Source organism: Macaca fascicularis, chromosome 14, assembly GCF_037993035.2.
Source record: "Macaca fascicularis isolate 582-1 chromosome 14, T2T-MFA8v1.1".
NCBI classification, from domain to species: Eukaryota; Metazoa; Chordata; class Mammalia; order Primates; family Cercopithecidae; genus Macaca; species Macaca fascicularis.
The window spans coordinates 50,437,723-50,717,173 of NC_088388.1; the positions used below are offsets into that span (position 1 = coordinate 50,437,723).

Sequence of the window (279,451 nt, forward strand, 5' to 3'; positions counted from 1 at the left end):
AAATGTTCTCCATATTGATTATGCTGGTGTTCACACAACAGTATTTGTCCAAATTAATCACATTGAACACTTAAAATGGGTAAGTTTTATACATTAATAAAACTGATTATCAATTAATTAATCAATAACCATAAGTTAGATCACATCAGTCACAGCTCAAAATCCTCCTCTTCCTATCATGCTTATAATAAAATCCAAAATCCTTGCCATGCCCTATAATGCTGCACATAACCTGCAAATGACCTTGCTCCTGCACACCTCTCCAGATGCCTCCTACCACTTCCCTCTAAGTCTTTTCTGCCCCAGTCATACTGTACTCCCTGGGGATCTTAGAACACACCAAGCATGTTCCTGCACCAGATCACTTATATGTGCTGTCTCTGCTGTCTCCTTTGTCTGAGATATCCCTCTCCTTCATGTATATTTCTCACTTCTTCCAGATCTCTGTTTAAACGTCAAGTTATCACTTCATCACTCTCCTTCTTCTCCCTATCATTGCCTGACATTATTTATTGACTTGATCATTTTCTTTTCCTCACCTGAATTAGCTCCATAAAGGCAGGAATTTCAAGGGACCATATCTCCAGCCACTAGTGCAATGTCTGGTACATTGTAGGACTCAATAAATACAGATTATTCAATGAATAAGAAAGAGTGGAATCTTTACATATTGGACCCATTGTAATACAGCCAGAACAGTGCAGGCAAAAAGACTCATAATTGTACAACTTTATATTATTAAACAAGAATAAAATGAATGAATTACACACTAAATTAAACAAATTAAAAATAAAGTGAAATGAATCTGAAGCACAGAAAAAAAGAGTTAATTAGCAAAATCATGAATTAGTAAGATAAAAATAGAAAGGAATAAATTAATTTATTAATTAGTAAAATAAAAATAGAAAGAAAAAAGAATTAGTAAAATAAAAAGAATTAATTAGTAAAATAAAAATAGAAAGCAATAAATTAGAAAACAGAGTAGGAATTGAAGTAATAAAGACAACAGCTATTTCTTTAGGAAAAAAAATAAGTAAGTCACCAGCTTACTTAATCCTGAATAAAATAAATAAAACACAATATAATACACAAAATTAGAAATAAAAATCAGGGGAATTAAAAGAGACAGAAGGGAAAAATTTTAACTTGAAAGAAAAAGATTTGCTAACTATTAGGCAAACATATTTGAAAACACAGAATTTCCTTTACCTCCAAACTTTACACTTGGTTTGACATTCTTTTGACCCCTTCCTAATCACTGGCTCCATGTGACTTTATTCCTCACTGTGGTCTGTGGGCCCTGTCTCTGCAATAGGAGCCCATGAGGGACAGTGGAGGACTAGGTGCCTTACTCTGGATGATGCATGACTGAGCGTGTCAATACAGCTAAGTTGGTAAGAGCTCAGGCTATTGGGTCTCAGACCATCCAAGCTCTGCCACTTACATAGCTACATCTACAAATCTTGGTGTCCTTATTTGTGAGTGGAAAAATGACAGGAGTGGCTAAGTGAGGTAACGTAAGGTAAAGTGTTGTGCTCGTTAAATGTTAGCTGGTGTTGGGTTGCAAGTGTAATAGCTGCAACTGGGCTCCTAGCCAGGGTGGCAAGGGCAACCTGTGAACTCTGGGGAGGTCTGACCACTGAACCACCAAAGGGAGATGTTACGAAGCCTGATTCACCAAACTTTCCTGGTCCTCTGACTCTTCAGTCAGTGTTGGCCAGACTGCCACTGCAAAAACATCCTGGAACTGTTTAACAGACATGGGCCTTGGTTTTGGCTAACAGGGACCTCATCAGCTATGACCTCTGCTCCCTGGGGAAACTGGCCTCCACAATTTGCAGACTACATTTACAAAGATGCTTTCTGGTGTAAACAATACTACAAGCTTTCTCTCTTGAACAGAGAGGAAAAAACTCTCCCGAGAAATGCCTCATAAGAAAAGCCTGGCAAGAAGGAAAGCTTCCTTCATATTTACCCCCTGGACACTTCAGTTCACCAGTCCATGTGCATTGGTTCTGGGCAGACTTGGGCACACAAAAACCTGGAAGGGGCACTTAGCATCCCACAGAGCTGCACAATATTCATTTGTGTAGTGATGGAGTGCTGTGCAAAAACTAAAGAGGAAGCTAGCCAAAGCTTTTAGAGATTATTTCCAATCATGTCCAAGGAGAAACCACTAGTGTAAATAGGCATGTCCTAAGGCAGGCTCACAGACCCCCTGAGTCTTCCAGAGCCTGAATCAGATGAAACAAGCAAGGAAAATGCTTTCTCCAAACCAGGGAGTTTGTGGCTGTGATGTTCCAAGTGGAACTGAGTTGACTGCTCTCTGAGAAAAAGCAGAGCAACAGCTCCAAAAGTGACACCGTTAAATGCAGTCACTCTTGAACGTGACATGCAGATTCTCAGGGAAGTTGATCATATGTTAAAACTCAGAATTTAAATGAATGAGAAAAGAGAAAAACAGACAGCTTCCTGTAATCCTCATCAAGGAGCCTGGGATCAGTCAATTAAGAACTTCAGCCTGTCTGAGGTGGAAGACGTCTTGGAAACCACCTCCTCCATGCTCCTTATTTTGTAACAGGGTGGGCGGGGCCAGAGAAAGGCCCTATCCAGGGTGCATGACAGGTCAGGGGCAGGACTAGGATGAGAAACCAGCTCCTCCAGCCCTAGCACAGTGCTTCTCAAGTGTACCACAGCCCTGCACCAACACAGCTCAAAAGCTGCAAATTGTGGATTCAAATGAACAAAACCACTTGGGAAGTTGTGGGTACCAGATGTTTTACTCTCGTCCAGACGTTGTTCAGCTTGTTAGAGGAAGATCTCAGGAGATCTTGTGATTAAGGACCTTTGAGGTGAAATAGAAATGTGAATGGGGTAAATCTGATGGCGTGTGAATTTCAGGCGGCTCTGTACCTCAAGCAGTCAGGCAGTTTCTGGGTTGCCTCCAACTGTTTCTCATTCCCCTGCTGCTACCACCCTGGTGTGAGCCAGTCATCTCTAGTGAGTCTGGTAGGAAACTGGCAAATCTCAGTTTCTTACCATAATACCCTGCAACTGGTCTCCCTGCTTCTAATTCCTAACACAGTAATCAGAGTGGTCCTTTTCCAACATAAGTCAGCTTATATCATCAAAATCTTCCTGGAGAAAAGGGCACTCTTCTTTGGTCATGTTTATCCTAGTGCTGGACAAGCTATCTTGGTAGGGTATTCAGTGTCCAACTCCATCCCCTTTTATGTTGATGATCTGTCTAGAAACATCAGCTGGCAGAGTCATCTCTTTCCCCTTCCATCTTATTCATTACCTGATATCTAAGAGGCCAAGCAGAGACTGCCCTCAAAGAGTTGAGCAGAGGGCAAAAAGCCTGGGTTCCTGCTTTTGTGACCACATTTAATGACACAACACATGGAGCTCATGGCATCTACAGAATGGGGAAGAATTTTTCAACAATCACAAAACCTACATATGATCCTTTTCTGCCTAAAAATCCAAGATAGCTTATAAAAGCTCCACTACCTGAGAATTAAAAAGAGAAAGGCAGGCCCACACTTGGGCACAGGTCCCCCGATCAAGAGTCAAAGATAAGGGCAGAGACGTTGCTATGGTCATAATCAGCAGACATTTTTCAGAATGATGTTCCTAAGGAAGAAGAGCTTGAAATTCCAACCTTGCATGGATCTATGCAGTAGAACCATCCAGAACAGGGGTAGCCACAGCTACAGCCAGAAACATGAACCTGGACATCAATCAAGCAGCTGAAGGGAAAAAGACTAAGACTATCTGCAGTTAATAGCCATGTCTGTTACAAAGAAGAAACAAGTTCAACCAGTTTGATGGAAGACATGGAATGGGAAGGGGCTTTTAAGATAACTGGATAAGATGGAAGCTTGCTGATAAAGTCAGAGGCTGCATACAGCAGAGATGTGTTGCTTCACCTAAGAGCTGGCTAACAGTTGGCTAAGAGTTCCACCAATTCCACAATAAGTAGGGACTGGTGCTAAAACATGAATCATCTTGAGCTTCATTAGATCCTTAATGAGCCATATCCTTCAACTTTAGAGTTATAGAATACACATATTTAAGACGCTTCATGAAATACAGATTCCTGGGCATGCCCAGACAAACCAAATCAGAATGTCTATTTCAGTCTACACTGTTAACAGACAAACTGGGTGTTTCAGAGGCAGCGGGGCTTCATGTGGATTGTCAGCAGACAACCTTGAGAACCTCTGATTTTGGGTTTGTTTGTCCATTATATTAATAATGTGGCCTTGTGTATTCATCTACACCCTTACACACATAATTGCTTTGAGGGAAAAATCATTGAATAAATTGTTTTCAATGATTACCTTTGGAAAGATGGGATGAGGGGCAAAAGGGGAAATGGAAACCTTTGCTTCAATAATTTCTGTTTAGTTCAACTTTTCCAATCTTATTTATATATTACTCGTATGGGTCAGTAGGGGTTATCTGGGTGTGGAACTTAGGGCTCATTTTTTTGGTTTCTTCTTTATACCCTAAAAATGGTACTGAATTTTAGATTTAATATTTAGTCATTCAAAAAATACATATTGAGTGCCTACTCTATGCCAGGCATTGCTCTAGGTACTTGAGATACAGCATTTGTGGACTAAATACACAATTGGAACTAAATTCTTTTGGGGGGGGATTTGTTTTGTTTTGCTTTGTTGCCCAGGCTTGAGTGCAATGGCACGATCTCGGCTCACTGCCACCTCCACCTCCTGGGTTCAAGCGATTCTCTTGCCTCAGCTTCCTGAGTACCTGGGATTACAGGCGCCTGCCACCACGCCCAGCTAATTTTTCTATTTTTAGTAGAGATGGGGTTTCACCATGCTGGCCAGGCTGGTCTCGAACTGCCAACCTCAGGTGATCTGCCCGCCTCAGCCTCCCAAAGTGCTGGGATTACAGCCGTGAGCCACCGTGCTCAGCCTGTTTTAAATTAAATATAATTCATAGTCACTCATCGCCATTTTTATCTTCCTTCCAGAGTCCTAAAAGAATCCCTCCAGGTAGCTAGGTTGAGCCATCAAAATGGAGCAAGGCCAGTTGACGGGTGTAATTATGATCTAGGAGCCGAAGGTGTGCATAACAGGTGAGAGATGCCTTCTCCCACCCTACTTTAGAAAATGAGGTGTAGAAAGGGCTCATTTTTTCCTGCTGTGCTACATTTTATTCATACAGTAGAACAGAGCCTGGAGAATTGGAGTCAGAGATTTTGGCTTTGGAACATATTGCACAAGATAAAAGAGGGCAAAAAGTAAAATTGATATGGGATATTAAGCAACTTGCTTGAGATGCAAGTCTAAATTTTTCTTCCAGGATAGGCATTATCTTGTTTTCTTTAGAGAGAGGAACCAATAATGTGAGGTGAGGGGGAATATTTCTATTTGCAAGAGGTGCTGTTTCCTCAAAGGATACCCACCTTCAAAACCATGTATCAAATTCTCCTAAGCAAGTAGATTTTGTAATAAGTGTTTTGTATTAAGAGAAATAACTTACAAAGTCTACTTACATAATGCTATACATGAGGCTCATAGAAATAAATTGAAATATAAGTTATGAGTTAACAGAACAACCAGATATTATCTTTAATTACTATTACTAATGATACCAATAATTAACATTTGAGCACTTACCATGTGCAAGGCACTGTAATAAATGCATATATATCACCTTATTTGATACTCAGGACCTTATGAGGTAAATATTATTATATCTCCATCTTTTGGAGGAGGAAACTGAAATACAGAGAGGTTAATAGGTCCAAGACCATGCAGGATACTCACCATCAACCCAATTGCTTGTCTCCAAAATCTGCAGTATTACCTACTCTTCATCTGTGCCTAATTTCTTCTGTAGTAACGAATCCAGACCATTCACTAATGTGCGTCCCAGGGTAGAAAGGATGGGTGGATGAACCCACATCGAAAAAAGAGAACAGATCTAACCATCAATGTCCTCTTTCCTGGTCACAGCCAATTGAGCAGATAAGGCTTCAAGCAAGCCTTTACAAGGTAAATCCACTCTGTGGGCAATTATCATCACTAGGTTCCACAAGAAGCTTCCAGCTGCAAATCATCTGTCAGCAAAGCCCAGCATGGTCTGAATTTTTTCCTACAATTCAGAGTACCACTTCTTCCATCTCAAATGGTCATCTCTCTCTGTCTCTCTCTTTGTCTTTCCTTTCTGTTTTTCCTCTCTCTTCTCCCACCCGTGCTGTCTCCTCCATCTCCTTCTTTATTTCTCATGTGTTCAAAGATCAAAGAATGTAAGTCAGCAAAAACTTGTAACAGAACCTAAATTGTGGATTAACTACCTGCACTCCCTTTTGCCTTAGACATTTTTTGCCCGTCCTTTTAATGTAACTCAGCATTTCCCAAACTTGTATGGAACACAGTGCCACTAGGTGTGAATAGATATATCCCGGGGTGACCCATGTTCAAATAGGTTTGAGAAATAAGTTATGCCAGTGCCTCCTCTTGGAGCTTCACTACATATATTAGCATAATAAGACTCTGGAAAGTCCTACAGTAAAGAAACCTGGTTAAATTAGTTTAAGGCAACATTTCATTTAATAATAAATATTTTGAGTGCCTACTAGGTATCAGGACCTGTTTTAGATGCTGGAGCTGCAATGGTATTAAAAAAAAAAAAAAAAAAAAAGACAAAGTCCCTCTTCTCATAGAGCTTCTGTTACAGTAAATGTGACTTAATGGTGCACCAAACATTTTCTGTGACATGAATATCCTGGAAAGTGTGTCCTTTGAGTCTCTAGTTCGGGAAACACCTTTCTACAGACATGTGGTATTTCTGTACATTGAGTTTTATTCTCATCTGCTGATGCTTATATGGAAAAAGACATTAATCTAAGAAATATCCTTGGTCTTGGATTTATCTGGATGAATTTTTTCTGTGCTTATAGACAAATAATATATTTTACAAAATGCAAAGTATACAAAGAGAAAATATTATCTAATAAGACCTCAGTGAAGAAAAATCTTCAAATAAAGGGCAAAAATCATGGGTAGCCTTGCTTCATTTGTCTTTCCTTATAACTGTTCTACCATATGTTATAGGGGCAACTTATAGAAGCCATTTCTCTCTCTCTCTCTTTTTGTTTTTGTTTGTTTGAGAAGGAGTTTCGCTCTTGTTGCCCAGGCTGGAAAGTAATGGCATGATCTCGGCTTACCGCAACCTCCGCCTCCTGGTTTCAAGCGATTCTCCTGCCTCAGTGTCCCAAGTAGCTGGGATTACAGGCTTGCACCACCACACCCAGCTAATTTTTTGTTTTTAGTAGATATGGGGTTTCTTCATGTTGGTAAGGCTGGTCTTGAACTCCCAAACTCAGGTGATCCACCCACCTCAGCCTCCCAAAGTGCTGGGATTACAGGCATAAACCACCACGCCCAACCTAGAAGCTTTTATTCTAATGGTATTTCTTGGAGCAAAACATGATAATGAGTTCTTGCACTATGATTCCTACAGGCTCCATGAGGTCGATGACATTTCCTAAGAACCTTTGAATTAGATGGGCCTAAGTCTTTCTGTTGTCTTTTATCTGAAAGGTTTTTAGTTTCTAGGTTGAATAATGGTGAAATGTTTTACTATCTGCCACTTTGTTCAGATTGGTGCAAAGCAGTAAATCTGGGACTTTGGGTGGTGGGGGTGAGTGTACAGCAAATTGTCTTTGGCAGCTAGGAATAAAAGGGGGTCACTGTCTACAAGAGGAATGGTTATGAAAGGTCATCAATTGATTAAAAGGGCAGCAAACACCCTTTTTATCTCTATCTGATAGTTAACATCTGTGCAAACCTTCGCAGCCCTAGGCTAGGACTCCCATATTCTCCAATGAGGAGCAAGCAGGGGATTTTCACCATTGGCACTTGCCTTTAAGACAGATCCTTCAGGATCTCCTCAGGAGAGAGATAAAGCGAACCTTAGGTAAGGCAGTGCAGTGGAAACATAAGTGTCAGAATAGAGGCAGATAGTATTTTAGAAATACAATTAAAGGGCTTCCCTGCTAAAGGAGGCTCTCAGGAGTTTCCTGTGCTCATGGCAATCATTCATTCAGTTGGCAGAGCACAAATGTATAACTGTTGAGTGTCCACTGAGTATCTCTTTCAGAAGCTTCCTGACACCCACATCTCAAACTTGAGGATAAGAGGATCCCTTTTACAGTGCAGCCCCATGAGTTCCAAATGCCTACATGTACCTGATGCATCCTGCCTTAGCTGGCTTCTGAGCCAGGTTTCCCTGACCCACATAGCACTCACTCCAACTTGATCTACCAGTTGGTAGCTTCCTCCAAAGTTGTATTGGAATCCTAAAAGAAAAACTAGACCAGGGAAAGCACAACAGATGGAGGTGGCAGCCAAATTTTATATTCATTAATTCACTCAGTCATTCAAAAATATATGGAGCACCTGTTAGTGTCCAGATACTCTTCCAGGTGCTGGGAATGCAGTGGTGAATAAAACAGGAAGATTCACCCTCAGGGAGCTTACATTGAGGAAGGTCAGACATTAAGCAAATGAACAAACAAGACTATTTCAGAGGGTGACAAATGCTTTTAAGACAATCCAACAAGGAAAAGTGAAACAGAGTAACCAGATGGGTGGTTTCTGCTTCAGAAAGGAGGGCATGTGCAGGCAGTGGGACAAGCAGGTGGGACTAGCAGGGCCCTGAGATGAGAACAGGCCCTGCATGTTTAGAGACCAGAAAGAAACACAGTGAGCCAGAGCATGGATGAGGCTGGCCCAAAGGGTGGTGGGAAGTGGGCAGGGGCCATGTCGTTAAGGGCCCTGTTAAGGTCAAGGTGAGCCTCAGCTTGGCATTTATTGTAAGTACAGTGGGATGTCATTGGAAGATTTTTAATGGAGGATATGATATAATCCATTTTATGTTTTTAAAAGACCACTGATTGCTCTGAAAAGAAGGGATAGTAGTACTGCAAGGGGGTAACACACGAAAAGTTAGAAGGCCATTTTTTTTCTAATCTTCTCTGATTCTCTGAAAAGATAAAGGTTGCCCTGAAAGTAAATGAATTTCTTAATAAAAGAATACTGATAAGACTTTTAAAACATATAGATTCACACACACACACATTCAAACACTATAACACAACTTTCATTGTATATCCATAAAGATAATAAAATCTCTATTTTCTCCGAAGCATGTTTGCTCAAATATTGGTAGGTCTGATAAAAGGCGTCATTAGCTATCATTTCCCTTGGCTCTTTCCTGAATACTTCACTGATAATTGCTCAGGTTCTTTCACAACAGGAAGAGGATTACCCAGCATGACATCCATTGCTGTTAGGAACACACAGAAATTGCTGATATTGAAGAGATAAATGGGGTGAAAATCACTCCCACCACTGCCCCCGCTGGAGGGGTAGCTGGGCCTCCTCAGCTGTGAAAGCAAAAACAGACTTGGGAAAACACTATGGCCTTTATGAGACCTTCAAGAAGGCAAAGACAACTGTAGGAAGGCCAGAGCCTTGCACCTTCCAGATTTCATTCATTGCCCCTTAATATCAGGGATTGCCATAGTTCCTCTCTTCAGGCGCAATTGGAATTATAGAGACTGTGAGTATAAATACACAATTATTTATTTCAAAACTTAGAGGAAGCCCAGACTAGGGTAGCTAAGGCTTGCCTAGTTTAAGTATTTTCAAAACCTGTTTTAATGATTAAATAGCATGTCTGATAAATTTACTGATTTCATTCCATTTTTCCTCCTTTTTCAAACAATAAAGTGGCTTCCAGTATCATATTAAAGTAGAAAAAATAGTATTTCAAGAATCATGGGATTGGATCATCTTAAGGTGGTTCTTATGCTTATTCTTGATTCCTTTCACTTTTTTCATGTGGTTGGTCAGTCTTCAGAAACAATCAAAATGCAAATTCAGCTGTATTATAGTGCAAGTTCACTCCAGTTCTGAATCTTTTTGAGTTCAAATTAATGAGGCATTGCAGTACTTATATTAGTATGGTTACATATAGGTCCCATAGATTAGAGTTTCAGAATCTCTGGCATGTTTAGTAAGCATTAACTAAGTGTAATGAAGCTGGCACATAATCCAGGAAGAAAGACCTGCCCAATAAAAGGGACTAATCCCCAGTGAGAAGCTGGCTGAAATGACAGAAATAGAATTCAGAATATGGATAGGAACAAAGATCATTGAGATTCAGGAGGATGAAAAAACCCAATCCAAGGGAACTAAGAATCACAATAAAACAATACAGGAGTTGAAGAACAAAATAGCTTGTATAAAGAAGAATCTAATGAATCTGACAGAGCTGAATAACACAATACAAGAATTTCACAATGCAATCACAAGTATTAACAGCAGAATAAACCAAGCAGAGAAAAGAATCTCAGAACTTGTAGACTGACTCTCTGAAATAATATAGTCAGATAAAAATAAAGAAAAAGAATAAAAAGAAATGAACAAAACCTCCAAAATGTATGGAATTATGTAGAGGCTGAATCTATGTATCACTGGCATCCCTGTAAGGAGGGGGACAAAGCAAACAACTTGGGAAACATATTTCAGAATATTGTTTATGAAAACTTCTCCAACCTTGCCAGAGAGGCCAACAGTCAAACTCAAGAAATACAGAAACTCCTGCAAGATTCTACAAAAGAAGATCATCCCCAAGAAACAAAATCATCAGATTTCCCAAGGTCAAATGAAAGAAAGAATGTTAAAGGCAGCTAGAGAGAAAGGGCAGATCACCTACAAAGGGAATCTCATCAGGTTAACAGTGGACCTCTCAGCTGAAAGCCTACAAGCCAGAAGAGATTGGGGGCCTATATTCAACATTCTTAAAGAAAAAAATCTTCAACCGAGAATTTCATATCCAGACAAATTAAGCTTCCTAAGCAAAGGAGAAATAAGATCTTTTTCAAATAGGCAAATGTTGAGGGAGTTTGTTACCACCAGACCTGCCTTACAAGAGATCTTGAAAGAAGTGCTAAATATAGAAAAAATAAGACCACTACCAGCTAAAACCCACTTAAACAGACAGACCCATGACATGATACAGCAACCACACAAATAAGCCAATATAATAACCAGCTAACAACACAATGACAGGATCAAATGCACACATATCAATAGTAACCTTGAATGTAAGCAAGCTAAATGCCCCACTTAAAAGGAGCAGCGTGGCAAGCTGGATAAAAAAGCAAGACCCAATGGTATGCTGTCTTCAAGAGACCCATCTCACATGTAATGACACCCATAGGCTCCAAATAAAGAGAGGGAGGGAAATCTAGCAAGCAAATGGAAAACAGAAAAAAGCAGGGGCTGTGATCCTAATTTCAGACAAAACATAGTTCAAACCAACAAAGATCAAAAATGACAAAGAAGGGCATTACATAGTGGTAAAGGGTCTGATTCAACAAGACCTAACTATCCTAAATTTATACACATTCAACACAGGAACACTCAGATTCAAGTTCTTAGAGACCTACAAAGAAGCATAAACTCCCACACAAATATTTACTTATTGTTGGGGTGATTTTAACATTTGTTCACAAGTTGTTTTATATGATTCCTGCTAGGAGGGGAGGTTTAATTCTGCCCCCCCCCCCCGACTAAAAGTGAACTGGACTTAGTGACTCTGTTCTAACAAATGGAGCATGGAAAGGAACTGTAGTAACTTCCTAATGAAGAAACGTGGCACACACAACCCTTACCAAGTTATCAAGATTACATACACCAGTGATAAGTCATGTTGAGATTATGTACCTCTGCTGAGTTGAGAGCACTCCACCTTTGTGATATCCTTTTAAAAAATTCATAACCTCACTCTAGTAAAGAGAAAACATCAGATCAATTCAAGTTGAGGAACAAAATAACTCGCCAGGACATGTAAAAGTTTCATGTCCTGGTCTGGAACATGTCTTTGCCTAGAAGGCAAAGAAAGACAAAGAAAGTGTCCCAGAGAAGAAACTAGGGAGACATGACAACTAAGTGTAATGTGATATTCTGGATTGGATTCTGGAAAAGAAAAAAGGACATTAGTAGGAAAACTGGTACAGTCCAAATAAAGTCTGTGGTCTACTTAACAGTACTGTTCTAATGTTAGTTTCTTAGTTTTGATAAATGCACAATGGTTGTGTATGATATTAACATTAGGTACATAATCTGGTGGGCTCAGTATAAAATGGAAATGTGGAGCTACTTGTTCAAAAAGTATTAAGATTCCAAGATGGCAACAGCAGAGAATAAAATCAATGGACTCCATGCTCAGAAGGACACCTGTACATTTGTGAAGTCTCACTGGGCCCCATGCTCAGAAGGGCACATGATCTTTATATATAAGATCATGTCATCAGCACCTGGATATCCACATGCAAAAGAATAAAATTGAAACTGTATCTCACGCTATATACAGAAATCAACTAAGAATGAATTAAAGGCTTAAACATAAGATCAGAAACTGTAAAACTACTACAAAAAAACATAGAAGAGAAACTACCTGACATTGATCTGGGCAATGATTTTTAGATTTGACCCCAAAAGCACAAGCAATGAGAGCAAAATTAGACAAATGAGATTACATCAATATAAAAAGCTTCTGCATAACAAAGGAAACAACAGAGTAAAGAGAGAACCTACACATTGGGAGAAAACATTTGTGATTCATACATTTGATAAGGGAATAATATCTAAAATACATAAGGAATTCAAACAACTCTATAGAAAGAAAACAAATAATCTGAATAAGAAATGGGCAAAGGACCTGAATAGATATTTCTCAAAAGAAGACCTATAAATGGCTAACAGACAAATGAAAAACCTCTCAATATCATTAATCATTAAGATGCAAATTAAAACCACTATAAAATGTCACTTCACAGCGATTAAAATGGTTATTATCAAAAAGACAAAAGATAACAAGTGTTGGGGAGTATGTGGACAAAAGAGAAAACTTGTATATAAATATAGCCATTATGAAAAACAGTATAGAGGTTTCTCAAAAAAGCTGAGGGTGGGGAGAATGGGAAGATGATTAAAAAAATGATTCAAAGCCTCAGTTGGGTGGGAGGAATAAGTTTGATTTTTTTTAGATCAATTGCATAGTGTTGTTAATAATTGAGTACTGTACATTTTAATATCACCAAGAGAATGAATTTCAAATGCTCTAACCACAAAAAGTGTTAAATATTTGAGGTGATTGATATGTTAATTTGTTTGAGTCAGTCAGTCCACACTGTATTCAAAAGTCATAACATTACCCCTTAAATATATACAGCTATAATCTGTCAATACATAATTTTTAAGATATTCTCTATATAAGTATAGGGGTTTCTCAAAACAACTAAAAATAGAATGACTATATGACCCAGCAATTCCACTTCTGGGTATTAACCCAAAAATATTGAAATTGGTATGTCAAAAAATATCTGCATGCACATGTTAATTGCAGCATTATTCACAATAGCCAAGATCAACCTAAGTGTTCATCAGAGGTTGAATGTATAAAGAAAATATAGTACATATACACAAAGCCTTAAAAAAGGAAGAAATTCTATCATTTGGGACAATGTGGATGGCACTAGAGAACATTATGTTAAGTGAAATAAGCCAAACACAGAAAGGCAAATACCACAATTTCTCACTTATATGTGGAATCTAAAACAATTGGAAGTCATAGAAGCAGACAGTAGAATGGTGGTTACCAGAAGCTGAGGGTGGGGAAAATGGGAAGATAATAATAAAATGATTCAAAGCCTCAGTTGGATGGAAGGAATAAGTTTGATTGTTTTTAGATCAATTGCATAGTGTTGTTAATAATTGAGTACTGTACATTTTAATATCATCAAGAGAATAAATTTCAAACACTCTAACCACATAAAGTGTTAAATATTTTAGGTGATTGATATGTTAATTAGTATGAGTCAGTCATTCCATACTGTGTTCAAAAGTCATAACATTACCCCTTAAATATACACAACTATAATCTGTCAATATATAATTTTTAAGATATTCTCTATATAGGTTGTGGTTGTAGTTGTAGTTACATGGGTGTATATATTTGCCAAGAGTCCCCATACTACACTCTTAAAGTGAGTAAATTTTATTTGATGTATATTATATACCCATAAAGTTTATTTATATTTCATTAAGTAAAATTAAAAACTCAAATAGTCTAATTTCAGAGTCCTTGTTTTTAACAACTGTGCCATCTAACAAATGTGACATATGTGTTTGTAGATATTGTATCAAATATTAAAAAATATAAAATCTTGGTTTATGTCTAAATAGTTGACTAGTTCTCTCTCCTTCCTCCAAAAAATATGGACACTGAAAAAATGTGGAAGCAAGGGGAAAATATGGGTTCAAAGAACTAACAACAACAAAAAAAAGTGAGCCCTCTGGGAACAGTTCCTGGAACGGGCATGTGCCAGGGAGTAGGGAAGCTTCAAGGGGTCCAGGGCAGCCAGAGATGGTGCCAGCCAATGTGCAGGAGGGAATCTTTGAAATGCTGATCTCACCTTCCTTGGGACTGCCTCAGGCAAACCATTGCCTGCCCTTTCACAGCTCAGCCAGGCCAACGCTAGAGCAGCAGGAACTCCCTGCTGGGATTAAGAGTTGATTAAAAAAAAGCAGGTCTGTTCTGCTGCCCTTAGACTTTCACACCTTCACCCTACCCCCTCCTAAACCCAGGACTGGGGGACACGACCTAAAGAGACCACCCTCTCCCCTTGCCACTTAATCCTACAGGTTGAAAGCATAACTCCAACCACTGGGCTTGTGGGGTCTTGGGCTTTCTGTACTAGGATTCATCTGTTTCCCTTTCTTCTTAAACCCATGGGACCAGACAGACTCTTGACCTTGATTCTTTCCCCAATACAGATTACCTAAGTAATTGGTTGAAAACCCCAGGAAAACACCATTTTATAAACCAAAATAACTAGATGTAAAGATATAATTACTGTAAAGGAAAATAACAAACAGAATAACATCTAAAGCAGAAATGTTGAAACAAATGATCCAAATATATAAAATAAACATGTTAAATACACTTAAGGAGATATGGGCAGAAATGATAGCAATAAGAAGTAAGAATGATATATGAATAAATGGCGCCAAATGGAAATAGTAAATATGAAAAATGTAAATAGCCAAAGTAAATAACACCACAATCAATGGGATAAATAACAAAATCAATTTGATTTAAGAAAAATGAATTAGTGAATTAGAAGGCCAAACTGAGGAAATAACAGACAGAAAAAACGAAAGAAAAGCTAAAAGATATTAAAGATTGAATAGGATATGTGAAGTATAAGAGTCCCAGAGAGACAGGGAGAAAAGTACTGTGAGAAAGTGAAGAACAGAATACGTCACGCTGTCTGGGAAACCCAGAGAAAGCTTAATAAAGATAAGTCTTGATCTGAGACATAAAGCATAGTAGGAGTTTTCCAGATGAGCATGAAAAGGAGGAATACTGCAGGCAGAGAAAAACAACATGAGCAAATGCATGAAGGCATAAATTAAAATGACAACTGTGATGTGGGGGCAGTATGTAGTCTGCAGCTTCTGTAGTAAAGGCTATTTGATGAAGATAAATAGCAGCTGATGTCAAAAGTCAAGCAAGGATCAGATCACTGTCCTGGGAGGCATGTAATGTCATTTTCCTCCCATTTTAAATACGAGGACACTAAGTTAAGCACAGACATTTTTGAAGTGAGCTGGCCCAGGTCAGGGCTTCAGACTGAGAGCTCGTGCTCTTTCCTGCATTTCTCTTTCTACTACTCAAGGGTGGCTCTGAGGTTACTTAGCTTGGAGTTCTCAGTGTTTGGCAAAGTCAGCAAAAAATTAAAAAGTAAACAAGCCTGGGGAATAGGTGAGCAATGAGTTCCCGATCAGGTGGGTTTTCCTGAGATGCTGAAGTGTCATTAGTAGTTGACAACTGTCAAATTGTCAATTGTTCATTAATAGTGGACAAATGATAGTTCAGGGTTAAAAGTAAGAAGATCAAGGCTAAAGATACATATTTGGAAATCATCATTATATAGGGGTAGGTACATTCATGGGGGTGGATGGAGTTGCAACAGCAACACACTACATAATGTTGGCACACATTTCCTCAAAATAGAATCCCAAATTAAGAGGAGGTACCCTGAATTCCAGGTACCCAGAGAAGAGTCCTTTTATCCAGGAGGTAGATATTATTACTTCTACCTTGTAGGTAAAGAAATAAAATCTTAGAGAACTCAAGTGACTTGCTCAAGGTCCCACAGCTATTCAAGGACAGAGCTGGGATTCAGAGGAAGAGTAGGTTGGCTTCAGAGCCTAGGAGATAGAAATGGAACAAGACTAAGTGCTGAGTATACCCAGCATTCATTCTCACTCTTGCCATCTCAAAGCCCAGTACTCAAAGTGGGTCAGGAGATAAAGCTCTATGTGCTCAGTCCTAAGAAGCATGAGAGTTGAAGTCAGCAGTTGATTGGGAAAGAGTAAGCCCTGGGCTGCAAGTCAGAACTGGGTCCCAGCCTGAGCTTTGCCACAACCTACCTGTGACCAAGTCACCTCTTCCTCTTTATGTCCTCATTCTCTCTGCATATGGAAGTTCTCTGGAATCCCGGGTCTCTGTGCCTGTCAGAAGGCTTCCCTCAGACCCCAAGCTCCAACCACAAGTGCTGGAAGCATCCATTTCTTTCCTCCAAATATCTTTCCTCTTCTCCACTTATACCAACCATTCCAGCTTGGGCTTCCCAGCTGAGGGCCGGGTGTGGATTGTTTGAAAAGACATATGGCATCCCAGTGCAGCCGACAGTCCAATCTCAAGGGGAAACCATTGTTCATTCATCTGGACCGAGTGACATTCTTTATGCAAGAATAACTCTTGATTAAAGGGTGAGTTTTAATGGAAACTAATTAGGCAAACTCTTTAGCCTGGGCATAATGATCAAATGAGCTGTCACATCGTACCTGATACAATGATCTCACTCGCTACAAGATTTTATTCCTTAGCAATTACACTCCCACATGGCACTGCGTGCCGTTATTGCCTGGAGCACACATGTCAAATTAAAGAGCAACTTATGCACCTGATATTTAATTATTGCCTAGTACTACAGACACCCAGGGAATGTCAAAGTGAGCAGCCCTGCTTGGGAGAAACGAAAACTGAAATCTTCTTCTGCAAAGGAGAAAAAAGAAATAGGGATAAAATATGTATAGACTACTATAGTTTCTAATTCAGCCATCTTACAATTCACAGTTAGAAAACCTGCTCTCCCCAATCTTGAATAATTTACCATTTTTTTTCTTCATCCAGAAAAGTCAGCAGAAGGAAAGTTGCAGGTAAAGGCACTGGGGCCCTGTTGGTATTTGCTTACTTATGTGATTAATGTGGTCAAGATCTGGTCAAAGTTGAGCTCTTCCTACAAGTTATTCTTCCCCGAACAGGCTTTGACAGGAAAGAGGGTGCCTCATACGCCTCACCAGCCCAAAGGGAAATGTTTGCCCTCAAGGCTGAGCACTGAGGAAGCCCCATCTTGCACTTCAGTCACACTTGGTAACAAATTTGAAAAGTTGACCAAAGTTTCTCCGCAATGCATTTGTCTAAAAGTTGAGAAGGCGAGAAGTCACTGAGATGTAAGGATCAGTCTAAACTTTGGCTGTATGTTAGACTAATCCAGACGACTTTCCAAACATACTGGCACTCAGAATCTTATCTAATTGAATTAAATCTGGGAGATGGGCAGGGTAATTTTTTTAAATCTCCTCAGATGATTCTAGTGTTCATATAGGGTAGAGAGCCACTGGTCTGGATAGAAACCTGCCAGACATAAAGGTGTGCTTAGTGTTATAGGAGGTGCTTTCTGTCTTCAAACTACCAGACTCCTGTGCCTTTGCACTTGCTGTTTTCCCCTCTGGACTGCCCTTCCCCATACTCTCTTTCTACCTGGAAAAATCTCATTTATGCTTTAACATCAAGTGTAAATATCACTTTCCTTATAAAGTCTCCCCTGGTTTCCTCAGGAAGTGTTGCTTCAGCATCCACCAGGAGCCAGATACAAAGCTCAAAGGAACATTAAATCAAACTATTCTCCTCAATAGAGGCTCTAGAAGGGAAGCTTCATGTCTTCAGCAACCATCTGTGTTCCCCAGCTGAGCAAATTCTCAGAGTGTCTATGTCCATTTTGCTCCAGATAAAGAAATTCAATTACCCCTTATCAACATTGCAACATCGTACTGCCTAATACTAAAATGCCTTAATATGGGTGCTTTAGTATTTAGTAAACAGCACAGCTTGCAAAACAACCCCTCCAAACATCTGGCAGGAGGCCCAGCAGAGGTGAGGCTGGAACCTCTAATGATGGAAACATGTAAACAAGTGTTTTGTATCAACTGATAGTCATTAACTTCCAGTGTCAGCCTTATCCCCAGAGGTCTGATTCCTCAGCTTTGCAAAGGCTTCTGGGAAACAGCAGCTGGAGTGGGGCATGGGCACACCCTGGGGTTGAGGGAGGACAGGCCTATCACTGTCAACCTGCAGGTGATGCCTCTGATGAAAGAGAGTGGATCTGGGGACTCTTAACCTTCCTTCCAGGGCCTTGGATGCTGTGTGAGGATTGACTCTCAACTGTGCCACTGGCTGGCTGTGTGACCTTGAAAGGGAAACCTCTCTTTCTCTGTCTTTCAGGTGGAGTTAGCAAAGATCTCTGCTTCAGAGAGCAGTTGAGTTGTGTGTGTGAAAATCTGTGCCCGCAAGGCTTCTAGCATAGTACTGGCTTACAGAAGGCAGTCAGTAAGGGAAATTTCTTTCTCCATTCTTTCCTTTAGACCTTCCTAACTAGAACCTAGACCTGTCAGATGACCCCCTTTCCTATGCAGCAAATAAAGGCTACTTGACCTATGATCCCTGGGCTAAATTTTGTGGTGTTTCTATACATAAATACTTAAATAAAAACCCATAATGGAATAGCTGGATTTTTATTTTCTCTGACCGTTATTAACAAATATTGGTCCAAATATCATTTCATTCAATAAAGATGAATTGAGTAACTACTATGTTCCAGGCACAATGTACACTGAGATATTTAGAAGTGTGTCTGCACCTTGGGTTCCCCAGAAGGCACTCAACTGACAGACAGTGGGAGGCATTACTAAGGAGTACATTTAAGATCCATTCCTGTGAAGGGGAGATATTAGCGAGTGAACTATGTTCCCCCAATATTCATATGCTGAAATCCTAGCCCCCGGTGATACTGTATTTGAAGTGAGGGCCTTCAAGGAGATAATTAAGGTTAAACAGGGTCGTAAGAGTGAAGCCATAATCTGATAAGTCTGGTGTCCCTATAAGAAAAGGAAGAGACACCAGAAATCTCTCTTTTCCCCATGAACATAGGGAAAAAGCAACATGAGGATACAACAAGAAGGCAACCATCTGCAAGCCAGGAAGAGAGCCCTCATCAGAAACCAACCCTGCTGGTTGGTTTCAACCAAACTTAATGTTGGACTTCTAGCCTGCAGAACTGTAAGTAAATAAATTTCTGTTGTTTAAGTCACCTAGTTGATGATATTTTGTTCGTAGCCTGAGTTTACTAAGACAAAAAATGAAGGAAGCATGAAGGGCAAGGGCAGACACTGAGCTGTAATGCAGTCCCAATTAAGACCTCACTTGGACCTATAGAGAGCTCTGGAGCCAGGATGGTTACTCAGAGTCATCTCTAGTGGGAGTGACAGGTTGGGTCTTTATGCTCCCAGGTCATCAGACATTGGAATCAGGTTGCCCTTAAAAAAAGGCATAACTGTGGAAGAGAGAGTTTTCTTCAGTTGGGCAAAACCCAAGAAGGCTGATGGGATCCACGCAACACAGCATCCCCTCACAATGTAATTCTTCATGGGGCTAGTCAACAGGGCCCTTTATCCAGCACCTACCATGTACCAGAAACTTCACTCATGACATTTTATTTAATGTTCACAGTGCTCTCATGAGACAATACCTGTGTCACAGAGCAGGTTAAATAACTTGCCCAAAGTCACAACGCTGATAAATAACACAGCTAGAATTGAAAAAGAGGCCTATCTTCCAAAGACCCTATTCTTGCCTTGACATGATGCTGCCACCCCATAGGGAACTTCCATCTTCTGCAAGAAGTACTTCCTGTCCTTCTCTAGCAGTTTTTTGTCCCCATGGCACCTTGTACATCTCCCTTGAAAGCCTACTTCACTTTACCTTATAACAACCTTATTTGCTGGCACTTGTCATTTATAATGTCCCAGACACTGTGCTGGCTCTATTCTTACATTAATTCATTTAATCTTTCCAATGGTCCTCTGAAGCATTATTTTCATCAGTCCCATTTTACTAACAAGAAGGCTAATAAGACACATAGCCGCTATATAACTTTTCCAAAGACACCCAGCCAAGATTTGAACTCAGGAGGTCTGTTTCCAGATATAATGGCCATGCCTGCCTCCCGTCTGATCTGCATATACTTGGAGAAAGTGGCCAAGTCTTGTTCATCTTTTCTACCACAGTGCCTTAGCTGGGACTAATGTATTGTAAATTCTTTGTAAGATTTTCCCAGATAACTGAATGATGCCTTGCACATGAATATTTGGAAAATGATTTCACTTGATTTATATGGAAAAAGTCTAGAAGAAAAAACACAAAATCCATTTGCTCTGTTGAAATATCTTTTGAAGAGTTCAAAATTTATGGTGGCAAACTGTCTCTTCACTTCCTATCCCTGTTGTAAGAGCAGACATCTATTCCATTTCTGATTGCATTGCTGGTGGGATGAAGTTTTCCCTAGGTCCATGAGGATCTAATCCAGAAATATCCCAGGCATCACAGTATGGTGCTGGCTTTCCAAGGATCCTACAACCGATTCTGAGATGAAAAGATCAAAATTCCCATGCCCACTGCAACTCTGAGGTGACATTCTAATTGAGACCTGAATAACAAGAAGTAGCCAACCTTGTGACAATCTGGGAGAGCAGCATTTCAGGCAGGGGGAGAAAGTGGGTGTGAAGACCCTGAAGCAGGGGAGAAAGTGGATGTGAAGACCCTGAGGCAGGGGGAAAAGTGGTGTGAAGACCCTGAGGCAGGGGAGAAAATGGTGTAAAGACCCTGAGGCAGGGGAGAAAGTGGTGTGAGGACCCTGAGGCAGGACTAAACTTGCCAGTGTTTCCAGGGATAGAAAGAAGGTCAGTGTGCTTAAATCAGAGGAGCAATGGTCAAAGTAGTGGAGCAGAGAAGGATGGGAGAGTGGTAAGGCTTAAGACCTAAGGCCTGAGAAGCAGGAGGGAGGACACAAACTGTCCAGACTCTTGCAGGCCATAGGAAAGGGTTTGGATTTTATTTCTACTGTAATGGGGAACCATTGAAAAGCTTTAAGCCAGAGAGAAATGTAGTATGATTTCACAGATCACTGTGGCTGCTAAGTGAAGAATGAACTGTAGATAACAAAACTGGAAGCAGGGAGGCTTCATTCGCTTTTTTTTTCTTTTTTTTTTTTTAGACTGAGTCTCACTCTGTTGCCCAGGCTGGAGTGCAGTGGCATGATCTGGGATCTCGGCTAACTGTAATCTTTGCTTCCCAGGTTCAAGCAATTCTCCTGCCTCAGCCCCGCAAGTGGCTGCGATTACAGGTGCCCACCACCATGCCCAGCTATTTTTGTATTTTTAGTAGAGACAGGGTTTCACCGTGTTGGCCAGGCTGGTCTCGAAAGTGCTGGGATTACAGGTGTGAGCCACTGTGCCCAGCCAAGACTTCATTCACTTTCTACTGATGTCTGATTTACAAATTTTGGCTCCTGATTCCAACCCCAGTGTTCCTGCTGAGCATTTCAGATTCCCCAGTTCCTTCCTCCCTCATCCGAGGCTCCCCCAGAATTGTCCTGCCTTGTAGCTAGCTACTTTGGCCACCCTCCCACCTGCCTTGCTGGCTCTGCACAATTTGGGATCAGATGGGTAGTCTAGATCCCAAAATGGCAGTGATTTGGTTCATATCTGTCACTTATAGCCCCTAAAGATGTTGACTGCAAGATCCATGAAGGCACAGCAAGAGTTGACACTGTTCATCAAGGCTTCTCTAGTGCCACACAGAATGGGTGCTCCAAAGATGATGGTTGGGTGAATGGATGACTATACATGTCCTGGATGCTCACTGCCAGTCTAGGTTGGAGGGAGCCTCCACTGATGGAGGAATCATGAGGAAGAGTTTCAAGAAAGCTGCGATCCAGCAAACAGTGCTTATCATGAAGGCTTTATGCTGGCTGGGGTGAAGCAGCACAGAGGCCCTTCCTTGGACCAGGTGGGACCTGCTAGGTTGCCAGACTGGTTCATTAGTGGCCTGACATCGCACATCTGCAACTGGGTAACTTCTATTTTAACTATGGCCTCCCAGCCATAATGAGGGCTCATAACTATGTTTTATACAACACAGATTATGCATTGGCACAGAGCTCATAAAGGGGCACTGATTATGAACTATGCTGGGGAGTCTGGGTACACCATCCTGCTACCCAGTACAGAACCCTCATCCATGTGGGATGGATTTGAATCAACAAAGGATGGGTAATTTGGGAGGGAAGGGTGCTGTGAGCGCAGAACTCCTGGCAGACCAAGAGGGGTTTCTGGGATATGTCTGTCTCCTAAACCATCCTGGTTAGAATTCAAGACAAACTGGGGCCTGATAAGAACACTAGGTATAGGAAAAAGTCATTTTTTATTTTCTTAAATGCTTTCTTACTCCTTCATATTTATATATACATGTACAAACATATACAATATTTGATTTTGCTTTCATTGAATTTCTTTGATAAAGGAGACCACCCTTCATTCCTGGACTTGGTAATGGGACAATAAAGGATTTCAGAGGACTGGCATAAGGTCTGAATCTAGACTTGGATTTTAGTGTCATACCCACCATTTGCTAGCTATGTTACTTTGAATCCATACATCATCTCCCTGAGTCTCAGTTTTCTCATTCATAACATGGGAGCATCATATCTCCCATTTGGGGCAGCGTTGTTGTAAGATTTAAAGTGTAACAGTAACAACATGTATTGAGACATTAGTGGTAGGCACTTTATATGTGTTAATTCATTTAAGCCTATCAACAACTCTCCCTGGTAGGCACACATGACATCTCTGGCTTTAAAATGTGGAATCAGAGCGGTTAGGACGTTGGCTGTAGGTCACAGAGCTAGACAGTGAAGGAGGCAGACTTCAAGTTCAGGTAGTTTGACTCCAGAGCTAAAGAACCCAGCCCAGACCTCAGAGCAGAGTAAACTCAAACAAATGGCGGTGCTCGCCATCATTTTTACCAGCTGCAGACCAGTTGCGTGACCAAATCTCTGTGACTATCATCAGGCCTTGGGTATAGCTCAAGGTCCTTATTAAAGGGACGGAGACATCACTGAGTTCCTTGAAAAGGCAGAGCTGAGGCCTGGTGCCCCAGAGGCCTGATCCCCTGGCTACTGAGGAGGTAGGTAGAGCCCCTCCCCGAAGGTGAGATGGAAGCAATGGCAGTAGGAAAAGGACATAGGGTAGAAGACAGGAGATCTGGACTTTACTCCCGGGCTGTCACCTGTCTGCTATGGGATTCTAAGCGAGGTCAGCTACTGTTGAGGTTCTGCCTAGGGGATGACAGGGCCTGTCTGGGCTGGCTCTGGGATCAAGATGTGAGGAGTGAAGTGCAAGGGGGAGAAGCCAAGAAGCTCCCACTGAATGCAGCTTAGACTAAGCAATGGGTCCTCAGCCCCATCTTGGGGGCTGCTTCCTGGAGGTCACCCATCATACTCAGGTGGTCCAGCTCCTTGTCCTGAGGAAGCCGCAAGGCTCAAACACTCAAACCTTGGTAGGCAGCATCAGGGAGCCAGGGCTCTGGCCCAGCCCACCAAGGGTCTATGGCATACCTGGTTAGAGCCCCCATCTGGCCTCAGTTTATCCCATGAGTAAAATGAGGGGGTTGACTAAACAAATTTTAGTGCCTCTAACATCTTGAAAATTCCACGTCCCCAAGCCTAACTTCATCCACAGCCATATACTAATATCCTTAGGGCAGAGCGATTTCATTTAGGTCAGATGATTTCCCTGCACATAAACAGGAGTGAAACAAAGACCCCCTTTCTCTGAGTCGTTAGTGCTCACGCAGGCACACACACACACTCACACACATGCTCGTACACCCTCATAATGCTTCTACAGCCCACCCCCACCCAGTCATGCACAAAGGCACACACACAAGCACAGAGGCACAAACACCTGGACTCTCTGGGCTGCTCCTTACCCCACCCCCAATCCTGCTCATTCCCCGCCCCCACCCTCTTCCAACTCCCCTGCTGGGAAGCAGAGAGGCCTTGCTGCCACCGTGTTACCTAACCTGATGGGCTGGTGCCACCCCATGGTCAGGATCAGAAGTGCATCCTTGTTTCCAAGACCCAAAAGGGATTAGGAAGGGACGGGGCCATTTGGTCCATCCCCCTTCTCCCTCTAAGAAGGCTGTATCCCAAGGTGCCCTAGATAGATGAGGCTGTCTAGGGTCTTTAGAGCCTTTCAAACAAGGGTTCCTCACATGATGCCCCTAGTTCTTTCCAAAGGTCAGAGAATTGCCACTGATACTCTGTACACCCTTGAGCTAGAGCCGAAAAATATTGGGTGCAAACTGTGTGCTCACACCATTCTAGAAGCTTTAGATGCAATATCTTTTTAATCTTCATAACTTCTCTTTTCAGGGCACATATTGTCTTCATTTTAAAGAGCTATAGCCAAGAAGAAATGGCACTAAGATATGACCCCAGCTCTGTCTGACTCCAAAGTCAGTGATCTTTTCAGCAGCCACTTGACCATCCTGGACTTCAGTTTTGTCATTTGTACATGATTGGTTCCAATCATTCAATCATTCATTCATTCCTTCAATGAGCATTTATTGATGCCAGCCATTCAATCATTTATTCCTTCAATGAAGTTTGATTGAACACCTATTATGAACTAGTATCTTGTTAGTGGCTGAGAATTCAGCAAGCACCAAGGTGTGGCCCTTGCCTTAAGGAGCACCCAGTCTTCTAGAATCAGTGACTACTCATATCCTCCTAGGCCCCTGACTCTATGACTTTTCTTTGCCAAGTAGGACAAAGGCCTTGAGGAGAGGCCAGGGGAAGGAAAGTGAACAAGCTCTAGTCCAGAGTGACAAGGCACCCAGCCCACAGAGGAGAAGAGCACTCGTGTCCTTACCCAAGTGTCCCCTGGTCCATACCCTGCTAGTCTGGAATTGCCTCAAGCCTACCCAGGGCTTAGAACCACTTGAGATGGAAGGGGAAGAAACTGTGGTTATCTGGCTTCTGAGCAGTTGTTTCTGGGAGTACTCCAGCCAGGTTAGAGCCAGAAGCAGGGAAGCATGTCAGAAGCTGGAAGATGAAGTGATGGAACAAAGCAGTAAAAATTGTGTTTCTTACTACTGCTCATGATTCTGACACTTGCAGCCCCTGTTTCCTGATTCCAACCTGTTTTCCTAGTCATCTGTCTCTTGTTTCCTCACTGATTCACACTGCCCTGTGCTCACTTTCTATGTCCAAACACCCCAATGTTTGCCAGCTCCTAACCATCACTCTTTCTCTTAATAATTAATGGACGAAGAGATAGAAGAATGGAATCCTGGAATGGCAAGCACTGAAATAAGTCATCCAGTCCAAACTGGATGAGGAAAATAGGCCCAGAAAGGAATAGGGACTTGTCCATGGTCACACAGCCAGTATATAGTATAGTATAGTATAGTATAGCATAGCATAGTATAGTATAGTATAGTATAGTATAGTATAGTATAGTATAGTATAGTATAGTATAGCCAGTAGTATAACTGGGCTTGGATTTCAGGTATCCCTCTCTAGTGACAAAATCGAGGGATTTTTTTCAATTTTTCTTCTTTCCCATCCACTTGCAATTTGACAGTGATGAGTCTACTTCAATCTTGAAACATCTTTCTATCCTTCTCTCCACTTCCCCAATTCAAGCCCTACTACAGCATAATCCCCTTGAAGATAGAAAAATCTTTCCTTTCTTCAAAATATTAATTCCTACCACAATAATTTGCATGCAAATGCTTAAGATTGGAGGGATGGATGGACAGATGAATGAAAGAATGGATAAAAAAATGGGTGAAAGCACAGATGGGCAAATTATCTGAATGTCTACACTCCCACCTTACCTAATTTTCCTATCTCCAGTTTCACCACAATCTGGCCCATCCTGCACAAGGATATTAGAGTGACTGTTTTTAAAAATAAAACTGAATCATTCTCTTCCATGTGCAAAAGCATTTGAAGACATTTCTGTCATCGAATGGATAAGTCAATACCAGGTGTCATACAATATTATCTAAGTGGGCCTGTTACATGCCATCCCAAACTCATATGCTACTAACCACACAAACACATAACCATACACACTCTAAACTCTTAGAAACCCCTGATAACTTGCCATTCCCTGAATAAAGCATACATGCCCTCATCTCCAGGACATTTTTGTGCCACTCCCATATCTCCAGATTCGTTTCTTGCTAGTACTAGAGTCTGTTAAAATCCTAACCTTTCATCAATGCCCAATTCAAATGTCACCTCCATGAAGTCTTCCCCAGTTTCCATGATGAAATTGCAACGCTCAGAGTATGTAGTCCTTCAGGCTTTAGTAAGCATGGCACATCTCATTCTGCCCCTTCTAGAAGTGGCCTTTCAAGACTTTATCCTGGGCATTGTAGTTTATCATCATGAGTCCATATCTTCTAACAGACTCTTAACCACAGATCTGACACACAAAGTTAGTGCTTATTTGGCATTTGTTGAGTAGATGTTCTTCTTTCTGTACCATATGCTTAAATTGACCCTAACAGTTCAGCTATATTTCATTCTAAAACCACTTAAGTTACTCCCTAGACTATTATAAACAGAAGCCCTATGGGAGCTGGATACTGTGTTTCCAAAGAGCCACAGCTTTTAGGGCAGGGACAGGAAGGGATTGTAAAGCTGAAAGCAATGTGTAAGCAAAAGTAGATCTCTTAAGGAAGAATGAGGGCTCAAGGAAAAGAACTAGCTCTCCTGGGTGGAAGACCCAACAAGTCAAATTTTGAATCAACATAAAGATCTTTTTCATAATTAGAGGTGTACAGCAATAAAACAGTCAGCCTCAGGAGGCAGTGCATCTAAGTAGTGGCTGTAGACCAACGCTGAGGACAAATCTGAGGATATGGGTTATTGTAAAGGGAATCTCATCAATGGGAGTGAGGTCAAATCCCATGACTGGTAATGCCCACTCCAGCACTGAGAATCTGGGATTCCACCAAACATCCCAAGAGTGGCCCAAGCAAAATTACCAAAAGCTAAGGTTGACTTTTGTTGCCCATTTTCAGCCCTCACTTCAGTGCTTCCTCTTACCTTGATCCCCCAAGATTTCTGCCACCATAGAGTTTATGAGGGTAGGATAAGCTCTTATTGCCCCTCATGTATCCCCTCAGCCCATCCTGGAGGTTACCTGTGTTCTCATATACATCAACCTCCCAGACAGTCCTGGTAGGGTTTAGGCCCAAGTGCCCACAGCAGTAACACACTCACAATAATGCAGCTTGCACTGACTTTTCTGCTTACCTTGTTCACTTTCCCACTGTCTGTTTCCTAAGATCACTTTCCAAATAATCTACTTGTACCCAAATTTTTGTCTTAGGGTCTGCATTGGAAGATCCAACCCACTCTTCACAATGAGGGACAAAAACAGAGACTCCGTGGTTACTCAGCACTGTATAGGAAACCCATTTTGACCTTGGACAAGGTAACAAACCTCTCTGAACCTATTTTAACATGCTAACAGAGGTGAATAAGATCTAGTTCCCAGACTTTATAATATTGTGACATAGCTCTCTATGGCCAATAAGTTAGTGATCTCAGGATAAGAACATTCTGCATTACCCAGGTAGGCCCTAAATCCAATGATAAATGTCCTTATGAGACACAGAATAGAAAAAGACACCGGGGAGAAGGCTATGTGAAGGAGGAGGCAGAGATGGGGGTGATGCAGTCACAAGCCAAGGAATGCCTGGTGCCATCTAAAGCTGGAAGACGCAAGAGAGGATTCTCCCCTAGAGCCTTTAGAGGAAGCTCCCTCCTGCTGACACCTTGATTTTGAGTTTCTGGCCTCCAGAACTGTAAAGAAATACATTTCTGTTGTTTTAAAGCACTAAATTTGTGGTAATTTGTTATGGCATCCCTGGGAAACTAATACAAAGGTATTATTGTCCTTGTGTTACAGATAAGACAACTAAGGCTTACAAAAAAGTAGCCTACCCAGAGTCATTCAGTCAGAATATAACAGAGCTGGGATTTGAACCCAGGTCTACCTGACACCATACTAGCCACTCTTAATCAGCACATCAAATGAAATAAGTGAGGCAATATGCTTAGCACTGTGTCAGGCATGTGAGAGATGCTCAGAGAGAGTTAATTTGCTCACTACATCTAAATTTTCCCTTTCTGTTGCTCATTATACCTACTGACCATAACTAAGTGGTCAAGGTTAATCAGATAACCCCATTCCTGCTAATCTATGAGCTAACTCATCACCTCTCCTGGAGTGGGCTTCCACCTGGAATAGAGTTACACATGCCTAGAAGATTCTTAAGAATCAACTTGTGTGGTAAGTATTTCAGCTTCATGGCAGCTAGTGGAAAAGATAGATTGGGGCCTGTGTCTTGAGTTAATGTCAGTCTGAATTGAAGATGTGCCAGCATCATCAGGACAGATTCTTTAATTAACCTGCTAATCCTGTCAGAGATTGGGTTCACTCTCTTTCTCCAGAAATGTGTTATGTGTCTCTTCTTTCACCACTTTGTCATTTGCTCTATTTCAGATTTAAGGTGTCCTTTAAGCTGTGTTTAAAAAGATTCTCCACCTTCCAAGGCAAGAGCTATTAGAAAAGTGGCCCCTCAAGCAGTCTCTCATTGCTTCACCATCACAGCTTTCCTTGCAGTGCCTGCTCATAGCAGATAGTCAGCAATTTCAATGCAATAAATATATATTGAGTAAATATTGTGTGCTTGGCCTTATGCTATGCATTGAAAAAGACAAATGAATGAATAAGACCCAAGTCTTGCCTTCAGGCACCTGCTTTCAGAGAGGCATAAAATAAAGCAGGTGACTATAGTGTTTTCCAATCTTTTCGCTTTACGGTAGGCACAGAAAAATGATTATTTTAAGAGCCTATGGAGATTAATTCACAAAGCTGTTTGTGGTCACAGGCAATCACCCCAGGGGTTCTAGCTCCCTAGGCCCCACCAAATCATCCCACAGACTGGGAGAAGAACCACTATCTCCACACACTAATAATCCATTAATCCTGTACCATTTGAGAAAACATGCTGTAGAAAACCAAAGTTCTCATCTTTCCCCTTTGCAAGCATTTCACAAATGAATTCTGAAGCTAAAATCCAACATCAGCATTCTTTTCCAATTTGTAGAACACATATTAATGAGGAAATTCCTTTAGCTACAACCTTTCCTTCCCACATTTTTTCTTTACAATTTCAGACCCAGCTGCCACTGCACTGCTAGACTGGCCTCACAGGACACAAAATGATTGGGCCAAGAACAAGCTATTAACAGGAAAACTCAGAAACAATGGATAATGTTTAGTTCAACAGCTTGTTTTGCTTCTTGTTGTGTGTGAGCACTTGGGAGAGGGGAAAGCTTACACTTTGTTTTCTGGTATAGGCATTTAGAGAGAGGATCTTTCAAAAATCCATAAAAAGGGTCCTGATTTCCAGGCATTCTACAACTTGAACAGTTTTTGAAAACCATTGAAACAAAGCAAAAACTAATATATCTGTTCTCCAAAGAAGAACAAATTGGTGCTCTGGAGATCATAAAATTCCTGTGTGTAATGAATGAATGGATGAAGACATACATTTTCCTTTCAAAAGTTATCTTTAGCTGTACGCATTATTAACCTGTTGTTTTCATCTACCAATAGAGTGTGTTGGGTGAGAGGAACCTGGTGAGACAACCCAGTATCAGGCATGAGGCACAGGAAAGGATACAGCCAGCCTTGGAGGTTTCCTGCCAGAAAGGTACAACATGGCTCCATTCACAAGAAAACATCTGACAAATCAAAAATGAGGACAATCCACAAAACGGATGACTTGTACTGTGCTCTTTAAAATATCTCGGTATCTTCAGATGAAGGGATCTTTCCAGGTAAAAGCAAATTAGGGATTCATGAAAATTAAATGCAAGACATAATCTTACATTGGATCCTGAATTGGTGGGGGGTGCTGTAAAAGACATAATTGGATTAATTGGTGAAATTTAAATAGTATCTATCAGTTAATATCAATGTTAAATGTCTTGATTTTGATCATTGCACTGCAGTTACATAAGAAAATAACCCCATTCTTAGGAAAGCCACGCTGAAATGTTTAATAAGAAAAGAACATATATATAATGATGAAAGAAATGTGGTAAAATGTGACAAATCTTGACAATTGATGAACCTGGGTGAAAGAAATATGGGAGCTCTTTCACTGTTACTGAAACTTTTTTGTAGGATTAAAATTATTTCAAGTTAAAACCTAAAAAGTTGGAGGGCTGGTATGCAAATCATTAAGAATTATATCTTGCATTTTCCATTGCTTCCCAATTTCTATATCCTTTACTCCCTTCCCCTACTCTTTTTACAACTTCCATCAAAAAAAATCACAAAAAATAGGAAAATAAATCTGACATCCTATGTTACAACAAGTATTGCTAAGTAAGAAACATTCACTGATGTGCTGCAAATTTCTTGGTTGAGGGACAAGCAGTAAATCATAGAAGGAAGAGCTCGGCTTCTTTTTGCCACATGTCCTTAATCATTACATATGTTTCTTTCTTCCTAAACATTTTCTAAACATTTTAAACAGTCCTAAACATCTAAGTTTAGACAGTGTTCTTCAAGAGGGATCACCCGTGGAGGTGACTGCATGACCTCTCAAAAATAGCTGCTAGTGCCGAGAAAGATCACATTTAAGCCTGGCCAAAACCATCTACCCTCTTGCCTAACAAGCAGCCTGGGTATTTACCTTAATTTGGTCCCCAGATTACCCATGGTATTAGGTTGCTAGCGCTGCCATAGCAAAGTACCACAGATTTGGTGGTTTAAGCAATAGTATCTTGTAGTCATAGATTTCTGGAGGTTGAAGACACAAAGTCAAGATGTTATTAGGGCTGGTTCTTTCTTAGGGATATGAAGGAAGAATCCAGTCAACATCTCTCTCCTTGGTTTGTACATGGTCATCCTCTGCGTCTTTTTATAACATCTACCTCTACGCATGTCTCCGTGTCCAAATTTTCCCTTTCTTATAAAGACATCAGGTTTATTAGATTAGGGCCTACCCTAATGACATCATTTTAAGATTTTAACTTGGTTGCCTCTGTAAAAATCTTATCTTCAAATAAGGTCACATTTTGAGGTATTAGAGGTTAGGACTTCAACATATGAATTAGTGTAGGAGGGATACAATGTAACCTGTAACATCTACCTGTGAATTTGGAGTCCTGGACTTTATTATCTCTAAGAGTCTTTCTAGCATTAACACCTTATAGTTCTAGGAATCCACAGTTCCCAATGTCCAATTAATGCATGTTGGCTGACCAAAAGCTAGCTCTAATCCGATCCAAAAGGTGGAATTTTACATTCCCAAACCTGTAGTGAGTAAATAAATCAAACTTTGGAGAAAACACATTACCATCTCAGCTCCACCATCTTTTGAATTTTCAAGATAGTAAGATGGAGATGATGAACAAGACTACTGGGGCCTGAGAGCCACCACAATCTTCCAAGTTGTATATCTCATGTGGCTGAAAGGTGAAGGATTAGCAAATCCTTTCAACTGTTCTTTTCCATAAATACTTACTGAGTGCCTACTATGTATCAGGCACTGTGCTAGTACTGAAACAAAGGTAAATGAGACCAACATTCCAGTGGAGCTTTCAGTCTAGTGAGAGTGGTTGAAGGTCATGGTTACTGTCAACTAAACACTTCTGTTTAAATGGGATAAAGAAGAAAGGGGAGAAGATAGGGATACAGAGAGATAATTACTTAAACATGAGACCATTTCACCTACAATTTAAGTGTGCCCTGGAGGGAGCCTGAAATGGAAATTACTGTGAATCCACTACTCCTTCAATTGGCTCAGTTCCCATAGGCCTTTTGTAATGGAGCTTCTTAACTCCCTTAAATGTAATTCGATGGGATTTTCAAGAGATTTTTTGATGCAAAGATTTGCCTGACACATTGGATTGATACACACACTCTCTAAGGTGAAATCAATTAATGAAATAAACTAATGTGACCAGTTTATGGATTTATGATCAATCTCAAGTTTGGTGGTTAAGGGTAAGAAAGTGGACAGTTTACAAGAAAGAGATAACAAACTAGTAAACTCTCTTTCTGTTCCTCAATTCTCTACTAGTAGCTTCTTGTTTAGTGAAGGAAACAAAGACCTGTGCTTCGAATAGAAGCTCCAGCTATCCTGGTGCTGAAGCACTTGACATTCTCAAGTATAATTACAAAGTGGATGAAATGTAACCCTAACTGGAAAGCCATACAAAGTTTGGACTACAATGAAGTCCAGCTTTTTATTTCTAAGGCATCAGGGTTCTGCCCCAGTCCTGAGTCAATAATAAGCCCCCAATCAAAATCTACTGGGCAGGGGGAAAATAACTACCTTTCATTATGATGCATTTCCTCATTTTCCTTCCATATTGAAAGTGACAATTTCCATTTGTGTCGATCAGCCACAACATAGATGCAAATGTGCTAAGTAAAATTAGGTGTATCAGAGCAACTGTCTTATAAAAGACTGTTTTACATCCTAAACCAGCAAGCAGAGAATTACTCTGCTCTATGTACTATATGCAAATGCTCAGATTATAGCTAATTATATTGTTGCAAAGCAGAGCCAAGAAACTGCTACAATACTGTTAGTCTCATTGGGGAACCCACCATGAAAAGAACTTTTTTTTCCCCCTCTCTTTTGTAAATTACACTATGATATAATTGGGTCTCACTGTTCAAGTAACACTCTGCTCAGGGATAGCGCAAGAGAAACGAACAATGTCTTACTAAGTCCCTGTTAAGATCATTAAATGTAGATCACAACACACTAGCAGGCGCCCAAATCTTAATATGTCACAGTAACAAAACCAGGAAAAGAAAAAAGTGACAAGCTGCGTCATATTATTTTGGTCCCACAATGGAGTTTAAGGTAACAAAGTGTTAATGAATTCGGTCCTGTGTAGTTGGCATTGTGAGAGAATTTTTTTTTTTTTATTTTCTACTACATTGTAGGAAAAATTGTCATATTCTGTTAGGCAGCTGTTTAGAGAAAAGCTTTGACAGTGTATAATTGACTCTATTTTTACTGCGTTTTCGTACGGCATTGTTAGGATTATATACTGTACTGAGTTCTGCTTTTCAGTTTTACACAGTAAGAAAATTTCCCCTTAGACACTTCTTCACTGGGGATGAACTAGAACCCAGCTAACCAGTCAAAAGTGGTACATCCTGAGCTTCTTCTATTGCACACCTTGACAGGAGTTATTGAATTATTATCTGAATGCTTTCAGCCAGAAAGGACCTCCAAGATCAACCTCTCACTCAACAGATGGAGGAATATATAAACATATTTCTAAAAGTACACAGAGCCATAAAAATGGTCACAGTAGTTCCCAAGGGTTTTCCCTAAGAGATAAGAATTTGAAAATTATGCCTGTTTTTTCCTTTTTAGATTTTTGTTTCATTTTGTGTTATTTGCATTTACCAAAATTCTTTTGTCAATAGCATCTTTCTCCTGGAGGACAGAAGTATTTGTAAGTCAGCTCCTCTGACTCATAGCCCAGTGCTCTTTCCCTTCCACCGTGATGATTAGGTGTTGCAAACATACTTGATGACCACTTTATTCCTAAGATCTTGTGCATTTTAAAGTTTAGTTTTATTTGTCTTTAGATTCAAATCAATGTGTCACAGGTTGTAAGAAGATACCCTACGTTTGCCTCCTTTTTCCCTACCACTGATTATAACAGTGTAGTATCACCTCAAGGTTGAGAAGTCGTGATAATGGGATTATTCAACAGCCAGTATGATGGGGCCCCACCCATCAGAAAAGATGGTGACTACAAACAATCTGTGCCACTGTCCTGGCAGGTCCTGGCTGGACATCAGCTGCAGTTAAGACCATTTCCTTTTAGAGTCAGAAAGTTTTGCATTTTAGTCTTGACTCCATCATACACTGACCATGTGACCTCAGGCCAGTTAACCTCTTAAAGCCTGTTCAAATGGTACCAGCCTCTTAGGTTATTGTGTAAATTAAATAAGATAATACATTCATAAGGCGTTTAGAAAAAAACCCACACATGGTGAGTATTCAATAAGTGATTGCTGTAGCTGTTACAATCCATGACAGACAAGGACCCAGTGCATTAATTTTTTTAATAAAAGGGAGGCATTAATACTCTTGTCTTGACAAACTGTGAATTGATTCTCTGACTCTCCCACCGCCACCCCCTTTTGTGCACCTTCCCCTTGTCTATTCATATTTTTCCATGAACTTGTGGTTGCTGCCAAATGAGTATAGCAAAATGGGAACTCAATTTATTTGAAAATGCATGTGTCAATGTCACAACGTGAAGAAGAAAAAAAAAACTCCATCACTCAGGCCATCACTTCCCATCATGCACACACAGACACACATGGAAAAAATGCACAGTGTGTGTCTGGATTATTCTGTGGATCTCCAGGAGGGAAATGCCTCTATTTCTCAGTGTAGAGGTGATTACATGTAGATGTGAAATGATTACTTTTATAATAGTGATATTAATAGGTACTACTTGCATATAGCACTGTCACATGTTTTTAATATATATGTTACATATTATCTATATATTATATATCTATTAATGGCTTGAGCCCTCACTGCAGCCCTACATATAGGCAGTAGCATTATGCCTGTTTTACAAATGAGGAAGCTGAGGCACAGAGAAGATAAGTGACTTGACCAAGATCACACAGAAAGTAAGGAGCTGAGCTGGGATTCATGCCCCAAAATTCTGGCTTCAGAGAGTATACTTTTACTATTCTCTTGCAATCTAACATCTATCATTTACTGAACATGACCTCTGCATAAGGCACCCTGTTTATGGTGTCTCATTTATCCACATTTATTTGATACCATGGATTTAGTAGACAATAGAAGCCAGCTCCAAACCCAGGCCTAGGCGATTCCAAAGTCATGCTGTCAACCTCTGGAATATACGAGGCCCCAAGTCAATGGTAGCTTTGAAACAAAACACTCTGAGACTCAACTTAAGGGCCACCTCCTTCAAAAATGTTAGCATCGTCACACACTCACAATAATCTCACCTTGCTGGGAGCCCATACAACATTGAGCAACTGCAGCTCAAGGTTTGATGTCTTTGGGTTCCATAATTGTGTCACATGAATTACTTCTCTCTGAGGAAAAACTTAAGTCACTTGAGAGTCAGACTCATATCTTTCCCTTCTCATATCCCTGAGCACCTGTCACAGAAATTGGCACATAATGGGCACTCTCATTTGGAAGGACTTTATGTGAAAGCTAAAGAATAGAGGTACCACAGAAAAAGTTATGGGCAATCTTTGTACCCCAAAATCTCACCCTTTGTGCATGATCCAATTATCTCTTCAGTAGGACACAATCTTGTCACTTTGAATCAATAGTAACATTCTCAGAGCAGCAGAGACATGTTATCCTCAGAATAACTTCTAATGAAACAAGTGCAGCTTTGGGAGGCATCTCGACAAAAGTTCCATGGTAATTTTATTAAAGGACTCGTAAAACTAGTGCATGATTATGTGATTTGTAACTTCTGGGTTTGATAATAGTCTCATCCAATTCTCTCTTTAAAATCTCTATGGCCAGCTGGGTGTAGTTGCTAGTGCCTGTAATCCCAGCACTTTGGAAGGCTGAGGTGGGTGGACCTGAGGTGAGGAGTTTGAGACCAGCCTGGTCAACATGGTGAAACCTGTTTCTACTAAAAATACAAAAATTAGCTGGGCGTGGTGGCAAATACCTGTAATCCCAGCTACTTGGGAGGCTGAGGCAGGAGAATTACTTGAATTCAGGAGGCAGAGGTTGCAGTGAGCCGAGACCACACCATTGCACTCCAGCCTGGGCAAAAAGAGCAAAGTTCCATCTCAAAAAATAAAAAAAAAATAAAAGCCCCATGGCCACTGCTATTATTTTGGTACTGGTTCTCATTAATTCTTCTAGTGGTCTTCCTGTCTTATTCTATGACCTCTCCCTTCCATCCTGTCAATGGCAAAAACAAAAGGCTCTGTAACCATCAAATTTATTTCCTTTCCCTTCTGGGTGCACGTATGGATAATATTCATAGCTCTTTGCAGTTAACGAGGGCTGTATGGCAGGGTTCAGCCTATCAAATTTAGGCCATCACCATGCACGCCACTTCCAGTGTGATCTTCAACTCTCCCATTTCGCAAAATGGCAGTGCAAAATCAAAGAGCCTAGGTTCCTGAGTCACCATTTGGTAGAGAGCTTCCAGACCTGCATTAAACTGGGAAGAGAGAAGAATAAAACTCTTATCGAATTATGTCACTGACTTCTGAGGTTGTAGCTTATGGCAGTTAGTGGTTCCTAACTCTAATCCATTCTCCATGATGGCAGATGAGTGAGCCTCAAGTGGAGCTTCAGTTATATCATGTTCAGAATTCACTTGGCATTTTCTTTATTATTATTATACTTTAAGCTCTAGGGTATATGTGCACAACATGCAAGTTTGTTACATAGGTGTACATATGCCATGTTGGTTTGTTGCACCCATCAACTCATCATTTACATTAGGTATTTCTCCTAATGCTATCCCTCCCCCAGGCCTCCCACCCTGCAACAGGCCCCAGTGTCTGATGTTCCCCTCCTTGTGTCCATGTGTTCTCATTGTTCAACTCCCACTTATGAGTGAGATCATGCGGTGTTTGGTTTTCTGTCCTTGTGATATTTTGCTGAGAATGATGGTTTCTAGCTTCATCCATGTCCCTGCAAAGGACACAAACTCATCCTTTTTTATGGCTGCATAGTATTTCATGGTGTATATGTGCCACATTTTCTTTATCCAGTCTATTACTGATAGACATTTAGGTTGATTCCAAGTCTTTGCTTTTGTGAATAGCACCACAAAAGCATACGTGTGCATATGTCTTTATGTCTTTATAGTAGCATGATTTCTAATCCTTTGGGTATATACTCAGCAATGGGGTTGCTGGGTCTAATGGTATTTCTGTTTCTGGATATTTGAGGAATCGCCACACTGTCTTCCACAATGGTTAAACTAGTTTACACTCCCACCGACAGTGTAAAAGTGTTCCTATTTCTCCACATCCTTTCCAGCATCTGTTATCTGTTGTTTCCTGACTTTACTGATCGTCATTCTAACTGGCATGAGATGGTATCTCATTGTGGTTTTGATTTTCATTTCTCTGATGACTGGTAATGATGAGCATTTTTTCGTATGTCTGTTGGCTGCATAAATGTCTTCTTTTGAGAAGTGTCTGTTCATATTCTTTGCCCACTTTTTGATGGGATTTTTTCTTTCTTGTAAATTTGTAGATTCTGGATATTAGCCCTTTGTCAGAAGGATAGATTGCAAAAATTTTCTCCCATTCTGTAGATTGCCTGTTCACTCTGATGACAGTTTCTTTTGCTGTGCAGAAGCTCTTTAGTTTAATTAGATTCCATTTGCCTATTTTGACTTTTGTTGCCATTGCTTTTGGTGTTTTAGTCATGAAGTCCTTGCCCACGCCTATGTTCTGAATGGTATTGCCTAGGTTTTCTTCTAGGGTTTTTATGGTTTTAGGTCTTACGTTAAGTCTTTAATTCATCTTGAGTTAATTTTTGTATAAGGTGTAAGGAAGGGATGCAGTTTCAGCTTTCTACATATGGCTAGCCAGTTTTCCCAGCACCATTTATTAAATAGGGAATCCTTTCCCCATTGCTTGTTTTTTTCAGGTTTGTTACTTGGCATTTTCTATTCAACATGAAAGAGTCTTCTGGCCAGGGAACACGTCTTGTTCATCTCTGAACCCCCAGTATTTATCACAGGGTCTGACACAGAGAAGTCAACCAGCAAACCTCTTTCAGTAAATATTTGAGAATGTCTACTGTGTACCTGACATTCTTCCAGGCACTAGGGAGGATAGGTAAACCAGATGAATTCCCTGATTTTCCAGAGCTTATATTCTAGTAAGGGAGACAGACGATAACGGACAAACAAATACATATTTTAATATAATTTCAGATCCTTATGAGTACGATGAAAGAAATGAAGTGAAGCAGTGGTGTAGAGACTAACTTAGGATGGAGGACTGTTGCCCATAAGGTGGTCAGAAAGAGGCTTCTCCAAGGAGATGACATTTAAACTAAGACTGAAATTTATTCTTACATTCATTTAACAAATATTTTTTGAGCACTTAATATGTGTTATTCACTGTGCTAGGAGTGAGAAATTTGGAGATGTTTGCTGAGTAAACTAAAATAAATTTAGCATGAAATCCCATTCTTTTGCTTGGTGTTATTGGCCTAACTTCAAGGTAACCTCAAAAAAGGAGAGAGAGAAGTCAAAATAGAGAAGGGAGAAAAAGAGAAGAAAGATCAGAGTTTTAGTCCATTCAGGGTGCTATAACAAAATACCTTAGACTGGGTCAATTATAAACAACAGATATTTATTATTCATATTCTGGAAGCTGGGAAGTCCAAGACCAAGGTACCAGCCGATTTGGTATCTGTTGAGGGTTTGCTTTCTGCTTCAATGATGGCACCTTTTTGCTGAGTTCTCACATGGTGGAAGGAACCAACAAGCTTCCTCAGGCCTCTTTTATAAGAGTACTAATCCCACTCATGAGGGTGGAGTTCATGATATAATTACCCCCCAAAATCCCCACCTCTTAATACTATCACCTTGAGGGTTGGGCTTCAACATATGAATTGTGGGGGGACACACACATTAAGACCATAGCATTCCACCCCGGCCCCCAAAATTCATATCCTTCTCCCATGCAAAATACATTTATTTCATCCCAACATCCCCAAAAGTCTTAATTTATTCCAAAACCAACTTTAAAGTCTAAGTCTTATCTAAATATCAACCCATTCCAGATATGGATGAGACTCAAGGCGTGATTCACGATGAAGCAAACTTCTCTCCACATACTCAACAATGTAAGCCTGTGAAATCAAAGTTATGTGCTTCCCAAATACAATGGTGGCATAGGCCTAGGATAGACATCCCTATTCCAAAATGGAAAACTAGGAAGGAAGAAAGAGGTAACTTGTCCCAAAAAAGTCTAAAACCAACATGACCAACAACATTAAATCTTAAGTTTTGAGAATCATCTCCTTTGACTCCGTGTCCTGCCTTATAGATACATTGGAGTGGGATTGGGCCCCCAACACTCTGGATGACCCCATCGCCTTGGCTTTTCGGCCACAGCCCATACTGGAGCTCGCACAGGTCTGAGTCTTGTGTCCACGGCTCTTCGAGGCTGGAGTTGCACATTGGTGGCTCTAAAGTTCTGGGTCTCAGGGGCAGTACTGAGACCCACCCTGGCTCTTGCTTTTCTCTTTGTGCTCTCTCATTTCCACATGTTTGAATCTGCTGTTTCATTTCCTGGAGGTCTGCCCACCCGTATCCTTTATCCAGTTAACTTCTCATCCTATGGACCCAACTAGGTATCTCTTCTTTTGAGAAGCTTTCTATAATGCTTCTAGATCAGGGTTTCTCTACAGCAACACTATGAACATTTTGGGTCAGATAATTATCTGTTGAAGGGGATTGTCCTGCCTGTTGTAGGATGTTTAACAGCATTCTCAGCCCCTACCCTTTAGATGCCAGTAGCAAACCTTCACTCCAGTTGCGATAACCAAATATGTCTCCAGACACTGTCAAATGTCCCCTAGGGGTCAAAACATCACCTGTAGATGAAGCGAATGAAAAAGGATGGAGAAGGATGATACTTCCCTGGGTCACCATGACATAGGAAATTACTGTGATACTACCCACCCTATCTTAGCATTCTTCATACCGGATTATGAAGGCAAACTTCCCCCATTATACTGTAAAAATGCAAGGATCTGTACCAGCACACTTCCTATGCCTGGCACATACTGGGCTTCCAATAAATGTGAATTAATGATCCCACCAGAGTTAGACACTCAGGAATAGTCAATGAACTTCATCTCCCCATAATTCTCTTCAGAGCTAATCTCCCTCATCCAGATTCTAGCTTTGCTGGTCTTTCTGAGAAGTTGAACTCCTACGATTACAATTACCACAGCTCCAGTAGAGACTTCTGTCTGGACTATCAACATCCCAGTTACCAAGAAAGTCAAGGTTTTTGTTGTTGTTGTTTCTTTCTTTCTAGGATTTAGTGTCAAATTCAAATTTAAGCTTAAAAACTGGTCAGCCCCCTCTCCAACTCCATAATGCCATAGTGCTCTTCCCGATATCTCAGTTCCCTGGGAACCATTGCCCTGTTTTATTCATTTCTGTGACTTTACCCATACCCAGTTTCCCAGCACTGTCTCCTGTGTGTACAGAGACATGAAGGAGGTCAGCAGGGTGATATTTGTTGAGTATGTGGCAAGCAGGTACTCCTCTAAACTCTGAAGACAAGGACCTGTTCACCACTGAATATTCCAAGCTCTTATCCTTCATAATAAAGGAATGAATGAGTGAGCGAGTGGGTGGATGAAGCATCATTCTTAGTGTTTCTCTTATGTGGTTTCCATCAACCCTCATGGAAAGCCCATGAGTCAGGTATGACTGCCCCTTGTAAATCTGATGAAAAGAAAATGGAGCTCTGAATAATTGTCACTTGATATTAAATCAGACAACTAAGAAATGATAGATCAGAGCCCAAACTTAGGTCTGCTTGACTCCAAAGTCCATACTTTAAATATTTGTTGAATGAATTGAACTGAACTGATTTAAACATTCCAGAACTGATGGTGACTGACCATGGGTGGCAGGATTTGAGGGACCCTGTAACTTTAGGGACTCTTCTTTACAAAAATCCCACTGGGTTTAAAGGTGCTTCAAGGACATACCTGGGGCATAACAAGTCTTTCCTGAAGTGCGCTTTTATCTTGGACACACCTCACTAGGGAAGATAAGGTCAACTGGGAGCCACATTTGAAGAGAGAAATTCATATGCTTGATTTGTTTGAGGAGGAAAACAGGAGAGGGAGGGAGCTCAAGGTCAGGGGAGGAAGGACTGAAGCTAAAGAGTCTGGAAAAGACACCACTCTGGGGGCCACTAGCACTGACTTTGTACCTCTGCAGGGCTGTCCCACAAGAGAAGGTTTGGACTTGTTTTATATTGTCCCAAGTAGTTATCAGAACAAAAGACACAGGTGGAGTATCAGTGATAATGAAGACGAAGGGGAAAGAAGAGAAAAAAGAAAGAGTGGACCTGAGCTTTCTTGGGTGAATCTGTATTCTCTGCAGCCTATCAAGCCTGACTCCAACAACTTCCTGAAAGACTGGTAGGTACTTACACAGAATAGCTGTTATTATAGTTACTGTAATTACAATTAATATTATCAGAGGAAATTTGAGCATGGGGTTAGGTTGAAGCAGTTGATCTTTAAAGTTCCTTCAACCCCAGGGGTCCCTGATTTTCACTCAGAAAGCCCCCAAGTGTGATGTTTTCCTTCTTTGTAGTAATCTTGCCATCTCGCCTCCACTGCCCTTCACTGCTGTCTCTTCAATCTTTCCACCTCACCAATTCAAAATACTCTCCTAACACATGACAATAAAGTGCAAATAGCAGAAATCAAATCCCAAGCTTCTGTCAAACCACCTAATCATAAAACTGCCAAAGTCAAATGCAGAAAGTCTGTTGATTAAAACTCCCTGTTACAACAATGAAAGCCTGACTGAGAGCTTGAGCAGGTGGCTGGGAGTTACATCAGCCGTCCTGACTCTGGACCTAAGCAATCCTTTCAAAACATCCTCCTGAAACACAGGACTTTCCCAGGCCTCCACAGTGACTGTCCCAGCACCACGAGAGAGCAGCTGGGTGGGCCTATGCTTTCTTCTATTTTCAATGGACCAAAGGTGGATGAAGCCCAGCTAAGCAGATGCCCAAGAGGTAACCTGCAAACCCCAATGTGTAAACCCTTTGGAAGAAGTGGAAATATACAGATCATCCCCACCACAAGTCCAAGTACAGCCAGGAAATGTTCCAGCAGACTGTTACCATGTATAAACAATCCCTCTTCCCCACACCCTAATAAGTGACTAAGTTTTTTCTTACTCACGTATTGTGCAACAAACATGAACATTCTGTTGTAACAGAGTATATTCATTCAGAAAATATTTATTGAATACCTATTATTTGCCAAGCAAATTTACACACATACTCATGTTCTATAAACATAACTATATGGCTTCATATGACTAACAGGACACACATAGACACACAAGGATACACAGACACATATTTCGCAAATGGGGACACATACATGAATACACAAAAGTACATGCAGACACATAGCAGTGTAATACACACAAGGATATAGTCATACAAGGGCATGCATATTACATTGGAGTCTTTGTGCAAGTGACAGAAACCTACCTAACTCACATTGGCTTTCATTAAAAGGGGAATTTAGAATCAAGTGAAGTGGCACAATGCAGATGAGGCAAAGCAAGGATGTAACTTGGCCTCGGAGTTGCCTAATTCAGAACTATGGACTTTATTGACGTCTTTACTCACTTTGGTCTCTATTTCTCTGTGTGTTAGCTTCACACAAAAAGTAAATGGAAAACATGGCATTTCTCCACATGTGGAAAATATTGTCATACACCTGCTGATCTCCAGCCACAGATCATGGTAGATAGAAGCAGATACATGGTAGATAAATACAAGTGCTTTCTGGTTCCTAGTTCAAAAATCCAAGAGAAGGGACAATTGATTCCAGTGCCCATCTGTTTTAGTTAGTTTAGGATAAGTTATGTTACAGTAACAAAATTTAAAAAAAAAAAAAACCAAACCTTAAAATCTTCATAGCTCATTCCTACAAGGTTTATTTTTCACTTCTGCTAAGGTTTATTATGGGCTGCTTATAGCTCTGCTCCATATCACCTCCTTTCTGGGAACCATGATAATAGAACAGGCTTTATCTGAATATCATATACCTCATGGCAAAGGGAAAGGAGAAAAGGTGGCAAGCCATGAAAGGGCTCTTAGAAGTCATACTCAAGTGTGACATGTGTCTGGACCCTCATTCCATTGGCAAAAGTAAGTTGTTCGGGCATCCTAACCTCAACGAGGGGAAGAGGGCAATAAATGTTCTAAAGAGTAACACAATCTACCACATCATCTCCTGACCATCTGTGACCAGGTGAGTGGGTACTAGAAGCGACTCATTCCATGATAAGTTGATTGAGCCAGGAGGCAGGATCAGATTGAACTACTATTGTAGTTTTGGCAGTAATGCTGAGAATAAGTAAAGGAAAAAGAATTGCCTCAAATGGGGGTTGATGGGCAGATAATAACATTGTATTATAGAGAGATCTCAGATAAATGAAAGTACAAACATGTGCTAGGCCCAACAAACTATACAGCATACACACATACACACACTGATAACTCCCGTACACTAATAGAGCACACATACGCAGATGTGTATACACAAGTCCACACATACGAATCTGTAGTTGTGCATGTGTGTGCACACATTGGTGTTCAGTCTACCCTTATTTACATGTTAACCCACACACAGCACATGCCACGCTCAGGCACATATGCACACTCTAGCTCAGCGGGAAGTGGCTGCTTCTGCCGCTGGAGAGATCAAAGGCAGCTGCTCCCTCTGCATATTTAAGGAACCCCTGCTGCTTCCCTGTAGCTCTTAGCTGAGCCCCCTGCCTAGCCAAAGCCCCACTCTGGGAAATGCCTCCCACCCCCCAACTCCACCCCAGGGGAAAGACTTTGGAATCGAATCACTTCCTTTCCCAAACCTTTTGGGAAGGACCCAGAGAAAGTCCCCTGGCTGGCCTGGAGGATCAGCCTGGCCCTGGATGCAGAGTCCACTGCTGCAGTCAGAGGTGTCAGGCTGTGCAGAGAGCCTCACTGGGGCAGCCAGGATCTGTCCCAGAAAAGAAAGGACTGATGCTGCCCATTCACCCGGAACTCCTATTTCCTCTGGAGGAATACTCATGCTGCCCAGAGGCTTGAAGTAGCGTTTGAGTCTTTGTGGAACAAGCCCCAAACAGGGAGCCCAGCTTTACTAAAATCTTATTTGGACCAGTCACTTCTTCCCAGTATGTTTCCGAGAACTAAAAATTCCAAGCTACTCGAGACTATCCAATCCAGGAACAGCAAATACCTGGCACCCCTACGTCGGCCCCAGCTCATATCACGCCATGGCAAGCATCACTCATCTACCCTCTCCAGCCAACTCTGGATGTGGCCCTTGAATATTTTTGTATAAGATACTTTCTATAGAGATACTAATTCATCAAAATAGACACATGAAATGAAACCTTTCATCATATCTGATGTAATCCTAGGACTTCATTGAATCCATGAGAAAAATAGGCCCAGAGGGAAAAAGACTCTTCTAACCTCCCAGAAGTAAATCAGGGGTGGAAATAGATGAACCCTCAGCCTTTGCCTCCTCCCACCTCCCAGATTTCAACCATACATGCCAAGTGGGTTTCATCTTATTTGCCACCTCTGATCAATTGACAATGGCTACATGAAACACATGTTGAGAAGAATCTCAAGACCATGCCTGGGCTTGGAAGAAAAGGGCATTATGATCAATGACCAACGTTTTGCCATCAGCACAGGCAAGAGTTGGCATGCAGAGTTGGGCACATGCAGAGATGGGCATCAGGCCCCATTCTAGGATAAGCCATGTTTATATGGAGACAAATGATACACTTTCCTATACATGTAAGATAATAATCCTGACCTGCCTGCCTGAAAAAGGAAATGTGGTTTTTTCAAGAGTGAAGATGCTTTGGGTTGAAGTATGTGGGAACCTGTTTAAAATGTCAGTGCCAAGGAAGAGAGGAGTCTTGGAATCAACTGTCAACCAGCATTCCTTATTACCCTTGGGACCTTGCAAAAGTCTATTTCTATTGCTGATTCAATCTGCTCATCAGAAAATATGAGCATAGCATTCAAACTCTCTTGTTCCTTTAAGTGATACTAACAATACCAAAACACCAACAATAATAATGATGACAATTTATAGAGCACCTACAATATGTCGTGTACTATGCTTGGCTCTTTACACACGAATTCTCTCAACACTGTTGCAAGCCGGGCTGTATATCCATGCTTTAAAGACGAAGAAATGGATGCTCACCGACGTGATACTGACTTGCTCATTATCACTGTGGTAGTAAGAGGTAGGAGATGAGCCCATAACTGTCTGATGCCAAATACTTTTTTCTTTGTACTAAATAATGGTCAGATCTGTTTTGGATCAAAATAAGAGACATGAACTCTGTGAGTAACAAAGCCAGATAGTTTTGGGGTAAGGGTGAAAGGAATGAGGTATTGGTTCCTAAATCTTAGTAATGTTTCTCCTGTCCCTCACTTCTTAAATTCTGTAACTACCTTTCTATGGAATTTAAAACTAGACCATCAATATCACCCAGATTTCCAGGTTTCTGCAAACAGGTTTTGTAAAAATTTTATTTTAAATGCTGAATGCTGTTTAATATGGCTTAGTCCTCTTTTTTTTTTTTTTTTTTTTTTTTGCCACTAAAAGCATCACACCACTAATGAAGAAAATAGAAAAAATACAAGGAAACATACAGGAGAAAACAGAAATATCCCTAATTTCCTAACCTCTCTACCAGAAATAGCCATTGTTAACACTTTGGCATACAATCTTCCAGAATTTTTTCCATATATATTTGGTTTACATGGTGAATTCATACCACAATATTGTTTTTCTAGTCTACATTTTCTTGTGATGATGTCTCATGATACTCATCTGCAGCATCATTTTAACTCACTGGTTAGCAATCCATTGTGTGGATATATTTTATTTACCAATACCTATTATTGGCATTTAGGTTGTTTCCAATTAAATATCATTATCATTAAAAATATTATAACCAAACCTTTGCAAATCTTCATGGTAGATGATTTTCTTAGAATACATTCCTAGAATTTGGGGATCAAATGTATACATATTTTGAGGATTTTGTTACCTAACCCAAATTGTCTTATGGAAAAATTTGAATCAATTTACTAATTCTATCAGCTTCTTCATATCCTCACCAAAACTGGACATTTCACTTTTAAGTCTGACTGCTTCTTAACGCTTGTGAACATGAAAACAGAGTGATGCACTTTGGAGGGGTCCCGGGGGGCATGCATGGGGCATAGGCATTGACTGTGGAAATGGACGTGTTGATTTATTCAAGTGGACAAGTGTTAGCATCACTTGAAAAGAAGGTGCTGACACACCTGGTCATGTGACAATGCTCCACACAACTGCACTGCATAGACCCAGATTTACCACACTGAGGAGTGCTGTCTCCCCAGCCAGAGAGCAAGCCCTGTGAGGGCAGGGACCATGCCTATTTGTCTCTGAAACCTACATGGGTCTAGCACAGGGTCTCCCACACTGGTAGTAGCTCTAAATCAGTTGTCTTCATCTCTGTTAGTATATAAAGTTCTGGAACTTAAAGCATCCAGCCTGTGGTCCCACTAGGAAACTGGAAAGAGAGATGGCCTGGCTCAAGGGAGCAGCCATGGGGCTTGGATTCAAGAGTTCTGAGCTCAAGTCCTGGTTCCCCTGCTTATATTGGGCAAGTTCCTTAGCTTCTCTGAATCTACTTGCCTCGTCCAGAAAAAAGCAATAATAATACAGCCTCTATAGGCCTGAGTAATTAAGTCAGATATTGCAAGTGAAAAAGACTTGCAAATAACAGACACTGCATTGATGCTTTTTGGACTATGGTCATAGCAAACACTTGGAGTTGTTTTATGTATGCTCCTCACCTGGGGCAAAAATGCAACCTCAGAATTCATCAGTTCAAACATTTCTCCTTTTTAAGTTCTGAATAAATGATCAGGGTTGGGGTGTGCAAGCAGACAGACTTGAGTTTGAATCCCGGCTTTACCACTTACTAGCTCTGTGACCTTGGGCAAGAAACCTGAATATTTTGAATCTTAGGTCTTCTTAACTATAAAATGGGGATAATAGTTGCTACATCACAAAGGAAATAATACATCTGTTGTGAGGACTGAAGGAGATATTATATGTATAAGTGCTCAGCCCTCCTGGAGGTATAGTAGAAACTCAAGAAATATCCCCTTCTCCTCCATAACAACTATAAGGAGGGCTCCCCTATCAATCAGCCACAGCTTTCTATCATCTTTTGTTGTGTAACAAATTACCCCAACATTTATTGGCTTAAAATAACAACCATGCATTTAATTCAGAATTCTGTGGATCAGCAATTTGGGCTGGGATCAGCTGGGTGGTTCTTCTGCTGGCCTCTACTGAGCCCATTCATGTAACTACAGTTAGCTAGCAGTCTGTGGCCTCACCCACATGTCTGGCAGATGGCTGAGTATCAGCAAGTGCAAAGGAGGTAATTGGGTCTTGAGTCTCATCATCCAGCAGGCTCTCTGGGGCTCCATTCAAATAATGGTAAGTGTAGATTTCACAAGCAGAAAGAGGGCAAGTCACTGGGCACAAGTTTGCTGATGCCCTTCTGGTCAAAACCAGACACATAGCCAAGCCCAAATGAAAATGGTGAATAGACTGTACTTCTGGATGGGAGGGGCTCCAACATTTCATAATAAAGGGGTATTCATATCAGGATGGGAAGAATTTGTGGGTATTTTTGCAGTCTACCTCAGAGGTGAGTGCTTCTCCAGGGCTATCTGTACCCTATGGTCTAATCACTCTCCTAGAAAGTAAATCGCCTCTATGCATGTCAGGAAAGTCTTCCATAACTTTCCCAGGGCGCCCTCAAGTCAATGCCAAAATGGTGCCACAATCCCCAGCCTAGAAGCCTGCAGAGCTGGAGACGAAGACAAAAGAACAAATGCTTAAATTATCTGATGAATGTCAGATACATTAAACTAATTTATGTAATAATGTAAGCATAGTGATGGGAAGGTAATATGAGAGACATAAATTATACATTATTATTGTCAGCTCTAGCACTTATCTTAGTAGCGTGTCAAAATACATCCTGATATGTTAACATTTATAGAAATGAACAACAAGTGCTTGTGCTCAGGGATTCGGCAGTGAGAAGCTGGATGTCATTTGTATGTGTGCACTAAGCCATAGTCTTTCCTGGGACTGACAAAGTAAGAAGTGGATGCCCTGTGTGCTTAGCTAGAGAGCACTTGGCTAGAATCCATCCTCCTGGCATGGGCTTCAGGGTGCGGTTAATGTGGGAAGCCATGAAAGAGCATCTTCTTCGGATCAGATTCACAACTTACCAGCTCTTTGATCCAATTCATTGCTCCTGTCCAAACTTCAGTTTCCACACCTGTGAAATGGGATTAATAAATCTGTCTTCAAAAGATTGTAATAAGATAAAATGAAATTATTTTGTTTTCCTTCTCACTGAGGTATCTCTTGGGTAGTGATAATAGGGGTATACATAAATCAATCTTAGACATTGGAAGCCTGAAGGAAGGCTGTCCCCTCACCCCAAGTATAGCTAAAGTCTGCCTGACTATTGTTTTGTTTATTTATCTCCATTCTATCCACAAGTTACTGTCTGATGTTCACCATCTTCTGTTGTGTTATGGTCAGACTATAATTCTCATATCCAGAGTATATATAGTCCTGGAAAGTTCCTAATAACAACATCCCAGGGCTGGCAAAAGTCTGCATGGAACTGTGGGTTGATCTTGGACACATCCAGGGCCTGGCCTCTAAGGCAGGCAAGACTCAGGGTCTGGGAGACTCAGAAATTTCTAAACACCAGAGGAATCTGTAAGTAAGACAGCTCCCTCAGGGAAGTATGACCCTGGAAAGGGAATCTGGCAGACATGGTCAGGCAGGTGGGCAGCCCTCCTCAGGAGGGATGACCCAAGGATGACAGGCACAAGCCAGATACAACCCTGGCTTCAGGACGAGGGGTGGGCCTCCAGCGAAACCAGATTCCTCAGCCTAGGCAACTTCAGGGCAGGGAAGCTGAGAGGAGAGGCAGGCTCAGCAGAGCACTCCCAAAGGGATACCACGCACAGCCCCCAGAAGCAAAGCAGAAGTAGGTCAAAGCTGTTTCAATCCTGCCTGCCCAGTATACCCATTGCTATGGGCATAAGAACAGGCTGAAACTATAGGGAGGAAAAAGGGGACTGACACTGGAAGTGGGGAGTTGGAGAAGCAGAAGCAGAAGCCAGAGATGGCGATGGGTGGTGTCAATGGTCCTGAGGCTGGAAACTAGACCTGTGGTTTCTGGCTTCTTTCTCCTCTTTCCTTAAGTTCTCACTTTCCAGGCCTATTATTCTTTCCACAGTTTGAACTTAGACAAGCCCAGATCTCCTTCTAGACTTCTGTTTTTCCATTTTTACTATGAGCCAAAGAGGCCAAAAGTGCCTTGCCTCTTAGTCCGTGCCACTTCTAGGCCAGCTGCCCAGGTCATGCCTCCTGAGATAATGCATCCTGGCTGGCCTAGCCTACCTCGCTTGCTTCTCAACTTAATTCTGCCCCATCCACTCCATTTCCCTGGATCTGGGTGAGGTGTCCTGGGTTTGCAGCAATGAGTGTGTTTGAAGTTTCCAGAGACACCCTCAAGGCCATGTGTGCCCTGCTCTAGTACATTGCTAGACATCTAACTCAATAAGTCAAAATAAATACACCCCAGCCCTATCATAGCAGATTCCAAAGTAGGAGCTCCACTATTAGAATGTGACCTCTTCAAGGTCGGGACACTTTATAAACCATCTGTGTATCACCATTTGTCCAGCAATGCCTAGATGAAAGTCAGAAAATGTTTGATGACTGAGAAGTCATGAGTCATTTTGAGGAGAAAATTAACAGAGAAGAGACTCCCTTTTGTTGAATGTATTCTGGTTGCTATGGCCGGAGCAACACGTGACATTCAACTAGAGCAGGAGTCAGTAAATTATGACCCCTGGGCCAAGGATGGCCTCTCCTACTCTTTCTGTAAATAAAATTTTATTGGAGCACAGTTGCATTTTTTTTTTTTTTTTTTTTTTTTTTTTGTTGTTGTTGCTATGGCTGCTTTCATATTGCAATGTCTGAGTAGAGCGGTTGTGACTGTCTGGTCCTTTACAGAAAAAGTTTGCTGAACTCTGAACTAGAGAATGATGGAATATAACACATAGCCAAGCACAGATTGCCATGGAAACAGACCCTAAAACTCTCTCCATTGCCACTGCCATTTCCTTCCTCCACAATAGACATGGTGCCTTCCTCAGCTCAGTTTTCCTAGGCACTGGGTTGGCATAGTGACCACAGGTCCCTCACCACCTGAGAGAACAAGAAAATGGAGGTGAACCAGAAGCAGGCTTCAGCTGGCAGGAAGGCCAATTTCCTCTTCATCTGATCTACAACCCCCCTGACACCCAACCAGCAATATCATTTTCCCCATCTCCTTGCAAAGCCAAGCAACTTTGCCCACCCATTTGCCATTCGACAAAGTCTTTTAAACAGATGACTTTTAATAAGTTAATCCATTCATTGTCTGGAGCTCTGAAAACTGACATAAAAGCACAATGACGCCTAATTAAACTTGTTCTGTGAAAACTAATTTGTCAAACCCAGAAGCACAGTTCATAGATAAATGCTAATATTTGAAAGTCAAATTAAAGTTGAAAAGGTTTGTAATAACAGTTAATTAACTCTTGTTTTGTTTTCCTTCACTGCAAACTTGAACCAACTGCATTGCGGGCGCCTCTTTAACATTTTGGACCACAAAGATAAAATTCAAAGCTTTGAGATACGCCTTTGATGTTGGTATTCTCTGCAGATTCGATATTATTTTAAGTCTCTTTGTTTAAAAATTCATTTTTATTATCCCTGCATGAAATGCATGGCAATTCCCCAAATAACGAGCCATCAGTGCAATTAACATCGTCGATCGACACCAGCGTCCTGATAATTAATACAGACGCGCTGCCTCCCCAGCGAGAACTGTGAGGGCTTGATTTTTCAGAGCAACTGTTCATTTACAGACTCAGCTTCAACCTAATGAAAATGGATTGTGAAACTTTAATGAACAAGACTTTGCTGTCATAATAATAAAGACTTTGAAACAACGCGGAGGCCTCCATAGCAAGCGTCTGGCGCTGTGCTTGTTGCTACGGTACATCAAACCAATTAAGCCATATGATGAATATTTACACCGAGGTTTTTTTCAACTCTATGACATAAGATAAACTCGTAAAAGTGAGCATTAATTCTGCATCAACAGTTTCTGACATTACATTGCAGCAAAGACGAATCCGCACAGCCAAGAGGCTATGTGTGCCCACCTCTGTTTTGTCTTAATAAATGTCAACAAAGGATTAGAACATTCTGAAAATCCAATTTGCATACACAGGTCATGAATACAAGTGAGAGGAAAATCTCTTCCTTGAGGTGCATGCGTGTGTATTTTGCTTGTGGGTATGTGTATAACAGTCCTAATATGAGCCTGTGTGTGAATGTGAGCATCTCTGTACTTGGGAGAGTGTGTGCCTGCTTTGGCCCTGTGGATCGATGGGTGTGTATAACAGCGCAGAAGCTCATCTCTCTGTGCACATATCATATTTGTGTATACATTTATATCTTTGTGAGTGTGTATATCAGAGTGATTTTGTGGGTTGGTTTGAGTTTATGTAACCATTCCTTATATTCGCTCGACAATGTTTATTGAGCATCTATTATGTACTACACAATATGGAGTTATAATGGTTGTGAAATCTTTGAAAGCATCTCTACTCAGGGAGCTATGATCTTGTGAGGGTTCTATATGTTAATTAATAGCCAATCACAGTAAAACAGGATAAGTGCTAAGATCGGGGAACAGAGAGTGTTTTTGGCGTACATAGTCGGGACATATAAATTAACAGAAATCAGAAAAGACTTCTCAGAGGAACGGGCACTTAAGCTAGGATCTGAAAATAAGGGAGAGTTAACCAGACAAAGGAAAGAAGTCAGGTGAAGAAGATGCACCTAGGTGCCTTTGTGTGCATATGTGTACCTGTGTGCAGGTCAGATGGATTTTGTCCAGGGTCATGTGCATGCCTATGTGTGTGCTTTGAGCAATCCTTGTGTCCGTGAGCCTCTGTATGCCCAGGCCTCAGTGTCTGGGAATCACAACACTCTCTGGCAGGAAATATCTCAAAACTAGACTCCGTATTTTAAATGATCAGTTGGAGAGCAAATGAATATGTCTTTGGAATGCTCAAGGCAGCAACTCTGGATCTAACAATCCATTGCCCCTATTTCTAATCTAACCCAAGTTTGCAAGTGAAGTTTTCATATACCTACGATATTGTCTGTAACTCTCATTTACATAAGCATAGAAGGTACCACAGGTTAATTGAAGATTGATTTTCTCTCTGATTTTTGAGCACAAGCTCAGTGGTTTGGGCATCTTTAAATCAGGGATTTACAGACAGTCTTCTCCTAGAAGTAAGAATGTCAGATATAGGCAAGCCAACTGAACTACACTAACATCCAAGCCTCGTTGTATCCCAACCACATACAACTGTGTGCACAAAGGAGTAAGTCCTCACAACAGTAAGGTTAAAAAAAAAAATAGAAGAAGAAAAGTAGATAGAAGGGAAGGAGGAAGGAAGGAAGGAAAGAAGGAAGGAAGGAAGGAAGGAAGGAAGGAAGGAAGGAAGGAAGGAAGGAAGGAAGGAAGGAAGGAAGGAAGGGAAAGAAGGGAAAGAACAGAGTTAGTGCTGCTCCTCAGCTCCCCCTGTACTTCTGTGCTTCTTGGACAAGCTGTATAGGAGCAATGTAGGATTCCACAGTCTGTTTTCCAGTTGGAGAACAAGTCATCATTTATCCTATCTCTGTCTAGAATGCACCCAGGTACAGGTAAGGAAGCAATTGAGATATGCCAGCCAAAAGAACTGTCACAAACCCATGTGCTTTAACCGTGGGGAGCCCTTCAGGGATTTGGAAACTCATTTTACTCACAAAACTCTTGGATGTTATTTTTCCAGCCTACAGAATAGGAGAGGCAGTCAATTAAATTTGTCGAGAAAAACTACTATTTGCAGATGCAGCAATAGCAGTGATGAGGCAGAAGTTTGCTCTGGAGCCATTTATCACAGAAGCAAACAGTCCTACCCCCCTTCCCAAGGACCTTACTGAGTAGTGGCTGGTGTTAATAGTGACAACCTAAGTCACCAAGTAAAGGTTAAATTATACTCATTTTCCCTCAGTGAAGAAGAATATAAAGATCTGCAGTAAAATACTTTTTAAAAATATCTTAGTATTTATAGGGTTAGCCCTTGGCCATGCAGAGAGTTCAACTCTCCAGATGCAGATTCACTAGCATATATTGAGTGCCACCTAGGCATTGGCTAGATATGTCCACCACTCATCTCATAGAATTCTCATCAAAATCCTCAGTAGAATTCATTAGCTGCATTTTAGAGATGAGGAAATCAAAGCAGAGAGAGGTTGAGTAGTAAGAGGCAGAGACAGGTTTTCTGGCTTGCACTCTTTCTGCTTTCTGATTCTTCTTCCAGAACAAGTAGATGCAGGGTTCCAGAGCTGTGCGATCTTACAACAGATGCTTAAAGTCTTCCTGAGCATCAGTGAGCAGGCACTACCATCCATTTGGGAGGCTCTTTTCTCATTGCATTTATACAAATCCTCTGTCAGCATTCTAGTCCCAGCTTAGCCTCCCCTCTCAGTACCAGCAGAATAGGGGCTTCTGAAAGTAAAGCTTGAGGAAAGATATTAGGCTACTGAGAATGACATATCAGAGGACACAGCTGCCTTAACACATGAACAGGGCTTGAGGAAAGGAAAGTGACATTTAGGCTTTGCCATTTGTTCTCTCATCTAGTCTGCACAACTGTCCCATGTTTATGTACCTCTATAATGTACATGTGCTGAGACACATTATAGACTTTACCTATGCTGTGCCAGGTGCCATGCAAGTATTATCTCTACTCTTTACATTGGGCAACATGACCTCCCAAAAAAATCCTTAAGTGGGTAACATGATCTCCCAAAAAATCTAAGGTTCAGAGAAGTTTAGCAAGTTGCCCAAAGTGAAAAAACTATGAGTAGTACTGGGATTTAACGCAGAATGTCTGGCTCCAAGTTCAGTGTTTTGTTTTTGTTTTGTTTGTTTGTTTGTTTGTTTTTTCACTATATTATGCTGCCTCTGAGAATAAGCCTCTGGGGCCCAACGGGGCTAAGCCTATCACATCTGCAGAAGGTCCTTCTAATTTGGGGTCATGGTACGAGAAAAGGAAGTTGCTTCTCTCTTGTCAAGGACTAACTGGACAACCCAGCTCCCTGGCTGGCATCTCCTGAGTCCTAAACAGTGTGAGTAGAAAAACCTCGTTCTATGAAGGCAAAAGGGCCTCATCAACCAGCCTGGAAACTTGAAACCTGAGAGTTCCAGGAATCTAGGGGCCCCAAGCATCATCCTGTCTAAAGGGCCCCTCTTTACAACATTCCCAGGGACCCCAACAAAAACTTCTTAGTAGCTCGAATTTATCTCGATGATGAATTCTAACTTTGTAGAGAGTTTTTGCTCCACAGAATTAAACTACAGTTAAAATCTGTCTCTCTACAGCTTCTGCCCACTGGTTCAACACTGGGTCCTTCCTCCTTGGGACCCCCTTTTCTTTCAGATAGTGGAAGCAGGGAGGACATGTGCCGCTCCTCAGAATGTACACCTGGGGTCTATCGGTGGCTTCCGTTCTCCCCAGTGAGCTTCAGTGGGTCTCAGAACTGTAGACTGTGGGCAGTCTGACTGGCGCCAACCTCTGAAAGGATCTGACCAACGCTTGGTGCAGCAGAGCTGAGAGGAGGGCATATGCTTGGGTCAGACTTGAGTTTCAACAGCCTCTCTGTTCAAACCCCTCAGACAGCACCCCATCCCATTAGATGGTGCCTCTTTTCCATCCTCAACATTGTGGTCTAGTACCTTGGTGAATTATCACCTTCAGGGGCCTAAAGATTTGCAAAGTGCTTAGCAAAGTACGTTGGAAGAAGCACCCATTTGGCATATGTTATTATTTATTAGTAGTAGTATTGTTATTCCCTAGCAATGATACCAGAGAATAATTAGCAAGGAGGAGGCACTGAGGCTCACCAAAGACCCTAAACTGCTTTTGATTAACATAAGTTGTGCTGATAAAGAAATCTGGGTTCTAATTATGGTTCCATTGTTAAAGATGAGAAGCAGGAGAAGAAGGAGGAGGAGGATTTTGATAATAAGAGCCACAGCAAGAGCAATCAAGCATTTCTACCATGCTTATAAGCATGGTACACATTGAATTGAATGTTTACAATAGCCCTATAAAGTGCATATTATTGTTTGTTCCCATTTTACAGACGAAGAAGCTGAGGCTTAGCAAGATTAAGTAACTTGCCAAGGTCACATAACTGGTAAGTGACAGGATTAAAACCCTGGTGATCCCAAAATCCCTGATCCCTGGCTATTAATCACTATGTGATATTTTCTGTCACTAACTTGCTGTGTGAATTTAGGCAAGACACTTCCCCCTCCCTGAGCCTCAATTCCCCATCTCCCAGGGCTTTTATAGCTCCAGAAAGCAAAAGAATTGACTTGAGAAAGACAGTGAAGGTTCCTGGGGAAGCCAAATTTCCCCTTCTGGGCACACCACCCTCCACCTTCCTGCATATGAATTCCCTCCCGGCTGCCAGGGCAGCTCTCAGGCTCATCTGAACATGCAAATCAGAATTAATTATTCAAGACTGGGCTTACTTTGCATACCAATTCCATTTTCTTCTGTGTGGGAAGGTTCTCACCCCTTTTAACAGTTTAGTATAATGTGCATCAGACCTCAAAAATGAAAACAAAAGTTAAAAAAATAGAGGAAGAAGGATAAGCTAGTTTCTTTTGCTGATTATTCTCCCTGTCTAAGTCTGGGCTGGCTGGAAACCAGGAGGGCCAAGGCCCCTGCAGTCTAGGATAGCCTTTGCTATTGATAGTGAACAAGGGGTTCTTGAATTTCTAGATCGTGGATATTTTTGAGCTATGGACTCTTTCTTCCAGAAAAAATAAAAAATGCAAAATGAAAACTTGGCAAACAATCACAGAGTGCCCCTGAGAACCTGAAGCTCAGGGCATAGGCCCCTTGTTGAGAAGCCTAGAGTGGTTCAAATTAGAACTATTGTGGAGATGAAGGTCCATTGGATTCCTGGGAGTGCAGGTGTGTCAGTGAGAGTTAGGGAAAATGCCCGAGGCAGTGGCCCCCAACCTAGTCAAACACAGTTCACCTGAGCTGCCTAAAGATTCCCTCTGTTCTTGATTGAGGCAAAGATGAACCAGGGCCCAACTCAAGGCACCAGAGCCTTGATTGGCTCACCTGGGAGTATGTGCCTGAAGGAAGATGTCTTCAACCATATTGCTGCAATAGATATTAAAATATAATTTCTAAATTATACTATTTTGTATGACCAGTGCTATAAAAATAACCACAGAGAAAGAAAAATGAGAAGAAAGTAATTTATCTTTGAGTGGTGTAATGATGAGTCCTATTTTTCTTTTTACTGATATTTTGTTTTTGCCATTTTCCATAACAAAAAAAATTGTCTTATGATGGAAAACACAGAAAATTAACATTAGAAATTAAAAAGAAAGACCAATGGGTAGCCTATGACTAGTCTCTGAGAGCAGAGACAAACGGGCTCTATCATGATATTAAAAACAAGAACAGCAAAACCCAGTAAAGCCTGGTTTATCGTTTAAGAACAGCTATGATGAGCTGGATGCGAGCAGAGAAAAAAAATTGGCCAGAGGAGAAACAAAATAAACCACAGACTCGAGAGATGCAGAGAGCAGAAACCAGGGTGCTAGTTCATTCCTCTCCAGGAAAAGAGAGAGGAAAAAGTCACACACCACCTTGCTGCTGCCTCCCATCCAAAGTTCTGTGACATAGCTTTAATTTTTCCAACAAATCTCCTTTTGGCCTAAGCTGGTTTGAGTGGGCTTAGTCTCATGTAACCAAATAATACCTAAGACAGTGTGAAGCTGAACAGAACCAGTGCGTCTACCCTATGATTGAGTGTCTGAGACACCTGAGTAAGTGCGGGGGACATCTGAGAAATTATGTGTAACATCTGCATGGGTGTGTTTGTGTAACAGGCTGAGTGTGTGTAACATCCAAGCGTTTGTGACATCTTGAGAGAGTGTGTGTGTGAGATCAAAGTAAGTGTATGTAGCACTGGAATAAGTATGCATAGTTAGCTGGAGTCAATAAATGTTTAAATCTGTGACCTGTCAGTTATGATTTCTATCAATTTTCCCCTCCACAATCTGGTCTTTTACTTAGCCCAAGGGTCCCATTTTTTGCAAATATCACCTGGGACCAGGGTAGGCTTTCTCTGGAAGGTTTGCTGTCCATGTTCACAGATCATCAGAGAGAAGCACAGCCAGTCCATTGAATCCCCTCCCTGCTCTTCAGACAATGTCAGCTGATTCTCTGCAACCCCTTCAGAAAACTTAAGCCCCAGGCCAAGGGGCAGCTCACCCTTGATCTTAGCTTCAGGCCAGGATTTCATCTGCTGCTCAAAACAACCCTTGGGTGTATTCAAGGCAGAGATTTCTATTTCTATGACATAGATTAGTAAAACTGAGGTCCATAATAACAAAAGGACTTGTCCAAATCCTAGGAGTAGCTAGGATCTGAACTCTGTTCTCCCAGCCCTGGAATCTGTGTCCTTCCAATCAGGTCACACTCCTCCCAACTAGACTCTGCAGATAGAATGGCCAGTTTTTCTCAGACCACACTTGCTGTGGCTTTGAACTCGCTGGCACAGGGGCTGGCATAGGACCAAAGAACACTGAGCCTGCAAAATGACCAGGCCTATACCTGAGAGCTGTCAGGAAAGCAGATTCATTCTGTTGGCTTCTTGGGATTGGTGTTATTTGGAGGACCAATGGCATAGAGATTGCTGCATCTCTGTATTTCATCAAGGCAAAAGCAGAATCCAGAAAGCCCAGGAGATAGACATATGGACTGGCCAAGTACTCATTATAGCTGATATTTGTTTCTAAAGCTCTACCAGGAAAATGGAGAGACTCTGGCAGTATCTAGTGGGCACTAAGAAGGAATCTTATTTGGCTGAAGCCTAGAAGAAGAATATATTGTTGCATCACATACTGAGGCCACTGTAAAGGATAGCACTGATGGCTGACGTCGTTTAGTGCTGCTTCTTTCCCTGTTGATCCCATGAGAACTGCTCAGCCCATAGGGCTGCCTGACATCTGTGAAGGCCAACAAAATTGATGGGTTTACTCCTAGTCTATCCCCTAAACTATGTCTGCCTTTCCTAGATTGTGAATTCCTACAACGAGGCTTGAAACTCCTATTAAATTTGCCCTCTAAAGGGAATCCTCTGGCTGCAGCCCCAACCCCACCCAGTGATCACCTCAAACAGCATTCATCCTTGACACCTCACTAAATAAATCCATCAGAGTCTTTCCTGGGAGCAAGATTTTATGGGAACGGTCTGGGAAGCATATATGAAACCTGGCTAAGGTTAGGGAGAGGTGCTGAATGTTGAAACATAAAGATAGCAAGCTGGAAGTTGAGAAGATAAACTATTCCAACATCTCAATTTGCAGAAAGCCTATCCACTCACATGCAAAGTGGTGATTCTTGTGACTAAACACTAATGCAATGATTTCTGTGTGTTGGGCATAGTTTTATGAATTTCATATGCATTAACTCAATCTCTTTTCTCTCCATTTCTTGGACTCACTGCTTTACACAGATTAAGTAATTCATGGGCTGAAAGATAACCAAAATGGTTAAGATGGATAGATGTGATAGTAAGACAATAAGAAAAAAGAAATAAAATCATGTAGGGGTAACCCTTTTTGTTACTAGTACTAGTTTGGAAAACATTTTCCTGCCCCTTATTCTCCATAAACTATTTTCAGTGGATCTATTTCACCCTGGCTGTCTTTTTCCCACTTGGCTGGGAAACCACCGAATGAAAAATGGTAGATTTCTATTAGAAATAGAAAACAAAATCACAACCACCACTATTAATGAGGTGATTTAAAAGTATATATATATATATATATATTCAATCAAAAGTAATTGACGCTGAGCATAGTAAGTCATGGAAAATTATAAACTATGCCCACTCTAGGGCATGCCTGACTATTAAAATTTTTTTCACACCATTGCCTACAGAAAGCAGCTGGGCACCATGCCACCAGGGAGGTGGCAGCAGAATGGCCTCATTCTCTAAACAGGCTTGCAAAAAAGAGAACAATCAGTTGGATTGCTGAATAAAATTTAACTCATTTTATGCTATGTTAGGTGGATTTTTTGACAAAGAACAGCTAAGAGTTGACTTCTCAAGAGCGAGCCACAAAATAGCTTATTTATTTGAAAAACATTGATTGAATACATTTCTTGAATACCCACTATTCACTTTTGCATTGATTATCCCATTTAATTTCATTTTCAAAACAACTATTTGTATGGTTATTTTACTCTCTCTAGTCTATAAAGGCAGAAACTGGAGTTCAGATAAGTCAAAGTGATCTGCCCAATGTCCCAGAGTTGACCCACAGCAGAGCTGCCATTGTGTATTTTAAGTCCACTCCCAGAGCTTTTCTCATGGCCCCACAGATGCCTGGTTTCCTTGTTCTGCATCGCTCTCTTGCCCCACATCATGGTTCAATAGGGATCAACATATCTCAGTTAACCAGAATTTTAAATACCTAGCAAATTTCTTTAAAGTCCTTTTCCATTTTACTCAGAGTTAAAAAGAAAACCCTTTTGTTTCAACCTTGGTAGTTGGTAAGTGTGGAACAATGTCTCGATCTCTTTTCTGCTACTTGTCAGTCCAGAGAACATTAGAGTATTTCTTGGAAGGAACTATTTATAGAAATGATCTCTTTGAAAGTATTTCTTACTGTCCAGGACTGTGAGTGAATTTGGAGGGAGGTTGGGAATCTCAGGATCCCAGAATGTCCGAGTTCTCTTATCCAGCCCTCATCTTCTTGCTATTCCTTCCTTTTCCCCTGCTCACCCTCCTGCTGCCACCACTACCACCCATATTACAGTTTAAGACCTAGAAGGAGCCAGAGATTTGGTTTACTTGGATATAAGCTGATCCTAGCATGTATCTGTTGTTTCTTTCTAATCAATCCTTAATATGAGACAACTTCATTGTGTTGTCTCACAAGTAGAGGAAAGGTAAAAATTCTATTTAGGTGAAATGTTTGATTAGCTAGGATGTATTTTGTCAAGATCTGAGGCTACAATGAATGATGAAAAGTACCCTGAACCAAGGATCATTTAACAAATGTTCCAGCTTCAAATTCACCATCTATTACTGGTATGACCAAGGGATGTTTATTTAACCTCTGAGTCTCAATTTCTTCAACTTTGAGTGGGAGTAATGACACTCATCTACTTTACAAGATGGTTGTGAAGATCAAGTAACATAATAAGTATGAAAGTATTTGAAACTTTTTTAAGTGCTGTAAAAATTGTATGTCTTGTTCTTGCAACTTGTTCCAACAGAATCCCAATCTCTGATCCATGCAATTGAAGCATTACCAGGACCATAAGTGGAGTAGCATGAAAAGAGCAAAGGCTCTAGAATCAGAGTGAGGCTGGTTCCAATGGTAAACCCGCACTTACTAGTTGAGTGCCCTGGAGCAAATTGATTATCCTCACTGAGTTTCCGTTTTTCACCTATAAAATGAAAATAATAAACACTTTCCTCATTGAGTTGTGGAGAGAATTACAGTTGTGTGCTGGTAAATATTTAACAACCAGATTTGTGGGCAACAACAGCAACAAATAAAATACCTGATTTTAGTGTTTGTGGGTTTTCGTGGTGTAAATACTCTCAGTGAGGCTGGCTTCAAGTTACCAACATGGTGTTACTGAATGCCAGATTGGGAAGAGATGTACACAGTTGGCTCTCACAAGACAGTCAGAGCCAGCCCATCCCCCAGATGACTTGAGTTAATGAATATGAAGATAGGTTTCCGCTTACTAGGAAATCAGTAAATGTTCATTAACTGTATTTGATGCTTGGGTCTTATCCTCCAAAGCTCACAATTTAAGGCAGACACTGAAGTAAGCTGAGGGAAAAATAAAAAATTTATGAACAAATTCACTGCTGGGGTAAAGGAGGCAATAACTGAAAGGAAGAGGCATCCTAATGCCACTATGAGGACTAGATAACTGGGGAAGAAAATCAGCAGAAAAAGAGAAATCTTTACGCCAAGGCCTAGATACAGTGAAGGATCTGGAATTCATCCTCACTCAGTGTTATCCAGATCCTCTTCACTCCACCATCACCTAGGTAACTGGGGCAGTGTGGGATTAGTTGCCTGGCAACGGTGTCCACCCATCTACTCTCTACACCCATATGCCCTAACCTCTGGTGACATTTCCTCCCCATGGGCCACCACCTATCCCAGGAACACGTCGGTCTATTGCATCCACTGGTCCCAGGCTAAGCCAGGCCCAAGGCTACTTAACCTGAGTACACCTGCCCAGAAATTCACAATTCTGTTGGCTCTCATGGTAGAAAAATGAAAGACAAAGAGCCCAGACTAGTAGCCAGGAGATTTGGAGTTTAGTTTCAGCTCCAGGCTGGACCAGATGCTGTGGGAGCTTGGGAAGCTTGCTTGACTTCTCTGAGATTTTGTTTCTTCTTCCGCCAAATAGAGATTCCTCTCAAATCTATACAATGGGGATTTTCTTTCATCTGCAAAATGGGGAATTATAATGCCTGCTGGGCCTCTGCACAGAGTTGTCCTCAAGTCCATGTATTCAGACAAGTCCTCTGAAGTACATCAAGGAGACGAGGTGATGATTACCATGGCCAGCAGTGCTGGCATCGACTAGCCAGCCTCTCCAGGCTTCCCTAAAGCTGGGCTGAGGACTTGGCACCAGGAAGCCAAAAGATGAATGAAGCCGAATCTCTTCCAGGACAAAGCAGGTGACATGTTCTAATGGATTCTGAAGAGGGTTTGTGTTCCTGCCCTTAACCATTGTAGCGCCATTTGTACAGGCAGCCGGAATCCTGCCCAACAGCAAGAAGAAAATTGGCAGCCCAGGGAAGTGAGCAGCTCTCGGGTTGGACTTGATTAGGGACCAATTTGGGCCTGTTAGCCAAGCCTCCAGTATCATCTCAGCCAATTACTGGCCCAGCCTGGCCTGCAGCTGGCTGCTTCCTTCCAAGCTAGACACTTTTATTTCCAGCAGAGCTCTCCCCTGTGCCTGAGGCAAGAGACCAGGGTGACTGTGGCCCATTAAAAAGATGGAGAGAGAAATAACTCACTCAGTAAGGTAATGGTGTGGGTGGGGCTTGAGATGGAGCTTTAATTAAAAAAAAAAAAAACCCTCAATAAACAGTCTTGTGGCTTGTGTATAATAAGTATGAGAATTTATAAACTCTCCCCAGCTATGGGGCTCTGATGACTATTAAACTTCACGTCTGGCAGAGGAATTTTGGCCTGATGGGCTAACTGTGCTACTCCACCTCTGCCAAGCCAAATAGGCTGGCAACCTAAGAGGGAGGCCAGTGAAGCCGTGCTCAGACTGCCCCTAGCCCTGCAAGAGCTCCTTCGATTGGGTCATCCTCCAATCAGAGCTGGCCCTTAGGAAAACCAGCATCTGCCAAAGGACTCTCCTTCCTGCTCCTTTTCCAGCCTCTGCAAAAACCTGGCGCTTGCTCCTGCCTCCCTCCAGTCAAAGTACTGCTTCCAGGAATGCAAAGGAGAAGGGTTAAGTCACAGAATAATGTGTTGTCTCTTCCCCAGTGCTGGTGCTGTCTTTTATATTTAATAGCCCTCACTCTTCAGCATGGCATTCAATGCCTCCCACAATCCAGCCCCTTCTTGCCACTGTCTGCTTGCCACTTACTCCTCTGTGCACTCTTCATACAATTTCTTGCCTGTGGGTCTTTGCTTATGCTGTTTCCTCTTCATAGTATATCCACTCCCTTATTCTTGCCTTGTGTAGAGTAGTCATTGAGTGCCTGGACTCTAGGGCCAACTTAAAAGTTTGAATCCCAGCTCTACTACTCAACAGCTAATCAACTTTGGGCAATTTTCTTCACCTGTTAGTGCCTTCAGTTCCTCAACTATAAAATGGAGATTAGGATATTTACTTCATAGGGTCATTGTGAGGATTAAATAAGTATATGTGGTTGCATATATATGTGTGTCTGTGTGTACGCCATGTTTGGTATCTAGTAGGCATTGTAGAGCTAGCTATTTGTTGTTATTGTGCTTTAAGACAATGTCAGCAAACTATGACCGCAGGCCAAATCCATCTGCCTGAGTTCATAAATAAAGTTTTACTGGAATAGAGCTATACCCATTTGTTTATCTATTGTCTATGACCTTTCTGCTACAATGGCAGCATTGCACATTGGTGACAGTAACTGTATGGACACCAACGCCTAAACTATTTCCTACCTGCCTCTTTGTGGAACAGCTCTGTTGCCCCCTACTTTAAGATTCCATTTAAAAAGATGCCAACTCTAACATCCTCCATCCCCAGGCTGCATTAGGCACCTTTTCTTTATGCCCCCATCCGCCCTCCCTATGCCTTTACCTTTTGCATGCATATCAATATTTCAATGACCTGATTGGGAGCCTACTTCCACCACTGGACTGTGAGTTCTTTAAGAGAAGGAACCACATTGTCTTCATTTGTTTTTCTCCCACAGGTGATAGCTGAATGAATCATGAATAATGGATGACGTATCATGGGATTATACATCGAGTCTCTAAGAGACCTAAGCACAAACTTAGTGAATTGAGCAATGCTGCCCGATTTGGAATGGGACAGACCAGCTCACTGAGTGGGGGCTCCTGTGACATTTACAGGAAGGACCTCAGCTTTGTCTGATTCTTATCTGTGTCCCCAAGGCAAAGCCATTTTAGAATGAAATAGCTTCAAAAACATGAGCCAATGGGGGAGAAGAAAAGATAACCTTGATATCCACACACAAGTTTTCATTATTATTAATTCTCAGTTCTTCAAAATATCATTTCTTCTTCACCCTCTTTCACTGACATTAGTGTAGTGCTCAGAGGTGGCTTGCCAAGCTATTCACAAGAGATTTGACGGAATGGTGGTGATGAGGCAGGAATGGGGCTGAAACTCAAGAAACACAACAGGAAATAACATTCCCAAGCCATGTGAAGGCTGAGAAAGTGGGAAGATGGCCATGTCTGAGGTTTTCTTGAACTTTCTTCAGCCTAACCTTTGGTCAAAAAAAGTAGGATATGTAAGCTTGAAGACAAAGGTGGTAGGAGGGAGAACGCTAAGACTTTGATGTATACCTAGTGTAACATTCATATAAGCGGGGCTACTGACTTGAAACTTGAAAGAAACAACTCAATCTTGACAGTACTATGGGAAGTTTTCTATGCGTCATAAGGGAAGGAGGATATTTGGCCATGGGCAGGTGAACAAACCGACAAAAGAAGAACCTCAGTCCCTGCCTTCAGGGAGACCTTCATTGGATAGCTTAACCCAGTAGAACTGTAATTGTCCTTGTAAATCTGAGTGAAAACCCAACCAACAACGTGCACAATGAACCCTAGAGACTGGATTGGATTCTATTACTGTGAAATCTCAGTTTAACCAAAGATTCCCAGCCAGTGACGCACTTACTGTAAGCAATATTTAAAACAATAAAATCTCCTGTAACAGGAAAAGAATTCAAGGAAGCCCTTGGGGTTCTTGTAAAACGATTTGGCCTATATAAATGAATGCCGTGTAAATTGGGTACCCAAGAAAGGCAAGCAAAAGATCAGGTGAGTTGTAACTTTGACAGTTACCAAGAGGACCATGGGCAGCAGGAATCCCAGGACTGGAACACACCACAATCTCAGCGTTTTCTGAAGTGTATTCCTTGGCATGTTTCTAGATATTTTACCTACAAGTTGTTGTTTTCTTTTTTTTAATGTCTGCAGTAGAACCCTTAGTATGTTGTTGTACAGTGTGACTCTTAGAAAGGGATAGAATATACATCATTTCTTGTATTGTCTCACATTTATTTGAACAGGACAATATTACCAAGACCTTTATCTCTAATTGTGCTCTCATGTCCTGCAAAGCGCAATTAGAGATAAAGGTCTTGGTAATATTGTGAGCTCTTTGAGGAAAGAATGGCTTGTCTTTTTTGGTATCACCAGTGCCTGGGACAGAACTTGGCACAGACAACATACTTAGAAAATGTTAGAGGATGGAAAAGACCTAAAGTAAGATCCTGATGTCCTGAGCTTGTCATGGACTATCCTAGCCTCAGGCCTGTATAGACATTCCATAACCCAGAGAGGGTAGAGTGAAGTTCAATGAGGATGCTTCTTCAGTTTCCAGACTCCAGGTAATCTAAACTTAGATCACGGGAGTTTTCCAAAAGAAACATGGGTTACCCAGGTACTTGTCCCATCAGCTTTAGATAAAGGTTACTTTTCCTTGAGAGATAATTGAGTCAGATTCTTCTGAAATGGCGAAGGCCTATGGACTGCCTTTCAGTATTCCAGATGACCAAGCAGCTCAAGACTCCCTCAAAGTAGCCCACACAAGGAAAACATCATGTGTCAATTTGATCTTGAATTGGCAAGTTTTCTAAGATGGTAGCATTTTAGAGAATATTTTAGGAGCAATGCTCATGCCAGAGATAAATAAGTTTCCAATAATTTCCATGAACAAAATTCTGTAACATTCTTGCTGTACCCTTACATACTCTTTTAAAATGCCTGAAAATTATTGAAGTTATTTTATCGGCTACATTAATTTCCTCTTCAAACATCTCAACGTATCAACTTGAAATTAAGCATCAAAATTATGCAGTTGCATTTAAATATGTTAATAATCATAGGTAAACAAACCCAAGGATGTAATTGTCCACAAAGAATGGAGGGCAGCTTGTTGGAAGTTCACAAACACAATGTAGGATAATTATACACTAAAACACTTAACCCTGGGAATATGCAGAAAATTTACAAAGATCAATTGCTCATAAAAAAAGAAAAAAAAATTTAATCAAATGAGAGAGTTATCAGGTAAATGGTTAGAAAATTGATGGGAATTCCTTTGATAACACAATTTTGATTTGATTAGTTGTACTATTTTTATATCTTTAGTAAACAGAGTTTGATTATACCACTGAGCTCCTTTGCTACCAAAATATTACAAACCCATTTGTGGCTAAGAAGAAAGTGGAGAAGGAGAATTCAAAAAACCTTTTAAAGGCTGGGTGGGGTGGCTCACGCCTGTAATCCCAGCACTTTGGGAGGCCGAGGCAGGTGGATCAAGAGGTCAGGAGATTGAGGCCATCCTGGCTAACACGGTGAAACTCCGTCTCTACTAAAAATACTACCAAAAAAAAAAATTAGCTGGGCGTGGTGGCAGGCACCTGTAGTCCCAGCTACTCGAGAGGCTGAAGCAGGAGAATGGTGTGAACCCGGGAGGCGGAGCTTGCAGTGAACTGAGATTGCACCATTGCACTCCAACTTGGGCAACAGAGCCAACTCCATCTCAGCAACAACAACAACAACAAACCCTGCTATCTCCTCCTGTTTTCTAGTTGTATTAGTTTGTTAGGGTTGCCATAACAAGCACCACAGACAAGTCGGGGCTTAACAACAGAAATTTATTTTCTCACAATTCTAGAGGGCGATCAAGGTATCAGCAGGGTTGATTTATTCTGAAGCCTCTCCTTGGCCTGTAGATGACGCTCTTCTCCTTGTGTCTTCAACAGTCTTCTCTCTGTATCCAACGGTGTCCAAATATCCTCTTCTTACAAGGACATCAGCCATATTAGATTAGGGCCCATCCTAGTGACCTCATGTGCACTTAGTTACCTTTTTAAAGACTCAGCTCCAAATATTGTCATATCCTGAAGTACTATTATCTTGAACTTCAGCATATGGATTTGGGCATGGTGGGGGAACACAAGCCTGTAACACTATTGGACACTAACTTTCTCTTCCTCCATTTTGTAAAGGAAAGACTACCACTGCCTTAAAACATTTTTTTACTGTTAAAAATTTACATTTACACTCTGCAAATCTATCCCACATATCAAATTACAAATATTTCTGTTAATTTTATCTCCTAAATTTCTCTTTCATTTCTATTTCTCAAGTCCTCATCAACCCTTGAAGTAGCTCTTTTCCTGACCTCTCTAGATAACCTACAGCCAGAATGAGCTTTCTACGTAAAAATCTTATAGCTGCTTCCCTGCTTGAAACCCATCCTGCATATTTAAACATCTAAAAGTTCCAAAAAGTTGTCAATAATACTTCTATAGATTTATTCAAAGGAAAGAATCAGAAAATTACACAAGTACATGCTTGCAAAGATTTTTGTTACAGAATTGTTTACAACAGAGAAAATTGAAAATCACCCAAATCTCCAATAATAGAAGTCTGGTTAAATGAATTCCAGATGTGGACCCATACATTAAAATACCATGTAGCCACAAAAAAGATGAGGCCAGGGAATACGTTCATTGGCAATGAACAAATGTTAAATTTTTAAAAATCCATATAATTAAAGAGATATACACAGTCAGGCCTCTGTATTAGCAGGTTCCACCAACCAGATACTGAAAATATTTGAGGAAAAATAAAAATAAAAATAACACTATAATAGTGAAAAAATGAAAAAAAAAATACAACAACTATTTACATAGCATTTATATTTTATTAGATTTTAAAAGTATTCTAGAGATGATTTAAAGTATACAGGAGGGTGTGTATAGGTTGTATGAGAATACTATGCCATTTTATATAAGAGACTTGAGCATCCTCAGATTTTAGTATTCTTTTGGGGGTCCTGGAACAAATTCTCTGCAGATATGGAGAGATGACTATGTGTGTGGGGGGGCTTATATACATACAGTGCTTATGTATGTGTGAGTGTATGTGTTTTTGTGCGAATAATGTTGTTATTTATGAAAGAGGAATAGATTAAGAGGTGATAGATGATGGATAGATAGATAGATATAGAGTTTTGAAAAGATATAGATCAGATTGTTGCCAGTAGTTATTTTCAGTGGGGTACGGTTAAAAGTGATTATTTTTGTTTACTTATCTGTATTACTAATTCTTCAAAAATAAATATATATATATGGTTCGTGTCATAAATAAAGTTTAAAAAGTAAAACTCTGCTAATTTTCCCTTCCTCACAGATGTAAGTTCAAGCTTCTTGGCATGACATCCAAAGTTCTTCACCCTGGAGACAGACTAGTTTCCTCGGTGTGCCTCCTGTCACTCCATCCCAACATCCCTCGCTCTCACTTCACCACTCACTATTGCCCAGCATGTCATGCCTTCTTCTATCTCTGTGCCTTTTTACGTGTCTTTCTCTCTACTAGACTGCCTTCCCTCGTGCTCTTTGACTGACAAACTCCTATTCATCCTTTAAAACCCATATCAAACATCACCTCCTCTGTGAAGTTTTTCTATCCCTCAATACATGGCTGCTCTCTCTTCTGGACCCCAGAGTTTTTTTGCTTATGCTTCTATCATAGCAAGCAGGTTCTTCCATTTTGATCATTTTCTGTTTCTTTCACTACACTGTGGGAATTTCAAAGACTATACCAGGATCTTAGAGTTAAAAAGCCCATGGAATGTTGGTTCCCTCTACTAATGTAATATCCTAGCTGTAGAGCAGAGCAGGAACACTAACTGAAGCCCACCACAAAAGAGGGACTTTAGGGCCATCAAGTCCTTCCTAGTCACCTAATCTGTAGATTTTTCAGCTAGTGCTCCAAGGAAGACTCACTAACACTGAATCCACTTCCTTCCAAATCCAGTGGGAGGAGGAAACCAGGGCAGAAAAGCAACCTCCTCCTGATCCAGTTTCTCCCCATAACTCAGGGACAGTGAGCAGCACTTTCTTTCCATCATCCACTCACATCTCACTACCCTGCCCCCAAGTCATGCAACCTCATTGCATCAGAAATACACTCCTTAGCTGCTAGAAGTCCTTCCCTGACTCTATTCCTCACCTCCTGCCACCCTGTCCAACTTGCACAAACTCATTCCTGCCTTCCAAAATGAAGGAATTTTCTCATCATTCGTTCTTAAAAAGCCATGTGGTTATTTGTCTTGTTCTTTGGTCGATTGCAAACCTTTCCACAGAAACAAATGTTGGTACAGCTCATCACCTTGTGTCAAGTTGCCCGTATCCTAAACGTTCAAGGCTTCTGTTCCTGCTGCCTTTTTAAGCCTTCTTAAAATGAAAACAAAAGAAAAGGATTTACTTACTGGAAACAACATTGCAAAATCACCTGTTTTTTTGAGCTGTGGACACCAAGAGGCCTTAAAAAAATCACTAGATCAATCCTTTGCCATCATGAAAGAAAATGAGGAGTTTTCCTCTCCCCTGGGTCAAACAGCCTGCAGAGGCTCCTTCCTTGGGTTATGGTTCCAGCTCTTCTCTGAAATGAAACTAAGCCAAAGCATCAGACACATTGCCCTGGCACTGGTATACAGGAAGCCTATAACCTGTAAGGTGGGTGGGAACCAGAGAAGGCACCCTGGTACGCATGGTTTCAGAAGCCACTGGCAATGGCTCCAGGCATGTTTAGGAGACCCCGTGGCTGCCTTCTGCCTCTCAGAAACAAGAAAACCATTTACTCCCCCAATTCAACCACAGCATCTCTTCCCTCCCCAATGCCAGAAAATCAGGGTTGAGAGGTGCTGGTGGAGGAGAGATGCACCAGGAGTGGGTGGGGTGGGAGTCGCTGCCTGCACCATGTGAACTGGAATGTACAGGCATGGGGTTTCAGACCTAGGGAGGGACTCCCTTTGCTTTCTTCTCACCCTATGATCCTCTCTTCTCCAAACCTCCTTTAGGAAACCCATCAAAGCTTATTCAAGTTCACTGCCCTGACTTAAGGGAGAAGAAGCAAATGGGAATGGAGAGAGAGTCACGTTGCAAAAACCCACACTGTTTTCCTCTCACTCCTCAGGGATCACCTCCCACCCCAGATGGATTCATCTTCTGGAACAAGAAAACACACATACACACACACACACACACACACACACACACACAAACTACACTGAGAACAACAACTGAATCCTAAAGGGAATTGGGTGACAGTGAGAAAAAATATAAAGAAAGCCAGTTTCATGAAAAACAAAGAAAAATAATGTATTGAGTAGCTGGTATGAAGCAATCTCTACGGTAGGCATTTACACATACTTGATCTCATTGAATCTCAATATCAATACTGTTAAGATATTGTTATTCCATGTTACAAGTAAGGAAGCTGAGGCTTTAAAAAGTTGTATCTCAGTGTTCACCTAACCAGAGCGGGTAGGTGGAGACAAAATCCAGGATAATAGACTCAAAATGTCATTCTGTTTCTAGGTCCATGTTTGTGTTCAGACTAATTGGTCCAAGTAGCCACAAAGAGATTAGGTAACTACGATGACTGCAGGTATTCCTTGCTGGCATCTAGAACTGACCTAGGTCTGGTTCTACTCTAAAATCCTACGGGTCTTAGTGGAACTAACTCCTTGGTGGTGCATAATATTCAGCCACACAGTCTGCGTCTCCTCCTTGTCGCTGGGTAGTGTAGCCCCCAACAAGCCCTTTATGCTGCCCTAAACAACTGACTCAAGGGAGTGTTGCTGTGTTAGTTGTTGTAAGATATAGGCCAGGTGGCTGGGAGAAACAGTTTCGTAAGGCCTAGAATGGAGTTGCCCTGGTGAACATCAAAAGCAATGTATATGAGTCTTCCTTCTGAAACCCCCATGAGCCCAGAGCAGGTCCCTTCAATGTGTATTCAACCACAGATAAATCACTCAGTGGCTCAAACTCAGCCACTGCTTCCTCACTGAAAAGGACACATGCCAGGAAGCATGACTGGGCATAGTGCAATGAATGAAATGTAGACCCAAGTTCAAATCCTGGTGAATTCAAACCTTTGTGACCCCAGGAAAAAAAGCATTTCAACTCTTTATGTTTAATTTTCTCAAATGGTAATGGGCATGTTAATAATACCTCCCTCAGGAGATTATTTGGAGGCTCCAGTGAGACAAGATGTGAAAAAATATCCAAGGGCACTGGCCCCAAAGTAAAGGTTCATTAACGGACGTTGTTATCTGAATATTAGAGGACGATTGAGCTCTGCATTTGGAAGCAAAAAAAGTTAGGATTCTCTTTGGAAAGTTGCCTATAGCAGCCCTTTTCTATAGAAAAATATAAGGGTGTTCAAATTATTTCTTTATTTCTTTGCAAAGAAACGGTGAATTGGAATAGCCTACCCCTTAAAAACTGCATGACCTTGGATGCTTATGTCATTGGCTTAGTCCACTCAGGCTGCTATAACAAATATCCATTGGCTGGGTATAAACAATGAAGAGTTATTTCTTACACTTCTGGAGGCTGAGAAGCCCAAGATCAAGACTGAAAATGGTGTTTTCTTGCTGCCTCCTCACATGGCAGAAGGCAGAAGACAGCTCTCTGGGACCCCTTTGAAAAGAACATTAATCCCATTCATGAAAGCACAGCTCATGATCTAGTAATCTCCCAAAGTCCCCACCTCATAATACCATCACCTTAGAGGTTAGGACTTCAACATATGAATTTGGAGAGGGGGATGCAAACATTCAGACCACAGTAGTCACCATTCTAATCTCAATTTCCTGACTTGTAAAAACCTCACACAGAAACAAAACCAAACCAAACCTCACAGGACTCTTCATTAACTTCTCTCATCCCCCACTTCTTCATTGCAATCCAAGCTGCATCATCTCTCACCTCCACTGGTGCTACATCACCAAGCATGCTGCTAGCATTCTGTGCCAGTGAGACTTTCTCCACGAAAGAAGTCGTGTGTTGATTTGCATTCTGGAGGAAGCTTGCCCACTGGTAGCAAACAGCTCATAGAGCAGCATTAGCCCATGGATTTCACTTTGAGTGGTTTATTATACATTTAAAATGTGTCTATTGTATTTTTTCATGGAGTTAGATTGTACATTCAGTAAAGTATGTCATGTGCACTAATCTTAAGCATACAACGTGATGAAATTTTACATACATATACACTGGTGTCACCATCATCTGGAAATAGATATTTTCTAGCACCTCATAAGCTTCCTTTGTGCCCCTTCCCAGTGAATGCCAGCCTCCTCAGAGATAACCACTGTCCTGACTGTCACCACAGATTAGTTTTACCTGTTCTTGAACTTAGTATAAATGAATTATACACTGTGCACGCTATTGTGTCTGGCTTCTTTTATTCAAGTTTAAGTCTGTGATATTCATCCGTGTTGCTGCATGTACTATAGCTCATTCTTTTTTAGAGTCTCTAAATTTAACTGCCTCACTTCTCTGCTTCCTCTCTGCAGTCTATCTGGTCTCATTTCTTCTCCAGGAATATGCCATGCACCCTCCAGCTAAACACTTGCATATACTCTACCTTCTTGTTGGAATGTTCTCTCTTTTTCCTCTCCCCTCACCCAACTCCATTTTATTCTTTAGACCTCAGATCCAATCCCCCTTCCGTAAGGCAAGCTTTTCCCAACTACCCAACCCTTGTCTGTGTTCGGTTTCATATTATATTCTCTGATTGTTCCCTCCACTAGTTACTCTCAGCTTTCCCCTTGACACTGGTTTCTCTCTAAGAGCAGGATCCACAGCACATCCTTTGTACTCACCACTACATCCCCAGTGCCCATCACTATAGGCACTCATATTTCTTGAATAAATGAATAAGTGAGTGAAGTGTCCAGTTCAGTGCCTGGCCCACAAAAGATGCCAGGCCTGGCCTTCTCTTCCCCTCCCCACCTCGTGCTATTATGAAGTCCAAATACTCCACACTCTGTTCTCTGCCTCAGTAATCCCCACTCTTTAGAGGAGGTCCTAGAAGAAATAAACTCATTACTTTTTTTCAGAATGTTTTTTGAAATATTTTCACCAAAGACATTCTCTTGAGGCTGAAGGAAGCTCTGACTCATGCTTCATAATGGACTGCGACATTTCTCTAAGTTTTCTTTATGGCTCTCCAGAAAGGATTCCTTTCAGAACCATTAAGAAGACTGTGGAAAGGATATATGCATAGGAAAAAAGGACCAGGAGAAAGTATAATAAAATGTTAACACTGGCTTCCTCAGGGTGATGGGATAATGTAAGATATTTTTTTCTGTACTTTACTATAATGTCTAAATTTTCTATATTAAATGTGCATTATTTTTAAGGAAAAGATACTCCTGTTATGTTTGAAGTGACTCATGAGGACATGTCAAATTGCATTTTATCACTGATACATGCAGACCTAACCCTACAGTCTAGGAAAGTAAGCCCTGATTGAACAACCTCTCAGGAGGCAAAGGAAGCTCCAATGATTGAGGGTCAGTCTTCTTCGCAGATAATGGAATTCCTGCCAGTCTTGGGACTGATCAGGAAACCTTGACCCAAATAAGCCACAGATATTCCCCCTGCTCAGGAAGTGCCGATGGGCAGGGGGACTATCTGTGAAAGAAAGTTGTTGAACCTCCAGAGAAAGAGACAGGTCTCAGAGTCTCTGCAAATATTTGATAACAATTTTTCTGGCCTCTACTCTTGGGTTCTTTTGTTCTGTTTCGTTTTTGCCAGACTAAATCCCCTCACTTGAGCCAAATGGTTTGCATATGACCTTATTTCTATTACCCTCATCACCTGCACCTGGGCAGCTCCAAATGTCAACTATCTCTTTTAATATATGCTCCTATGAGCTGAACACAACCAGATCTGATTTGACTGTGGGAGGCTGTATTAGGGTCATCACCTCCTTTGTTTTGAACATTATACACTCATTAATTTTAAGATCTAGCTACTATAGGGAGATTAAGAGCAGAAAGTCTCAGCTCAGACTGCCCCCTTCAAATCCCACCTCTGACACTAGCTGTGTGATATTGACCAAGCTCTTTGACATCTCTGTGCCTCGGATTCTTCATCTGTAAAATGATGACAATAATAGTACTGACCCCAGAGGGTAGCTAGGAGGATTAACAGGGTTCATCCATGCAAAGCACTTGGAACAGCACCTGGCACAAGGAGAGGGCTACACAATTGTTAAATGTTAGTATTAATGTAGCCAAACGGCACTGATTTCATTTAGGCTTTTCTGTTTTGTTTTTGTGAGAAGTGAGGAGCTTAGCTGCAAAAACTCCCCATTGACTGATATTCAAATTAAAGTTAAAGCCCCTCAGATCTTTAACTCCCCCCATCTAGAAATTGTGCAACTGATTTCTGAACCTAGAGGCAGAAAAACAAATCTGCATTTTTTTCCCAGAGAAATTCCAGCGGGAAAGTGAGAGACAGAGTGAGAGAGGGGCAGAGAAAGAACAGTGACAGAGAGAGGCGACAGAGACAGAGACAGAGAAACTAACAGATTGAAACTGCTAGCCTGCATCAGAAATGAGGGCTCAGAAAAGCTGTTCACTTCCCAGCTGGGTTTTGTTTTTGTGTGGGTTTTTTTCCCCCTTTTTCATTTGTGTTCACACTTCCCCCTCTTGTGGCTCATCAGAAAATCGCAGGTGCTCCTTGCTTTTCAATGGATTTCAAAATTGGTGAACACTCAATGCTGGCAGTTCTGGCTGAGAAGATTGGATCAACCCCTACCTGATCCCAGGAAGGGATTTAAGAGACTAGATGGGGAGAGGAGGCCAGGTTGTATAGTAACCCTTACCTGATCCTTATCCAAGTGTCATGTGAGCAGAAAAAGCCATCTCTTCTCTTTCATTGATAAAGGGACGAAGGGCTCCAGAAATGACCCAGAGTACTAGGTTCTCTCAGGGATATTTTTAAAGGTTTTGGTAGGGGATGGATGCATTTAGGGTCGGGCCAGTTGGATAGAAAAATAATACAAACAATTCCAAAGGAGAACTGTATCTATCTTTGCTCATATTCACTCTGCTCCAAGCCAGTTCAATACCTTTGCTCACACTATAACCTACACCAAAAGTGCCCATTCTTCAAGGATAGGGTAACTGCTACCCTTTCATGATACCTTTTGCCAATCAGTCCCAGACCCTTACCTCTAGTAGAAATGTTTCTCTTCTCTCACTCCACAGTATCTTATTATGACTCTAATGTGGCATTGGTGACGTTTGCTTTCTATGCAATTAACAGTGTCTTTCTCTTATCATCCCACAAGATAGTGAAGAGGAAAGGGAAGAGGCTGGGTTTTATATATCTCCAAAACCCAGCCTCCAGCATACGGTGGGGGAGGGGGGTGGGGTATGGGGTGGGTGGGGGGGTGGATAAGAGAGGGATGAGGTGGGAAAAGAAGGAGGAGGAGAAAGAGGACAAGGAGAACATAGCAAATATAACAGTTGGTGAATCTATTAATAGTTACAGGGTAGGTGAATATCCATCGGAACTTTCTGTTTTTCTGTAGTTTTGAAATTTTTCAATACAAAATGTTGAAAAAAATGAAAAAAAAATCATTTAATATGGCTTGCAGGTTTAAAAATAAGGTAAATGCCAGAGTAAGAAATAAAATCAGGACACAAATCAAAATTAGGTTTCTCAACCTCTAGAGACCACAAATTGACTTTTAGGAGTCACAAACCTCAGGAAATTTTAAGTACAAGTTTTGGGTCGGTACATTTTTCCAGGGAGAAAGGTTTTAACTCTTTCATCAGATTTTCAAGGGGTTTGTAACACCACTATGCGCCCCCCAAAGTATTAAAATAGTAACCTAAAGAGAACTTGAAACAAAATGCTATTGTCAGACATGAGGATCAACAGCCATAGAATGATGGACTGAATTGATCAAATTTCAGAGACAAAAAATACCTTGGTGATCATGTAGCCCAGACCTCTACATCCAGATGGGGAAACTAGGCCCAAAGAGAGGTCAGGGAGTTTGACTCCAACAAATTTAACATGTTTCACTGGCTCATAAATGACAACCAGCCCCACAATGTTCTCCTTGTGGCATGGGGAATTCTCCCCCCAGAAAAGCCATCCCGAAAAACGTCATCAGACAATGGTCATCTTGTCAGCCCTCGCAGACAATAACATGCATCTTTGTTGTGAACCAAATGACTGCATTCTTACAGGCTGATTGAAAAGAAGGCTTTGTTGAGGGGGGTATGGGTGTCTTGATGGGACCAGGGACACTCTCAGCTGTAAGGTAGAAGGAGCAGGCCACTAACTAAGATTGATGGATGGTGCCAGCCCTGGCAGGCCAAACACAATACAGGGATGGCCAAATGGGGGAACAAAATTAGTTTGCAAGATTAGAACGTATTAACACAAGTCAGACAACTGTCATGTCACAGTTCTTCACCATAATGCTGATTGGCAGGCAAGCATTTCTGATTCTGATGGCCACAGAGGCGAGGCGTCTGCAATCTGTTTCGCATGACATCCCGCCGCTGGCAAATCCTCCCTGCTGGAGAAGCCAGCTTTTCTTAGAAAACTGTGTCCCCTGGGTCTTGTTTGGCAGGCCCCTAGGCCAAAGGTGCTTGGCAAGGTGGGAGAGGGCAGGGAGGATGTGGCAGCTGTCAATAACTTCAGCTGAAGAGGAAAAGAACGCTTTCTGAGCTCAACGCAACAAGTACCTGAGGATCACTCACAAGCCTGTTACCAGGATGAAGATGGCAGGAAGGTGCAAGAAACATCATAATCCCATCCTCAAGGAATGTTCAACCCCACTGGGGGAGCTCAGACGTATACATGTGGCCAAGTTCAATAACAATGCAAAACAGGCCAGAGTCAGCAAGGCCATTCCTTGGCTGAGCACCATAGAGCTGATTCTAATGAATGCCCACTGCTCTATTTACTTTTCTCTGGACCCAACAGGTGGTCAATAGATCAGCATGGTAATTTCATTACCATTCAAGCTAGAGAAGTTTGGAAGTAGTCATGACCTACTTATACCTAAGTCCTGGGTGGTGCTCTTTCTTCAGTGGTTTGTATTCTTTGAAATTTTTAATGAGTCTTCTAACTTGATTTTGTTAAATATTGAATAAACATAAAAGAGTATTTGCAAAAATACTTGCATTAGTCCAGGTTGTTATACTGCAGTGACAAACAACCCTAAAATGGCCGTGACTTGGCACAATAAACATGGACTTCTCATCTCTGCAAAATCAGCTGCTGGCCTGGACACTTCTCCAGAGTTACTCTCCATGCAATGGCTCAGCAATTCAGGCTGCTATGATCTTGTGGCTCCCCCATCTCAACATGAGGCTATGGAAGAGAAGGAGTTAGCTGGAGGGTCATTCACTGACTTTTTCATGCTTTGGTCCAGAAGTAACACACACTTCACACACACACACACACACACACACACATATCAATCCTGACTACAACTTATTGGCTTGAACCAATTCCATGGCCTTTCCTAACTTCAAGGAGGTAGAAACTGGGAGGAAATAGATGGAATGCCTTTGGCACAATATTTGAGCATAGAGCAAACATCCTTGTACTCATCAATGAGTTTAAGAGACAGAACATTTTTATTACATGTGCTCTGTGTTCTCTTCTCAGATGCCAGTCCTTTTTCTTATCCTTCAGACGTAACTATCTTCCTGAATTTTGTATTTATCACTTCTTTGTTTTTCTTTATAATTGCATTACACGTTTCTGTATCCTTAAACCACATACTATTCCGTTTGCATTTTTAAAATTTCATGTAAATAAAATTACACAATATGCATTTTGTGACTTTACTCCTTTTGCTCAGCCTTGTTTTATTAAGATTTATTCACTTTTTCTGTACAAAATAAATTCATTAATTTTCATAGTTTTATAGATTTCCACTGAAGGAGTATAACAAAATATTTATCCAGTATACTGTTGAATGGATGTGTGGGTTGTCCAGGTTTGGACATTATAGGGGGGACTGATACATACATTCTTATACTTGTCTCCTGATGGATCTGATCAAATATTTCTCTAAAGAGAGTGTGCTAAGATGAAATATTCAAGAAGAAGTAAAAATGATGAGCAAGTAAATTGGTGAATATGTGAATCTAAACAGATTTTGACTATGTTAAACAAAATGATAATGTCTTATAAGTAAAAAAAAAAAGGATAAATATACAAAAACAATAATATTCTCTGGTAAGGACTGATTGAAGATAAAGTATTCTAAGATCTTTGTAATGTTCGGGAGGGTGGTAAATATACAACCTACCTTTTGACTTTAACAAATTAACCATGCAGGACACATTTCCAAAGTAACCACCGAAAAAAGAGAAGTAAAGATAAAAAATACAATGAAGGAAAAAATGTGCAATTCAAAAATAGGCAAGAGGGAAGAGATGAAGAAAGCATTAAACAAGATGTTAGAAATGAATGGCTACAATAAATGTAAGTAGATTGGGCCAATTTAATGACAAGTATCAGGTTGATTTTAAAAAAAATCAAACACACATCTTTGAATAGGAGTTGCCTCCAACAAGTAGCACAGGGTCCCCAGGCAGGGCTCTTGGGGACTGAGATGTGACCCAAATGGGACATCTACCCTCAGTCTATGAATCTGAGGCTCCCAGGACTTTGTTCTGAATACGACACTTATTTCTTGAAATAAATGGGATGTTTCCTTGTTTGTCCATGGACTGGAATAGTTTCAGTGCTGTTGGACTCACTTTTTCTTTAAATCTTAGCTCCAACCCAGCTCTCAAACCATCTGTTTTTGTTGCAGTTTATAAAGTTGTCTCATGAATGTAGTAAAGAAAAGCCATGCCCAAAATAACTAAAATATGTGTTTAAATGGAAGTTGGAGATAAGCAGATTTGCTGTTGCATTGGCTATGGGTTATTTTTAAAAGGAAGAATTGCGTGCAGGTATTAATACAAGGCTTTTGGTCTGAGTAACTGAAAGGAGGGAATTGCCTCCATCTTAGGTGAAGATGACCATAACAGTAAAGGACAAAACCCTCCCAGAGATGAAAAAGCATGCAGGCCATTGACTACAAAGGAATTTAATCTCTTGAAAAGCATTTATATATAAGTCCTTGGTGAAGAATAACAGACAAGAAATTCAGGCTCTAGGGAATTTGAGGATAACCTGGCCCAAGGATGTGTGTGGGATAACCCCAGGGGTCACCATTTAACTATACCACATTTTGTAATACAGTGGCCCTGGCCTGACCAATCCTATTTGAAAGAGTTATGTAGAGAGAAGAGTGAATCTGTCCAGGAATTACTTGTAATTAAAACCTTCCTTTATGAAAAGTGAACTGCCCTGTAGTAGAATTTGCCATGGTATCAAGTCTGATACTGGCTTAGAACCCAACCTAATCAATAACATAAAAAATTTCCTTCTTTATTCCTGTAAAACCATAAATATTAGATTTATGGGAAAAATATTGATTCCCATGGAGTTGAGCAATAAAGACTTGATCAGAGACAGACAAGATCATGTTGGATGCTATTCAAAAGATGATCTCACTTATCTAGTTCAAATCATCTTCACGCAAGATGTTCCTCCTCAACCACTACCATTAAAGAAATTTCCATGAAAGTCTGTGAAGAAAAAGAAACAAAATAAAAAAAATCAGGAATTCCCGTCAGCCACGGATGGAGAAAAGAAGTACCACATCACTGCCAAGGAAGGAAAAATGTCCTTCAGAAAATGGTGAAGTTGAAAGCATTACACCATAAGTGCCTAAAGATGGTTGGGAGACCTTAGTTATTTAATTTTGGATTAGGAAAAAGAGGAAATAGCATCTCAAAAAGAGACTTAGAACATGTAGAAAAAGCCATGAGGTCTCATAACCATGACTAATTGAATATTTAATAGGCTACTTTAATGTATAATAGGCAAAGATTTAATCAAAGTACCCGTTCCCAAAGGATAACAGTATCTAAATGTTTGAGCACCTGGAAGGGGAAAAGTATTACTATATTAATAAAATAATAATTATTTAATGAAATAGATATACCTTTGAAAACAAAATTGTTGACATACTAAGTAGGGTTACATTGTTTGACAAGCAGTGACTGCGAGTTAATTGGATATTTTACCATAAGGAATTCAGATTCAAATAAATGCAGAAATGTAAAAATTGCAGAATACCCTGTATTTATCTGTATCAATGACAGATGTTACATTTTCTATACCAATTTGAAGTTGATAATGTAGATATTTAGAGTAATTCTTACTTTCAAACAGCATTTTTTTCAAGAAACTAAAGCTGTAAGAAAAACTGCTATAGTATCCATATAGTCCATATATCCATTTATCCATGTATCCATATATCCATTTCAGCCTTCATGGCCACTGCTAAGGATTAGGTTGAGGTTACAGTACTGCTCTAAAAATGCTGTGACTGAGGAACTGAAACATAACATAGACAGACTCTGAATAATCAGGTAATTTGGCCAATCCTGCTGTGAACAACAAATAGCTTGAAGCTTAAAGTACTTAATTTCTTGATACCATAGCAAATTCTTTCTCAGCAGCATTGTTTCTTCCAGATGAGTGAAGGCAAACACTTTTAATAGGTCAAGGAATTGCTGATATCTCAAATCATTTGTTTTAAAATATTATTTGTCATTTTAGAGACTATAACTTCTGCCATCTTGATTTTCAGATTCTTGAATCTAATTATTTCCAGCATGAAAAGAGTTAATGATCCTTCACTGTTCAAGAATCCTATCTATTTAAATGGAACAGTCTGAGTCTATTTCATAGTCATCACCCAAAACATGTCAACTAGATTTTTATTATGTGTTGAAAGACAATCTAAAAGCAAGAAAGGATTTTCTGACTAAAGTAGTTTCTTTATAGTCAGTGAATATCTGAATTTTGTAATTAATAGAAGGGCAACTTCTGCTTTGGGAAAAGATGTAGTAACAGGGACTAGATTTGATTCTCACCTGAAGCAATTAAAATCTTGGAAAAATATACAAATCAATTGTTTTCAGACACTGGACATCACCAACGTAGGACAGTAAATTCTCTGAGAAAGAGGAAACAAATGAAGTGAGACCTCTGATTGTACCATCTGACCATCTAATGAGTACTTCCAGGCTACAATGCAAGGAGGTGGAATGCAGGCAGAGGTTGGTAGTCTTCCTGAGTTGAGAAGATGGTGTTAGGAGTCCAAGAAGTCAAGGCAGCTAGAGTTGATAGGGCAGATTATCAGTGATGAGAGAGCTGCACAGAGAGAGAGCTCTGAAGATTACCAAACTGTTTTCAAATAACTACATCCTAGCACAAAGTTCAAAAATATTTATATGACGACAAAATATCTAGTACCTCTAAAACAAATTCACAATGTCTTGCATCCAATCAATAATTAGCCTTGCAAAGAAGCATGAAACTAGAACCCGTAATAAGAAAACTCCATCAATAGAAACAGATCCTAAAATGGCACAGAAGATTGAATTAGCATAGAACAATATTAAAATAGTTACTATAAATATACACTATATCTTCAAGAGGGTAGAGTATGTTAAGAAGGTAGAAGAAAGAGCATGTGAAGACATGATAGATATATTTTTAAAAGACCCAGATTGAACATCTAGAGATATAGCCTACAAAGTCTGAGATGAGAGTATATTAGATAGCACTAACAGCAGACTAGATAGTACAGTAGGAAGTTTTAGTGAACTTGAAGACAGAGCAATATAAATTATTCAAAATAAAATAAAATTTTAACAAAAACTGGGGGGAAATGAATAGAGTATGGGTGAACTGTGGGAAATTTTCATTCAGTCCAATATGCTTGTAATTGGAGTCCTTGAGTGAGAGAAGAATGAGTGAACCGGAAATAGCATTTGAAGAAATAATGGCCAAAATCTTTTCAAATTTGATGAAAACAATAAACAGATCCAAAAAGCTGAAAGAATTCAAATTATAATAACCATTATAATATGCTCCACATAGAGCATATTATAACCTAATTGCTTAAGACAGATCATGAAGAGAAACATTTTGAAACCACAAGTGATCAAAGACACATTATATAGAGAAGCAAAGATAAGAATGATGGCAGACTTCTCATCAGAAACAATATAAGCCAGAAGGCAGTGGAGCAAAAGTGGGGCTAGGGGAATGGTGGACAAAAAGACTGTTAACCAAGAATTTCACATCCGCAAGAAATAGTTTTTCAGGTACACAGAAGCTGAAAGAATTCAACACTGGTAGATGTATATGCTACAAGAAATTTTAAAAGTTCTTCAGTCAGAGGAAAAATGATACTAAACAGAAATCTGAATGTACACAAAGGAATAAAACATGCTATAATAGCTTCTATTTTCTGCTTCATTGATTAATAGAGACTGATGTAGCATATAGCCCATCATCTCTGAGTGTCTTCCTATCTTCCACTCTTCAACCCGATCATGAAATCTTTCTTTTCTAAACTGACCTGGGAAACTTGCATGAAGTGGTTGGGAAAGTGGATTGAATGTTAAAATTGGAACTTCTGCAATATATGAAGAAAAATATACCTTTCTTCAGAGACCTTTTCCACTTTATGATGAAGGCAGTGTTCAAACTTTCCATTTTGTATGTGTACTGGAGCATTTCATTGCTCACTAATCTTTGGTACAACTACAGTAGTGTACTCTTCTACCAAAAGGATTGGCATAATAAGATAGCTTCTAATTTGGACACAAGATTTATATAGTCTGCTATAGTAGCCAAGGTATATAGGAAAAATATTTGCCTTTCTTACAGCACCTGGTTCTACCCACTTAAGAAATGTTCTTCTTAGGCTGGGTGCGGTGGCTCACGCCTGTAATCCCAGCACTTTGGGAGGCCCAGACGGGTGGATCACGAGGTCAGCAGATCGAGATCATCCTGACTAACACGGTAAAACCCTGTCTCTACTAAAAATACAAAAAAAAATAATAATAATAAGCCAGGTGCGGTGGCGGGCGCCTGTAGTCCCAGCTACACGGGAGGCTGAGGCTGGAGAATGGCGTAAACCCGGGAGGCGGAGCTTGCAGTGAGTGGAGATGGCGCCACCGAACTCCAGCCTGGGCGACAGAGCGAGACTCCGTCTCAAAAAAAAAAAAAAAAAGAAATGTTCTTCTTGTCTTTACTAGTCTACTGTCTGTAAAATTTAGTAATTCATTCTTCACAGATGATGGACATAACCAAGAAGTCTCTGTTTAGCAATAAGTGACCTTAAAATTGCTAATAGATCCCTATGAAGGCCAGTTCAGTTTCTAAGACGTCTGGACATGTTTTTATTCTGGTGCATGTCCTTGCAATTCAAAATCTGAATAATGTGCAAAGTGTTACTTTTTTTTTTTTTTTTTTTTTTTGAGATCACATCATATTGATCTTGGTCTTATTCTAGAAAGGTCTTTATTTTAACCTATTTTATCCCCTTCTCCAAAAATACAAATATTCCCTAAAAATAAAACTAACTCTTGGTTAGATTACTTCTTCTCCACATCTAAGAAGCATTTTGAGATTTCAATCCTATATTCTGCTTCATCATTCCCTATTCCTAGAAATCATATCAAATCTTGAGCAAATATGTCTGTGGTCTCAGGCTTAATTAATGGACTTTGTCACTAAGAGTATCTGTAGAAATGCCTAGCCTGAGAGAACCACAAGACTCTTGGAAAATTTCATTGAGGCAAAGGATTTCACGTACTTTTAAGTTTTAGGAAAATTGTACTTTTTACCATGATGACTGAAAAAAATTGCTAGGAGGATACAGAAAGATTAAAAGTAAAAAAAAAAAAAAAAAGCAAGAACAATTTAAAAACATATACCTAAAAATACCTACCATACCGAAAAATAAATAAATATTTTTAAATATAAAATAAACATATAATAGAGAGAATAGACAAAACCAAGAATTAGTACTTTAAATAAACTAGTAAAATGTACAAGCTTCTGGCAAACTTGATCAATATAAACAATAAAAGCCCAAAAACACCAGAAATGAGTAACGGTACACAATTCAGACTCAGTAGAATTTAAAAGATAATAAGGGAATATTTTGAAAGTTTTATGCTAATAAGTAATTGAAACATGAATTAAAATACGATTTACCAAAGCTGACTCTAGAAAAAAAAAAAGTGAATGGTGCAATAATCCCTAAATACACTGAACTGGTGTTTCTAGAAATCTTCCCATAAAGAACACTAGATGATCTTATTGAGAAGGTTTACTGATTATTCAAAATATTTTTATCTTACAAATTATTGCAGAAACTTATGTAATTTTATTAAGAAGATAGCATAACTTTATTCCAATTCCGAACATAGATAAAATAAGAAATTTGATTGATGACCAGGAGACACTGCAGATGTCTTCTGCCTGAAGTACATTCTTCACAATAAGTCTATTTGCATTCAAGGAACAAATATAAAGACCTTAGAATACATTTATTCCACTCAATTAAACAATTATTGTTGTCACATATTTTAACTTAAGCTTATTTTTCTTAATCTACAAAGGACTTAGTACTGATTTATACAACGCACAACTTTTTTATTTTTCATTCCTTGATGCATTTCAGACCTTCTTTCTTGGGTCACATTTTTCTGCTTAAAACACATTCTTTATCATTTTCTTTAGTGAGAGTTGTTTGGTGACAAATTCTCTTAGTTACTGCTAATCTAATAGTGTCATTCTCCCTTTATTCTTGAAAAATATTTTCAAATCATTACTTTCTGTTAGTTTGTGGTCAGCAGAATAATGCTCCCAACCCAAAGTTGTCCACACCCTCATGCCTGGAACCTGTTAATAGGTTACGTTACATGGCAAAAGAAAACTTGTAAGTGTAATTAAGTAGCCTTGTTTGACCTTTGAAAAAGAGTATCTTGGGGTATCCAGGTGGGTCCAATCTAACTAAAGTGACCTTTCAAAGCAGAGAACTTCCTGTGCCTTCAGTCACAGATATGCAGCAGCAGCAGAAGAGAGATACAGCAAAAGGGAAGATCAAAAGGTTCCAAGCGTGAGAAGAATTTGAGGTTCTATTGCTGGCTCTAGATAGAGAACCAGAGAGAGGCCTCCGGGATCTGATGGCTATCCCCAGCTGACAGCCAGCGAAGAAACAGGAACTTCAGTCTTACAGCTGCAAGGAACTGGATTATGCCAACAACCATATGAGCTTGAAAGTGAATTCTTCCCAGAGCCTTCCAATAAGAGCCCAGCTGGATGACAGCTTGATTTCAGCTTTGTGAAACTCATAGCAGAGAAACAAGCTGAGCCCACCTGGACTTCCTACCCACAGAATTGTAAGAGACTGCATTTGTGTGTTTTTAAGCTGAAAATTTTGTGATAACTTATTATAACAACAATAGAAAATGAATGCACGATACATTGACAGTATCATTTCACTTACAGCTTTCATTTTTGCTGTTGAGCAACTGGCTGTTGTTCCCATTATCATTTTTTTTAAAGTAATCTGTTTTTTTCCCTCTGTCTATCTTTAAGATCTTGTGTTTGTCTTTGATGTTCTGCAGTTTCATTTTTATATGCATACGTATGGATTTCTTTTGGTTTATTCTATGGGGAAATCATCACAGTTTCTGAATGGGATAATGATGATGCTGTCATTCACCAGTGTTGAAAGTTTTTGAGCCGTTACATCTTCAGATAAGATCTCTGGCTGATTCTCTCCTCCTGTTGTGGAATTCCAGTTTCATAAAATTAAACCTGTTAACTTTGTGTTCCATTTTTCTTAATCTTTCTTCCATATTGCCCACAAGAACTCTCAAATGTATACCTTTTAAGATATATCTTCCAGTTCATTAATTCACTATTTAGCTGCTTCTAATCTGCTTTTAAAAACATCTGTTGGATTCTCCTTTCAATCATTTTACTTTTTATTAACTTTAGAAGTTCCATTGTTTCTATCTTAAATCTATCTGGTCATTTTTAATAGTTTTGCAATCTGTAAATATTGTGAATTCATTTTGTATTTCTCTAAAAATTAAATATTCTTATTCATATTCTGTATCTGATGAGTCAGATATCTATATTCAGTGTAGGTCTAGCTCTTCTAATATTTTTGTCTCTTTCTGAGAGTGCTATATTTCTCTTTGTTTCTTATTGGTATTTTGAACTGAGTTCGTATGTCTTTGAGCTTTGTCTGTGGAAATGCTTTGAGACCTTTGAAATTGTTTCTTCCATAGAGAACTGTGCTTTCATCTAATTAAAGAACCACTTTAATCAAAATTCTTGGGCTGGAGATACTGTGTGTGCGTGTGTGTGTGTGTATCACCCAGATAATGTAAATTCAGTCTGAAAACTCATGTGAGGGCCATCTTATGGCACAAATTCCCCTCTTTCTATTGGTGCCAAGAATCAAGACCAGAAGTTTTTCTTTCAGCCTTCTGGGTCAGATGATTGGGTTTATTTCTAATTCACCCTTACAGTGCAGACAAAATCCTTTAGAGCCCCAGCTTTTTGCTAGGGGCTTCTTTTTGGACTCAGTATGTCCAGCAGTCTCTGGACTTTATTTTCATCCAATAGTATTATGTGAGGCTGCTTTCCATCTGTTAGCAAATGCCTTTATGGTAAACATTTGCCTCATGGATTTTCACTTTTGCTTGGATCATGGCTTTTTATTCTCTCACCAGCTCATTAAAGCTTTTAATAAGATGTTGTATATAACTTATTCACTGTTTTCCATTGTTTTCAGTGAGTGTCAATCAGTGTACCTCATCTCTGTCTTATTATAGGAAATGGAAGCTCCAGGCACCTTGCCCTTTGGCAAGATAATTTGTCCAAGGGAAGGCCAGGCTGCCACCTGCCTATTTTACTCTCTCTGGGATACCTTCTGAGGAACTAGGACCCAGAAAGATGGGAGCCCTGCCTTGTGCTCCAGTATTTGGATAGGCTTACTTGTCTGCTTCAGCCTGCTAGCTCTACTTGTCCCCTCCCCGAGGTCCAGTCCCACTGTTTCCACTAGGCCAGATATCCTGCCATGCCTGCCCTGCAGTTCTGATCTTCCTCACCTCCATTACATGAACCCAAATCAGTCCAGCCTGATTCTCACACCTGCAGAAAAGTATAGAAGTGGATTAGATCCTAAGTCCCTGAATGCACTTGATTTTTAATTGCTAATTTCTTTTCTGGGAGCTCTACCCCATTTTCCTGCTAATTTTCCCATCTTTCTTAATATTCTTCAAAGTTCTGTATCTTAACTTGTGCTAGAACCAAGTGCTGAAAACAGTGGGTTCCAGGATGCAGCATGTAGTAAGAAAGGAAGAAGCTCAAACTTTGGACTCCCAAATACCAAAGTTTACATTCAGATCTTCCACTTGGTAGTTACCACCTAACTTCCCTAAGCCTCTATTTCCTCATTTGTAAATATAATTTTGTCAGATTGTACCAGAGATAATAAAGTGTCTAATTCAAAATAAGTGCTTAATTTAAAATGCCTAAAGCAGTAAAACAAAGGTTATGGAGTTTATGTGGTCAATATTGTGTTACTTTATACTTTAAAGACTAGAATTTAAGCAATTACAGAAAGAATGAGAAGTCCTTGCTGTTACATATCAGCTCTGATACAAGAAAGTGTCATAAACTCGTAAAGGCCACAGTGGAACAGCAGCTAGTATGGGCTATAGAAAGAACTGAAAACCAGCACACAAAAACTAAAGCTAAAACTCAGAATATGGCAGAAAAAAACCTGGATCAGAACCAGGCATACACGTGAAGACACTTAAAGGACAAGGAAGTTAAGAAACTTGTTCAGGATCAAGCAAGCAACAGAGCAGCCTGGCTCCAAAAGCCAAGTTCTCAGTCTCTTTGATATGCTGCTTCTACAATGTGAGCAAACTTCTCTGCTCAGAATTTCCACTAATAAAGCCACGCAAGAACCCACTATCAATTATCAGAGTTGATGCATGAAAGGAAACGTAATTTCCACTTTTGGCCCAGAGATTCCTGGCTTAGGGCCTAACCCTTGTGAGGCATTGGTGGACGCCACAGGCACCCAATATCTTTAGACTGTATATTAATTTGTAGCTCCTATATATAATTATATTTAAGCTAACTAATAGTAAACCATAAGAGGTGCTTCCAGAGCAGCTTGCCCTTACCTCAGTTACAAAACCTTTCTCATCCCATCATCGTGTGTTTTTGCATCTGGCTCCAGGACTAGATTTGCATGTCTCAAAGGCAGGGAAAGTTTCCTATTCTTCCATTTATTTGTCCCCCAGGTCTATGATAATCTCTATTACATCAATATAGCACAATAACTCTTTTAAATATATGAATGACAAAAACAATAATAAGTCGCATTTTGTTTTGTACCTTCAAGGTACTAGGCTCTGTGTTAAACACATCCCATATACTATTTCTAATTCTTACAACAACCGTGTGAGCTTGATGTTATTCTCATTTCATAGATAAAGTACAGAGATATTAAATAATAGCCTCAGGTTAAATAGTAAGTGGCTGACTGAGATTTACATCCAGATCTAGATGACCCCCTATCTGTGTTCTGTCTTATGACATCAAAAAAAAAAGACACTAAATACACATTTACAAAATAAATAAATTAGATCATTACATTTCATCATGAGAGTGCTTCTCGACTGTATTCTACTGTTGTCTTTTCAGGTACCCAGTCAATAGCACAATAAATGGATGGAGCCAGATGACATTTACAGTCACTATCCTGTGTACAGGGAAAGCAGGACTGGTTGGAAACTTGCCTTCAACATCTAAAAAAAATAAAAATAAAAATAAAGGTAGAGAGTGATCAGGGCTCAGGGTTTTGTGGATGTGGTCCGGCCTCCCTCAGGCAGGCTGGGTTGGGTAAGATCCTCTCCACTGCCCCATGGCTGTTGGATCCATGCCTACCTTGGATATAAAACCAAAGTTCCATCAACTGGGCCTTCACATTTTTTCCCACTGATCGTACCGCCATTTTCACCTTCAGATTCTGTCTCACATCAGAGGGGGTGGTTCAAGTTCAAACACTGGGATTATGTGTATTTTCAATTGTTTAGGGTCACAAAGAAAATCTAAGTAAAATCTGGTCATTTTTCTTTTAACCCAGCAATTATAATCAGATGTAGACAATATTGTGTAAGCAAAAGTGAGCATAGGCTTTGAAGTCAGACCAAACTGAGTTCCTATCCTGAATCTGCTGCTTAATAGTCATGAAATTTGGAGAAAAATATCTAATCTCTTTGAGAAACAGTTTTGCATCTGTAATCTGGTCATAACAATATCTTGGAATGAAATTCAAAGATGCATGTAAACTGTCTTGCACATTAATAAATGTTTATCTCCTTCCCTCATCCTGTTTCTTCAACAGAAAGAATATGAGAGCTAACTCTCATCCAAAAGTAGACAAAAATAATGAAAGTTGCTTAAAAATCCGATTTCAACTCAAATCATGCAACTCTTATTTATATCAGGACAGTATGGAGTAAAAGAGAAACATTTTATTATTTTTTCATAATCAATAGTTGCTTTTCAAGATAAAAATGTTTAACTCTATTATTATCTATAGAATAGCTTTCAATATGCATACCACAATAGAATTCTTTTAATTTTTTTCAGATAGTTCCACTCTTAGAAAAATTTTTCCTGTGAAACAAATTCCAGCTATTAAGTAACGATTTGATTTCTTGTCTTTATTAAGCAACAACAAAATCTAATGACTGCTAGAGCTTTTCACAGGGTGTATCCAGCAAGCCCCAAGCAAAGGAACTTAGTATCTTAGTTATCTGAGCTTCCTCCACTGGGCTCCCGGTTCTCAATTTACATCTTTACAGACTCCACCACATATCCAGAGAACTGAGTTGTATTGGAATTTGATTCTGGAAAGATATCCACGCAGTAACTTTGTATCTAGAGTCTAGTGGACCAGGAGCTGACAAGATTTTCTTTCCTGCTACACAAAGAACAGAGCAGTTGCTGAGTTGAGCCCTGAAAACAAAGACCTTGTTTTGTATTGTTACCACATGCTCCCTTCCTCTCTCTTTGGAATTTGACAAGCAAATTGGCATTTGTGTTGCTGAGACTATCATAGAATAGTGATTGTTAATTATACCCTAGATGTCCTGCCTCATTCTGCCATGGATGTATTATGCTAAATGTGTGCAGTGAGCAAAAGATCTTAAATTTGATTTCAAGTTGCATATCTCAGCATGCTGACACACCCGCCCCAGGTCAGAGAGTCCCTAAAGGGGCCTATTGGGAGTTCTTCTGCTCCAGAATTTCTGGTTCTAACTTACACCAGAAAGTATTCAAAGGGTCCAGCAGATGTCAGTATGAATTCTTGAGTCTCTCCTGGTTAAGTATTAACAGATCAAATTACATCACCCACTGCCCTGGTGAGCTGTCTCTAGACAGGGTATTATAGGAGCTTTAGCTTCGAGACAGTCTTTTCTATGAGGATCTACTCCTCTAATTGGTAAAATTCTGACCTCACATCTCAACCCCAAAGCTGGATGAGCGATGCAGTCACAATTATAAAGAACCTTCAAGGGATGAGACAAGTGAATAAAGTGGCTGTTTCTAAAAATAAATCTGTCTATGCCAGCTATCGGTTTTCTTCTGCATAACTGATCTTGATAGATTCTCAGCATCTTCAGTCTCTGACCTGCAATCTCTCTCTTTATAACCATAGACTGGCAGGGCTTTAGGTTGATTACAGCTTTAGAACCAACAACCAGAGACAACACTGCTGGTCTTAGGTGTGCTGAGACACTCCTCTGAATACCTTTTTGATTCATTTTGGGATAGTTTAAAAAGTACAGAGAGTATTATAACTAACACCCATATGTCTATTACCTAGATTTAACAGCTAGTAACATTTTCCCATATATACTGCAGGTCTTTTATTTTACTATTAATGAAATAAAGGTCTCATATTCTCCTCTTCAATCCTGTTCCCTTTCCTGCCTCCCCAGGGGTAGATATTGTCTTGAAGTTCATGTGCATCTTTCCCACGTGTTTTAGTTTCCTGGGGTTGCCATAGAGAAGTACCATAAGCCAAATGACTTAAATAACAGAAATTCATTGTCGTGCAGTTCTGGAGGCTGGAAGTTGGAGATCAAGGGTGGGCAGGGCTGTGCTCCCTCTGAAGGCACTAGAGAAGGATGGGCTCCAGGCCTCTCTCTAGCTTCTGGTAGTTCCTTGACTCGGGGCAGCATAACTCCAGCTTCACATGGCCTTCTCCCTGTACATGTGTCTCTATGTCCAAATTTCCTCTTATAAAAAGGACACCAGTCATACCGAATTAGGGGCCCATCCTACTCCAATATGGCCTCATTTTAACTAATTACCTCTGCAATAACCCTTTTTCCAAATAAGATCCCATTATAAGGTACTGGGCGGGGTGTTAGGAGTTCAACATGAATTTTGGGGGCATAAAATTCACCTCATAACACCATCCATGTATTAATACTTTAACAACATATTATTTTTCCATGAATATCATTTAGTATCTTTTACATATTCAATTTTTGTATAAATGGCATTGTACTGTGTATATCTTTTATCACTTTCTTTTTCTTATTCCAACAATATGTTGAGATGCACTCAGATGACAAATTTTTCAAATTTACTTATAGTATTTTATTTTATGAATTTACTGCTACCAATCTCTTCTCTATAGTAAAATTTAAAATAAATACAAGGTTCAAAATGTCTTCCAATCAGTAAATAATAATGGATATGTGCATCTTGGGCTTGGATTAAATGAGCTCTCTGTCATCCTTGCCAAGACCATGTGCCTGTTTAACTGAGTTTTTGATCCTGCAATTTTATAATTTCAGGCCTCAGCAGGCTCCATCATTAAGGAAATATCAGACAATAAGAGGAGAGCCACTTAAATCTTGAAAAATACTGTTAAATAACAAAGAAGAGAAATAAGACATTTTAATTGATAAAGAAACTTTAAAATTTGTGTCTGCTTTGGGAGAGCCCTCGGATGACAGCTGAATGTCCGAAGCTCAAGGCATAGACATTTAGGAGGAAGGCAAAGACCATAGATCAGGTGTGTGGGCGCCCCTGCAACCTTTATTCTTGTGGACTGGTCTTTGGGGAGGAGACCAACCCCACTGTCTTTTGGTCGCTAGTCACAGAGAGCAGGCAACCTTGCAGGCCAGGTGTGGTGCCTCATGCATGTAATCCCAGTACTTTGGGAGCCTGAAGTGGGTGGATCATGAGGTCAGGAGTTTGAGACCAGCGTGGCCAACATGGTGAAACCCCGTCTCTACTAAAAACACAAAAATTAGCCGGGCGTGGTGGTAGGTGCCTGTAATCCCAGCTACTGGGGAGGCCAAGGCAGGAGAATCACTTGAAAGTGGAAGGCGGAAGTTGCAGTGAGCCAAGATCATGCCACTGCACTCCAGCTTGGGCAACAGAGTGAAACTCCCTCTCAAAAAAAAAAAAAAAAGAAAAAAGAAATGAAATTTTCTCCAAGAACTGCCATACAAGAGTGCCAACCTGATATGAGGCCATGAACTTTCTCAGTCGGATTGTTTGATACATTTCTCAAGATACACCATCTAAATGGCAAACTTTTCAATTTAGAAGTACTTTAGAAGTATAGGTAAGTTCATTATTAAATTTTAACAAGTTTGAGGTTTAAAGAATAAATTTTTCAAAAACCATTGAAAATTAGCATGTCCCTTTCCCTACCCTTGTTCCTCAAGTCATGCAAGGATTCTGCTGAAAGCACGGCACAGTTGGGAATGGTGTGAGCAGCCACGCCTGCAAAATTGGGCTAATGCCCTGAAAGTTGCTTTTTCCCCTGCCTTCCCCGAGAGCAGAAACACACTCATTCATATGTAGTATGACTCCCATGTTCCAGCTGTCATGCATGATCATCATGGCCTGCACCAAGGTGAGAACTGGGTCTATTTTAAGAGTTGATGGTGGGATATGTCTGCAGTGGGACTGATTCAATCTCAGGGTGGACAAGAAAGAGGCTGTGGAGTTTACAAGAGAATGCCATATTAACCACATAGGCAAACTGAAGATTCTTGGTTCTGTGTAATGCCAAAATTTGAAAATAAGCAAATACCGCTTTATAGATTATCCCTTTATAGACCCCTTTATAAAAATCACTTTATGGATTTATATTTGGGCTGCACAGTTTCTTTTGAGGACCTCAAGTCCAACACACACACACACACACACACACACACACACACACACACACACTCTTACATATACATACAAATAGCCTCTTATTTCATTTTTATCAGTTATGGATAGCATCAAAAGTTGTATAAGAAGCCCCAATAAAAACTGTGTTAAAGAAGACAAGATTGTGGAAATAAATAGAATCTCTACAAAGGAACCATCAGAAATATCTAACAAAAAGACATGTTAAAGCATTTGTTCCCAAAGGCTGTCATTGTTTTAAAAATTGAGCTGATAATTTATAGCATCCACTTTGATTTGTCTTTGATGCTTTACTCTGAAACTAGAATAAGGAGTAGTTATTTTAGAGATTTTTCTGGTGTTGGTCAGGAATTGCACAAGACTTTTATTTTCATTATTTATGTTATATTTTATTCTCATTCCTATTCTCTTTCTCCCTGAAATAATTTTCATATCTATGACTGAAATTTTAACAAGTGTTAAAATATTGTGTATCTGTGCTTAAGAATTAACTAATTAAAATGTAAACTTTTTTTTTTCCAAATAAAGTCTGGAATTTGCCAAAGTGTTTTAAGATCGTGTATAGTGTTTGGGCTTATGTATACACAAATAAAATAAAATATATGTGTACCAAGTGGAATGATCATGGATTTTGGTTTCAGAAAGTGTTTGATCAAATCCTGCCTTCTATTATGTGATCTTAGGCAAGATGTAAAGTCTTTTTAAACCTCAGTTCCCTTAATTGTAAAAAGGAATCAATAATATCTACTTAGCAGGAATTGTTTTAGAAATTTAGTGAAGTAGTATATATACAGTGCCTGGCACAGAACAAGTGCTCAAGAAATGGCAGCTGTGATAGTAGTAGTTATTTCTTGGATCCAAGTACCAGCTTTTCCATTTATTTGCTCTGTAATTTTAAGCCTGTTTCTTCTTTCCTAGGTGGAGGATGTAGAGCTCAGCCTAGATGGTCCCTGCATCCCTCACAGGATTAATAGTCTCTGTTTCTAACACACTATGGACCTGCATCTAAAGCACTGTCAAGGAGGACCAGGCAACCTGAATAGATGCAAAAGTGGGATTCAGTTAACTTTCATTGTAACCACGTTTATTGAGCACTTGCCATTAGGCGCTATTTTAAGTCTTTTCCATGTATTGCCACATTTAATTCTCACAACAATCCTATGCCTAAGGCACTATCATTATCCCATTTTACATATGAGGCAATTGAGGCACAGGGAGGTATGTATCTTTCCCAAGATTATATAGTTAGTAAATGGTAGAGCCAGGATTCAAATCCACGACAGTCTACAGTTTTAACCACTATACTTTTCTGAAGGGATTGGCTTATCTACAACTCGCCACCCTCTAGTCTAAAATCAGAGGTAATCCTGGCACTTACTTATATTTATTTTTCTTTCCTGAGCCTAGAGCAGACCTTCATGATATGTTTGCCGGAGGACAGTGGCTCTACAAAGATCCAGCGCCACATCTAGTTGCTAATAAGTGTATGGTGTTAAGTCCCTACTTTTTTCCTAATTAGCTTCTAAAGTCAAAGAGATATGGAATCTATCCCGCATCAGCATTAACTTTCTGGTTCTGGCAACACTCCTTGACCCCTCTAAGCCTCTTCCCCATCTGTAATGGAGAGTATGTGTGGAAATACAATAAAAGCACCCAACTCACAAGGAGAAAATGAGAGGTAACACTTGGTAAATGACTCCAGGTAGGAGGCACTCAATAATTATGATCAGCATTAGCTGCATACTTTGAGGCAAATTTCAAATGGAGCCACTGAGCTGAGGAAAGGCTCCTTCAATTCTTCCCCGTTCTGTGTGTTCCAGAATAGGATTCTTTGCCCCAGGGTCCCTGTTATGACTTCTTACCTAGGTCATAGATATGACCAAGTTCCCAGTCTACACTCCAAGGCTCTGTTAAAATCGGTTGGACTTTGAGAGGGTCTCATCAGTTGAGACAGAGTCATGTCTCCTGCCTGCTAGGGGTGCACAGCCTGGAGAGAGAGGACAGGACGTTCTCCCACCTGCTATGGGCTTTAACTGTAAATCTCATCCAGGGCTTGACGTCACCCCTTCTTTCCTCATTTAAACTTTCTCTTTCAAAGGTTCCACCTTTCTGAATATTATTAAAAAAAAAAGAAAAGAAAAGAAAAGAAAAGAAAGACCCTGCAAGTCTTTGGCCTGAGTTTTCCATTCTGTGTCCAATTTCCTTTTCTTCCTCCTTTTCTTTTGTTGTTAATAAAGTTTCCTTTATGTGTAACACCATCTTTCCACACTATGAATTTGTGGGTGTTACAGAAAGGTATCATTGAAGGGATAGTAATTATTCTGATGTTTAATATAGCCAGAGACAAGACATGACAGAGCCGCAGGTCTTCCTAGGGCAAGTCCTCTCATGAAGGATCGTACGTCGGAAGCTTACGTAGTGTCATTTGTGTCTCAATGCCTTTGAGTAGGCTCTCGGTTTCCTCATTCTTTGATCTTCCCTTCTTATTCTTTTCTACAACTTATATTAGAAAATTAGACTTACACACTTCCTGCTCCCAGCCCTCCTTATCCCAAGCAAAAAAATTCAAAGGGTGTGGAATATTGTTATTAAGCAAGAAAGTACATTTTCTTCTGCTTGTTGCATTTTCCTTTTATTCCCTTTTGAACTGTTGTTTTTGAAATCATATTTCAGTGGTAATTTTCTCTTTACCTTTATTCTTCTAACAAATGCAATTATTGCTGGCTTTGTTCTACCACAGCTGGCGGCTGGCATGGTGAGAGACGTGGAGAGGAGTAGAGGGAAAAGGAGTGGGTTTGTTTTCAGTTCTGTATGCTCATTTTGGTAGCAGTGGCACACAGGGAGATAGTTGGGACCTCAGAGATATTGACACATTAGACTTCCTGAAATTGAGTGAGCAGTTTAGAAAGAGTTTGGAAAACATGAATGTGACTAGTAAAATAGCATTTTAGACAGAAAAGCCTTGCTAAAAATATAATCAATGTGGTGGTTTTAAAATATGTCTGAAAATTCTTTGATAATCCACTCTTCAAACAGTGGAACTTCATTCCCCTTTCCTTGAATGAGGGCTAGATGCAGTTACATGCTTCTAACTAACAAAATGTGTCAGAAGTCATCTAAGTGACTTCTAAGGCTAGCTCATAAAAAGGATGGATTCTGTCTGGCTCTATCTCTCTTGGATCACTCACTCTAGAGGAAGCTAAAAGCCACGTCAAAAGGACACTGAAGCAGCCTGCGAGAGGCTTAAATGAAGAGTAACTGAGGCCTCCCACCACCAACTTGCACCACCTTGCCAGCCAGGTGAGTGAGCAACCTTGAAAGCAGATCCTCCAATCCTATTGATGTCTTAATGTGATCACAGCCCTGGTGAACACCTTTTTAAAAAGTAACAGTTTTAATTGAGATACAATTCACATATCATAAATTCATCCTTTTAAAGTGTATAATTCACTGGATTTTTAGTATATTCACAGAGTTATGCAACATTCACCATCAATTTTCATCACACCAAAAAGAAACTCCATACTCACTAGCAGTTACTCCACGTTCCTCCTCCCCATATCCCCTGACAACCACTAATCGACTGCCTATCCATGCAGGTTTGGCTACTCCGTACATCTCATATATTTGGAACAGTACAATATGTTGCCTTTTGTACTAGTTTCTTTCACTTAGCATAATGTGTTCAACGTTAATCACTGTTGTAGCCTATATAAATGCCTCATTTTTTTATTGCCAAATAATATTCCATTGTACGGTTTATCACATTTTTAAAGACTAGTTATCAGCTAATGGACATTTGAGTTGTTTCTACTTTGGGGCAACTATGAGTGATGCTATTACGAACCTTAGTGTACAAGTTTTTGTGTGAACATTTTCATTTCTTTTGAACATATACCATGAGTGGAATTGCTGGGCCATATGGTAACTTTATGTTCAATATTTTGAGGAACTAACAGAATGTTTTCCAAGTGGCTGTATTATTTTACCATCCCACCAGCAATGTATGAAGATTATAATTTCTCTCTATCCTTACCAATACTTGTTATTGTATTTTCTTCATTTTAGCAATCCTAGCCAGTATGAAGTGGTATCCCATTGCAATTTTGGTTTGCATTCCCTAATGACTCATGATATGAGCATCTTTTACATACGTTTTGATCATTTGTATGTCTCCTTTGGAGAGATATCTATTCAAATCCTTTGTCCAGCTATTAATTGGGTTGTGTTTTTATTGTTGAATTATAATAATTTATTGTATCTGATATCAACCCCTTATCAGATACACGACTTGAAGATATTTTTGCCTATTCCATGAGTTGCCTTTTCACTTTCTTAGTGGTGATCTTTGAAGCACAAAAGTTCTTAATTTTGGTGAAATATAATTTATCTATTTGTTCTTTTGTCACTTTTGCTTTAGATATCATAGCCAAGAAACCATTGTCTAACCCAAGATTATAAAGATTTACACCTATGTTTACTTCAAAGAGTTGTATAGTGTTAGCTCTTATACTTAGGTCTATGATGCATTTTCTGTTAATTTTTGTGTTTGGCATAATGTAGCTTTCCAGTTGGATTTCTTTTGCGTATGGATGTCTAGTTGGAGTTTTTACAGAAACTCCAAACTCATTTTGCTTCTTCCAGGAGCTGCTATGCTGCTGCTTTTCTTTTTATTATTATTATTATTATTGTTATTATTATTACACTTTAAATTCTGGGGTACATGTGCACAACGTGCGGGTTTGTTACATATGTATACATGTGCCATGTTGGTGTGCTATGCCGCTGGTTTTTACAGCTATTGTAGTTTTGAGGCTGCTGGTCTTTAAGAATACCCTGGAGCTAGGGAGAGAGGTATGAGAATGAGACAGGTTAAACACTACAAAGCTCACTGTTCTTACAGAGATTCAGGCCTTTTTCTTTAGAACTCCTTGGATTATTGCAAGCCTTTAATTAATTTTCAAAGTTCTGAAAAAAGTTGATTTTTACAATCTTAAACAGTGTTGTCATTGCTTTTATGGAGAAGCAGACTTTGGGAGCCCTTGCTCTGCCATTCTGTGAATGCTTTCAACATCTTCATTAGAAACTTATGAGAAATCCTGAGCCATATCCACTCAGCTAAGCTATTTCTGAAAATCTGACCCACAGGAAATATAAGAATAAATTTGTTGTTGTTGTTACTGTTGTTGCTGTTGTTGTAGTTGTCATTGTTTTAAGCCACTAAATTTGGGAGTAATTTCTTTTGTTGAACAGATAACATGCCAAGAGATAGACACCAACGCTAGGACAAACAGATGAATTTTCAGATTATGGCTTCATATAGGGTGAAACTTTATGATCCTGAGGACTGTCAAATAATAGAGAAAGTAAAGACATTCAGTGGAGATGTGAGAGCAATAATGAAGAATTCTGTTAGAAGGGATACCGTCAAGGGGACCCAGCATAACAAAAGTGAAGTACTGGGTCATCTATAGAGTCCTTTCCAAAATGATGACAGTAATGATGATGACAACAACTTACATTTGCACAGAACTTTATAGTTTACTAAGAACTTCCATACAAATGATCTTCCCTAATCTTAATCCTAACCCTAAGAGGGAGATCAGGCAGGAGTATTATCCCTACTTTACAGATGAGAGAACAGAAACTCATAGAGGTACAAAGCCCTGTCCAAAGTCAACAACAATAAAGTAGTAGAGCTAGGATTTTTAACTCATGGAGGAATCCTCCTGATTCCAACTGGTGGTGACTCTTTCTCCATACATGCTGCCCACGTATCCTAAAGAATCTGGGTGTCCAGATTTCCCCATCTAGACACAGTATATAAATGTAGACTCTACTCAACCTGTGGGCTTCCTGAAAACCCAGTTCCAGCCTTAATCCCATCCTAGGGCCTAGAGATAAAGGAAGATTGCAGGCAATATGTGTGCTTTAGGCCAAGAAAATCCTGACTTTTAATCAGTCAGCCACCCCCATTCCAACCTGATCTGTGTGACGTGAGCTAACTTGTGGCTGCACCTGACTAGTGAGGACTTTATGCCCATGGCCTCAATCATGAAAGCCTAAGGCCACATAAGCTGGTCAATGTCCTGCCCAGTATAGTAGTTGCCTTGTACAGAGTGTAGGTAGAGAGTCAGCAGAGTGAAAGTTACTATGGGAAAACCATGGAGCAGAGTCAAGGGCTGGTGTGGAAGGTGGAGACTCTTCTACCTTTCCCTGGAGCACACTTCTGGCCACAGCCTTTGGTCCCATGTCTAGGAACCATCAACTATGCTGACTCCTCTCTTTATAGACTTCCTGTGATTTTAACAGTCTGCTGCAGTTGATTCAGCTCTGCACCAACTTCTGAATAACTCTGTCTTCCTTCCTCTAAGGCCTGGGACAGGTAGTTCCCTGAATATCTCTATCTTCCTTACTCTGAGGCCTGGGACACAATCTACTTCCCTTTCTCCAGGCGCTGGCATCTCCTACTCCACCCTTCCTGGTTCTTTCTGAAACAAGGCTCCAAGGAGGGATATTATTTGCCTCTACTTATAACCCCCTTACTTTCCCCTTCTCTAAAACAAGTCTCATAAATCCTGTTACTTGATGGTTTGCTTTAGGCCCAAAGTAATACTGGTTGCTTTTCAGAGGAATAAGGAAGGATGTAGACTTTTCTACCTGTGCTATTATTCTCAGTTTGGCCCCATCCTAACCTTACCCAGATCCAATCTCTACTCTTCTCTAACCTGCTCTCTTCTCAAGTGGCTGGTTCCAGAGGATTTCATAACTGGCTCTCACCAGAGTACTAGCCAATGGGAGGCACTGGAAGGAGGTCAGAAGGTGAGAAGAGATGGTCTGGGTATTTCTGTCCTGCTGCCTCCCTGCCCAGACTCCATGTCCCTCACAGCAGCTGAGTCCCTATGGCTCCCACCAGATAAGCCCCTCTGCCACAACTGCAGCTCTCAGTGGACTTTGGTAACACTATTATCTCACTTGACCCTTCTGCCCTTAGCATGGTAACGGCTTACCTTGGTGGTTAGTCTCTGGGTGACTTAGCATCCCTCAATAGCTCTCTTAACTCTGCATTCAAGTCTCCAAGTAGTCTCTTTACTAAAACTTTATTATTTGAACCACCCGAGTTAAACTCTGTTTCCTACTAGGCCCCTGGCTGATATATATGCACTTTCACAATAAAGGTTGCAGTGTAGGAATGTTCAACGTTATATATTATCCGAAGAGCAACTCCCCTTTAATCTCTTCCAGTTCTGTGATATTAGTGACCAACTAGCCTGATATTGAGGAATGGGCAGAACTTTGACCTTGAACACAAAAGGCTACGATTTAGTCTTCATTCTGTATGCTTTGGGGAAAAATCACGTGCTTCCCCTCAACACAGGCCTCAGTTTCCTCACTATAAAATTAGTATTAAACTAGATCAGTGATTCTCAAAGTAGGGCCCCTGATCTCTGGGGATTCCTAAGACACATTCAGGAGCTCTGTGAGGTCAAAACTATTTTTATAAAAATACTAAGAAGTTATTTACGTTTCTCCACTTATTGACATTTGCACTAATGGTGCAAAAGCAATGGTAAGTAAAATTGCACCTTAATATGATCAAGGCAGTGGCACCAAACTGTACTTATAGTTATTGTATTCTTCACTGCCACACACTTAAATTTTTAAAATGCCAATTCCACTTAGGAATATCCTTGATGAAGCAGTAAAAATTATTAAGTGTATTAAATTCTGACCCCTGGTACATGCCATTTTAACTATTCTGAGTGATATGAAAACTGCACTTCAGGCATTTCTACTGTATGCCAAAGCAGAATGCATGTCAGTTTCAAGAGAGAGGTACTTGTGTGATTGTCTGACCTGCTGTATGAACTAGTTGCTTTTTCTATGGAACACTACCTTTACTTGAAAGAATAGTCAACAAATTGTGGTTATTGAGACTGAGGTGTTTGGCAGACATTTTCTCAAAAATGAACAAAGTGAGTCCATCTCTTCAAGGGAAGCAACTGACAGTGTTTGTTGCCAATGACAAAATTTATGCTTCCAAGCTTGATAGCTTCCCAATATTTAAAAACTTTTCTGATGAGATCATAATGATATTAACAAAAGTTATTTGTTGATATCATATAATGAAAGTTGCCAATATCTTAGCATAACTCAGTGATATATATATACCTTATTTCTAAAAATGGAAGCTTTGTATAAGGACTCAGAAGACCTTGGTTTGAATCCAGGGTCTGCCATTTTCTTGCTACTTCAGCTCCATTGCTGCATCTGTAAAATGAGTTTCCTCTGTTTCTTCTCTGTAAAATGGGTATATAGTAATAAATGTTAATATCTATACCGAGAATGATATAAAACAAATCCATGGCACCTGGTTAATGTTGCACAAGGTTTTCTATCATAATAATCATCATCATCATCACATTAGGTGGGAGGACCTAGACATTACCTTTCTATACAGCATATGACTTCAGCACAAAGGCTTTGGTAATAGATATTGCCAGATTCAAATCCTAGCACCACTTACTAGCTAGTGACCTTGGACAAATAATTTAATAATCTGATTATAGGTTATAACATATATGAATACACTAATTAATACGTGATTATTGTGAGGAATAAATTAGATAATGCACATTACATGCTTCGCCCATGACTTGGTTCATTAGATTAACTCACTTAAACTAGTAATTGGGAATTTAAGAAATGTTTCTTGAAACATTATTATAATCATGATTTTACACAATTATATCATGTAAATTATATCATAATATGATGGCATTAATATTTTCAGAAGGATCCCCAGATTTTTGTGATATTTTCAAGCAGTAATATTGGTAAACCAGCTCTCTAGGAAAAAAAAAAAAAAAGCAAAACTGTGCTTTATAGCATCTGCGAATTTCTGTGGTGTAAATACTCCCACTATGGCCAATTTCAACATGAGGGCTCATGGGGTAGCTCATGGCTACCAACACAAGGTCACTGAGTGCAGAGTTGGGAAGAAATTCCCACAGTTGTCCCTTGTGAGTGGGCATGAGCTGGCTTCAGCACACCACTGCTCTCAAGTATAGTTTTGAGGAGGAATCATTCAATAAGCCTCATCTGAAGATTCTATTCACCAGGAGGTGAACAGGAGGTTACACAAAAGAAAAGAAGCCAAAGGAAGCAGGGTTTCTGGTGCCTTTGGAAGTATTTTTGAAAGTCACTTTGGTTTCTCACTAAATCAATCAGAGCTTAACCTATTTATACACCTGTGAAAACAAGACAATTCGATATGTACTTTTAATGGTTGGAAAAGTTTTTGGGGAATGAAACCTTGGGAAGCAAGAACTTAGTTTAAAACACAACTTAATAAGAAAATCTGGGATATATATAATTCCATTTATTAAAGAAACAGAAACTTTTTTCCAATATATTCTACCCAATTATGGAATTCATGTTAGATTTTTGAGAAGAGCAAATATAGCTTAAAAAAAAAAAACTCTGCTAGGCAGTTGAAATACTCTGGTTCCGAAGTTTTAAAAAATGAGGCAAGATTATATAGTGAGAGTAGAAAAAATAAGATGAAGTGGAATCACCCATGACAATCTGTCATATTAGCCATTATGAATTTCAACATCTGCAACTGAAAAGCTACAGAAGTCAAAAAATAAAAAACAAAGAAGATTCCCAAGGACCACAGACTGTTTGATGATGTTGCTCTAAGATTTCGCCCTCCATTTATTTCACACAAAAATAAGTATAAATAAGATGAGGAGAGCTTGTGTGTACTCAGGTGTGTTCACTGGTGCGTACTCAGAGGGGGCGTGAGAACAGCCAAATGTCTTTCTTCTCCCACACCCACTACACAAAACTCTCCTCCATGTTGCTGCAGAGTAAGAAGGAATCCACAAGCCGAGGCTGGACCAACTGCTGAAAGTCAGAGTCCTGGAGGCCTTCGGGGCAGACCCCAGCCAATCTACGCAGAGCAGCCTGGGGAGAAGACAGAAGAGGTGACACATATCAGACTGGGCCATGTCAGGTACGTGTATTTCCTTCACCTACCCTGAAATGTGCATTTCAGGAAGTGGTGCATTTACCAGACAATTTGGGCTGATCATCATGTTGGCCACTTGGCACCCCAGCGACCATCTTGGTCCCCTGGTCAACATAGCAACCACATCTCTTGTTCACCTGGCTTTATTTACACCTTGATCACTAAGATAGATGTCATCTGAAAGCTGTTAATAATCTTAGTAATGGTCTTTACTGTTTCCAGATCCCTAAAGTAAACTTAGAATAGCAAGAACTATTCATTCATCCATAAATTCAGCAAGGTCCTATGGAAAGCACTATGGAAAAAAGAAGAAAAGAGAGGGAGAACATATTGTAAAAGTAGATAAGAATTCTGCTACTGAGAAATTCAACATCTGGCAAGGGGGATGAACAGGAAAGAGAGGTGCTGGCAGAATAAAATCATTCCCCAGCTCCCCACACAATAAGCAATGACTATGCTATTTCTGTTTTATGTCCATGTGTCCTTGCTCATATTCTTAATCTGCAATCCAATGCTCTACTTCTGAGCTATACCCCCTCCTCCTTGCTCATACTCTTACTTGTGACTTGAAGTGACTTCCTGCTCTTGCCTATCGTTACCTCCCCCATGAAGCCTTCCCCAATTACCCTGAAGCAGAGACAGTCCATACCTCCCTCCTCTGTGCAACCAGGGCCCCTGGGCGGACCTCAAGTTTCTCACACTTGACTGTAACTAGCTTTTAGGTATTTATCTCTCACACTAGACTCTGAGCTCCTCAAGAGTAAGGATCTTGTTTTCTATTTCTCTGTATCTGTAGCAGACAACACAGAGGTTGGCACAGGGCTCAACAAATGTTGACTGAAAAGAAATGAATAAACGAAGTGCTTTAATACTGAGATCTGCTGATAGTGCAACCTGAAACTAAATGTGAGCTGTGCACCTACCTAGACCTGTTTACCAGTTAACTGAGGCAATGCATGTTGTGCTTAATAAATATTAATTTCTTCCCTCTTCCTGGGCATATACACAGCAGGGAACAAGGTACCTCTCTTCTCCCACCTCTGGAAGCAAAAATAGTGGGGGAATATCTAGAATGGCAAAAGAAGCAAAGAAGGAGGGAATGCAAACACTGAGGATCTCCCCATAGCACCTCACTTAATCCCTACATGATGTTGCAAGCTAAGTGTCATGATCTCCATTTTGGAAATAAGGAAACTAGGGCTCAGAGGGGGAAAGTGGCCTTCCAGACATCACACAGGAGTCCGACTCCAGGGCACTCAGACCTACACACACAGGTAGGATGCTGCAACCCCAGGATACAAGGTTATATTGAGCATAAGGCAGGGATACCGCTCATTACCTGGACATGGCAGGTAGCCTGTTGCTGAGAAATCAGGCCAACAAAGTGAAAAGAGAGGATAGTTTGAGCTGGTTGCTGGGAGTCACAGGTGCTGTCATGTCCAGGCAGGGTCAAAGAGAAGGAGCGTGTGTCTCTGTGCATTAATGAGCAGGGTCTGTGACTCTAGCAATGGGAAGTAGACTCCCCAGAACTGCCTCCAACTAGCACATCTTGACTCTCATGGGGCATGGTTTACCCCATGGGCTAACGAGGGTAAACTTCATAGCACTTTCTGATTCTTCTTGGCTCCAACAGGGAAAGATAACCCCATTGCCCTTGAGTTTTCACCATGAAAACAGAATCAGGGATTTTCTGAAGATGAAGAAATAAGGCCACCAGTGCATTTTCGCATCATTAGGGATAAAAAATAAAGCAAGAAGGGAGACAAGGAGACACAGAGAAATAGAACATAGACTTATCAAGAGAGCAAATAAGACAGAAAAGGGAAATAGCCAAAAAAAAAAAAAAACAGAGAAAAAGAGACAACAGAGAAAAAAGAACAAGAAGGAAATATTAAAACAGACAGAGATGAACTTGGTGGAGAAAAAAGACCAAGTATAAAAAAGAGATGGAGAAAAAAGAGAAATCGTGGCAAAGAAAATAAAAGAGAGAGCCCTTAGGAGGAGGGGAGATAATAGGAGAGAGGTAGGGTGAGGTAAGGAGGCAGAGAGAAAAAGGAAGGAGTAGAGAGGGACAGAAAGGAGTTATGGTGATAAAAAGAGGGGAGGGAGGGAAAGGAGAAAGAGAAACTGCTGAGAAGGCAAACCCTAGAAAGAGAGCAAAGCAGAAACCAAAACACAGCAGAGAACAAGAGAGAGAGAAGAGACACCCTTACCTCCCCACGGTCCCCAGAAAGTCTACAGGACATGAACCCTACCATAGCTCAGAGCACCCCCTCCTCAGTGTGCAGCAGCCTCAAAGGACCCTGCACCCTTGCCAACCCTTCTCTCAGCCTCTGCTTCTCTGGGAGGGTTAAACAGCTAGTCATCCTAGAATCTCATTCCCAGATAGCCTGAAAGCACCCAAGCATTAAACAAGCCTGGCAACCTACTGACAGCTGCTTCATTCGGGAAAAAACCATTCTGTTTGGGAGAGATGATCTGCACTGCCACCTTCCCAGACAGGGGAGACAATAAGTGAACCTTCCTCCCTCCACCTGGAGGGAGCCTTTGAAGCTGGAAAGGTCTTGGGGAAGAACAGGAATGGTGGCTTCTAACTCCACCTGCCAGGCTAGACTCCAAGTGAATCTCACCAGCCAGGAGACCACACTCAAATGTTGGAACATTCCTAGGGACAAACTATGGACACCCCCAAGACTGGGAGCTAGGAAAAGGGGAAGCAAGTCTATCAGTCCCCAAGTCAATTAATACATAGTCACCAAACTCAACGTCCCATGGATATACAAAAAGCTGGAAAAAGTCCCCTGCCCTAGGAAGGTTCCAGGCTAGAGGGAGAAAAATACAAATCCTCCTCCATGAGTCAATGCTGGAGACCAGTGCCATAAGAGATGGGGAGAGAAAGAGCATGGCTTGGAACAAGATGGTCTGGTTGAAAAGTGCAGGCCTCTAGAATCAGGCAGGCCTGTGTCTGAATTCCAAGAGCCTCCCCTTACAACACCTGGGACAAAGATAATGGAACCTGCCTTGGACTGAGTGAAACAAAATCCAAGACAGGAGGCTCAGGTTCATGCTGTTTATTCTCTGGCTTTGCACCACACAGAGCTCCTGGAAAATTTTGTGAAGGAGAGAGATTTACATCTAAGCTTGGAAGGATTGGCAGAATTTTAATAAACAGAGTTATAGAGAAAACATTTGCTGGGAGCAAGGGTCAAGGCACACAGTTCAGGGTGCTCTGGCTTAACCCAGGTGGACAGGGCCTGGAGACAGTGGGAGGTCTGCAGGCCCTAGGGATGGTCGGAGCCAGACTGAGAAGGGCTGAACAGACGGACAGTGGCCCAGAAATAATGGGGAACCATGAAAAGGTTCGATGGAGATTTCATGAAAGTGTCATGATTATAAACTGTCATTAGGAAAATTAACTCAGAAGCCACACGGAGAATGGATTAGGGAGGGAGGGGTTCTCTTCAGCATCCACCAACTCATCCACAGAACAAATATAATCCCTTTTCGGCTTGAAAGTCCTTAAAGTGATTAAAGATAGTAGCCAAGCTCTTCTGTGTGCTCTCCTTCACACTAATAAAAATGATAGCAGTAATAATCACAAGCCCTCATATTTGAATGGAGCTTTATAGTTTCCCAAGTGCTTTCAATGCTACCAACATTTCCTCAGGGTCTATTCAGAGTCAGGCAGTGGTAGTTGGGGTCAATCATTACATGTTAATTTCCTCTCACTTCACTTGCTAGAACAGGTGGAATTAAGAGGATCTGTGAATTTGAATGAGAAAAAGTTACATCTTTATTTTCACCAATCTGTAACTGAAACTTAGCATTTGCTTCTATTGCAATGTGAATGCAGCAACAAACCATGGCATCTTCGCAATCCCTGTGACTTGTGATTTCCCAGTAGAAATTACAGATACTTTCACAGCCCATGAAAGTTGTTGAAAATATTTTCAAATACCATTTATGGTCTGCACAAGTCAAGATGACAATACTTACTAGACTTACTGCTAGGTCTTATTTAATATGTTGGCTAAAAAGCAAATATATTAATATATCACATATTATTAATAATTTTAAATATAATTGGTTTTGGTTTTAATTCTATACATTTTATTTTTATTTTTGCATTTAAAAGATTATTCTGAAAAGGGGTCTGTAAGCTTCACCAGACCACCAAAGGCACAAGAAGATTAAGATTGCCTTGAACATACCAAAATAAAAGCCACAGAAGGGCAGAGATTTTTGTCTTTTTTACCTGCAGCTGTATCCCCATAGCCTAGAACAGTTAATGGAACACAGGATCATTCCGTAAACATTTATTGAATAAAATGTATAGCATTGAGTGACTTATCAAATGTCACACAGCTCATTAATGGTACGACCAAGACAGGTCTGATTGACTGTAATGCCCTACTGTTTCTACAATTGCGAAACGCCCATCAGAAACTCCCAGAAAAGAGACAAGCTCAGCTCAAAATGGGCTGAGGAGAGGACTTTACTGTGAGACAGCTTGAAGGATCTTTAAATCCATCACTTCCCCCTTGTGTTCTTTGATCACAAGAGCCAGCACTTTCTTCTGGAACTTAAGGGTTCTGTTTATAGAGTGGCTTCCCTGCTCCTAAATGTTTTCAAATGGAAGCTACTCTACTTTGGGAGTCCTTACAGCCCTAGTAGGGAAGAATATATAGACGAAGTGTGCATTCTCTGTCTGGTACTATTGATTATTTCATGATGGACCCCCAGCAAAAAGAAGTTGGGTGGGGACTTCCTAGGATACACTTGCTTGTGTTCAAGGTGAGGATCCAGGTTGCTGCTGAATAGTCCACTCTATCTTGTTGTGTTCCTTCTCGTTCTGTTCCACAAAAGTGGAGGGAGCTACAATGCTGGAAGAGTGCCACCAGATGGGCTCCCTGTAGGGATAAGTGGAGGCTTTTCTTCCTTTATTCCCTTTGGAATAGGCAGGGGATATCCTTATCCTAGCTCCCACGTTCTGCAGGCACCATGACATAGACAACACCAACTAGCGTTCCACGGGAACCTCAAAGGTTCCTGTTCCTAAAACTGTAGTGGTAGAACAGAGGGAAGAGGGAGTTTCTCAGCCATCATCTTTCACACATATTACCTCATAAAATTTTCATCACGATTTTATGAATTAAGTGAAACAAATATTATAATGATCACTATCCTAAAGAGAAAAGCTAAAGCCCAGAGAGGTTTTACGGCTTACTGAAGCCAGCCACAGCATAGCCAGTTCTCCTGGCCCCCTTGTCTGCATCCTGAAGGCCAGGGGAAAAGCTGGGGGAAGACTGAGAACTCACCAGGCAGGCCACGAGCACGGCATCACTGCTGTTCCTTTCTGATGGGGATCTGCAGAGCTCGATGAGACGGGACATGCCTGTAGGAGACACAGGGAGAGCCTCAAGCCCAGGACGGGGACCAGTCGGGCCTGACCCAGAGGTTCTGGGCCTCCCTTGCACACCCAATCTGCCAGAGAAGGGGGCTGAACCCACCTCGGGGAGTCTGTGGTGGAAACTTTCTACTTCCTCAGTGGTGAGCAGAGCCTGGTTAGGGTCAGGCCAAGCTGAAGCATCCAAGCCAAATCCACAGATGTGGGTTAACATTTGAACCTTTACCAGACAAAATTCCTAGCTGTGTCTTTTTTTCTCAAGTGCCAATTTCAGCCAGAAAATATACTGTGGCTAAAATAACATAAAACTATAGACTCTACTAATATTTCCTAGGGCTTTACTGAGCAGAGTTAAGTGAATGACTTAGCTTTGCAATGCAGACTGACTTCTTTCAAACTTTAAGAAAAAAAAAAAAAACCCTCATTATACGATAGCAGTAGAAGGTATGCAAATGCAGTCTGCGTGTCCATCCTCTGTAAGGTCTTGAAGGAGCAGGAACCCTCTGCTGCCCCAGGCTGTCCCTCTGGGTACCTGGAGGATTGGTGACACTGCCATGCCTTTCTCACGCTTCTTCCTGAAAAGCCTTTCTCAGTCTTCACATGGGAGTAACTTTTACTTACTTTTTCAAACCACAGCAAAGGACTCGCCCCCTTGTTAAAACATTCTTTGACTCACCCAGATAAACATGGGCTACTTCTTGTGCATGCCAAATGCACCATGGACATGCTTTGAGTGTCACTCCCATGATACTGAAGTGAGAATATCCCTTTTTTTATTTGTCACCTCCATGAGGCTGTGAGCCCCTGTGATCAGGACAATGTCACATCCAGTGTTACATGCCCAGCACTCAGAACAGAGCTTAGCATAGAGTGGGTGCTCTGAAAATATTTGTTGGGTAAATAAGTGACTAACTGAATGAATGAGCATGTTAATGAGTGAATTAATGGAGGAGTTAATGGTGAATAATGAAGTCATGAATGGGTTAATGAATAAATGAACTAAAGGATAAATTAATGAGTAAATGAACGTGTAGATAAGTAAACAAACGAGTATATGAATAAATGAGCAAGTGAATAAATGAATGAGTGAATGAAATAATGGGGTTCTTATTAACAGTCTGCAGGTGAGTCACTATTCTGGCCAACTTTTACCACTCTAGGTCCTTTCTCCCTCTTGCTTCAGCCCCAGGTTACAAACTAGACTAGGGGCTGCACCCCTGAGCCTCCATCCCAGCATTTTCTAGCCCCCAGAGATAGGGCTTATGCCATCCAGTCCTTGCCCTGTGTCCACTGTTGCCACCATGAAATCAGAGCTGCTCCCGCCCCCAATCCCCCCACTCCACTCCAGTCACAGCCAGCAAGCACCACTCACAGCTGAGCCGCACAGCCTCCCGTGCCACATCTGGGTCTCGGCTGAGACGAGCCAGGGTCACTGCAGCTTTCTGCTGGACTCGCTCACAGGCTGCCACCTCAGCAGGGGTCCCAGACCTTGGCTTTTCGGACAGCATGCCCATGATGAGCTGGACCCCTAGGCAGGAAGCAAGGAACAGTTTGTACCTACCCCCAGCATGGAGCCTTCCCCATGGGGCCAGCTGGACAGGTGGCTGCAGGGTGCAAGCAAAGGCTGTCAGGATGACTCCAGGGGTCTCACCCACAGGGCAGAAGCTGGACAAGGCTATTTCTCCATGCCTTCTACTCCTGAGGGTGTCTTCATATACCAAGTCACTATACTTGGGAGGAACATCTGAAGACATCTTTATTTTTTTAGTGCTATTATTGAGCTTTTACTCAACACTGTGCTAAATGCATAGTAAATGCATAACGCCCTAAAACCTTCTAGTAGCCTCATGTATTTGGTACCATTATAATTCCATTCTGAAGCCCAGAGACAAGTGAAGTGTCTTGCCCAGTGTCACATAGTTAGTAGTTGAGGGAGCTGCTACTACAATTCAGATGTAGCATCACATTTAGGATTTAGAAAACAAAAATGAAAGAAACTCAGATAACTGGTTTCTCTACATCACCTCTTCACTTCTGATACTGGCTGCAATTCAGACAGGTCCAGTAGTGATGAATCCCCCAGGTAAGAGGTGATCCAAACCTAAGCTGGATAATGACTAGATCAAATGTTTTAGAGTGAACTCAAGCTGGAAAAGGGTGCAGTAGTTAGACTGAGAGATTTCGACCTGAATAATCTCTGCTGAGAAGCCTCCTACCTCCCCCTGAAATCAGATTCGTCTTCTGATTGTTCTAGAAACCACACCCATATCCACTCATACCTCCTTGCCTTTACCCAGTCTTTCTTTCTACAAGGGATGCCGTTTTCCCTCTTGATGCTCCATCTAAAAAACTCCATCCTGCAGGTTGTAGTAAAAGTTCATCTTCTGTGTGAGCTGTTGCCCAACTGCCCATCCCACACTCCCCCCTTCTGCACCCAGTGGCTTCTGCAGCTTAGAACTTAAGCCAGACATTACCCAAGAATATAGTTTTGCTTTGTTTTGTTGCTCCACACAGCGTCTACAATTTTTTAGATTTTTGATAGTGTGCTAATTGGAGGATTTCTGACTTCTGAAACTGCCTCCTGAATTTTAACCCTAGGCCCTCATTTCTGGACAACAAATTTTTAAAGCTTATTATGAGTTCCTTCTTTAAAAGAGATTGATCCTGTCTCTGGTGAATTCACCTCATCCATTTACATTACCTGTCTGAATTGTGTAGACATCTAACTTTGCAACCTGTGATTTAGACCATGAACTCTCAAAGCCCAGCCTGTACAACAAGATTTGCCCTGTCCAGACCTAAGAGACCTGTCTTCCAGTATACCCCAGTTGCACTGACACCTTTGTTGATTCCTCAAATCCTGCCCTGCTTTGGAAAATAGCTCCTTCATTAAATTCTCTTCAGGTAAACCCCGTGAGACTGCCACTGTTTCCTGAAAGAGCAGAGGGTCTTAGCACAGTGCTCATTCTGTGCCAGACCATCTTCCAACATGCTTCATGTTAATCCTCACAACATCCTTATGAGGTAGGGATTATTTGTATTTTGTTGATGAAAAAACTGAGAGGTCATATGGTTAGTAAACACAGTGCCAGGATTCAAACCCACAGAGTATGGTTCCAGTTTTCAACCCCAATCACCATGATAACCTCCCTCTGTTGCATTATTCTATTGTAGATGTTATATTTCTATAATATGTCACTTTTGTTAAGTTGTGCTCTCTGTCTAGACTGTGAGACCCTCTAGGACAAAGGCAGGGATTTAGTTATCTCTGTTCTCATTGTCTACCACAATGCCAGGCACATATTAGGTCTCAATAACTGTTTACTGAGCGAGTCAGTCAATAGCACTTTGTGAACCATAAAACCCTCTACAGATGCCAGATATTCCAATCTCAAATTCACAGGCCTTTGGAGACCCACTCCCACTGAACACTTCAACATAAGGCTCTATAAGTGCCGAAAGAACAGGGCACAGATGCAACAGCTCAGCTTCATGGCCTCAGCTGGCTCAGCAAAGTTTCTCATTATTAGCTCAATCACATAAAATTAACACAAAATGATGTCCTTCAATTAGTAACAGAGCAATGGGGGATGGGAAAGTGTATGTTTGTTAAGACAGCAGGGAAGCCTGGGAGAAGGGGGTTTAGCAAGAACAGAGGCAGCCGGCCCAGGCTCCCAGCTCACTCCGCCTCATTAGCGTCTCTGGTTTCCAACCGGTTGCTAATTGCTCCCTTATTTCCCAGTCACAGGAAGCCCTCACCATCTCTGCTCCCAGCTGCAAGGCAGCCGCCTTGTCCGTTGGCAGAAACGGCTTCGATCAGCTCCCAGGCCAATGAAACCTGGCCCACCCCACCTGGACCTTGGTGACATGTTCAGCACCAGATGGAACAAGGGAGCAAGTGGGAGAAGAGATGCTCTCAGTGAGGGCTCAAGACATTCAGGTTGCCCTGACCTGCTCTACCACTCACCCCTTCCTCAGCTTTCTACTGCAGCCAAATCCAATAAGATAGGAACAATTTAAAGTTGGAATGTATCCCTTGGTAGGAATCGATTTTTTTATTTGGTGATCATAATGAAATATTTGCCTTCTCCTCACCACCTTATTAAAATACCAACCATCACCACCCCACCCTGATACTACCTTACTCTTCTTCCCTGCTTCATTTTCCCCAGGGCACTGTCACACTATCATCACTGGACATTTGCTATCTTCTTATACATTATCTGTCTTCCACTAGAATTTAGGCCTCACAAAAGCAAACAAATATTCACATATATAGGCCCAGTTGCCCACATACAAGCACACACATATATGCTCATGCAAGCGTGGAGACACATGTACCTATTTTTTTTTTTCTTTTTTGAGACAGAGTCTCGCTCTGTCGCCCAGGCTGGAGTGCAATGGCGTGATCTCAGTCCACTGCAACCTCTGCCTCCCAGGTTCAAGCGATTCTTCTGCCTCAGCCTCCTGAGTAGTTAAGATCACAGGCGCCCACCACCACACCCAGCTAATTTCTGTAGTTTTAGTAGAGACGGGGTTTCACCATGTCAGTCAGGCTGGTCTCGAACTCCTTACCTCAGTTGATCCACCCACCTCTGCTTCCCAAAGTGTTGGGATTACAGGCGTGATCCCTGCGCCCGGCTATATGTACCTATTTACATAACCGCACAGGCACTCACACAAGCACAAAGACCAGTCCCCTACATCCAGATAATTCATATAACATGTACAATGCTGCAAAGACATACCATTCTCCTGAATGATGTCAGAGGCACACTGCTCTAGGACAGACATGTTTGCCAAGATGGTCACAATCTGGAAAAGAGAATTTAGAAACTGAGAAAATGAGCACACTTGACCTTAATGGTACTCCCTACAGACAGGTCAGACAGGGGCTACAAAGCTTCCTTTTCTCCCGTGACTCCTTCCTGTCCACCGGGCCTATCCTTCCAAGGCATTTGCTTCCATCCTCATGGGCTCCTGCCACCCAGATGTATTTCCCCGGTGACTAATACCCATTTATCAGCCTACGGCTATAGCATGGCTCCCAAGGGCCCCAGGACACCCTGGAAAGACTAGCATCACCCTGGGTGAAGTTGGGGCCCAGCTGTCTTTCTGCTCTGGTCCCCAGTCCTGAAATGCAGACAGAACAAGCAGGTCCCTGGCCCCTCAAACTCCTCTGTGCTGGCTTGGCCTCGATAGCTAGCTCTTACTCTGGATTGAGTTCTTCCATCCCAGCTTCTTTCCTGAATACTAACCCTCACCTACTTTCAACCTGCGATGAATGAAGGCTAAGGTCACGTTAGAGGGCATCAGTAGGAAGGGGCAGCATTATCAAGCATTGGGTATTATATGGAATCTGATGAGAAAGTGCATACTCAGCTGCATGTTACAATTCTGTGGTAAGCCTCGCTTACCAGTCATCGCTGAAAGTCTCTGCCTGTAGGAAAGCGGTATTGACACCAGGTGGACAGTGAGTCTCAGTTACAGCTTTATGGGTTGCAACCAGCCTCACCTGAAACCCCTGGTACAGTCAAGGGAGAAAAGAACTCACAAGCACAAACTGGATTAAGGAATGGGCTGACAGAGGACTCATTCCGGAGACCCCAAACTGCAAAAGGGTGCCAAAATGCTACTAGAATAGATTGGAAACATGGCACCCATTAACTCAGATACCACCCACAACACTGCTCCTGACATAAATAGCAAGAAGAAAATTCACCCACTTTCACAGAAATGGACAGCGCTCTCAACTGGTAATTAAAATAAATAATTAAATTAAATTAAAAAACAATTCTCACTGATACAAGCCTCTGTCTCTTGAAAGGTTTCTTCAAAGCTTGCAGGATGGTATAAGCAAAGGTTGTGCCCCTACCCCCTCCTCTGAAATGGCAGTTGACAGTCTACTGAGTACAATTCAGGCAGCTAAAATGCTGAAACTGGATAGTAATGTGATGTCTACCAAGAAAGAGTATTATCTACATTTTAATCACTCTGGATAACAAATATTGCTATTTTACTCTGGATAACAAATATATTTAAAAATGTCTTCTTTTAAACAGAAAGGAAAAACTTTACCATATTAGTAGAATATCTCTCTCTCTCTCCTTTCCTTCTAAACACATGTTGGAAGGGGATTCCGCATTCTTAGGTTGCTGCAGCATGTGTGTGTGTGACAACCCCTTCCAGCTCAGACCCCATCAGGGGCCTGGTTGGATGAGCCTGACTACAGTGGGCTGCCAGAGGAAGGACAGGAGAACACTCCAGAACCTTTATCCTGAAAGCAACTCTGTACCACCAGGTGTTTTATGACGGGGGTGACAAGCTCCTATTTGCAGTTAAGAAGATAATAGGACTAAAGGAGGTTTAGGACCTAGAGGCTCTTTTACTTATTTATTTACTTATCTTTGTACTTTTAAGATTGTGTTTGTGGGCTCAGTGGAAGGAGTTAGAGGAAAAAGCTGGGTTGGAGAGTTCCCCAAGAGGCATCGTGTGCACATTCTTATGAGGGAGGAGGTACACGGCCCAGTCCATGTCAGTTTAGAGTTTATTTGGCTATCTCTGGGCTGTTAGCAGGAAGTATGGACTCTGTTTCCACCACACAGGGGCTGTGACGTCCCACCATCACCAGGCTGGCCTCTCTGAATAAAAACACTTACTTGACATGCAGATCCATGAAGGAAGGAGGGAAGGAAGGAGGAAGGGAGGAAAAGGAAGGAAGGAAGGACAAACTAGGAAAAGAAAAGGAAACCTTTGTCTGTGGCAACGGGTTCATTACACAGTAATTATTAGCCATGTCACAGGCACCACGTAGGTCTTTGTGTCAGACTAATTTAGATCCTGTTAATGAAAATTACTTCCTCTTTACAGAGCCTGTACCCCATGTGGTTTTCTGGAGGTGCAGATGAAGTATTCAATTAAGTACAATTTGAATAAATGCCAATTATGCCCTGCTTTGAGTCCCCCTTGTAAAACATCCTTTTGTGCGCCGTAACATAGAGGGGAAAGAGGTCAATGTTTATCCTCACAGTCAAGTCCATGGGTGGGATTTTAGGGACAACTGTTTTACCTGGTTGGATACAAGTTAGCAATGCTGTCAGGGGGCAGAGTGCAGGAGCCAGGCAGACAGTTTCCCCAGCCCAGGCTAATTCAGTCTCGCCTGATGATGTTCAATTAAGTTCTATTCCACCTAAGTGAAAGGGCACCATTCCCTCTGCAGTTGTTTGGTGAATCTAGAGGACATCACCCTTGAGAGAGGTCCTAGGTAAGAGGTCAGTATAATGTAATAGCTAAGCATGTAACTCAACCTACATCTAAATCCTGGCTCTATCACATTTTGCTATGATTTTGGCCATGTTACCTAACCTTCTGTGCCTTGGTGTATTCATTTTCTATTGCTGCTATAACAAATTATTGCAAACTTAGTGGCTTAAAATGACATGATTTTATCTTACAGTTCTAGAGGTCAGAAGTTCTAAATGAGTCTTACATAGCAAAAACCAAGGTGTTGAGAGATCTTCATTTATTCTGGGGACTCTAGGGGAAAATCAATTTCCTAGTTTCTATTTTCCAGCTTCTGGAGGCTGCTCTCATTCTTTGGCTCAGGGGAGTATATCCTTCTGACCTTTGCTTCCTTAATCACGTTTGATTCTCTGACTCTCTCTTCCCTCCCTCTTACAAGAACTTCTGTGATGACACTGAATTTACCTGGATAATCAAGGATAATATTCCTATGTCAAGATCTGAACTCAATCGCATCTAGAATATCCCTGTTGCTATATAAAGTAACTTATTCACAGGTTTTAAGGATTATCATGTGGACATCCTTGGGGGCCCTACCATAAGAAATAAAAATAATTCAGCCAGGCACCATAGCTCATGCCTTTAATCCCAGCTACTCCAGAGGCTGAGGCAGGAGGATCACTTAAAGCCAGGAGTTTGAGATCAGCCTGAGCAATGTAACAAGACTCTGTCTCTAAATAAGTAAATAAATAAAAGGTATCTTTTAAGACCTGTATGGGCATTCAATGAGTTAATATCAAGCACCCTTTGTTAAATAAAATAAATATGGTTTGCTCTGGGCAGGAGAACCTGAAAGGACCCAAGCCTTGACAGACTGTGTCAAGAAACACTAGCCAAGTAACATGCAGCACTCGGGGGGCTGAGCATCCGTGTGGCCAAGACACGCTGCTAATGTGAGATCCCTCCCAAAGGGGAGCCTGTACCAGAGCAGGTCAACCCTTCCCATCAGAGGAACAGCAAAGTGTGTATTCACTACCTTCTCTGGCATTTTCAATTTTTTTTTTCTTTGGCCTCCAAAGACATGAAAATTGAGGCAGACAGGAAATTGATCCAGGATAGCAGGGGACCTCCCATGTCACTGATTCAAGAAGAAATGTCCCTGTGTGGTAGGAAGGAGGTTAGTGAGGCCTTTTGATGTCAGCACACACAGAGGAGAAACACTTGTCTGCAGGCCGATGCAAAGGTGTGAACCAGGTCTGCCTCACATCCTAGCAATGTCTCAGCAGTCTTCCCTCCATGCCACTTGCTCTACCAAAGAGCAGAAAGAATCCAGACAAGGACATTAATTTGTAGAATTAAGGGATCTAAGGGAAGAAAAGTGTGGTCTCTTTGAACATACTTTCTTTTCCAAGGCCAGAGAGGCAAGAGAGCCCAGGAGAAGGTACAGCCCTCTCCTCTTCTGCTCTCTTTTGAGCCTCTCCCTCCTGCTGGCAGACATGGCTCAGGGCCCAGGGTGCAAGACCTGAGAGGGCTGGACAGATGTGGAGACTAGGAGAAGGGCTCCTGCCTAGACCCAGAGACAAGCACATGGCTTCTTCTCTCTGGTACATGGGTCTTCTTGTTGACAGGACCAGCTTTCCCTTACTACTAAAGAGGCAAGCCAGGAGGGCTAAGATTAAGGCTGAGGAGACCGCATGATAAAAGCCATGGAACTGTTTTGGATGTCAGTCCTGTACTGCTGGCGAATAGGCTGAAGGGCTCTCCTGGGTGAAGCCCAGCTGTCTCACCCTGGGGATTACACAAATGTTGGGCTGTAAGCCCACAGTATTAGAGAGCGTATAAAGGTCAGACCATATTCTCTGTGCTTGGTTTGCCCTTGGCTTTGTAGGGAGGGGCTTCTGGAGCAGGTCAGGACAGGGTGTTGGGATCCTGGATTCCTCCAATACTACACAGTATCCCTGATATGGTTTGGATCTGTGTCTCCACCAAAATCTCACGTTGAATTGTAATCCCCTATGTTGGAGGTGGAGCCTGGTGGGAGGTGATTGGATCATGGGGGTGGACCCTTCATGAATGATTTAGCACCATCTTCATGGTGCTGTTCTTGTGACAGTGAGCGAGTTCTTGTTGAAAAGTGTGAAGAACCTCCCCCTTCACTCTCTCTTGCTCTTGCTCCTGCCATGCGATGTATCTGCTTCACCTTTGCTTTCCACCATTATTGTAAGTTTTCTGAGGCCTCTCCAGAAGCCAAACAGATTCCAGCTTCATGCTTTCTGTACAGCCTGCAGAACCATGAGCCAATTAAACCTTTTTTTTTTTTTTCACAAATTACCCCATCTTAGGTAATTTATTTTTATTTTTATTTTTGAGACAAGGTCTGGCTCTATTGTCCAGGCTAGAGTGCAGTGTGCCACCTTGGCTCACTGTAACCTCCATCTCCTGGGCTCAAGCCTCCTCCCACCTCAGCTTCCCAAGTAGCTGGGACTACAGGTGTGCACCACCATGCCTGGCTAGTTTTTTTATTTTTTTTTTATTTTTATTTTTTTTTTTTTGTAGAGATAGGATTTTGCCATGTTGCCCAGGCTGGTCTTGAACTCATGAACACAGGTAATCTGCCTGCCTCAACCTCCCAAAGTAATGGGATTACATCAGGCATTTCTTTATAGCAATGTGAGAACAGACCAATACAATTGCCACCACGTTAACTATATTTCCTGACCCTACCTTCCTGTTCCAAAGCTTACATTCCCTGTCTCAGACCTATCCCAGCCTCTGGTTCTGTTAGAGAACCCCGTCCCATTCATTATTGAGTATTCGCTTTGGTTCTAAGTACTTTACGAGCATTATCTCATCTAATCATCATAATGACATGAGGGAGGGAGCAAATGTTATTATTCCCATTACACAGATGAGGAAATTGTGGCTCAGAGAGGTAAAGTGATTTGTCTACTATCACATAGCTGGGAAACGGCAGAACCAGAATGTGAACTCAAATCTGTCTGAACTAAAAACCTGTACTGTTTCTAATATGTCACATATGTACACAACAGAGCTTTATAAACTATAGAGAGATTTTGAGATGTGAGTCAAAAACGAAACCCCTAGTGACTGGCATTTCCTGATAAATGGTATTCACAGTGAGGTCCCAGAAATGTTACAAAATCTAGTCATTCTAAAATGCCAAACAGATGAGGTATTATTGTGGGAAGTATATACTAGCACTCCTGCCCTTATGAAAGCAGTTAATTCCTGAAGGCCACAAAAAGCCAGGCTCAGTAAAAATCTCTATTATATATTAGACAAGATAATCAGGTCTCTTCCATCCTAGATTATCGCTGCTTGACAGACAGGGCAGAAGTTCACCAACACATTTGGAGGTAGCCCCTTTCCTATCTCCCCCTGTCAGATCTGTTGCTAGATTCCATGGACAGTATGGCTCCTGGAAAATACCTCCTGGGCATGAAAGCATAGGACTATCCAGGTTGCTTGTCAGGCTTTTCAATGGCTGACCATATCAGCTGCAGCCCATGCCACCTTCCTGTAGATTAGCCAAAGGGGGTAGAAGAGCCTATGTCCAAGGCTGCCCTCACCAACGGCCACACCCCAAGGGTGGCTACAGGATAGGCATACACAATGAGGCTTCTGTTGAACAAATTAAGGGACCTGGCTTGCCAGGATGATGGAGGGGTTCTCATTGTCCAAACAGACGTGGTCCGTATAGATCCAAGACCAAGAGGTTCCACAGAGCATTGGCGTCATTGGCAGATTCATTACCGGAAGCCTCATGGGGCATTTAATCTCCTAAGTATTTCAGGGGGTAGTGAGCACTTCAAAACCTAATTCATCTTCTTTGTCTTCATTACAGAGAGCCCTCTGATCACCTTAATCCTTCCGCTGCCACAGGAAAGAGCCATTTGTTTCTTTAATGAGTGCACTTTCACTAGCTAAGTGGTTGTTCTGAGCCAGGGCAGAAGGTGAAGCCATCCTGAGGACAGTGGGGGACGTGCCTGGCTCAGAGAGTGGAGTAACATGAAAAGGTGCTGACTCCAGGTACAGAGAGAACTATCTGCTGGCAGCATGACCACATTCTCTCCCCACCCTGATCTCCTTTTCATAGGACTCAGTGAGGCTTCAAGAGGGGGCTAGTCATTCCTTGTGATAAGAAGGGGACTTCTACACATAGAGACACAGGACGTCCAAGATGGAAGAAGTCATGCCCATTTTACAGATGAGGGAACTCCTCTCTGGAGGTTCCCATTCAATGCTGTGTGCCACACATTCAAAGGCCAATTGTAATAACATTGACAGTGGCTTCTATTGATTTAATAGCTTCTATGTGCCAGCGTCTGTACCAAGAGTTTATATTTAATTAATTTATTTAATTCTTATTTCAACTTTGTAAAATATGTATTATTTGTTTCCATTTTACAAATTAAGAAAGTGAGACTCAGAGTGAATTGCCCAAGGTGACATGATTATTAATAGCAAAAAAGCTTCAAACTCAGGTTGTCTGAATCCAGAATTCCTTGTCTTACTGCCTCACTACTGGATCTTGTATGAAATGACTAGAGTCTGCCACAGGAGAGGCACTTGAAGGTGAAGGCACCTAAAATTATGTCAGGTAGATGAGAGACCCAGCAACTGGAGGTATCTATCTGAAGAGAACAAGAGCATGAGTAAGGCAGATCACAAAGGGTGGGCCCTCCTGTCTCCCTCCCCACTACCAAGGGTAGACATGGGGCATGTCTCCCTCAGGAGTCAATCAGGCCGATAGTCAACCAGGGTACCACCACTCTATCTGTTACTGTCACACCTTGTCTCTATGGGGACTTCTCCAACTCTTAGAAGTAATAAGATTAGACTGGAAAGGAAGTCTGGAATCATACATATCATACATAGTTTGGAGGGCCAAGTTGAGGATTTTGGATAATTCACTACTCATGCTCTTCTTTGGAGCATCAGGTTTAAAAAGTAATGATATTCACTATTTATTAAGAACTCAGTAGGGGCTAAGCCTTATATCAGGTCCTTGCATATCTTATTACACTCACCCTCACAATAACCCTGCAATGTAAACATTAATGTCCCAATTAATAGATGTGAAAATCCAACAACCAGAAGCCTTTGACTTGCTGGATGTCGTTCAGTTGATAAATGGCCCAGGCAGGACCAACATTCAGTCTATGGTTCAACAGCAGCACCACCTCCTTTCTTCAAAGATAACAGCAGATGAGAGTCAAAGATCAAGGTCTAAGTCAGGATTTAAATTTAATCCTCATTTAAATGCTAGCTAGCTGCCTGCCAACCATTTAATTTTGGGGACATCCTCTTGAGCCAAAATATTCTTATCTATAAAATGGGGCAAATATCACCAGTGTCACAGTATTTTTAGAACCCTCATATACAAATGCTTAGATACTAGAAAATTCTCTCCGAACAGGAGCTTCTATGGTCAGCTGCCCTTTCACAGGCGATTCTAAGGATAAGAAATAACTGACAAAGTTCGGGGAACTTCACCAAAGGCACCAGCTCTACACTAGAGGCCTTTAAAAATCCTAGGGAAATACAGAACATGGATCATGCCCTCAGAGGAAGAAAATCACATGAAATAATTAAGAGGAATAAATGTTATTAGATAAGTCAACACTGCATTGTGAGGCATGAATTCTAAGAAAAGGAGGCAATTCCAGAGAGCCAAAACCATCAGGGAAGGCCTTCCTGGAGCTGCTGGCATGGAACAGAAACCAAAGCAGCTTCAGTTAAGAGATAAGGCTGGAAGAGGTGATGTTGTGGGGGCTAAAATGCAGACAGGGATAAGCTGAGTTGAGGATGAGAGGATCATGTAACAGAGCTCAGGTACTGGGAGGAATTTACAGAGACCACCTAAGCTACCACCCCTACTGCTTGGTGGTGATGTGGGAGGCCAAGTGTGGCCAGAGGTGAAATGGGATAAAATTCTAGAACATCAGAGTTCAAAGAGCCTTTAAAATACCTCCATTCTATGTCTTCGAACACTTTTAGTAGTAAAACCCCTTTTCTACCAAAGAAAACCTTTCATGGAGCTCAAATATACAAAGAAAATTATGACTGATGTGGAGGCTGAGGCCCCGAATGAAGGTTCTGCTCCAAGCCCCTGTTTCTCATGGAGGTAAAGAGGGAAGCAGTTCACTATAGGGTTCAGTGTCAGATGGTCACCAACATGACCAGACACAGACCTTCAAAGGATGTCTAGGCACCTTCCGTGGGTCTTTCTGTCTCCAAGAACAGGCAATCTGAACAGAGATTGAGGAAGGCCCTATAGTGGCTGGGATGGACAAAGCAGGTAGGAGATCTCATAGAGAGGCTTCAAGGTCAATGAGAGACATGGAAAACATATTCCTTTACCTTCCTGCAGCATGTAAAACTCATAATGGGATGGGTAAAGGGGGTAGGAGGTCTCATAAGAGGCTTCAAAGTCAATGAGAAATGTGGAGAATATTTACCTTCCTATAGCATGCAAAACTAACAGTACCCCCATGCTCTCTCCCCTGCCTCAGAAACTAAGCGCTGGCCTCCTAACCTCTGTATCCATGGCCATGGGCCCTGGGCTCAGTGCCTTCTGGGCATCTTACCTGGTCCCGAGTGTAAGGCGTGTCCACTCTCTGCTTGTCACTGCAGGCTTCCAGGAGGACACGGATGGCGTTCAGCTGCAGGAGCATCTCGCAGGCCATTGTATCAAAGAACGTGATGTTGGCAAGGGCCGCAGAGGCCAGCAGGAAGACTTCCCCTGAGGAGGCCTCTTGGCACAGTTCTGGATGGCAACGAGAAAGAAAATAACTTCCGTGCCAAGTGTTTTCATATCAGTTGTCTCATTTGGTTCCCACAGTAGCTCTGGGAGATCTTTTGAGCAGGTGTTATAATAGCCATTTTACAGATGAGGAAAGTGGCTACTAAGAGGGAACAGTATCTGTCTACACAGGTGGCAAATGGGATTTGAAATCTGGTATGTAACTCTACTCAATCCTTCATCCAATAAGTATTTATTGAATGAAAACTATGTGTCAGGCACCACTGGGATCTTGGGATGGCATAGTGAACAAAACAGGTCAGGTCCTTGCCCTTGTTGAGCTCACACTCTACTAGTGGGCAAGAGAAAATAAACTTTAAAAAAATTACTATACATAATTACAAAGTCTGATAAACACGAGGGAGAAAATAAACAAGTGCTAAGAGAGAATAACTAGCGGTCTGCTGAGGTGTGCAACAAAAGGTGTCCCTAAGAATGTGACTTTACAGCTGAGACCTTAAGGGAAGAAATGGGCCAGTCATAAAAATACTTGGGGAAACAGAATATTCTAGACCAAAGGAAAAAAGAGATATAAAGCCTGTGAGTCGGGAAGGAGCTCCCAGTCCATTTGTGTCTCCGGTAATGCACACTAGCCTGCTGCTAAGCTTGCCTTAAGGAAGAGACTAAAGGTGAAAGAGAGAGACTATACCCCTCCAGCTGCCATCAACAGAGCTTCGGTGCTTTCTTTCAGTCCCAGGATAAGGGCCATCTGGCAGCAAGAAAGTCCTATATCAAGTTTCTGAATGTCAGGCTCTTTATCTCTAATCCTGGTGGTCCTAGCTTAGCCCTAACAAATTCCCCCATTTACCATCTGTAATTGCACTAAGGGCCTTTAAGGAGCAGAGTGACCTCATCCTTCCACCACCTGACACATCCCCCATGGGCTCCACAGAACCTGGAATGGACGCCCACCAAAGGAGGAGGCATAGATGGGCTCTATCCATGGTGCTTCCCCCATTTCAGTGGACCTGATGTCTGGCCCTCAGCTCCAACTTGACTATCAATCAAGGTACTTCTCCAGTCCAGTCCCTCTCCTACTGATAACACCTCTACAAAACCACAGGAGCCAAGGCCATACTTCAGGAAAAGAGTCCCAGGAGAGAAAGAAAGTTCGGGAGACAAAATTGAGCTATCTTCTATCCTGGTCCCTAGTTCTTGCCTCCAGACAGTCTATACTTCCAGGTTCTGATGCAACTGCCACCTCTTGGCACCTACCTGTGAATGCACATTCTGATCCCTACCTTTTAGTTTTAGTAGTAAAACCCTTTTTCTACCAATAACATTAGTCTAACACCTGCAGTGGGCCTTGCACTGTGCCATTAAATTCTGAATACCCTCAAATTAGAAAATGATTGTCCACATTTACAACTAGCTGAATCTTGGAGAAGCTAGTAGTAGCAGCAGCTACCATTTATTGAGTGTTACTCACTGCTGTACATATTTTTTACTTCATTACATCATTTAATCCTTACAACAATCCCATTTTTATCACTATTTTATAAATAAAGAAATTGAGGATTGAAATGTTAAGTGATTTGCCCCTGGTCTTATGGCCAGTAACTCTTTGAGGTTAGAATCAAATCCAGGTCTGCCTGACTCCGAAGTCCCCATTCTTTCTACACTCCAAGTTGCATCTGGTCTCAGCCTCTTTGACTCATTCCCAGCAATGCTTCCACAGACGTGCGTTTCGGTTCTATCAGGAAGGTAATGCCTCCCTCTGGGCAATGTTGCTCCCCGCAGCCCAGGTTTGACCATTAGATAATTCAAACTCTTGATCCAACCACCCAGGACTGGAACAACAGATTAGCCAAGGTATTAAGAACTCTGATTCCCTTTATCCAATGATTGCCCTATCCTCTGATTTTGGGGAAATCACTGGAGTCCCCAACCCCTTCCAGGCCACCTCCCTACATCCAAGGTTTTGGGTGAGTCTACAGAGCTCATCGGCCCACTTTGCTGTAAGATTCCTTCTAGGTCCTAACACTCCCCCTCATTCTCATTCAGTTGCTATTGCTGCTGACACAGCAATTATTAACACGACCAACTAAGTGCCTTTTAATTTTGCTGCACATTTATTTGAACTACAGTCTGAGTCACCTGGGATGTGTTAGGAAGATTAAATTGAGGATTCCAGTGACTCATTTATAAATGTTTCCAGGGAATGGCAAGAAGTTGGAGGGCTATTTCCCACCAAAGAACAGAGCTCTGGCTTCCTGCCCAGAAGATATCTGCTGAATCTCAGAGTGGACTATACAATGCGTCTTCATCAGGATGAAATAAATAGGAAGATTCCTTGGCTCCAGGGAGAAACCCAGCCTGGGCAGTGAAGCAGGAATGAATATATGACAATAGTGAAAGGTCACTTTGAATATATGTACTTTCATTTATTTGATAATGTTTATAAATTGAGAAATTTTCTATGAAGTTTACAATTTTTGTCTTTAAAAGTCTATGCCTTTCCTACATGGTAACAATCAACTGAAATTTACCAGTGACCACCCCTATAGACAGTGCATGGACTTTTCAATTTGACACAGGACTCAAACACCTTTATTCTTCCACCTGGCTCTCTTCAACTCATTTACGTTTCTTACCAGGCTCTGGTGGATGTTGAATATGAGACTCCTGGCATAAGTGAGTCCTAGTGCTGTTGTGTGGCCTTGAGAAAGTAACTTAACCCCTCTAGGCTTAGATTTCTTCACCCAGAGAGTATGCTTGAAACTGTAAGGTCTCTTGAGCTCCCCCGAGCCAAGACTTTCAACAATGGGCTTCTATGTTTTCTCAATTTTGAATAAATGTGGACATTGGCAAATTGATCCTCCCAGCCTGACCTGTGAGTACCACTGCCCCCATGACTAGAATCAGCCATAAAGTCAACTTAACTGATGTCTCCTATGTGCGAAGTACTTGCAGATCTCCAAATTCTAGAGTTAGAAGGACCCTTGAGAGAAACGAGTTGCAATGTCTTGTTTATATTAGGAAAACTGTGAAGTGGGTTTTACAATGTGACATGGTAAGAAGTGAGTGGCGGGATCTCACACAGCACCGCCACAGGCTTGCTGCACATAGCCACTTGAATGGATAAGTGAAAAGCCTGAGTCCAAACCCAGGGTTCTGACTCCTAGCCCAATGTTCTATGTTGCCCCTAAGTTCGTGCTATTTCAGATATTTCCAGCCCTGACATGGTCACTCCAAGAGCTAATCCTAAATTTTCTGATGAAATTAACTTTCATTTCATTTCAATTAGATATAGATATAAAGAGAGTGACAGAGAAATAGAAACACAGATCACTACTAGCACTAGCACTTTCAAAAGAAAGAGGTGGGTCACAAAAAATTCCCTGGGGATTGTTATCCAGACTGGCCCTTTCAGTTTCTATAATTTAGCAAAGGAAAACTAAGAAAAGAGCATATTTCAGATACGGATCTATGATTCTCCTGCCAGGGATACATACGTTTGAATAGGGGAACCTAGAGGAGTCAATGCTTTCAAGGCCCCATGATGTGAGACCAATGGTGGGATTTTCAGGCAGCAGGTTGTGGTGGGCTGGTGCTCTCTGAGAAACCATTTTCCCCAGTCATTACTCTCATAGTCACTGGGTACAAAGACTGAGACTTTAGGAAAAATGCCTATCAGAGTCTCTCAATCTGAGTATCTGAACCTCAAAATTTGAGGCACCACTCCTTTCTAGGGCTTGTCCTGGACTCCCTTCTGAAAGGCCATTGAATCCCAAACTGACAATGATTCAGGTTGCTTCTCAGAGGGCCACACACATTTTAATAGGAAACTCTTGACAACAGAGCTCATCAAAGCCTAATTCAGATCCATTAATGGTGGGATTTCAGCAAATGTGATCATCTATGCAGGAGATATTTGGGGTGCAATGAGTGGCAGATGGGAAGGCCTTCCTGGCTATTCCTGAAGACAACTGTGCCAAGGTCCTCTCTCCTAGTGGTCCCACTGCCCAGGGTGACTCACTGACGAGGGCTGTCACGATCTCCTCCATGCTCTCCATGAAGCTACTGAGGTGCTGGGTGACGGGCAGGTGTGGGGAGGTGACCTGGGCCACCACAGCCGCAGCCTCAGCCCGTGTGGCCTCTGAGTGGCTGTCGTCAGTCAGGATGTCGGCCAAGCACAGAACGCCATCCACCTGCAGATGGAGAGAGGGAGCTCCCCTGTGCATTCTGGGTGAACACCACTGCCCAGGACATTAATGAGACAGATTCAGCACCCCCTACATGGAAGCCAGCTCTGGCTTCCCAGAACAGCCCGGGACCCCATGTGGAGACAGGGACAATCCAGTGAAAAGGCCCTCAGAATGACTCAAATTCTGGAACCTGGAGGCCTCTCCTTTGAGTCCAGCGGAGATCAGTAACCTTCCATGGGCCTCCTAGAGAGCAGACAGCAAGTCAAGTGTCCGAAGGCAGGACCCTGGTCATCAACCACAGCAAATTGTCATAAAAGAATAGTCACTTAGAATTCTCACATCCTTGACCTCTAATCCTGGACCCCTCTTCCTTGCTATGCGACTTGGCGTTAGTCACTTAGCCTCTCTGAGATTCTGTTTCATCACCCTTCAACAGGGTGTTGTGGGATTGAAGACATAAAGCAGGCAATGCCTGATCTAGAAGAGATGCTCAAGAAATGTTGGTTTCTTCCTCATATTTAGCAACAGGATGAGCTTAGTATTTCCTTCCCCATCTTGTCCTCCACCATCCTCCCTGATAGAAATGGGGCTGCTTCCCTGGAGGCCTTGCTTTCTGTGCCCAACCAGTAAGGAGCAAACCTGAAACTGGTGGGACATTAGTGCCAGATAAGAACATGTTTCCAAGCTCTGCCTGGATCAGACCTGCTTTTGGTATGAGAACAGCTTCTGCTGAGCATGTGCTTACAGTGTGCCAGGCACCATTCTATAGAGTGCACATGTTATCATACAATCTATTCCTTACAATAACCCTGAGGTCAGTATTATTATCCCCATTTTACAGACGAGAAAGCTGAGGCCCAGAAAGGTTCATTGACTTGCCCCAGATCAAGAACTTTAAAAGCAGTTGGTTGGGCATTCAAACTCAAATGGTCCTGGTGTCAAAACCCAGGTTTTGAACAGGATATTATGCTGCCTCCTAAGAAGTGGCATCTGAGCTCAGACTTCAGCCTCCATCAGGGTCAGTACACAAAACTTGCTGGAGAAAAAGAGGGCAGGAGCTTGTCAAGATTAGCTCTGCAGTGCTACTGCAGCCCCTCAAATGCCCTGGGCACCAGCCTGCCTGGGGACCCTGCCACCAAGCACCAAGTCCTTCTCAGGTTGGGAGTGGGAGGTAGGGATGAGGCAGGGGAAGAACAGGAGAGGTGGGGTGAGGAGCAGCCCGTGCTCATTCCCTACACCTGCCACAGACCTGAGGCTTCTGTCCCTATGTCTTCCTGCCACTCAGCTCCTGTGGGCCTCCAGAGGTCTGCATTTCGTTTGACTAATTACCACCACTGAGTTCTGTGCCTCCCTTAAATGGCTCTTGGGAGCTGTAAGGTCCATTAGCTGTGAAAGCCTTTGGCAATCTCAGACTCAGAGGAGATAAATGTGGAAACAGGAGCCCAGGGAACTGTCCGCAATAAAACTCACCTGGATGTGCTTAATAAAAGGGAATAAACAGCAGCCATGTGGTCCCTGGCAGAACTGGACTCATGCCAGATGTTTAACTAACAGGCCTTCAGAGAGGGGCGTTGTTTGGGCCTAGAAAAGGGAAGGGAAGCAGGGGCTAGAAGCAGGAAGCAGCCCTATTGCCATCATAAGAAACCTCTTACCCCATCTGGCCTTCATCCCTTTCATCCTTCCAGCACAGATCAAGCTCGTTGCTAAGAAGTTATAGGATCATTAGTGGAGAAATGTCTCTAACAATCCCGTCTCCTTAATCTCAATGTGGTTGCAGATGCTATCCTGGTTCCCAGCTCAGATGTGAATACCAGTCGGACCCAAACCAGTAACTTGCCCTAATCCCCAACACATGCTTGGAGAGAGGCCAATCTGAACATACCGGAGAGGCCAAGGAGTTGATGGTCCCCAGGGTCTGCTGCCACCCAAGGCCTGGCTGCCAGGCCTGCTCCCTAGTCCAGACTGCTGCTCTGAAACCCCACTGAATAAAACATCCCCGACATATACTGCATGCCAAGCCTTGTGCTGGGAACAATGTCCACTGCAGTGGGGAAGGTGATTCACACCTACAAATTACAAATGAAGATGCTCTACAGAGGGGCCTCCTGGAGGTTACCCTGACTTAATGTCCATGCCTCAGGTGGGAGACATGGCCCACTTTGGGGCTCCCATGCCCAAGTACCTTTGCTATCATTGTCACATTTATCACACCAACAGGCCCTGTTTCTCCAAGTGAGGTCTGTGGACCAGCTGCATCAAATTCAGTGAGAGTTTCCTAAGAGCAAGTTCCTGTACCCCACCCAGACCTATTCCACCAGAATCGCCAGGGAGGCTTGAGAATCTGCTTTTTAACAGCTCCACAGCTGACTTTTATGTGCCAGCAATTCGGAAGAGCACTAATACTGTGTGATTCTCTGCTCCTTTGTCTGTCTCCTCCCCTGTTCCCCTGCCATCTCTGCAAGCCTGGGGACCACAACTTGTTAACTCCTGGCTGCTCCAGGTCTGGCATGTAGTAGGCCTTTAGTAAGCGGGAAATAAATACAATAAAGTAAAATTCGACCTAATACTTAAGGACACACTTTAGACAAGTAAAGCTAAAGGAATGGCATTGTAGATGGAGGAGCTATTGTAAGTAAAGGCAATTATAGGAAAAGATACCATTGGAGAAACAGCCAACATGAGAACTTAAATCGATTATTGACCCCAGGAAAGTGACCCCGTCCTGATGTAGACCCCAATTCCTTCACTGTCCTTTGGTTTCCAGAGGGTCTATGGAGTTGTCTATACAATTGCCAATTGCCCATTGTCTTGCTTCCCTTTTAATTTGTTTTATACACTTCAGATCTCTTTTGGTAACATTAATTATCCCTTTGAAAGGGAAATATATATATATATGTACATATATTATATATATATAGAGAGAGAGAGAATAAGTTTTAACAAATAATAAAATGAACACCTGTAGGTGTAGATGTATATGCCTAATATCCAGAAATTCTAGTCTTAGAAATAAAATCAAGAAGTCCCCTGCATACCTTTCATGATGTCATACCTCTGATTTCTCCTGCTGGATGGACCATTACTCTGAGTTTTATGCATATTATTCCCTTGTTTTCCTCAGAGTTTTATTGCATGTATCCACTGTTAGTTTTATAAGATTTGTACTTGACATAAATGGTATGTTGAATATAGCAATTTACTTTTCTCTCCAGTCAGTATTTGTTTATGAAACCTCTTTTTTTTTGTTGCATGTAGCTATGATCAATTTATTCTCACTGTTGTATGGTATTTCATTATATAAATCAATTTCAATTCATTTATGCATTCTCCCGTCGATGGGTGTCTGAGTGGCTTCCCAGTTTTTGCTATAATGGACAGTGCTGCTATAAATATTCTTCTAAATGTCTTCTGGTGAACATGTGCCAGTTTCTTCAGAGATCCCAATCTAGGAGTGGAATTCCTAGGGCATAGTGTTTCCACATCTTTAGATTTATTGGTATTGCCAAAGTGTTTTGCAACATGATAGTAGTAATTTTTATTCCCACCAGTAATACGTAATCACACTTACACCAGATTCTTGCCAATACTTGCTATTGGCAGATTTTAAAATTTTTTCAATTTTATGGCTATAAAAATTGTATTTTAACCTGCATGTCTCCACTTACTAATGAGGTGGAAAGACTTTTAATATCATTATTTTGCTTTAATTTGGTTTGTTTTGGCTTTTGTTTTTTGCAAGTTGGATCTCCTCTACTATGAATTGACTGTTTACTGTCTTTTCATAGGGGCCAAATTTTAATAGCATTTGGTTCGGATGCAGCTGACCGGCCACTTGGTCTGCTGCCAGCAAGTTGATCTTCATATTCATTACCATCTCAGAAGCTCTTGCACAGCCCAGCTCACCATAGTAGGAGTCCACTCAAGCGCCCCACACCACTGGGTTCTGGGCTTCCCAGCACCTGAGGCAATCCCTGTAGCATCAGAACATGCATAGACATTAGAGTTAGGCCTACCCAGGTCTGAATCCTGCCTCTATCCTTTACTAGCTGAACAATTTTCTTACTTACTGATATAGTTTGGCTGTGTCCCCACCCAGATCTCACCTTGAACTGTAGTTCCCATAATCCCCACATGTCATGAGAGGGACCTGGTGGGAGGAAATTGAGTCATGCTGTTCTTGTGATAGTGAGTGAGTTCTCACAAGATCTGATGATTTTATAAGTGGCTTCCCCTCACCCACCCCTGCTTTGCTCTGCACTTCTCCTTGCTGCTGCCATATGAAGAAGGATGTATTTGTTTCCCCTTCCACCATGATTGTAAGTTTCCTGAGACCTCCCCAGTCCTGTGGAACTGAGAGTCAATTAAGCCTCTTTCCGTTATAAATTACCCAGTCTTGGGTATGTCCTTACAGCAATGTGAGAACAGACTAATACACCTACTTTGAGCTTTTATCTGTAAAACAGGAATAATACCAATCTCACAGGTTTTTTTCTCCTTATAAAATGTGGCTAAAAGTAACAACTTCAGAGGACCATTGGAATTATTAAATGAGAGAATGCATGTATAGTGCCTGCCACATGGTGGCACCATCATTCCCTCCCCTCCCCACCTGATGGCTCCTTGACTTGGGGCCCTGAATCCTAGGTTCACCCCACTTCTGCCTGTCCCAGCCTCCTGACAGGGCTTCTCTCCAGAACTCCTTTCTGCACACTCTTTTGGGACTGAGACCACAGCAAGAACGTCAGCTCTTTGGATTGGGGCCCAAAGTTTAACCACTTGTTTAGACATCCTTCAGTCATGCAGCACAGAACCAGGACTTTTAAAATGGGAGTGATTTCTGTTTGGATTACTGACTAGGAACAATGCAATGAACAATTGCAACTCCTCAGAAGGGAATAAAGAGAAAGTCAGTACTATCCCTGCATTTCTATAGTTCAATAAACATTTCCTGAGCACCTACATTGTGATAGGTGCTGACGTGGACAGTGACACAGAGATGAAGCAGAAATAAAGATAGAGATGAAGACGCAAAGACACACAGCAACAAGAAAATGGAGAGTGAGACAGAGAGAAAGTGAGAGAGGGGAGAGAGAAATCATATGCTTACAAAGGATTTGAGAAATTGTCTGATGCAAATCTCAATCTCTTAGTTCCTCTCTCACTTGGCCTCTCTGTAACCTCTACTGCTCCTGAGAATTCAGTTCTCTCCATCTTGCCCTGATCTCCTGCTGAGACTTTATGATGCCACATTTTGGGCTCCTCCCTAGCTCACCACTTTTTACCATTTGCTCTGTTGGCCTCTCCTCCTTTGCATTCATCTCAACTGGCATATAACAGGTTTTGCAGCCAGACCTGTTTACTCCATATCAGACAAAGGCCCCCAAACACAAGTTGCCTCAGTGACTCCCTACAATGACCCCCAAACCTAGCCCTCTTTTCTGAGATCCACATCTACATTCCAAACTGCTATCTTATCATTTTATATTTAATTCCAAACATAATTTGCCTGGATATTCCACAGCACCTCAAACCCAATTCACTTAAAGCTGAAGCGGTCATTTTCCCTGTTTTCCCTCCTTGCTCCCCTCTCAGATCTGGTCAAATGTCACTTCTTCTGCGAACATGCATGCACCTGCCTCACCCAGAAGAGGTCATCTCTGTTCTCCCCATTGCCACATCACTGTGGTCTGACCTCAGCTAGAACACCTATCAAGTTAGATGGTCTCATCCGGTTACATGCATATTCCCCAAGTAGATTTGAGCCCTCAGGGCAGCTCCTATACCAAATTCTCTCTAGGTTCTCAGCATCCAGCTGAAGCGTAACACACAGCAGTTTACTGATGAAGTATGGGCTGAATGATGAGGAAATGGAGGCCCAGGGAGGAGACGAGACTACCCAGGCCACATGGCAAGTTAATGCCAGGGCCAGGACTCCAATTCTGGCCTCCTCACTCATTGTCCCATGCCTCCCTCATTAGGGCCTCTGGGGAGAAGAGGAGAAGCTGGTGAAAGGGCCAGGTTAGTTCCCATGATGGGCCCAGAAGTAGCCCACCCTGAGGCCAGCAACCCCAAACACAAGTCCCACTTTAGGAAAGTCTCCATCCCCAAATCACCCACTTCCCATCCCTTGTTGTAAACTTAATGATGCCAAGAGAACAATCTAATCAAAGCACTTTCACATCCCTAAAGAAATTGCTGCTGGAAGCACTTATAGATAATTAGCTTTTACATGGAATGGAATGGGCCTGGGCCTGAAGCCAGACTTTCCTCATGGGCGGGCATGCAAGTGGTGATGAGGATGGCCTGGCCTGGTCATCATCTGGGCAGCAGAGCTGATGCACCTGGAGTCTGGATACAGAAGGGGCTGGCAAATGCTGAGATTCTTCCCAGGGAGTGGGAGGAAGAGCATGGAAATTGTCTTAGTCTATTTTATGCTGCTATAATGAAATATACCTGAGACTGACTTCTTACAGTTCTAGAGGCTGTGAAGTCCAAGTTTCAGGAGCCCACTTGCTGTGTCATTCTGTAGTGGAAGGTAGAAGGGCAAGAGATCTTGCATAAAAGGATTGGGGGCCATAAAACCGAACTCCTCTTTTTATCAAGAGCCCACACCCAAGATATCTAACCCACTCCCAAAATAATAGCGTTAATCTATTCACGGGCACAGAGCCCTCATGACCTAATCACCTCTTAAAGGTCCCGGCTCTCAACAGAGTTGCACTGGGTTGGAAACAGAGTTGTTTCCCGCATATAAACCTTGGGGGACACAATCAAACCATAGCAGAACACTTGCAGTTAAAGAACCCAAAGTGTACAGTAAGCATCATATCCGGTTTATGGGCAATATTCTCCTACTGATTATTGGAAAAGCACCAGTGGTGGTTTTTAGGCAAATATCTAAAGGACACAGGCTAATATACAAAGGCCCATTATATAACACTGGTGCTAGTCTGCTTTTCTTAGTTTTGATTTTTAGGGAGGTTTTTTTTGTTTTGTTTTATGTGTCTAATTTTAAGGAAAAGGAGGTACAGTTGGTTGCTGGATTGTAACAATTAAACAGAATCATGGGAATGCACTGAAAACTCAGCCATAGGAGCAGGAGAGTGACCTAGAGACATCCAAATTTTCTGTTTCTTTCTGTCCTTCCAGACACCTAAAGACTGCAGGAAGATACAAGATGAGTGGGAATCACAAAGTGACTGGAATCCTGCTCATTGGTCTAGGCAGGATGGACCTGTTTGTCCAGGGTATAGTTAGAGGGCAAATTCAGTTATAATCAGAAAGGGGAGCAAGGGTCATGTCCAAGGAGGCAAAGATAAGAGACAGCCCAAGGGAAAGGGCAAAGCATTTCATGGAATAAATAAACCCATGGGTCAGAGGCAGAATGCTAATGTGGACTGTACACCAGATAGGGACAAGGTTCAGGATGACGTCTGTAACAGTCTAAGGGATTAATTAAAGACTCCCTTTATACAATGAGGTGTTTGTTTTACGGAGTGGTGGTAGAGCTGAGAGCTCCATAGAAAGCTACCGAAGCTAAAATAGGTCTTCAGGATGATAATATTATCCTCCTCCAAACTAATATATCCCAGCACTCAACTTCTTTTGCTATGTCAAACAAGAATCTTTAGTTAAAAGCTAAATGGAAAAACACAAATATTAATGTGTAATATGGAATGGAACAATGAATGAAAGGGATTATACAACCAGTTTGGCAGGCAAGTCAGTGACGTAGAGAGAGAAAGAGATGTATAGGCAGAGAAAGCGGGGATGAGTTATTAAGGAGGAAAGCAATTATGGATTGAATAACTTAAGAGTATATAGAGTAAATAATTTCCCTATTAAGCAGATGATTTTCCCTATAGCTGATTTTCAAACAGATGCTCTGAAGGTGCTTTGGGGGTGGATTTCTCTTCGGGCTAGGGTTTCTAGGCATGTGCTGATAACAACATACCAAGTTTTCAGCAAAGCACTACTGGGCGCAGCTGGGATCTGAATTGTACCCAATCTGCTTCTAGATCAGTGGTCCTCAGCCTGGTTCTTAGATAATTAGAATCATCTAGGACAGTTTTAAAGACACATATACCCAGACTTTACCACCAGAAATTTGAATTTAATTGGTCTGTGGTGCAGTCTTGGTATCATTAAGCTTTTATTTTTGTTTTTGTTTTTTTGAGACAAGGTCTCACTCTGTCGCCCAGGTTGGAGTGCAGTGATCTGCCCGCCTCAACCTCCTAAAGTGCTGGGGGTATCATTAGTTTGTAAAACTCCTCAAGTAACTCTCATGGACATCCTGAGTCGAGCAGCACTGTTTCAGAGATATCTGTAATACCAGGAAGTTGCACAACCTTCAGAGCAAGAAAAGCCTGGGCTCCTTGCTGACTTGGTGAAATGAGCAAGTTATCCACCTTCTATGAGCCTCATTTTTAATCCTTAAAATAATAACGGTATCATACTTAATAATAAAATAATAAATTAAATATTGATAGCTTTTTACCTGAAATCAGTAACAAGATAAAGATATCCATTATCACTGCTCTCATTTAAAACCATACTGCCCAATGCAATCAGACAAGAAATGCAAAAATAGAAGGATTGAAAAAGGAGAAGCAAAACTGTCATTATTTACAGATGACATAATTGTGTACATAGAAAACCCTAATGAATCTATACACTATTAAAAACAGTAAGTAAATATAGCAAGTAATATTACTGGATACAATATCAAATTTGTATTTTTTATGTATTAGCAACAACATAAAATAAAAATTAAAAAACACCATTTACATTTGCATGAAATCATAACTAGAAATAAATCTAAAAAAGATGTGCAAGATGCCAGCACTAAAAACTCAAAACATTGCTGAGAGAAATTAAAGACAGTTTGTATGAAGTAGAGATATGTACTTTGTTCATTGATTAGGATATTCTACATTGTTTAAGATGTCCATTTCTGGTGGGGCACAGTGACTCATGCCTGTAATTCCAGTACTTTGGGAGGCTGTGGTGGGCGGATCACCTGAGGTCAGGGAGGCTGAGGTGGGCGGATTACATGAGGTCAGGAGTTCAAGATCAGTCTGACTAACACGGTGAAATCCCATCTCTACTAAAAATACAAAATTAGCTGGGCATGGTGGCACACACCTGTAATCCTAGCTACTTGGGAGGCTGAAGCAGGAGAATCGCATGAACCCGGGAGGCAGAGGTTGCAGTGAGCCAGAATCATGCCACCGCACTCCAGCCTGGGTGACAGAGTGAGACTCCGTCTCCAAAAAAAAAAAAAAAAAAAACAACGACGTCCATTTCCAAAAATTTAAATTTTTAAAAATCTCAATCAACATTTCAGCAGGTATTTTTGTGGACATTGACAAGCTGATTCTAAAGTGTATATAAAACTGCAAAGAAATTAAGAATTACCAAGATAATCTTAAAGAAGAACAAAGTTGGTAAATTTATGTTACCAAATAGAAAAATGTATTAGACTATAGAGGCCCAGTGCTCTATTGGCACAAGACGAACAAAAGGGCTAATGGAACAGAAAAAAAATCCAGAAACAGACTCATGCATATATCACTATTTTTTAAAAAAAGAAAAAGGTATCACTTCAATTCAGTGTGGAAAGTATAGTCTTTTCAATAAACGGTGCTGGCTCAATTGGGTGTCCACATAGGAAAAAAATTGAACTTGTAAACCTCCCCTACTTCCCCACTCACTCCGCCCCACACACTGGCCTTGATTGTTGGTCCTGGAGCCCAGAGACCAGCAGCCTCAACAGCCCCGGGAGAAGCCTACCCCAGGCAGCCTGATGGAGCTGCCACTGGTATTCTTATCCACCAGGGGTCGCTGTTGCACAGCACATGGGGTCCCACCGAGCCTCCGCGGACGGAGCCTGCTCCTGCAAACCCACTGTTGCACTTAGGCATCCGGACTGCCTGGCAGCCCCATCCCTTCTCCAAACTCAGGTTGGACCTGGCAGGAAAGGCACAGTCCCCGAGCCAGCAAGGCCTTCCTTCAGTCTGGAAAGTACTGGCCCATAATCTCAGCCTAGATCTTTGTTAGAAGGGAAGAGGGCCGGTGGGGCAGTGTGGCTGATTTAGTTCCTGCCTCTTTGCATCCTGGCCTCCTTAAAAGCCCCCACCGCAGCCATCAAGACAGACAGACAGGAGCTTTGGCATGTCGAAAGTGAACAAGCCACAATCCCTCTGGGAAGGCTCGGTCATGGGCCCTGCCCCCTTGCAAGGCTGGGGAGAGTAGCAGTGACAGTGCCAGCCCCAATTCCTTTCTGCCTGTCAGCCAGAGTCACAGCACAGACAGCTAACCTGGGACCCTGGGGCTCTCTGCAAAGCCTTAGCCCATTCCCATGGGAGTTGAAGGCTAGTGTTTGGGGGTGAGGAGTGGAGGAAGCTGATAATCCTAGATAGGTTGAGTGCCAAAGAGGGGTGAAGAGGCACCTGCAACCTTCATTCAGAGGCATTCTCTTTCTCCCTCTCTCTAAAAGCTACTCCGAGGTAAAGACAGGATTGCAAGACAGATTAAGCAGATTTTTTTGCCTTGCATTCACAGCCCCTCTGTCTCTATCCAGCCTGGCTTATATATTAGAACCAACTCTAGCAAGATAGTAGCTTTGCCTTGGGTTCTGCACACTATGACATCATTCACCTAATGGGACCAGGGGGCGCACTTAGGATTAGGAGCAAAAACGCAGGGTTCTCAGTCTAGCCTCTGTCCCTCCCAGTATCTCTGTCCTTTCCAGCTTCAATTTGCTCTTCTGTAAATAAGATGGAGGTGACCATCTCTCCCTGCCCTCCTTACAAAATGACTGTGAAAAGCAAATGGGCATAATGGTGAGAAAAACTGATTAAAGTGAGGGTGTTTTGCTTGCTTGAATTTTTTATTCATTTTTTGCAAAAAATAGCTGTTTCTGACCATCTGCAATCATATAGGGAGCAGAGAGTGGAGAGAGACTCTTGTAAAACAGCAGCTGGGGCCACAGAGCCTCCGCACCACCCCCCCTTGCAGCCCACTCCCTCCTGCCCAGGGCCTCTGGGACTTCAAGAGCTCAGTCTAGGCCTCTCTGTCTTCATCTCTCATTCAGCCCAGCACCTCAGCTGTCAGGGCCTATTGATGCCAAGAAGCTGCCCCAGGAAATAAGGGTGGGGCGTGAGGGAGCTGAATGGAGACAGGCAGCAGTTTTTCCAGCTCTTGCCCTTGGTGATTTTCTTCTTGGACTTGAAATTGAGCCCTCCTCCCCGCTCTCCCCTCATCTTTAATTTCTGTATTGATTTTCATTAAACTCCCCCCTTGGCTCCAGCACAGGGTGAACTAACTCGTTATTTGAAAAAATAAAACAAAAGGGAGGGGTGAGAATAAAAGGATGCGCTTTTGAAAGTGAGGCCATCTCTGGTCTTAAGGCTGGAAAAGACAATGACCAGAACTGTCCTGCAGGTTGTCTGAGCCTTGGGCTTTCAGTGCCCCCCACGCCTTATGGCCATAGACGTGTAGCTTCCTATCCCTAACATCTCCAGCCCCTCATCCAGACCATAGTCCCCAGTCCAGCTCTAGTCTGCAGCCCCCTCTAACCCCATCCTGACCTGGCCCCATCCAACCACAATCCCTGAACCAGCAGTGCCCTGACCTTCCCTTTCACCACTCAGAGCATCTGGCACCCTGCCAAACCATTGCAAAATCCCCAACAACCAGGTCCTTTGGGGGCAATGTGAAGTTTTCCCCAGACCAACCTGAAAAAGTGGAAACAAATGGGCATGGGAGGAGGAAAAGGAAACAAACATAGGCAGAGTGCTTTCTCCATGCAGGCATCATTGCTGCAAGACCCACCCATATTGTTTCATTGCATCACCGTAGCAGCCCTATAAAGGAGGTGGTAAGGTGCTAGTCCCATTTTACAGAAGATGAGGCTGGGGTTCAGACAGGAGAAGTGACTTGCTCCCTCACCTCTCTTCAGCCTTCCCCAAACCCTGCAATCCTCCCACTTGGTAATGGTAGTTCACCTTGCCAGCTCCAGTCCTCCAGAAGGCCACCGTGAGCCGTCCACCCTTACCAGGTTGGGTTCATCTGCTCTTGCTGGACTGTGTGGCTCTGGGGCCCTTACTCCCCCCTTGGCCCTCATTTTCTCCCTCAAGTCTTCTTCCAAGTGAGGTCCAGAGACTACTGCCTCCTCCTTGGGGCTCCCCCAATTCACTGAACACAGAGACCCTGAAAGACTTGGAGCCCCACGGGGTGGCTCCCTGCTGTGGCGTCCCCTCTGCCCCTGCCCTTGTTAAGACTGCTTTCCTTCGGCTTGCCTGGGAGCTCCTCCCTGGCCTTTCTGGGACCAGCTTCATTGCCTCTTTGGTGCTGCCTACACTGGCAACCCCACCAGAGGTGGGGCCTCCTGCCTATAGCCTCTGATGGCCACGGGACAGCCCTTACCACTGTCCGTCCTGCTGGGCCTCTCCCCATCAGCTATCCTGGGAGGCAGGGAGCCTGTCTTTTCTCCAGAGCCCAGCACAGGGGTTGGGAAGGAGGAGTGATGTCAGATGAGGACACAGGGAAGGAAGGACAGATGTCCTGAAGCTTAGGATGTGGGGAGGCTGCAGCCCGGATGAACCAGACCTCCACGTGACAGCTCTGAAAAGAAAGAATGGGGCCTCAAAAGGCCTGTCAGACACTCGTGGAGAGGCCTTTGCTGTGTGTTGGCATCTTGCCTCCATCCCTGCTTGGTGGGTGTCCATGTCTGGCCCCTGCCCAGGCCAACACAGAGAACTCAGCTCCCAGGGAGTCATCCCTCTGCAGTCCTTGCCTCAGAAGGACCAGCTCTCCCCAGGTAGCAGAGGAAAGAGCAGGAGTTTAGAATCAGCCAGACTTGGGTTTGCATCCAAGCTCTACATTCACGACTGAGGAAACACAGTCTCCGAGTCTCAGTTTCCTCGTCTGTTAAAGGGAAAGGCTGTGAGGACTCATCCCCCCACCACACCCAGCTTCTCCATGTGTGCACTTCACTGCAACTTTGACCAGGCCAGCCCCTCTCCCACATGCCAGCCCTCCCTTCCCCACCAGACCCTAACCTTCCATTCATTTTCAGAGTCACAGTGATTAGCATTGTACCTGCCACAATCACAGTAGCCACCATTTATTCACTGCCTACTCTGTGCCAAGCATCATATTACTATACATGAGGAAGATTTTATAGGTTCATTTTACTGATCAAGAAACTGTGCTAAGAAAGTCTCCCAGGATAACATATCCAAGCTCACAGTGAGAAAAATCTGCTCAAACCCAGGATTGCCTGACTCTAGTTCCCGGTCTCCCCACTGTAATAGGCTGCTTCAATGATAAAAGGAATTCGCAGAGTGAATTAATGGTGGACTTCGTGAGAGAACAAATGAGTGAGTAAGTTTACTTATTATTTTATTTTATTTTATTTTACTTATTTTTTTAAGAAGCAGTGTCTAGCTATATTGCCCAGGCGAGTCTGGCTTCATGCAATGCTCCTGCCTCACCGTCCTAAAGCACTGGAATTTGAGTGAGTTTAAAAGTAAGTGAATGACTGACTGGCAAACAGAAGGAATGAAGCAGCAGAGATGAAGTGACTTCCTGTGAGTAAGTGAATGAGACCATGACTGAATCTATGACCACACAAGTCCCCCAAACCGGGCAAGGCTCAGGCATGACACAGCAGTAACTGGGATGGATGCAGTGACCTGTCTAGACCCACAACTCCGCTGGAGACTGTGCAGGATTTAATGAACCTCTTCAAGGTTGAAGGAAAGGAGGGGGAAGCCACACAACAGAGATGAATTTCACCAAATCCAGCACGTTTCCCACTGCCAATTAATTAAGCGAACCTCAGTGAGAAGGCCAGGCCAGTAAATCAGGAGGGGAAGGCTGGAACTTTGATGTGATCTAATTAGGCCATGAACCATGCCCAGTGAGTGGGTGGCTGGCAAGAGCCCCAGGGAACCACACTTCCCCATTCCACCTTCACTCACCTGTCACTCTGTGGTTTCTACAATCCAGCCTGTGCCTGGTCTTCACCATCTTCCATCCTCAACACTGACAATGGCCAACCTCACCAGAGCCTCTGTGGGCAGGGCTGAGCAGCCCAGGTCACAGAGGGTGGCAAGCATGGACAGGACCCAGGGAGGGCACATAGGTGGAGAGTGGGGGAGATTAAGGCCCTCACAGGTGTCTCTAGAACTTCTCACAACTTTGGAAGCAACATGATATGGAGGAAAAGAGCATGGACAGTGGCCTCACAATATCAGATTTTGAGTCCTGGGTCTGCAAAATGGTTAACAGCCCAGGCTGGCTCTCGCCCAGCAAAGCTGGAATTACATTACTGCCTGGGCCATTTTTTAGCTGTGTGCACTTGAGCAAGTTGCTTCGTGTCTCTGAGTCTCCCTTTCTTCTGTAAGCAGTGGGGATATAACAGGATGGCAGGGAATAAATGACTTGATGAAAGGAGGGGCTTAGCAAAGTGCTTGCCCAAAGCAAGTATTTGATATATGTTAGTTATTGTTCCTCTCATCATGGTCATGACATCCTCCTTACCTGCTAGAACTGGGCTTGGCAAGGATTTTCTACAGATGGCCAGAAAGTAAATATTTTTGGCTTTCCAGACTATATGCTCTCTGTTGCAACTATTCAGTTCTGCTGTTTTGGTATGAAAGCACATAGAGAACACCCAAACAATAGAGTGTAGCTGTGTTCTAATAAAACTATGGGCTGAACTTTGAATTTCCCATAAGTTTTCATGGGACACAAAATTTTATTCTTCTTCTGTTTTTTTCCAACCATTTAAAAATGAAAAAACAAATCATTCTTAGCTCATGGGCCATACAAGGCAGATAGCAGGCTGAATTTAGCCCATGGACCATAACTTGCTATCTTCTAGACTAGAATGTAAGCTCCATGAAGACAAGGAGTTTTGTCTGTTTTGTTCACTGTTATACTCCCAGCGCCTAAAACAGTGCCTGGCAAATAGCAGATAGTAAATATTTGCGGAATGAATGAATTACATAATGTATGATTTCACACAAGAAGTCATTTCACCTCTCTGGATGTCAGTTTTCTCATCCATACTGTGGGGACACTTTCAAATCTGAAGCAAGCATCAAATGAAATTAGAATCCATGCGAGGTCACTTTGCAAGCTCTACAACTGCCATACAATGTAGTTGTTATTTCTGAACACTCAGGGGCCCTTGCCAGGGTAAGTCTTATTCCTCTTCAGTGCCCGGCACAGAGGAAATATTTCATGAGAGTCTGTGTATTATAAGCAATCTGTCCTGGAGGGGAGAAATGTCCAGGTAAGCTACTATCCCCTATGCCAGTTGGGGGTGTGAGGGCTTAGCACATTGGCCAGGAACAGCAAGGTGGTCTGGGATTAAGCTTCAGGGACATTTTCAGTGCTCTCAGAGTAACCATTAAACTAGTGAGGTCGTGACACACACTGGGTGTTGGACTATGGCAGATGTGCGTCCAAATTCTGGCTCCAATACTTACTATGTTATTTAGGCAAGTCACTTAAACTGCCTGGGATTCTATTTCCTTATCTTTAAGATGGAGATACTAATAGTGCTCACCTCACAAGTTTCTGGTGCATTAATGAAAGGACATATGTAGTGGACTAGCTCAGCACCTGGCACGTAGTAACCCCCTAGACTATGAGCATCTCTTTCTCCTTTTGCTCAACTGGGCAGGGTCTGAATCCCAGGCTAGGACCTGGGCCATCTGTATTGGGAAAGACACATTAAAGCACTCTGGCATTTGAGCAGCATCAGACAGGTGAAAGGAAAAATGCCTCCAGCTGTCCCAGCTGCACATGTTTTCAGCTCTAAACAAACAAATGAAAAACGCTGTTGTTTTTCTTCCCTGAATTGAAAACTTCCTTCTGCACTGCAAGCTCACTAAAGCCATACAATCTGCTGCTTTCGGAGAGCTGGTGATCCCAAGCTCCTTCTATCTTCTCCTCCCATTTTCCCTGCCAACCAGACAGGAAAGGTGAGAAACAAAGCCCATTTGGTTGTTTGTACACTATCCAAGGAAGGACAAGTTTTATAGGAGAAGGGAGGGAATTATTCCGAACATGAAGTTGAGGATGCTCAATGTATTTCCTTTATCAAGTCCACCATCTGTCTCTCCCTCTCTCTCTCACCACCCTCCCCATTCCTCTATTTTGCCATATAAGAGAGCACACGCATAGCATGTCTGTGCTCACACAATCAGACAGGCCACCGGAATAGAGGTAACTGTAATTGGTTTCAGTCTCATGAGACTTGGATTTGGCTTTTGGTTCTCTCATTTAGTAGATATATGACCTTGAGTTAGTCACTTCTCTCCTCAGAGCCTCGCTACCCAATGAGTAGCACAATGAAGGAGTAAGCATGGATTTCTCACCTTCAAATCTAGTGCTTATAGCAACTAGATATGAAAACTTCCAACCCAGTGGGAAGAGGGCACTCTGTCTAAAAAGCTGGCACTAGCTCCTCTACTATCTTGCTCTGTCACCTTTGGCAAATTACTTCCCTATTCTGACCTGTAGCCTTGTCATCTGTAAAATGAGCAGGTTCCCTATCCACATTCCATCCTTAGCTAAGAGCATCTCTAAGTTCATGATTCTATGACCCTGTCCCGATAATCTGAGTAGATTTGGGAGGAGGCAGGGTAAAAAGTAAGATGACCATTTGTCTAGGAGTCCAGACCAAAGTGAAGAAACTGAGGGTAGGGTAGAGTTATTTGGGCTGCCAGGACTAGACTGTGGGACATGGAGGCAGAGGACAGATAGCAGTTTGCTGGCCCCTGTCCCCATTTAGACCAGCTCACATGAACAGACTCAGATCCTCCCCCAAATCCTGCAGGTACCACCATAGTACCAGGACACACCAGGCCTTTCCACTTCTCTATAAGAATTTTCAGCATCTTTCCTGGAAACTTGGTTGGGAAACCCCAGATTTCAGCCCCTGCCACCCAGCCCTCCTGGCTGGAGTCCCCAAGAGCATATCCACAAGCTCAGACTCACACATGTCTAAGTAGAGGAGCAGCCTCAGCCCCACAACCAGGGAAGGGGTCAGGGGTGGCTGGAATTAGTTATGTCACCATAGATCAGGCTTGAGCAGAGGCACTAGGGCCTGTCTGATCACCGCCTTCCTTCTCTAACCCCACCCTACTCCCATGCCATCTTGGCCCAGCGAGCACTTGGACTGGGGCTTCCACCTCCCTCACCCAAGCCCACTGGTCTTTAGTGAAGAGGAGTCCCACTTGCTCTCCCAGGTACCCAGTGCTGCCCTGCTCTTGCCCACTCTATGCCCCCAGGATCTGGATCCTCTTCCATCTTCAGGAGGCCTGCTGTGGGTGAAGAATCAACCACCCTGAACCCCAGCACCACCTCTGACTTGCCTGCCTTCTACCATGTTCCACCCACAGCAGTCTCCCCAGGTGTCACCCCACCTAGGAAGTGCTGAGTGTCCCTTTGAGCCCTGCCTTTCCTGCTCAGGCTCCTCAGTCCCCATCTCCTTCACCTCTTCGCCAGCTCCCATAGTCCAGGTCCCAGCAGCCCTATCCAAATGGTGCCTGGGAAAAGGACTACTCAGGGCATTTGCTCCATGAAAAGGAACAGATGGCTACCATGAGGCCTAGCCCTCACCCCTACTTGGCTTGAGGAGCTCAGGCACCACGCAGCCAGCTGTCCTTACCTTCTCCAGCTGGTGGACACCCTCTTCCACGCAGCAGATGGAGGCCAGTGTGCGGAGCGCCTGGGGGTATAAGCACCGGAAAGTGTCCTGCCGGCAAATCTTGAAGAGTGCTACGACCCCACCCTCCTGCCAAAAGAAAGAAATATCACATCATGTTATTACTGTGTGACCTTGTCTGGGGCTAACTCAAGAATAAGTGACATCCCTGATTTGCCAGATATGCTTTCGGGTCCTCCCTGCCTCCAGCAATCCCCGCCCCGCACACACTTAACACACTTACGCTCACATGTTCACATGTATGCTACCCAGAAATGCTGGTTCCAGAAATAATGTTACCCTTTATAGTCCAAGCTGGAGATTGGATACCATAAATGCTTCTGGGGCTCGGGAGCCAGGGGCCAAGGCAGGCATATTTGCTAGGGCTGGCGATCAGAACCCTTCAACAGGGTTCCCAAACATCTGGCAACTCCCTTGGAGCAACCCCCCATAGAGCAGGCCTGGAGTCACAGGAAGCAGGTCCTAAAAACCAACTGAGGCAGGTGGGAGGAACTGACTAGATCTCCCTCTGCTAACAGTCACCAGGCTATTCCTCGGATCCTTCCAACTGCTGTGGGAAGCAGGCAAAAAAAAGGTTTCATTTATATTAGCACTACCATTTCCTGCCATTTTTTGATTGAAAAAACTGAAGTCCAGATGGGTAAAATAATTCAGCCTATATTCACATCATCATTTTCATTTTCACTCCTTTACTCCTGTTTGTGTGTGTGTGTGTACAACCCTTTCAAAAACAATCATCTCAGCTCTTGAGTGTGGTGAATATGTCCTTTTCCCTTTGTGAGAGCTGTTTATGGAAACTTCTTTCCAGTAAAGTGTCTACCATCAGGCAAGAATCTAGGAGTGCAGAGCTCATTGTCCAGGTGCCCTGCTAACTAGTCAGACTTACTCATAATAATCACTGGAGCCAACCTTAGCTCTGGGAGCAAAGTGAGCCAAGAGATGACTAGAGTGACTAATCAAGGTGCCAAGCAAACCAGTGGCAACACTAACTGGGGCATTTAGAGTGGCAGGAATTGGATATCCCACATCTAGCCTTGCCCAGATCTCTCCCTCTTTTCCTCCCTGAAGGCTGGCAGGGTGCCTAGGGTTGGCAGCAGTAAAGAATGCATGAGCAACTGATCTGAACTGGGTCCCTCGGGGCACTAGCCTTTAACCTCATCACTCCTGGGTCTAACTAACCTCCTTGTACCAGTTCCCAAAACTAAGCAAAATGTTACAGGAAGAAGGCAAGTTCAGCAAAAGACCATCCTCTGTCAGGTTTTTGAGAATTCTGACAACAAAAGCACCTACTATGTGCCAGGCTCAGTTCCATGTATGCTGAGGATGCAGCAGTGAATGGCTGATAAAACAATGAATGGACAATTGGAAGAAGCAGCCCAGCACAGGGTCACCAAATTAGCTCAATCCCAGATCTTCCCTCCCTCTCCGTCCCACAATGATAGGCTCGTGGGCCCTTTTCATTCTAAGAGTTTTGTTGCTGGTCACTTCAGGGGTCAAGATGAAGATACCCAACTCTGGAGCAGTTCATAATTTCTGACATTTTATAATCAACTAATAGTGATCACAACTTATATATTCCTACTTCTCTTTGGGGTGGTTGAATTCCCCTCATTTCTTTTGGTGTGAAAGGGCATAACTTAGGGCTAGTACATTCATTCACGCATTCACAAATGTTAATGGTTTATTATAAGCCAGACATCACGCTGGACACTGAGCAAGACTGCTTCAGTCCCATCCTTAATAAACTCATGGTCTCATAGAGAAGGCAGATGATTTTAAAAGTTGGTATAAAGCTGGGTAGAGGGGCAATGACATGTGGTTGGGGGTGCAGGGTTAAAAGAACACAGAGCAGAAGCCCTAGCGTGCTTGGAGGGTAGGGAGTTGTAGAAGGGTCAAGACAGAACCACTCTGATTTTAAGTGCACATAATTACTTCAATAAAAATGTCTGGCATGAGACAGACACTTACCCGTCTGATTCCTCGTTCCATAACCTTTACTCCTGCCTTCCTACTTTCCCATAGTTCCTGGGACATCTGCAAGAGGATTCTACATACAGACCTCAGAGAGTCACTGAAGCAAAACCAAGTTACTCTTTAGAATGAGAAGAAAAGAAATGGAACTCCTAAGCTCACCTCAGCCAGCCCTGCTGGTCATTTCTAGCCTTCCTCCAGATGTAAATATACATTCATATATATGGATATATATTTTTATATATGTGTGCTTATATTTAAACATACATATTGTATAACTATTATTTCTCCATATATGTAGATAGATGAGAGAGAGAGAGATGACTGATTGATAGACATTTACATCTGAAGCAGACAATGAAGAAACAGTGCCAAAGAACGCGCATGAGGCCTGAGCCAGGATGAATGTGGCAGCCCTCCTTTGGCTCAGGAGGCACCAAGCCCAGCACAACTATATTTAAGCCTCTGCATGCATTTGCACTGGATTCTCATTACCTCTTTCTCAAGCCTGTGAAAAACGGCCTTCTTAGCACTTTTAGCTACCAGGAGAGGGAGGGGGAAATTCCTGGATCCGAAAGAAGGAGATTCTGGTCCAAATCCTGGCTTTCCTGCTGGTTAAGTTTGGCTAAAAATGGGCTATGATAGTTATATATCTGAGCTGTTGGGGGTGCAATTGAGTTAGTGCATGTGGAAAGGCCTAGAACCTGGTTCTGGAGAGTGTATAAGGGTCAGGCTATGTGAGGCTTCCTGGTTAGAAGAATGTCTCACCTCCTCATGAAGGAGGCCCTGAGGGCTAGGATATGTGGGAGGAGAGAGAAGGAAGGAGGCCACAGAGGAAATAAGATGGATTGGTCTTGAGGACCACTCTGGAGCCCCCATTCAAGAACCAAGTGCAGTACTCATCCTGGAGTGAAGCTGGGAATGGCCTGAGCTAGCAGAATCACATTGTTGGCTAAAGCTTGTTTAATTTTATAGAAAGCTCTGGGCTCAAAGCCCAGCCACATAACAGTATGAATTATTCAGAGAGATTTGGGATGAGCTGTCATAAAGTGGGAAGAGATCACTTATGGGGTGTGTGGGCTGGTGCTGGAAGGAATAACAGAGGAGCTATTGGTGGTGGGGGGGGGATAATTTTGATGAAGCCCAGAGGAGTTTTCTGTGCCCTGCACAGGGGAAGGGATGGAGTTTGCCACCATCATCACAGAGAGGTCTGGGCTTATTCTTTAGCCTTCAGAGGAACCCAAGAAGCTGAGAGGACAAGCCTCAGACAGGTTGCCCATGTTTTCTCCCAGAGGCAGCTAAGATAGATGAAGGACCCAAACAAACAAAACAGCAGGCAGCAAAGAGGTGGATGAGGAAGGCCACTAGGTCACTGCCCCACACTGTCACGACACTGGGTACATCTACTGAGCATCCAAGGTGAGGATGCTGTGCAGGGCATGCCAGGGACTTCCAGCTCCTGCATCACTATCAGAACTGGAAACCCAAACACAGTAATTCTATAGGAGGAATTAGTCTCCCATCTTCTCCTAGAGAGAAGATTCAGGAAGGACTCCCTTTTCCAGCCCAGAAAAATAGATGAAAAGATGAGCTGGAAAGATGGAAGTCCTCCTTGAATCTTTTTCTCTGCTTCAACACTCTGTTACTTCATCCTTTAGACCTGAAATATCAGAAGGTTGAGATTAAGATTTTGGAATCTGTAGACCTGGTTAAAATCCCAGCTCTGCGGCCGGGCGCGGTGGCTCAAGCCTGTAATCCCAGCACTTTGGGAAGCCGAGACGGGCGGATCACGAGGTCAGGAGATCGAGACCATCCTGGCTAACACGGTGAAACCCCGTCTCTACTAAAAATACAAGAAAATTAGCCGGGCGAGGTGGCGGGCGCCTGTAGTCCCAGCTACTCGGGAGGCTGAGGCAGGAGAATGGCGTGAACCCAGCGGGGCGGAGCTTGCAGTGAGCCGAGATCTCGCTACTGCACTCCAGCCTGGGGCACAGAGCAAGACTCCATCTCAAAAAAAAAAAAAAAAAAAAAAAAAAAATCCCAGCTCTGCTTTCATATGTGTGACCTTGAATACATTATTTATATTCTTTCTGAAACTCTGTTTCTTCATGTTCAAAATGGGAATTATAATTATGACAAATCAAAAGACTGTTGGAGAATCAGATGAGATGGTGAATAGAAAGTATAGCATCATGCTTGAGTAAACAATGGGCATGGAAGGTTGGTGGGAGAAAGGAAGAGAGTGGGAAGGAGAGGTGGGAGGAAGAGGAAGAGGAGGGGCTGCTGAGAAGCAGTTCAGAACAGTAACGAGATGCGTAGTCTTTGCTGCCAAACAGCCAGGTTCAAATTCCAGTTCAGTCACTTACTAGCTTTGGACCTTTTCACTGTCTTAGCTCCCTCACCTGGAAAATGGGGGTAGATCCTGCCTACCACAGAGGATCATTGGGAGGTTAAAATACGTTATTTGTATAAAGCCCTTAAAACATTATCTGGCACAAAGTGAGCGCTATAAAACTAAATTTATTTTACTACTGCTACTACAGTTGTCATCACAACCATCATCATCAGAGTTGATCACTTTTGGCTTCAGAAAGCTCATATTCTCCCATTTGTCCCCAGCTCCTGCCAATGCCTCCCAGTTTTGACCTCCACCAGCCTCATACCCAGAGCAAGCAAGCTGATTACTGTGCAGTGGACCAGGAGCAGAAAAAGAGGAAATACTGATTAGGAGGGAGACAGATTTGTTGTAGCAGGGTTTTGCCTGGAAAGGGAAAGACTCTAGATTTTAACCAACTGAGCTGCTGAAATGGAAATTGCACTGACTCTAGAGCTGGACAAATTTAGTTTCAAGTGTCGACTGCTCAAGGTATTCAACCACTGTGAGTCCTGGAGTTCTAACCTGTAAAACAGGGTCACTGATACACTTCTCAGAGGGGTCATGTAGACAAGATACAACAACTGTGTGAAAGTCCCTGCACAGGGCCTAGACACATAGGAAGCCACCAATAAATAGTAATTATTATCGTTGTTGTTAATATTCAGTAAGACTCAAGTATTCTCTTGGCAGGCTCTGGAGGGTGTGGCCCATGTAAATAATCAAATGATCATTCCAAATCTTTAAACAACTCCTGGTCATGGCTCTTGAGAGCCCAGAGGAGTGCTAGGGGCATGGGAGATCCCTGAGTAGCTGAGGAGGTGATGGAACAGCTGAGAAGCCTGTGGACAGAAATGTAGGAAGTGATGACTAAACGTGGCAAATAGTTCACCTTAGCCTTCTGTTTTAAAAAGGAATAGGATAAAAGTAAAATTGCAACCTTACTTTTCCCATGAAAACACTGGGAAAGCCAGGCAGCATGGTAGATTTGGAAGGTGTCTTAAATATACAGTCCAGCATCCTCAGGCCACAAAGGTACCAAGGGGGAGTTAATCCCCAGTGGTCTGGCCAACTTCCTTCAGTGAGCTAGCAGTAGAGCTGGGATGAGAGCTGCCCTCTCATCCCAACCCAGGCCTTTTCCCCTGTTTCTACCACTGGAAATGTTTGGGATTAATGTTTAACTGGAGTTAAGGCCTGGTCCTGACAGGAGACTAAATCTGCAGGAGGCCAAACATTATCTTGGCTTACAACCAAATACATGTCTCCTCTCTGCTTTCCTGAACGTGAAGCTCAAATTCTGGCAGGTGGTAGGAGCTGTCTATATCAAGCGGCACATGGAAACAGACCTTGAGTGCTCAGGTCCTGAAACAGAACACCCAGAGCTTCAGAGCTACTGTCAAGCAAAGTTTCCTTCCCAGGAAATTTCTAAGGCCCATTCTTTACAAAACATAAAATCTCTTCAGACTCCATGCGCCATTCAGAAGAAGTCCTTATCCCACCCAGACTACCTCAGATCCACACAGAGAACCCAAACCCAGCATGTGTTTGCAACTCATTTTGAATGGGAAAAATGGTAATTGTTCCAAAAGAAATTCAGCTACTTACTGTTTGGAGTTAATCATCAAACTAACATTAAGTCAGTTTCAGCTCAGAGGTTGGAGCTGTTCGCTGTTCCCCAACAGCACCAAGACAAAAATCTACAGTCAACCCTCTTGACTAAGTTAAATGTTTGAGTCACAGAATCCTTGGAGAAAACAGATCCAATGCTATCTCCTTCATCCCCTTTGCCCCAACACCACTACAAGCTCTTCAGGTTAAATACATTTAAATGACTCCCAAAAGAGAGTAGAGATCCTCAACCCACATAGCACAGTAGAATCACTTGGAAAGCTAAAATATTCATCCCAGGACCTACTCCAGACCAATTAAATCAGAATCCGAAAAATTTTAAAGCTCTCTAAGAGTTCGATTGTGTATCCAGGATTGAGAACTCCTGAGTCACACTTTGGCTCAAGGACCTGAAGGGTCAAGGATTGAACCAGAAGTCACCACTGTGGTGTTTAGGACCATGAACTCTGAATTAAAATTAAAGAGGCTGAGACTGGGGTTCAATTCTGTCTTGACCCCTTGTCAGCTGTATGATCCTGAATAAGCTCCTTAAACCATTTCCTCAACTATTGATGGTAACAACATGGTACGTTCTTCATAGGATGGTTTTGTGATTTAAAAGAAAGGAAGTATGTAATGCATTAAAGACAAAACACAGCAACACTCAAATGTTAGCTATTGCTATTACATATAACTCACTTCTCCACTCACGAGAGTTGATGAGGATTTATGCTGCTCTACTATTAAGATTGCTTTACAGGCTTAGATCAGTGATTTTGAGTCTGGCCATGCTTTAGAACTACTTGTAGAGCTTGTTAAAATGAAGATTCTCAGGTCTTACCCAAGGACCCCAGGGAATCTTGGATATGGCACAAGTATCTGGGTTTTCCACAAACTCTCTGAGGGATTGCAATACAGAGTAGGCACTGGGAACCACTGTTGCTGGGGCATCTTCCTGTGACTAGCATCTTAAGTCTATTGAAGGACATAACTTTGCTACCAATTAGATCGCTGGTTCTGTCTCCAACGGTGATGTCATATTTCAAGTGAAAAAGAATGGAAACCAGAAACAAAAGACCTTTCTGAGGTCCTAGGGCTACCAGTTGCCTATATTTGCTCTAAGTGTCTTGACGCCGAGTTCAGGGGCAAGTTAACCATGAAGCTAATGAATTACAACTCCCATTGTAATTAACGAAAACCACCATCCTTTTTGATTCAGTCTTCCTCTAATGTAGTATTGGAGTGGCTGCAGGCATTTTTCAGATCCAGCCGTGAAGCTGAGTGTGAGAGGCATGCTTTGTTTTACTTTGGTGGGATATATTAATGTGGTTAGCATCACTTTCTCATGTAGGTGAATTCCTGCAAACCAACCTAGTATGGAATTGCCTTCCAGAAGACAGTGTGGCGATTCATCAAGGATCTAGAACTAGAAATACCATTTGACCCAGTGATCCCATTACTGGGTATATACCCAAAGGATTATAAATCATGCTACTATAAAGACACATGCACATGTATGTTTATTGCAGCACTATTCACAATAGAAAAGACTTGGAACCAACCCAAATGTCCATCAATGATAGACTGGATTAAGAAAATGTGGCACATACATACCATGGAATACTATGCAGCCATAAAAAATGATGAGTTCATGTCCTTTGTAGCAACATGGATGAAGCTCGAAACCAATATTGTGAGCAAACTATTGCAAGGACAAAAAACCAAACACTGCATGTTCTCACTCATAGGTGGGAATTGAAAAATGAGAGCACTTGGACACAGGGCAGGGAACATCACACACTGGGGCCTATCATGGGGTGGGGAGAGGGGGGAGGGGGGAGGGTGGAGGAATAGCATTAGGCGGCACGCCTAATGTAAATGACAAGTTAATGGGTGCAGCAAACTAACACGGCACATGTATACATATGTAACAAACCTGCACGTTGTGCACATGTACCCTAGAACTTAAAGTATAATAATTTTTAAAAAGTGGTTAAAAAATAAAAAATTGCCTTCCAGAAATATTCTTGAATTATTTTCTCATTCTAAATAACTCACTTTTCTAAATAATTTGGAATTCGGAATTCTATAATCTTTTACTTAAGTAAGGCCCCAGTAATTCTATAAGATTCTGGCCTCACAAATCCTAGACCTACTCCCAGGCATATGATTTAAGTGCAATGAATCCTTCGGAATCAAAGCTCACAATTTGAATACCTGCAATTCAACTTGATAGTTATATGCTCTTCAGCAATTTATTTAATCTCTCTGTTCTTCAGTGTCTTCATTTGTACAAAATGTTAATACTACCCTCCTCACAGAATCATGACAATTACATGAGACCCTGTCGGTGTAGTGTCAGAAATATAACAGAGTCAAACATATGTGAATTCTTTTCCAATACATATGAATCTAGTCTGAGTATAAATGTTATTAGAGAGTACCATACTAGCTTTGTATATCTCAGAGTGTAGTACCCTGAGAACTTGCATTAGAACTGGGGACATGAGAGAAGGGAAATAAGGGGGTCTATTTAAAATACTCCATGCCCAGTGAACCTGTTTCTGGATACAGGATGACCCACTGGATACTCAACAGCCCTTCAGAAACTCCTACTGAAGTTGAAGGTCGAATGAACTTCAATTCCCTCCCAACTCTCAAAGATTTTGGATCTGTGAATTTGTAACTTTCTCATTCAACAAACTCTTTGAGTACCCACTTTGTGCAGGGATTGCACGAGGCACCAAGGACACAGAGATGATTCAGATATTTCTGTCCTTGAAAAGCACACAGCTTAAAATACATAACAAAATAGAATATGGTAAGTGCTGAGACAGTGCCTGCTACTCTTTTTAGACACCACAGGTGGGGGGGTGTCTGGAAAGCAATAAAGAAGAATACAGAATTGAGTGTGGAATGCTGAGTAAGAGTTTTCCAAGTGGCAAAAAGAGAGAAGGACATTCAAATCACAAAGACAAAAGGTATGAAGGCCATGACTTATGCCCTTGTGCCTTCTCTTCTTTCTCCTCAGACAAACACCTGGAACAGCCACAACCACCCCAGTCCATGGCCAGAATGTAGGACCCAACCAACAGAGGGAGCCAGAGGAGAGAGGGAGGCTATCTCTGGGCTCCTCTTCAGCCTAGGAGAGGGAGAAACTGACAGGAAGGTTTAAAAGGAGAAACATGCCAACAGACTTGAGAAGCATTCGTTAAATCAAGTCTGCTTTGTAGTTTAGCCTGCATTCTTCTCCCTTCTTGTATTCCGTGAGCACATCTTTGCATCTTATTTTGTTCAGAGAATTGTATAGCCTCCTTTTTGGGGAGGAGTAGGAAAGCTTAGGCAGAGACTGAGTGTATTTCAGACCCCATCTTGTCTTGATGCCTGTTGAACACTGGCCAGTATCTTTGGTGACAAAACAATAGAGGACCCAGAGTCTCCTCCTGCTTTTCCAAGGATCATAGGCAGAATCACAAGATTCTAAGGGGACATAAAAAGAGACTAAGGGCACCCAGAGAACAAACCTCTGAGTTTGTGGCAAAGGTCATGGTTGTAGACCTGTTCCTCCTCTTTCTCCTGATAATGCTACTGCTAATTATTATGGGGTATAGGTTGTCATAGCAGCAGCATTAAGTGATGTGGACAGAGCTTAAACCATACACAAGTCTATATGGAAAAATAAACTTTTCTTTGAACTGGGTTTGAGACATCCCATGTCTTACAACCATGATGTCAGGGAGCCATATAAGGTCAATTGATCACCCAAAATGCCACATGCCAGATGATCTCTTTATTCACTACATCACCACATCCCATGGACCTCAGGGACACCACAGCTGCCAGGAAGGGAAGGATATGTGGAGATGGAGAAGGATGGTTGATATTTATAACATATACCACATAAAGAAAGAAGATAGAGGCTCTGGGGGCACCAGATTTCTGTCTCAAGTAAGAAATGAAATCAGAGGGGCTAGCCACCTATTAAAAATGCAGACACCAAGGCCCAGATAGGATAAGTGACTCTCCCAAGGTCACTCGGCAGCTAATGCAGGGGCCAAGACAGACCTCCTGAGCCAGCTATTCCCACTGAACAAGTGAGCTTCCTCGTACTTCCCCAGGCCTGCCATTTTGACCCCTAATCATGAAGCTCACCTTGGCTATGATGCGGCACAAGGGAGCCCCCTCCTGGGTCAGGCTGAACAGGTTCCCTGTGGTGGACTCTGTGGTGTAGATATTGTCTGAGGCATCAATTTTTCTCACCAGTGCCTAAGAAGGGAGAGAAAAGTTAGCTAGTTACTCACCACCTCTACCCTCTGCTCATCTTAATGGAACACCAGTGGGCCCATGCTCCTAATAGCAACCATGAAATCTACTCCTGCCCCTAGCCACTGTCCCATTGTGAGGGCAATGAGGTTCTAGCTTTGGGAAAGGTATCAGTTAGGGAGAGGTCTAAGCTACATTTTAGAGATATGGGATAATTTCAAGCCCTTGGGATATAGGCCATAATTAGCCTTGCCCTAGTCCCTCAGAAAATCAGCTCCCAACATTGATGAGCTCAGCAAATACCATTTTGTGAATCTACTGGTTCTTAATGAGAAAAGAAACCATCAGTTAAATTAACAAACCATCAAATTGAAAACCAATGAGTGGCTATAGCTGTGACCAAAGAATTTGCTCATTTTGAATGGCTCTTAGCCAATGGTGAACTCCAGCTGGGTGATGGGTTCAAGGGTTAAGTCAAGAGAAGTGCTTCACAGTAGTTTACTGCTTCAGGGATATTTTTATTGGACATTTGCTCTCTCCAATAGCTTGCTGCTTGGGGGGCAAGGCCAAGACGAAATAGCAACACTGGGAATCCTGTCAAAGGGTGGGTAACTAGGTGAGGAATGCTATACTCATCAAGGCTGAAGAACCTAAGGCTAGCGGTGAGAGGGTCTGGGAATGACTGAACATAAGACCAAGAAGAGAGGTTCAGGAAGGAAAGCAAATGAAAGATTCATTAACAAAAAAGATACAAAGATTATTTCTAGAAAAGTTTAGCTAATTTCTGAGGGAAAGGTTTTCGTGTAACTTGAAACCACTTCATCATCAGCCATTTGCCGTGGAGCATGTCATTCATTGATTATAAAGGATTCCTTCCTGCTAATTAATACCAGTAGCTCAAGTTTTCTCCTAGAAAGAATGGATCTAGAGACTGAGAAGAGCAACCTTCAAGGGCCTCAGGCAAGAAAGTAAGACCTCCAGACCTAGGTGCTCTGAGCAGCCACCCATGCGCTTTCAGTTGCCAGTTTAAAACATTAAAATGAAATTTATTTTTAATTAAACACCGGTGTTATGGAAAAGATACTTAAGAGCAACACTTGGAGCACCTTAGCCTTTCTTTGCCTCAGTTTCCTCCCCTATAAAGTGGTGTAAAAATAAGCCAGCTGCAGTGGCAAGTGCCTATGAGTCCCAGCTACTTGAAGATTGAGGCAGGAGGATTGCTCAAGTCCAGGAGTCCAAGAATAGCCTGGACAATATAGCAAGACCCCCATCTCAAATAAATAAATAAATAAAATGGTGTAAATAACAATTTCTATCTTTTAAGGGGGTTGTGCCCATTTTTTAAGGTTGTCAATATATATAAAGGATTTCTAAAGGTAGCTGCCAGGTGGAAACTAAATAAAATTGTAAGCAGTTATAATTTTGTGATCTTGTGCAGTTAAGCTCCCTACACTTTGGTTTCCCTGTTTGTAAAATGATTACAATTAGGAGGTTTGAGGCTCAAGGTAAGTGGCTCTCCCTTTTGTCTTCTTTATTCAAATTTATGAAATTCCTCACACATGCACAACGTGCTAATCTAGATATAGCAGTCTAAGATAAAGTGTGTATTTAATCAAACTACATTAAATACAAAAATTATGCTTTAAGTTTTGATAGATGCCTCTTATTAGAAATTCAACAAAATGTAAAATTAATAACCAAGATTTGTCACTACAAATCCCTGTAATGATCACACTTCTTAGAATTCTTCCCACTGTTACCGTAAGCAGCTACACATGTGATACTAATGCTCACATGAAAATGCAGATTTCATATATTGGGGTCCTGTACCTAAATGATAATTACCTAATGTTCCTGATTAGTGTTTGCACTTGAAGCAAATTAGCATTACATTAAACAATTCAAATCCAATGTCTTTTGCAATCAGCTGCTAATATTAGACAATTTAAGTCTGAGAATAATTTCATGTTAATGTCTATACACATATATACAGTAATTACACCTCAGATATGTCTCAGTGAATCAGATCTCTGACAAAGAAAAGTTGTAAGCATCCTTTACAGTGTAAATCTGGAAAGATATGAGATCAAAGGCTCCACTGAAATCTTCAAGGCCCTAAATATCACCATTTGTCAGAGCTGGAAAGGACCTTGGAAGTCATCTGTCCAATCTTCATTTCATAGTGGAGGAAACAGATGTAGACTTGACTAAGGTTACCTATGTGGTCTAGGGAGGAGCTGGGCCCTGACCCCTCTGAATTCGATGTCCGATTTTTGAAGGTCAGGAAATCCATCTCCTTCAATGTAGGCAGGGTCTCACCTGGACTAGTGGAGATTGAAGCCTCAAGGTAAGGCTATTGTCCAGCCTCATTAGCAGTTTTTGCCAAATAGGAGAGTGGGTCTCCATCCTGGCTTCCCATTCCCTTCGTATCTAACACTATGTGTTGGTAACCTAAGCTTGTGAGTGGGGGCCTTGCAACTGCCCCTCTGGATATGCCCTGTGTTCTTGCCAAGGCCACACTTCCCCTAAGCTACTCCTAGTTATAACTGAGCACAACATGACTGTGTGACAGGGGACTCCTCCAACAGGGGACTTTGGCTTGATTCCCTGTCTGAGTCTTTTCCTTCCTCCTTTTCTTTCTCAGATGTCAGACCTGCAATAGGGCTTTCCATGCCTGCTTCTGCTTCCTCCTCTGCATGCATCATAGGAATTTCCTATCTACTCCTACCTTAGTATCTGCCTCAAACTGACACAGTCTCTACAAATCAAGGTGTTTTTTTTTTTTTTCAGGAAATCAAGAAGACATTGGAAAAGTTTCAAAAATATGCCTCACTCAATGTCATGAGAAGAGTGGTGAAAGACTGAAAAAAATAAATAAAAGAAGATAGGCTGAGGCTGAATGACAAACATTTTCTTAAAATGCATACTAGGTAGATATGAAACAAAAAAAAATAAGATCTTAAAAACCAAGGAAAAGGGATTAAAAGGGGGCTAAGGAGATGCTTGTAGTTTCACTTCTCTGCATAAGGAATTAGAAAAGAAAAAATGTATTTTTCATTGTCTGTCAATCTGAAAAAGACAGACTGCAACCCAGTGAAATCTATCAGAAAGGAGGTAAACTCTCAAAAAGTAAACTGGCATGAGTTCCTCAGAAGGAGCCAGGAAAATATTGTGAGACCTTTCCTTCAAGTTTTGGATAGAAACTCTGTAGTCAGACGTAGTAGAGTAGCTCATCTGTGCAAAGGGGTTACATAAAATGCAGATAGCATTGACAGGATGGGGTAGATTAAAGATGGCTACAAATTCTTTTCTACTTCTTTTACAGAGAAATCTCTCTATGAGTTCTAATTCCCCTTCCCTTGAATCTGGTCTTAATGCCTTGCTTGACCAATAGAAGCCAGCATTTGGCAGAAGTAATGTCCTAAGACTTCCAAGGCCACTTCATAAAAAGCCTTGAAGCTTCCATCCAGGCATCTTGGAACTTGGAACACTGTTTTGGGAGCCCTGAGCTTCCATATCAGAAGTTTGATAACTGAGAATGTGATGCTAGAAAAGCCATGTGTAAGATCCTTATCAATACTCTCAGCTGAGGCCAGCCTTCCAGCCATCCCCTCCATGGCACCATATGTGTGAGTGAATACCACTATCTAGTACTCTTCAAGCCATCTGCCAGCTGAATACCACATCTGTTGTTGCTGCACAGAATGGAAGAATCACTTAGCCAAGCCCTGTCCAAATTACTGACCCTTAAAATTGTGAGATATAATAAAAGTAATCGCTGTTGGGTTTTTAAAAAATACTTTAATAATAGAGTTCGGAACACAGGAAAAGACCACAGAGCTCAACGTGAACTATTCGAAAGATTACTGGATAAACCATCTCAGGGGAAAGTTTTTGGAAGTGAGGATGCAGTATTTCCTTTGTCTTAACAGAACATGCTGGAGAAATGCATGAATTAGGACTCTGAGGGAAGGCACAGAAAGATTGGATGTACTGAAGAGAAGGTAGACAAAATAATAATTACATCTAGGTTTAGATGAGCTGTTGGTCAGATGTGAAAGTACCTCCTAAGTGGGAATATCCAATTTAGGAACACAAATGTGGATAAGATATCTTAGAAATAAAATATTTTGACAGACCCAAAACTTAATTGATTTCCTTTCTCTCAATCAGGGAAATACCAACATCTAGATTAGGTTGTTGGAAAAACAAAAGAATGTGTCAGAAAGTGAAGGGAAGTAAAACCAGAAAAGTAGCTCAGATCCGGATGCTGCATTCACTCTATCAGTTAGAAAAGGAAAGACACCCACATGAGAAGGAGAGTAAATAGTTAGAAATTCAAATGAGTCTCTCTAAAGGGAATGGAGGATTAACAGAGGGAAAGAGAACACTGGGGGCAGAGTTCATTACTGCAAAAAAAAAACAAAAACAAAAAAACAAAAAACAAAAAAAAAAAGTAGCAGAGAGAAATACTATTAAAAACTGATATATTCAAAATCTATAGGAAGATGCTATTCTGAGAAGCCCCTGGCAGAGGTAGTGACCTTCATGTACTCAGAATTCGGGAACATCAAGAGTGGCCTCAGTTCAGGTATCTGCTGAGGATGATGTTCAAATGCAGCAAATGTGGAAACCAAATGGAAACTCCTTCCAGCAGATAGGGATCATAAAGTTTAAGCAAGCCTCTTGTAAGAGGAGGAGACAATAGCCCTCATGATACAGAACTAGAAGAGAAGCACTTGCATATCTTATGTCAAAATAATATTTTCTCATTTCACCCTAAAAACATTTTGAAAAATATATGACCCCTTGCACATTTTTAATTTGACAGCTAAATTTTTTTATCATAAGTTTAAAAAACAAAGTTGGAAAGAATGTGATTTCCAGAAAATTGCAATGTTGATGTAAAAAAAATTATTACATCACTCTTTCAAATGTGTTCAATAGATTCTAAATACCAAAACAACTTGATACCATCATCATTCACTTAAAAATACATGAATAATCTCTTTTTTAACATTCTGCATCTTTCATTAAATTTGTATTCCCATTTCAATTTTCCTTCAGAATTTAATGTAATATATTTAAGTTTTAAAGTGTTTTATTGATCACCCTTATCACACTTATCATTAAAATTTGAAATGTTATTTCCTGTTACTATCAAGCTCCTTGTTAAAAAAAAAAAATCTTTTCTTGGTTGAGGATTATTATCAGCCCAATTGGTCAAATGGAATAAATATATTATAAGTCTTGATAAATAACTGTAAGTTATAAAAATTTTATTTTTAAAATAAATATATCTCTAAATGAGATGAATGAGGCTTTTTATCATTTTTAGGATAATTCATTTATGTATCAATGATTGAATATTGACTTAATGCTATATTTTTAGATGTAAACTCCAAAAAATCTTGTTCACATAAATCAATAGAGGGAAATGAGAGGAGTTTGTGTACTACAGTGTTTTATCCCTTGAGTCACCTTCTAACTTATGTAATCACATAGCAATCTTTCATCAAACACTATCTTTAATAATCTGGCAGCTGATAACTCCTCTAAATTGATCTTCTTCTAAATTGACAAAAGCAAAGAATTGGAAAAGATTTGACTTGCAAAAGCATTTGTTACCCAATCATTAGAGGTGTTCATTTACTTTCTCAATTTCTGGGAAAAATTCCAAAAGTACTTTTCCAAGACTTATCAAATAACTATTAATTACAACCATTACTTTTTCACTTAAGAGCACCTTGAGTCACCTGAATTATTCGGAAAGGATTGGGAAAATCAAAGTATTATTTATTTCATTGTCAATACAATTTTTAATAAAATATTTTTGTTCTTCAAATATGTTTTGTTGAAAGCTTGAAGCTCCAGCTTTTACTTACTTAATTTATGAAAAATACCCACCCTATAACCTAATTGGCAAAGACAGTCCTTTTAGTCAACCCAATCAGCCAAGTCAGAGTTAACTTTTTCTCAATAAAGACCTGACTTCATTTCTATTTAAGAAATGTTTCGCCAGGTGTGGTGGTTCATGCCAGTAATCCCAGCACTTGGGGAGGCCGAGGCAGGTGGTTCACGAGGTCTAAAGATCAAGACCACCCTGGCCAACATGGTGAAACCCCATCTCTACTAAAAATACAAAAATTAGCTACATGTGGTGGTGTGCCCTGTAGTCCCAGCTACCTGGGAGGCTGAGACAGGGGAATTGCTTGAACCTAAGAGGCAGAGGTTGCAGTAAGCCGAGATTCCGCCACTGCACTCCAGCTCGGTGACAGAGCAAGACTCTGTCTCAAACAAAACAAAACAAAACAAAATTTCTATATGTATTTCAAGAAATGCAAAAACCTACTGACAAATAATTATGAAGATCATTCTCTACAGGAAAAAAAATCCCAAAACTGTAAATATTAAAATAAATTAGACCTAAAATAAAATTTGATTTATTTGTATACATTATAAAGCCAAGATAAAATAATTTACTGAATTTGTAATAATGCAAAGTAATATATAGCAAACATTCTAAGTTAATAACAAATCTAAGAATATGATTTAAAAAGCACAGTATTCCTTTAGTAAATAGGCACATATGTATTAAACTTTGGTGTCTTTAGGGAATAATTAAATAAGAACTGAGAATTTTAAAAGCATATATAATTCAATTAATTTTAGTAGCTCTCACCATCAAATTTTTCTATGTATTTAAAGAAAAAGAAAGGTATATACTGCTTACATCTAATTAGCATAACTGCTAGCAATTAATTTTTTCTTTTCTTAACAGGCAATAAAAAGTAGTATAAATATTTCAGAAAATATTTTGGCAAAAAGACTTTAATTGTTAAATACTGTGCACCAAAATTTTTTTTAAATGTAGAACTTATATCTGTATTTTATCCAATATACCTTGAAAATCTTGGTGGTTCTCAAAAGCATATTACAGTTACATTTAAAAGAATCAGTGTCATTAACTTTTAGTCTTTGGCTCTTCAAAGATACTTTTTTTCCAGCTAATGTCACATCCTAGGGATGAGTGTGAAAAATAGCTGAGAGAAATTGCTTGCATTTAAATGTGTCCTAAAAAAGCAATGTTTAGTGTTTGATGTATCCTACCAGTGCTCTCTTTGCTTTGGTTTAAGGAGAATGTCCCTCAAGAACCATGCACTATTTGAGAATAAATGGATGGAAGGGATAAAATAAATTGAAAACTTTTATAATCATCCCTCCAACCACACACATACACACACACACACACACACACACACACACACACACACACACACACACAATATATCTGAATTGAGAAACTGCTCACACTGGGAAAAATACACAATTTTTTTTTTTTTTTTTTTTGAGACGGTGTTTTGCTCTTGTTGCCCAGGCTGGAGTGCAATGGCACAATCTCGGCTTGTGGCAACCTCCGCCTCCCGAGTTCAACCAATTCTCCTGCCTCAGCCTCCCAAGTAGCTAGGATTACAAGCATATGCCACTATGCCTGGCTAATTTTTTTATATTTTTAGTAGAGACAGGGTTTCTTTATGTTGGTCAGGCTGGTCTCGAACTGCCAACCTCAGGCCTCCCAAAATGCTGGGATTACAGGCATGAGTCACCACACCCGGCCAAAATACACAATTTCTAATGGCACATTCAACATAAATATGTATAAAGCATGGAAATAGTTAATGGAAGCCTAAGGGTCTTAATGGTTCATGAATGAAGGCTTTTTCTTTGCTTGATTCTCCACTCCCATACCAAGATTTTTGCATGGCAAGGCAATGTACTGTAAAATTTGGGATGGGTGAAGAGTATGCCTTTTGGAAAATAATAGAAAGCCTATAAAAAACTCAGTATATTATTGGGAAGATCATTTTTAAGGAAGAAAACAAATGAAAATTGAAGATCTGGAAATAAGATTTCCTTAAAACTATATGTGCTTGCATTTCTCCTGGGAAATCTTTGGGAACCTGGGGGATGCGGTGCATTTGAAATGGTTTGAAGACTACTGGTCTGTCACTTCAGGAAGCCCAAATCAATGCATGCTGGAGTGGCAGAAACAGTGTTTTCAGGGAGCTAGAAATTAAGATGTTTTGAATATGCTGAATGGGAAAGAATGCAAATCAAGCAAGTCCTAGTAAAGAAGCTGCAAATGCCTGACTTTGCAGGAAAAGGGAAACGGTTCAAATGCCCATCAATGAGAAAGGAGGCATTCTTTCTCCCCATATATGGTAAACATAGTACCACAATTAACCTGTGGTGGACTTTTTTCCCCCAGTGGGTGTATGTTCACAAATCTTTATAGACTATAGACAACTGAAATAAACTGACTGACATCCTACCAAGGCTGCCAGCCAGACCATCTCAGTCACTCATCCTTTTTTTTTTTAATTGGCTACAGATGAACATGTATCTGTTAAGGCCTTTGGCAACCCTAAGGATGGCATCCTGGGACAGCAGGTTGCCTGAAGTTCCTGGAGTTCTATAGAAATTGAGGATTGGCTTATTTTAACTTTCTGAGAATATATGTGTAGTGCTGTGATAGTATTATGTATCCAGTATTAAGGGCTTTTTGAACCCTTTTAATTATGGTTGGGAAAGACTAGTACAAATTGAGAAGTCCTGAAGGAACCCCACCCATTATTGAAGACACAGCCTGGACTACAGCTACTGAAGGAAACTCAACTCCCCACACACCGGAATGAGGTCCTCCTGGCTGAGATGAACAGAGTATAAAAATTGAAGAGATTGTACTAACCTAAGAATTTGGGACTTTGGATTATTCCAAAAGCAAAAGGATTGAAATTTGCTTCCTATTATATTTCCCACTCTCCCACTGAGCAGATTTTGCTCAGCCATGTTGCCCAATGTAGGTAAGTAGAAGCTGCAATGAGATTAAATGGCAATACTAAGATAATCCAAACACACTTGTCAGATGACAAACATAAATATTTCCAAAATTTTAATATGCTCCTATTTTAAAGTTTTAAAGTTCCCTGGGAAAAAATAAAGTAAAAGAAAAACCTTAAATTCTTTTCCTCTAGGAATAATCAAAAGTCCCAGATTCTTAGGTTGATACAATCGCTTCAATTTTCATACTTTGTTCATCTCAGCAAGGAGGGCCTCATTCCAGTGTGTGGGGGGCTGGGTTTCCTTCTGTAGCTGTCGTCCAGGATGTCTGTACAACAGTGGGAGGTTCCTTCAGGACTTCTCAATTTGTACCAGTCTTTCCCAACCATAATTGAAGGGGTACAAAGAGCCCTTAAGTCTGGGGTGAAGGGGGTGGGGAGATTTGTTCCTCTGCTCGAGCCCACATGACTTCTTAGTGCTAAAAGAATGTTTCCTGAATTGCATTTCCTAAAACACCCGCATCTCAGAAGAAGTAAATAGATGCTTTAATAATATTTTTTAAATCTGTGACCCTGAAAGTTGGGAATATATTGCTTAACATTCTATAACAGATACTGTTCTAGTCATTAGAGATATATGAATGAGCAAAACAAACCAAAATCCCTGCCTATGGAAGCTGCAGGTCAGACAAGAAATACTATAAGTGCATGAGGACCTTCTGGAAGATTTGCAAAGCAGAATGGCACATCATAAGACAAATTTTGATGTAAAGAAATAGATTTGATTTCATTTACATCAAGACAGTACAAATGTAAGATCCTGGTATAATTACTAACATCCTAAGGAACAATATTTGAGTCACTAGTTTAAGAAACACATGCTTACAACACTGAACACAAATTACCCTGTCTTCAGCCAATATATTTCCTGATGTCACTGCTGTCCTGTATGGAAAATTTCTAATGTAAAAAGAAGCCAAAGATCAGCCGAAAATATATTATGAGCATGGTAGACTCAGCCCTTAAGAGGGACATGGGACACGCTGGCAGGGAAGGGGGAAAGCACCAGGAAAGGGGGTTATCAGAAAGAAAACTAATATGCAGATGAATGGAGGACAACACTCTGTGGCCACACACCCCACTCCCCTACTCCTACCGGGGTGGAAGACCAATAAAGAACCCATTCTAACAAAGCAGGAGCTGGTCTGCTCAGCTTCCAGGCCAGGCATCAATGAACCAGGTGGTCAGACCTGGCATTAGAGCAGGGGACAGCTGGGGAAGTAGAAGCACCAGATCAGGAATTTCACCCTGAATATGGTCAGAATGAAGGAATAGCAGAATGGATCCAACTATACAGCCCAAAGGCCAGGGAAGTAGGCTCCAAGCAAGTCCAGGGAGCTTTTCCCAGGCTCTTCTGACCTATAGCATCAAAGGTATCCTGCCTCTTTGCTGCCTCATAGAAAACACTGATGACTAGTTCCAAACCCAGCTGGCTTTCATTCACAGTTCAGCTTAACACCGCCTTTTCAGCCCTTTTTGTTAGTTTGTTTGTCTGTTTGTTTTTTGGTTTTTTGTTTGTTTGTTTGTTTGTTTGTTTGTTTTTTGAGATGAGTCTCCCTTTGTCACCCAGGCTGGAGTACAGTGGTATGATCTCGGCTCGCTACAAGCTCCGCCTCCCCCGCCTCCCGGGTTCACACAATTCTCCTGCCTCAGCCTCCTGAGTAGCTGGGACTACAGGTGCCCGCCACCATGCCCGGCTAATGTTTTTTGTATTTTCAGTAGAGAGGGGGCTTCACCATGTTAGCCAGGATGGTCTTGACTCCTGACCTTGTGATCTGCCCACCTCAGCCTCCCAAAGTGCTGGGATTACAGGCGTGAGCCACCGCGCCCGGCCCTTTTCAGCTCTTTTAATTGAACCTGGCACTTCCAGGAAAGTGGGCATAAAAATGGCATAAAAAGCAACAGCCAGCACCTGTACCCCTGCTCAGAAGTTGCTCCAGGTCTCCCTCCCCACCACTAACTCCAATATTTCTTGCTCGTCACTCCCTCGACCTTTTTGCCCATTTTGGTCCCTGTGTCCCTTGCGTCCTTCTGGACTTGATGGTTGATCACTGCCTGCCCCTGCATGTGACTGTCAGCACTGGCTCATCAGCTCCAGGTGCCTGCCTCAGCACCCCAGCCTGTGGCCCTTCCTTCCCTTTGTCCCTGTCAAGACATGGAGAGTGGCCCTTGAGGACCTTCCTGTGGTTGGGGTGGGGGGTGATAATACTCAGGGCCAGCTGCCCTGACATGGGGGCCTGTGGGAGGAGTGGGGATGAGGCAGGACCAGCATGTGAGTCAAGCCAGAAGGGCCTGCGCCAAACCAGCCAAACACTCAGGAAGGAGAGAAAGCAAACCCTGGGCTCAGCAGAGAGGCTGAATTTGGAGAGGAGCCGACATGGAAAGAAATTTGTTATTTGTGGTAGGCTTTTATTTGGTGGTGGGAAAAGAATGGCAAATATGTAACACAATATTTCTGTAACTATAAATAACCATAAATACCTTTCATAATGAAAACCTTATGGAATCTGCTTTACTGGGAGGTTTTTAAAATAGCAAAGAGCAAGGGAGGGAAATAACATGTATTTAACCCACACTATGTGCTAAACACCTTCCATATGCCTTTGCTTAGTTCTCAAAATTTTCTTCTGGAGAAGGTTTAACAATTTATACAGGAGGAAAAAGAGGCTGAGAGAGGTTCAGGAACTTAACCAAGGCTCCACGGTGAACCTCAGTTTGAAAGTAGATGCTTCAGGCTCCAAATCCCTCCCTCTTTCTGGAATCAAGCACAAGCCTGCCTAGAGGCAGGGGTTAGACTATATGATCTTTCTAGATTCTTCTTTGTTGTCAGGATTTCTAGAATTGGCTTATTCCCTGCAGGTGCCTCAATTCTTTCAGGATAGTAAGGACCCATTGGGTACACTGTGAACATTAACTCAACAGAGAAGATTGAGGGTGGTGGGAGTAATACTGAAAGTGTAATTGGGAGATGCTGGGCTCTGCCACCATCTTGCTGTGTGACCTTGGATAAGCTTCTCCCCACTCTGAGCTCCAGTTTTCACAGCTGGAAAATGCAGAGTTGGGTTAGGTGCTCGGGAAGCCTCAGCCTAGCTCTGACAGTTTTGTTTCACAAACGCTGGAGTTCACTTTGGTGGTTTGAGTAGGATGTTTCCCACTAAAGTCCACATCAGTATCTTCCCCAAGCCTGGCTCAGCCCCTCTTTCTCTCCTTTCCTCCAAGGGTCCACACAAGCACCCCTCCCCGCAGCCCAGCCTGCACTGACCTGAACCTCCCGTGTCAGGGCCAGCTCCAGCAGCTGGCCAAAGTGCTGGCCCAGCATGCTCAGGGTCTCACTCACGCAGGCTTTCATTGACTTCAGGACATGCTCATTCTCAACCTGAAGGCACCTGAAGAGAAGAAACCATGGAGTGGGCCAATGGAAGGGGCATGTGGTCAGCCCAGAAATGTTGCAGGGTCCAGAGCTGGACCTGCTCCAAGCCTGATGTGTGGTGAAGATATCGGCAACTGGGAGTCAGAGATAGAATATTCCACAGCTGGCTCGCCGCCTGGTCTCTTAGTGTGCAGAGATGTGCTGGCCTGAGATGAGGACTACCAGTCCACATTACCAGGAAGAAAGGCCATCAGAATGTGGAAAATGTATACCTCTGGGCTTCTCCCTGCAGAATCTGCCATCACTGCAGCCAGGGTCTATCTTGTCTGTGATGTGGGGGTGGGAGATGGAGGGGCAAAAAGCTTCAAAGAGAGGTGCCAAGTGCCAGGTATTGCTAGTGAGCTCTGTAAAGGTGGATGGCAATGCCTGTGGCCCTTTAAGAAATGGCTGCCTAGAGTGTGCAGAAAGTCTTGAGAATTTTCTTCCCAGACAAGAAAAACAGAGGGCGATCAGGTTCAAATTTACCCCTGTGGCCTGACAGTGTTCCACCCAGGAAAGCAAAAGACCTCAGGGAGCTCAGGTTTTATCTTCAGGATACAGGCTCTGGGAAGGGTGAAGAAAAATGTCAACACACACCTGGGTGTGCATACATGTGAGGCTGAGTTTGTGTACATATCTGAGTATAAACATGTGGATATTTATGTGTGTGAAATATGGAGGAGAGGGTGTGAGTGTATTTCTGTGCTGGTCCAAGCATGTGTTTATATATCTGTATATGAGAAAGTGAGTGTCTGTGGGCATTGAAGTCTATGTGTATGTCTGTGTAAGGGTGTGAGTATCTGCTTTCACCTTGCCTTGACTTTGGGGACCTGTGGGTCTTCCCAAAGCCGTGGAAAACCTTTTCCTTGTTACCAACTCCTAGAAAATCCTCTTTCTTTCTATGCCCAGGCCTCTCCTCTGCCTTTTACCCTATCCCTAGGGCCTGAATATGGGGCAGAAAATTTCAAGAGAATATTTTAAGATTTCTGACAAAAGTCAGAAAAAGAAAACTCTGAAACCACCACCAGGCCTCCCATTCCCGTTCTCCCTCTGGGAGAAGCTACCAGCCCCTTCTCCCGCCAGAGGTCGGGCGGGCAGACCCTGGGAGATCCAGGGTCCAAATTTACCTCTCTGTGACTGCCGAGAGCTCTGAGCATTTCTCCATTAGCAGTTTCTCAATCTGTAGAAAAATAAGTCCATTTTATTCAACTCAGTAAGCATTAACTGAGGACCAACTGCTATGCTGAGCACTCAGGGGCATTAAAAATGAAGAATCAAGTAATGTGACTTGGGGAACAGGCACTTAAAATATAACACAGTGTGATACAGGTGGCAAAAGAGATCCGGGTAGGCTGCTTCGGGAGTGTAAGAATATGAAACTGAGCAATTATTTATGCTGAGGAAGCTGGGAAGCTTCAGGAAAGAATGGGCATTTAAGCTGGGCTTTGAAGAATGAAGAGAAGTTTTAATGCCTGCAAAGCTGAGGAAGAGAAAGTTTGAGGCAAAGGGCAAAGCACTAAGGTGAAATGAGAATGACGAAAGAGAGAATTAATAACAAGGGAGATTTTTAATGGTTCACTTTGGGCTTTGAGAAGAAGATTCAAAGTCATGGGCTGTGGAATCAGAAAAGCTTAGATTGGACCCTACTTATTATACCATTCACTGTGTAACTTTAAATAAATTATTTGGCCTCCTAGAACTCCTGTTTCCTCTATAAAATAAAGGTAATACTAACATTTTTAATCAATTGCTTTAAGTGTTTTGCATGTAACAATTAATCTAGTCTTCACAACAACTTTATAAAATAAATTATATTATTATACCTTTTAGGATGAAGGAACTGGGACACAGAGAAGTTAAGCAACTTGCCGAGGTCCACACAGCAGAACTGACATTTCAACCCAAGCCATCTGGCATTAAAGTCAATAAATTTAACCACTGCACAGCTTCTCAAAGTAGTGGCACCTACCTCACAGATTGTGCAAGTTAAATGAGATACATGTTTAAAAAAACACCTAGCACAATGTCCACCACATAGTAGGCACTCAGTAAAGGTTCTACTCTCTTTCTTTCCTCCTTTACTGGAAGGGGAGAAAGGCCTCTGGAGCAAAAAAGGTTCAGACAACATATGATTCAAACCCACTCTTCTCTAAAGCATCCTGACTTCCAGTTCCCGCCCACTCCTATCCCAGGGCAGCTGACCTGGCCCATTTCCTTCGAGGAGTTCCTGCTGACAGCACTGTACTCGCTGACCATGGAGCGGGCATGGCAGGTCAGACGCACGCTCATGCTATGCACCCGTGCCCAGCGGTCCTGGGCCAGCTTCTGCCCGATCCTGCGCAGCTCTGTGCTGATGACCCAACCCCGTTTAAGCAGCAGCTGCAGGGGGTCTCCAGGGCCAGGGCCACCTGCCAGGATAAGGTCACCCTGTGCATCCTCTTCCAGGCTGATGGGCTTCGCCTGCAGGACACACATACACTCGCACTCGGTCATGAGCTTCAGATCTTCCATCCAGCGCTGGACTGAGTCCACCTGCATCAGGTGCAGTCTGCAACCAGGAAACAGCACCACGATAATTATCAGCACCCCATGATTTCCAAAGGTCTCAATTCTAGGCCATCTGATATTTACTAAGCACCTATTAAATGCTTAGCAGTGTTTCTCCTATTCATGCATCTTGATATTCTCAGTCCTTTCTCATTCTCTTCATCTTACAGATAAGTCTGAAACACAAAGTTTTAAGGGCAGATGACCAGACTAATAAGCAACAGGCAATTATGTCTGACAGAGTAGCCAATGATCTTTACAATAAGAGGGAAATGGAAGGGTGAGGCAGGAGTATTGCTTGAGGCCAGGAGTTCAAGACCAGCCTGGGCAATATAGCAAGATCCCATCTCTCAAAAAAAAGTTAATGGCAATAGCCTAAATATCAAATAATGGTTATGCTAAGTGAGCTATAGTATAGCTATGATTATGTAGTATGAATTTGTTTAAAATGATGCTTTCCAAAAGTTTATAGCTAAGAAAAATGTGTGTGCTAATAAAGTGGGGAATGCAGTATGCAAAAATGGAAATGTAAATACACAATTATTATAATAACGTTAGAAAGCTCCATCTAGGAAAAATATTTAAAGGAAACACATTACAATGCTAAAGGCTCTTAATGGGTAATATAACTAAAGTCTTTTTCATCTTTTTAACTTTTCTCTAGTTTCCAAATTTTCTATAGTGAGCATATATATTACTTTTGTAATGGAATAAAATTAACTTTATTTAGTACAACAGCATGAGAACGTAGATTAGTTTCTAAGATCTTAATCAAATAAAATGCAGTCTAAAATTCACTGAGTCAAGTAAAAGTCAGTAATATCAGATCATTGATAAAGCATCGTACATTTGTTGGGTCCCTTATATTTCATATAAGTGCCAGGCACTGTGGGAAAAGCAGATACGAAGATATCAAGCCTCCACTCTCAAAAAGCTTTTGATCTGCCTAAAGAATCAAGATAAACTTACGAGAAGTTAAAAGATAATTGTTATCTGTCAATTAAAAGTAAAACTTAAAAACAAAACTAAACTAAAAAGACAATAACAAATTTCACCATCATTTCACAACAGAAGACATGCATAGCTAATGACTAAGGCTGAGCGCAAGTTCTTTTGTCTTTGGCTTGACACAGTATTCTGATTAGTCTTTCTGCCGCTGATCTTACCTGCCTCAAACATTCTTCACCTGTCACCAGCTCATTCACTCATCTAAAAATATCAGTACCTACAACATGTCAAGTATTGTTCTAAGACCTAGACTGTAGCAGCAAACAAATAATCACTTCTCTAGTGAATGTTACATTCAAGTGAGAGAACAGTCAATTTTCAAAATAAATGAGCAATGTATGTTGCAAGTAGCAAGTGCTAGGAAGGAAAAGAGAACATGAAAGAAGGCTAGAGAGTGTTAAGGGTGGATGGGGGAGTAGACCTCGCAATTTAAAATAAGAGGATCAGAGGAGGCTCATTGAGAAAGAGACACTTGAGCAAAGACTTGAAGCACACGAGGAAGGATGCCATGTGGATATCTGAGGGCAAATTGCTCCAAGGAGAGAGATCAGTAAGTGCAAAGGCTCTGGAGGCAGAAGTGTCCTGAGATGTGTGAGGAATAGCAAGGAGGCCAGAGTAGCATGGGAAGAGTCAACTGGGGTGAAAGATGAGTTGAGAGCAATGAGGTGGGGGTTAGGGGAGTAGATCCTATAGGGCTGTGTTGGACAAGATGGGGACCTGGCTTTTATTCTGAGTCAGTATAGCAAATAAAGGGCACCAATGAGGCCAGCCTGGTGAAGCAAAGGTATCAAGTAGGGTTGAAATTATAAGGCAGACTCCTGTTATCAAGGTTAAAAAATCATGTCTTCATGTTTACAGTTATTTAATGAGAAGGAGGAGGACTTTCTGAAATATGCAACTATTTGACTACAGACTTTTACATGTAATTTTTAACCACAAGTCTGATGTTTAATTGTGAAATTGAACATATGATTCTTTTAGGAAATGCTTTTTAAATCATGTTTAAAAAATAACCAATGATTTTTCTGCCTCTGCCTCCCTTCATGGAAATAGCTATTACATTTTGCAGAGAATTTGAACATATACATATATATGCATATGTATGTGAACACATACATATGCATATGTATGTAAACACATACGTATATGTTTATGTATACTATGTATACAGACACACACACAGAGAAGAGAAATCCATTAAATCCAAAATCACAGCACCCTACTGCCAATATATCCTTATGAAAACATATTTAATTTTACATTAAATAGAATCACATCTCATATACTCTTTGATTGCAGACAACTTCTAATCTTCTGCATCTTATTATCATCCCCTTATATTTGCCCACCCCTGCCAACCTCAGCCAACTAACTTTAACCTAGTAAGAATCATTTCATATTTTTCTCCACACTCATGCATTCTTACACAGACTTTTATCTAAGTATATATACATTTATAAGGTTTTCTGACCTATTGCTTGTTTTGTAAATATGACCATAATATACACACATCCTGCTGCATTTTAATTTTCTTACTTAACTTTGAAATCTTTCAAGTCATCCAGCAGAATCCTAAAACACTCTTTCCAATGTCTGAGCACTATTCCATATTATGTATATTCCACAACTTATTAAGCCATTTTCCCATTGCTGGGCATTCACTTTTTGTTCAGCTCCTGACCTTTATAAACAATGCAACATTCATACCCTCATGCATATGTTCTGACACATCAGAACCTTAATTCTAGGGCATAGATCCCCAGGAATAGAATTGTAATTCAATAGATGTTGCCATGTTGACTTTCAAAAGCCCCAATGCTTCACATTCCCCCAAGAATGTATTTGGACTTTCTACATAGATATTGAAATATGTTTCTCCGCTGCTTAAATCCTTCAGTTGAGCCCTACCAGACCACCATTCCCTGGATAAGTCAAAACTCCTGAGGCTAAAATGAGAGAGCTTCCATGATATCGCCACAGTCTCTCTTCCCACACATCTCCCTTGTCCATCTTCCCCAACTCCTAGCGCCCCTGCCACAAACACACTCTACACCTCAGATACATTCAACCTCCCTATTTCCCTAACATACCACTCTCTTCCACAATCCTCTACAGCCTTGAACATGCAGTTCTCCCTCAGATTAGAATCCTCCTTTCTTCTTCTCTACCTGGCAAGTTTCTACTCACCCTGCAAGACCTGGCTCTTATGTTACCTCCTCTAAAAAACTACAGCCAGAGCTCATGAGTTCCTCCTCAGAGCCCCTGCATCCTTCAATAGGGCACTAATAACATTCTACTGCAATTGGTGTGTGTGCCTGAACTCCCCAAGTCCCATGGGGAACAGTCTCTTGTGCCTGGCTTATTGCCAGTGTCTGATATATATATCAGTTATTCAGAAAATGTATGCCCATTGATGAGTGGCCAAATGTCAGGCATTTATTGCCATAAGTCTGTACCTATGCAGAGACTTCATATGCCTCCATCACACAAGCTACCCAGAGAATGCCCTGAGATTGACATGATGGGAAAGGAGTTATTAAAGATGGAAAAACTGTGTTATTGTGTTCTAAAGACATAGAAATGGGAGGCAAAATGACCTAGGGGCTTTTAAGAGGCAACAAATGAACAAGTCACTTGCACACTGACTCATTCACTGCATAAGCACTTTGCAGTGGATATCGGTTACACTATCTTTCCAGCATCTTTTTCTCTCTCTTCTGTCAATCATAAAGACAAGTTTCATTAGCTACCTCTTGGGATGGCTACCAAGGCTGCAGCTTTTCCCTCTTCTTTGCTAAAGTCCCCTCCTCCCAAACACAGGGGTGATCCCTGGCCATCTGTGGCCACGTCTGGACTGTGTTAAAATGCCCCTGGAAACAATTGGTGCTTGATCCAGGGGTGGGCTTCTGAACCAAGCTGCACTAATCCAATTCCTTTCCCCAAATTGTGGAACGTAGAACCAAGGGTCATACAGACACGAATTATTGTACATGGGACATGTTAACAATGGCAACTTCAGTTGTTCAATGAGAACCTCTAGGATCACTTGGGGAGTGGACAGACAAGTCCAATAGTTAATTTCTATTGCTTGTAACTAAAAGAACATTTTCTAAGACACAAGTGCACAAATAACTAAACATAGTTGAGTTGGTGTTCTTCTTAGAGTAAAGGTCTGCTTGGAATTCCAAGAAGAGAACTCCCCCTTTCCACTGGAGATCAGGGGCAGGTGCCTGGAGGAGGTGGTCATACCCTGGGTAGGGTTTGTACTTGTCAAGACAGTGAGAGCATATTCCAGGGTGGGGTAGTCGAAGGGACAATAAGTAAGTCCCCTGCTCTAGAGTTGTACATTCTGGAAGAGAGGGAACCATGATAAGGAAAGCCAGAAAGGTACACCAAGGCCCTGATTGTGAGAAGCCTTCAGTGCCAGATTAGGGGTTGGCCATTTGCATTGAGAGCTCTGAGAATATACTGGAGGGTGGCAGGGCAGGGGAGGTGGGGATGGGTAGGATTGGAAAACAGCCAAATCACGGCACCTGGCACCACCACCTGGCTCCAAGGAAACCTGTGTGTTGGGGCTGCTCCCCGAGGAAAAGCTCTGGCATCCTCTGAATGGAGACACTCATACCCCTTACCTCTGGCCTGGAAGGGAAAGAACGAACACAACCCCAAATCTGTGGTAGAGGTAGGAAAGGAGAACAAGGCCCTGGGAGGCCTGTTCAGACCCACAACTCACATTTCTGTCAAGCCCTCCACCCCAATGCACACAGGAGGTGTATACTTAGTTCTTGTTTTTAAAGCTATGTAAGAATTAAAAAGAAAGTGAGATTTCAGAAGCTGTGTTAATTAAACTCCTAATCGATTCAGCACTCTGCTACTAGGAGAACTGGAGTGACAGAACTATTGATTTCTTCAAGCCCTGTGTGTTTGTGCCTACCAGCGTCTGTGTTTGTAGCTATGAATCCATCTGGGTGCCTGTCTATATTATCTGGATGCCCGTATCTGTCTGTGTGTCTGTATATACCTATCTGCGCAAATATATGACTATATATGTGTTTACAGGACTTACCTCATATAAACTTGATGATTAAAAACTGGGGGTGGAGGAGCTTGAGCGTGGGTACATTTAGTGAATCATTTCCAAAGAAAAGAGTATAGAAAAGGGAGAAATAAAGAAATTTTACAGTGGAGAAACCTGGCAGTCACTATTTTAACCAAGTGATCAAGTTTAACCTCACCAAGGATAAGGCATGTTGCTAGCATGTACCCCTGATAGGATATGATAAGAAGTGCACTTCATCCTGTAGCATTCTTCCCCCAGGACACATAGCCTCAGTCTCATGATGAGAGAAGCAAACAAACCCAAACTGAGGGACATTCTATAAAACACCTGACTAATACTTCTCAAAATGGTCAAGGTCATCATAAACAAAGGTGGACTGAAAAACTGTCATAGAAAAGAGGTGACCAAGGAGATGTGAGGACTAAGTATAATACGATATCCTGGGTGGAATCCTGAAACAGAGAAAGGACATTCATGAAAAAAACTAGTGAAATCTGAATACAGTTAGCTTTCCATATCTACAGATTTTGCATATATGGTTTCAACCAACTGCAGATTAAAATTATCCAAAAAAATGATAATAAAAATGTCACACATAAAAAACATAGTATAACAACTATTTACATAGCATTTACATTGTATTAGGTATTATAAATAATCTAGAGGTGATTTAAAGTATACAGGAGGATATGTGTAGCTTATACGCAAGTATTAGGCAATTTTATATCAGGGACTGGAGCATCCATGCATTTTCATAACTGTGGGAAGTCCTGGAACCAATCCCTCATGGATGCCAAGGGACAACTGCAATGTCTAGAGTTCAGTTCATAGCAATGGACCAATTCTGGTCCTTTAGTTGTGACAAATGTGCCATGGTAATATAAGACGTCAGCAGTGAAGGAAACTGGGTGTGGAGTATATGGGAACACTCTGTACTACCTTTACAACTTTCTCTAAATCTGTAACTATTCGAGACCAGCCTAGCCAACATGGTGAAACCTGTCTCTATTAAAAGTACAAAAAAAAAAAAATTAGCTGGGTGTGGTGACACATACCTGTAATCCCAGCTACTCGGGAGGTTGAGGCAGGAGAATCACTTGAACCTGGGAGGCAGAGGTTGCAGTGAGCAGAGATCACACCACTACACTCCAGCCTGGGTGACACAGTGAGACTCCATCTCAAAAAGAACAAAAACAAAAAACAAAACAGAACAAAAAAAAAAACCAAACAACAAAAAACCCTGTGAGCCCAGACTGGCTGTCTCTCTGGTTTTATATCATGAGCCTCATGCAGGGAAGACCTGGAGAGCCCAAGCTCCATGATGGTAGGTGAAAGCTCGCTAAAGAGCCAGGAATGGAGCCTTCCTCAAAGAACTGGGAAGTGGAAGGAAAAGTGGTCACCAGCCAAACTACGGGTAGAAGTTGTTCTCTCAGGGGAAAGGAACATGGCTACTCCCAGTAGCTTTGTCTTCCAGTTGGGCCCCCATTATCTGTCCTACAGCCCACCAATGGCTGAATCCCAGGTGAGCCTCGTGGACCTGTGCCTTCAATGCCTAGCTATGTCAGGCATACCTCCCTCTGAGGTCCCTCATGACAGCTCATAATGACCCTGCTCCTTCCTTAACCACCTGAACAGACAGGCCTTGAGTCACAGCTTCCTTGGGACTGAGTAGCCTATTGTATTAGAGTCTGAGCATAAGGGGGACGTATCCAGACACAAGCAAACAAGGCCTGCACACTGGCATAAGAGTAGGAAGAGCTAGCGCTGCTTCTCATAATCTGTGTGACCTTAGGCAAGCTGCTGCTTCTTTTTTTCCATTTTCTGAAATTTTCATTGAAGTATAACATACGTACATAGAAGTGAACACATCATAATATTGAGCTACAGTTCAATACATTTTCATAAGGTCAACACATTCATGAATTCAGCAACCAGATAAAGAAACCCAACTATTACCATTGTCCCAGAACTCTCCCTTGTGCCCCTTCTGGTCACTCCCCAACCAGGATAACCAGTATCCTGACTTTTAACAACCTAAGTTTGTATTTTGAGTAAGTTTCTTAACCAATTTGAGCCTCAATTTCTTCATCTATAAAACAGATAATAATAGAGGTTTCTGCACAGGGTTGATGGAAGAATTAAATTAAGTGATGAATGTGCAGGGCCTAGCACACTGCATGGCACAAAAGAGGACGCTCAAAAATATTAGTTCTCTGTGCTGCCCTTCCCCATATAAAACACCTCTGCACATGTCACAATAACTAGAAATACAATAATGACTGGAATATATTGAGCACATCCCATGTATTGAGCACCATGTTAAGATCATGTCCTTTGCAGGGACACAGATGGATATGGAAGCCATTATCTTCAGCAAACTAACACAGGAACAGAAAACCGAACACTGCACGTTCTCACTTATAAGTAGGAGCTGAACAATGAGAACTCATGGACACAGGGAGGGAAACAGTACACACTGGGGCCTGTCAGTGGGGTGGGGGGAGGGAGAGAATCAAGATAAATAGCTAACGCATGTGGGGCTTAACACCTAGGTAATGTGTTGATAGGTGCAGCAAACCACCATGCACATGTTTACCTATGTAACAAACCTGCACATCCTGCACATGTATCCCAGCACTTAAAACACAATAATAAAGTAGATGAGCAAAGAGAGGGATGAGGCAGCCTTAACATAGGCAGATGGGGAGGACCATTTGCTCAAGCAACAACTTGGGGCTGCTATGGGCAAAGGAAGATGAAAGGAAACTGTGAGCCCCTGACCCTGCCTACAGCTCTGGGGAGGAGGGTGGGCAAGAATGATAAGCTGCCAAGATATCATTTCTGCTTTCAGGCCAAACCCACACAGAGCTGTCCAGCTGCAGGAGTTGCCTTTCATGGTAACAGTCCTAGAAATGAGGACAAAGTGCCAGTGGGGGAAAGCAGAATCTGGTTTACTTTAAGAATGAACTTAGGCCAGGTGTGGTGGCTCATGCCTGTAATCCCAACACTTTGGGAGGTAGAGGTGGGAGGATCCCTTGAAACCAGGAGTTTGAGACCAACCTGAGCAACATAGCAATACCTCCATCTCAATAATAATAATAATTAGCCGAGCATGGTGGCTTTTCCCTGTGGTCCCAGCTACTCAGGATACTCAGGAGGCAGAGGCAGGAGGATCACTTGAGCCCAGGAGGTCAAGACTGCAGTAAGCTATGATGGTGTCACTGCACTACAGCCTGGGTGACAAAGTGGGACCCTTTCTCTTAAAAAAAAAAAAAGTTTAAAACAACTGTTATTTCTAGAGATTGTTTAAACAGCACCAAATCTGTCTCCCCAAGCAGCAACCAGACATACTGAGAAGAAAACATAGAACAAATTAGTAAGCACGGGAATCCCTGCCTTCCCTTACCTCTACTCAGTGGCCAATCCCCAGGCCCCATCAAGCAGGTGCATGTCACTTATGTCCAGGGCAGGGAAGACATTCAGAGGCTCTGGCCTATTAGCAGCTGAAGGAAAAAATGGGTTGGCTGCTCAAGAACCCCCACCCAGCCTGACTTCTCCCAGAATGCTTTGCACCCAAGTTGCTCACATTTAAACTGAACTACTGTGTTAATAATATTGTTGTGTTTAGCTAAAAAAAAAAAAAAAAATGGAATTAGACAAAAAGCGTTCTGAAGTCACAGTGAAATAAAAAATTAAAAAAGTCCACCAGTAGTAATAACTTTTATTGAACTTTTACAGTGCCTCAAGAGCTGTGCACTTATCATACATTATTTTATTCTCACAACAACCTTACTCAGTTTACTCTCTTATTCGCTCCATGTTACAGGTGAAAATACAGAGGTGTAGAAAGGCTACATGACTTAAGAGAGCCAGAACTCCATGCAGGCAGTCTGGCTCCAGAGACTGTGCTACTGACCACACTATTCAGCTTCCCATCTGTGTCTCTCCTCCACCAGACTTTGAGACATCCTCAAAAGCAGGCATTGTTTGATTCATCTCAGCACAAGTCCTGACACACAGTAGTATCAATAAATATGTAATTGAATCAAGTAAGGCTGAGACTGCCTGGGAGACGAGCATTGTATGCCTTGCCAAGCCAGCTTATTTGAAAAAAATATTTTCCAAACTTGCAAGGAGTTACACAAGTTGGGCAAGAGTGTCCTGGACTGGCACATAGGAATCTCCCAAACCCATCCCATCCTCTGCTCTGGAATTACATTTTAGGAGGTGTGGATTTTGTCTTTGGCTAGGATGTCAGACAAAGTATAGGTGAGTTCCCAGCCCTGTGGCAAAAGTTTAAGCATTGGGCAAGTAACTAGATCCCACAAAAAATGTGATAATAAAGATTTTGAAATACTTGAAGCTGACAGCATTAGAACCAGAGGAACTTCTCATCCAAGGCATTTTTGCAAATGTTCCTGTCTTCCACTAAGCAATGCTCTGGTTGGGTAGAGCTTGGACCCTTAGCAACTGTTATCCCAATTCTCAGAGCCTGGCCTGAATGTAAAGCAAACAGTGCTCTGGTGAGTTGTGGGCATATATTCTCAAGCTCTTGAGGAGTGTCTGTCCCAACACGACACCAGGAACAAACATAGGATATTCTCAACCAGTTCAACAAGGTTTAAAACATTAAGCAGTATCTCTCAGGCAATCCCTGGTCAACTTAATTCAGTGAAACACTATTGACACCGACAATGTTTCAGGCCTTCTTCTGGTGATCCCTGCCCCCAGGAAGCTTACACAGTCTAGCAGAAGAGACAGACAGCCCAACTTCACTCTCTTCCCATCATGATGGGTCATGAGGCTCGCTCAAGTGCATCTAAGAGTCCCCAGAGTTCATCTCACATATGTTCCCCCACTCCCCCTGGGAAAAGACTGGTTCAGCAACCACAACGTGGAACTGAATGATTCTGACACCGTTTATTCCTTAGCAGCCTTACACTAGGCATGACCCCAGCTGCCATGCCATCTCACGTCCACCCAGCATGGCTGCCATTCCTTCCAGTGAATGTCATGCTCTCTGGACTCCACAGGACATCTCAGACTGTTACAATCACCATTTCTTCTCTTACTGCTACCTCTCCTAGTTACCAGGGTACCACCACCAGACATGCCGCTGGGTCTTCTAGGCATCGTGGAGACTTCTGTTGGTTACCACTGCTCCCACCAGAGCATAAACTCTACAGCTGGGTTGCCTGGATTCAAATTCCAGCTCTGCGACTTGCTAACTATGTAACTTTGGGCAAGTTAACATAACTGCTCAGTGCTTCAGTTTCCTCAACAGCAAATAGTGAAAGATAGTAATAACTAACTCCTGGTCTTTTTACCTGATGGGTAATACTCTACGTGTTAGTCTCTATTAGAGCAGTTCTAATAAAGCCGCTGTATCATCAAATCTTTTTTATCTTAAAGTCAAAAACATGAAGAAAATTCTGGAAAGATGGCAGTGGCGGTGCATATTTTTCCAGTCTCTTCAAACCCCCACATGAAAACTGACAGAGCAACTATATGACAACCTCTGCCTCATGGATAATATTTATAATGAAACTAGATGATAAGTTATCCCCACAAACTTTGAAATACTAGCAAATGGGGACAACCCACCAACAGCCGTAAGACCTGCTCAGTATCTTCTATTAGACTGTTTTCATGCTGCTGATACAGACATATCCAAGACTGGGTAATTTATAAAGAAAAAGAGGTTTAATGGACTCACAGTTCCACATGGATAGGGAGCCCTCACAATCATAGTGGAAGGCAAAAGGCACATCTGAACTGGTGGCAGGCATTATACAATCATCAGCTGTCATGAGACTTATTCACTACCATGAGAACAGTATGGGGGAAACTACGACCATGATTCAATTACCTCCCACCTGGTCCCTCCCACAACACATGGGAATTATGGGAGCTATAAGTCAAGATGAGATTTGGGTAGGGACACAGTCAAACCATATCGTATTATCTTATGAGAAGATGAAGAAAGAAGCAATAAGGTGGCATCTGATGAACATGAGAAAAGAGAACCCAAAATAGCTCTGAGTATTTACTGGAAAGCACAGTATAGTAATTTGAGAACAGTAGCTGAAACTAGAAGGGGATTTGCCTTTCCGATATAGCTGAGTACAGGGTGTTTTATGAACTCTCAATACTGACCCACCAGGAATCTCTTCGACAACAAAGCACCACATTAGGGAGAAACTCCTGGGAGTGGAATCCAAATTCAGTGCGACAGGGACAACAGAGGCACAGGAACGAGATATTCAAATCAATGTGAGGGAAGAAAGCAGAGCTAGGAACACTCAGAGAGCAGGTCATCATATTTTTGGACCCTATACTAAAAGAAGGTGGAGTTCTATAAAGTTAGAATAGGTTTCCTGAACCCTGCCTTCTTCTAAAGGTCCATGAAAACTAATTTCACTTAAAAATGAGCAACAGAAAATTATTGTAGTCTCATCCCATATATAGTTATTTCAAAAAGAGAATAAAGAGTGGAATAATATCTCTACAATGAGAAAATGTCAGAAAAAAAATGTACTCTTAAAACAGATAAAACTATAACAAAATAAGCTTAAAATTTTGAGGAAATTATAAAAGACAGGAACAAGAAACATACATTCTCAGAAAGGAAATGTCCTAACTCGGGAAGGAATTAAAGAGAGGAAACTCATTTTAGAAACAAAGACTAAAGAAGAAACACATAAGATAATGCCTTTAAAAATCAAATGCAAAAATGAAGAAAACTTTGAAAATAAAAAAATGAAGAAAGCGAAACCCCGTCTCTACTAAAATACAAAAAATTAGCCAAGCATGGTGGCAGGTGCCTGTAGTCCCAGCTACTTGGGAGGCTGAGGCAGGGGAATCTCTTGAACCCAGGAAGCAGAGGTTGCAGTGAGCCAAGATCTCACCACTGCACTCACTCCAGCCTGGGCGACAGAGCAAGACTCCATCCCAAAATCCCCAAAAAAAAAAGAATTTGAGAGAAAACAACAAACATTAAAGTTAGGTAAGAAGATCCAACAAACACACAATGTAAGTTCCTAAGGAATGAATTCAAAGCACAGAAACATGGTAAATACTAAAACTGTAAATCAGAAAACTTTCACGTGTAGGAGGGGAATTAAAACTACACTTTGAAAGAACATACTACATACATGAAAGCAAACACGCAAGACATACTCTAGTAAGATAGTAAGATTATTGCACAAGAGAAAAGAATGAGAAGGAAGGCAGGGAGGCAGGGAGGGAAGAAATTGTTTGTGCATCTAAAAATAAGTGCATGTTACCCATAAGAGACAGAAAATTGCGCTATCATCAGATTCTGAGAGAAATACTTTATACCAGAAAAAGTAGAGTTGCATATTTAAAGTACTCAAGGAAATAAAATGTGAGCCAAGGATTTTATATTCATTCAAAATGACTTTCAAGTGTGAGTAGGAACTCTCAGCTCTGATGACAGAAGTGATGTTGGGCAAAAATCCTTCAAGAATGATTAAGAAGATAAAATCAGTGAGACTTGGACACTGATTCATATAGATGATGAATGAGAGAGAGTGAAGAGATGAGACCCAGATTTTTTACTTGAGCAGCTGAATGGATAGGAGAAATAAATTTGGAAGACACAATGATAGGTTCAGTTTGTGACATGGTGAATCTAATAGACCTACCATCTCTTCTTTTCAAGAAGTCCAGTCCCTCTTACTGGACTGTCCTCTCATAGAACTTCATTCTAAAAACTTCCAGGCACTCCCAGCATCCATACAGAGTGCATGGCCGACATACTGTCACAAGTCTCACCCTGAATATTCTCACAAGTTTCATTCATTCAACAATATTTACTTAGAGTCAAATAGGTGCCAGGAACTGTTCTAGCTACTTAGGATTTATTAGTAAGCAAACAAACCAACATCTCAGTCCCTGTGGAGAGCACATCATAGCAGGGGAAAACAGACAACAATAATAAATATAATAAATAAAAATGAATACAGTATGTTAAAAGCAGATGATTTCTATTAACAAGTAATGGTACAATAAGGGGTACCACAATTGTCTTGTGGAAAGCAGGGAAGTAACTGTCACTTTAAATAAGTGGTCAGAGCAGGGCTTATTGAGAAGCTAAGATTGAGCAAACACTTCAAGGAGGTGAAAGAATTAGCTGAAATGTGGGTACTGAGCATTGCAGGCGGTCAGAGACTAGCACAAAGGCCTTGGGAGGGAGGATGCCTGCTTTGTTTGAGACACAGTATGGAGATAAGTGTGGCTAGAGTAGAGTGAACAACAGAAATATTAGTAGGAGGGGAGCTCAGAGAAGGGGTTAGGCCAGATCACATAAAGCCATGGAAGCCATTGTAAGCACTTTGGGTTTTATTCTGAGTAAACAAAATACTTCCCAGGTCCCCCAAGAACTCTTGCGACCAGATGTCATCTAGGTCTATCTAGCCCATTCTCTATAACCCAACAGGAAGACTCTCTCAGCGAGGGCTTTATAAAAACAACACTTTAGATGACTTTAGAATGACTTAACCTCTGCTATGCAGTGAACTATAAACTGTTTAATAAACAGCTAATTAAACCATAATTATTTATGTAACAAGCTATAAATAATTTACAGCATAGTTAGGCTATTCACTTCCCATCCCTCCGCACCAAGGCTCTTGTGAAGACCCAGTCAAATGCTACTAAAGGAAATGTGACTACTCTAATCTTGTTCACATTTTTCAATGTTTTCATTGCTCTGCTTCTGATCTGCTTCTGAATACCACGCTGAGCTGCGTCAGCATAGGCCCTACTGTGCATCGGTGGTTTTATGTAAGTGGCAGGCAATTCTTCGTCTCTCCAACCCTAACCACTCCAAGTTCACATTTTAAGTGTAAACCCTGCCCCAGTGTTTGGTGCTGAGCAGCTTGCAAGATGGGCGGATCACGAGGTCAGGAAATCAAGACCATCCTGGCTAACACAGTGAAACCCCGTCTCTACTAAAAAAATACAAAAAACTAGCCGGGCGAGGTGGCGGGCGCCTGTAGTCCCAGCTACTCGGGAGGCTGAGGCAGGAGAATGGCGTGAACCCGGGAGGCGGAGCTTGCAATGAGTTGAGATCCGGCCACTGCACTCCAGCCTGGGCGACAGAAAGAGACTCCGTCTCAAAAAAAAAAAAAAAAAAAAAAAAAAAATGTTTCTAACTTGCCACTGACCCATCTATGTAATACCAGAAACATTGAGAAGGTTTTTGCTCCTTCAATGGGCTCCGCAAAATGCCTCCTGTGCCCACCTGCAGTGGAAATGCCCCCTTTTCCTCTGAGCTTCTCTGTGTTCTCTCCTGTCTCCATGCATTAGTCCTCTGCTCCAAGCTGCAGCAGCAGAAAAAGTTTTCAGATCAACATTACTCAGAAATCTCCATTTTTCACTCTTCATCCTATTCACTTAATATTTGGTGTTCCGTATCATTTTCTGACATGTGTTGTATATCATTTTCTGTTAATTAAACTGTTCAGTATAATACAGTAAGAGAGTAAATCCTATGGTATAACCCCAGGGTTCCTGGGGGAGGCAAAATGAGACCCACCAACCCACCTTGAAGCTAATACTGAGAGTAATTTGTGACATGGGCATGGATTATGGCACTGTCAACACTTTATTACATTCATTTCTCCAGGCTGTGGTCTTCTCTCAATTGGTAGAAGGGTTTGAGGGTAAAGAAGAGACTTGACTATTCTAACAAATTATTTTTAATGTAGCATAGTTCCAAGCACACTATGAAACAAACTATCTCTTGAGTACCTTCTGCATAGCAGGCACATATCAAGAACTTGCACATATGATATCTAACTAGTATTTAGTAAAATGTTATTTATTACCCTCATCTTACAGAGGAGGGGAAACTGAGACTCAAAGAGGTTTTTGCACCTGGTCAACGACAGTGCCAGATTTCAGTCCAGTGCCTGATTCCAAAGTCTGTGCTCTCAGCACCTCCGCAGTCTGTCCAGAACCCTAATGGAACTTGTTGTTATTTTGGTTTCAGAAGGCCAAGGAACATGAATTTAGTTCCAGGTAACTGTTTCCACTCCTATGAGCCAATGTGTACATCTGACAGCTGCCTTCTCTTTGATGACTCAGAGCCCCATCTTGTTAACTGTCAAACTCCAGCATTGTAGATGCCCTCTAATTGAGAGAAGACATTATTAACACTCTCTGATCTTTCATTAACTCATGAATGACTTATTTTTTAACCTCTAAAAATGGTATATGTGTATATCTGTATTGCCAGTATATGTATGAGAGTCATTATGATCATATAAGCCACAAGAACACCTGATTAGGAGCCATCACCTGTGCCCTCCTCCCACTCTCTCCTCTTGATAGCTGTGTGCCCTTACATATGACACGTGTCCTCTCTGAGCCTCAGTTTCCTGGCCTGCTCATCCCCCCATTATTTCCAATCATTGTCCCAGCCCTGAGTTATTTCAGTCCTGCTACTGTGACTTCCAGCCTCCCAGGCTTTGCACATGCTGGTCCCTCTCTCTCTCACTTCCTCTTTACCTTGCTGACTTCTACACAACCTTGAAGTCTTGACCTAATGTCTCTTCTGAAGGAGTCCTCTGTGACTCCTCAACAAGTTTATGTCCCATGTGCCCCACATGTCTGTAGCACTCTGTCTTTCCCCTGATCTACACTGGTCTCAATTGTTTAACAACTTTCAATTGTCTGTTTCACCCCCTAGACAAGGCAGGACAGATCTTGTGTCTGTCTTGTCGTCCCTACATGCCACCATGCTACATGCTAAACTATCTGCAAGGCACTGGACCTGACACACTAACGATGCAGCTGGTTTATATTTATGGAACTTAATTATATTTAAACATTTATCAAGTGTGAATAATAATAAGCTATACTGCTGTCCTGTCTCATTGGGTTGTGAGGGTCACGGAGATAAAATCCATAATCATTATAATGGCATTAATTGAGGATGGGCCCTTGCCAATTATCATGGGGATTGATTCACATGTATTATCTCAGTTGGTTCTCACAATGACCCTGTGAGGAGGGTACTCTTATGATCTTACTTTTACAGATGAGGAAACTGAAGCTTAGCAAGGCCAAGTAATGTATCTGACATCACACAGATCACAAGTGGCAAAGTTTGGCTCTGAACTCAGCTCATCAGTGTCTATACTACATGTTCTTCAGTGTTATGTTAAACTGCTTTAGGCTGCGCTCTGTTCCAACATCATGTGCAGTACTGTCAGGTAAAATTTATAAATGCATTCCTACACACACACATCCAGCTATTCCTATTGTTTGTCATGAATTTTCATGGCAGTAACATGGGATTTGTTGTATAGACTAAAAATGGTTTAGCTTTGTTTTTTCTATTCTGTTCTTCTCCCTACTTTAAAGACAATATTTTCATTTGCCAAAGTGGACATTTAGGAGAATTCACAGACGTAATGTGCCCATTCCCATCCTGATACCTCTGCATGGTTCTGTGAAGTGCAGGTGAGTGTATAGAAATCACCACTAGAGGGTTTCCAAGAGCCAGTCTCTCCACCATCTACAAGGCTCCAGAACTCTCCATCAGCCTCCAGCCACCACTTGGGTACCTTGCCTCCACCATGCCCTGGCTCCACTCCCAAGCCTCAGGCTCCTAAGGAGGATTCTCTGTTTTCAGTTGTAGGCAGACCCAGGGAAAAAAGATCTTTCACCTGGGGCTGCACTGGCAGCTCTGCCCTCCAAAAGGGCCCCCAGGTGCAAGAGGCCAGGAGAAGTTGCCTGTCTCAAGTCCCGCAGCCAGTGCACAGTGGGGCCAGGCCTGGAGACCTAGTCTCCTGGTGTTTTCCAGGGGCCTGCTCAGAACAAGCCCTGTTCTAGGAGCTGAGGCTACAAAGTTGAACAGGAGAAAATCCCAGCCTTCATAGAGCTCAGCCAAGACCCAAACAGGAAAAAAACAAAAAACAAAAAAAAAAGAACACCAACAATTCAATCTGGTTATAATTATAAGAGTAGTTGAAGTGTTGAGTTCCAGCAAGGAGTCAGGCAGTGTCTAAGCCCTCTCTATATATTATCTCCTTTAAGTCATGTGAGGGAGGTACTATAATTACCCCCGTTTACAGATGAGGAGACTTTTGTCTGGAGAGGCCACATGGTGAGTAAATAATGGAGCCATTACTCAAACTCAGGCATCTAGAGTTCAGAGCCTCAGCTTCTATCAACTAAACACCACACTACCATCAAGAAGCTATGAGCAGGATAGACTAGGATCACAGAAGACAGAGGGCCTGACTTCGCCTGGGAATATTTACACAAAGGAGGTGACATTTGCCCTGGTTCTTAGAGGCGAGGAGTTGTCATGATGACAAAGGCAAAAAGATTTCCACATAGGGGAGGCACCATGTACAAAGACCCAGAGGCATATAGCCAAAAAGTCATATGGCAAGAAGTTTCACTAGACTATAGCATCAGGGGCCTCTGAGGGTGGGACCAGGAAGGGGTCTGAAGAGAGAAACAGGGGCTAGTTGATCAAAGACCTTGAATGCCATGATTAGGGATGTGGATTTAATCTCAAAGGCAACTTGGAGCCACCGAAAGCATTTTAGAGCAGGGAAGTGACAACAATTGTGCAAAGAATCAGTAAAAAATGAATCACAGCCAGGTTAAATCCTAGGCAGGAGAGGAGCCTGTTGGGAAATGATAGTTAGAAACAGAGAGAGAAGACAGAAGCCTGAATTAAGGCAATGGCATGGGATAGGAAGATCTGGGAGGGAGAGGATAGGATATGCGGGTAAGGAAGAGGAAAGAATTGAAGTTGACTCCCCTGGTTTCTCTTGCAGCTGCCCTCGCTGAGATAGGAAACACATCCAGGGAGGAACTGTTTTCATTTGGTTTGATTACAGGGTGTGGCCTCTGACAAGTGGAGAATACAAGGCCACAGCAGAAGTCGGGGTCAGGCCTTGCAGAGGGGCCATCAAAGGGGGCCCCAGCTTTCTCAGGAAGGAGACTGGACCTGGTGAATCACACATGGCCCCACCACAAGCCCATCTAATACCAGCCACGGTCACGGTGCCGCCACATAATAAGCGCTCTTCTCAATTTTGGGAGTCTAGAGACTGCAGCTCATTAAGGTTTGGACTGTGTTAGTGCTGAACATCCCATAATTGCATAGCTTGCCTGACTCTCTGTCATTAGCTCCCTGACTTTCTGGGCTCCACCTCTCCTACTGGATTTGCTGCTTGACCCCAGTATGCAAAGTCTGGTTAAACAGAGCAGTTCTGGCTGTGTGGTGGGGGTTGCCTGCTGCTGTCTCTGCCCCTTCCAACTCCCAGTGGATCAATTGTCCTCAGCCATGAACTTCGAGCTGCCATCTCACTATGCATGAAATCCTTCCTTTGCAAGTATGAACGACTGATCCTATTACTCACACAGAGGACAGGAATTAAAAATTGAGGTCAACGCAGATGGACTGGCAATGAGTCACATTCCCTTCATGATGGAAAACCACCGCAGTCAGGAGCTTGTAAGGTCCCTGGCCAAGGAGCTGGAGGGCTCAGGGGCCAGGACTCAGGTTTGATTTCCTTAGTCTCCACAGTGAACTGAAATCTGAAGTTGATGTTATTAAGATTGTCCCCTTGCCTGGAGAGCAAGGAGGGCATCCAAGACCGTGAACGTGGCTCCCAGGAGTCCTACCCAGCTCCCAGAAGTTGCCTATTCCCCAAGTAGCTTTGCTCATTGCATTCTGACGGAGGCTGTCCTAAACATCTGGAATGAGGGGACTGAGTCCTAAAATTTGGGCTTTCTGAAGTCTAGCAGACTCAAACACAAAGCCAAATGCAACTACACTCATCTCCACATATCAGGCTACAGGCCAGATGACTTTTTTCTAAGCTGGAATTATCTAGGGTGGAGTTGGGGTGGGAGAAGGGAGTAGCAAAGTCTCATACCAAGAAATTGCAGTATGAAACAGTATTCTCCATACAATATTTCCTCAGGGGTATTCCAAAGTCAGAAGAAATTAACCCACCCAACAAAAAGGGAGGATTACCAACTATAGTGCATCTTTGATGTACCAAGAACCTTCTGCTCCAGGCCTCACTGTGGTTTGATGATTGGAGATTGCCATCCCCATTCTACAGAAGGAGAAACTGAGGTCTAGAGGCATTGTATAACTTGTCTAGGACCTCATTGTTAATAGTGGCAATAAAGCTAAAATTGATTGAGTACTTACTACATTCTCGGCAGTGTGCTAAATGCTTGATTCAGTCTTAATGGCTTAATTAACCCTCAAAACAATCCTATGAGATTCCCAGAACTGAGATTTGCTAGGCAGGGTGACTTGGCCAACATCGCACAGTGAATAAGTGGAAACAAAAATCCAACATATGTAAGACCAGAGCCTTGTTCTTAATTATTATGCTATGCTCTTTGATGGTTTTTAGCAATTTAGCTAATACTGAAACCCTCAAATACAATCTGGAGCTCTTTCTGCTATGCAAGACTGCCTTTATGTGACATACGATTGCCTTTTTATAGCTTATGATCATATAAAGATGATGGACTGTCTGGTCTCTTTTCAAACCCTTGTCTGGTTTCTTTCTGAGGAAAATTGGGGTTCATGTTTTCAACATTCAGGACAGAACTTGTGGCCCTGGCGTAAACATTACAGACCTCTGATGAATTTGTAGCAGCATCAGGGAAGCCCAAAAGATCATATAAGTAGTGACACAGTGGGGAGTGATCCTCATGAGATCTGCCTAGGGGTCTCCTTATTCCCTCAGTGGCCTTGCCCTGCCTCTGCCCTTGCCTTGTGGACCACCTCCTTCATTACCCAAAGCCTACCACTGGGAGAAGGTCATTCTACCTGACCCCTCAGAGGCCAAAGAGAACAATTTTCCCAGCTCAGAAGATCTGTGCCCTGGCCTCCAGCTACTGGTACCTATTCCTTATTCCCAGCTTATCCTGCTGATCTGGTGTCCAGTGTCCCCAAAACTCTAGGGCGAATAGTTTTTGGAAATCTATGCCTATTCTTTTCTTGGCTCATTTTAATTTCTTTTCATTTAGAATGGAACTTTAAAAGTCTTCAAAGTCTGGAATTCTCTGCCTTACTTTATTCTACCTTCTGTGTGAAGTGGGGAGTTCTCTGTAAAGGAACAATTTGCTATACCCGAAACACTTGGAAGTGACCTCCAAAATGTACTAAGCACCCCAAATGGGCCAGGCACTGGGCCTGTGTGCTAGGATTACAGAGGAGAGATGTGAGAATATGGTCCCCATAAGGGCAGAATCGTTTATTGCACAGTGACATACTCCCTATACCTACAACAGCACCCGGTAATTCATAGGCACTCTGTAAAGGTTTACTGTATAATTGTAAACAAACAATTATGGCTCACTGTGCCACAAATGGCATTTTGAAGTTAACACAGAGGGTTAGGGGAGCACAGAGAAGAGATATGTAACCCAAGCCAGAATATCTCAGTAGGTTTTCCAGGCTAGTCTTTAAATGATGCCCTCAAGTTTCCCAGGAAAAGAGTTAGTATTGGAAGAGGATAGAGTTTCAGACGGAAGAAACACCATGTGCAAAGAAGTAGAACCATGGACTCATGTGTTGAGAAAAGGGCTGGTTGCTAAGTGGAGCCAGAGGGGTGGAGGTAAAGTCGAAAATGACTGGCTCAAATTTTGCAGAATATTAGAATGCTAGGATCCATGGGTTTATCTGTATTATATCCCATCAAGGCAGGGCACCCTAGGCCACTCCACAACCCCACAATAGAATACTTTTCCTGGATATACCAAGGGGCTTCTATAAAACCTGAACAGGGTACATTCTCAGATTTGAGGAGGACTCCCAAACTACTATGCCTTGAAATGTCCCTCCCAGCCACAAGGCAAACACTAGACCCCTTTGCACATTTCACAGGAAAGAATGAGAACTTGTTTTAGCAATGCGTTTGTTTTCCTATCCCTGTGGCACTAACATGGGTTATTTTTGTCCAAAAAAGGGACAAAACCATTCAAAACCCACTCATAGACTTAGAATGTTAAAGCTGGAAGGGTCCCTGGGGATCCACCTCCTCATCCTCAGATGAAGAAACTAAGGCTCAAGGAGAGAGAAAAATTGTCAAAGAATATTTTGACAGAATATTAGTGGAAGGCTGGTCCCTGGCTCCTAATCCATGCTCCCCACTGCACTGTGCTCTCCTGCAGGGGATTTGATGATGAGATTGCAAACTTTTTTCCAGTGAACTTAAATGCAAAGACCAAAAATACTTCTTAATTATTCTTCATTAGAAGAAAACAAAGTCTCTTCAACTCTCTGACTCCTTCAACCAATTAAATCTTTGGCTCCCACTCAAAGGGAGTATTTAAATTAACCAGGATAAATCTCTGACTTACCCTTTCCCTCCAAACAGTAATTTTGTACTGAAAAAATGAGAATAGCTTGCTGGAGACAGAAGAGTGTCTTAGAGAAAAAAACACAATCCAATCTATTTAATTTAATTTCTCACCATCACCTGAGACTCCCTAGCCAAGAGTTAATCATTCATTTATCAAACAGCTATTAAACATCTATTTACTCAACAATCACTTATTGAGATCCTACTGTGTGCATTCTAATCATAGTCAGGAACACAAATATGCACCAAATATGAATTTAGCCCTTAGGCCCTCAGGACATTTATCCTTGAGCAGAAAAGATGACATATACATAAATTGTTATTGGTCTACCCCAGGCTTGGTTCAAAGTAAGTTCTTAGTCCAAAGTAAATCTCATTCAAATGAATGAATGAAATTGATTTCTCTATTACAGATAGTTGCTATGTGAGAACTCCACTGAAATGGGGACACAGAGATTCTAAGATTTACTGAAGGCTGAGTGAAAGCATTAGCTTAAGAAACACAACCCAGAGGAGGCAGGACTCCAAAAGGTGGGAAAGCAGACTGAAGAGTATTGTGACAGCTACATTCCCCTCTCTGGGCCTCAATTTCCCCATCTTATAACGAAGGGATGGCATAGATGAACTCTGGGGAAACTCTAGCAACAATACCCAATGCCTCTATGATCTCGGTTCCCAGCACTGTACAAAAGTATAAATCCAGCCTCTCCTCTTAAAAATAACTATTGAATCATTGTCCCTCTGCCTTCTCAGGGTCACACCCTGTGTTTCTGTGGATTTCTCTTTGGAAATGGGAGAAAGGATGGAATTCAAGTCTAGCTTTGATTGGCCTTCTTTTCAGCTTAAACAACAGAAAAATATCCAATTATCCCATTCATAATTACAGTCTGCACATCGCACCACAGGCATAGAAAATGACCCGCAGCAGAAAACTGGCCACGGAACAGAGGTACACATATGCAAGCCATTATCTGCATGGAGACAAGCTGGCCTGCAATGGCCCCCACTGGCTCAGGGAAGCTGGTTATCTCCCCAGCTAGCCATGCGCATCCAGGAGGTTGCCTGCCACAAGCTGCAGCTGCATCCAGTCCGGGCTCATCTCATACTCCAAGCTGAACGGAAACCATGTGACAAAGTGTTTCACTCACAGGGAGAGGTCACAGATGAAAGCCCCAAACTGTACGCCTGTTACAAATCCAGGCCTGTTCAGGCCAAAAGAGAAGTTAGTGAATAATGACTGAGTTCCATGAAGGCAGGAAACAATGTCCAACTAGGTCACCAACATGTCCTCAAGCACACGGCACCATACAAAGCAGATGACCCGCACTCCATAAATATTTATAGAAGAACTTTGTTGAAAGCTAATGAATAAATAAGTACTTGCATAAATGAGTAAATGATTTGTTTATGGAAAAGACAGAGACTGATTAGAGTACTACCCAGCACTCAGGTTTAAGCACCACATAGAAATATGTAACCTAGCTCTCTACCTGTCAGCTCTGTTCTTGAGCAAGTAACTTCACCTCCTCAAGGCTCAGTTCTCTCATGAGATAGACATTGTGATGTGCTGCTGAGATTCCCCTTTTTGGCAGGATTTATTGTCCCAGATGCTGGGAGTATCATTAGCCAACAGCCTTCAGCTTTCAGGCCCTCCAGATGTTCTCAGAGCCACCTCACCTAAGATCATATCCTTCCTAAAGATGTCTAAAAGTTTTAGACAAAATAAATTTAACAGAGTTTATTTGAGCAAAAAAACATTTCATGAATCAGGCAGCACTCAGAGCCCAGAAGAGGTTGGAGAGCTCCTCTGAAGCAGCATGGGTGGCAAGCTTTTATGGGCTGAACACAAAGGAGAACAAAGAAAATGCATGTAATGATTAAAGGGGAAAGATCCTAGTTAAAGGTTAGTTAATTTCTGATCAGTACAGTTTCTAGTTTCATTTTACTGTTGATGCTGGGCTTCAGTTTGCTATGTAGAAACCTAAAGTATTGAAGCAGCCCCAGCCTAATGGCTTCCCAGTTTAAAATATTTTCTAACACATTCCAATGACAGATCAAGGTGGGACATGAAGGCCCTGGACATTTTGGCCAATGGACAACAACTCTGATTCCAAAGCTCCCTACGAAATCAGTTGACTTCACTGAGCCAGGTTTTGCAGCTCAACTTCACCTTCTGCCCAGTCGTGCTTCCTTCCTCTCCCTTCCATAGGCATTGATCCCAAAGATGGTCACTAAAAACCACGCTGAACTCTAAACCCCACCTCAAAGGCTGTTTCCCATAGAACTCAACCTATGACCTCTTGTTTGCAAAATATAGATAATAATAATTATACACACAGGTCATAGTGAAGACTAATAGCTGTGTGGAGTACCCAGCCCATAACAAGTACTTGAAACCATAAGCCAACTTCGTTGTGGGGGTTTGCAAAGGCCAGTCTATTAATCACCTTGACTCTTCACTGGCGGGGATTCAGAGAGAAAAATTCTAAATGCCATAGATGATTTGTGTGCTAGATAAGTTATAGAAGGAAGTGGGGAAGGAAGGGGACATTTGGACCCAGCCCTGTGTGGACCCTGGCCTCCAGCTTACACCCCAGGAGGCTTCCCATAAAGAAAGTTAAGCCAAAGAACTGGGTCATCTGGATCCTGGCAGAATATGAAGGCCAGGTTGTGATGGTGGAGGGCACAACCCTGGGAGTGCGAAGCCTGGGTCCAACACGCTGACCACCATGACTATATTCCAGCAGCACCACCACCATGCCCAGAACCAACAAGAAGATCAGCATCCCAGATGGAAAGATGGGAGGCCAGAGGAGCAAATGAAGACCAGCTAGGGACATAGCAGCCACAGTCTCCTGCTATCCAGGAAGCTCACCTCTGGCCCCTTCACTGCCACGAATAAATCTCTGACCACCCCCCAGGGAGGTACTCAGACCAGAGACTGCATCGGTTTCACTACCTGGGGGGAGGGAGAGAGATTATTACTGTTATTTACACCAGCAGTCCCTACCCTTGTCAGCACCAGGGACCTTTGGCACCAGGGACTGGTTTAGTGGAAGACAATTTTTCCATGCAGGGAGGCTGTGAGTGGTGGGTATTACATTCCCATAAGGAACATGCAACCTAAATCCCTCATGCGAGCCGTTCACAGTAGGGTTCGTGCTCGTATGAGAATCTACTGCCACCTCTGATCTGACAGGATACAGAGCTCAGGCAATAATGCTTGCTCTTGCTGGCCACTCACCTCCTGCTGTGCGGGGGGCCGGTTCCTAACAGGCTGAGGACCAGGGATGGGGACCACTGATTTCTATGACCTGGGAAAGTGAGGCTTGTGTACTGCAAAGCACCCTGAGGTTCTACAGAGACCTTCCCTGCTGGATCCAAGCACTGCTACTACCTTTTAAAGCAGCTGTCACTGCCACTATGTTGAAGAAAACACAGATGTATAGACAGCTTAAACAGTCACTCAAGGTCACAGAGCTGGTAGGAGGTGAACTGGGATTTGAACCCAAGTCTGATTCCAAGGTCTACATGCTTTCAACCACTTAGCCCCACATAAGAGATTCCAAGAGTAGCATTTTGTTCTTTTGCTTATTTTATTGTTTTTAAATATGAAAGCATCCCAGGAGACTCAGATACAGAGCTGAGAACCACCACACCCTGTCAGTCCACTTCCTGTCACTCATGCCAGTTCAGCAATGGATCCCAACCCCAGGGCTAGGAAGCTGTTGCTCCTGACCTCTACTCTCTCCTAGGAATCCACATCTAGAACAGCCTTTTGTGCTACTATTTACTCACAATGGTCTCAAATACCAATGGCCTCACCCATATGGTTTACCCAGGCTGCTGGATGCTTCCATGCAACATGGCAGTACTTGTTTATTTTTGTGCACTGAGGTGAACAATGGCACTGCAAAATAAAATTCAGTTTCAGTGGAACACAACAGAAAGAAGGCAATTATCCAGCATGAATTATTTATCTGGAGACAATAACCATGATGTTATTCCCCACAAGAGAGGCCTCTGCAACTTGGAACAGGAGAAAAAAAGACGTGACTGCTACTGTCTGCCTATTATACTGCTTCAGACTGCATCATAGGCAAATTAACACTTCTGACATCCTGTAACTACATATGCGCCTTCTCTGTGAATGTGGACCATGCATAGGCCCCTAGAACATACACAATTAACAGATTGCTAGGTTCAGGGATTCTATTCCCCCAGTGTTCTGGCTAGGCCTGGCAATGCTAGGCTGTGAACATATTAAAGGAAATACCACCCTCTCTCTGTTGCTCATCCTACCCTATCAGAACTGTAAGGATGAAGATATTGTAAAAAAAAAAAAAAAAAAATTTAACAAGCTACATCTTCTATGGCCAGCCATAACTCCTGATGTTAGTCTGGGGTCTTCCTCCCAATGGATTTGCTGTGCAAGATCAGTTAGAAATCATGCCTTGCCTCCTAATAATTTGATTCCTAAATCATTTGTATGTAATTTAATTTCCTGTGACCTTAAAACTTCTGAAGAGGTTGGAAGTGGGAGAGAGAGAGGGAGAGATAGGTCAGTGGTTCTCAGGAGCCTAAAATGGCCCAAGATCTGATCTTTGCACCTCATTCTCTACTCAGAGCACCTATTCCTCATGGGAAGCAGGAGAAATTAGTGTTGATTAAGCAGGTCCTATGCTCCATGTAGGGGCTTCATACACATAATTTTAAATGCTCCTAAAACCCAATGATGCATGTATAAATTATCCTCATCTCATGGATGAAGAAACTAAAGCCCAAAGTTATGACTACTATGTAGCAGAACCAAGAACCAAGCTGGAGCGTTTGCACTCCTAACCACTGTCCTAAATGTCCCTGTGATGATGACTTTCTCAACCCCAGCACAGGTTCAGATCTGACCATACCAGGACTGCAAGGGGGTGTTTGGAGGGATCCCAAAGCCCTGTAGCCAGAGCTGCTGCTATCCACCTGACTACACAGTTCCCAACCTACTCTCTGGGCAGGGGAGACTCAGGCTTCACTTCAACCAGGGTAGTTTCACTTTTTCCTGGTTTAAAATATTAGGCTGTTGAGAGTGTCTGTCTATGATTTCTTTTTCTCACTCAGGTCACTTGCTGAGGGTTAGGGGTCAGGAGAGGGATTTCTGGAAGAATTTCCCCATATCACCTACGTGAAGAGCTCCAACACACAGCAACAGGCACTCAATAAGTAATGACTCTGCGTATGTCGCTCTCAATGTGTGACACACACTTTGCATATATAGATTTATTTAATCCTCACATTCACTCTATGAAGAAGGTGATATTATGACTTCCATCTCTACATGAGAAAAGTGAGAGACAGACGATAGGGTTCAGGAACTTGCACAGACCACACAGCTAGTGAGAAGTATAGCTCAGCATTGAAGCCAGGCAGTCATGTGTTCAAAGCTGACCCCACTTCCCCGTCTCATGAAAGGCCATCAGCCATTCCAGGCTAAGGCAGGCCCCATCTTGAAAAAACCACATACATCCTGACAGGTCTGTATCTCATCACCTCTGAGTTCCACCTTAGAGGTGCTGTGTGCAAAGATAATTGGATCCCCATATGATGTCTTATTCTTGGCTTCCAGCTGCAGAGGAAATTCTGAGTGGCATTTCTAACCATGCTCTGAGTCCTCAGGAACATGCATGAATTGTATATCACATCCTAAAACCTCTTTATAATGATGGCTTTGTGGGATCAGATTGGTGTGTACACAGAGGCTAAACCAGTTCCAGTAGACTTTTAACAAATAATAATTTTTTCTGATTTTAAAAGCAACACATACTCCAAAACAAATAATAACCAAACAAACAATATTGAAAGTAATGACATAGTAAGATGAAATCCCAAGTAATTCAGATGGAGGGTTAAGGATAAAGGTAAAATGTCAGTGATACATGGAATATGTTAACACAAGACATTACAAAATAAAATGATGGCTTAATAGTTTTACAAAATCTACTTGGATTGTGTTGCCTCAAAATAACCCCATCAAAATGTCTCAGCAAAATAAATAAATGAATAAATAAGGCTAAGTGGAATCCCCAAGCACTCTGAGGTTGCTGAGTTCCTCTATAGATCAAACCTACATTACAGTGACCAACTTTCCAGGTTTGCCAGGAATTTCCAGGGCCACAGGACTTCCATACCCAAATCAGTACAGGACCCGGCAAACGGGAACAGTTGGGCAGGAAAGATCTAGCACCCTGGCGCTTCTAACACTGGTTCAGGTTCAGGCTCCAGGACCAGTCACATTAAACCAGAACCTGCCTTGCCACATCTTCCAGCTGTGTGCAGGCACTTCTGGTGGCCCCAAATGTCTCCTTCTTCAGACAGGATGTTCTCAAGCCCTCTCCCCTCATTATCCGGGCTTCACCTTCTTCTCAGTATGTGCCTTTCCCACCCTCCCTCATTGCCCAACTCAGGACAACAAGTACTTCCCAAGGATCAGCTCTATGCTCCGTTATCTCCTTGGTGCTCTGGGCAAAAGAGAAGACATTCAAGGGTAGAATGACACCTTCCAAAAGCCTCAGAGAGGGCCTCCACTAACGCCAAGGACCCCCAGGGGCTCCAGCCCCCTAGCCAGGCAGGATCAGGAGCCTCCTCTGGAGTCCTCTATCTTACTAGCACACCCACTTGATTCTTTGTTTCATGGTCAGCCTCAGCATTAGACTTCAGCTCATTAGAGGCTGGGATGTGCCTGATTCTTCAGTGTCCCAAGGTCCAGTTCCATTGATATTTGCTGAGTGAACATGGCATCCCCAATACATTATCCTCGGCTTCCTCCCCAGAAAATTGCATGGGAAGATGGGGTCACCTGCAGCCTCAGGATGCTGGAACTGGACCTCAGTCAGGGTTCAGATGGGGTAGGCCTGGCCTGGAGTGACAGCTGTAGGACTTACCGCTGACCCGGCAGGGTGACGGAGTCCAGGTGGTGACCTCCAGGCAGCGCCATCATGTTGATCCCAATCTGCAGCAAGGCCTGCTCGCAGCGGTCATGACCCTGAAAATAGAGGGCAGGATGGCACAAGAAGGCCCTAAGAGAGGAGGCACAATCACTTTCTCTCCCATTCCCAGGCCACAAGGAACCAAAGCAGGCAAAGAGGTAAGGCCTCCTAGCCCTCTTCTTCTTTTGAACCAGTTTTCACTCCACTACCCTCATACAAGTAAGGCAGAACCCAGATTTGATCTTGTTTCTAAGTCCCTCGTCCACTTTATATCTCTAAAATATTTTCTTATTCCAATTTCAAATATTTGCCTGACTTATTTGGGTATGTATCAAATATTGGAACACACAGCCTGTAAGTATTGCATAGGACATACTTGTACCAAAAAAGTATCTATGGTTTATCGGAGATTCACATTTAACTGGGCATGCTGTATTACTTGCTAAAACTGGCAATTCTACATTCTAATTCCCTGGCTATTACCACCGTAGAACTGGATTATTCACTGTGATTATGCTTAAGTCTGTCCTGGAAAATGTGACCCTGTTACTGGCATAGTGGTTGCTTTCCCAAATCCATTCCACTTCGGATGATGCAACTGTACCCAAATTGCCAGTGGTTGGTTCAGAAATAGGCATGTGACTCAATTTAGGCCAATGAGCCACGACAGGACTGCTTCTAGGAAAAGTGTTCTTTCTCCCAACAGAGAGCTGCAAGATGAGACAGTATCTCTCCTGTTGGACTTGAACAAGGGAGCATATCCACTTCAATGCTGCTAGAGACCATCTTGCAATCATGAGCAGCACTAGCTGGAGAACAAAGTTAGCACACTCCAAGAAAAATATGCTGGGTCCTTGATCACTAAACCACTGAATCAACTAAGGCTGGAGTCTGGCCCAGCTCTAGGCTTCCTATTATCTAAGAAAACAAAAGCTCTTGTCGTTTAAGTCAGTCTGAGTGAGGGTTTTTGTTCTACACAGCCAAAAGCATCCTAATGAATAAAAGTAATCCAGGTTCCAGGAACTCCCAATCCCAGCACCGAGGATGCAGCTGGCTTCCCTGTGCCTCACATTTGAACCCAAACCAACTACCCACCTGTTTGTATTTTTCTCCCTTGCCTTGTCCCTGCTGTGCTCCTGGAGGCCTTTTTGTACACAATCTCTTTTTTTCATTTCTCTCTCTCTCTGCCAACTCCTCCAAGCCCATGAGTAAACCCTCCCTGAGGAATATGCAGATTCTGTCACCTTTGCCTGGGCACATCAACAGAAGAGTCTTACTCCGTGATTACACAGGAGCCCTATAGAAAAGAATGGAGGAGGAGCATTTTAACAGTGATGTGGGTGAACACGAAGCACTCATCATAATGCTGGGAAGAAAGAAGAAAATGGTCAGTCGGAAAAGTGTGGGGAGGCAGGAACCCAGAATAAACTAGGGCACTAGATAATTCCAGAGACTTGCTGCCGTTGCCTGTTTCTCTGTCTGTGGAGCTCATTAGACTGTGAGCTTCCTGAGGGTAGACACCACATGTGTTTCAGGCACTGAGCCAAGGGCCAGGCACTTAGCCTGCACTCTAAACCTCTGTTGAAAGAATGAGTGGGATAAATTTTTAATACATTGATGTTGAGCCCCATCTCTTCATCTGTAACTGAGGATAATAATATCTATTTTAAAGAGCTATTATAATGATGACATGAGATTAGGAATGTGGAAGTATATGGCCAAAGTAAGAGCTAAATAAATAGTTAGCTATTATTATCGTTATGTCCTATAAGTCTGCTATGTGCTCAGCTCTCTGGTCATCTATGCTAAGGGAGGTGTAGAAAATGAGATACAGCAGGTAACTCACCTAGCACAGCGAGAGGCTCAGCGAGCGTTCATTAGCATATGTTATCACCATCGTTATTTCCATTATTATTATCATTATTTAGAAGGTATATTTTTGGAATTTAGTGAGCCAATAGGCTGAAAGGGATGGCACAAAATAAACACTAGAAAAAATAAAATGAGGCATTTGCTCTCTTTTGATATGTTTGACTAAAGTACAAAAAAGGAAAATACCAACTTCTTAGGGTAAAAGCTAAGATGTGATTAGATGGCAGTGAGCAAGTAGATTTTGTTTTACTTCCACATCTTCATTACTGAGAAGAAAAGAGGCAAAGTAAATATGTTGAAGTGGGGATTAGAGCCTAAGGTAGGAGAGGAGACAGGGAAATACTGAGAAAATTCCAGGACCCTTTGAAGTTTGAATCAAGAGGAAACTTTCAGATGAGGTGAAGCATACATACCATAGAGTATTAGAGGAACCTCTGACTCTGATTCAAGTCATCTCTGAGGGACCCAGAGAAAAAAAAGAGTTGTCATGAGCAGAAGCCTGAATGCAAGAAAGTGTTCTGAATTCCTAAGAGGCAGATTCCAGAAATACAGCTCTGTGACCGTAAATTCTATAGCCAATTCTGGATCACCGACCTGTGAAGCCTTCAGAAAGAAGCAGTGAGCACAAGAAGCCAGCTAGAACACAGCAGGAACAAGCCAAAACAATCAACTTCTTTTCCTTCAGGAGCCTCTGGGCTGTTAGCTGAGGGAACTGCAATAAGCCTAATATATCTCGATTTTTTTAAAGCATCCCAGTGAGGTGCCATCATTCATCCTTTTTACCCATGACTTCCCAGCAGGTATTCAGGGGGAGCCTGCCAGCTCACAAAACCTTCCTTCATGTGATCTCTTGTGTTCCCAGAGGCTGGGGAGGCACCTTAAGGACATCTGATTGCATATGCATCACTGCCCTATTCACAGACTGTGTCATTATTGGCTCCCTCTTTGCCCCCAAAAGACAAGATTCCTTAATGTCTAAAGCCAAATCTTGCTGAATGTGGGATTAGGCACAGTTCTGACCCAATGACCTGCATGGTCAAGACTATGGGTTGTGAATCAGATTAGGCCTCAGAGGAATCACAGCTCATTTTCACTAAGGATGAGGAAGAATATCTGAAAGGCGAGATAGGAAATACTTGTTTAACCCAGCTGATGTTTATAAAGTATCTATAACAATAATAATTATAGCTAATATTTACTGAGCATGTCTTATGTGCCAGGCACTGTTCTAAATGCTTCATACAGTATTAGTTCATTTAATGCTATCATCATCCTCTGTTACAGATGAAACCTCTTAAATTCAGTGAGAAGCACAGGTTAGTAGGTGGCAGAGGACTAGAATCCAGGTTTGATGATTGAAGGGGAGGTGCTGGAGCAGATGAAGATAAGAGCCTGTGTTCAGCCTTTGCTAACAGACAGCCTGACTCCATTTCTGAATGGCAACACCCAACCCCAGAGGGCACTTCTCAGAGATGCCAGCACTCTTCCCTCTCACCAGCACCGCCTACTGTTCCCACTTCCCGGACTGTGAATCTTCCAGCTTCATCTAGTGCCAGCCCTCAGTGACACAGCCCTCAAGAAGAAAAGCAAACACTGCAGTCATACGGAAGGAGAAGGAGACATTTCTCTTTTGTTCCTCATTTATTGTCACTTTTGTGAAAGTCGTATGGACAGAGATAGGCCCTAAAGGGTTCGGGGGATGGGAGATCATAGTCCCAGTTAAAGCTTCAAATAGACCTGTTTAAAGCATGCTATCCTCAGGGAAGCTCCTACTGCAAAGTTCCATCTTCAGTCTGAAGCCCTTGCATCCACCCACTCCCACAGCCCTAAGTCAGACTCATCCTGTTGAGCAGACTTGAAGAATAAACTCCTTCCAAAGTTACACAGAATGTTAGGAAACCAAAACTGAGTTCAAGACAAGCCCTTGGTCCTGGGCTCTGTGTCCTCACTGGTGTTGCAAAAAGAACATGAACTTTGGAATCTGATAGATTCAAATCCTGACTTGTACAAATCCTGACCTGATAAGTACATAACCTTGGGAAAACTGCCAACCCACTGAACATGTGGTTTCCTCAATTATACCTACTTCCCAGGAGCATCATGAGGATTAAATGAGATTACTTGCAAAAGTCCCCAGTATTGTGCTTGGCATATAGCAGCCTCCAAGAAGAAGCACCCTTCCTGTTGGAAGGAAGAGTTAAGAAATATATCTCAGAGCAGAGCTGCTGCTTTTCCCAGGAAGAGAGGTGAAAAGGACACATGCAGGAGTGAGCAGGAAAGAGGAAATCCCTCCATCACCTGTCCCAGGGCCTTTCCTAATTCACTGAAAATCCCACCATGGATCCTGCAGCCTTGTTTCTTCAGGGCTCTGGGTTATGTAGCTCCCACCAGAAGTGGCTAGTTTACAGGAAAGACTTGAAGTCTTAAGTGTCTCTGATTTAATTCAATGCTTGCTGTGACAACAGCTCCATCTGGACAGCTCATTTCTGCGCCCACATCCAATTAGACGCAGCCTTTGCTCACCTCCATTTGGCTAATGACACATGGTTTGTGGAGGAAATGGAGGCTATTTACAGTAAATTATTCAATTAAAATCAGGAGCAAAGGTGGTTTCCGCCACTGTCTAAAGGGCCGATCCAGGTACAGCTCCAAACATGTCTGGGATTGCTTAATCTGCAATCTCATTAGGGCTGTCAATATTAGTGCTGTCAACACGAAAGGGACAGGGGAGAGTAAGTATTGTGGAAAGTAGTTAAGCTTTGGCAGCAGCTCTAGGAACAGGGAGGAGGTTGCTGGGGAGTCGAAGAGGAGTTAGACAGCACCAGGCAGATATGGCTCTTTCTCCAAGACCAGAAAGTGCAAGAACTGGAAGCAACAGAGATGTCCTGTCAGCCCATCATTATGAATCTCGACCATTTGGAGCTGAAAAGGCCCTTAGAGAGTACTGCTTTACTGGGGAAGAAATCAGGGCTTTTCCAGAGTTTCCATATCTGTTTCCCATCTGTAAAACGGGGCAAAAATAGACAACCTCACAAGATTGTTGTGAGCACCAAGATAATCCACGTGTAAACATTTATCTTTCTTTCTGGCCTCTAACATATGAACCCATTTCCTACATTTGAGAAATATCCCTTTGTTTAAGAGTCTTAGTGTAAGGGAAACCTGCCTCCCAACATGGAAACTTAAAAAGCCAGACCCTTGTTTGGCAGAATCCTTTGCAGCAAGGATAAAACACATGACTTAGGTGCCACCAATCAGGCACACAGAGCAGAAGCATGTGACCTAGGATTCACCAATCAGGCACACAGAGCAGAAGCACATGACCTAGGATTCACCAATCAAGTGCACAGACTAGGAGCTTCAGACTGAAAGGAGACTTTTTTCTGAGGCTTCGTGGTACCTGCAGAAGAATCAAGTTCCCCTGTACCTGGTATGCAGATTACACCTTAAAATGGGGCTACAATATAGGCTTTTTTTTTTCAATTTGCCTTCCCCGGCCTGTGCAAAATACACAGAATTTAGAGCCCAGAGGCTAGATCTGGATGTCTTGCCTGAGAATTATCCTTGATACATCCCTTTCCCTCATCATATTTTTTTCATCTCATGACCACCTCCCTGGCCAAAGGTATTGGCATCTCTCACTTGGACCTCTGCAAGGGCTTTCTTTCATCACTTGCCCCTTTCCAGACATGCCTCTCTCTAAACTGTTCTCCACACAACCAACAGGGTGGTCTCAAGCACAAATCTAATCACATCAACCCACTGTTTAAAATCCTTCAATGGCTTCCTGTTGCTACTAAGACCAAACCCTGCCATGGCCTACTTGCCTCACATGGATCTTGTCCCTGTCTAACCACCCTTCTTGTCCTTCAGCCTTGCAGCCACTCTGGCTGCTGTTCATCCTTGCAGCAAGCCACGCCTACTCCTGCCAAGCACCTGCAAGGTACTCGTTCCTCTGACCCCAACAACCTCTCCTCTGTCTCCTCTCACCAAGTTATTCCTATCATTCAGAGCTCAGAACAAATGCCACTTCCTCAGGGCAGCTTTCCCTGACCCGTGGATTCAGTCACGTCCTTCATTATAAGATTCCCTAGTCCCCTCAGTATTTTTCCTCCATAGACTTTATCACAATTGTAATTAAATAATTAACTGTAACATTAGGGGCTTAATAAGAGCTTAATGTCTTTCTCCCCTGAAGGTAAGAGCAGGGACTAAAGGAATGTGCCACTCACTGCCATACCCCCTGTGCCTGACATAGTCTGGTGCATAATAATCAATAGACACTTGCTCACTGACTGGATGAGTTCTTGTGGAAGGAAGCTCAGCTTCCTCATGGATAAACTGGAGACAGTGGTAACTATTTCACCATGCCATGATGAGTATTCAGTGAGATGAATACTCAGGGTTGGGAGGAGGAGCCTTTGCATACCATACGCACTGTGCATTGAAAGCGCTCTGCATCCTAACATCCACTGAGACAAAGCTGCCTGTCCCTCCTGAGTTCTTGCAGTCCTCACTGTCTGGTTGTACCCAGTCGGGCAGCCTCCCTCCCCACCCCCAGCTCTGTGTTCATCAAGTTCTCCCATAGGACAGACAGACAGATCAGTGGACAGTCACAATGCTGTGCAAAAACTGCAATGACAGGTAATCAAGGGAATGTCACCCTCCCCCAAAGTGCAGTACAAGGTCAGAATGGAAGGTGGTGAGAAGGGGCCATGGGAAGTTTCTCAGGGCATCACTCCAATACTGAAACTTGAAAGAATAATGTAGAAAAAGCAGAGGAAGGAAAGGGGGCTAAAAGGAAGAGTGTGCAGGGCACAAGGAAGAGCATTTGACCCAGAATCATGAGCATGGTGAGATTAGGGAACTGCAAGTGTTTCAAGAAGGCTGGAGCACTCTGGCCTGGTGGTGGAGTTTATAGTAAACTACCTCAGTAGCATGCGAATGCAGAAAAAGGAGTGGTCACTTTCAGCTAGGGAAATACAGAAGACTTGTTCACCTTAGAGAAGGTGACGTCTGAGCTGGACCTCAAATGGAGGGAGGGATTTTTCCAGGTGAAGATGGGACAAGGGCATTCAGTGCCAAGAGCAGTGTGAGCCGTGGCAAGGAAACCAGAACATGGAGCAAGTATTCGAGAACCCAGATCTCTCTCAGGAGGCTGGAGGGAAGGTGCCTCTATAGCCCTGACCATGAAAGGAACTGATTATTGAGTCTCTGTCCTGTGGGTGGTAGAGAGCCATCAAAGGTGTTTGAGCAGGGGAGTGAAATGATCAAAGTGGAATTTCAGTCCTCATGGTAACCAGTGGAGTGGATGAACTCCAGAAAGTAAGACCAGCAATGAGGGCTAATTTAACAGGCAGGTGCAAGCTTTCAGTCAGGGCAGTAAAGTCCTAGGAGTGGAGAGGTGGGAACCCAGGAGTGGAAAGAAGGGCTGCAAAGAGCTCTAGGAGGTAATCACAACACATCTCCCTCCCCACCCTACTCTTGACCTCTATGTGACCTGGGCAAGGGTGGCAATAGTCATTGGAGCTATTGCTAGCTGTGGTGGCTGGCATCCTGCAGCAATCAGATACTTTAAGAGCCCTTGTTCCCAGGAGAGGCACAAGAACCCAAGCAAGCTGCTACCCAGCCCTGCTGAATGAACTGAGCCTCGTAAAATATAGACAGCTCTAGCTCCCTGGAGGAAACCCCAGTAGCCCCTCACAGCTGTCAGATAACAGAGCCCAACAAGTAGGAAGAACAGACCTAAGGACTCACAGAGCAGGGCTGAATCTCCTCCAGGACCTGAGACTCTCGCTAGATAGCCCAGAACGACTTGCATCAGGTAGAGGGGGCCCCCACCCAGACCTTTGTTCTGACCCTCAATGCTGGAGCCCAAATAGTTTCAACAAAGCTCAAACAAGGTCGCAAGCCTCCACCTGATTAATTGGATACATCTACCTTTTAGGCCTCACCTAGAAGGCAATAGGAATCTCATCTACAGAAATATGTCCATGAACTTGACAGGGCTAAGACTACAGCTCCCGGGCAATGTCCAGGCAGCCTTCTTGGAGGAGCTCACATTATACTCTCAGAGTATGAGAACTAGTAGGGAGGCCTTAGAGATTATCCTCTTGTAGTAGTAGTAATAATAATGAGGAGGAAGAGGATGAAGAGGAGGCAGACAGGGAGAAACACTTCTTGGGTACTTACTACATATAAGGCACTGTTGTAAATGCTTTACATTTAGTCCTCAAAATAACCCCGTGAGGTAGGTTACTATTGTTACCTCAGTTTTTCAGATGAGGAACCAGAAGCACAGATGGGTTAATGTGGACAATGGAGAGACAAGTTCAGAAGAAGAAGAGAGGCTGGGTGCAGTGGATCACACCTGCAATCCCAGCACTTTGAGAGACCAAGACAAGAGGATCACTTGAGGCAAGGAGTTTGAGGCCAGCCTGGGCTACATAGCAAGACCCCATTTCTACCAAAAAAAAAAAAAATTGAAAAATTAGATGGGGCATGGTGGTGCATTCCTGTAGTCCCAGCTACTGGGGAGGCTGAGGTGGGGGGACTGCCTGAACCCAGGAATTTAAGGTTACAGTGAGCTATGATTATGCCACTGCACTTCAGCCTGAGCAAGACCCTGCCTCTAAAAGAAAAAAAAAAAGGAAAGAAAAGAAAGAAAGAAATCAAAAAGAAAAGAAAAAGACACTTACTGAGGTCACAAAGTAAGCCAAGCCACACCTGGGACATGCACACAGGCTTCCTCATTCCCACCATGGGAAATCCAAATAAGGCTTTGCCTGGCTGGAGTGAACAGACCCACCAGTGCCTCAGAGTGGTTTACCATAGGAAGTCAATGCAGCCTTAGTGCTCCATCTGCAAAACTGGGAAAGTGCAAGTATGCTTGCACTTTCTCCTTTGCTGTGGTTATCAAGTACGAGGAAATAGAGAGTGGTCAGGGAAATTCATGAGTTCTGTTCAGATTCAGCTCAGCCCTGGAATGGGACAGGCAGGTTAACTTGGAAGTGCCCATGAGTCCCCAGAGGTCAGAGAGAGAGGAACCCAGTGTCAAGGTGTCCTCACTGAGGCCCATGTGTGCCAGCACCTGGTTTATATGGTTTATCCTCTAGAGAGCTCCAGCTTGTCCAAGCGGCCTCCCCTGAAGGAGCTTGTGTGGCCATCTCAGAGGAAAGCTCAGGCTCCTGGAATCAGGAAAGCCAGAGCTGTCTTCACCTTGTATCTCAGGGTGGGCCATTCCTGGCTCTGGGGCTCTGATTGACCAGCTACTCATCAGAGGAGCTCCCAGCCCTAAGCCACACAAGGAAGCTGCACTTACTGGCATTCTGGGAGCTAGCTCTGAGCTGAAAATTATTTAATGATTAAAAGTGAGAATCTGGTGGCCAGATCTCAAGATCTTAGGCAAAGTGTAGCTCCAAGGGAGGCTTGGTTGGCCCTTTTAGTCACCCCCATTCAGAGCTCTGTTAGTTAAGAATACAGATTCAGGAGTCAACTTCCCAGGTTCAAATGTGAGCTCCATCCGTTAATAGCTGTGTGACCTTGAGCATTAGGTTTTTTGTCTATAAAATGAGATCTCTAATAAGGATAAAATAAGAACGCTAGGCACATTAGTGAGCTCACATATGTGAAGTGCCTGGCACACAGCAGGTGTTGATTTAAAGACTGGTTCCACCTCTCTTCTGGTGAGGACAGTGCCTAGCAGTAGGGAGGCAGCCAGAAAAAAAGCTATCCTGTTGCCTCCTTAGCTCCAACAATTCTACTGCTTCTTACTCTAACTTTTAAATTATTCCTTCTTACTTTCTAACTTTTCCTGATGTGAATGTTTGCCAACTGCTCAAATGTTCCTTAGCTTCGATTTGCAAAACCGAGAGACCTCTCCCACTGGGCCCAGGGCCCAGGGTGCTAAAATTAACAATCAGCATACTTTAAGCTAATGACTTACTGGTTGTGACTGCCACGAATAGACATAACTCTCAGATAAAGGCCATTAGAGAAAATTGAATAGCTCCAACGTGGTGAAAATTTGGATACATCCTGTTTCATAAATCATGCTCAAAGGGCACACTGGGCAAGCTATTTCCCTCTCTGAGTCATGATGAGGACCCAGGTTGAAGGGGTCTGTATACCCTTGGGAAAATGACATAGGAGAGAGAATTGTACAATCTCTTATAGTCTCACAAATATAATTTTCTCTGAAATCGAAAGCCTTGAGCAAATGACAGCATTGTATCAACAACCATGATAATCCAATCTTCTCTGATTTTATTTCTTCCTCAAATCCTCTAAATTGGAGTTTGCTCAATAACATTTAGAAGGTAGCCTGGTGAGGTCTTGAAAATCCAAAAGTTCAGGGTTGGGATTCCAATCCCAGTTTTGCCTCTTACTAGGCCTCTGTGACCTTCAGCTTCTACATCCGTAAAATGGGAATAAAACCTATTCTCAGTGTTGTGGTCAAAATTACACAAGATGATGTCGCCTGCATGATATTTCAGAGAAAGTGAAATAATAATACCAGAAGCTACTTTGACCCAGCAGGCTAGTTAATGGTACTCTGTAAGAAGTTTCATGATAGCCATCTTTGTGGCCAATGAAGGATCCATTTCCTATTCAGACTTCAGATCCAAAGAGCTGCTTTCCACTGGAGAGAATTAAAAAGCAAAACATATTAAATATGTTGGAAAGAAGCAAAGCGTCCTATAGAAGAGATATGATTTAAAACCTAGCACATAGAGATTGCTATGGTTCAGTGTTTCCCCTCCAAAGTTCATAGGTTGAAACCTAATCCCCAGTGTGGCAGTGTTGGGAGTTAGGGCACTTCACTCTATTGTGCTTTGCAGATACTGTTGTGTTTTTTTTTTTCTTTTCCTTTTTTATAAATTAACGGTTTGGGACAAACCTGCATCACACAAACCTATCAGTGCCAATTTTCCCATGGTATGTACTCATTTCATGTCTCTGTGTCACACTTTAGTAATTTCTTACAATATTTTCAATTTTTCATTACTATTGTATCTGCTGTGGTGATCTGTGATCAGTGATCTTTGATATTACTATTGTAATTGTTTTGGGGAGATCACAAATTGCACCCTGGTAAGATGGCAAACTTAACCAATAAGTTTTGTATGTGTTCTGACTACTTCACCAACCTGCCGTTCCCCTATCTTTCTCCCTTTCCTCTGGGCTCCCTGTTCCCTGAGACACAACAATATTAAAATTTGGCCAATTACTAACCCTACAATGCCCTCTAAATGTTCAAGTGAAAGTAAGAGTCACACATCTTTCACTTTAAATCAAAAGTTAGAAATGATTAAGCTTAGTTAGGACAGTAGGTCAAAAGCCCAGATAGGCCAAAAGCTAGGGCTCTTGCACTAAACAGCTAGGCAAATTGTTAATGCAAAGGAAAAATTCTCAAGGGAAATTAAAAATGCTACTTCAATGAACACACGAATGATAAAAAAGCAAGACAGCCTATTCTGATATGGAGGAAATTTGAGTGGTCTGGATAGAAAATGAAACCAGACACAACATTTCCTTAAGCCAAAGCCTAATCTACAGCAAGGCCCTATTTCATTCTATTAAGGCTAAGAAAGGTGAGGAAACTACAGAAGCAAAGTTGGAAGCTAGCAGAGGTTGGTTCATTAGGTTTAAGGAAAGAGGCCATCTCTATAATATACAAGTTCAAGATGAAGCAGCAACTGCTAACGGAGAAGTGCAGCAAGTTATCCAGAAGATCTAGCTAAAATTATTGATGAAGGTGCCTACACTCAACAACATATTTTCAATGGAGACAGAACAGCCTTATATTTGAAGAAGATGCCATCTATGACTTTCATAGCGCGAGAGGAGAAATCAAAGCCTTGTTTCAAAGTTTCAAAGGACAGGCTGACTCTCTTGTTAGGGACTAATGCAGCTGGTGAGTTTAACTTGAAGTCAATGCTCATTTACCATTCCAAAAATTCTAGGGCCTTTAAAAATTATGCAAAATATATTCTGCCTATTCTCTGTAAATGTAACATCAAAGTCTACATGACAGCGTATCTGTTTATAGCATGTTTTACTGAGTATTTTAAGCTCACTGTTGAGACCTACCACTCAGAAAAAAATATTCCTTTCAAAATATTATTGCTCATTGATGATATACCTGGTTGTCAAAAGCTCTGATGGAGATGTGGAAAGAGATTAATGTTTTTACACCGACTAACATCCATCCTGCAGCCCATGAATCAAGGAGTAATTTTTGACTTTCAAGTCTTATTATTTAAGAAATACATTTTGTAAGGCTGTAGCTGCCATTGATAGTGATTCCTCTGATGGATTTGGGCATATTAAATTTAAATCCTTTTAGAAAGCAAATACCATTCTAGATGTGATTAAGAACATTCGTGATTCATGGGAGGAGGTCAGAATGTCAATATTAACAGGAATTTGGAAGAATTTGATTCCAATCCTCATGGATGACTTTGAGAGGTTCAAAACTTCAGTGGTGGAAGCAACTGCAGATGTGGTTAAAAATAGCAAGCAAACTAGAATTAGATGTGGAGCCTGAAGACGTGACTGAATTGCTGCAACCTCATGACAAAACTAAATGAATGAGGAGTTGCTTCTTATGGATGAGCAAAGAAAGAAATTTCTTGAGATGTTATTTACTCCTAGTGAAGAGACAATATTTAGAACATAACATAAATTTAGTTAATAAAGCAGTGGCAGGATTTGAGAGGTTAACTCCAATTTTGAAAGAAGTTTTAAGATGGGTAAAGTGCTGTCAAACACCACACACCACTGAGAAATTTTTCATAAAAAGAAGAGTCAATTGATGTGGCAAACTTTACTGTTATCTTACTTTAAGAAATTGCCACAGCAACCCCAACCTTAAGCAACCACTACCCTGATTAGTCAGCAGACATCAACATCAAGGCAAGACTCTCCACCAGCAAAAAGATTATGACTTGCTGAAGCTTCAGATGATCATTAGCATTTCAGCAATAAAGTATTTTTAATTATATATGTACATTGTTTTTAGACATAGACATAATTTTATTTCACACTTAATATACTACAGCATAGCATAAACATAACTTTTATATGCAGTGGGAAACTTAATAATTCGTGTAACTCTCTTTATTGTAATATTGGCTTTATTGCAGTGGTCTGGGATTGAATATGCAATATCTCTAAGATATGCCTGTAAGTCATGAGAGCAGAGCCCTCATGAATGAATTAATGCCATTAGAAAAAGGCCTTATAGAAGTGGATTCACTTTCCTGGCCCTTCTGCCTCCACCATGTGAGCATCCAGGCTTCTTTCCCTCAGAGAGCACAGCATGCAAGACATCATCATGGAAGAAGAGAATGGCTTCATTAGACACCAAAACTATGGACATCTTGATCTTGGACTTCTCAGCCTCCAGAACTGTAAGCCAATAAACTTCTATTCACTATAAACTAGCCAGTCTATGCCATTCTATTATACATTCTGTTCTAGCAGCACAAAATGGGCTACGAAATAAACTATGTTTTGAATAAACACAGACAAAAACACTAAGACATTTTCTGTGATGAGTAAAATTGACCCAGAAGAAACAGTTAATATCGCAGCTCACATTCTATGTGACCAAAGTAGTATGGGACATTCAAAGGAGAATCCACACTGAACCAGAACCTTGGCTTGGCCCCAAGGGTGAAGAGTTCTCACCAGCTCACTAACAAAAAGGGACAAAAGACAGAACCATCACCTATTTTAGAAGCATTGTATATAACAGAATATCCCAGAGAGTGAGCACAACACAATCATTCTCAGCAAATCCTGTTGTCATTGTCATAACATCTTCAGTTAAAGAATCGTTTACGTTGGGAAACAGGGGGTGTAAGGTACATGGGCCACATGATCCACATCCATCTGGGGCACAGAATGGATCAAACATGAAAAACAACCCATTCACAGAATACTGTTTTATCAAGACTTGTTTAGGTCTAGTGCTTTGCAGTGTCTAGCACAGAGTAGAAGCCCAATCCTTCTACCAACACAGTGTTCTATGATGGTCCAAAAACATCTTGCACTTCCACAATTGTATGCATTAGTCATGGCACCCCAGCATATCCTGACTGAATTCCCTCAATTCTCTTTTCTATCTCCAGGTAATTCCAATGCCTCAGGATTCATCTCTAATCCCACCTCATCTGGCAGGCCTCCTCAAACACCCTAACTTACACTAATTTCTCCCTCCAAATAGGAATAAATAAAGTGGCAAGGTCTTAAAGAATTTTAAATTATATTATAATAGAAGGTGTACCTTCTTGATGCTCCCTCTCTCTTCCCCTTTCTACCTGCTGAGTGATGCCAAAGCAACCCGAAAGCCACAATAAGGCAAAGCAAAAAATAAATAAATAAATAAAGGAAGGAAGGAAGGAAGGAAGGAAGGAAGGAAGGAAGGAAGGAAGGAAGGAAGGAAGGAAGAAGATGAGACTTGAATCACAGCTTGGAGTAGAGCCACCTAATCCACATCAATCTGTGGGGTAAGCAAGAAATAAACAATATGTTAAGCCACTAATGTTGGGGGGTCATAGCAACTTGTCTTCATTAATGAGACTAATTGTGAGAACTAAAGTAAATGCTATATACAAGGCACCTATGAATGTGCTACACACATAGAAGTCGCTTCTTCCTCAGTCTTGGAGGAGATGGTGGAATATCTTGCTTGTCTAAAGACAGCCCTCTGGACACAGAAGTGAACTCATGCACAATACAGCCAGAGTCCAGAAATTAATGGGATCATGGTGGGATAGAGTAAGTACCTACAAACATTTAAGTCCTATCAATTCTGAGACTAAGATTCTGTTTCTCAACCACTGCCTACTTTGCTCATATGCATCCATTTGTAATAATAGCTAAAATTTACTATAGGCAGGTCATTCTAAGATATCTTTTTTTTCATATTTTAACAACCAAAATTGGGATGTATGTTTCAGTCAATGGCATCTTGGCATTGTGTCATCGTTTAATTGGAACCATATTTTCTTTTTCATGAAGAGGGATCTTACAATATATAACATCTTAAATCCAAAGAAATATGGTATTAGGCACTTAACTATGTGCCAAGAACCCTTCTAAGTGTCTTACATAAATAACTTCACATATTCCTCCAAATGTCCAAAATAATCAGTACTACTATTATCCCCATTTTAAAATGTAGAAATGGTGACCCAGAGAGGTTCAATAATTTGCTAAGGTACACAGTTAATATGTTGGGTGAGGGTGAAGACTCTACCTTCTCTTTTAGAGAGGCATATCAAGTCATTATTTTTAGCACCTGATTTTTAATTGACAATCCTTCTCCTTATAGAGAAAACTCATATAAGATTGTTATCTCCAACAATACAGTAGCCCAGATACTTTAAATACTGCTCCATAAGAACAATTTTAAAGGATGAATAATTATCCTTTTAATGTTTTTAAAATATATTACTGAGCTAGCAAAAGTGTAAGAAAGCTGGAGAGGCCAAAAGTAAAGCAAAAGAAGAACCAGGAAACATAAGCAAGAGTTGAAGGGAATTTGTTGTTGTTGTTGTTTTGTTTTGTTTTGTTTTTCCTGAGACATCTGTTGAATGTTGTATTCTCTGGACTTCTGTTTCCTATGTGTACAGTGCAAGGAAACATGTGATAAAGCCTAGGAACTTCCCAAGGGGAGGAATCAAATAGGGATCCAGAAAACCAGAAACTCAGTTTAAGAGTAAATGGAAAATAAACCTTCTATATCAAAATTGTCAACAATGAAAGTTGAGAATTAATGACCACATTATGGGCCTCAGATAGGCTTACGGCCTGAATTTACATTATCTGTTGTGGGGATGGGGGACTTGATTAGAGAATTTAGTTTTAAGAAATAAAAGAGAGTCATGAAAACGTTTTCAAAGAACAAAGGCTATAAAATATGGCCAAGAAAATTTGAGAAGGAAACAAATAGACCTTTTCTACATTAAAATACAATAATTAAAATGAAAAACTCATTGGGCAGATTAATCACAGCTAAAAAATGGATTGGTATATTAAAAGATAGAACAAAAGAACTTAACCAAGATGCAGTCCAGAGAGAAAAAGAGAGAAAAAATATGAGAGAATTAAAGCTAAGAAATATAGAGTGATGGGATCTAACAAGTATTTCATCATATTTGCAAAGAGAGAGAATGGGGAAATGGTGATATTCAAAGAATCAGTGGCTGAAATTTCAGTTCCCTGGATTTTTTGAAAGACAAAACAACATTCAAATTCAGAAATCCCAATGAATCCCTAGTAAGATAAATACAAAACATATACATCCACACCCTAGACAACTCATAACATTAATGAGCACCAAAGACAGAAGATTTTGAAAGCAATCAAAGGAAAAAGGAAACTAGATTGACAGATGATCACTTAATAACAATGATGAAACTCAGCAGACAACAAGAAAATATATTATGCCAGAAAATCATTGTCCCAAAATTCTATATCTATAGAAATTACATTTCAAGAATAAGTATGAAATATAAGCATTCTCAGACAACCAAAAATCCCACACTAAAGGAAATTCTGAAGGATTTGCTTCAAGCAGAAATAATGTAATATCATATGGAAGGTTTGAGATACAAGAAAGAATGATGAGCAAACTTGCTTAAAACTGTGGGTAAATCCAAAGAAACTTTAACTAAAAAACAATTACAGGGCCGGGCACATTGACTCATTCCTGTAATTCCAGTACTTAGGGAAGCTGAGGCAGGAGGATCACTTAAGCCCAAGAGTTCAAGATCAGTCTGGGCAACGTAGTGCAGCCCCCATCTCTACAAAAATTTAAAAAGCCGAGTGCAGTGAATCCTAACTGTGTTTTCACCTACTCAGGAGGCTGAGGTGGGAGGATCATTTGAGTCCAGGAGGTTGAGGCTGCAGTGAACTGTGATTGCCCCACTGTACCCCAGCTTGGGCAACAGAGCAAGACCTCGCCTCCAAATAAAAAAAAAACAATTATAATCCCTCATTTTTGAGATAAGAAACGATGAATCTAAAATATTGTATATAATTTAGAAGGATATGACTAAAGTTGTTTAAAGTGCTCCAAGGTTCTATTTTGGGGGAAGAAAAATAGAGATGTAAATTAAATTTAGGCTTTTTAGGTTATTATTAATGCTATAATATCTAAAGTAATTAACTAAAAGAACAGACATGAGAAAGAGACAATTCCCTCGAACTGTGCAGAGGAGGAAAAAATAAATGAGCAATAAATTTAAAAAATTAAACCAAAGAAAGAAAGAAATATGTAGAGGGGAGTATCAATGTATAATAGTAGTCACATTAAGGGGAAATGAGCTAAACTATCCAGTTCTAAGCAGAGATTATTAAGGGTGCAATACATGGAGGGGGCTGGAAGTTGTGCATGCTATGTGCTAGCTACAAGAAGTATCCCTAAAACAAAAAGACCTAAAATAGCTTAAACTTAAAGGCCACAAAAGATACACCATAAAAATACTTACCTAAAGAAATCTGATGCTAATGTATTCATATAATGCAAAACAAACTTTAAGGCAATGAAGAGATTCACTACATGAAAATTAAATGTTCAGCCCATTAAGAAAATACAATAATGAGGATATATCTAATAGCATAGCTTTAAGATATGCAAAGTAAAATTGATAAAACTTTAAGGAGAAATGAACTAGTCCTGAATCACATACATTTCAACACAATTCTGTCATTAACTGATAGATCAAGCACGAAAATGATCAGTAAGGATATAGAATATTTGAATGGCACGTTTAAGTTAGATTTAATGTTCATAAATAGAACACCCAGAATACACATTCTTTTCAAGCACTCATGAATCATTCTTTTTTTTTTTTTTTCTTAATCAACTACTTTCTAGTCTTTAAAGCAAGCCTCAACAAATTTCAAAAGATTGACATTGGGGTTGCAATCTCTACCCCAACATAAATACCCCATACAGTCATATATTTTTAAACACACAAGCCATAGGTCCAAGAAGAAATTACAGCAGAAATTAGAAAATAAACCTGAATGATGATGAAAATACACATATTAAAAATCATGTATATAGATAAAATATAACTAAGAACAAAAATTATAGACTTAAATACTTAAATTAGAAAAAGATCTGAAAATTCAAAGAATCTCCAACTTCTCCAACATAATAATCTCCAACTTAAGAAACTTTAAAAATAAGAGGAAAATAATTCTAAAGAAAGTATCAGAAGGAAAATAATTAAGATAGGAGCAAACATTAAATAAAACACAAATCAAAATACAAAACAAAACATAAACATAATGACTAAAGTTGGTTTTTGAAAACATAAAATAGACAAACTGCTGGCAAGATCTGGAAAAAAAACCAGAAAAAAAGAGGAAATAATATTAGCAATAAAAGAGGTTTATTTCTACAGATGCAGCAGAGATAAGAGGATATTATGCAATATCATTGAAAACATAAATAAGCTAGATAAATTCCTAGAAAATACAATTTGCCAAAATTGATTCAAGAAAAAGTAGATCTATAACCACTGAAAGAATTCATCAATAGTTTAAAATCTTCTCATAAGGAAAACACCAAGCCCAGAGAAGCATGAGTTTATATCATTTAAAGGAAAAATAACCAAACTCTTCCGCAGAATAGGAAAAGAGAAAACACACTTCAATTGATTGGATAAGGCTTAAATAACTTTGATACTAAAATTGAACAAGAACAACACAAGAAAGGAAATATACAGGCCAATCTATATAGAAACATATATGAAAATATACTAAACAAAATACTAGCAAGCAAAATCCAGCTATATGTGAAAAGGATTGTATATCAATGGCTAAGTTGGATCTAGCCTAAAAATACATGGTTATTTTAACATTAGAAAACAGATCAGTGAAACTCACAACATAAAGAAGGAAAAAACCTTATGACCATCTCAACCCTTAAACTGATTATAGGGTATCTACCAAGAAAAAATATATACCACGAGAAGTATACTTGATGACATGTTGAATGAAAGCATTTCCTGTGAGATCAGAAACAAAATAAAGATGCCCAGCTCTCAACAATTTCTACTCATTATTGTGCTAGAGATCTTAGCTAGTGTAGAAAGAAAAATGTATTAGAATGGGAAGAAACAAAACCATCATTATTTACAGTTGATGTGGTTCACAGGCAGCCACATCTGCCTGTGCATACCAGCACACAGCCAGAAGAGTGAGGAGTCTGAAACTGGCCTCTGTTGTGTTCATCCAGCCACCCCAACACAGGGCTGGGTCCACCAGGCACAGAGCTGTGGTCCACTTGGCAAGCCAGGTATCCATGGGTCTGTGTCCCTGCAGACACGGTACCTTTCCCTAATTCTTATGAAAACATATGAACCAGCAATTCATCCTCACTCTCTATGTAGAAAATCAAAGGGTATCTACAAAAAAATTATTTTAATTTATATAAGGTTTTAGAAAGTTGGTCAGAAATGAATATTCAAAAGTCAAGTATAGTTATAGATACCAGCATAAACAGAGTAAAATTTAGAAGAGAGGTCATTAACAAAGCAACAAAAGTATGTAAAGGCCATAGAAATGAACCTTAACATGTGCAAGTCCCTTCTCGAGAAAATTGTAAAACATTATTAAATGATATTAAAGAAGGCCGAGATAAGTTAATAGATAATTCATGCATATGAAATACCATATATATGATAGGGAAATATTAATTCACCATAAACTGATCTAAATATTCAGTCCAATTCCAATCAACTCCCTATAGGATTTTTTTCTAGAACTTGACAGGTTGAATCTGAAATGTGTAGCCAAAATGTTTCTGGAAAAAATTGGAGGGACTTTTCCTGCCAGATCATAAGACTTTTTAAAAACTAATAAATACAATGGGATATTGACCCTGGAATAAACATAGAGAACAGAACAGCAAGCCCCTAAATAGACCCAAGAAAATATGGAAACTTGATTAATGAGAAAGGAGGGGAAGATGGGGGGCAACCTATTCAGAGCTCACACACACAGATCCCAAATTACAAATAGAAAGTGAATGGGGCTGGGGAGGCAGATGATGTCCAGTCATTCTTGACTGGTATGTGAAAGGAGAGCTTCTTCTTGCTCACATACTTCTACCCTTGAGGCTCCCTCTTGCCCCAAGCAAAGATCTGGCTGGATTGGCTCAGAGAGAAATAAACTAAGAGGGTTATTTTAAAAGCCCCTTTCTGCAGCCAGAAAGAGCCAGCCTAGCTCCAGGACCAAGCAGACAAAAAAGCTTCTTAAAATGAAGAAGGGAAGGTTAACTAAGAGGCACTGGCCAGATACCCACCATCCTGCTAATACAGCAGACAGCAGGGCTGGATTGTCAGTAATAGCTTCCACAGAGGGCTATCTATAGCCCTGATCTTTGTATAGCTGGGCACAGGGGCCAGTCTAGCCCCTCACCTCTGGGTCCAGGGGGGTGGGGGCTGCCCCAGGCTAAGAACATTTCAACCTTACATGGTACAGGTATGTGGTGGCAGGTGCTCTCATCTTGATAATTCTGTCACCTAATGAATCCCACAAGCCCTATCCCATGAAGTCCTTATGATACCCCTTCCCAAGTCCAAAAAGCGGCACAACCAAACACAGACTAGCAGCCAAGAAACCTTCATCCCCGCCCCAGCTCTGCCGGTAACTAACTGCGTAACCTTAGTCAAGTTACTTGACTTCTCTAGGCCTCTTTTCTCATATGCAAACTGGGGATAATAATATATATTTGATTACCTGGCACATTTGTTGTAAAAATTAAAATATAATAATGGATATGACATTACGACACTGCTTTGTATCCCTATATGATTCCATGAAAATAGGAGGGATTTTGTTAGGCAATATGGTCTGTGGAAAAAATAAATAAATAAATCTCTTAAAAGATCAAAAGGAGTGAAAAGTATAATTCAGGCAAAGTGCAAAATCAGCCCTTGGTCAGGATAGAAATCCAGAAGACAGAGTCCTAACCAAAAATTCCTATTGGCATAATGTAAGTAAGGTATCTGGAATGTTATACAAAACAGGGTCTCAGAAATGGTGGTTTTTTTTTTCAACTCTGTACTTTGCACAAAAAGAAATTGAGGCCCAGAGAGGATAAATGACTTGTCCAAGTCACACAGCAAATTTGTGGTTCTAGAAGCCAGATTAGAACTCAAGTTCGTTCATTCGTTCTTTCTTTCTTTGTTTTTTTTTTTTGTTGTTGTTGTTTGTTTTTTTTTTTTTGAGATGGAGTCTTGCCCTGTCACCCAGGCTGGAGTGCAATGGCACGATCTCAGCTCACTGCAACCTCCACCTTCCAGGTTCAAGCGATTATCCTGCCTCAGTCTCCCGAGTATCTGGGATTACAGGTGCAAGCCTCCATACCCAGTTTATTTTTGTATTTTTGGTAGAGACGGGGTTTCACCATGTTGTGAATCCAAGTTCTTTCTAGTCTCCTTCTAGAATTTCACCTATCCAAGTTCCATCCACATTGCTTGATCTAAGATTGCTATCGTGAAGAGCATAATGACCCCATCACTGCCTCCCCAAGATATTCTCTGAGGAATGTGGAACACAGTGAGGGAGTACTTATTTTCCTGTGCCTACAAATAAGCTTGCTCACCAGTATAACTCACCCCTCTCCATGTGGAAGTCCTCTGCCAAGTATACAGCACAAGACAAACAGGACAGGGTGCTGACCAAGAGCTTAAGAACCAATTACCCATTCAGCATTGACACGAACCCTGGTGCCTGGATTGGCAGGATCTATGGCCCAAATGCCTCTGACTTTTCAAGAAATCTCCAGCTTCAGCCCTCCCCACTAGGATCCTAAATGCAGGGATGGAGGTGCATCAAAAGACACCTCAGTTTAAAATCCTGTTGATGTTAAGCCATAGACTTTTGCAGACTGCACGGAGAGGCTGCTCTTAAAGAAGTGGCTTTAAGCTTCATAGGACAGCAAGAAAACAAATATGTGAGTTTGGTGAAGTCCCTGCAGGCGCAGCCTCAGGCCAGACCAAGCAATGGCCTTAAGCCCCAAGTATGTATCCTAGGTGCCCATCTGAGGCTGTTAATCTCCCTGCAGGCTGCTCTCTCTCCAGCTGGGCAGAGGTTTTCTCCTCTTGCAGTAGCCTCAGGCACAAGACATCCCCTCACCACACCAAAACCTCCCTCTCCTCTCTCTCAGCAGGCCCCTTCATGGCAACAGCCATGATCATGGCCACCAGTGAGATGTCACCAAGGACATAGCTGAGATAGAAACTAGTCACAGGCCAAGCCTCATGAATAGATAAGGGATTCAGAGTCAGGCTCTATCCCCATCCACAGGCAGCTCTTTCTGATTCCACATCTGGCCAGCTCTGAGACAAGCCTAACACCCTGCTTTTGTCTGGGTCAAGAGGGGAGACATTGTGATCCTGAGGGTCAGGCAGAGCGTCTGCTCTGTGTTAAGGCCCAGCTAGATGAGAGAGGAGATGAACAGAACAATTTTCTTCTTCTTAGAATTTTATTTTTCCATTGAAAGAGATATGTAAATGAATAATTAAATAAAACATAGAAATTCCTCCAGCATGAGTTCAATGAGATGCTTGACCTTTCTCTAAACAAGTGCTCTATAGTGCCTTACACAATATATGCCCCTTCTCTGGGCCTCCAGTTTCCCATCTATAAGAATAGAGGGCTGAATTAGATGAGCTCCTGCTCTGAATCTAATGTTCCTACAATCCAGTGACCCCAGAAGCTTCTAAAAGAGTCATTCATGACCAGAGCCCAGACCTGAACATTTTTCTCCAGCTTGCTCTTCCCAGAACCCAGGCTTCTCTGTGTTCTTTGCTCAAAGGTGATTTTGAGTTATAGGAGATATGTAGGGTTTGTCCAAGGAACTGCCAGTACCATATCCTGCTGTTTGTGTTAGCCATGGAGCCCCACACCATTGCATCTAGGAGCCGCCCCAGAAGTCCTCCTAGCCTCAGCATTCTTGCTGGCCTAAAGGCCAAGCAGGTTCACACAAGGCCATGGTCTTTTTGCTCGCTGAGTCCCCAGCCTATTATTCCTCCATCCGATTTTAGTTTCAGCCTCTTAAAACACGGCTCTCATTGTAAAATCTCCTTGAAAACCTGTGTCTCCCCAAACTCTCTCAACTTAGATGTGAACTCCTTAGCCTGGTGCTTGTTCCTCTCTAGATCCTGTTTCTAGCCCACACCACCTCCTTTTAGCATTACCACCCAGTATTCCCCAACATGCCCCTTACATTCAAGCTTCAGAGCAACTTTCCTGTTATTCTTCAGGACTGACTTGGCCACCCCACCTGTCAAGATTCAGCTTAAATGTGGCTTCCACCCAGACGCTTACTCTGACCTCCAGCCCACAGGGTTCCTGAAACACTGAAGTGTTGACACCATTCATCCTGAGCCTGAGAGACTTGCTTGGTTTTGTAGTTGACTGGTGATCTCCTACGGATGCATCTTGTCTCCCTGAGAGAGCCAAAGTTCCACAAGAATATGCCCATATTAGTCAGCATCTGGCACAACACTCTCCAAGTAGCTGGTAAAGACTTGTTGAAAGCAATGAGGATAGCTGGACAGATCATGGGAGCGGGGCGGACAGAGGAATGGATGCAAAGTGCTAAGGGGCCTCATATGTGGGCAGGCAGAGTTACAGAGACATCTGTAGAATAAAAAATGAAATGGAGGATAAATGAATGAATAAGTGAACCTTGGTCCTAGCCACCATCATCGCTCACCTAAATCACTATAATAGGCTCCTAATTCATTTCTCCTCCCAGTAACAATCTACTATTTTCATAGCAGCTATAGCATGTCATTTCTCTCTTCAAAACTTTTCAACGTTCACTATACCACTCATATTAAAAGCCAAGGTTCTTCAAATAACCCACCAGAGCCTTCATGAGCTGGCACCCATTATTGCATTGATCTCAACTCCTTCAACTCTCCCCATCCTTCACTTAACTTCAATCATATGAACCGGCAAGCTCTTTCTAAACCATGCCTCAGGGCCTTTGCACTTACTCTTCTCTTTATTTGGCTCCTCTTCCAACAAGTATTCACATAGCTTCCTCTTGGCCTCTGTTTAAATGCCTGCTTATCAGAGAAAACCTCCTGACCCTGTATAAATGTATAAACCCCCTCCCACCCTTGGAGCTCCCTTACTATTCTCTATATTTCTCCATGGTATTCATACTCTGTATGGTATATATACCCTGTTTACTGTCTCTCTTCCCAAACCAAATCCTCCAAGGGCATGAAATATGTGTTTTGCTCACTGTCATGTCTCCAGGGCTGAGAATTAAACATGGCACCTACTAGGTAGGTGCTAAGTAGATAAATGAATGAATTCGTGAGGGAGGGAATGAGTGAATGAGTCTGTAACTTAGACCCTTGCAACCTTCAGGCATTTTTCCAAGATGCTGTTATCTGATGTGGCTGTCATTGTCCTATGCCTTCTCAGTTCCAGCCCTGTCGGCCACCGAAGCAGATGGATAGCACACATTCTAGGGAGCTCTTTGTAAATGACAAGCCTAAGAGAACTGAAAGAGCAGCTTCTAGGGGGATGGGGCCAGGATTAGTCTACTGCCTGGTTTCTAAATGCCACATTTTAAAATCCTGCTCTCCCACCCTCCCATAGCCTCTCTGCAAATTCAACAGGGTTAAAGTGCAATCGTAGTCTAAAATGAAGAAGAAAACAAAAGCATCACATTTTCCACCATAGGGCTCACAGGGAGCTGTGTTCCTATTTCCCCTTAAGGCCAGAGCCCCCTAATACCTCTGCAAAGCCCAGTCTGCCTTATATCTACCTTATATCTACCTAATCTCTAAGTTCTCATCACCAATGAAAGAAGGGAAGCCAGAAAAGCAGACAATGAGCCAAGAGGAGTAATCAGTGTGGCCACTTCTGGTCTCCCACTCTTCCTGCTAACACCCTGCAATCATACCCAGCCCAGCCCTAGACTAGCACAGTGACATCTCTCCAACCCCTGACAGTCTCCTTGCCTGGGATTCTGAGCTGTGAGGACCACAGAAAAGAGGGATAAAGGAGTGGGACTGAAGATAATGCATTAGCCTTGAGTCCTGCTATAAATCCAACATAAACTCTTGTTCATGGATGCATAGGTGGGTGACAGATGGGTGTGTGGGTAAGTGACTGAATGAACAAGATGAGATAGAAAGTTGAATGAGTGAGTGAGGAATGTAAGAGTAAGTAAGTCAGAGGGATGGAATGGGCCATCTGTCCTAGTGCTGATGACATCTTTGAAAGGATGGCTCACCGGGCTTAGTAAGACCTCCTTTCTGTATTCCTTTAAGCCTATGTCTAGTGCAGTGTTAGAGGTAGGAAGGAGGTTGGCAGCTCCTGACAAATGTGAATCATAAAGTAACTAAAGTTCCAAGGAGTCTTTCATAGGATTGTAAAGATATTTTATACAAGTACCCAAGGAGCCAAGTCAGGACCACTAGGAACCCCTTCTATCTCCTGTATGCTCTACAAACCAGAGATAATGATAGATAGGGAAGCCACAGCTCAGGGATGCCATTTGTGACTTAGCCACCTCCCCCAGGGACCTTCTTAGAATCATCTGGGAATTAGATGTCACCTGTCACCAGCCCCCCAAAAGCTCCTTAGTGACATCCTAATTTGTACAGAAGATGGTAAGGTCTCTGAGGGACAGACATTGTTGGCAGTCACCCCAAATGCCAGGTGTCCCAAAATGAATTATCATTTTCCTCCTCAAATCTACTTCTCTCCTCATTTTTATTCCACTGAATGGTTCCATCATCTGTCTGGTTACTCAGATGATAAATCTTCATTAACTCGTTTGTTCAACATATATTTGTGGCATGTGTCAGTAACATGGTACCATTATGCCTGCTAGGATAAAGTAATGAGCAAAACCAGACATGGTCCCAACCCTCGCAGAGCTCATCATCACATAGAGAAGGTAAGCTTTAATGATTACATAAGTAAATGTAAAATTAAGACTATGATAAAGCCTTGAAGGAGGTACATGATGTTTTAAAACTTTATAAAATGGGGTTGGACCTGGCCCTGAAAATTATGAAAGTGACAACTCAGTTGAGAACTGAGAGTAAAGAAGGAATTCAGTAGGTGGAGTCAGGAAGAGTGAGCATTCTAAGCAGAGGAACAGCAAATACAAAGACTTATGGCAGGAGGAGCCTAACAAGCCCTGGGGACTGAGACTCAGCTGAGGCCAGTGTGGCAGGGAGAGCCAGGGAGAGAGTGCTAGGTAGGGAGATGTCAGAGAGGGCAGCAGGGCCAGGCAAGCAAGACCTCGTAGGACTTACTAAAGAGTGTGGTCTTTATCTTAAGATCAATAGGAAGCAACTAACATACTTTTAAGGAAGAAAATGATATGAACATAGCTGAGTTTTGAAATGTGCTCTGGCTGCTGTGTGGAGAACAAATTGGAGGGGAACCAGTATGGATATAGGGGGACTGGGGGCTCTTGTGGTACCCTAGAAACATGAAGATGGTACCATGAACTAGGGTCATGCTGGTGGAGATGGTGAGAAGTGAAAGATCTGAGAGATATTTACAAGCTAATATCAACAAGATATGGGGATGGATTGGATGTGAGTTTTTAGGGAGAGAGGTGTTGAGGATGACCATCAGGTCTGTCTGACTTGTGCAGCTACCCAGAAGAAGGAGTCATTCAATGAAATCTGAAATACCTGAAGAGGACCAGGTTTTAGTATGATGAAGAACGAAAGAAATTCTGTTTTGGACACATTGAGTTTGAGAGGCCTTTGAGGCATCAAACTGGGAGTCACCCAGACTCCTTCATCTCCCTCACTTTCTGCATTCACCAGTCACTGTGTCCTATTGAATTCCACTTCCTCTCCATTTGAACTTAGTTCAGGCCCTGGTAATTACTGTATGAATAATTAAAACAATCTCTAGGCTCTTTCTTCTTCCAATCCATCCACCCACCTCATGCTGTCTTCCTAAATATCGCCTCCTGAAAGAGGCCCTTTCTAACCACCCAATCTAAAGTATTCCTACTCCATTACTCTCTATTGCAGTCTTTGGGTTTTTTCTTCTAAAAACATGTAACAATGTATTGCATTGGTTGATTGGAGAAATAAATATACATATATGTCCTAACTCTGTTTGCTAAGAGAGCATATAAATGATGACACAACAATCACAAGGAGCACAGGTGGCCTTTAAAAATCTTGGTTTCTAAATATCATTTTCCACTAAAAGGATCCAGTGCTCTTTAGACAAATGGCTAATTCCAGGGCTGTAGCACAGAAAGGAAACTGAGCCTGTAGCTTCTTGCTATAGCGAATAGTAAGGAAGAGCATAGAGAATTGTGGGGATGCATCAAAAACAAAGAAAGCCAGCTTGCAGAGCCTCCCACTAATCAAGTTTGGGACAATGTGAACAATGAAATAAAATAAAGATAATAATTGATTTATAACCCATTGAATGAATGAAGAATTCATGAGACCCTAGTGATAGGAAGGGAGGGAGAGAGGAAAGATTTTTTTAAAGTAGAATGCTAACTACTAAATATGGAAGAAATAATTGATTCAAAATGATCAATGATGCTAAAATCAGTGGGTATAAGTTTGATAAGGAACAGCTTATACATAGTCTCAAAGTATCTCGCCACAAATTACTTATTAATTACAGAGAGAAAAATAGTAATTTCACAGTGGAAAAACTGGCAGACATTATTCTTAAGCAAGTGATAAAAGCTCCCATCACCAGCACTGGGACAATCCCCACATCATGTGCTTGCTGATATGAAAACTGGAGAGGACATAACCTCACTGCAGTGGTATTCCTGCCCATAATGCATTGCTTGAATCTAGTCATGTGGAACCATCAACAATAACCAAATTGATAGATATTCCACATAATAACTGACCTGTACTATTCAAAAACATAAAGTTCAAAAAATAAATAAATAAAGCAAAAGAACTGCTCTGTATTCGAGGAGACTAAAGAGACATGAATTAATGCAATCTGTGGACTAGATCCCGACTGAGGTGAGAGAGATGGGGGAGCCATAAAGACATTATTAGGACAGAATTGCACTGTGGTAAGAGAATATCCTTTTTAAGGAAATATATACTTAACATATGGGGGCTAAAGAGGCATCATGTCTCCAATTTCTCCTCAATTGATCAGAAATATAAACATTTTCATATGTATTCATATATAATAAAACAATAAATATATTATAAAAATATACAGTAAGATATAAATTATATAAATAAAAATATATGCAAATAATAAAAATATTTTTGTATGATTGGAGAGAATGAAAATAATAAAGTAAATGGAAGATCATGTAAACAGTTGAGATATGGATAAAGAGGGATTTCTTATACAACTCTTATACATTTTTATTATATTTGATATGTCAAAATTTAAAGTCACATAAAAATAGGAAGCACTCAGTAAATGTTTGTTGAATGAATAAGTGAGCCCATATCCAACCATGTCCCTCCCTTCTTAAAATACCTCAGTGCTTGCCCATAAATATGACAAAAAGTCTAAACATCTCAGGACAGCAATCCAGACAGGACTCCATACAAAGCTCTTTGTAACATCTTCCATCTCATCGCCAACACTACTGACCACCCACACCATAGGCTCCAGTTATGCCCAACTGCTTAAAGTTCCCCAAACTTACCACAGTAGGCAACACTTGTATGCCCTCGCACATGCTGGTCTCTCTACCTACAATGTCCTCCTCTTCCTGGCAACTTCCTGTTATCTTTCAAGATCCACACCAAGTACTTACACTTTTGGGAAGGCCTCTCTGACTGCCCCAGTTGGAGACAACACTTCCTTGCTGCTACATTAGAGCCTCCAGTACCTGCTTTGATCACGCCCCACAGACAGGCCTTTATTTGTTTACAAGTCTGTCTTGCCATATGGTCTGATTGCTACCTGAAGCCCAGGATATTCCAACTTACCTCTACCCCCAGCACCTTGCACAGACCCTGGCACAGCAAAAGATCTCAATTAATACTGAGGCATGAATAAATGAATCCGTTTTGGTTGTACTTTCTGGATCTTCCAAGAGAACCCTTAACTTTACTCTTTCATTATCCTCAGAAAATGCAGAGAAGTGAGAGAAATGAGTTCTCATTTTATGCACCAGGAAAGGGAGGCTCAGAGATGGTAAGTGACTTAACCCAAGATAATACAGTGTGCCCAAGGCTGAGTCAGAGCTGGAATCCAGATCTTGTGCCAATCAGTCCAGTGTTCTTTCACAGAAAGTGGGTGGCATAGGAAAGAAGGATATTGCACTTTACGGTTTGCCTATTCTATGCCAGACACTGAATTTCAAATAGACTTTCCAGTTCTAGCACCACATTACCTTACGAGGAACCCCATTTTACAGATGAGGAAACTGAGGCTCCAAGTCAGATCCATCTGGCTGCAAAGCCCATGCTCTCTTTCCCACACATTCCCAGTATGTACTGCTCACCTCTGACCCTCCATCAAAAGAAGTGAGATGGCCTGAGCCGATTGTTCTGTCCCTCAACAGTGTCTTTAAATCCAGCACCACACACAGACCCAAAACACAGTTTACACCCTCCAACCACAGGCCACATTTCACATGGTTTCCAAACCCAGAATATTTGGTTTGTAAGACAAAACCTTCATTTCTCCAGCAGAAAGTGAACACTATACACAACTACCCAGCCAAACTGCTGACGCCTACAGACACTGCATCACACCAAACAGAGTCTAATCTGCCCTGAGACATCCTCAAAGCATCCAGGACTCCCCCAGAGTTTGGCGCTGAGGATACCCTGGAGCTGGGGGAGGGGAGATCAGGCCAGTCAGATGGCAGAGTCTGGCCAGAGGCTTGGTTCCCAGGACAGAGGTTGCTCCAGGAAAAAGTGAAGGCACAGAAGTTCAACACTGCCCACTCCATGCTGGTGGGGGGTTGAAAGGCAAGGGGAGAGATCCCCGCACAGCCCAGGAGGCCTTTTCCACCCCTTCAATCCCTGCTTCTCACACAGCAATAGTCTCCAGTTGAGGCTGGAAAGGCCAATGATGCTGATCATGTTCAGGTCCTGGAGACAGACGGAGAAGTCAAGCCCTTAGCCTCATTCCCCAATTTGCCCAAAGGAGTAGTTTTTCCTGCTTTGAAAGTCTTTGAAATGAGGGAGTTGCTGGCATCTCTCGTGGTCAGTGGACATTCACTACACACTCTGGAGTTAGACAGATCTGGAAAGCAATCTTTGCTAGCTCTGACCTTGGGTTAGTTGTTTAGCCTTGCTGTGTTTCAGTTTCGTTATATTTAAAATCGTCTTAACTATGTCATAGGGTTGGTGTAGAGGTTTCATGAATCAAAAGATGGAAAGAGCCTAAAAAGGAAGCTGGACAGTAGTCTATAATAAATAAACGTGAGTTACTATGAGTTGCCTTTCCTGCCCAGAAGTCCTAACCATCCCACACAATGCTCTTGCTGGCTTTTAAGTCTGTTTTCACTTGGTTAAGCTTAAAGCCCAGGGGCCAACCAGAGTCTAAATAGTGTGAAAATTCAGCAGAGATGTGCTCCAGTCCTAGTCTTACCTTTTTAAGATGACATTTATCTGGGAGGGAACAAACACTTCACCCATACCAGGCGACCAGCACATTACTCAGTACCAGGCCACAGGGGATTTCCTCTTTCCTACCTTGTGATCAAATGCTTCTGGGAGGATGCATCTTGAAGGCAGGCAATGGCTACCGGCTTGGGTTGACGTAACACCTACTGAGAAGCAGAACCCCAATGCAATGCCTGAAAGCCCACCATTTGAGTTATTCTAATCATTCTTTGTTGCTAAGTTTTACCCTCAGGCTTTCTCCTTTCCAAACATGAATGGCCTTAGGCAGCATAAAATAATCTGTCTTGGAGTGAATTAGAAGTTTCAACAACTTTGCAACGTGGCTAGAACCCTGCCCTGCATTCAGATGAGGTGCACCTCTGCAGGTAAGAGGTGACAAATGACTCCCTGACCACTTAGCAGACTAGAGACACCATATGAGGAAGGATAAAGTGCTGAGCACTGGCCCATGGCCTCACAGACCCACGCAAGGGCAGTAAAGCCCTTCATGTGCTCCTCCACACTCTTAAGTCCAAGCTCTCATCCCAAGCTCCAGTTCTACAAGGGCCATCCCTGATCAGAGATGTTGTGGTCCATACTAGGGGAGGGCTCAGATCCAAGAGACACAGACCTCCCAGCAGAGCCCTGAGTTGGGCAGGGTCACATGAGGAAGGGGTGGCTGTGGGGCCAGGGCCAAGCTTAGGGCAAGGGTCAAACTCCTTCAGGCACCCAGACACTTGAGCTTTTGAGACAGGGAAGAGCTAGCAGCTGAAACACTCGGAGCAGGGGGTGTTTATCAATGGCCCAATTCATTCTCAAGTATCCCCCTTGTCTGAGCCAGCACAGAGATAGGCATTATGTCCCAGAGCTACCAGGAAAAAAACCTCCAAGACATCGTCACCAATTAGAGTCCAAAGGTACAGAAACCAAATTGAGACATACGGTTTGAAAACCAGATGATATATTTGAAATTGAGGATGTCCCAAGAAAATTCAGTGTGGTTCCCATTCCCAGAGACCAATAGAATGCTTAATTGCTGATTTTTCATTTATTTGTTCTGATTTCCTTCAGCAAAGGAAGTGGAAGTTTACAATTAAAAATGTGTATTCTATAAAGTTTTTAAAGCAGAAATTAGAAGTCAAAGCAATGGTTCCAACTAACATAGTTATTACAACAGAACAATATGATGGACTAAGAGCTTCCCAGCAACCAGAGTGAAAAGGGAAGCACAACGGGAAAATAATTCCTTCCCCGCCACCTTTATTCTGCTGGACTGACCACAGCCTGCCCTTTTTTAACCACTCCCAAGGGTCAGGTGTAGGATCAGGCCAAAGAAAACATAGATCCCAGCATTCCCCTCAGAAAGCAGTTGAACCCAACTTGCTCTCCTGCATATTAGAGGAGTTGGTGGGTGACAGCTTAGTCACCCCTTAGACCAAACCATAGGCATTAAGACAGAAGAAACTCAGGCCGGGCGTGGTGCCTCACACCTGTTATCCCAGCACTTTGGGAGGCCTAGGCAGGCAGACAACTTGAGGTCAGGAATTCGAGACCAGCCTGGCCAACATGGAGAAACCGCATCTCTACTAAAAATACAAAAATTAGCCAGGCGTGGTGGCAGGCGCCTGTAATCCCAGCTACTTAGGAGGCTGAGGCAGGACAATCACTTGAATTCAGGAGGTGGAGGTTGCAATGAGCTGAGATCATGCCACTGCACTCCAACCTGGGCAATAGAGTGAGACTCAGTCAATGGAAAGGAAAGGAAAGGAAGGGAAGGGAAGGGAAGGGAAGGGAAGGGAAGGGAAGGGAAGGGAAGGGAAGGGAAGGGAAGGGAAGGGAAGGGAAGGGAAGGGAAGGGAGAAGGGGAAGGGGAAGGGGAAGGGGAAGGAAAGGAAAGGAAAGGAAACGAAAGGAAAGAGGGAAGGAGGGAGGGAGGGAGAGAGGGAGAGAGAGAGAGAGAGAAACTCAATACCGTCTTTCTAACTTCCCAACTGAAGGAGCACATTTAGTCTGAGTACCTCAATAAAGTATTCAGAAGGGAATAGCCATGATAGGACAGCTCTAGAAACTCTGCTAAGAAGAATAACACCACCACTCAGCTGGTATTTTAGGGCACCTACTCTTCCAAGCGCTGTATGGTGTGTGCCCAGTGGACACCGCGGCGAGGAGGTCATGGAGGAGTTTCTGTCCAGAAAAAAAGATAACTACTGGAAGAAAGGAGAGGAGAGAGCAAATGCCATCCCCCCACCAGCCTGTGGGAGGGAGACTCGAAGTAGGGTTGAATGAAACCAAAGAAAAAAAGGAATCAGCCTAGCTCAGTTCACTGTCCTCCCTGCCAAATGGTTGCCCTGGGACCCAGCCCAGAAGGGTCGCTGCTTCTCTGCAGCAGGTGTAATCCAGAGTATAAACTACAGCATGGAGCAAATTACATATGCAGAGCTCTGTCTCAGATCCCAGCCTGACCTGGCTTGCCTTCCAAAGGCAGTGTTTGGAAGTTTTCACTTCTAAAAGGGCAAACACTGCTTCTAAGTCCCAGAGCTTAAGGGACAAGATGCTCTCTGGCTGAGCTCCATGGACAGCCTCAGTTTCAGATTAAACGGAACCCCTCAAAGGCACCATATCACCGTCTGCCCTGACGCCTGCAGCCAAAGTCCCTGACTTAAAATATTCCCCACTGAGGCCAGTTTCTTAGACCCATTGTCAGAGGTACAAAATATAGGTTAAAAGGGGCAAAAGTTGGAGGAGGCTAGAGGCTGAGGGTGGGGCCACACCAGGGATACATTTGTGCATATTCATTGAACAAAGCGGGTGCATGTTGCATACATGTCGCTGTCCACAGGTATACATGTTGAAAGTATGTGAATGGTTACGTGGCTATCCTAAGAAGAGTATGCGCAAGACTGGTGCAATGGACAGGAATGCGTGTATGCTGAGCATGTGAGCGTGGGTGCACTGCGAGTGTTTGTGGGTGGCCATGGCCATCCTGTCTATTCATCCCCTGACTTCCTGCCTCTTCTCCTGGTTTAAGAGTGGGGTCCTGCAAGCTGCCTCTCTGACCCTGGTCTAGCCAGATTGGGTCAGTCAGAGTCACATTCACTCCAGTGTTGTGTGAGGGCTGAGCTTCTGCCCTGCTCCAAGCCCTGAGAAACCAAAGCCGAATGACCCACAGAGAAGACACCCCAGCTGGGGACAAGTCAGGTCACCTTAGAAAGCCTGAGTTCAGATAACACTCCCTAGCCCCAGCTTCTGCCTTCCTGGGTTCACTCTGGCACATCCACTCATCCACATGCAGACTGGCTCAGCTCACCTGGAGGCCTTCCTGCCACACACACACAGGCGTTTCCACAGGTACAGACACAGTCCACCCAGGGCAGCAGGTGCCACACAGACAGACACCTGTGGCCCACTCCAGGCCACCACACACACTCTGAAACACTCGTTCACCCACACTCACACCCTAGGGCACATGCTAGAAAATTCCACATGTGGACATCCCACCCAGACACACTCCCTCACACTGGCACCAGCTCCCCTTCACAAGCACTCCCACTGACACACTTACACCTACTATCCAATTAGTCACAAATCTGCACTGTTCCCAACTAGGCTGGCAGAGGCATCACCAGCCCCTGAGTCCAGCTAGGGGAGCTGTCTACTTACTTAGCGTGTGAGAAAGGCGGGTGGTGCGTGCGGCCAGTGGTGGCAGGGCGCAGCTGGAGCTCCAGAGGCCGCGCGCGAAGTGGCCGCTCTGCCGGCCCAGCCTGAGGGGCCGCCCCTGGCCCCCGCCCCCCGCCCTGCTCTCCCCCACCCGCCCTCTCCCAGGCGGCCGCAGCCTCCCAAGGACCTTCCACAGCAGCGCGCTCCCTGCCAAGCCTTGGTCCCGCGTCAGCCCCGGCTGCCTGCAGTCTCCGCGGGACTGCGAGGCTATTTCGGTGCCCCTGGCGGGGGAAACATGGCGCTCCCTCCCATCTGCGGGATCGCTGGAATGGGGACGCGGTCAGGCCTAATTAGAGACCGGGCTACCCCGGGCCAGCAGGCACCAGGGTGATTGCCCGGGAGCCGCGGAGCCGTCCGGGTGGGGTCGCCCGCAAGGTGCCCCGCATGCCAACATCTGGAGAGGGGAAGGGAATGTGCCGCAATCGTTTCCCTTGGAGCTGAAACAAAACAAGGAGGGATTTGGGTACAGTTCACTTGCTCGGAAGGAGGAAGCAGCCCGGCTTTGATCGGTCCCAAACACCTAGAATGAGACGGTTTATTAACCGCAGGTGCTCCCCTCTGGAACCTTGGTCACACACACCTAAGTCACCCTCCACATCCTGGACCTGCCAGAAATGACCAGGGGTTGTTGCAGAAACTCCTTCTAACTTCGTCACATAAGATCAGACCCCACCCCGACCCCCGTCCTCGGCTCTGTGAAATAGCTAAATCTAGAAGAACTTGATTCCCACCCAAAAACTCTGGAATGTGGCATTATTGACCTGGAGGAAAGCTTCCAGGTCATTTCATACAACCCCCCACTCCCGCCCCATCTTGCTATGAGTCCCCCAGAGCCCAGAGAATCTCGACCTATTGGAGGTCCTCAAGCAAAGGCAGCCCCCTGGTCTCCCTTGAGCCCTGTTCGAAAGCTTGAACTCTCTTATTGGCAGAAAGTTCTCCTTGACATCTAACCTAAATCTCTCACATGCAAACTATGTCAATTTGCTCACAATATGTATTCAGGGAGAAGGAGTTCGACTCCGTCCCCATGACAAAATGACCATGCCAAGGTCCCGCTGCAGCTTTCTCTTCCTTGATGCTAATAATCTCTATTTCTTTTTTCAGGCTCCGGCTGAAGCTGACTGCTGCTCCCTGGCTTCGAACACACAGTAGCTCTCTGACATTAACTCTCTTCCTCAGCTCTCTAGGGACCCAGGGCTCAGAAGATGGCCAAGCCATTCCTCTCAGACAAGCCAGCTTCGACTCTACCCTGCAGTCATCCAGAACAGCCTGATTCTACTCCCCAAGTTCCCTGAGAGGGGCCTCAGTTCCTGTCTCAACAAGTGCTGTCTAGGGCTGGGGACAGGGCTTGGTGCCACCTGGCTGGGCATTACCACTGAAACCACAGTCTTACTCAAATGGGCAGAGTTTGCAGAATCTTCTCTCTGAGTCTGTTTCTGGTAAGGCAGGTGGTATGATAAGAATAGTCTCAGTCAGGAGTGGTGGCTCATGCCTGTAATCCCAGCACTTTGGGAGGCCAAGGCAGGTGGATCATGAGGTCCGGAGCTTGAGTCCCTCATGGTAAAACCCCATCTTATTAATAATACAAAAATTAGCTGGGTGTGGTGGCGTGTGCCTGTAATCCCAGCTACTCAGGAGGCTGAGGCAGGAGAATCAGTTGAACCACGGTGTTGGAGGTCGCAGTGAGCCAAGATTGCACCACCGCACTGCAGCCTGGCAACAGAGTGAGGGAAAGGAAAGGAAAGGAAAGGAGAGGAGAGGAGAGGAGAGGAGAGGAGAGGAGAGGAGAGGAGAGGAGAGGAGAGGAGAGGAGAGGAGAGGAGGAAGGAAGGAAGAAAGAAAGAGGTAGGGAGGGAGGGAGGAATGGAAGAAGGAAGGAAGGAAGGGAGGGAGGGAGGAAGGAAGGAAGGAAGGAAGGAAGGAAGGAAGGAAGGAAGGAAGGAAGGAAGGAAGGAAGGAAGGAAGGAAGGTCGGTCTCCACTTCTTCCTCAGAGAAACCTGGTTTTGCATCCTGCCTCTACCACTTTCTAGTGATGAATCCTTGGACAAATCACTTAACCTCTCTGAGCATCAGTTTTCCCATATGTACATTGGGGAACATAATAATCTCTGCCCAGCTCATGAGGTTGTTGAAAGTATGAAGTGAGGTCAAGGATGTAAAGCACCTGGAACACTAAGATATTTTATTATACGCTAGAAATAGAATGAGGCTTAGATCATAAACAGATCGATGTTAGCAAAAAAGCCTCAAAGATCTTTTTTTCCAGGCCCAAACTCTGTGTCTGGGTTTCAGGGTAAGAGAGGAACAGACTTGGTTTGTTAGATGTTCCCTGGAGGCACTTGGCATAAATGCCCCCACCCTCCCAATACACACACACACACACACACACTCACATCCACGTTCCCAGATACGTACGGCACAGCACAGCCTCCTGGACTCCTGGACTCCCCATAGACCCCAGCCACCTGGACCTTTGCTGGCCGCCTCTCCATTGCTGGGGGGCCGCCTCATGGCTCCAGCCTTGGCTGCAGCAACTCCAAGTCTCCTTATAGAGGCCCCTGTAAACAGCTTCTCCCCCTTTGCCCATCCTTCTGGGCCATGGCCCTGAGAAGGCCTGTGACTCAAGGCAAAGCTTGTCCAAGGCAGTTCAGTACTGAGGCCGCCCAAGGGAGCTCAGAGTTGAAGCTTCCTCCCCCTCGACCCCCTCCCCTCTGCCTGCCTGACTTCTCAATGCTGGGCTGTCCTGCTTAATTCTTAATGGAAATTCCATCCCCGGCGCCGGCCCTAGTTGGCTCAGGGAGTCCAGACCTGGGCCAACAGCAAACTCCACCAGAGAGACTGGGCCTGTCTGGCCATATAAACACACTTAAACACACATATACATGTGTATATACACACACCAGCAGCAAGACATGCTCAGAGACATGTACAAACTCGGATATTCTCATCCGGACACATCCATATGCAAAGATAATATACATTCTACTCATTAACATTTATTGCATATATGAGAACTTCATAGGTATCAATTGCTCTAATCCTTAGAATAGTACTAGGTTCTGGTATTATCCCTATTTTACACATGAAGAAACTGAGGCCCAGGGAGGTTAAGTAAATTACCCAAGGCATTGATAATAATAGCCTAACACATGAGCACCAGGAACTGTGCTAAGAAGCTTGTGTGTATTGTTTCATTTTGCTGCCATAGTAAGCTTTTATAAAAGTTATTATTATCCCCATAATACAGACACAGAAAAGGGGGGCCAGGTGGTTTAAATCACCTGTCTGTGGCCTCACAGCTGGGGAGATGGAGACTCTACACAGATACACATGGGAATGCTTATGGATGCAGAGAAAGACACACAGGTAGAACATGCTCAGAGGTGTACCCACAAATAGCTTATTTCACCTAAACCAAAGTAGGTGCCTCAGGACTGGTCCAGAGCTGTATCAGGCAAAGGTCCCCTCCAGCCTGACTCCACATTCTTCTCCTCTCCAAATGGCCTATCCCAGATCCACCAGCTTCACACATCACTTTTGGAAGGACAAGTTCAGACCTAAATGGATGAAAGACTTCCGGTTTACACTCCAGTCTGCCAGGTTCATAGTCAACCCCCAGCCGCAGCTCCAAATTGTTTCCCCCGTATCCCCTAGATAGTCATTGAAAGAAGCCTCAGCTACACTCTTCTGAAGGGATCACACTTCCAAGGAGGGAGCACCTCAGAGGCTCTGAGCACTGACCAGCCTCCAATGCTTGGATCCTGTCCTTCAGGCCCAGATGAATATAAACAGGGCCCTTGGGACAAGGCCTGTCACAGGAGCCCAAGCATAGGGTAGAACAGAGCATGTGTTGCCCGAGGGAGTTGAAGTTATACTGTAGGAAGATGGCAAAACCCTGGTGGAATGAGAGGAGACAAGGGTTGGAGCCAGTCCATTCCACCCTCTCCTGTGTCTGTTCCACCACATACTTGTTGTGGCTTATTGGCCACATAGGGGAGGGCAGAAAAGTCCTGTTCCTTGTGGGACAGGCAGTGAAGTCCTGAGTCCAGAGAGTTGAGAGGACAGACATGCAGGAGAGATCCAAAGAGTTCAGTCCACCAGGAGCTTATCCACTGCTTGAAGTTTCCATGTTATGCTAGATATCTCCAAGGGGCAGGAGGTGTGCTGGCCTCAGGCCTCCTTCTAAGCAGCCACAATAGAAAGTGCCTAAGAAGGCCTGTTATAGCCAGAGTAGTCTCTATTGTCTCTTGTAGTTTCCCCCATCCCCAACCCAGAATTCCTCAGTTGTTTCTCTTATCACAAGCTCATCCACCCTGTAGTCAGAGAAAATAGCCCATCATGGCAGTCCCATGGGGCATCAGCATTGGAAAAGAGTTTTTTGAGGGAGGAGTGCTTAATCTCCACAAATGAATAAGGAATCGTGGTGATTCAGGCAATAGCTCTAAGAGGGGGAGATATTCTGAGTTGAAGAGTTTGCAGTTCTAAAACATTCCCAGGTGATGTTGATATTACTGATCTGGAGAGCATGCTTTGAGAACCGCTACTCCCTAGAAGAAGAGAATCAGGGACCATCCCAGTTCAAAACTAAATTTCCAACCTAACTACAGCATAAAAATGATTTCTTCTGAAAGCTCCTTAAAGAAACAATGTACAATCCTGGGCCAGGAGCAGTGACTGACACCTGTAATCCCAGTACCATTTTGGGAGGCTGAGGTGGGAGGATAAGTGGAAGCTAAAAGTTCAAGACCAGCCTAAACAACAAAGCTAGACCTCATCTTTGCAAAAAATAAAAAATCAGCCAGGAGAAGTGATGTGCACCCATGGTCCCCGCTACTCAGGAGGCTGAGGCAGGAGGCTAGGAGGAGGACTGCTTGAGCCCAGAAGGTCAAAGTTACAGTGAGCTATGATCACACCACTGCACTCCACCCTTGGCAATTGAGTGGGACCCTGTCTCAAAAAAAAAAAAGAAAGGAAAGAAAGAAAAGAAAAGAATAGCAAAAGGAATTTTTAACCTTTTCAGCAGTTTGTACATTTCCTTGCCTAACTTTCCTCTTCCCGACTTCTGTGTCACCCCTGCCATCTGTTGGTGGGTCTTTCATGGCTCTGTCATGTCTCTCTCTGCCCCAGTGCACCTCAGGACAAAAAACGGCATCCTCCACTCTGTCCTCTACCTGCACAGAGAAGTTATCAAGATGAGGAACCTGCACAAAAATAGCGATGACCAGGCAGGCTCTCAGTTCCAGGGATGGAGATAAGAGATCAAAAGGTCATAGTGATAGCAGCTGAAATCCAGCCCCACCCTTAGAGATGGGCAATGGGCATGGGTCCCAGTACCCACAGCTGCAACCTCCAGTATCCCTCTGAGACGTGCACATCGAGATGCTGCCCTGCCCCTAGGATGGAGAGATAGGGCCCTCACAGAGGACAAGGAGAAAAAGTACCAGACAGTCTGGTGCAGATGCATCATTAGCTCACTTGGGCAATGGCTCATTTATCTCTCTAGGTCTTGCTCTGCAATTCTTTCAAGAAGGAAAATGTTCCCCAACTCCCAGAGCCAGTGTGAGAACCTGTAATATAATTAGAATGGAGAGACAGAAGGGACAGCAAAGCCCTCAGAGATCTCTGGATGCAGGGGTTCTGAAATTTTATGATCCACTAGCATCACCTGAAGGGGGGCAAAATGCAGAGTCCAAGGCCTCCATCAGTGGTTCTGAGTCAGTAGGTGGGTGGTGTGCTGGCGCCCACATGTACCTCTCTTCCCCAAAGTGAAGTTCAGTGACTTCACATTGTTAGCTTGAACTTGCCCAAAGTAGGAGTATTTATTTACACTACAGAAATTAAGCAAACACTATAAATTGGGATGTTTTGTTTTGTTTTGGAAAGTCTGTTGTTGGTCATTTAGCAGTACACCTTGGGACATTGTGGGTCTCTATTTTCTAGTATCCCAAGCAATTATGATGCAGGCCAACTTTGGTGATGAAGTTCTAACCCAAACCCCTCGTAGTACAGATAAGAAAACTGAGGCCCAGGCAGGGGAAGAATCCCAGTCATGGCCTCTGTAGTAAGCTGCTCAGTTCAGGTTGGTGGGAGCTGGGGAGCAGCCCTGTCTGTTTACTTGACGCAGTGCTGTGTATGTCTGCTCCACCAAATACCTGTTGAGGTTTATTGGCTAAGTGGGGGAGGGTGGGAAAGTCTTGTCCCTTGTAAGCCAAATAGATTACTTCTCATTAGCATTTAGAATTTGAACTATCTGACCAGAGTGCCCTGGACAGCAGAAAATAAATTCCAAGGCTGCTTTGCCCTTCCCAAACCTTAACTATAATCTGTTCCTTGAAATTAGAGAGATTCCCTAGTATCCTTCCAACAAAGTCCATGTGTGTCTTAGAGTAACAAGCTAAATTCCCTTACTCACAATCAAAACTGTCTTCAGAAATGCAGCCACAGAGTAAATTAGTGAAAATAAGAACCCAAGAGTCCTGCCCCTTTGTCTTTCCCCTACATCATGCCCTGCCCTAAGACAGGATGCCAAAGGACAAATGGTGATGCAAATATGCAACTCTCTGCGGTGGTGGTTTTCAAAGAGTAGTCCTAGACCAGTTATCTTGACAACACCTGGGATCTTATAACAACATGCAAATTCTCAGGTCTCACCCCATAACGATTGAATCAGAAAATCTGTCACTACAGTCTAGCAAGCTGCATTTGAACAAGTCTCCCGGGAGATTCTGATGTCTGCTAAACTTTGAGGAGAATTGCTCTAGCAGGAGGAGCCATAGCTTTGCCTCCCTAACAATGAAATAAAGTCTGCTTAGGTCAGGGAGGAAAGGCCAACAGGGTATAAGAGCAGCATGGGCTGTGTAGGGTCAGTCGCACCACTTCCTCCCCAGTTTCCTTAACCCCATGCTCCTGGGGAATCCCAAGAGACTAAGCAGTGGCCGTGCATCCTGAACTAAGATGGAGTCCCCATTTCTGAAGCCTAAAAAGCAATACCTTTCCAAAAACAGCAGGACAACCTCAGCAAAGTCATGGCCAGGAAATGCTACTTCTGTCACTGCCTTGGTGCTAACTGAGGAAGTGACTCACATTGGACCTTCCCTGGCTCTTTAGATTCCCAGGAACTTGCTCTGTCTTGCCTGGAACAGCTTCTTGGGTGCTTCTGGAAGGAGGACAGCCGGGCTGCAAAAGCCATTTTGGCCTCTCCAGCTCAGAGTCCAGTGTTTCTTCCATTTCCTGTGCTCCCCTCAGGGAGAAAGATGGGTATGAAGGTAATTAAAGAAGTGAGGTCTCGGGAAGAGAGACAAAATTATAATAACAGTGACTACATCGCCATGTATTGAGTTCTTCCTACATACCAGCCCTGCCTGTACTAAGTACTTTCTTCCATGTTTCATCTTATATATGTCTCACTACAATCTAATAATATGTATTTATTACTGGCCCCACTTAGAGGGAAGGAAGCAGGCTGAGAGAGGTTAAATAGCTCCCCCAAGATCAGACAGCCAGTTTACAGAATGTCAGAGATTCAAACCCAGTTCTGCCTCACTCTAGGCTCCTCTGGTTTGTTCTCCACTCCACTCCATCCCCGTTTTTTTTCTTTCTAAGACAGGGTCTCAGTTCCATCCCCCAGGCTGGAGTGCAGTAACATGATCTCAGCTCTATAGGCTCAACTTTCTGAGCTCAGGTGATCCTCCCACCTCTGCCTCCTGAGTAGCTGGGACTACAGACATGCGTCACCAAGCCAGGCTAATTTTTTGTACTTTTAGTAGAGACAGGGATTCACTATGTTGACCACGTTGGTCGAACTCCTGGGCTCAAGCAATCCTCCCGTTTGGGCCTCCCAAAGTGCTGGGATTACAGGCATGAGCCACTGTGTCTGGCAGCCCCTCTAGTTTCAATACAAGTGCAGAGGTTCACCTGAGACAGGAGGAAATGCACCTGCTGCTGAGAAGGGCAGAATGGGGGCAGAGACATGAGAAGGCCTTTTCCCAAAGTGAGAGGCTGGGTAATTTGTGGAGAAGAAAGGAGTATAAGTGGGAGTGAAGCCTTGAGGAATCAGGGATAGGACACCCTGGCTCCCATGGGAAGTGTGGAAAAGAAAGGAACAGATTAGGGATGACAAAAGGAGCCCAGCTGGGGCTTGGAGAACATACATTTGAAATGAAACCAGTGAGGATAGTGTGTACAAGCCAGTACTTGGTGACCCCGATCTGACTCACAAAGTTACTGTGGGGACAAGAGCTGATCCCAGAGACAACAAGGCCTGCAGATAGAAGTGACCTGTGGGGGCACTTGGGAGCCATCAGGAAGCTGTGGAGCCTGATAAGGAAAGAACTTGCCCCACCTGGAAAGTGCTTAGCAGCTCTGGGACTGCTTGGGAGTTCTCATCAAGGAAGGTCATTAAATGGCACCACCCCACCCCCCGCTGATCAAAACAAAAACCTGAGCTGCCTTTGCTTCCTCTTAACCTATACTATCTCCCTCTCTGTCTAACCAACTGGTCTGCTAATCCTCTGCTCTGCCTCCAGTCTCTCTCTCTAACCCTTCCACCATTTCCTATCATTGCAAATCTGGACTCCTGTTTAGAGTTTCTGCGAGGACCTCTCTGCCTCTTCTTCTGCCCTCTAACCTTCATTAACCACACAGCAGCCTGAGTCATCTTTTAACAATGTAAATATGAGATTGTCCTCCCTCACCTAAAACTCTTTAATTGCTTTTTACTACTGCACTTAGAAAAAAAAATGCAAACCTTTTCTTCTGACTCATGAAACCTTACATAATTCTTCTCTCTTCTAGGGTCTCAAGTCACACCATCTTGAGAGAAGTCTTCCCTGACCTACAAAGAACCATCCCTGGTCATTCTCCTATGAATGCCACTTATCACTCTCTGAAATTCCCTTGATTGTTTGTTTGATTACTGTCTGTCTCTCCTGCCCTCCATATCACGAGAAAAGAGACCGTGTCTTCTAGTACAGTAGCTGGCACACAATAGATATTCAGTAAACTGCCATGGAATGGTTCAAGCATGGTAGAGGAAGTAGCTGCCCCATGTGTCAGAGCAAAGAGGGGCAGAGATCATCCAGGAACCAGGTGCAAAAAGAGAAACAGAACCAACAGAAAACCCAGTCCTTAAAGAGGACTTGGGTTTCCAATAATTTTCCCTGAGAAGGACATTCCCATCCCTGGTTTATGAGAATGAACAACTTCCCTGTCCTGGGGGTCCCATGAGATATCTGTACATTCTAACAAGATTTTTCTTATTTCCCTTAAGCTAGCTTGAGTTTTCTACTTTTGCTTGCCAATTTACAAGTCCTCATTTGTTCCCCCTCTGCATGTCTCCTCAGTGAAGACAGCTAAAAGAGAAGGCCCAACAGCAGAAAGCACACAGCACAGGGGATGAGGGCTTAAGGCTTATCTTTTATCTCTTTGATTTTGCACAAGTGTCTTTTCCTTCTCTGAATCTCCACGCCTAAGTCCACAGCACCTGAGACCTAGTCTTTCCAGGTGTATCTGATAAAGACTCTGAGCTGACAGATGGCAAGCAAAGGGGCCATCTTTCGGGCAAAATGCATATTCTGTTCATTTTCGTATTCCAGGCAGGTCCCAGTGCGAAAGGCCAGTCGGCTAAAATTTGAACGACAATTTAATGAAGGCCTATTTATGTTCAGGGTTAAGAGAATAATAGCAAGTGGTTTGAAGCATGCGGGGACTGACAACTGCGGGAAGCCATTACCACCACCAATTATAGAGGGACAAGCAGGGAAATCACTTACTGGTGTTCCAGGGCAGCCTTGGAAGAGGCTACCCAGAAGAAACTGTGATCATGAAATCATGGATCCAAAGAGAAGTGGAAAAGAAATTCCCTAACCTGTCTCTGCTCCTTCCTCTGATCTCTAGCCAGTGCCTCTGTTGGCTGAACCCAATCAGGGAACAAGAGAGTCCAGGTGCTACGGTCTGAAGACCAGCTCCTCCAGATGCAGAGCAGAGCAGAGATGACAGAGAAGCTATGGGGAAGGATGCCCAGCACAGTGGCTTATAAGCAGAACCCAGAGAAAAACTAAGACCTACAAACTCTCTAAGTCCCCACAGACACTGTCTCATTTAAATCTCTCTATAGAAGCACTGAACTTTCCAGAAAGCCTCTAAATTGCCATAATGGTTTTGATAGGCCCAGATTTACAGCCCTTGGCTAAGTGCTTGCCAAAGGCAGAAGCTATGCGATCAAGCACTTGCAACAACTGAGATAGAAGCTTCCAGAAAAGTTTCATCAAGAGATGAAAAATCTGACAATTTGAATAATTGAAAAGCCTTAATGCAAACCCTCAGATAAATTATTGAGGATGTATTAGATTATTGAGGATCCATTAGAAAGGATCCTTCTAATAGAAACCATGCCCAACCCAGGACTTTGTAGGAAATAAAAAATTGATCTGTTTTAAATTCCCTACAATTAACACTACTTATGATTTAAAACGTAGGCCCTCCAGAACCTATCTATGCCCAAGCCCCATGAGGATAGGGTAGGGAGGGTAGGGTGCTGAGAGAGACAGCTTTCAATTCAGAAGACTAAGACCCTTCTAGGAGTAAGAGCATTCCTAAAGAATGTTTCAGAACATGGTGACCTCACTATTGCCGGAGAAAGTCTAGTACAGAAAACATTAATGAATAAAGGCCAGTCCTATGCCTGGCACCATGCACATCACTAGGAATACAACCATGATCAAGGCAAGGTCTCTACCTTGGAGTCCTCACAACCTAGTAAATGGAGAAAGAGATATAAATAGACCATTCCCATACGAGGAGTTAATTAATGGGAGAGATGAATTAAAATGTCCCACTATAATTGTGTATTTCTGCTTTATATACTGTCAGGCTATGTTATTAGGTGAAATTACATTTAGAATTATTACATTCTGCTGGAAATGTTGCATTTTGTTATCTTAAGATAGCCCTCATTATCTCTTAAGGCTTTTTGTCTTATAGTCAATTTTATTCAAATTAATATTAATTACACTATCATTATTTTAGTTAGTGTTTGCATGGTATATTGTATTTTCATTCTTTTCCTTTTGCCATTCTGTATTCTTACGTTTTAGGTAACTCCTGTAAAAAGCCTACAGTTAGATATTTTTTAACTCTAGTCAATGTAAATGGAGGTGAAAGAGTTATGTATAATGAAAATCTGTGAGAAGAGCTTTCCCAAAAAATGAATCAGTGAAAGCAAATATTCTAAGGCAACAGTATGGCTGGTATCTTTGAGCAAGAGCAGGAAGATCAGTAAGATGGAACAAAGGAGTGAGGGAAGTAGAAGGTGAAGGCAGAGATAAATAATGGCTGAAGCAATGCCTTTTAGTAGCGGAAAGGGGATGGGATCTGCTGCGCAAATTAAAGAAATGGTTCTAGCTAGGGCCACAGAAAGTTAATCAATGGCAACAAATGGGAGAAGAGTACCTGTGTTCAGATGCCAGTAGGTATAGAGATGTTTTGATAAGAGTCTGTGGAGGCTCTCTTCTGATCGATACCATCCTTTAAGTGAAGTAGGAAGCGAGGTCAGAAGCTGAGAATAAGGATGGTGGAGAGGGTACTGGGAGTTTGAGGAAAGGCATATAAAAGTGATCTAGAAGTAAATGGGAGAGTGAATGGACTAGGGACATGTAAATCCATGGCAGCAATAAGGGCCTAATTAAGTATCTCATAATCATGGATTCAGGTATTTAAAATGAAGCAATCAATATGGTTTTGTGTTTTTCTCCAGTCTTAAAGGTCCTGGATCTAGATGCCAAAGTGGTGCTGAAACATTCTCTACTACATTCTGCTGAATGGTCATCTGGCCTTTCTTGAACACCTCAAATGACAGGAAGCCTATAACTTCCTGAGAATCTCACACTACCGTTAGACAGATAGGGTGACAGAAAGTGCTTCCCTATATGGAGCTGACATTTCTCTTACTGTTAGGTTCCCCTACGTTTGAACCTGTGGGTCTGTTTCTGTTGTCTGTTGCTTAAGTTGCACTATCTCCTCCTACATCTGGTCATCCAGGAATTCATCTAGAAATTTGACAACATATCCAGTTGGTGAGGCTTCGAGAAGGAAGAACTCTTATATAAGATAGGTAGAAATACCAAATGCCACATTTCCTACATCTAGCAAAATTACATATGCAGTTGCCCTTTGACTATACAATCCTATTTCTAGAAAGGATAAAAAAATAGTATCGCATTAGATTAAAATTTAGATTAAATGGTCCCAGATTATCCCCATGTGTAGCCCTGCTAAGAAAACAATATGAACATTTTGCAAAATTTAGCTCCAAAGATGATAGCATTTTTATAATAATTAATATCTGGAAAAAACTTACATGTATATAGGCTTCATTACATAAATTCTGGCACATCTGTTCAATGTAACATGAAATAAGCAAAAAATAATAGAAGAACAAAGTATAGCATAGAAAAATACACACTGAAAAAGGTAGACTTTAAAGAGATTTGATGTTATACGTGTTTATAAATATGTACATAAGATGTGCTATAGTTTGAATGTATGTGTGCCTCCAAAATTCGTATGTTGAAATTTAACCTCCAAGGTGATTGTATTAAGAGGCAATGGCTTTAGAAGGTGACTAAATCATGAGGGTTTCACTATTACAGCTGGAATTAGCACCTTTATAGAAGGCGTTAAGGGAGTGAGCTCCCCCTACCCTCCATCTCTTCTGCCATGTGAGGACACAGTGTTTGTCCCCCTTCTTGCCCTTCTGCCACATGAGGACATAGCAACAGGTGCCATCTTGGAAGCAGAGAGCAACCCTCACCATATACTAAATCTGCTGATGACTTGATCTTGGACTTCCCAGCCACCAGAACTGTGAGGAATAAATTTCTATTCTTTACAAATCACCCAGTCTATAGTATTTTGTTATAGCAGCAGGAACAAAACTAAGGTAAGATGTAAAACAAAGAACATACACCAAACTGTTAATGGTGGGTTTCTCTGAATGATGGAATAACTAAGAAACACATATATTTTTGGGGGAGAGATGCTATATTCCGAATTTTCTATATTGTGTGTATATTATTTTATAATTAGGAAAACAAGTTATTTAAATTATTTCATTTGGAAAAAACCCTACCAGCACATTCAGGTCAAGACTAACTCCTTCATAAAACCTCCCTAATTTTTTCTTCACCCACCCCCACCCCATCTTCAGCCAGGAGATCTGTAAGCCTCCTTTGAGCTCAGAGAGCATTTTGAAATAATACATCTCAGTAAGGAAGGACAGGCTCAAGAAAAAGAGCAGTCCTGTGTCAAAATTCGGAGATCTCCATTCATGCCTGTAACGACCCCCACTCCCATCACTCTTCCATCTCTGACCCAGTCTTTGTGCTTTGAGGGAAATCAAGAATAGCAAAATGGGTCTCACTAGTTTTCTCAGTCTCTAGATGTCTCAGTAAGGTTTCTCAGATGAGAGGAACCTTCAAACTTTCCACCTCCCTAACATTACCACCTGCCTCTGGAATCCCACGTGCTTTGGAGAATGTTGCCTCACCTTGATGACGGAGGCACCATTAATTCAAATTTACAGGCCAGAAAACCAAGGCTCAGAAAGAAGGAAGAATTACAGATGAATCTGGGAGGCCTGCTTGCGACCTGCCAGGGAGAAGGGGATCCTGGCAAAGGAAGCTGAAGCGGGGCTTAGTCCGCCCTCTGGTGGATAAGAGGTTGCTTTGCACCTAGCGGGACAGACTGAGGAAGAGACAGTATTTTAAGATGCTGCTAGTCCTTTTATTTTGAAATTCTCACCTCATATCATAATAAGATACATCTGTATCTCATATGGAATACAATTTCTATGCAACTACATAATAGTTGAGTAGACCAACAGACATGAAGACACTTAAATAAACATTTATTTACTTGTTTCACCATATTCATATGTCGAAGCCAATAATATGCTATGCAAACTTGAACATTTTCATGAATCCTTGAAAAAAATTAGGTCTTCGGCTTATAGTTCTGGAAACTAAGTGATAAGAAATCCAGTCTCTTGCCTTCGCACCCTTTCTAGAGGATGCCATGCCAGGAGGCAGCAGAAGCAGGGACCAGCAATGTGACCATAGCCTGGCTTAGGCAGGGCACACAGAGATGGTGCGATTCTCCAGGCACTGCCTCAGTGATACACAGGAAGGCATGGAACATGTTCATGCTTTATTCTGCATCCACACTGCAAATGCTCTAATGGCCAAAGGCAAGTGGACTGTGACTTCTTCTTTGAAACTCTAACTCTTATAGAACACAAGAGCCAACCTGGGTACCCTCAGAGCTTAGCTGAGACCATCCAGGACTTGAACAGATTTCACAAAACCCAGATGGAGGGCAACAGGTAAATAAATACCAAAGGGAAGTGAAGTCTGGCTTTATCGTCTAAGGCTGGTTTTCACCATCAGGAGCTCATTCTCAGGGCTCAAAGGTTCTATAACATTTCACTTCCATCCCAGAGAGATAATCATCAAACTAGCTTCAAGGGGTTGACTCTGTTCCCTTTGTTCCCACCTTCTCAGTCTCCAGCCTGCCTCCACGAGGTCAGTGTCATCTTAACACCCATCATCAGTGTGCTTTTTCCTAGATATCTCAACAACCCTTTCCTGAAATCCAAACCAAAGAAGGGATCATTTCCCTTCTGGCAACCTATACCTGTTCTCCCAAGTTCTAGTTTCTTATCTGAGAAGCAGGCCTATTGCCCCATATAACTGGGACAAGTAACAAGCTTACACTAGAGGTGAGACCTTATCTCCTACAGAAGGCCCCTGGCTTTATCCTTTATTGTCTCATCCTTGTAAGAAGAGCTTAATCCACAATATTCATTTACTAAGAATTAAAAGTTATACAAGCAGTATATTATTCCTTAACACAAGTCATACTATACACTGAGAATTTATCTCTTTGTCTGCATAGCAACTTCTATCTTTCCAGAGGTTTAGATCTGAGGGCTACTGAAGAATCATCAAATGAACGTTGCAATTTAAAAAGGTTATTCTCCTCCAAAGCAAGGTATGAATCACTTTTTCTATAGCTGTTTGCTAACATCAAGTAGTGGCTTCTTCTCTTGAGCTTTTGCAGGGGCAGGATAATCAACTGTAGCTAGATCTCCTCCTCCCAGGCAGGTTAAAACATAGCTAAACAACTCTGAGTTATGGGGTGAAGAAAGGGAGAGGTGAATGAGACAGTCTCTGCGTGATAACAGCTCTAGCCTATTGAGGAAGACTACACTTTTAGACAAAAGAAAACTAAGAGACACAATAGCAGCAAGGACTTACAAGTGAATCAGTTCCTGCATGTGGTTCAAACAGTGAGAAATCAGAAAAGAGGCAGTATCCATGAGCTTGACTTTTCCTACTCTCTCAAATATTCTGTGTTCCTTCTTGACCTCTTATCTCACCTCTACCAACACTCACTAGCTCTTTTGTGTATTATCATAATCTCAAATACCTCCTATTCAAATTCCAGTGACTCCTACAATTAATTATTTACATAGCTCTCTCAGACTACACATCACATTAGCCACTTGGAGGTCCCTCAATTTTGTATGACTCTATTAGATACTGTCTTTTCTGGGAAAGGGCAGATGTATCTAGCATTAACCCTTCTTTCCAGTTAGCATCCTGACCTCTTATTTGGAGAATTCCCTGTTGTGTGTAGTCTTGGTGGAAGGTAGTGCTTGATTCCCATGATGGAAGCTGAGTTAAATATATGTTCTCTCACAAATTCAGCACGATGGAGATGCAAGCACATGAAGTAGGCTCAGCTGTCTCCCAGGGCTCTCAATCTTGAGCAAATGTAGAATGACTAAAAGTCATAACAATTACAGTGGCAATAACAACATAAAGACTTTTGTCTTTATGTTTATGCCAATAACAACATAAAGCGTTTTGTTCCCTCTCTCTGACATTTTCTGAAGTTTTGCTGGCCAGCCCTTGGAGCATCCCTAGGTTTTCTTTTTGTTTTTTGTTTGTTTGTTTGTTTTTCAATTTCTCAGCTTTTCCTCCACTTATCCATGGTAGTAGGCAGCCTCCAAGATACCTCCTAATTATCCTTGTCTCCCAGTATTCATGCCTTTGTGCAATTCGCTCCCACATTATGCTACGGTTGGTCAATGTAATCCATAGAATATTACAGAAGTAATTTAGGGATAAAGGACTTTTCAGCTTCCATCTTGTGCTTTCATTCTCTCTTTCCACCCACCTACTACTCTCTGGCAATCAGTTACTCTGAGGTAAGTCATGACATGAGCAACCTTTTGAAGATGCTCACATGGCAAGAAATTAAAACCTCTTGCCAACAGACACATTAGTAGCCTTAGAGCACATCCTCTGGCCCCATTCAAGTCTTTGAAGATTGCAGCTTTGGCTGACATCTTAGTTGCAACTTCACAAGAGATTCTGAACCAGGACCACCCAATGAAGTCACTCCCACATTTCCGGCCCTCAATAACTCAGTGAAGCTCTGATATGCTTCCAAAAATTTGCCTTTCTGCATGAGAGGTCCTGAGTCCATTTCTACTGCTTACAGCCAAGAATCCTAACTGATACAGAGATTGATACTATGATCGCAGTGAAGGAAAAAAATGTGTAGCGAAATATGCAAAATATGAGAAATATAGGATCATTTATCTAGCTAATGTATGACAAATAGCACAAAGGCCCATTCATATTCCAGAATAAAGATCTAGCAGCTATGACACTCAGCATAAAACCGATTACCTGCAATTAAGTTCTCACCAAATAGAAAAGTTTGGACACTCCAAAGATCTCAGAATGGAGGTGAATGCTTATGTCTCTACATCCCAAAACTCTCAGCTCAAGGCATGCACGGAAACTCAAGGACTTTCCATGACAGTGTTAAAAACAAATTCTCAGCGCAGTAGATCTCAGTGTTGCTTTCCACTGTAACATGACAGCATGAAGTTCCACTGTGCTACACACAAAAAAATCACCTTCATAAGAACTAAAAATTAGATTAGTGATCACAATGCCAGGTTTTTAACATCATATTAAGGAAAAAGGCACTAAAGAGAGTAGGAAAGACAGTCTTGAATCACCTATACCACCCTTTCTCCGTCTCCTGGCATCAGTCGCATAGTGTGAAGAATCTGTGCTCTTGGGAGAGGGAGAGCACAGTCATTGTGCGACTCGGCATTGGAACTCAGTGCTGCCCTGTCATGGCAGAAAGTAACATGGGGCAGAACCTCAGCTGGTGTCCATAGATGGAGCATTTAGACCAGCCCTAGCCAGAGGTGAATCATCCATCCCTATGATCAGAACCTGAGCTCTGGCAAGTCCCATCACCACGGGATAAAGTGCTCTGGGGTTCCAAATAAACTTGAAAGGTGGTCTAGGCCATAAGGACTGCAATTCCTGGGAAAGTCCTGGTGATGGGCTGGACTCAGAGCCAATGGATTTCACGTGTATGCAAACTAGGGAGACACCAGCTGGAGCAACCAATGGAGTGCTTGCATCACCCCTCCCCCAACCTCAGGCAGTGCAGTTCACAGCTCCAAGCGAAACTCCTTCCTTCTCAAGGAGAGGAGAGATGAGGGTAAAGAGGACTTCGTCTTGCAAATTGGATACCAGCTCAGCCACAGCAGAATAGGTCACCAGGAAGAGTCCTAAGGCCTCCATTGCAGGTCCTAGCTCATAGATGACATTTCTAGACACACCCTTGGCCAGAAGGGAACCTGTTGTCTTGAAGGGAAAGACCTAGTCCTGACAAGATCCATCATATGCTGGCTAAAGTGTCCTTGGGTCCTGAATAACCAGCGGTGATATCCAGGTAGTACATCATAGGCCTTGGGTAAGACCCAGTGTTTCGCTGGCTTCAGGTAAGACCCAGCGCATTTCCAGCTATTGTGGCTGTGGAGAGAGACTAATGCATGAGGAAAGGGGATGGAAGAGTAAAGGGGATATTGTCTTCCAGCTTGGGTACCAGCTCAGCCACAGTGGAGTAGAGCACCAACTGGGCTGCTGGGGTCCACAATTCCAGGCATTGGCTCCTGGATGGCATTTCTGCACCTGGCCTGGGCAAGAGGGGAGCCCATGTCCCTGAAGGGAGAGACTTGGGGCTGGTGACTTTCACCACAAGCTGACTAAAGAGACCTTGGTCCTTGAGGGAACATCAGCAGTAGCCAGACTCAGGCAGTACTCACCATGAGCCTGGAGCAGTGCTGACCATGGGGAAAGACTCCTTTGCTTGAGGAAAGGGAAAGGAAAAGTGGGAAGAATTTTGTCTGTGGCTTGTGTGCCAGCTCTGCCACAGTAGAATAGAGCAACAGATGGATTTCTAAGATTCCTGAATCCAGACCCCGGCTCCTAGATGACATCTCTGGAACTGCCTAGGGCTGGGGAGAGTTTGCCACCATGAATAAAAGGACACAAGCTTGGCTGGATTCACCACCTGCTGATTATAGAGCCCTCGAGCCTTAAATGAACATAGACAGTAGCTAGGCAATTGTCACTGTGGGCCTTAGGTAAGACAGCGCTGTGTTTGCTTTGTATCTGACCAAGTGTAGTTCCAGTGGTGGTGACCACAGAGGTGCTTATGTCACCCCTCCCACAGCTCCCGGCAGCTCAGTTCAGAGAAACAGACTTCATTTCCTTGGGGAAAGCAAGGGAAGGTAACAAGAGTCTCTGCCTGGTAACCCAGAGAATTCTCCCAGATCTTACTTAAGACCACTAAGGTAGTACCTCTATGAGATTGGAAGAGTCACAGACTACTGGGCTTGGGGTGCCCCATAATGCAGATATGGCTGCAATGACCAAAGACTTAGATCACAACACTCAAGTCCCTTCAAATACTTGGAAAGCCTTCCCAAGAAGGACAGGTTCAAACAAGCCCAGACTGTGAAAACTATAACAACTACATAAGTCTTCAATGCCCAGATACCAGTGAATATCCACAAGCATCAAGACCATCCAGGAAAACATGACCTTACCAAATCAACTGAATTAGTCACCAATGACCAGTCCCAGAAAGACAGAGATATGCGACCTTTCCAACAGAAAATTCAAAATAGCTGTTTTGAGGAAGCTCAACAAAATCCAAAATAACATGAAAAGAAATTCAGAATCCTATCAGATAAATATAACAAAGAGATTGAAATAATTTAAAAGAATCAAGAAGAATTCCTGGAGTTGATAAATGCAATTGACATACTGAAGAATGCATCAAAGTCTCTTAACAGCAGAACTGGTCAAGAAGAAGAAAGAATTGGTGAGCTTGAAGACAGCCTATTTGAAAATATACAGTCAGAGAAGACAAAAGAAAAAATAATTTAAAAGTATGAAACAAATCTATAAGATCTAGAAGATAGTCTAAAAGGGGCAAATCTAATATTATTGGCCTTAAAGAGGGAGTAGAGAGAAGGGGGTTGGTGTAGAAAATTTATTCAAAGGGAAAATATCAGAGAACTTCCCAAACCTAGAAAAAGGTATCAATATTCAAGTGCAAGAAGGCTATAGGACACCAAGTATATTTAACCCAAAAAAGAATATCTCAAGACATTTAACAAACAAACTCCCAAAGATCAAGGATAAAGAAAGGATCTTAAAAGTGGCAATGACAAACTGGATAAAGAAACTGTAGTACATATACACAAAGGAATAGTATGCAGCCATAAAAAAGAAAGAAATCATGTATTTTGTGGGAGCATGGACAGAGCTGCAGCAAATGTAATACGGGAACAGAAAACCAAGTACCACATGTTCTCTCTTATAAGTGGGAGCTGAATGATGAGAACTTATTGACACAAAGAAGAAAACAACAGATACTTGAGTCTATTTGAGGGTGAAGGGTGGAAGGAGGGAGAGAGGAGCATAAAAGATAATTATTGGGTAGTGGGCTTAATTCCTGGGTGACCAAATAATCTGTACAACAAACCCCATGACATGAGTTTATCTATGTAACAAATTTTTACAGGTACTCCTGAACATAAAATAAAAATTTTTTTAAAAGGAAATAAACTTGAATTTTAAAACAATCAAAAAAAAAAAGAAAAAGAAAAACTACACATCACTTCAAAAAATTTTGCACCAAAATAAACTTGTACTAACTTGTTATGACATGTCTGAACAGGATCTAATTCGAGGCATAAAGGAAGGATAAGACTTCAGTTTGAAAAGAGCCCCTATAAGAGCAATATGAGTTCTGCTAAAATTGAAACAAGAACTAACATCAAATTTATGGTGAAACTTGGATGGAAGAAAGGTGAAATCATTGTTGCTTTACAAAAAGCTTTTGGGGGCAATGTCCCCAAAGAATTCAGCAGTTTACAAGCTGATAACTTGTTTTAAGTAGGGAAAGGACAGTGTTAAAGATGAAGCCCTCACTGACAGGCCATCCACATCAATTTGTGAAGAAAAAATTAATTTTATCTGTGCTCTAATTGAAAAGGACCAGTGATTAACAGCAGAAACAATAGCCAACACCATAGACATCTCAACTGGTTCAGCTTATATGATGCTGATTAAAATATTAAAGTTAAGCACACTTTTCACTAAATGAGTGCCAAAATGATTGTGCTCAAATCAGCTGCAGACAGCAGCAGAGCTTTTGATGGAAATTTTAAGCAAGTGGGGTCAAAATCCTGAAGCTTTTTTTTAAGAATTGTAACAGGAGATGAAACATGACTTTACCAGTATAATCCTGAAGACAAAGCACAATCAAAGCAATGGCTACCAAGAGTTGGAAGCGGGCCAGTCAAGGCACACGTGGACCAGTCAAGAGCAAAGATCATGGCAATAGCCTTCGGGGATGCTGAAGGCATTTTACTCATTGATTTCTGGAGGGTGAAAGAACAAGAACATCTGCTTATGATTAGAGTGTTTTAAGGAAATTAGTCAAAGCTTTAGCTGAAAAACACCCACAAAAGCTTCACCACAAAGTCCTTCTCTACCGTAACAATGCTTCTCCTCACTCCTGTCATCAAACAAGGACAATTTTGTGAGAATTTTGCTGGGAAATCACTAGGTGTCCACCTTGCAATCCTGATTTGACTCCTTCTGACTTATTTTTCTTTTCTAATCTTAAAAACATCTTTAAAGAGCACTCTTTTTTTCAGTTAATAATGTCAAAAAAGACTTCACTGATATGGTTAAATTATCAGGACCCTCAGTTCTTGAGGATGGACTAAATGGCCTGAATCATGGCCCACCAAGACTCTTGACTTTCATGGAGTTTATGTTGAGAAATAAAGTTTATATTTTTTATTTTAAAAAGTAATAATCAATAAAGTACTAAAGGAAAAAAATTGTTTATCCAAGGACAGTATATGCAGTGAAAATATCCTTCAAACATGAAGGAGAAATAAAGACTTTCCCAAATAAATGCCGAGGAACTCAAAAATATAAAAATAAAGAAAATCTAACTGGTAAAAAGACATCTTGAAGATGATGTCAGCAACATGGCCAAGTAGATACCACTAGCACTCATTCCTCCAAAAAATACAACGAAAACAATAAATAAAAAACTACCTTTTAGCAAAAATAATAAAAGGTAAATGCCAGAGTACATCAGAAAAGGAACAGAAACCCTACTGAGCACAAAAACTCAGGATAGCCACATAAAGAATGGAAGGAAATGGCCGGGCATAGTGGCTCACACCTGTAATCTAAGCACTTTGGGAGGCCAAGGCAGATGGATCATTTGAGCCCAGGAGTTCAAGACAAGCCTGGCCAACATGGTGAAACCACATCTCTACAAAAATACAAAAATTAGCCGGGTGTAGTGGCACGTGCCTGTAATCCCAGCTACTCAGGAGGCTGAGGTGCAATAATTGCTTGAACCCAGGAGGCGGAGGTTGCAGTGAGCTAAGATTGGGCCACTGCACTCCAGCCTGGGTGACAGAGTGAGACCCTGTCTCAAAATAAAAGAAAATAAAATAAAACAAAATAAAATAAAATAAAATAAAATGCCAGGCCTCCACCATTCCAAACCCCCACCACCAGGATCAGCCAGAAACCAGGAGGAAATTCTCCTTGCAATGAAAAGATAGGCAAGAGAACCCCAGCATCCTCCATCAACACCTGAGATAGCTACAGTCCACTGGGGTCTCCTGCAGACCTCACAAGCACTAAGCCCACCTGAGGGAGCTACCTACCTAGAGTTCACACAGCTGTACACCCCCAGAAAGAGCTGACACTGTGCCTTGCTCCTGTGGCCCATGCAGCTACTGCCCTATATCATTTTGAAAAGGGAACTAATGCTGGAGTATGCCTTGCTCTGGGGGTGAGTAGCCACAGCACCCCTTTATCCCTGAGGCTAAACTACAATTGAACCACCCATACCTGATGGCTCAGCATCCCTAAACCAAGCTTCAGGCAACTGTCACACTCTTCCTGGTGGTGCCAAGCTGTGTTGAAACTGCTCCACCTGCCCTCGCATCCCCAAACTGGCTACCTCAGGCAAGAGGTGAAGCTGCACAACACTCCCTCCTGGAAAATGGTACTTTGACACAATATCTTCATCTACCTCTGTCAACGGTGGCTGCACCCTGCCTCTAGGGTCCTAAACTAAAACTGCACATTATCTCCCAGGGACATAGTGCTTTGACGGAGCCCTACATAACAGAAAAATGGTGCCTGGGCTGCCTAGAATAGTGAAGGCCCCAAGGCCTGAGCTGAAGTGACACTTCACCCCCGGGGAATTGGTGCCTTTGTCAAGCTAAGCAGCTGTGTAGTCCAAAACTGAGCTGGTGTAGCACTCTGCATCACAGGGAAACAGAGCAATGACAGCTGAGACACCTCACCCTACAGGCCAAACATCTCTAGTACTGGAACTGGATTTGTTCCCTAGAGTCTGAGCTGCTGAGACACCCCTCTCCCTGGAGAGTACAGTCATTGCTGTGCTTTTCCCTGTCTCCTGAGACCAAAATAACAACTTTGGTTGGCCCTTGTGGAGTACTTGCTGCCAATGCATCTGGCTTCACAGAGTCAGGGATACTACCAAGCCTTGCCATCCTCAGAGTATGGAATCACCACTATATGGTGCTTCATCCCCAGGGAGCTGAGTTGCCACTGAACCTTATTGGTTCAGACTGCTGCATGGCAGCTGTACCATGTGCCTTGGGTTCAAGCCTCTAGAGCACCCCTTCTTCCCTAGAGTTGGGCCAGGTCTGTACCCTGCCCCCTAAGGATAAAATTACAGCTACAACCCTATTCCCTAGACCAGAGTTTCTAGGGGGTGCCTCAGGGCCAAAGATTCTGGTTCTTTGAGTAACCTGTATCCACAGAGAGTAAACTTGCACCCTAAGACCCAGATGCCACAAGAGGTTTCGGAGACACTGAACCTACGACCCCAGCCACACAGCCAATCTGAGCACCTGTACCTGGAATCCAGCACCACTGCAGCAGCTTATAGGACATATCAGACCTGACACCAAAAGGGATCCTGCCACCTATGTTTTTCCCATTGTAGGAAAAACAAGAATAGGAGGACCTCAAAATACCTTGTCCCTGAGGATGTTAACAACCTGTGCTGCCACCTCAGATGCACCTCAGCCTAAACCACTGAGGCACTTACAGTTATTGCTGATGCTGAATGCAGCCAAAGAAGCTGCACTGAGACTATACCATTGTACTTATCTGGAAATTGTCACCATATCATTCCAAATTGCACAGTTAGATCCAATTGTAGGTGAATGCTCTTCTCTGTGTAAAACACTGTAGAAAGTTGGAAACAGGCAGTTGTTCCACCAGATGCACAGACATCAATGTGGGGACACACACACATACACACACCACTACCACCACCACAACAACAAAATGAAAAAGCGAGGAAATATGACACCACTGAAGGAACATAATCATTCCCTAGTAACAGACCTCAATGAAAAAAAAAAAAAATCAACAAATTGCTGAAAAAGAAACTCAAAATAATTATCTTAAGTGTACTCAACAAGATACAATAAAATACAAATAGACAATTCAATGAAAGCAGAATGAAATCAGAAAAACAATTCATGATACGAATGAGACATCCTGTGCTCACAAATTGGACAATGTAGTATTGTTAAGATGGCAATACTCCTTAAACTGACCTATGGATTCAACACAGTCCCTATCAAAATTCTAGCTACCGCTTTTGCAGAAACAGACAAGCTGATCCTAAAATTAATATGAAAATGCAAGAAATCCAGAATAACCAAGATAATCTTGAAAAATAAATAAACTTGGAGAACTCACACTTCCCAGCTTCAAAACTTACTGCAATATTACAGTATTCTTTAAAATGTATATTACTGCCAAAAGATCGATATACATATCACTGAAATAATACCTAGAGTCCAGAAATAAACCTAACCATCTACGGTCAACTGATTTTCAACAAAGATTCCATGACAATTAGATGTAGGAAAGAATCATCTTTTCAATAAGTTGTGCTGAGACAATGGATTTCCACATGAAAAACAAAAGAATGTGTATCCCTACCTCACTCTATATACAAAAATCAATTCAAAATGGATCAGAGATCTAAATGTAAGAGCTAAAACTATGAAGCTCTTAGAAGAAAACATAGATAAATATTTGTGGCTTTAAATTGATCAATGGATTCTCATACATATTAATGGATTATATATATAATGGATTTTTATATATGCTAAAACACAAGCAAATCCTCAAAAATACATATAAGTAAATAAATATATATATAGTAAACTTCATCAATATTTAAACCTTTGTGCTTTAAAAGAAGGCAAAAAAATAACCCACAGAATGGGAAAAACTTTGCAAATCATTTATTTAATAGGAGTTTAGTATCCAAAACATAGAAAGAACTCTAATAACTCTTTAATAAAAAGATAATCTAATATATGCACCTAACACTGGAGCTCCCAAACTTATAAAACAACTACTACTAGACGTAAGAAATTAGATAGACAGCAAAGCAATAATAATGGAGACTTCAATACTCCACTGACAGCACTAGACAGGTCAGCAAGACAGAAGGTCAACAAAGAAACAATGATTTAAACTATACCCTAGAACAAACGGACTTAACAGATATTTACATAACATTCTACCCAGCAACTGCAGAATATACATTCTTTTCATCAGGACATGGAACATTCTCCAAGATAGACTATATGATAGGCTACAAAACAAGTCTTAATAAATTTAAGGAAATTGAAATTATAGCAAGTACTCCCTCAGACCACAGTGAAATCAAATAGGAAATTAACTCCAAAAGCAACCTCAAAATTATACAAATATGGAAATTAAATAATCTGCTCCTGCATAATCATTGAGTCAACAATGAAATCAAGATGGAAATTTAAAAATTCTTTGAATTGAATGATAATAGTGACACAACCTATCAAAACCTCTGGCATACAGCAAAAGCAGGCTAAGAGGAAAGTTCATAGCATTAAATGCCTACATCAAAAAATCTGAAAAAGCACAAGTAGACAATCTAAGGTCATGCCTCAAGGAACTAGAGAAATAAGAACAAACCAAATGCAAAGCCAGCAGAAGAAAAGAAATAGTAAAGATCAGAGCAAAACTACATGAAATTGAAACAAAAAAATACAGAAGATAAATTTTTTTAAAAAACTGATTATTTGGAAAGATAAAATCGATAGACTATTAGTGAGATTAACCAAGAAAAGAAGAGAGAAGATCCAAATAAGCTCAATTAGAAACGAAATGGGAGACATTACAACCGATACCAGAGATATACAAAAGATTATTCAAGGCTACTGTGAATACCCTTATTCACACAAACTAGAAAACCTAGAGGAGATGAATAAATTCCTGGAAATATAGAAGCCTTCCAGGTTAAACCAGGAAGAGATAGAAACTCTGAACAGATCAATAATAAGTAGCGAGACTGAAACAGCAATTTAAAAAATTACCAACCATAAAAAGTCCAGGACCAGAGGGATTCACAGCTGAATTCTGTCAGACATTCAAAGAATTGATACCAATTCTATTGAAACTATTTCACAAAATAGACAAAGAGGGAATCCTCCTTAAATCATTCTATGAAGCCAGTATTACCCTAATACCAAAGTCAGGAAAGGACATAACAAAAAAAAAAAAGAAAGAAAGAAAAGAAAAGAAAACTACAGATCAATATCCCTGCTGACTACAGATGCAAAAAATATCGACAAAATACTAGCTAACCAAAGTCAACAGCATATCAAAAATATAATACACCATGATCAAGTAGGTTTCATACCAGGGATGTAAGGTTGGTTTAACATACACAAGTCAATAAATGTGATGCACTGCATAAACAGAAGTAAAAACAAAAAGCATATGATTATCTCAATAGATGCAGAACAAGCATATAACAAAATCCAGCATCTCCTTATGACTAAAACCCTTAGCAAAATTGGCATAGAAGGGACACACCTTAAGGTGATAAAAGGCATCTATGACAAACCCACAGCCAACATTATAGTGAATGGGGAAAAGTTGAAAGCCTTTCCCCTGAAAACTGGAACAAGACAAGGATGTCCACTTTCATCACTTATTCAACATAGCACTGGGAGTGCTAGCCACAGCAATCAGAGAAGAGAAAGAAATAAAGAGCATCCATATTGGTAAAAAGGAAGTCAAAATGTCTCTGCCAATAATATGATCATAAACCTAGAAAACCCTACAGACTCATCCAAAAAGCTCCTAAATCTGATAAATGAATTCAGTAAAGTTTCAGGATAAAAACTAATGCACACAAATCACTAGCACTGCTATACACCGACAGTTACCAAGGTGAGAATCAAACAATAACTCAACTCCTTTTGTGATAGCTGCAAAAAAAAAAAAAAAAAAAAAAAAAACCCTTAAGAATATACCCAACCAAAGAGTCAAATGATCTCTACAAGGAAAACTACAAAACACTGCTGAAAGAAATCACAGACAACACAAACAAATGGAAACACATCCCATGCTCATGGATGGGTAGAATCAATATTGTGAAAATGACCATACTGCCAAAAGCAATCTATAAATTCAATGCAATTCCTACCAAAATACCATCATCATTCTTCACAGAACTAGAAAAACCAATGCTAAAATTCATATGGAAAAATAAAGAGCCCGCATGCCCAAAGCAAGACTAAGCAAGACAAACAAATCTGCCTGATTTCAAACTATACTACAAGGCTATAGTTACCAAACCAGCATGGTACTAGTACAAAAACAGACATGTAGACTAATGGAACAGAAAAGAGAACTCAGAAATAAAACCAAATACAGCCAACTGATCTTCGACAAAGCAAACATAAACATAAAGTGGGGAAAGGACCCCATATTCAACAAATGGTGCTGGGATAATTGGCAAGCCACATGTAGAGGAATGAAAATGGATCCTCATCTCTCACCTGGTACAAAAACCCACTCAAGATGGATCAAAGACTTAAATCTAAGATCTGAAAGCATACAAATTCTAGAAGATAACATCAGAAAAACTCTTCTAGACATTGGCCTAGACAAATAGTTCATGAACAAGAACCCAAAAGGAAATGCAACAAAAACAAAAATAAGTAGATGAAACTAAAACTAAAAAGCTTCTGCACAGCAAAAGAAATAATCAACAGAGTAAACACAATCCACAGAGTGGGCTAAAATATTCACAAACTATGCATCCAGCAAAGGACTAGCACCCAGAATCTAAAAGGAATTCAAACAAATCAGTAAAAAAAAGATAAATAAACTTATCAAAAAGTGAGCTAAGGGCATGAATAGATAATTTTCAAAAGAAGATATACGAATGGCCAATAAACATATGAGAAAATGTTCACCGTCACTAATTATCAGGGAAATGCAAATCAAACTCACAATGCGGTATCACCTTACTTCTGCAAGAATGGCCATAATTTATCTTTTATTTTTCTTTTTTGTTTTCAAATGACCTACTTCTCACTTCAATTCTGTTAGTTTTCACGTCATGAATTTTGGAGTTCTGCTTTTAGGTTAATATATGCTTATTATTATTATACCTTCTTAGTGGTCATCTCTTTTATCATTATAAAATGTCCTCTTTATCTCTTGTATAATTTTTTGTTTAAAGTCTTTTGCGTCTAATATTAGCGTAGCCACCCAGCTCTTTTCTTTTTATTTTTTTTAATTTCAATAGCTTTTGAGGAAACAGGTGATGTTTGGTTACATGAATAAGTTATTTAATGGTGATTTCTGAGATTTTGGTGCACTCATCACTCAAGCGGTGTACACTGTACCCAATGTGTACTCTCTTACTCCTTGATCCCCTCCCACCCTTTTCCCCCAAGTACCCAAGGTTTATTGAATCATTCGTATGCCTTTGCATCCTCATAGCTTAGCTCCCACTCATGAGTGAGAACATACGATATTTGGTTTTCCATTCCTGAGTTACTACACTTAGAATTACAATTCCATCCAGCTTGCTGCAAATGCTATTTTTTCGTTCCTTTTTATGGCTGAGCAGTATTTCATGGTATGTATACACACCACATTTTCTTTTTTTTTTTTTTTTTTTTTTGAGACGGAGTCTCGCTCTGCCTCCCAGGCTGGAGTGCAGTGGCCGGATCTCGGCTCACTGCAAGCTCCGCCTCCCGGGTTCACGCCATTCCCCTGCCTCAGCCTCCTGAGAAGCTGGGACTACAGGCGCCCGCCACCTCGCCCGGCTAGTTTTTTGTATTTTTTTTTTTTTTTAGTAGAGACGGAGTTTCACCGTGTTAGCCAGGATGGTCTCGATGTCCTGACCTCGTGATCCGCCCGCCTTGGCCTCCCAAAGTGCCGGGATTACAGGCTTGAGCCACCGCGCCCGGCCCACACCACATTTTCTTTATCAACTTGTTGATTGATGGGCATTTGGGCTGGTTCCATATATTTGCAATTGTAAATTGTGCTGCTATAATATAAAACATGCGTAAGCAAGCATCTTTTTCATATAATGACTTTTTTCCCTATGGGTAGATACCCAGGAGTAAGATTGCTGGATCAAGTGATAGATCTATTTTTAGCTCTTTAGGGAATCTCCACATTGTTTTCCATAGTGGTCGTACTTGTTTACCTTCCCACCAACAGTGTAAAAGTGTACCCTTTTCACCACATCCACACCAACATCCAGTAGTTTTTGTTTGTTTGTATTTTGTTTTGTTTTTAGACGGAGTTTCACTCTTGTTGCCCAGGCTGGACTGCAATGGCGTGATCTCAGCTCATCGTAACCTCTGCCTCCCGGGTTCAAGCGATTCTTCTGCCTCAGTCTCCCAAGTAGCTGGGATTACAGGCATGCGTCGCCGTGTCCGCCTAATTTTGTATTTTTGGTGGAGACAGGGTTTCTCCATGTTGGTCAGGCTAGTCTCAAACTCCCGACCTCGGGTGATCCGCCTATCTCGGCCTCCCAAAGTGCTGGGTTTACAGGCATGAGCCACAGCGCCCGGCTGATTTTTTGATTAAGAAACGGCCATAACGGAGCTTGCAGTGAGCTGAGATTCGGCCACTGCACTCCAGCCTGGGCGACAGAGCGAGACTCCGTCTCAAAAAAAAAAAAAAAAGAAACGGCCATAATTAAAAATTTTTAAAGTATGGCTATTCCTTAACCAAGCGCTATGCTATGATGTTTATGCCTTTGCGTCCTAATATGCTTAGCTTAATGAAAAGCTGCAGACAATATTCTGATTCCCACACAACAAAGTAAATTCCAGTTGGATTATAAGTATAATATGCCTGAAAAATCGTCTCTGACAATTTTGCCATTCATAGAGTTAAGGCACATATAAATAAAAGCTTGGTGTAGTTGCACATGGGGGAAGCTGTTTTTGAGGGTAAAAAAGAAATTATAAAGGAAAATATTAATACACTTGATTGCCAAAAATTTAAGTTTAAAATTTAGAAATTTAAATTAATGCTAAGCTATGAGGATGCAAGGCATAAGAATGATATAATGGACTCTGGGGACTTGGGGGAAGTGCAGGAGGGGGGTTAGGGAGAAAAGACTACGCCTTGGGTGCACTGTACACTGCTCGGGTGATGGGTGCACCAAAATCTCAGAAATTACACCTAAAGAACTTATCCATGTAACTAAACACCGTCTGTTCCACAAAAACTATTGAAATAATAATAATTAACATATATATTTAAAATTGAAATCATGCACATAATTAAAATGTAAATCAAAAACAAAATTGAAAAATTCTGCAATATTTGGAAATTAATGATACATTTCCAAAAAAACTATATTAAAAAGATTTCTCAAATAAATTAGAAGAGATTTGGACTTGAATAAAAATTAAAATATCACAAAACAAAATTTATAGTTAAAACAGTGCTTTGAGGGAAATTTATAACTTTAAATACTTACATTAGGGGAAAAAAAGAAAGAAAGGTTTCAAATCAGCAACCTAAGCTTTCCCCCTAAGAAAATGGAAAAATAATTTTATATAATAACCAAAGAAAAAAGAAGAAAGGAGTAATAACAATAAATGTATAAATCAATAACATTACAAATAGAAAACAAAGAAAAACAATGAAACCAAAAGCTCAATCTTTGTAAAGATCAATAAATTATATCCTCTAGCCAGAATGACCAAGAAAAAAAGAAAAAGAAGACAAACTACCAATATCATTAATGAAAGTGAAGGTGTTAATGCATACCCTACAGACAATAACAACAATAATAAAGGAATACTATGAATAATTCTGCCCATAAATTCATCAACTTAGATAAAAATGAATCTATCCCTTGAAAGGCATAAACTACCAAAACTCATTCAGGAAGGAAATGTCCTATAAAAATGGTCCTACATATGCATTAAATACATTTAATATATAGTTGAAAACTTTTCTACAAGGAAAACCCAGGCCCAGGAGGCGTCACTGGTAAATTATTACAAACATTTAAGGAAGAAGTAATATCAATTCCAAAAAATCTCTGCCAGAAAACAAGAGAAGGGAATACTTCCCAACTAATTTTATGAGGCTAGCAGTACCCTAACACCCTAAAAACAAAAATATTATAATCACAAACTAATGCTCTCCTTGAACATAAACTCAAAATATTCTTCTATAAATTTATTAGCAAATAGATTCATGCAGTATATAAAAAGAATAATACATCACAACCAAGTAGAGTTTATTCTGAAAATGCAAGTCTGTTTCAACATTTTCAAGTCAATTAATTTACCATATTCACAAACTAAAGAAAAAAATTATGACTATATCAATAGATGGAGGAAAAACACTTGGAATTATTTTTTCTTTTTTTTTAACTTTTAAGTTCAGGGGTACATGTGCAGGATGTGCAGGTTTGTTACATAGATAACCATGTGTCATGGGGATTTGCAGTATAGATTACTTCATCACCCAGGTATTAAACCTAGTATCCATTAGTTATTTTTCCTGATTCTCTCTGTCCTCCCACCTTCCACCCTCTAATAAGCCCCAGTGTGTGTTGTTCCCCTCTATGGAAGGTTCTTAACCTGACGAAGAGTATCTATTAAAAAATTTATAGCTAACATATTTAATGTTGAAAGACTGTATTATTGATTGCTACATAACAAACTACCCCAAAGCTTAGTGGCCTAAAACAACAATTTTTTTTGTTCAAAGTTTCTGTGGGTTAGGAATTTAGAAATGACTTAGCTTGATGGTGCTTGCTCAAGGTCTCTCATGAGGCTGCAGGCAGGGTATCCACTGGGGTTACAGTCATCTGAAGGCTTAACTGGCACCAACGAAGCTGATTGCAACCCCACTTTGCTCACACATGGCTATTGTCAGGACACCTCAGTTCCATGCTATGTAGGCCTCTCATAGGTGCTTGAATGTCTTCACAAGTCATCTAACTTCCCCCAGAGCAAGTAACCCAAGAAAGAAAGCAAGGAGGATACTATAATACCTTATATGTTCTAAGTGTGTGTCACATACCATCTCCTCTGTCACATTCTATTGTTAGAAGCAAATCAGTCAATAGAATTCACACTTAAGGAAAGGGGATATTGACTTCCCATTTTGAAGGAAGTAGTACCAAAGAATGTATGGACTTGTATTTAATATCACCACAAAGATTGAGTAGGATGTCTGTACTTATTACTCCAATTCAACATCATATTGGAAGTTATAGCCAGTGTAATATGTCAATAAAAAGAAATGAAAGATAAGTTGATGTAAAAGGGAGAACTCAAACTAACTCTACTCGAAGAAAATGTAACTGTCTACATAGAAAACCCAGAAAGAAACAACAACCAAAAAAACTCATAAAATGAATAATTTAGTTTAGCAAGGTCACAGTATACAATGTTAATATTTTAAATATTGTATTTCCATCTACTAGCAATGAACAATTAAAATAAAAATGTTTAAGTACCATTTACATTAGCACCAAAAAATAAAACAGTTACAAATCTAACAAGATATGTGTAGAATCTTTCTGTTGAAAACTGAAAACACTGATAAAAAAAAAAAAAAGAAAACCTAAGAAAGTGAAAACATGTATTGTGTTCATGAATTGGATGACTTAATATTATTAATATGCTAATTCTTCCAAAATTAACCTACTGATTTAACACAATCCCATTAAAAATCTCATCAGAAATTTTGTAGATACTGACACACTGATTCTAAAATGTACAAAAGATGTAGAAAATATTTTAGATGTAGCTAAAATCTTTTTGAACAAGAATGAATAATGTTGGAAGACTCACATTACCTGGTTTTGAGATTCGCTTTAACACTACACTAATCAAGACAGCACAGCATTGGCAAAAGAACGGTCAAATCAATCAATTAGACAGAATTGAGAACCCAGAAATATACCCACACAAATATGATCAATTGCTTTTTGACAAAGGTGCAGAGGCAATGAAATGGTGAAATAACAGTCTTTTTAACAAATGGCACTGAAACAATTGGGTATCTATATTCACAGGTATGAATTTCAAGCTATGCCTCTCACCTTATACAAAAATTAACTCAAAATAGATCACTAACCTACATATAAAATATAAAACTATAAAACTTTTACAAGAAAGTATAAAATAAGGTTATTGTGACCTTGGGACCTTAGTTAGGCAAAGAGTTCTTAGACATGAACCAAAAGCACAGTACATAAAAGAAAAACAATGATGAATTGGATCTCACTCAAATTAAAACTTTTTCTCTGTGAGAGACACTGCTAAGAAAATGAAAAAACAATCCGCAGATTCAGGAGAAGGAAGTTTCTAAATTATATATCTGAAAACAATCTTGTATCCACAACATATAAAGAACTCTAAAAACTCAACAATAATAAAGCAAGCAAACCAATAAAAATTTAGCAGAAGATTTAAACAGATGCTTCAATAAAGGTGATAAACATATGGTAAAATAGATGCTCAACATCATTAGTCATTAGGGAAATGCAAAATAAAACAGTAATGAGATACTGCTACATACCTATTTGTGGAAATACTACAGCTCTCATACATGATTGGCAAGAAGCCAAAGTGATACAGCCATTTCAGAAAAGAGTTTGGCAATTTCTTATAGAGTTAAGCACACACTTTCCAAATAACCGAGCAATCCCAGTCCGAGGCATTTACCCAAAAGAAATGAAAATTTATTGTATGAGTTTTCTAGGGCTGTCATAACAAATTACCACAAACTTTGTGGCTTAAAACAACAGAAATTATTCTCTCACAGTTCTGGAAGCTGGAAGTCCAAAATCGAGGTATCAGCAGCACTGCTCTTCTTCCAGAGACTGTTCTGTGATTCTGGCTTCTGGTAGACACAGACTTCCTTGCCTTGTGCCTCCTTGCCTCTGTCATGTCACCATCTCCACATGTGTCTTCTGAGTGAATCTCTTATAAGGATATATCATTGGATTTAGGACACACCTGGATAATTCAGGATGATCTCATTTTAAGATTCTTAATTACATTAGCTGAGGTAAAAACATAGGTTCCAGTGATTAGGACATGCACACATTTTGGGTGCCCTATTCAGCCCATTACACTCCTCTTCACACAAAAATCTATCCATGAATGTTTATAGCACCTCCATTCGTAAATTCCAAATGAGAAACAACTCAAGTGTCCTTCTTTGGGTAAATTGATAAATCAACTGTGGCACAATGCAGGAATGTAATACTACACAGTAATAAAGAGAAGCAAGCCATTGATACATCCAGCCATATGGATCAATCTCAAATGCCTTATGCTGAGTAAAAGATAGACCAAAAAGCTACATGCATATGACATTCTCGGGAAGACAAAACTATAGGGACAAAAAACAGAACAGTCGTGATCGGAGGCTGAGGGTGGAAGGAGTGATTGACTGCAAAGGGGAAACATGAAAGAATTCGGGGAAGGAATAGAACTGTTTTATATCTCCATGGTGGTGGTAATTGGATGACAATATATTTTTTAAACTCATATAATGGTACATCACACAAAAATGAACTTCCCTATATGTAAATTTAAAATCCCATATTTACTATGAAATACTAAGGCTGGGACTTTGCAAACCAGTTTTCCTCTGTCAGCTGAACCCCTTTTAGGCTCTGCTAATTGAGGGTCCTAAGAGGAGACAAGAGGCATCTGGAATAAGAAGAAACAGGTTCCTTCCAATTTCGACTTTTATTTCTGTTGGCATCACCCACAGAGATGCTCTACCCTGGCAGTGAGGTTGTTTCCAGTTTTAAGTTTTGTTTTGTTTTTCCCTACTTCTAGAATCGCCTCAGAGATACCAGAGATAACCCCTCAGAGATACCAGCATCTGCCAGCTTCCCATCTTGATTGGTCTGAGAATCCTCCTGAAGGCTCTAGATCCTGCTTACCTCCCCTCTTCTCTTTATTCCCATAGACTCAAGGATGGTGGCCTCTTCCTATGGTTTCTGTCTCTAAATTACTCTTCTCTTTCGTTTTGTCACTACACTAATACTGATTTAGCTAACTCCTTTTATTAAATTATTTCTGTTAAAATTACTGAGGTAGTTCCTGTTTTCCTGACTAGAGACTGACTAATAAAAAGCCAGTGTTTCCTATGCCCTACAAAGTACTATATAATCTGTCTTTGCCTTCATCTACTCTCTGGTCTCATCCCCTATTTCTTTTCCCCATCACTCACTCGAGATCCAACTGCTGATACACAGGACATAACTGTTAAACCTAACCACAGGGATGCAGAATGTAGAACTCTTTATTGGACAAATAACTTAGTCTCTCCAACAAATAAACAACAAGGCAGAAAATAGATGAGGGAGGAACCTCTAATTTGTAAGAGCCTTAAATTAAAACTTATTATTAACCAGCAGCAATCTGAGCCCTGGTTTCACATATATATAAATATATGTAAATTCTTCATCTTATCATTTATATTACATGATACATGGAGAATTTGAACCATGAAAGAATTTTAAATTATTGTACATATATTTTAGTTGTTAAATGAAATTGTGATTACATTTTAAAAGCCCTTCCCATTTGGAAATACATGATGAAATATTTATTTATGGATATATTGACACGATAATACACTGGAGGAAGGGATATAGATGATATACAGGCATAACAACAGTAGCAGCTGATCGTTTTTGAGGCCAAGAAACGGGTACAAAAAATTCATTATATTATGTAAAGACTAGATTGTTTTTATGTTTAAAATTTGTTATGCATCTCCAAAATCTGAGGGTCTACCTTATCAGGCAACAAGGCCAAAGAATGGCTCACAAGTCTCTGAAAAACATCAGGAGCCACTGTTGAAAGGCATATAGTGCAGTGATTTCCACTGTAAGCCCTGGAACCCAATACCTGGGTCCACCACTATCTATCTGTGTGTGACCTTGGACTTCTCCCTGCCTCTGTTTCCTCAGAGGTGAACGGACATGAATAATAGCATCTACTTCATGGTTTTGTCATGAAGATTAAATGAATTCACAGTTATAAAGCACTGTTTTAAAATAACATCTGGCCCATACATAGTAAGCACTCAAAAATATTTATTATCATCATCATCATCATTATTATTATTACATAGGAAAACAAGTTGTAATGCATCACCAAGGTTTTGAAACAGATGTATCCAAAATATGCTTTTAATCTTGATGAAGTTCACAAATGGCACAATATTGACATTTTCTTAAACAAATTATACAGTCATGTTCTTAGATAACAAGGCACAGCATCACCATTACCACGTGTCCTCAGAGACCACAACAGGCAGTGATTTCCTGTCCCCCTAAGGTTTGGCAGAGCTGCATGATCAACAGGATGGCTCTCAAAGTACCAGTTTGCTACCAGATAAGTCAATGAGAGATGCCATCACATTTACTGGACATAGAATTAAATATAAAAATGATGCACAATAAATATGGAATTAGCTTATTTTGCATTCAGTTTCATTCCTTTCAAGTGACAAAGGTGCCTTTTTTTCAGTATCTTAGGAGGCAAACATGTATATCTTCCATGGGGCATTCTCACCAAGTTGTTGTCAACAGAAATTAATAGAAACGGTGAGTTCAGTTTCATGATAACCTGAGATGAGGGGAAAAAAAAGAAGAAGAGGGAGAAGAAGGGGAGGAGAAAGAAGAGAAAAAGGAAGAAGATGATAAAAGGAGAAAGAAGAGAAAAAAAGTAGAAGACAAGTCATGAATAATCACAATTATTACTAAAAAAATACTAATTTACAGAAGTGCTTCTTTAAACAGCATTTATGAATTATGGATATGAGAGGTAAGCAGGCTTGTAAGGCAAATGAAGACTAAAATAATTCAACTGCATCTATTAATCTTGGTAGTAGGTTATGATTACAGCTCATCCATCTGAATCTGTAGTCATGGGTTCAGCCCTTTCTGAAACCAGCCTAATTAATGAAGACTGGCCCTGGTTAAGGTTTGCAGACCTCTCCCTTTCTGAATCCAGCAAGCTTTTTTTTTTTTTTTTTCCTTCCATTTCTCTTCTCAGAAAAATGACACAGAATGCTAGGGCATTCTAACATCAAGCTAGGTTCTAGAAAGAACTCACTACCTCAGCAGGAAGAATGTAACTGGACAGAAGGAACCTAAAGAACCTAGCAGAGCAGAGGTTTTCAAAATGTAGGTTTTAACTCCAAGTCCCTTCCCCCTCTCATCCCATAGCATAAGGGCAGTTACCTTTACCTTCTTCCTGGAGTCATTCATCTGCTCAGGCTTGAAGGTCCCTGCGGCGCCTGCCAAAGGCTTTGGAACCCACATTGGTGGGCACGAAGTTGCTCTTCACCATGCCCCCTGATCTGCTCAGCAAGCCTGCCAGCCGATGAGTCACACAGGTGGCAGTGTTGCAGGCTCTCTTCTGGGCAGCAGAGCTGATTTGCAAGATGGTGAAAGAAGAGAAGATCTGTGAGTGAAAAGCTGGGGGAGGAGGCCACCTCATGGGATCTCCGTAAAGAGAACTGCAACGCTTCGACACACCACCTAACAGTAAGTGTTTCTTGAAACTGCAATTATCAAAGCTGTTAGGGGAAATGACCTGGCAGTCTTTGCCAGGACCTCTGCCCAAAGACCATCATGAAAAGAAAGAAGAAAAAACAATTCCAAGCCATGGGGCACGGGCTGAAACCCTGCACTTACCATTCAAGGAAGAAGTGGGCAACAAGGCCCAGATCCACCCCAAGATACACAAGGAGTATATAGAGACCATACCCCAGCCACAAGCACCAACACTACCCCTTACCACAGGAAAATGAAATTCCCTAAAGTCTTCAGAAGAATCTCAGAGAACAGGGTTTGCAGCATCCTCTCCCAGAAGTACTTGCCAGCTCCTTCACCCACTGTTCTTGCTGCTTGAGCTGGGTCACAGAGATGACCCATCAAGCCCCATATCCAGCTACCCTGAAGCTAGGGATACTTCTGAGCATAGGCACTGGACACCCACAAGCCTTGGATGTGGACCAGAGCAACGAGCACCACAGCTTAGTTCCTTTTAGAAAAATAGATTGATTCATCAAATGCCAAGGCATTAAGGATGTGCTTATTTTATGATAGTACATTTAGAAGCAGAAATTGGATGGCTCTGTCATAACACCCTCTACAGTCTCAACAAGCTTCCCTCATTTTCTCTTATCTCTAATGTGGTCAGTAAGTTCTGCTGTCTTCCCTTCCATCCTGAGGTCTTCAAAACATTCTCTGCCATAAGCAAAGCTACTAATACCAGCATGAAGACAAATCAGAGAGGAATCCACATGCATCAGGTTCATAAAGTGGAGCAAGAAGGGGAATCAGGAGAGGCGAGAGGAGTTCAGCTGCCATCAGGGGTACCCTGAAGTGGGGTAGTGGTCCCTCTGCAAGCTGCTGGCTATGTCTCTATTCTTGCCAGGCATTTCAGGCCCGAAGTTGATGCCAGGGAACATATGAAAGTTGTTCAGGTACTGCAAGTATGTGCCCTGCAGACAGGCACTCAGATTACTACACTACTTAAATCTAGGACTGTTTAAGCTGCAAGGGAAGGACAAGCCAGACAGTATCATGCACTAGGGACTGTCCCCATGGGCAGTCACTCAGAAGGCTGGACCAGGCAGGGGACATGTCGAGTGGGATCAGGTGGGGCAGGCAGGAGGGCAGCTCACACACACTCCATTAGGAAAGCTGAGAGGGTCAGTGGGCCAGGGCCGTGTAGAGAAGGGCTGAATGGGGAAGGATGATTTTTTTCTGGAATTCACATGATATTCAGTCCCTCACGCTCAAGAGAGGTGGGTGAGATATTGGGTCTCTCCCTGGCTTCACCCTTACCAGTCTTAACTCATCCAATGCTAGGAGATCTCCCAGTACTACAAGAGCAATTCCCACAGTGAACGATTCCACACCTCCCCATTTCATTTCCTATCAGTTTTCAGAAATTGAGTTTTTTCTATGTCTAGAAAAAGCTTCTACATCTATGTCCTAACAGCTTTCAGAAACGGAGCTTTTTATTGTGTCTAACCACAGTCCCTCCAGATGCACTGGCACCTCTGTCTCCCTTGGAACTTGAGAAAGGGAGCCCGCTGGACAAATCAGCTTGCTGGACTCCTGGTCAGTGTGTTCTCTCCTGCCTTTTGGGATCTGCCTTCTTGGTATGCTGCGGGAAGAGGAGGCCCTGTGCTGGGCGCTTGGGGAGCCTCACCTGTAGCCTCCTGTCTCCTGCTCCTGCTCCAGCTCACTGGCCTTCATCTGCACATAGTCCTGCACCAGTGCAGCCAGCAGGAGGCGCGCTTCCTCTTCACTGAGTGTGGCCGGGTCTGGGCTGCTCTCCAGGGCTGACCTGTGGAGGGAAAGCAAACTCATTGCAGGCTGTGAGCCACTGCCTGCCCCTCCCCAGGATAGGCAGCCAGGCTTCCTGGTCTCTGCTTCTTCCCCTGGGGATGTGGCCACCGCGACTCCCAGGGGACAGGGCATGAGGCCAGAGTCCACCTATGGGCACTGATTCACCAGGAGCCACGCGTGACTTCAGAGGCACAGAGCTGTCCGGTCCTAGGGGCAGTGGGAGCAGAAGGCGTCCGTGGCTCCAGGCTGTCTCACCTGAATGGCGCCGCCTGGAGGCTGCCCGCCTGGTACAGGACCAAGATACTGAGAGCCAGGAAGGGGGAGAACTTCTGGAAACCCATGCCGCCTCTCTGTAAAGGAAGGATGACGTTACTACTGCACCATCACAGATCTAGGTTCCAGTCCTGCCTCTGCCACAACCGCCATGTGACCTCAGGCAAGTTACTTCACCTGCCTGAGCCTCTGTTCCCTTCATTTGCAGGAAGGGCTGCTGTGAATCTCAAGAGATACATTGCAGTGAGTGAATGGCTTGATAAAGCAGAAAAAGGTGTCCTGGGGGAAGGGTGGAGAGAACAGATGAATTTTGGTTCTATTTTGTTGAAGGCCAGTCAGAAGCCACACGCGCCCGTGCATACAAACCCACACTTCTGCCCTGATTTATGCCGAAACCAGGCGTGGACGCACCTTGCTGTAGACCTGCTCTCCCCTTGCGCCTGTCTTCTCGCCTTCTCCTCTGCTAGGCTTCGCGCCAACGCATGCGAGGGGAAGGTGGGAAGGGTGGATTAGAAAGGAGCGCTCATCTCTCAGTCTTGGAACTGGGGAAATTTTTAATATGCCAGGTACGGGTGTCTCAGGACTCGCCCGCAAAGCCAGCCCTCTACCGGAGCGCACTTTAGCAGCAGATGCTGAGCAGCAGCTCCGCGAGGTGAGCGCCCAGGGTTCTAGTCGGCTAACAACACTGCCTCAGATCCGGACCGGAATCCCGGGAAGGCTCACCAGGAGGCGCCTCAGAGGAAAGCTCAGGGTTCCGACCTCCCAGGGACGAAACATGATCCCGAAGGACAAAGACCGCTCAGTGCGCTCCCGGACCCAACTCGGCAGAATTCTGCGCTCAGCACGGCCCCAACGGCAGGGTCGCAGACCCGCCTACCTCGGCTCCCAGTGCTTCTAGCGCCCACGCTGAGCCATGGGGATGCTTGGGCTCCTCTAGCACCGGTAGGAGAAAATGCCGGGACAACCCTAACCGCTTGCCTTCTCCGCAGCCTGGAAGAGAGCTAGGACCACCGCTGTAAGGTAGGACCAGATGGCGGCGGAGAGGCAGACAGGCAGATGGAGCAAACTGGGTGATGGAGCAAACCGAATGAACTAATCGAAGAAGCAGGTTATTAGAGTGAGCGGAATGGGGAATGGGAAGTTCCTCACCTGGAGACGAGTTTCAGGGCAGCGCAAGCGGCTGGTCGACCCCGGATGAACACCACGCCTGCTGTGCGCACCTTCCCTGTGGAACCCCCGCTCTTATTACAGAGATAGCGGGAGGGGGGTCCCCACCAGTCCGCGTGGCCAATCCAAAGTGGCCAGGACTAGCCAATCAAAGGACCGACCGAGCTCCGATTGCGTCATAGCTCGCACTGCCAGCACTGGTACTCTGGAGCGCCGGCAGTCCGCCCCGCTGTCATTTTTTTCATTGAGGTCATTGCTTGGGAAGCTGGAGAGCCTGGGAGAGAACAGAGAACTTTCACCTAACTAAGAGTCGGGGCAAGTCGAGGATAGTTTGGCGTCACCTACAATGAAGGGCCAGAGCTTCTCTCACCTCCTTGGCTCCTAAACTCCTGCCTCGCACTCCCTCCTGTCACGGCAGTGAGGGACCCGAGTCCAGGCACCTGAACCCCCAACGAGGTTGAGCAGTAGTCCTGGGTTCTAAAGGGACCACAGCTGAAAGAGCCCACCGCAGGGAAGGAGTGGTGGAGGAGAGAAAAGGCGAGGGAAAAGGGGAGGGAGGGGTCCTCAAAATTTGATCTCTTTGGACCACCTGGGGTGCTTCTCTGGATATCGTCCGACCCCTCGAGCCCTGGCACCCTAGGCCCCAAAAGAAGGCTGTTTTGGTGCCAGTCTGGCAGCCAACCTTTCTCCACCTCACTCCTCTGGGATGGGCAGGAGCAGAAGAGAGGTTGGGGAGAGTGCTAAACTGACACTGTATCTCCAAATCCTCGACTGCGGGTCCAGCATCTACCACCCCAAGCCAGGACCCTCCACTGCCCCGCCGAAGTTTGCTTACACAGCTGCCCTGCAACTCTGCCCCCTGTTTGCCAAGCTGCCTGGCGGAGATGGTCTATGCCTGGGTCTCTATCTGTCTCGCTCCACACCCCTACCCCACTTCGCTGAAGCAGCTGAGAGCTGAGCGCGCTGGGGTCCAGCTGCCACCCGAGGAGCGGAGCGGGTGCTGCAGCCCACAGGTCAGCCCAAGAATTTCCACACCCGTTCTACTCGCGACTGCAGACCAGCCGGTGCGCGCATTACCGCAGGATCCCCGCCACACGCTCTGCCTTCTGCATTCATAGACAGTCCAGCAGACAGCCAGCACTCACTGGAACAGATGCGCCCTCACCAGCCGCTCCCAAAAGGGCGCGCGCGCAGCAACCCAAACTAACCACACCCAGACCCGAAAGCAACCCCGTGTATTTCTGTTTCCAAAAACAGGCGTGTTTTATGCAAACGGGGGTACATACTGTCCCCCAAACACGCACACCGACACATGCACATCCACGCACACGAACTCAGCCTATCCGTTTTTTCTTAAGGAAAGCCGGATTCTGGGAGTCGGCGCTGCCAGCTCTTCTTGCTCCCGGGATCCAGGAGAAGATCCCAGCTTTGGCAGAATAGGCTAGGAGGGAGCTGGGGGTAGGGGCGGTGGCAAGAAAGAAAGGGGCGCCTCTCACCACAGCCCCCAGTCCCGGGCCTCAGGTTCGCTCTTTGCCGCTTGGCAGCAGCGACCCTAAATAAGTCCGTCGGCGCCCCCTGCACTCCTGGAGAGAGCGTTCGGGAAACCTTGCTGGAGGCTGCTGGGCAGGAAGCAAAGCCAGGGGCTAGCGGAACCCCTGCAGATGATGCTCACTGTTTCTGTGGGTCAGAAGGAAGTTCAGGGGATGTCTGTCTAGGCCCTCTGGGTCCTTTTCGTGTGGCAGGACCCAGCTGGTGGGACTAGGAAGGGCTGGCCTCCAGCACCGGTGCAAAGGAAACTCCAGGTAACACCCACGAAGAATCCGGACCGCGGACTCGGGTGACCCGCCCGGCCTGCAACTCAGATGCGCAGAGTGCACTGAGTCAGGGTGACCTGCAGTCCCCCCCCTCCCCTGGGAAGGCAGCCAGAACTGTTCTAGAAGTAGCTCCAGCCTCTGGCGAACTCGAAGTAAGGCAGGAGGACTTCCAGGACCTTTGTAGTACCACACCAGGAACTCCAGCTCTCTAAGGAGTATTTCTACGTATGTGAAGGTTCTCTATGTCTAGACTGTTGGACTCGCTTTTGTGTTTTTGGTTCTGCTTTGTTTTTTAATTTTTAATGTGTGTGGGTGCATACTAGGTGTATATATTTATGGGGTACATGAGATGTTTTGATACAAGCATACATTGTAATAATCACATCATGGAGAGTAGAGTATCTGTCCCCTCAAGCATGTATCCTTTGTGTTACAAACAATCCAGTTACACTGTTTTAGTTATTTTTAAATGTACAATTAAGTTATTATTGACTGTAGTCACCCTGTTGTGCTAGCAAATGGTAGGTCGTATATATTCAATTTTTTTTTTTGTACGCTTTAACCATTCCCATCTCTATCACGAACACCCAGCCTCTGGTAACCATCTCTACTCTCTAGGTCCATGAGTTCAATTGTTTAGATTTTTAGATGTTGGGCTCACTTTTGGATGCAATGAGGGACAGCAAGGCTACCTTCACTTGGGAGCCCCTTTATCGAAAGCCCTGCGATTCTAGGGGAGACTTCTGTGTCCTTGTCCCTGATTCCAGCCCAGATAAATGGCTGCTTAGTGGAAAGGTGGAGGTGCTACCTGCATGAAGGCTGTGCCCTCTACCCTGCTTCTTTCTCGGCCACTACCACCCTCTCTGAGGTCTGGCAGAACTGGTAGCCCAGGAGTTCTGGGAATCACCACTCTGCATGGGGCACTTGGGTCAGCCTGGTGGGAGAGGTCTGGAAGGCCCCAGACCTTGAAGCAGTGGGCTCCCCAGCCTGTCAATGTTATCAGTGGTGTGCAGGGCCCAGGAAGCAAGCTGGGAGCTCAAGAGGCGTCACAATTGGTGTTTGGCCTCCCAAGAAGCCCAAAAATAATTACTTGAAGGGAAATTTGAACCTTTGGAACTGGGGCTCAAAAGTTGGCACTATCTCCAAAGACCAGGTCTGTGTCACTAGGACTTTTCTGAAGTGTTGGGACAGATGGCCATACTGCCACAGGGACCCCGAACGGAGGGACCAGCTGAAGCCATGGCAGAAGAACATAAATTGTGAAGATTTCATGGACATTTATTAGTTCCCCAAATTAATACCTTTATAATTTCTTATGCCTGTCTTTACTGCAGTCTCTGAACATAAATTGTGAAGATTTCATGGACATTTATCACTTCCTCAATCAATACTCTTGTGATTTCCTATGCCTGTCTTTACTTTAATCTCTTAATCCCATCATCTTAATAAGCTGAGGATGTATGTTGCCTCAGGACCCTGTGATGATTGCGTTAACTGCACAAATTGTTCTTAAGCATATGTGTTTAAACAATATGAAATCTGGGCACCTTGAAAAAAGAACAGGATAACAGCGATGTTCAGGGAAAAAGGGAGATAACCATTAGGTCTGGCTGCCTGAGAGCCAGGTGGAACAGAGCCATATTTCTCTTCTTTCAAAAGCAAATAGGAGAAATATTGCTGAATTCCTTTTCTCAGCAAGGAACAGCCCTGAGAAAGAGAATGCATTCCCAGGGGTAGGTCTCTAAAATGGCCACTCTGGGAATGTCTGTCTTTTACAGTTGCAGATGAGGGATGAAATAAGCCCCACTCTCCCGTAGCGCTCCCAGGCCTATTAGGATGAGAAAATTCCTGCCTAGTAAAATTTTAGTGAGACCGGTTGTCTGCTGTCAAATCCTGTCTCCTGATATGATGTTATCAACGACAGTGCGTGCCCGAAACTTCATTAACAATTTTAATTTTGCCCCAGTCCTGTGATCTCACCCTGCCTCCATTTGCCTTGTAATATTTTATTACCTTGTGAAGCATGTGATCTCTGTGACCCACACCCTATTTGTATGCTCCCTCCCCTTTGAAAATCACTGATAAAAACTTGCTGGTTTTGCAGCTTGGGGGGCATCAGGGAACCTGCTGACATCAGAAGCCTCCCCCGGTTACCCAGCTTTAAAATTTCTCTGTTTTGTACTCTTTCCCTTTATTTCTCAGACCGGCCAACACTTAGGGAAATAGAAAAGAACTTATGTGAAATAAAGTTGAATTATCGGGGGAGGGTTCCCCCAATATCTGGTGCACCAACGTGGTTTTTTCTTTTTCCCAAGTGCATGTGGGAACCAGATTCCCTTTGGTAGGTGCAGAGAAACATCATTGGTTCACAGAAACGTTTGTTCAACTCCCTGATGACTGGTGAGTAGACTGTGTATGGTCCGGGTTAACTGTGGGTCACATGGAGTCTAAAAATTATACTTATCTCTTCTATATTAAACTCCAGTTAAAACAGGGAAGGGTTTGAGTGCCCATGGAAAATATGGTCACTCTATTCAGGGCAGTGGGAAAATACTGTCCTTGGTTTCCTGAAAAAGGAACCTTAGATGTAGACCTGTTAAAACAGGCAAAGGTTCGAGTGCCTATGGAAAATATGGTCACTCTATTCAGGGTGGTGGAAAAATGCTGTCCTTGTTTTCCCGAAAAAGGAACTTTCATGGGCGTCGGTGTGAAGAGACCACCAAACAGGCTTTGTGTGAGCAACAAGGCTGTTTATTTCACCTGGGTGCAGGCGGACTGAGTCCGAAAAGAGAGTCAGCAAGGGAGATGGGGTGGGGCCGTTTTATAGGATTTGGGTAGGTAAAGGAAAATTACAGTCAAAGGAGGTTGTCCTGGTGGGTGGGGGTGGGGGTCACAAGGTGCTCAGTGGGGGAGCTTTTGAGCCAGGATGAACCAAGAAAAGGAATTTCACAAGGTAATGTCATCAGTTATGGCAGGAACAGGCCATTTTCACTTCTTTTGTGGTGGAATGTCATCAGTTAAGGCAGGAACCGGCCATATGGATGTGTGCGTGCAGGTCACAGGGGATATGATGGCTTAGCTTTGGCTCATATGCCTGACAGAACTATGTATGTAAAAGTATGGGATCTTGTTGGTACTTTCCAGGAACTGGTCTCAACAGAGAATTATGTTCCCATCACTGTTTGGGGTGATTGGGCCTTGGTTCATGCCATCCTAATACCTCCTCAACCTTCCTCTCCCACATGAGCTTCATCATCTTATCAGCCTCTCCCTTTGTCTACTCCTCCTCCATTTAAGGATACTGAGACTTCAATATCTAACTCAGGTGACTTGGGCTTAACGTCACCCCCTACTGATCTTACTTCTTTTCAGGAAGAGCCAGTACTTGAAGCTCCCATGGCCAGGACTCACACAGCCCGGGAACATAGATATGCTAATTCTTCTCTCTTGAAACCTCTGGTGTCAGCTAATGACTCCAGGATCAAACTATAATTTGCCTATAATTCTCCAGACCCTCCCCCATCCACTGCAGCCCCTCACCCTCCTGTCGTTTTGGTTCCTCAACCAGTCACTTTGCCATCCACCCAGGCTGCTTCTCTGTACCCTTCTTCACACATGGACGCCAGTAATCTTCTGCCTCTTCTGCTCCTTCAGTGCCCCTTTCTCACACTCTCATTCCGGTCTGCATCATTATGTACCTCTCAATCTTACCTTTTTAAAAGAATTTAAAGATGCTTGTATTCAGTATGGTCCTACTTCTTCTTATGTTAAAATGGTATTACACATTTTTTGTATGGAGGTCACTTTGCCTCCTTTAGACTAGGACATTTTGGCAAAAAGCTGTTCTAACCCCATCTCAGCCTGGTGGGCAGAGGAGGCCCGTCTGCAGGCTCAGCTAAATTGGACTAGTGGCATTCTAGTTACTCAGGCTCAGCTAACAGGCTCTGAGCTTTCTCTGATACTTATGCCCAATTAGGCTTTGATGCTCTTACCACAAAACAAGTAACAAAGGTGTGTATGAGAGCTTGCAATAAATGACGTGCCCCAGGCCAAGCTCCTGTTTCTTTTACTACTGTAAAACAAGCTCAATTGCTTTTACTACCTAATATCATTTTAAACAAAGGAGATAAGACACGTGGCCCTGGGATAGGCTCCGGAGAAAGCTGCTTATTGGATTAATGTAATTTCTAAACAACTGCCCACCTGCACCATACACATTCAAGTAAAAAAGTTTGAGGGCCTAGTAGATACTGGGGCTTAAATTAATATTCCACGTAATTCTTGTAGTGCTCCCAGTCAGCATATGATGGAAAACATGGGGTTTGTTCCTGGACTCAGTCTCAGTCCAAAACATGAAGGGATTACTAAACCCCTCCCAGTTACTATAAAAGAAAATAAGGCTGGTTTAGGTTATCGTTTTTAATGGCGGCCAATGCCACACCTCCTGATCCTATCCCTTTACAATGGAAATCTGACATACCCATTTGGATTCAGCAGTGGCCGCTTTCTAAAGAAAAACTGGAGGCTTTAACTTACTTGGTTTCTGAACAGTTACAACTTGGGAAATGTGG

At 42.3% G+C, this 279,451-nt stretch overlaps 2 protein-coding genes across 6 annotated transcripts; both read right to left on the reverse strand.

Moving 5' to 3' along the window:
• Nucleotides 1-102,670: 102,670 nt before the first annotated feature.
• Nucleotides 102,671-235,065, reverse strand: INSC (INSC spindle orientation adaptor protein). Of its 3 annotated transcripts, none has more exons than XM_005578537.4 (13): nt 234,826-235,065; nt 198,169-198,269; nt 169,439-169,784; nt 168,364-168,416; nt 167,090-167,213; nt 154,817-154,930; nt 144,655-144,780; nt 126,794-126,965; nt 122,600-122,778; nt 113,495-113,561; nt 110,119-110,274; nt 108,658-108,734; nt 102,671-103,275 (listed from the first exon to the last, which is right to left on the reverse strand). In XM_005578537.4, the coding sequence occupies exons 1-13, from the start codon at nt 234,919-234,921 to the stop codon at nt 103,147-103,149; spliced, it is 1,740 nt and encodes a 579-aa protein (XP_005578594.3). In that variant the 5' UTR covers nt 234,922-235,065; the 3' UTR covers nt 102,671-103,146. The 3 variants fall into 3 exon arrangements, with proteins under 3 accessions (XP_005578594.3, XP_005578595.3, XP_045227475.2); XM_005578538.4 differs by lacking the exon at nt 234,826-235,065 and adding an exon at nt 232,353-232,442; XM_045371540.2 differs by lacking the exon at nt 154,817-154,930.
• Nucleotides 235,066-268,330: 33,265 nt separating this feature from the next.
• CALCB (calcitonin related polypeptide beta) lies at nt 268,331-273,117 on the reverse strand. Of its 3 annotated transcripts, none has more exons than XM_005578543.4 (5): nt 273,049-273,117; nt 271,882-271,976; nt 271,487-271,624; nt 269,509-269,693; nt 268,331-268,885 (listed from the first exon to the last, which is right to left on the reverse strand). In XM_005578543.4, the coding sequence occupies exons 2-4, from the start codon at nt 271,965-271,967 to the stop codon at nt 269,534-269,536; spliced, it is 384 nt and encodes a 127-aa protein (XP_005578600.1). In that variant the 5' UTR covers nt 271,968-271,976; nt 273,049-273,117; the 3' UTR covers nt 268,331-268,885; nt 269,509-269,533. The 3 variants fall into 3 exon arrangements, with proteins under 3 accessions (XP_005578600.1, XP_015290525.1, XP_065384543.1); XM_015435039.3 differs by having other exon boundaries at nt 269,503-269,693; XM_065528471.2 differs by lacking the exon at nt 273,049-273,117 and adding an exon at nt 272,311-272,358.
• Between the last annotated feature and the right edge of the window lie 6,334 nt (nt 273,118-279,451).

Coding starts and splice junctions, on each gene's coding strand:
- CALCB (XM_005578543.4), bottom strand. CDS start 271,967: ATGGGTTTCCAGAAGTTCTCCCCCTTCCTGGCTCTCAGTATCTTGGTC. Junction 271,625..271,881: donor CTCCAGGCGGCGCCATTCAG/GTGAGACAGCCT, acceptor TTCCCTCCACAG/GTCAGCCCTGGAGAGCAGCC. Junction 269,694..271,486: donor CAGGAGACAGGAGGCTACAG/GTGAGGCTCCCC, acceptor CTTGCAAATCAG/CTCTGCTGCCCAGAAGAGAG.
- INSC (XM_005578537.4), bottom strand. CDS start 234,921: ATGAGGCGGCCCCCCAGCAATGGAGAGGCGGCCAGCAAAGGTCCAGGT. Junction 169,785..198,168: donor GTCACCCTGCCGGGTCAGCG/GTAAGTCCTACA, acceptor TCCTGGTTGCAG/ACTGCACCTGATGCAGGTGG. Junction 108,735..110,118: donor GGAGGCTGTGCGGCTCAGCT/GTGAGTGGTGCT, acceptor TGTCTCCTACAG/GCATGTCCCGTCTCATCGAG.